Source organism: Pan troglodytes, chromosome 13 (genome assembly GCF_028858775.2).
Source record: "Pan troglodytes isolate AG18354 chromosome 13, NHGRI_mPanTro3-v2.0_pri, whole genome shotgun sequence".
Classification (NCBI taxonomy): domain Eukaryota; kingdom Metazoa; phylum Chordata; class Mammalia; order Primates; family Hominidae; genus Pan; species Pan troglodytes.
In genome coordinates this window covers 28,730,264-28,955,095 of record NC_072411.2, presented here as the reverse complement: position 1 = coordinate 28,955,095, position 224,832 = coordinate 28,730,264, and the positions used below count along the sequence as shown (strand labels likewise).

Genomic DNA, 224,832 nt, shown 5'->3' with positions numbered 1-224,832 from the left:
AAGTAGGTTGTGATCATCAGAATACTGCACTCCTAAATCCATCAGCTCGTGTCTCCTAAGGACGTTCTGCCACAAAACTCAACCCTGTTATCCCAGCCCCCCCGCCCCCCAGATTTTATAACAATACAGTATTTTCCAATATCCAGATCTTCTGGTTGTCCTAGAGATGTCTTCAGAGCATTTCGTAGCCCCAGGACCACACAGTGCCCCATGTGCCTCTCCTGTCTCCTTGAATGGAGGAGAGGGTCCCAGCTACCCCTTCTTTTTTCCGTCTTTCTTAGGATTGACATATTTGACTAGTAGAGACCAGTTGTCTTAAAAGGTCTGCTGATGTTGGCCGGGCATGGTGGCTCACACCTGTAATCCCAGCACTTGGGGAGGCTGAGGCGGGCGGATCACGAGGTCAGGAGATCGAGACCATCCTGGCTAACGCGGTGAAACCCCGTCTCTACTAAAAATACAAAAAATTAGCCGGGCTTGGTGGCGGGCACCTGTAGCCTCAGCTACTCAGGAGGCTGAGGCAGGAGAATAGCATGAACCCGGGAGGCAGAGCTTGCAGTGAGCTGAGATTGCGCCACTGCACTCCAGCCTGGGCGACAGAGCAAGATTCCTAAAAAAAAAAAAAAAAAAAAGAAAAAAAAACTACAGATGTCAGTTTCCTAGTGGTCAGATTCGGTGAAATTGGGTAGGAAGGCCCTCGGGTGAGGCACCTTCCATCAGCCCAGGTGTCCTGTGGCTCTGTTCCCCAGATGAGGGAAGTCCAGCCTCCCCACTCAGCCCCTGGGGAAACCCAGCCATAGTGGTCACCTGCCAGCTCGTACCTGCCACCATCCCAGTGACAAAGGTCACCAGGGTGTTTCTGGGAGGGTCACGGCTTCTACCTGCCACCATCCCAGTGACAAAGGTCATCAAGGTGTTTCTGGGAGGGTCACGGCACAAGTAGGGCAGGAGTCAGAACGTAGCTGCCTTCTTAAAACCCCAGTCTCAGACTCCACGTCAACACCTGCTCATGCCTAGGTAGAGTGCGGAAGGGAGGAGCAGAGGCCAGACGCCAAGAGGAACTCCCGAGTCCTTCCTGGACACTTCATGCGGAGGTTTATCTGGGGTGTGGACCAGCCCTCAGCCTGGCTTCTCCCTCGGGGGAGCCAAGATGGAAGCTTCCTCCACCTTCTGATAGTACCACTGGGCTCTGTAGGGCCAGTGTCATGATCAAAGGTGAAATCAGACCTGAAAATACCTCACCCAGAATGAGGGTTTTCCTCTTCCTGCTTCTCTTTAGAGTTGAAGGCCACCTTTTTTTGTTTTTAAAGACAGAGTCTTGTTCTGTTACCTGGCCGAAGGCCACTTTATTAAAGTCCACCTGAGGCCGGGTGCGGTGGCTCACGCCTGTAATCCCAGCACTTTGGGAGGCCGAGGCAGGCAGATCACTTGAGGTCAGGAGTTCGAGACCAGCCTGGCCAACATGGTAAAACCCTGTCTCTAACCAAAAATATATAGCCGGGCATGGTGGCATGCGCCTGTAATCCTAGCTACTGGAGAGGCTGAGGCAGGAGAATCGCTTGAACCCAGGTGGCAGAGGTTGCAGTGAGCGGAGATCATGCCATTGTACTCCAGCCTGGGCAACAGAGCAAGTCTCTGTCTCAAAAAATAAATAAATAAATGAAGTCCACCTGAGCCAAAGACTCAGGAGGCTCAGGCCTGCCCCCTGCCCAGCCCTCATCCCCACTTCCTGCCCACTGCCACAGAGTCCCCACTGTGAGCGTCGGGCTCACCCGATCCTCCGAGGTCCCCTGCCCCCTTCTATCCTGCCAGGGAAACCCACATCTGCCCTTGCTCCCGGGCCTGTGGGTTTGGACAAAGGCAGCTCCTCTACCACCCAGCCTCGTGGCCAGCGCCATATGCCTCATCCCTCCTGCCCCGGCGTTCTGTCTTCACACCAGTTGCTCCAGCCATGGCCAGCCACGGCCCTGTCCCTGGATGGGCCTGTTGGGCCTGCTCCCCACTGCTCCCCTTGGGCTTCATGCCAAAGCCATCAGGCCAGTATCAGTCCTCACACCCTGCTCAGCTGGGGGCACCTTTGCACACAGCGCTGGGTTCTCTTCCTTGGGAAGCTGGGCCCCAACTACCCCTACCTAGACGTGGTCTAGGTGCCTGGCTTGGGGCCCCTGGTCCCCTTCATTGTGGCACAGAGAGGAGCCCATCCTCAGGCCACCCTCGCAAAGGTGGGAGCCCCAAGTCCTCTCCTAGGAGTGTACACCTGGACTCGGGGAGCTTCCAGCCTAGGAGGACTCGGAGGGCACACAGTGTATTCATGACATGAGGACACCTTCCTAGGAGGGCCTCACCTCAGGGCTCCAAGGACACCCCTGCGGGGAGAGCCTGGGTCTGGGTCCCCTGACATGTAGCAGCAGCAGCAGAGAAACCTGCAGGAGTCGCTTTGTCAGATGAGGTCTTGGGTTCCAAGTGGACCGCTGGCTGCTGTTTGCTCCTGTGCCTCCATTTCCTTCTCTGTGACATGGGAAGGCTGGGCCAGGTGTGGTGGCTCACGCCTGTAATATCAGCACTTTGGGAGGCCGAGGCAGGCGGGTCACCTGAGGCCAGGAGTTCGAAACCAGCCTGGCCAACATGGCAAAAACCCATCTCTACTAAAAATATAAAAAATTAGCCAGGAGTGGTGGCGGGCGCCTGTCATACCAGCTACTCGGGAGGCTGAGGCAGGAGATCACTTGAACCCAGGAGGCGGAGGTTGCAGTGAGCCAAGATCACGTCACTGCACTCCAGCCTGGCAACAGACTTCGTCTCAAAAAAAAAAAAAAAAAAAAAAAAGAAATGGAAAGGCTGCTGTGAGGATCTGGCTGCATCGGGGGAGCCAGGCCTGGCCCCACACCTGCCTACAAAGGCGGACAAAACACTGACCACAAATGAGCCACCTGGGGACTTGTTGAAAGCACGGAATCCTGGCCCCACCCACTGCCTTGCCGCTGCCCAGCAAAACCATGTGGGCCCAGCCTCTCCTGTGGGCACACCCACACACTGTCCCTCTCTCTCCCCTTTCTTTCCCCCAAAGGGCCATGACCGTTTTCCATGCAGCCCTGCCCGGCCCTGCCATCCTGCTCCCAGCCCCACGCTGAGAGGACACCTGTCTGCCTCCCTCCTGCCAGCCCTGCTCCCTGCTGCCTTTCACTGGCCTCCAGCTCTGTCTGCACCAACACTCCCAGCTCAGCCCCGGGCCTCGGGCTTCAGGGGGGACTTGGGCTCCTGGGGCAGACCCAGAGGAGGGTCTGAATTCATTCAGCACTGCCCAGACTTGCCCAAAACGTGGCCTCTTTAAAGAAACTACTTACATCCTGTTAAGCCACTCGTCCCCTAGCAGGGACAGGGCACTCACACATGGTCCCCCTCACCCCACCTTGTAGAGGGATCATTGGTCTCGCCAGGACCGCCAGCTTCTGCCTTCAGCAGCTCCACTGCAGGGGTGTCCAGGGCGGCAGGAACTCAGAGTCTAGTCTCTTGGCTCGGGCGAGACACAGAGACCCCTTCTGGGGCCCAGTCTGTCCCCTCTAATGGATGCCCTGCCCTGAGCCCCCACCTCAGCCCCAGGTCCCCCTCACACCCCAACCATGTCTGAGCGCCCACTGCCGTGTCTACTGCACTGCACCCAGCCAGGCCTGCCAGACGCCCCTCGCAGGATTCCAGGTGGGCGCCACAGCCCATCTCCCAGCGCCCGGTCCCAGCAGAGGCCACAGCCATGGAGGGCTGAGGTGGGGTGTCTTCCCTTTCACCTGTGCCCCGAGACTTCCCCACCCCTTGCACCTTCTCACTGTCCCCTGCGACAGGGCGTCCTGACTGCCCTGTCCTCCCACCCTGCTCTGTGGCTCCTCGGAGCCCTGTGATTTCTATGCAAGAGGAAGCCTGGGGACTTTGGAAAACACTTTTCTTTCTCAAACAAAAAGCCAGGCATTCAAGACAAGCCTCTCCAAGACTCCAGGGAGTCAGCCTGGAGCCGTGTGGCTCAGGCTCAGGAATGCTTCTTTGTTCCCCGCGGTGCCCGCCCAGCCCCAGAAGCCGCGAAGGCCCGGGTCCCAACCTGGGGAGCACCAGGCAATGTTGCTCATGAGGGCTGAGCGGGTGGGCCCACTGCTGCACAGCGCCCTCTCCGGGCAGCACCGCCTGACGATGCCTCAGGCACAGCAAGAGCTGGAAGGGGCCCTCGGCTCTGGGAGAAGGACTTCCAGGAGAGCTGGCTGAGCTAACAAAGGCCGCTTGTGTGACTCACGCGCTTGCTTAGGAAGCGGCCCTGCACAGCCTGGCTGCTGCTTCTGGGATCTGCCGAGAAGTGCCGCTCGGGAAGTGGCCTGAAGTCGGTCCCTTTCCAGTGGGCACTCCATGAGGGCAGGGGTTTTTCTACCTGGAAGATCTGAAACTCAGGCATCGTGGCAGAGCCTGCTAGCTATGCCTTGGTAGTTGTTCTCCCCTCCTTCCTTAGTAGTAGAACCACTACATATCAGCGGTGACACAGCCATCCAGGATCAAGACTACACTTCCCAGCCCCCTTTACAATGACATGTGCTGTCACTACACCCTGTGGCCAACAGTTTGCAAGAGGAAATGTTCCTTGCAGCTTTGGGAGACAATCCTGAAACAGAAGAAACTTCCTCCCTTTCTCCTACTGAATGGCTACAATGAGGATGTAATGGCTGGAGCTCAAGCAGCCATGTTGGACCATGAAGTAGATGCCATGTGGTGAGGGTGGTCGAGCAACAAGATAGGTCCTTGATGATTGTGGAACCACCCTAATAGCTTTGGGATGCCTACCTTAAGACTTTATCCACGTAAAATAGAAATAAGTGTGTTCTGGCCGGGTGCAGTGGCTCACATCTGTAATCCCAGCACTTTGGGAGGCCAAGGCAGGTGGATCACCTGAGGTCAGGAGTTAAGACCCTGACCAATATGGTAAAACCCCGTCTCTACTAAAACTACAAAAATTAGCTGGGCGTGGTGGCGGGCGCCTATAGTCCCAGCTACTCAGGAGGCTGAGGCAGGAGAATTGCTTGAACTCGGGAGGCAGAGGTTGCAGTAAGCCGAGATTGCACCACTGCACTCCAGGCTGGGTAACAGAGTGAGACTCCGCCTAAAAAAAAAAAGAAAGAAAGAAATGTGTACCTTGTTAAGGCCACTGTTGCTTGGGGTTTCTGTCACTCTCAACTGAACCTAATGCTAACAATGGTCCGGCCACTAAAGATCAAATTCCTGCAAAGAGCATAGCTGGACGCTGCAGCCCATGTAACAACACCTTCTTTCCACCAACTACTCAAGACACTGCTGCTGTTCCTGGCTTCATTTATGTGGAAGTGTTAAAAGGCCCAGAGAGGGGAAAGGCGCTTTTTCCTTTTGTACCTTTTGATTTTTGAAACATGTGAATGAGGCCGAATGCAGTGGCTCACACCTATAATCCCTGCACTTTGGGAGGCTGAGGCGGGAGGATTGCTTGAAGTCAAGAGTTCCAGACCAATCTGGGCAACATAGCAAGACCTTGTCTCTACAAAAAAATAAAATAAAATTAGACAGCAGTGGTGCTGCATGCCTGTAATCCCAGCTGCTTGGGAGGCTGAGGCGGGAGTATCAATTGAGCTGAGGAGTTGGAGGTTGTCGTGAGCCAAGATCAAGCCACTTCATTCCAGCCTGGGCAACAGAATGAGACCCTGTCTCACAGAAAAGAAAGGGAAAAGAACGGGAGGGGAGGGGGAGGAGAAGGAAAAGAAAAGAGAGAGAAAGAAAGAAAAAAGAAAGAAAGAAAGAAAGGAAAGGAAAGATGAAGACAATGAAACATGCATGAATTACCCATTCAAAACATAAATAGCTGGAAATAAAAACAAAAGCAAAATGGAAGGGAAGATAAACACAAATTCGTGACAGGAATTTTCTCAAAATTGCAAAATGGGGACTTCTCAGGCTGGAGGAATAAGGGAACATCAACTTTATCTGTAACACTTTACATATTTTGATTAGAAAATAAGACAAGAAGAACAATCATCACCTCTGAGTGATAGGTACATTTATATATAAAAATTTATAAATTTATAAATCTATTAATTAATATGTATAAATATTTGAATCTTATATAAATGTGTATATATCTTATATAACAATAGTATATACTAACTATATAAATACATATAATAAAGCATAAATACATACTAAGGATACATGTTGTTTTTTGGACTTTCCTGTGTGGTTATGTGTCTCAAAATAAAGTCATAATTTGAACAAGCCTGCCTGTGAGGTCAGTGCAGAAGCCTGGGCTACCTCAGGCTACCAGCTCCCAAAACAGGAAGGGACCTGGCACCCACAGTCAGGTCCAAGCACTCCTAGGACATGGACAGAGGACCAGGCTGGTTGGCACCTCCTGGGTGGCCAGGTGCCATGAAGTCAGGGGAGCCGAGGGACATGGGCTTTAAGCTGTTGCACACCATGTTGCTGGATTAATCATAGAGCAATGGTGACACCGGTCCTGGTTCCCCTGGGGAACACATCTCTGTTCCCCCACACATCTGTTTTGTCCCCTTTCACAAGAGCCCCCAAGACCGGCTGCCACAGCCCCACTGCACACAGCGCTGCCTGGGTGAGGGGATGTCCACTGAGCCAGCAACGCTGAGGGGGACACCTTGGTGGAAAGGGCCCTGCCTCCCGGCCGATCCCTGTGGCCTTGTTGTGGCACATGACACAAGCAGAACCAATCAGATCACTGCCCAGGATTTCTTATTTAAGATTTTTATTTTTTTCAGATGGAGTCTTGGTCTGCCCCCAGGCTGGAGTGCTGTGGCATGATCTTGGCTCTCTGCAGCCTCCACCACCTGGGTTCAAGCAATTCTCGTGCCTCAGCCTCCCAAGTAGCTGGGATTACAGGCGCACTACCAAGCCCAGGTAATTTTTTTTTTTTTTTTTTTTGGTATTTTTAGTAGAGATAAAGTTTGGCTATGTTGGCCAGGCTGGTCTTGAACCCCTGACCTCAGGTGATCCACCCACCTTGGCCTCCCAAAGTGCCGGGATTACAGGCGTAAGCCACCGCGCCTGGTCCGGGAGTTTAGATTCTTGTTTTGAATCTTTTCCTCTTCTCTAATGGAAACATTTCTTGCTGTACATTTGCCTCTCAACACTGCTTAAGCTGCCTTCTATAAATTTTAATGTTACATTTTTATTCTTAGTTCAATGTTTAAATTTCACTTTAAGGCTTCCTCTTTAACTCATGGAATACTTAGAATGACATTGTTTAGTTCCCAAATGTTGGGAGATTTTTCTGTTATCTTTCCGTTATTGATTTCTAGTTTTATTCCATTGTGGTCAGATAACATGCTCTGTATGATTTCAATTATTTTAAACTTGTTGAGATTTATCACCCCGTATATGGTCTGTCTTGGTATATATTCCACGGACACTTGAAAAGAAGGTATATATACTGCTGTTGTTGCGTGGAGTGTTTTACAAATGCCAATTAAGTCTGTTCATTGTTGAATTCTTCTATATCCTTGCCAATTTCTGTCTAGCTGTTCTATCAATTTTTGAGAGAGGAATATTAAAGATTCTAACTATAATTGTGGATTTATCTATTTCTCTTTTCTCAGTTTTGTTTCACATATTTTGTAAGTGTCTTGTCTGGTGCATACACATTTAAAATTACAATGCCTTCCTGGTGGATTTTGACCAGTTTAGCATTATATACTGTCCCACACTATCTCTGGTAATTGTCTTTTCTCTGAAGTTTGCCTTCTGATATTAATATTGTCACTCCTGCTTTCTTTTGATTAATCTTCACATGATATATCATTTTTCATCCTTTTACTCTCAACTTGCCTATATTGTTTTGTTGTTGTTGGTTTTGGGTTTTTTTTGTTTGGTTGGTTGGTTTTCTTTGGTTGGTTTTTTGCTTTTTGAGACATGGTCTCGTTTTCTCGCCCAGGCTGGAGTGCAGTGGCACAATCATAGCTCACTGCAGCCTCTACCTCCAGGGCTCAAGTGATCCTCCCACCTCAGCCTCCCACCTCAGCCTCCCAAGTACGTGGGACCACAGGCACATGCTGCTACACTTGGCTAATTTTTGCATTTTTTGTAGAGATGGGGTTTCACCATATTGCCAACGCTGGTCTCAAACCCCTGGCCTCAAGCAATCCTTCTGCCTCAGCCTCCCAAAGTGCTGTGATTACAGGTGTAAGCTACCACACCCGGCCAGCCTATATTGTTTTATTTGAAGTTAGTGGCTTGTAAGCAACATAGAATTGGGGCATGTTTTTTAATCCATTTTTTTTTGTCTTTTAATTCGTGTACTTACACCGCTTACACTTAATATAATTATTGACATGTTAGGTAGGGCTTAAGTCTAACATTTCATATTTTGTTTTCTGTTTGTCCTCTCTTTTTTCATTTTTCTATTTCCTTTTTCTTGCCTTGGTGTGGTTTGGCTGAACAATTCTTTAGAATTCTATTTTCATTTATCTGTAGTGTTTTTGAATGTATCTCTAGATATAGCTTTTTTAGTGGGTGCTCTAGTATTACATAAGTATACACAATTTATCACGGTCTACTAGTGTCATCACTTTACCAGTTTGCATAAAGTATAGAAACCTTACCTCCCTTTTTTATATCCCTTTTTTCTCCCCCATTTATAATTATCTTAATAAATACTTCTTCTCCATACACTTAGAACCACATCAATGTTACAATTTTTGCTTCAACCATCAGATACAATTTGGAAAACTCAAGAAGAGAAAAGCCTATTGTAGTCACCCATATTTCCGCTTACCATGTTCTTTCTTCCTTCCTGGTGTTTCAGGGTTCCTTATTTTATTGTTTCCTTTCATGTTTAGAGACTTTCCTTTAGCCACTCTTTCAGGGTAGGTGTGCTCGTGACCACCTCTCTTGGTTTTCCTTCATCTGAGAATGTCTTGGTTTATTCCTGAAAGATTTGGGGAGCGGGGGTAGTAATGAGATTTTGGGTTGACAATTCCTTTCTTTCAGCACTTGAAAAAAAATTATGCCACTTTCTCCTGGCTTCCATGGTTTCTGATGAGAAATACACTGTCATTTCAGTTGTTTCTTCCTCTAGGGGTAATGTATTGTTTTCTCTGGCTACTTATTAAGATTTTTTTTATCTTTCATTTTCAGGAGTTTAATTATGATGTATGTTGGAGTGGATTTCTCTGAACTTCTCCTGTTGGGCATTCATTCAGCTTCTTGAATACATAAGTTTATGTCTCTTGCCAAATTTGAGAAGTTTTCAGCCATTATTTCATCTCATAGTTCGCCAGCTCCACCCTCTTTCTTCTCTCCTTCCAGGACTTGGATGGCATTACTGTAAGATCGTGTTATAGACCCACAAGGTTCTGCTCATTTTTTAAATCTGCTTTTGATCTCTGTTTTCAGATTGGGTAATTCCTTTTGTTCTGGCTTCCAGTTCATCGGTTCATTAGTTCTTTCCTCTGTCCCCTCCATTTGCTATTGAGACCATCCGCTGAAATTTTTACTTCAGTCATTGTGTTTTCAGTTCTGAAATTTCCATTTGGTTCTAGTTTGTTTGTTTGCTTGCTTGTTTGTTTGTTTGTTTTTGTTTGTTTTTTGAGAAACAGAGTCTTGCTCTGTAGTGCAAGCTGGAGTGCAGTGGGATGATCTTGGCTCATGCAACCCCTGTCTCCCAGCTTCAAGCAATTCTCGTGCCTCCCAAGAAGCTGGGACTACCAGCATGTGCCACCACACCTGGCTAATTTTTGTATTTTTAGTAGAGACAGGGTCTTGCTGTATTTCCCAGGCTGGTCTCGAACTCCTGGCCTCAAGCAATCCACCTGCCCCGGCCTCCCAAAGCACTGGGATTACAGACGTGAGCCACCGCACCCAGCCTGGTTCTTCTTTATAGCTTCTATTTCTTTGCTGAGACATTCTATTTTATCCTGTGTTTCAAGAGTGCTTGTAATTATTCATTGAAGCATTTTTATCATGGCTATTTTAAGAATTATTGTCAAACTTCTCAAATAATTCTGACATCCCTGTCATCTTGGTATTGGCATCTACTGATTGTCTTTTTTCATTCAGCTTGAGATTTTCCTGGTTCTTGATATGATGAGTGATTTTCTCTTGAAATATGGACATTTTTCCTATATAAGACTCTGGATCTTACTGAATCTTTCTGTTTCAGCTTCCAGTCACTGACATGGCTCTGGCAGGGAAACAGGGGAGGTGCTGATGCTGTCCCGGCACTTCCAGGTGTAGATGCAGGTTCCTCGCTTGGTTCTCCTGACACCTGAGGTGAGGGGCTCAATGTTACTGAAACCTGGGAGGGGCTCATAACCAGCCACTGGGGATAGAAGTCCCAGCCCCTTACCTGGCCTTCTCTGACACCATCCCAGCAGACGTTGGGGTGCTTTGTTATAGTTTAGGATCTCACCTTGGTCTTTGCTGGTGGGGGTTGGGGGACCACAGATTTTTCTGTGGTGTTCAGCTGGGGTAGAATGATTATTGCCTGAGAGTTTTCTGTTCTGGTAAGCTACACCTTTCCTGGTCTTTGGACTAAGATAGCAGACTTTCTTGGGGCTTTTGTTTTTTCTATGCCAATGAGCATTTCTGGGTTGCCAGCTGCTTCTCCTCCAAGTCTGGGACACATGAGGCCAAAAAGAAAACTCAGGGACTCACCACTATTTCATTTGATATGATTTGACTCTGTGTCCACATCAAATCTCACCTTGAATTGTAGTTCCCATAATCCCCATGTGTTGTGGGAGGGACCCAGTGGGAGGTAACTTAATCATGGGGGCAGTTACCATCATGCTGTTCTTGTGATAGTGAGTTCTCACGAGATCTGATGGTTTTATTAATATAAGGGGCTTTTCCTTGGCCAGGCACGGTGGCTCATGCCTGTCATCCCAGCACTTTGGGAGGCCAAGGCAGGTGGATCACCTGAGGTTGGGAGTTCGAGACCAGGCTGACCAACATGGAGAAACCCCGTCTCTACTAAAAATACAAAATTAGTCAGGCATGGTGGCACATGCCTGTAATCCCAGCTACTAGGGAGGCTGAGGCAGCAGAATCACTTGAACATGGGAGGTGGAGGTTGTGGTGAGCTGAGATCACGCCATTGCACTCCAGCCTAGGCAACAAGAGCGAAACTCAGTCTCAAAAAAAAAAAAATATATATATATATATATATATATATATATGGGGCTTTTCCACTTTTGCTCAGCACTTCTCTTTCCTACCATCATGTGAAGAAGGATGTGTTTGCTACCCCTTCTGCCATGATTGTAAGTTTCCTAAGGCCTCCCCAGCCCTGAAGAACTGAGTCAATTAAACATCTTTCCTTTGTAAATGACCCCATCTTGGGTATGTCTTTATTCACAGCATGAGAATGGATTAATACATCATTCCTTGGGTCTCAAGGTCCCTAGCTGGCCCGTCTTCTCTCCACCTTTCAGAGTATATATATGATGGACAGAGGTTTTAGTTTTACTTAGCAGGCAGAGGGAAAAACTTGTCTACTCCATATTCCCATATTACCAGAGGTGTAAGTTTCCTATCTAGAAGACTTTTATTTTAATCAACCCACCTTTAGGACATGGCTGGTTTTTTTGTTTGTTTGTTTTGTTTGTTTTGTTTTGTTTTTGAGACAGAGTCTTGCTCTTGTTGCCCAGGCTAGAGTGTGATCTCGGCTCACTGCAGCCTCTGCCTCCCGTGTTCAAGCGATTCTCCTGCCTCAGTCTCCTGAGTAGCTGGGATTGCAGGCATGCGCTACCACACCCAGCTAATATTTTTTGTATATTTAGTAGAGACGGGGTGTTGCCATGTTGTCCCGGCTGGTCTCAAACTCTTGGCCTCAGGCGATCCGCCCTCCTCAGCCTCCCAAAGTGCTGGGATTACAGGCATGAGCCACCGCACCCGGCCTGGAACATGCCTATTCTTAACCCAGGACAGGCATCCACATTTCCTTCAGTCAATTCAGGGAGGCTCCATTCAGAAGGTCCTTTCTGACGTCACTGAGAAAGTGGCTGTGAGGCCATAAACAATGGCTGCAGCATCCCACCATCTGGCCAGGCCCTCCTCACATGCTGACCATGTCCAATTTTCCCCAGCAAGGAGAACTGTGGCATCTGTTTGAGATCAGGCAAGAGTCCAGACTGCCACCATCTTCCCTCTGCCACAATCTTTTTGCTTCTTTTCTCAGCTCATTTAGGGGACCTATTCCTTGGAAAGCCACCTTGAGCTTTTAAGCACTGGCTTCTCCTGCATGGGGGCCTGCCCTCTCTTCAGGGCTGACACACTGCAGGGCCTCGTCATATGGGGTCAGGTTAGGTAGGAGCCAGTTCCAGGAGGTGGCACTGAGCAGGGGCACCACGGCTGATGCCCCAGGCCCACTACCTACATTCTCATGGGTCAGGAAGGAAAGGCCCCCGCGTGGATGTTCCCACTGCCTGAGCCCAGCCCTTATCTGCTGTCCTTCACACTCACCTCAATCACTCCAGCCCTGAACCTATGTGTGGAAATTCTACCTCCAGCTCCTCCACTTTCCAGCTTTGTGGGTAAAACACTTATTCTCCCTGATCATGTGTTTTGTAAACCAAAAATAAAATTCTAAGGCCCCCCAACCATCTGAATGAACTTCCTCCTCAGCCAGGGCTCTTAAAATGTAACCTGAGAGACTGGTTCAGGCCATGAAGGGACAAGTGGGGTTGAACACACCTCATTACGCCTCTCCAGCATTAACATCAATACAGACCTTAAGTCTGATAAGAAACATTTTACAGGCCGGGTGTGGTGGATCACGCCTGTAATCCCAGGACTTTGGGAGGCCAAGGCGGGAGGATCACCTGAGGTCAGGAGTTCAAGACCAGCCTGGCCAACATAGTGAAACCCCATCCCTACTGAAAATACAAAGATTAGCTGGGCATGGTTGTCCACACTTTTAATCCCAGCTACTCAGGAGGCTGAGGCAGGAGAATCGCTTGAACTCAGGAGGCGGAGGTTGCAGCGAGCCGAGTTCATGCCGCTGCACTCCAGCCTGGACAACAGAGTCAGACTCTGTCTCCAAAAAAAAAAAAAAAAGTCTCATTTGCATAGTAAAACTTTGCTCTCCACCACCTCTTATGGCAACCCAGACATTCCTTTCTACTGATCCCAGGTCTTCAGACAAACTCAACCAATCGTCATCCGGAAAATGTTTAAATTTACCTATAGCCGGCTGGGCACAGTGGCTCATGCCTGTAATCCCAGCACTTTGGGAGGCTGAGGTAGGTGGATCACTGGAGGCCAGGAGTTCGAGACCAGCCTGTCCAACATGGTGAAACCCAACTCTACTAAAAATACAAAAATTAGCCAGACGTGGTGGCAGGCACCTGTAATCCCAGCTACGGTGGCTGAGGCAGGAGAATCGTTTGAACCTGGGAGGCAGAGGTTGCAGTGAGCCAAGATCAAGCCACGGCACTCCAGCCTGGGTGACAGAGTGAGACTCCGTCTCAAAAAAAAAAAAAAAAAAAAAAAAAATTACCTATAGCCTGGAAGCCCCCTCATTTGGAGTTGTCCCACCTTTCTGGAGCAAACCAATGTAATTCTTAAATGTATTTGATTGATATCTCATGCCTCCCTAAAATGTATAAAACCAAGCTGTGCTCTGACCACCTTGGGCACATGCTCTCAGGACCTCCTGAGGGCTGTGTCATGGGCCATGGTCACTAATATTTGGCTCTGCTTGTATAAATATCTTCAAATATTTTACAGAGTTTGACTCTTTTTTTTTTTGAGATGGAGTTTTGCTCTTGTTGCCTGGGCTGGAGTGCAATGGTGCAATCTCGGCTCACTGCAACTTCTGCCTCCTGGGTTCAAGTGATTCTCCTGCCTCAGCCTCCCGAGTAGCTGGGATTACAGGTGCCTGCCACCATGCCCAGCTAATTTTTGTATTTTTAGTAGAGATGGGGTTTCACCATATTGGCCAGGCTGGTCTTGAACTCCTGACCTCAGGTGATCCACCTGCCTTGGCCTCCCAAAGTGCTGGGATTACAGGCATGAGCCGCTGCACCCTGCTGAGTTAGGCTCTTTTCATCAAAACTTTGTACTGCAAAATGAGGGCTGGGAGTAGATCACTCCTTGAGAACTGGTGGCTCCATGACAGACAAGGATAAGTCTCCAGGATCCCCACAGGGATTGACCCCACTTGCCTGGTGGAGCCTGCGTGATAAGACGCCTGCTTTGTCCTCCCTCACTTCCCCATTTGCATACTGGAGGTTCCTGAGATGACCTCCTGAATAAGCCACCCGCAATTGAAGCCTTGCTGAGTCTGCTCCTGGGGGAACACAAACCAAGACACCCTGATTTCAGGGCAGTCACCAGAAGCCCTCTTGCCAAGTTGCTTCTCCCTTGACAGAAGCATGGCAGGACTGAGAAGGAAGCCAACCTTCTTCACACCCTCAGCCTGGGGGCCTGGCTGCAAGGCAGCCAGAGGCCTGGTGCAGCCAAGTGACCTCTTCTAGTGACTCCAGGGGCCGGTATAGAAAAGAGCCTCCTGGGCTGTTCTCCACTCACAGCCACATTACAAAAGGCCCCTTCTTTATCCCAGCTTATTCAGGCCATGTCCCAAGAAGGAAATAAAGGGTGGAGGGTGAAGGGTGGGGCAAAACAAGCCTAATTATGCCTGCTGGGAAGAGCTATTCCCACCCTCAGGCCAGTCCAACCAGGGGAGGGGATGTTCCTCATGGAAGAACAAACCACAGGCCAAGGTTCTATGCTATGCATGGTATGTGCCATCCATGTATACGTGCTATATCTGTGACATGCTATCCATGGTGTCTGCTGCATGTGGTGCACGCTATATACATGTTATACCTATTACGCAGTATGTGTGTTATTTGCCATACATATTATATGCTTGTGTGTTATATGTTAAACATGCATGTGTCTGTTATGCATTCTATATGTATGCTGTGAGTTATGTAGTGTACATGTTGTTTACTATGCATGTTGCATGCCATACATGTACACATGCTATGTCTGTTACATGTCATGCAGCTTGTGTTATATATGCTGTATATATTGTGTACTAGTGTTGCACATGTATGTGTGTTACATGCTATGCATGTATGCATGCTATATATGTTATATGCAGCATATACTACATGCTATATATGTTTCATGCTATTCATGTTGGGCACCGTGTGTATTGCATGTGACTCCTCACAGACGCTAGCTGGCTAAGTCCAGTCTCCCTAGAAGAGGTGCCATTGGCTGCTACAGGCTGCACCATCTCCAACTCTGAGCTCCCTCCGGGCTCAACTCTGCCTGCCAAGATGCTGCTACAAGATCCTAGGCCAGGCCCAGAGCCTTTCAGGGGTCAGGACAGCTGGTGCTACTAGCTGGGCCTGGCCAGGGCCTGGCCAGGCCCTGGCTAGCAGCAAGGGACCTTTGCTGTTTTTTTAATCTGTGTCATATATGAATGTACCGTAATTTGTTTACCCATTCTCCTGTTATTGGACATAGGGTTCTTTTGAGTTTTTACCTACTTATAAATAAAGTTGACATTAAATTCTCTCTGTAGACCTATCTTTTTATTCCTTTTGTGTAAACACCAAAGAATACAATTTCTGGGCCATATAAAAGTGAATTTTAACTTTACACCAAATTTGTAGTTTTCCAAAGTGTTGGAACTGATTTACCTGTGTAGACAGTGGATGAGAGTTTCCATTGCTCCACATCCTTGTCAACCTTTGTTGATGCCAATCTTTTCCATTTTAGTCATTCTAATTGCATAGTGGAATTTCATTCTAGTTTTTAATTTTTATTACTCAAATAAGTAATGATGTTAAACACTTTTTCATATGCTGTGGGCCTTCTGGATATCTTTGGATATCATAGCAAACTTAAGAGGAAGGTACAGAGATTTCTCATATAACCCCTGCCACCACGCTGGCCATTATCCACATCCCCAAACAGTGTGGTACATTTGTTACAGTTGATGACCCTACGGTGACATCATTATCCTCCAAAGTTCACGGTTTACCTGAGGGCTCACTCTTGGTGTTGGATATTCTATGGGTTGGACAAATGCATAATGACATGGATCCACCATTAGAGCATCACACGGAGTATTTTCACTGCCTTAAAAATCTCCTCTGCTCTGCCTACTCATCTTTCCCTCCCCACTAACGCCTAACAACCACTGCTCTTTTCACTGTCTCCATGGCTCTGCCTTCTCCAGGGTGTTGGAATCATACACTAGGCAGCCTTTTCAAATTAGCTTCTTTCACTTAGTAAGATGCATTTAAGGATCCTCGGCTGGGCACGGTGGCTCATGCCTGTAATCCCAGCACTTTGGGAGGCCAAGGTGAGCGGATCACCTGAGGTCACGAGTTCGAGATTAGCCTGCCCAACATGGTGAAACCCCCGTCTCTACTAATAGTACAAAAATTAGCTGTGCATGGTGGTGGGCACCTGTAATCCCAGCTACTCAGGAGGCTGAGGCAGGAGAATCACTTGAACCCAGGAGGCAGAGGTTGCAGTGAGCCGAGATCGCGCCACTACACTCCAGCTTGAATGACAGAGCCAGACTCCATCTCAAAAAAAAAAAGGATTCTCTATGTGCTTTTGTGGCTTGATAGCTAAAATCTTTTTAGTGCTAAATAATATTCCATTATTATGCAAGTACCACCATGTTATCCAACCACCTACTGAAAGACATCTTGGCTGCTTCCAAGTTTTAGTAATTATGGGTAAAGCTACTATAAACAGCATTTTGTCAAATGTTTTTTCTGTATAGATATGATCATAATTTTTTTCTTAGCCTGTTGATATGATGCATTACATTAATTAATTTTCAAATGTCAAACCAGCCTTGTATACCTAGGATAAACCTCAGTGGGTTTGGTAAATAATTCTTTGTACACATTGTTGGATTTAATTTACTAATATTTTGTTGAGAGTTTTTGCCTCTTTGTTAATGAGGGATATTAGTTTTCTTTTCTTGTATTATCTTTGTCTGGTTTTGATATTGTGGTAATGCTGTCCTCATAGAAAGAGTTAGGAAGTATTCTCTCTCTTTCTATTCTCTGAAAGACATTGTAGACAATTTGTATAATTTCTTCCTTAAATGTGTGTTACAGGCTGGGTGAGGTGGCTCACACCTGTCATCCCAGTACTTTGGGTGGTTGAGGTGGGCAGATCAGTTGAGGCCAGGAGTTTGAGACCAACCTGGCCAACATGGCAGAACCCCATCTCTACTAAAAATACAAATATTAAGGCCAGGTGCGGTGGCTCACACCTGTAATCCTAGTACTTTGGGAGGCCATGGCGGGTGGATTACCTGAGGTCAGGAGTTAGAGACTAGCCTGATCAACATGGAGAAACCCCGTCTCTACTAAAAATACAAAATTTGCCAGGCATGGTGGCACATGCCTGTAATCCCAGCTACTCAGATGGCTAAGGCAGGAGAATCACTTGAACCCGGGAGGTGGAGGTTGTGGTGAGCCGACATCGCACCATTGCACTCCAGCCTGGGCAACAAGAGCAAAACTCCATCTCAAAAAAAAAAAAACAAATATTAGCCAGGTATGGTGGCACATGCCTGTAGTTTAGCTACTCAGGAGGCTGAGGCACGAGGATCATTTGAATCTGGGAGGTGGAGGTTGCAGTGAACCGAGATCATGCCACTGCACTCCAGCCTGGGTGACAGAGCAAGACTCTATCTCAAAAAAAAAAAAAGTTTGGTAGAAGTTGCACTTATCTGGGCCTAGTGCTTTATTTTTTAGAAGATTATTAATTATTGGTTCAATTACTTGAATAGCTATAGGCCTATTCAGAATGTCTATTTTTTTCTTGGTGAGTTTTGACAGATTGTGTCCTTCAATGTATTGGTTCATTTCATCTGTGTTATCAAATTTGTGGACAGAGTTCTTCATAGTATTCCTTTATTAACCTTATAATGTCCATAGTATCTTTCATTTCTGATGTTAGTAATTTACATTCTCTCTTTTTTTCTTAGCCTGGCTAGAGACTTATTGATATTATTAATCTCTTCAAAGAACTGCTTTTGCTTTTGTGGATTTCCTCTACTGATTTCCTGTGTTCAATTTCATTGCTTCCTGCTCGAATTATTTTATTTCTTTTCTTCTGATTACTTTGGAATTAATTTGCTCTTCTTTCTCTAGTTTTCTACTGTGGAAATTTAGATTATTGATTTTAGATTTTTCTTCTTTCCTGATGTATGCATCCAATGCTATAAATTCCCTTTATGTACTGCTTTTGCTGCATCCCACGATCTTGGATAAATTGTGCTATGGTTTGAATATACCCCTCAAAGGTCATGTGATGGAAACAATCCCCAATGTGACAGTTTTGGGAGCTGGGGCCTAATAAGAGATGATTCGGTCCTGAGGGCTCTGCTCTCATTAATGGATTAATGTCGTGATCACGGGGATGGGCTAGCAGTTATCTCAAAAGTAGGTTTGTCATAAAAGTGAGTTTGGCCCCCCCTCTTGCTCTCTTGCTCTCACCCTCTCTTGCCCTTCTACCTTCTGCCACGGGATGACATAGCACAAAGGCCTTTGCCAGATGCCATCACCATACTCTTGGACTTCTTAGCCTCCAGAATTGTGAGTCAAATAAATTTCCGTTCATTACAAATTACCCAGTCTGTGGTATTCTATAATAGCAACATAAAATGGGCTAAGACAAGTTGTATTTTCATTTTCATTTGGCTCAAAATATTTTAAAATTTATCTTGAGATTTCTCCTTTAATCCATGTGTTTGTTGGTTTTTTTCCTAAGGAAGCATGTTGTTTTTAATTTCCATGTATTTTGGCATTTTCCAGTTATCTTTCTGTTACAGATTTGTAGTTTGATTCCATTGTGATCTGAAAGCAAACACTGCATGATTACTATTCTTTTAAAGTTGTTAAGGAATGCTTTATGGCCTGAAATGTGGTCTATCTTGGTGAATGTTCTATGTGAGCTTGACAATATTTTGCTGTTGTTGAAGGAAGTAGTCTAGAGATGTTAATTATATCTAATGATTGATGGTGTTTTGAGTTCAACTACACCTTTACTGATTTTCTGCCTGCTGGATCTGGCCATTTCTGATAAAATGTGGTTAAAGTGTTCAACTATGTTCATGGATTTATCAATTTTCCTTTCAGTTTTATTAGTTTCTGCCTCATGTTTTTGCTCTGTTGTCAGTTGTATACATGTTAAGGATTGGAGAACCTCAGTGGATAAAAGAGGGCATTACATAATGACCATGGGACAAATGACCCCCTTTGTCATTATGTGTTGCCCTTCTTTATCCTCGATAAATTTCCTTGCTTTGAGTCTGCTCTGTCTCAGATTAATAGAGCTACTACCGATCTCTTTTGATCAGTGTTAGCATGGTGTATTTCTCTTCATCCATTTACTTTTTTTTTTTTTTGAGATGGAGTCTCGCTCTGTCGCCCAGGCTGGAGTATGTGTGTATATATATGTGTATATATGTGTGTGTGTGTATATATATATGTGTGTGTGTGTGTGTATGTATGTGTGTGTGTGTGTGTGTGTGTATGTATATATATATATATATATATATATATATATATGTTTTTTTTTTTTTTTTGAGACAGAGTTTCGCTGTTGTTGCCCAGGCTGGAGTGTAATGGCACGATCTCAGCTCACCGCAACCTCCACCTCCCAGGTTCAAGTAATTCTCCTGCCTCAGCCTCCCTAGTAGCTGGGATTACAGGCATGTGCCACCATGCCCAGCTAATTTTGTATGTTTAGTAGAGACGGGGTTTCTCCATGTTGGTCAGGCTGGTCTCCAACTCCTGACCTCAGGTGATCCACCCACCTTGGCCTCCCAAAGTGCTGGGATTACAGGCATGAGCCTCCGCGCCCGGTCAACAATCTCTGTATTTTAATTGGTGTATTTAAACCACTGATGTTCAAAGTGAATATTGATATAGTTAGATTAATATTTACCATATATTTTTTACTATTTTCTATTAGTTGCCCTTGTTCTTCATTCCTATTTTTGTCTTCCACTCTTTTTCTGCCTTTTGAGGTTTTAATTGAGATTGTATGCTGGGCGCAGTGACCCACGCTTGTAATATCAGCACTTTGGGAGGCCGAGGTGGGCAGATCACATGAGGTCAGGAGTTCAAGACCAGCCTGGCCAACATGGTGAAACCCTACCTCTACAAAAATACAAAAATTAGCCAGGCATGATGGTGGGTGCCTGTAATCCCAGCTACTCAGGAGGTTGAGGCAGGAGAATCCCTTGAACTCAGGAGGCAGAGGCTGCAGTGAGCAGAGATTGCACCATTGCACTCCAGCCTGGGCAACAGAGCGAGACTCCATCTCAAAAAAAAAAAAAAAAAAAAGAGATCATATATGATTCTGTTTTCTCTAGACTGTTTGTTAGCATATCAGTTATCTCCTTTTTAAACTTTTTTTAGTGGTTGCCCTACAGTTTGCAATATACATTTATAACTAATCCAAGTCTACCTTCAAATAACACTGTACCACCTCACAGTCAGCGTGAGTACCTTGTAACAAAATAATACTAACTCTTCTCTCCTGAGCTTTGTGTCATTGCTGTCATTCATTTTACTTATGGATGTAAACTTACAGTATGTAGCTGTATTGATCTGTTAGACCAATTAAGAATAAGAAAAATTAAAGGTTTTTGTTTTTTTTTAGATGGAATCTCGCTGTGTCACCCAGGCTGGGTTTTGCCATGTTGGCCAGGCTGGTCTCAAACTCCTGACCTCAGGTGATCTGCCTGCCTTGGCCTCCCAAAGTGCTGGGATTACAGGCGTGAGCCACTGCGCCCAGCCCTCTTCCTTTCTTTATGTAGAGCTTGAGTTTCTGACCTATATTATTTTTCTTCTTAAGACTTCTTTTAACATTTCTGCAAGTCAGTTCTACCAGCAACATAATCCTTCACTTTTTGTTTGTCTGAGAAAGTTTTCGTTTTTCGTTTACTTTTGAAGCACAATTTCACAGCATGAAGAATTCTAAGTTGGTGCTTTTTTTCTCCCAACATTTTAAATATTTCACTCCACTCTCTTCTTGCTTGCATTGTTTTTAAAGAGAAGTCAGATGTAATTATTATCTTTGTTCCTTGTAGGTATGGCACTTTTTTCCTCTAGCTTCTTTCAAGAATTTTCCTCTATCTTTGATTTTCTGTAGGTTCTAGATGATATGCCTAAGTGTGGGGGTTTGGGGGGCATTTATCCTGGGCTGGTGTTCTCTGAGCTTCCTGGATCTGTGGTTTGATGTCTGACATTAATCTGGGGAAATCCTGTCCTTATTGTTTCAGATATTTCTTCTTTCTTCTCTTTCTGGTATTCTCATTACACATATGTTACACTTTTCTATAGTTGGCCCCGTAGTCCTTGGATATTCTGTTCTGATTTGGTTTGGGGCGTGTTTTTTTTTTTTTCTTTTCTTTTTTCTTTTTTTCAGTCTTTGTTCTCTTTGCTTCACAGTTTTGGAAGTTTCTATTGACATATCCTTAAGCTGAGAGATTCTTTCCTCAGCTGTGTCCGGTGTACTAATGAGCTTATCAAGGCATTCTTCATTCCTGTTACAGTGGTGTGGTTTTTTGTTGTTGTTGTTTTTTTAATCTACAGCATTTCTTTTTGGTTCTTTCTTAGGATTTTCATCTCTCTACTTATATTACTCATCTGTTCTTGCATGCTGTCTGCTTTATCCATTAGAGCCCTTAGCATATTAATCATAGTTGTTTTAAATTCCTGGTCTGATAATTCTAACATTCCGGCCACGTCTCATTCGAATGCTCTGTCTCTTCAAATTGTGTTTTTTGCCTGTGGTATGCCTTGTATATTTTTCTTCATGGTGTACACAGTGTGCTGAGTAAAAGGAACTGCTCAGCCTTCAGTGATGTGGTAATGTTGCGGGGAGAGGACGTGTCCTACTGTGATTAGGACTTTTTGTGAGTCCATCGCTCTGTACCATGAACTTCACAGGTTCTTGTCTTCCCCCTTAAGTGGGGCAGAATAGCTACCGTGGGCTGGAGTTGCTACTTCCCTTCCTCCAAGTCAGTTAAGCTCTAATAATACCCCAGCAGGTGAAGCTGTGTGTGTGTGTGGCAGGTGGGTGAGGGGGATGAAGAAAGGTTGATTAATGCATGGAAACATACAATTACATAGAAAGAATAAGTTTCAATGTTCAATAGCAGAGTAGAGTGACTAGTCAACAATAGTGTGTTGCGTATTTCAAAACAGCTAGAAGAGAGAACTTGAAATGTTCCCAACACAAAGAAATGATCAATATTCCAGGTGATTGGCACCCCAAATACCCTGACTTGATCATTACACATTCTATGCATGTAACAAAATATCACATATACCCCTTAAATATGTACAAATATAAGGTATCATTAAAAAAAATTAGGGCCAGGCGTGGTGCCTCATGCCTGTAATCTCAGCACTTTGGGAAGTCAAGGCAGGAGGATCACTTGAGCACAGGAGTTCGAGACCAGCCTGGTCAACATAGTGAAACCATATCTCTACAATAATTTGTTTTTTAATTAGTCCAGTGTGGAAGCGTGACCTGTAGTCACAGCTGTGAGGGAGGCTGAGATGGGAGGACTGCTTGAGTCTGGGAGGCCAAGGCTACAATGAGCCATGATCATGCCACTGCACTTCAGCCTGGACAAATAGAGCAAGACCTTGTCTCAAAAAAAAATTGAAAATAAAATAACCCGGCAGGCAGACTCTGGCTAAATAGTTCTCCTGATGGCAGGTCTGTTAAGAAGAACAGAGTGCTATGGCTTATTTCAAAATTGTTCCTTTTCCCCTCCTCCTGCTAGAAACACAAGCTTTTTCTCTGATATCCACCATGGGAATCTGTTCAAGGTCCTGGTGGTAAATCTCACAATATTCTTCCCCTCATCCCGTGAATGGGTCCCCTGGAGTTCTGAACTATCAGACTCATCCCCATTAGCCTCCAGCAATTGGCCACTGGCAGTTCAGGTTTCCTCCCGGCACTGGTTCCCGTGGTTGTTTCTGCCCATGGTCTCCGCTCCAGTCAGCTACAACTCCCTGTGTCTGCCTGTCAGTCCCTCCAGTGCTGGGGATGATGGTCTACCCTGTGTCCTCACCTCTCTTAAGGATCCAAGAAGAGTTATTTTATTCTTCAGTCTGTTCAACTGTGTACTTGTTGCTAGGATGGAGTGGTGGCTTCTAACCTCCTTACATGTGGAACTGGAAATAAAAAGTCCCCATTTCCTCTTCTGCTCTTTTTAAAAAATTGGATCATTTGGCTTTTTCTTATTCATTTGTAGGAATTCTTTAAACATTTTTATTAAGCATACTTTGTCAGATATATGTTTTCTGAATGTCTTCTCCTAGTCTTTGACTTGATTGTCTACTCTTTTCATGAACTCCTGATAAAGTGAAGTTTTCCGTTTTAATAGTCTATTAATTTTTTGTTTGTTTTATGGTTAGTGCTTTTTGTGTCTTTTTGGCTGAAGAAATGTAAACATAAATGTTATATAATACTTCTAGGAAGCCTCCTTTAAAAAAAAAAAAAAAGGCATGCCCTTCATCCTTCTTTCCCCTGTCCTGCTGCCTGGAACATACATATGATGGCTGGAGCACTAGCACCCATGTTAGACCTTGAGAAGGAGGTGATCTTGGGAATAGAAGTCACAAGATCAAAGAAGCCTAAGACATCATGAAGATGCTATACTAGCCCTGAAACTGTCTACTTCCAGACTTCATTTAGATGGGACAGAATAACGTCTTTCTTTCTTTCTTTTTTTTTTTTTTTTTTTGAGACAAGGTCTCCCTCTGTCACCCAAGCTGGAGTGCAGTGGCTCGATCTCGGCTCAATGCAACCTCTGCCTTCCAGGTTCAAGCCATTCTCCTGCCTCAGCCTCCTGAGTAGCTGGAATTACAGGCGTGCACCGCCATGCCCGGCTAATTTTTGTATTTTTAGTAGAGACGGGGTTTCACCATATTGGTCAGGCTGGTCTGGAACTCCCGACCTCACGTGATCTGCCTGCCTCAGTCTCCCAAAGTGCTGGGATTACAGGCACGAGCCACCGTGCCCCGCCAGAATAAACTTCTATCTTGTGTAACCCTCTATTATTTAGGACTTTGTTCCTCACAGCTGAACTTAATCATAACTGATGTATAAAGAAAGATCAGTTAGCAAACTCACTAGTTACTCTTCTGTTTCCACTTCAGTTTCAAAACTTTCTCTAAATCAGTGGGTTTTAATCCTCCATGTCCATCACAGTTACCTAGTGAGCCTATAAAAAGTGGAAAAGCAGCCGGGCACAGTGGCTCATGCCTGTGAGCGAAACTCCATCTCAAAAAAAAAAAAAAAAATTGTTGGGGGAAAGCCCTGAGTCAGGTTGGGCCTGAGTGAGGAGGCCCAGGCTTCCTAGTTTTCAGTTTCCCCAAGGGACCCTACATGGATTACCAAGGTTGAGAATTGGTGCTTCGAGTCGATATTCTGCTCTTGGCATGGAAGTGTGAGCACAGTAGTCTAGGTGTCTGTGCTTTGGCCTCTGGTGGGAAAAGAACCAACATACAGACATTTATGAAGTACAAATAGAATTGAACTCATGGGTCCTAACTCATGCCTTGAAATATAGGCGTGAGCCAGCCACACAAGCACATCAGCTTACTTAGAGTGCACAGGCAGTGTGAAGCCGTGGAGCCCTGGGATCGGCAGCCAGCAGCTCTAGGCTCCTGGTGGGATGACCCTGGGCCAACTATAACCTCTGTGAGCCTACTTCCTCCTTTGAAACAGGGGTCTCAGGGGTCTATCAATAACAGCTGCCTGCCTCACCCTGGATTGTTGTGAGGATCATATAAAGTAATGGATTTTTTTTTTTTTTGAGACAGAGTTTTGTCTTGTCACCCAGGCTGGAGTGCAATGGCACCATCTCGCCTCGTTGCAACCTCCACCTCCCAGGTTCAAGCAATTCTCCAGCCTCAGCCTCCCAAGCATCTGGGACTACAGGCTTGAGCCAACCCTGCCCGGCTAATCTTTGTATTCTTAGTAGAGATGGGGTTTCACCATGTTGGCCAGGCTGGTCTTAAACTCCTGACCTCAAATGATCCACCCACCTTGGCCTACCAAAGTACTGGGATTACAGGTGTGAGCCACTGTGCCCAGCCTAAAATAATGGCTTTTAAAGTGCCTTGTGTATAACGCCCAGGTGTGTTTCTGACATCTCTGTACCACAGGCATGTCAGAGATTCTGTCCTCCACCACGCAGGGTTCTAAAGGACCCCATGCACAGCCTTACTCCTTCCGGGGCTTCATGTCGACTCACCAGCCCCAGCCACCTGGAGCAATGTTCCCTATCGATTTTCCCTTGGAGAATAAAGTGAATGTCGTTCATCTTCTCCCTGAAAAGTGCAAAAGGCATAGACTCACTTGTCCACAAAATATGCCACAGCCTGGGGTCCACTATAGTCAGGAAGCCCACCAGGGACCTAAAGTAAGGACACTGGTTCTATAGAATACCACTCCACTAGGACCAGAGAGAGAGCAGCCACTCCAGGCAGTGGGACAATCTGCTATCTAGAAGGTGGCAGAGCATAAACCCGTGAGTGCCAAGTCCTCAGAACTGGGACTGCTAGTTAGGCATGGTAGCTCACGTTTGGTAATCCTGACACTTTGGGAGGCCAAGGTGGGAGGATCACTTGAGGCCAGGAGTTCAAGACCAGCCTGAGGAACATAAAGAGGCCTCATCTCTACAAAAAAATTTGAAAATTAGCCAGGTGTGGTGGCGCGCGCCTGTAGTCCCAGCTACTCAGGAGACTGAGGCTGGAGGATCGCTTGAGCCCAGGAGTTCAAGGCTGCTGTGAGCCCTGATTGCACCACAGCACTCCACCTGAGTGACAGAGTGAGACCCTGTCTCAGAATAAGAAATAAAAAAGGAACTGGGATTGTTCATGGACACCTTGGGCAGATGTCTCTGACCACCTGTTATGGACTGAATTCTGTTCCCCCAAAATTCCTGTGGTGAAGCTCTATTCCCCAGTATTTTAGAATGTAATGGTATTCAAAGATAGGGCCTTTAAAGAAGTAATTAAAATTAGCCAGATGTGGTGGTGGATGCCTGTAATCCCAGCTACTCGGGAGGCTGAGGCAGGGGAATCGCTTGAACCCGGGAGGCGGAGCTTGCAGTGAGCCGAGATCACACCACTGTACTCCAGCCTGGGCGAGAGAGCAAGACTCCATCTTAAAAAAAAAAAAAGAGGTAATTAAAGTTAAATGAAGTCATAAGATGGGGCCCTAATTCAACAGGACTGATGTCCTTATAAGAAGAGAAAGAGACAGCAGGGAGGGGTGTGCACAGAGAAAAGACCACGTGCGGACACAGCGGGAAGATGGCTGTCTACCAGCCAAGGAAGGAAGGCGCCGGAGAAACCAAACCTGCTCACACCTTGATCTTGGACTTCCAGTCTCCAGAGCTTTGGGGAAATAAACTCCTGTTGTTGAAGCCACCCAGTCTATGGTCTTAGTTCTGGCAGCCTGAGCAGACTAACTTTAGTGCCCACGCAGCCTGAGGTTTGCTCTGAACTGCTAGGATCGGGGGTGGGAGGCTGGAATGCAGGAGACTGTTGCGTCCACAGGGCCCGGCCTCCCCCACCTGGCTCTATGCTCCATGTTCCTCTCAACCAGGTCGTCCCTCTGCCCCTGGCCTGGGAGAGTGAGGTCCCTTCTGAACCCCCACCTCCAAATCCAGTTCCTTCCCACCCCACCCTGCCCACAACATCTGCTCATCTTCCAGGCCTCTAGATCCAATTTGGAAACCACCATTTTTTCCCTGGCTTTAAAAGGTAGATTTACTCAGAAAATTTCATGCAGAAGAAAATTATAATCCCATTGTGGAAATATACAAAGACCAGCCAAATGAGAACAGCAAGGCTATTGATTCAGAGCTTGCTCTAGCAAGGGAGTTGGCCATCGTCACTTTTGTTTGGCAGAGATTCAAAGGCAGGCTGAGGAGGGGAAGCCTCATGGTGGAAAAAGGGAGGCTTCAGGGGTGCCCTGATGGAGGCTGCTGGCATGGAGAAACTGGAGGCAGCTAACTAGAAGAGGGCATTTTATGGGATTTTGGTTAGGGGCAAATACTTGGTTTTCTTTGGCTGGTCCTAAGTTAAAAGGGGGGACAAAACTTACAGAGGCTGAGGCTGAGGCAGGTGGATCACTTGAAGTCAGGAGTTCAAGACTAGCCTGGCCAACATGGCAAAACCCTGTCTCTACTAAAAATACAAAAATTAGCCGGGTGTGGTGGCACGCTGTAATCCCAGCACTTTGGGAGGCCAAGGTGGGTGGATCACTTGAGGTCAGGAGTTCAAGACCAGCCTGGCCAACATGGCAAAACCCCGTCTCTGTTAAAAATACAAAATTCCCCAGGTGTGGTGGCATGTGCCTGTAATCCCAGCTACTTGGGAGGCTGAGACAGAAAAATTGCTTGAACCCAGGAGGTGGAGGTTACAGTGAGCCAAGATCATGCCACCGCACTATAGCTGGGGTGATGGAATGAGACTATATCTCAAAAAAAAAAAAATTAGAATTACAGAGGCAGGCAGTCATTAATCCTGGCCATTTGGGGCTGATTGTCACAGGTGTCATTGTGTAGCTTCCTGGACTGTTTGCTAGAGATGGTGGGCCAACTTTCTATCAGACTGACATATAGGCAGCAGGCTGGCTTCCTGGGCTGGCTCCTGCAGATAATGGGTCAGTTTCCTGGCCTGGTTGCTGCACATTGCGGGTCTGAGTTCTATTTTTATACATGCTCTGGCCATTGTCTGTTTGTATATTCATTCAATCTCTCACCAGGAAGGTTCAAATCAAGGCCTCAGACTGTTATATAAATACCAAGAGCAAAATCCTAAAGTAACTATGTCACATCTTATTTTCACCAATAACTTTTTTTATTAGATAACTGGGGAAAGCTGACATTTGTTGAGCAATAGTTCTTGTTCAACCTCCTCATTATATCTGGGATTGGGTTAAAAAAAATATATAGATGAATCAACTATGGCAAAAGTTAGGTGCTGAATCTAGGTTGTGGGTGTATGGATGTTCAACTATTTTCTCAACTTTTATCCATGTCAGAAAATTGTCAGGATAAGAAGTTGGGAAAAAATGCTGGGCCGCATTTTTACTTAAACACAGCACTGACCAGCAGTTGCAGAACATGAATCACCAGCTTGAATCACAAAACCCACAGCTTCATTTTAATTTGTGTATCTACATATTTCTTTGTACAGAGCAGTGCGTAAGAGTCGGGGATCGGCCAACTGTGGCTTGTCCAAGCTGGACAGCCCTGCCACTGTGCTCCATGGCCATAGATGGCCAGCCCTTGCCAGAATGGCTGCCTGCTCCTTGGATCCCACACAGCTGGCAAACCAGCCCTTAGCACTAGGGCAGCCTGGCCCCAGGCCCTCTCCCCAGACACCGGCCTCCCTGTTAGGTAGAATTGCTCCACCTCACTCCATCTCCCTGGCTGCAGCTGCCCTGCCCCACTCACGAGCAGCCACCTCACACTCACCCCCTGAGCTTCTTGGCCATCTGAGCTGAGTTCAGGATGACCATATGGGGCCAACTGTAACAGAGCATTTTGATTTGTGTTTCTTCCTGAGTAAATGAATTAATCAACCAATCCGAGTCTACCCTCAAAGTACATCCAGGAGCCCCTTCTCACCCCGTCTTCACCACCCTTGTCCCCCAAGATCACAGCAAGATCACACCCGCCCTGGTCTTCTGGCTTCCCTCTTGGCCCCTCTGTCTGACCCCCACACAGCAGCCAGAGTGCCCCTCTTAAAACTGAGCCAGGCCTAGGTTCAGTGGCTCACGCCTGTAATCCCAGCACTTTGGGAGGATGAGGTGAGTGAATCACCTGAGGTCAGGAGTTCGAGACCAACCTGACCAACATGAAGAAACCCTGTATCTACTAAAAATACAAAATTAGCCGGGCGTGGTGGTGCACGGCTACTCGGGAGGCTAGGGCAGGAGAATCACTTGAACCCAGGAGGTGCAGATTGCAGTGAGCCGAGATCGCACCATCGTACTCCAGCCTAGGGAACAAGAGTGAAACTCTGTCTCAAAAAAAAAAAAAAAAACTGAGCCAAGCCAGGTTATTTCTTTGCTCAAGCTCCCCAGCGCCTCTCCATGTCTCTCAAAGAAAAAGTCAAAGGCTACGTCAGGGGTCAGCAAACTAAAGCCCACAGCCACATGCATTCGATTGCCCTATCTATGGCTACTATCTGTCTACCACGGTTCACCTGCGGCTGCCCAGCACTGCCACGAAGACATCAAGTAGCCCCATGAAGAGGCCAGCAGTTAACACCACACTGCCAGCTGTGTGAGGTTCCACCTTGGAACGGGGGTCCCCAGCACAGGCAAACCTTTGGATGGCATCTGACTCCAAGTGGAAACTCCAGCTGAACCTTTCCCCAGCGCCTGACCCACAGACTCCATGGCCATCATACATTTATTTTGAAAGAAAAATAATGGTTTTTTTCTCATGCCACTATATCTTGCCACAGAACTGTGTATAATCTCCCTCTGTCATAAACATATCTGTATACACAAAGAAGTGTGTATATGTGTGCATATATATGTGTGTATGTGTGTAACACCTTATAGAAATACATAAGCAAGAAGTTTGCTTTAATTTACTTTAATTAGTCTTCTTTTCTTTCTTTTCTTGGCTGTATACTTCCCTTTCCTCTCCCATCTCTGTCTTACCACCCAGATACCCTGTCAATAACCTAATTTGTATTCCATCTATTCTCCATATTTTTCCTTTATCCTTATATATAATAATCAAGCACACGTGTGCATATTGATGCGTATATACCTCTACACATATGCATACATAGAAGAATTCAGTTAATTCATTGCACAGTGGCGTCTTGTTTCACACATTTTTCTGTATCATGATTTTCTCAGTCAATGATACCTTGTAGAAATCCCTGTGAAATCTACTGCTCACAGCCTCACTGGATCCTTTTTGTGGCTGCACAATATTCCATGCTGTGAGTGACTGCAATTTACTCACCCAGCCCTGGGTGACAAACAGTCACTTTGTTACCAATTTGGGGCCCCATGGTAAAGTCCCTGCACACAGCCTCACTCACTTGTGCTTTATTTCTACATCTGGTTGCCCAGAGTGGGGCTGCTGGCCCGAAGACAGAGGCGTGTTAAATTTTAACAGATGCTGCCCGGCTGCTTTCCACGTGGCCTGATATCTGGCCCTGGGAAGACCTGAGCTTTTTTGTGCTGTGGACACAGGGCCTTCCAGCTGTGCCAGGCTATCACCGGCCTCATGGAGTCCCCACACAATCAACACAGCTCAGTGTGAAGCCTTCAGCAAATCCATGTCCTGTTGTTTCTCCAATTTTTCTCAGGCCCAAGTACACTTCACCGGCCGGTCAACACCACATGGGTATAGACAAAATGCACATCTGAAGTCCTCTTTTTTTTTTTTTTTAGAGACGGAGTCTCACTCTATTGCCCAGGCTGGAGGGCAATGGCACGATCTCAGCTCACTGCCACCTATGCCTCCTGGGTTCCAGCGATTCTCCCACCACAGCCTACCGAGTAGCTGGGACTACAGGCACCTGCCGTCATGCCTGGCTAATTTTTGTATTTTTGTAGAGACAGGGTTTCACCATGTTGGCCAGGCTGGTCTTGAACTCCTGACCTCAGGTGATCTGCCCGCATCAGTCTCCCAAAGTGCTGAGATTACAGGGGTGAGCTCACATCCTGCCTGAATTCTTCTTTTGAGTTTTGCTTTCAGAAAAGAAATGCTGCCCATCAGGGTTCAGCAGGGCAAAGGTAGCTTAGACATCCACCCCTGCCAGTTCCTGCCTGACATCAGGCCCCTCTGGTGTCCCGCCTGACCAAAGGGAACTGCCAAAATGCACCTGTGGCCACCCTCCTGAGGAAGATGTTAATGTTTAAATTTGGGAACCTCCAGTTCCCAACTTCAGTTCATGGAGCCCTCCGTGTCTTCGAAAATTTGCAGGGCCTCCTAGGCGCAGGCAACACCTGGCAGGTGCATTTATTAAGTAGTTAGGTCCAAGCCACCCAACAAGCACTTATATGCTAATTACTCAGCTGGCGTTTGAGAAAGTGATACACGTAAGTAGAAAAGAGAATAGTTTTTCTTTAATTCTTAAATACCTGCAATTCCTTTGTAACAGGATGTTGGACACTGCACAGCTTCTCAAACCCACCCACCTGGTGCCTGTCCCACGGTGATTTCCACATGGTACTGAGCCCACTTTTGCACAGGGAGGAAGGAGGACCAGGAAGGGCTGGCAGCAGCGTCACCGGCCTGGTGACTGCAGGGGAGCCAGCGGTTCCCTCCGCGGCCAGCAGAGGGCTCCGCGCTGCCCTCCAAACAGAACCCCTCGCGCAGCCGCGCCACCCCGCCCGACCGGAGGAAGCCTGTCCTCTCTCCGCGCCACCCAGTGCCCGGGCCCTGTCACCCGAAACCCGAGGCCCGCAGGAATTTAGAAAGGGGGCTGGAGGCCGGCAGCCGAGGCGGGTTCTGTGCCGAAGCAGGAGGCTGGCTGTGGTGTCGCCCCCGGCGGAGACGCGGGCGCCGGGATCCGAGCCCCAGGGACCCCATGGCACTCCCGAGACTGTCCCCGGAAAGGTCGCGCGGCCGTCGCCGCCGGGAGAGCGAAGGGCAGGGCGGGCAGGGAACCTGGCCCTGTGTGCCAGTGGGGACATCGTCTATTGGTCTTCTTTTTCTGCGCCTTTCCCATCTTCTAAACGGGGCGGCCCTCCCGAGAACGGCCTCCTAAGGCAGTGGGGCTTCCAGCGCCCGGCTGTGCTCCCCGGGAGGGTTGGAGGCTGCAGAGGCGGACACGGGGCAGGGCGGCCCCTCAGGGAACCCAACGCTGGCGAGGAAGCGGGCGCTCGGGCCGCGCCGCCGAGCTCGGCCTTCCTCGTCCCCAAGCTCGCCTGGAAAGCAAGAGCAGGGAGGCAGAGCGCAAGGTGACTCCGCCACAGCCGCCGCCGCGCTCCCGCCTCGGCCCGCGGTGGTCGCGCGGGTGACCGGGCACAGCCCCTCGGGCCTCCTGTCCCCTGCACAACCAAGCCGGCCCCGCAGCCTCACGCGGGAGGAGAGGGGCGCACTTGTGGGGTGCAAGACTCCCCAGGCAGCAACATGGGAATGCGCCCCAGAAACTTCCACCAGCACCAGGGAGAATCCGGACGGCCGCAGCTAGGAGTTCTTAAACGAGGCGAAGAGACCAGAAGCCAAAGGAAAAGACTGATTTTTAGTCCGGCGCGGTGGCCCACGCCTGTAATCCCAGCACTTTGGGAGGCGCTGTGGCAGGAGGCTCACTTGAGCCCAGGAGGTCGAGGCAGCAGTGAGCTGTGAGAGCGCCCAGGCTGGTCTCCAACTCCTGGGCTCGAGCACTCCTCCTGCCCCGGTCTCCCAAGTGCTGAGATTACAACCGTGAGCCACCACACCTGGCCCCAAGTTCTGTTGTTTAAAAAGACACCACAGGGCTGGGTGCAGTGGCACACACCTGTAATCCCAGCACTTTGGGAGGCCGAGGCTGGTGGATCATGAGGTCAGGAGTTCGAGACCAGCCTGGCCAATATGGTGAAAGCCGGTCTCTACTAAAAATACAAGAATTAGCCGGGCATGGTGGTGCGTGCCTGTAGTCCCAGCTACTCGGGAGGCTAAGGCAGAATAGCTTGAACCCGGGAGGCGGAGGTTGCAGTCAGCCGAGATCGCGCCACCGCACTCCAGGCTGGGTGACAAAGCGAGACTCCATCTCAAAAAAAAAAAAAAAAAAAAAAAAAGATACCACAGAGCCGGGCGCCATGGCGAACATCTGTAATCCCAGCACTTTGGGAGGCTGAGGCGGACGGATCACGAGGTCAGGAGGTTCGAGACCAGCCTGGCCAATATGGTGAAATCTGGTCTCTGCTAAAAATACAAGAATTAGCCGGGTTTGGTGGCGCGAGCCTGTAGTCCCAGCTACTCGGAAGGCTGAGGCAGAATAGCTTGAACCTGGGAGGCGGAGGTGGCAGTGAGCCGAGATCATGCCACTGCACTCCAGCCTGGCAACAGAACAAGACTCCGTTTCAAAAAAAAAGATACCACAGGCCGAGTGTGGTGGCTCACGCCTGTAATCCCAGCATTTTGGGAGGCTGAGGCGGGCAGATTACGAGTTCAGGAGATCATGATCATCCTGGCCAACATGGTGAAACCCCGTCTCTACTAAAAATACAAAAATTAGCTGGGTACAGTGGCTGGCGCCTGTAAACCCAGCTATTCGGGAGGCTGAGGCAGGAGAATCACTTGAACCCGGGAGGCGGAGGTTGCAGTGAGCCAAGATCGTGCCACTGCACTCCAGCCTGGGTGACAGAGAGAGGCTCATCTCAAAAAAAAAAAAAAAAAAAAGACACCACAAAGAGAATAAAAAGAAAGCAACAAACTGGAAAAAAGATATTATTGGCAATACATATACCTGAAAAGGAATCATATCCAGAATATATATTTTTATTTGTTTTTCGTTTATTAACTAACAGGAAAAAGGCAAAACTCAAAGAATTAAAACCCAGAACAGATCTTCCTAGAGAGCAACCAGAAGGCCCATTAAATGTGTGAAAAGATGTCCAGCCTCATTTGTTATCAAGGAAATGTAGATTAAAACAAGGACATGCTATTCCACACCCACTAAATCAGCAAAATTTAAAATCTCTTGTCAACATAAAGTATTGGGGAAGACTTAGAGAAAAAGGAACTTGCATACACAACTGGCGGGAATGTAAACTGTGCACTGACTTTGAAACACAGATTGGCAGGACCCAGTAAAGGTGGGCAACCAGTAAAGCTGCTTTCCTAGGGCCCTGCAAGCCCACTCCTCTGAGTGTATACACCCAGGAGACCCCGGCACACGTGGGCCAGGACCCACATAGAAGAATGTGTGCAGGAGCCTTGTTTGTAAAGCAGAAACCTGAAAACAATCCAAGTGGCTATTCACTGGAGGGAGCAGGTAAGAAACTGGTAAGTAGACAGCAAGGAAAAGGAATGAATGCACAGGCATGCGTGACCCTCAAAACTGCCTGCTGCAGAGGACTCCAGTTATATATGATTCAAAAAACAGGTACCAGTAAGTAATATTTAGGTTAAACCAATGTTTCTCAACCTTTTTAAAAATCACCTCCCCTGGGCCAAGCGCGGTGGCTCACGCCTGTAATCCCAGCACTTTGGGAGGCCAAGGTGGGTAGATCGCCAAGTCACGAGATCGAGATCATTCTGGCTAACACGGTGAAACCCCGTCTCTACTAAAAATACAAAAAATTAAGCTGGGCATGGTGGCTCACTCCTGTAGTCCCAGCACTTTGGGAGGCCGAGGCGGGCAGATCACCTGAGGTCAGGAGTTCGAGACCAGCCTGACCAACATAGAGAAACCCCATCTCTACTAAAAATAAAAAATTAGCCAGGCATGGTGGCACATGCCTGTAATCCCAGCTACTCGGGAGGCTGAGGCAGGAGAATTGCTTGAACCCAGGAGGCAGAGGTACCACTGCACTCCAGCATGGGCAACAGAACAAGACTCCGTCTTAAAAAAAAAAAAAAATCGGCCAGGTACAGTGGCTCACGCCTGTAATCCCAGCATTTTGGGAGGCCAAGGCAGGGGTGTGGGGGGGATCACGAGTTCAGGAGTTTAACACCAGCCTGACCAACAGGGTGAAACTCTGTCTCTACTAAAAATACAAAAATTAGCCAGCCGCGGTGATGGCATGCACCTGTAATCCCAGCTACTCAGTTGGCTGGGGCAGGAGAATTGCTTGAACCTGGGAGACGGAGGTTGCAGTGAGCCGAGATTGTGCCATTGCACTCCAGCCTGGGTGACAGAGCGAGACTCCATCTCAAAAAAATAAAAAAAAAAAAAGTCAAACAACAGCAGATTTCTTATCTGAAACAATGGAGGCAAGGAGAAAGTGGCAAAACCATTTTCCAGTGCTGAATGAAAAAACTATCAATGTCAACTCCATGGCGAATAAAAATTTCCATTAGGAATGAGGAGAAATTAAGTCTGTCAGGCAGAGGAGCACAAGCGAATTTGTCACCAGCTGACCTACTCCTAAAGAATGCTTAAAAGCCATTCTCTGGGAATTGGACAGTGGCTCATGCCTGTAATCCCAGCATTTTGGGAGGCTAAGGTGGGCAGATCACGAGGTCAGGAGATCGAGACCATCCTGGCTAACATGGTGAAACCCTGTCTCTACTAAAAATACAAAAACTTAGCCACGCGTGGTGGCATGCACCTGTGATCCTAGCTACTCAGGAGGCTGAGGCAGGAGAATTGCTTGAAACTGGGAGGCAGAGGTCGCAGTGAGCCGAGATCGTGCCACTGCATTCCAGCCTGGGCGACAGAGCGAGGCTCCATTTCAAAACAAAAACAACAAAAGTTATTTTTGAACAAAAAGTAAGTGCAACAAAAGGAATCCTGGAATATCAAAAAGAAAAGAAAGGTGGGGCGCAGTGGCTTACACCTGTAATCCCAGCACTTTCGGAAGTCAAGGCGGGCAGATCGCTTGAGGTCAGGAATTTGAGCCCAGACTGGGGAACTTGGCAAAACTCTACCTCTACAAAAAATACAAAAGTTAGCCAGATGTGGTGGCACATGCCTGTAGTCCCAGCTACTCGGGAGGCTGAAGTGGGAGAATCTCTTGAGCCCAAGAGGCAGAGGTTACAGTGAACCGAGATTGCACCACTATACTCCAACCTAGGTGACCGAGTGAGACCCTGTCTCAAAAAAAAAAAAAAGAAAAAGAAAAGAAAGAACAAAGAAATTGGTTTAAAAAATAGGGTTAAATATAATAACTGTCCTTATAGTTTTTAAAATCATGTTTGATTTTAAAAATGGTCTAATGTGATGCTCAATATATGTACAGGAAACATAGTCATGTGTCACTTAATGACAGGGATACATTCTCAGAAATGAGTCATTAGGCAATCCTGTCATTGTGCAAACATCATAGAGTATAATGGCATGTGATTATACTGAATATTATAGGCAATTATAACACAATGGTAAGCATTTGTTTATTTAAACATATCTAAACATAGAAGAGGTAATATAATCTTATGGGACAGCTGTTATATATGTGGTCAGTTGACCTAAATGTGATTATGTGACACTAATACAATTATATTTTTAAAGTGAGGAGGAAAAAAGAACATAAATGGGAATAAGCTTTCCACATTTTACTTGCAATGGTAAAATATCAGTACCAGTCAACTGTGATAAGTTGCATATGTATATTGTCATACCTAGAGCAACCACATACACAAAAAGTATACATAGAAAGCTAATTTAAAAAAAAAATCTATATGGCCCTTTCCTCTTGGAAGTCCCCTCTCTCTTTTTTTTTTTTTTTTTTTTTTTTGGTTTGAGATGGAGTCTCACTCTGTCACCCAGGCTGGAGCGCAGTGGCACAATCTCAGCTCACTGCAAGCTCTGCCTCCTGGGTTCACGCCATTCTCCTGCCTCAACCTCCCAAGTAGCTGGGACTACAAGTGCCAGCCACCACGCCCAGCTAATTTTTTTTTTTTTTTTTTTGTATTTCTAGTAGAGACGGGGTTTCACCGTGTTTGCCAGGATGGTCTCGATCTCCTGACCTCGTGATCCACCCACCTCAGCCTCCCAAAGTGCTGGGATTACAGGTTTGAGCCATTGCACCCGGCCCCCTCTCTCTTTTTCCTTTCTCTGTCTCTCTCTCTCTTGCCTATTGAACCTCCCCTCCCAAACTCCTAAAAAAAAAAACTATAGAAAAATTGTAATGTAGACCACTCCCCTAAGTAGCCCAGAGGAGAGCAAGAAAAGGAAACAGGAAAAGACACAGAAAAAAAAAAACTACAAAAATATTGGAAATATTGAAATATTAGAAATACAGATGATCCTTAACTCTCTTATTCGAATATGCACCTAATAATAACCTCTTTTGGACCAAGCTTCTTGACCACTAAACTTTATTTATTTATTTATTTATTTATTTATATTATTTATTTATTTATTTTGAGACTGAGTCTGGCCCTGTTGCTTAGGCTGGAGTGCAGTGGCATGATCTCAGCTCATTGCAACCTCCATATCTTGGGTTCAAGCAATTCTCATGCCTCAGCCTCCAAACTAGATGGAATTTCAGCACTTTGGGAGGCCGAGGCAGGTGGATCACCTGAAGTCAGGAGTTCGAGACCACCCTGGCCAACATGGTGAAACCCCATCTGTACTAAAAATACAAAAATTAACTGGGTGTGGTGGTGCATGCCTGTAGTCCCAGCTACTTGGGAGGCTGAGGCAGGAGAATTGCTTGAACCTGAGAGGCAGAGGTTGCAGTGAGCCAAGATTGCGCCACTGCCCTCCAGCCTGGGTGACGGAGCAAGACTCTGTCTCAAAAAAAAAAAAAAAAAAAAAAAAAAACTCATATTAGTAATTATTTTTAAGTGTAAATAGTTCAAATACACCAATTAAGACAAAGATTGCAAAGGGGATTTTTAAAACGCAACCCAACTATGTGCTACCTACTGACTTCAAACATAACAACATAGGTAGGTTGAAAAAGGAGGAAAAAAGATATATGCATTTTGGTCCATTTTCTGTTGCTTATAATGGGATATCTGAAACTGACTAATTTATAATAAATAAAACTTATTTCTTATAGCTCTGGAGGCTGGGAAGCCCAAGGTCAAGAGGACACATCTGGTGAGAGCATTCTGGCTGGTGGGGACTCTCTACGGAGCCCCAAGGCAATGCAGTGTATCACACGGTGAGGGGCTGAGGTGCTAATGTGCTCTCTCAGGTTTCCCTTCCTCTTCCTGTAAAGCCACCAGTTTCCCTCCCATGATAAACTATTAATCCATTAACCCATTAATCCATTCATTAAGGCAGAGGCCTCATGATCCAGTCACCTCTTAAAGGTCCCACCACTCAATACTGCCACATTGGGAATTACATTTCAACATCAGTTTTGAAGGAGACATTCAAATCATAGCAGCATAAAAACATTATTTTTTTAAAAATCAGGAGTCACTATATTAATATCACATAAAGTAGACTTCAGAGAAAAAATTACTAGAAACAAAAAGCGATATTGTATAATGATAAAAGAATCAATCCACCAGGAAGAAAACAATCCCAAATATATATGCACCAAACAACAGAGCCCCAAAATACATGAAGCAAAAACTGAGCTGAAAGGAGTAGACAAATCCACAGTTACAGTTGGAAATACATAGAAATTAGATAGAAAATCAGTAAGGACATTGTATTAGACCATTTTTGTATTACTATAAAGAAATAGCTGAGACTATGTAATTTATTTAAAAAAATGTTTAATTGGCTCACAGTTCTGTAGGCTGCACAGGAAACATGGTGCCAGCATCTGCTTGTGGTAAGGGCCTCAGGAGGCTTCCAATCATGGCAGAAGGCAAAGGAGGAGCCAATATATCACACAGCAAGAGCAGGAGCAAGAAAGAGAGGAGGTAGATGCCACACACTTTTTTTTTTTTTTTTTTGGCTTGAGACAGGGTCTCACTCTGTTGCCCAGGCTGGAGTGCAGTGGCACCATCATAACTCACTGCAGCCTCTACCTCCTGGGCTCAAGTAATTCTCCCACCTCAGCCTCCCAAGTGGCTGGGACTACAAGCACACACCACCACACCCAGCTAGTGTTTTTGATTTCTAGTAGAGACGAGGTCTCGGTATGTTGCCCAGGCTGGTCTCAAACTCCTGAGCTCAAGTGATCCTCCTGCCTTAGCCTCCCAAAGTGCTGGGATTACAGGCATGAGCCACCATGTCCAGCCAATGCCACAAACTTTTAAATAACTAGATTTCATGTGAACTAATTGAGAACTCACTCATCACCAAGGGGATGGTGCTAAACCATTCATGAGGGATCTGCTCCCATGATCCAATTTGCCTCCCACCAGACCCCACTTCCAACATTGGAAATTACATTTCAGCATGAGATTTGGAGAGGACAAACATCCAAACAATATCAGACATGGAAAAACTGAGCAACACTATCAAACAGGATTTAACTGACGTTTATAAGACAGCCTAGCCAACAACAGCAGAATACAGTCTTTTTAAGTGCCTATATAATATTAATCAAGATAGACCATATCTTGGGTCATAAAGCAAACTTAACAAATTTAAAATAATTAAAATCATGTAGAGTATATTCCCTGACCATAATGGACTTAAACTAGAAATCAATAACAGAAAGAAAACAGGAAAAATCTCCAAATGCTTGGGAATTAACCAACACACCTCTAAATAATTCGTGAGTAAAAAAGAAAGCCTCAAATAAAATAAAACATACATAGCCAGGCACAGTGGCTCATGCCTGTAATCCCAGCACATTGGGAGGCCGAGGCGGGTGGATCACCTGAGGTCAGGAGTTTGAGACCAGCCTGGCCAACATGGTGAAACCCTGTCTCTACTAAAAATACAAAAATTAGCTGGGCATGGTGGCAGCCCCTGTAATCCCAGCTACTCAGGAGGCTGAGGCAGGAGAATCACTTCAACGCAGGAGGCGGAGGTTGCAGTGAGCCCAGATCGTGCCATTGCACTCCAGCCTGGGCGACAGAGGGAGACTCTGTCTCAGAAAACAAAACAAAACAAAACAAAAAAAATAGAACTAAATGCAAATGAAAATACAACATATCAAAATTGGTGGGATACCTCTAAAGCACTGCTGAGAAGAAATTTTTATTTTGTTTTTTTAGACGGAGTCTCACTCTGTCGCCCTGGCTGGAGTGCAGTGGCGTGATCTCGGCTCACTGCAACCTCCACCTGCTGGGTTCAAGTGATTCCCCTGCCTCAGCCTCCTGAGTAGCTGGGACTACAGGCGCCCATCACCACGCCCAGCTAATTTTTTGTGTTTTTAGTAGAGATGGGGTTTCACCATGTTACCCATTCTGGTTTCGATCTCCTGAGCTCAGGCAATCCACCTGCCTCGGCCTCCCAAAGTGCTGGGATTACGGGCGTGAACCACTGCGCCCGGCTGAGAAGAAAAGTTATAGCATTCAATGCTTACATTAGAAAGCATGATAGGATTTATATCAATAATCTAAGCTCTGACCTCAAGAAACAAGGAGAAGAAGAGCAAAATAATCTCAAAGCAAGAAGAAAGAAGGAAATAAAAATAAGAGCAGAGGCTGGGCATGGTGGCTCACGCCTGTAATCCCAGCACTTTGGGAGGCCAAGGCAGAGCCAAGATCACACCCATTGCACTCCAGCCTCAGTGACAGAGAAAGACTGTGTCTCAAAACAGAACAAAAAAAAAAGCAGAATTCAATGAAATTGAAAAGGGGGCCAGGCACAATAGCTCATGCTCATAATCCCAGCACTTTGGCAGGCCAAGGCAGGTGGATCACTTGAGCCCAAGAGTCCAAGACCAGCCTAGGCAACATGGCAAAACCCCATCTCTACAAAAAATACAAAAATTAGCTGGACGTGATGGCATGTGCCTGTAGTCCCAACTACTCGGGAGGCTGAGGAGGGAGGATATCTTGAACCCAGGAGGTCAAGGCTGCAGTCAGCCAAGATCATTCCAGAGCACTCAAGCCTGGGTGACAGAGCAAAATCTTGTCTCAAAAAAAAAAAAAAAAAAACAGTCTCCGTGCCCAGATAGTTTCACCAGAGCGTTCTCCAAAACATTTAAAGAAATAACACCAATTTTATACAATTTCTTCCAGAAAACAGAAGAGTTGGGAACACTTCCAATCTCATTTTATGAGACCCTGAAATCACAAACAGACAAAGACAGTACTAAAACATAAATAAATAAAAATAAAACTATAGGCCAATATCTTATAAACTTAGACACAAAATTCCCCCACCAGCCAGAAGGCTCCCACCAAACGCAACCCCTCGAACTTGGACTTCTCAGTCTCTGTAAATGTAAGATACAAGTTTGTTTCCTTCATAAATTACCCAGTTTCAGGGATTCTGTAGAAGGAAATCAAAATATTTTACCCCAGATATATTTGTTTGCCGTATTTTGAAATGGCTGCCTCAGGGCCAGCAGACTAAGTTGGCCTTGCAAAGCTGTGTTTTGGGGGCAACTCTTGCATCTGTAGAAAATCTCCCTAAGGCCGAGTGCTGTGGCTCCCACCTGTAATCCCAACACTTTGGGAGGCCGAGGTGGGCAGATCACCTGAGGTCAGGAGTTCGAGACCAGCCTGACCAATATGATAAAACCCCATCTCTACTAAAAATACAAAAATTAGCCAGGCGTGGTGGCATGCACCTGTAATCCCAGCTACTCAGGAGGCTGAGATAGAAGAATCGCATAAACCCAGGAGGCAGAGGTTGCAGTGAGCCAAGTTTGCGCCATTGCACTCCAGCCTGGGCAACAAGAGTGAAACTCCATCTCAAAAAAAAAAAGAAAAGAAAAGAAAAGAAAATCTTCCTAAATGCCAGGCCTTCCCTTTCTAGCCCTTTCCTGGATCAAAGAGAGATTAACTCACTCTGACGCCTTTAAAGGTCTGAACAGAGCCATTTACCATCTATTCTGTCTGAGTTCTGCTACCTGTAAGGCTTCGTTGGCATAACAAGGCCACCTCTGCCAGCCAGGCCTCTTCCTTTCTCCCTCCCAGGACCTGTTTTTGCCAAGATCCAAGCTCCCAATCTTATTGTAACCGCAAGATGGTATGGAAGCTTCTATACCTTATTGGGAGATTGAGTCTTCATTCTGAAGGCTCCCACAGATACACGTTGATTAAATGTGTGTGCCTTTTCTCCTGTTAATCTGCCTCATATCAGTGATTGTTCAGCAAACCTTCTGAGGGCAAAGGGGATGTTTCCCCTTGGCTCCCCTACACTGTTAAAGCAACAGAAAATGGACTAGTCTGGGAGATAGAGATGGCGAATAGGCACGTGAAAAGATGTTCAACACCATCAGCCATTAGAAAAATGGAAACAGGCTGAGCACGGTGGCTCACGCCTGTAATCCCAGCACTTTGGGAGGCAGAGGGGGGCAGATCACCTGAGGTCAGGAGTTTGAGACCAGCCTGCCAACATGATAAAACCCCCATCTCTACTAAAAATACAAAAATTAGCCAGGCATGGTGGTGCACACCTGTAATCCCAGCTACCTGGAAGGCTGAGGTAGGAGAATCGCTTGAACCCAGGAGGCAGAGGTTGCAGTGAGCCGAGATCGCACCACTGCACTCCAGCCTCAGTGATAGAGTGAAATTCTTCTCAAAAAACAAAGAAAGAAAGAAAAATGCAAAAGGAGACCAGAATAAAATTTCACTACACATTTATTAGAATAGTTCAAATAAAAAATAGGGATAATACCAAATGCTGGCACAGAAGCAAATAAACTGGAATGGAAAATGGTACAGCCAGTCTGCAAAATAATTAGATGGTTTCTTATTGTCAACAAAGAGTCAAACTCTGTAAAATGTTTGAAGAGATTTATTCTGAGCCAAATATGAGTGACCATGGCCCATGACACAGCCCTCAGGAGGTCCTGAACATGTTGCCTAAGGGAGTCGGGATGTAGGTTGGTTTTATACATTTTAGGGAGACATGAAACTTCAATCAAATACATTTAGGAAATAACATTGGTTCGGTCCAGAAAGGAAGGACAACTTGAAGTGTGGGAGTGGGATTCCAGGTTATAGGTAAATTTAAAATTTTTCTAATTAGCAATTGGTTGAAAGAGTTATCAATAGAAAGCAATGTCTGGGTTAAGATCAGGAGTTGTGGAGACCAAGGTTTTATCACACAGATGAAGTCTCCAGGTAACAGGCTTCAGAGAGAATAGACTGTAAATGTTTCTTACCAGACTTAAGGTCTGCATTGATGTGAATGCCAGAGAGGTATAATGAAGCATGTCTGACTCCCACTTCCTATCATGACCGGTCTCTCAGATTAAATTTTAGAGTGCTCTGGCCGAGGAGGAAGTCCCTTTGATGGTTGGGGGCTTTAGAATTTTATTTTTGGTTTACATTATAAACTAAACATGTACCTATAAAACAACCAGCACTCACACTCTTGGACATTTATCCCAAAGAAATGAAAACTCATGCTCACACAAAAACCTGTGCACAGGGCCAGGTGTGCTGGCTCACACCTGTAATCCCAACACTTTGGGAGGCCGAGGCAGGCAGATCGCTTTGAGCTCAGGAGTTTGAGACCAGCCTGGTCAACATGGTGAAACCCCGTCTCTACTAAAAATACAAAAGAAAAAAAAATAGCCAGGCATGGTGGCACACACCTGCAGTCCCAGCTACTTAGGAGGCTGAGGTGGGAGGATTGCTTGAGCCTGGGAGGCGGAGATTGCAGTGAGCTGTGATCATGCCGTTGCACTCCAGCCTGGGCCACAGAGCCAGAACCTGTCTCAAACAAACAAAAAACCTGTGCACGAATGTTCTTCCAACCTTATTCATAACGTAAACCAAAAATAAAATTATAAGCCCCTCAACCAACTGAATGGACCCCTCCTATCGGCCAAGGGCTTTCTAAAATAAACCTGAAACACTAGTTCAGGCCATCATGGGAGTGCGGTGGTCACTCCCTTTTACTGATTCCAAGGCTTTAGATAAACTCTCAACCAACTGCCAATCAGAAAATCCTTCAATCGGCCTATGACCCAGAACCCCACCCCATCCCACCCACCTCCACTTCCAGTTGTCCCGTCTTTCCCAACCAACATACATCTTACATGTATTCATTGATGTCTTAAGTCTCCCTAAAACGTATAAAAGCAACCTGTAGACTGACCACGTTCTCAGGATCTCCTGCGGCTGTGGTGCAGACCATGGTCACTCACATTTGGCTCAGAATAAAAGTCTTCAAATACTTTATGGAGTTCGACTTTCTTTGTCAACAATAATATTCAGAAACCGAAAAAACAACCAAAAATTCCTTCAATAGGTGAATGGTTTAAAAATCTCTGGATAAGGCTGGGCACAGTAGCTCATGCCTGTAATCCAGCACTTTGGGAGGCCGAGGCAAGAGGATCGCTTGAGCTCAGGGATTCTAGACAAGCCTGGGCAACATGGCAAAACCCCATCTCTACAAAAAATACCAAAAATTAGCCAGCTGTGGTGGTGTTACCGGCGGCCGGTATCTGAGTTACCAACGGTGAATCCTGACAGGTCTGCAGCAACCTCAATTCTTGCCTCCTCAGAAGAAAGAATTCAACTGAGGGGCATAAGGCAGAAAAAGAGACCGAGGCAAGTTTCAGAGCAGGAGTGGAAGTTTATTGAAAAGGCTTTAGAACAGGAAAGAAAGGAAGGTATGCTTGGAAGAGACCCAGACAGGCAGCTTGAAGAACAAGTGCAGTGCTGAACCTTGCAGCTGGGACTTTATAGGCTGGCCCACCTCCAGCATCCTGCGCCCCTTTCCCTGATTCTTCCCTCAGGATGGGCTGCCCGCATGCAGTGCCCTCCTCACCCGTGGGAGGCGAGCACCCACAGTGGGTTTAGTAGCAAGTTGTATGCGTGTCCATCTGAGGCTTTCTTCCCTTTTCTGGCAGACGGCCCCTGGAAAGCCATACTTCGCCATCTTGTCTCTTAATGCGCATGCCCAGGCTCACTCGCCCAATCCCTGAGATTTTATTGGAAGCCCTTTTTGCTTCTCCCTAGCGCCTGCATTCGATTAACACTTTAAGGTTAACAGCTGTGGATCAGCAGGAGCTTGTCTCTTTTTGGTGCTGGCTGCCGAATTATTTTGAGAGAGGTATTGTGAATATTGTCAAACCATCACCTGACATTTCTAGTGGGTGGGGGAAAAGAGTCCTCTCCTGCCCCACCCATGCCTGTCTAACTATTTGTAACAGTGGCATGCCCCTGTGGTCCCAGCTACTCAGGAGACTGAAGTGGGAGGATCGTTTGAGCCTGAAGGTGGAGGCTGCAGTGAGCCAACCTAAAGATCATACCACTGAATGTACTGAAGGCTCTCTTTGCCGGGAGCAGTGGCTCACGCCTGTAATCCCAGCACTTTGGGAGGCCGAGGCGGGCGGATCACGAGGTCAGGAGATCGAGACCATCCTGGTTAACACGATGAAACCCCGTCTCTACTAAAAATACAAAAAAAATAGCCGGGCTTGATGGTGGGCGCCTGTAGTCCCAGCTACTCGGGAGGCTGAGGCAGGAGAATGGCGTGAACCCGGGAGGCGGAGCTTGCAGTGAGCCGAGATGGCGCCACAGCACTCCAGCCTGGGTGACAGAGTGAGACTCCGTCTCAAAAAAAAAAAGGGGTCCTCTTTATTGATAGTGTCAAGTTATTTTTGAATTTTGCTTAAAGTCTATTTTTCATATGAAAATAAAAGATAACAATAAAAAAAAAAAGATCGTACCACTGCACTTCAGCCTGAGCAGCAGAGTGAGACCCTATCTCAAAAATAATAATAATAATAATAATCTCCGGATACACACTCTGGATGCAGTATACATTCATACAGTGGAATACTACTCAGCAGTACGAAGTAGCAACTCTTGATCCATTCAACCACTTAGACTGATCTCAAGGCAACCATGTTTACTAGAAGAAAGTCAGTAACCAAAGGTTACATACTGTAGTACGAGTCCATATTCTGTATAACATCTTGAAAATGATCAAACTATAGAAATAAAGTACAGATTAATAGTTGCTGAGACACAGGGGCGGGGTGCAGGAGGTGAGCGCAACTATAAAGGGTAGCCCAGGGAATGTCCTCATGGTGATGAACTACTTCCATATTGATTGTGGTGGTGGTCCCGTCATTCTATACACGAGATTAAATCAAAGAGAACCACACACACAAATGAGTACATATCAAAACTCATGAAAGCTGAATGAGGTCTGTAGTCTAATTACCGGGATGGTACCATGTCAGTTTCCTGAGTTAGTTATTGTACTGCAGTTACATAAGCAGCAACACTTGAGGGAAGGTGAGGAAGGGTAATGGCACTCTGTGTACTGATTTTGCAACTTCATGTGAGTCTATAGTTATTTTATTTTTAAAAATTATTTTATTTCTTCCATGATGGAACCCATGAGGGAATATCTTCAAACCAGTAAAAATATTTCATAAATAATATCTGGCCTTTTTCTTTTCTTTCTTTTTTTTTTTTTTTTTTTGAGATGGAGTCTTGCTCTGTCATCCAGGCTGGAGTGCAATGGCGTGATCTTAGCTCACTGCAACCTCTGTCTCCCGGGCTCAAGCAATTCTCCTGCCTTAGCCTCCCAAGCAGCTGGGATTACAGGCGCCCGCCACCACACCCGGCTAATTTTTGTATTTTTAGTAGCGATGTGGTTTCACCATGTTGGCAAGGCTGGTCTCTAACTCCTGACCTCGTGATCCACCCACCTCAGGCTCCCAAAGTGCTGGCACTACAGGCGTGAGCCACCACACCCGGTATCTGGCCATTTGCTAACCAATCGAGTAATATGTTGCACAATAAAGCTACCTCACATCTTTCAGCAATAAATACATGGAATTTGAAAAGTAAAGACATTACGGAATGAATTAGGACTCAATTAAAATTTGCTTTAAATATTTCTTTGGGGGAGAGGACACCACACTCTTACTCAATGAAGAGAAACATTTTCACAGTCCAGAAGTCTTTTATTTTGTTAACACCTATGATGCCATGAATCCACAGGGAATAGGTTCCAGCAGCTCAGGCTCCTTCCCATTGGTTCTCACATAGTGTGCTCCTCCGGGTGGAACAGGCTGGCGCTTCAGTTGAACCCAGGCACTTTTCTCTTTGGCTTCTTTCTTTTTCTGATCATTTTCCTTCATGCATTTCAGGAAGTTATCTCGGCTCTTAGAGTGCTTACTGTGCTCAATATGCACACTAATTCTCTTGGCAAGAATCTTGCCCTGAACTTGTTTGTTTACGACAATGCCAACAGCATGCTGAGTAACATTGTAAACTCTTCCAGTTTTGCCATGGTAACACTTGTGGGCATTCCTTTTTGAACAGTGCCCATTCCCTTGATGTCTACAATATCACCTTTCTTACAGATTCACATATACGTGACCAAAGGAAAAACTGCATGTTTTCCAAAAGGCCTAGAGAACATACATCAGGTGCCTCTCCTCTTTCCCTCTGTGTTTGTCATTTTGGCGAATTACTGGAAGATGGTGCCAGCCGAAAAAGTTATAGTTACTTTATTTTTTTGAGACAGAGTTTCGCTCTTGTTGCCCAGGCTGGAGTGCAATGGCACGATCTCAGCTCACTGCAACCTCCATCTCCCAGATTCAAGCGATTCTCTTGCCTCAGCCTCCCTAGTAGCTGGGATTACAGGCATGCACCACCACGCACGGCTAATTTTTGTATGTTTAGTAGAGACGGGGTTTCACCACGTTGTTCAGGCTGGTCTTGAACTCCCGACCTCAGGTGATTCATTCTCCTCAGCCTCCCAAAGTGCTGGGATTACAGGCGTGAGCCACCATGCCTGGCCTACAGTTATTTTAAAATAAAAAGTTTTTAAAAGAAAAAAAAATTACAAAAGTGGAAAAGCAAGCCACAAATGGAAATTATTTCCAAAACATATACTCGTACCTAGAATACATATTTACAGCTATTATAACATAGTAACACAAACAGTTCATTTTTTATTTTTTTTAGATGGAGTTTCCCTGTTACCCAGGCTGGAGTGTAGTGGTGCCATCTCGGCTCACTGCAACCTCTTCGCCTCCCGGGTTCAAGCAATTCTCCTGTCTCAGTCTCCCAAGTAGCTGGGATTACAGGTACATGTCACCACACCTGGCGGATTTTTGTATTTTTAGTAGAGACGGGGTTTCATCATGTTGGCCAGGGTGGTCTTGAACTCCTGACCTCAGGTGATCCACCCTCCTCGGCCTCCCAAAGTGCTGGGATTACAAATGTGAGCCACTGAGCCCGGCCAGTTTAATTTTTTTTAAAGGGAAAAATTTTGAACAGAGATTTCACCAGAGATGATCTACAGGTGGCAAATAAGGACATGAAAAAATAATCTCACTATCATTAGGGAAATGCAGATTAAAACTTCAGTGAAAACAAAAACGTCTATAAGATACCACTATATCTCCACTAGAAAGGCTAATTTTCATTTTGAGAAACAGGGTCTCACTGTGTGCCCAGGCTAGAGTGCAGTGACAGAAGCTTGCTGTAACCTGCAACTTCTGGTCTCAAGTGATCCTCCTGCCTCAGCTTCCAGAGTAGCTAGTGTATCCGGAGTTTGGTTCCTGCCAGTGGGGGTTCATGGTCTTGCTGACTTCAAGAATGAAGCCACAGATCTTCGCGGTATTTGTGGTGAGTGCTACAGCACAGCTCTTAAAAGTGGCATGGACCCAAAGAGTGAGCAGCAGCAAGATTTATTGTGAAGAACAAAAGAACAAATCCTCAACAGCAAGGAAAGGGACCTGAGCAAGTTGCCACTGCTGGCTCCAGGGGTGGCCAGCTTTTATTCCCTTATTTGTCCCCACCCATGTTCCATTTCTGTCCTATCAGAATGCCCTTTTTTCAATCCTCCCTGCGATCGGCTACTTTTAGGATCCTGCTGATTAGGATGTTTTACAGAGTGCTGATTGGTGCATTTTACAGAGTGCTGATTGGTGCATTTTACAGAGTGCTGATTGGTGCATTTTACAATCCTCTTGCTAGCTACAGAACACTAATGGATGCGTTTTACAATCCTCTTTTAAGACAGAAAATTTCTCCAAGTCCCCACTTGACCCAGGAAGTCCAGCTGGCTTCACCTCTTACTAGGACTACAGTTGTGTGGGCTAATTTTTCATTTTATTTTATTTATTTATTTTTGTTTTCTAGAGACAGGGTGTCCCTATGTTGCCCAGGTTGTTCTCCAACTCCTGGCCTCAAGGATTCTCCCGCCTTGGCCTCCCAGGCACTGAGATTACAGGCATGAGCCATCATGCCCAGCCCCAGAATGGCTAAAATTGTAAAACACTGGCCATACCAAGTGTAGGCAAAAGTGCAGCAAAACAGCAAGTCTTATACCCTGCTGGTGGAAATGAAAAATGGTAAAATTATTTTTGGAAATCAGCTAGGCAGTCTCTTAAAAAGTTAAACATTTACCTTTCATATAATCCCAGCTTCCCATTCCTAAATATGTACCCGGGAGGAATGAAAACCCACGTCCATGCAAAGGCTCGTACATGAATGTCCGTGACAGCTTTATTTGTAATAGCCGGCTGCCACCATGACTTATCCAGGGCTCCATGGCCAGGGCGGGGTGGGGTATATTTTCGCCCTGGAATTCCCTCTCGGGTCATGTGGAGAGCTTAGGTTTACTCCCATCTTCATGTTCGTATTTATGCTTGCACAGAGGGATAACAGGAAGCAGAGCGTTCCGGGGACACCTGGGAGAGGCTGCCTCCAGCGCTTGTCCTGCCCCGTCCTCCCGCCAGCCCTGGGAGCGCAGCAGAGATGGCAAGGAAGGTGGGAGCAGGCCCAGGTCCTGCCTCACACCTCCCGGCACCTCCCACCCTTCTAGAGCCAGCTGTCTAAACATCATTTTTCTCATCAAACTGGCAAACAACTTTTTAAAGTGTTGATATCCAGGTCTGATGAAAATACAAAAACAGCACAGAACAAAGGCACTGAAATAGGGTGGTGCCCGATGGCATTGTGCAACATGTATTGTTTTAAACCTTTAATAATGTGTCGACCTTTGACCCATTTAGGACTTTATCCTAGAGAACTGGTTTAGCTGTATATATATATAAAAAAAACACTAGGCTGGGCATCGTAGTGTCCTGTGCTTTGGGAGGCCAAGGCAGGAGGATCACTTGAGCCCAGGAGTTAGGGATCACAGTGAGCTATGATGGCCCCACTGCGCTCCAGCCTGGGCTACAGAGCCAGACCTTGTTTCTTACAATAATAAAAAAAATAAAATAAAATAGGTAGCACCTAACACAGTCTTTATAATATGAAAAAATAGAAATAACCGAAAATAACAATAATGTAGGAAAATAACTCCCAGCCTCAAATTTCATTTTCAGCCAAGGGTCAGGGAGACTTAAAACATCTTCAGACGTGCAAGGACTCCAAGATACCTGCCATGCATTCTTGTTCACAAAGGATGTCCTTTGGGTAAACAAGGTGGGAAGCCGAAAGAGGGGAAGCCGTGGAACCCAGAACACAGGCTCCACCAGGGGAGAGGCAAACGGAAGGGTGGGCTGGGGAGGGGCGGTAGAACCCTGGCCTCGAGCCCACCGGCCAGGACAGAGCCCACCCGAGGATAGAGGGTGGAAGGCGCAAACTGCCGATTTGAGGTGTGGAGTCGGGAAGAAGATAGGCATTTTTTGCTGGACCACTTAGGGGGAAAACTGATGTATAGAAAACTGGACATAAGGCCCGGTGTGGTGGCTGACGCCTGCAATCCCAGCACTTTGGGAGGCCAAGGCGAGCGGATCACTTGAGGTCAGGAGTTCGAGACCAGCCTGACCAACATGGTGAACCCCTATCTCTACTAAAAATATATAAATTAGCTGGGCATGATGGCATGCACCTGTAATCCCAGCTCCTCGGGAGGCTGAGGCAGGAGAATCGCTTGAACTCGGGAGGCAGAGGTTGCGGTGAGCTAAGATTATGCCACTGCACTCCATTCCGGGCAACAGAGTGAGACTCCATCTCAAAAAAAAAAAAAAGAAAACTAGACACAAAAGAGACAGAGACAAAGACAGAGAGATTTTACCCTCCAGTTAAAACAAAATAAGTTATTCCAGAAAGGAAAAAAGTTATAGTACACAGCTTGTTTCAGCAGCAAACAACATTTGCATAATTACAATTATAAAATCACTATTGATTTAGCCAAATTGTTACTGTATTTGTCTACTAATTACTAATGATTAACACTGTATTAGTCTCCTAGGACTGCCATAACAAAATACCACAGACGGGGAGGCTTAAACAGTAGATGTTGATTTGCTCACAGTTCTGGAGGCTGGAGGCCCACGATCGACGTGCTGGCAGGGTTGTTTTCCCCTGGGGCTGCTCTCCTTGACTTGCAGCCAGCCGTCTTCTGTCTTCTCCCTGTATCCTAACGTGGCCCTTCTCTGTGTACACCCAAGCCCGGTGTCTCTTCCTCTCATATGGTCCCTTATGAACTTATTTAAGCGTAATTACCTCTTTAAAAGCCCTACCCCCGAAAACAGTCACATGGGGGCTTGGGGCTTCAACATATGTAGGGGAACACAATTCCAGTCATAATAGCTCCTAAGCTTGATGCCGTAGGAGGGGAAGTGGGGAGGCAGGAGATGCAGCTGTAGGGGAGCAGAGGGAGTCCTCAGTCTCCACACTAGGTATCAAGCAATGGTAGTGCAGGAGGATAGAAGGATACGCTTGAGAAACTTGGAGGGGAATCCTGGGAAAAATAGCATAAAGAATTGAAAAATATTTGCCTCTAGATGAAACAGAGTGGGTCAGCAACTTGCTGGTGCGTGTATGTGTGTGTGTGTGTGTGTGTGTGTGTGACTTTTAAAAAATAGAGACAGGGTCTCGCTATGTTGCCCAGGTTGGTCTCAAACTTCCAGGCTTTAGTGATCTGCTCTCCCTGGCCTCCCAAAGTGCTAGGATTACAAGCGTGAGCCACCACGCCTGGCCGACTTATTGATATTTTTAAGCACTATTTGACTTTTTTAACTTTCGTGGTGCACACTGCGATGGACATGCTAAAGCCACACCCCTCTCCCAGCCCACCCAAAATAGCAGTAATGAGGCTAAGTAATTAGCCTCAGCTCAAGGGACAGGCTTGGCTGGTGCCCAGTGGCTGGTTCTGGAACAGGAGAGGCTTGCCCAGTCTTTGGGAAAGGTCTCTCCTGACACTAAATCCAGGGTGATCACTGCAGGAAGCCAGGTCCTCCCACCGTGCGGACAAGGGAGCATGTAGCACCCCACACTGCAGGCAGCCATCCTAACACAGAGCTGATGCTATGGATGATGGGGCAGGGAGGCAGGAAGAACCTGAGACCTAAGGACATCTTGGAACACCTGGACCTTTCAGACAGAAGACCGTCCTCGCTCTGGCTTCTGATGTGTAAGCATTAGAATATTTTCTGAGTGGGTGTGCCAGCCTGAGGAGGGCTTCCTCTTACACACAGCTTAAAGTGCCCGAAGAGACACACGACTGCATTCATATACAAAATTGCTAAGTAAAACTGTCTGTTAAAAAGTAGTAGATACAAGGCTAGACGCAGTGGCTCACGTCTGTAATCCCAGCCCTTTGGGAGGCTGAGGCGGGGGGATCATTTGAGGTCAGGAGTTCGAGACCAGCCTGGCCAACATGGTGAAACCCCGTATCTACTAAAAATACAAAAATTAGCCAGGCGTGGTGGCATGCACCTGTAGTCCCAGCTACTCGGGAGGCTGAAGCAGGAGAATCGCTTGAGCCCGGGAGTCAGAGGGTACAGTGAGCTGAGATTGTGCCACTGCATTCCAGCCTGGGCAACAAGGCAAGACTCTGTCTCAAAAATAAATAAATAAATATAAATGAAAAGTAGTAGATACAATATGTCCTACTTTTTATGTATATGTATATGTGGATATAGATGCAAATATGTGAAAATGTTAATAGTAGTAATCACTGATAGCAGTTTTTTCTTTTTACTTTTCTCTGTTCATTAAGTTTTCAACATAACAAGTATTACTTGTGTGATCAGATAATTTTGTCACATTCTCCCCCTTGCTTTGCTGATTGTTAACCTTTTTAAGTTTTATAAAAATATATTTTATATTATTTGGTAAAGGCATTATAAATGTGGATTTATTTTCCCAAAATAAATACTGCTAACTCCCATTCAATGTGGGATTCAAACAGAAACATTACAACACCAAACTACAGAGAAATATTTCTTATGTGTAGAGACAAAAGAAATCCTCAACAAATTCAAAAATGTGTTCAAAAAAATACAAAAATTAGCCAGGCGTGCTGGCACACGTGTGGTCCCAACTACTGGGGAGGCTAAGACGAGATGATCACTCAGGCCCAGGATGTTGAGGCTGCAGTGAACCGTGACTGAGCCACAGCACTCCAGCCTCAGCAACACATCAAGATATACGTATATAGATATGTACCTGTTTGATAAGAGCCTTGTATCTAGACTATATATAGAACCCTCTCCATTCAATAATGAAAAATAGCCCATTTTTTGAAATGGGCGAAAGATCTGAGTAATTTTTCCAATGAAGATATACAAATGGTAAAAAAGCAAATGAAAAGATGCTCGGCCAGGTGTGGTGGCTCACACCTGTAATCCCAGCACTTTGGGAGGCCAAGGTGGGCAGATCACTTAAGCCCAGGAGTTTCAGACCAGCCTGGGCAACATGGTGAAACCCTGTCTCAACACAAATACAAAGATTAGTGGGTGTGGTGGTGTGCACCTGTGGTCCCAGCTACTCTAGAGGCTGCAGTGGGAGGATCACTTGAGCCAGAAAAGGTCGAGACTGAGGTGAGCTGTGATCGCATCACTGCACTCCAACCTGGGTGACACAGCAAGACCCTGTCTCAAAAAAAAAAAAAAAAAGCACAGTAAAATACCACTTCACACCCAGTAGCATGGTTGTAGGAAGGCGAGAAGGAAAAAGAAAAAAAAATTACCACTGTTAATGAAAATGTGGAGAAATTAGAACTCTTGAGCATTGTTGGTTGGGATGTAAAATGGTGCAGCTGTGTGGAAAATAGCATGGTGGTTTCTTAAAAAGTTGAACATAGAGGGCCGGGCGTGGTGGCTCACACCAGTAATCTCAGCACTGTGAGAGGCCGAGGCGGGTGGATCATAGCCTGTAATCCCAGCTACTCAAGAGGCTGAGGCAGGAGAATCGCTTGAACCCAGGAGACAGAGGTTGCAGTGAGCCAAGATTGTGCCACTGCACTCAAGCCTGGCAACAGAGCAAGACTCTGTCTCAAAAAAAAAAAAAAAGAGTTGAACATACAATTATTATATGATCCAGAAATTCCACTCCTAGGTATTTACCCAAAAATAATGGGAAGCTGAGACTCAGATACTGTACGTCAGTGTTCATAGCAGTATTATTCACAATAGCCAAAAGGTGGCAACCATCCAAAAGTCCATCAGCATATGAATGGATAAGCAAAATGCGGTATGTCACATGCAACAGAATATTACTCAGCTTTAAAAAGGAATGAAATTCTGATACATGCTATGGACTTAACTGTGCCCCCTCAAAATGTGTATGGAAGGCCTAACCCCCAATATGATGGCATTGGAGATGGGGCCTTTGGAAGAAAATTAGGTTTAGATGAGGTGATGGGGGCAGGACCCCATGATGGAATGAGTGCCCCATAAGAAGAGGAAGAGCCATGAGTACTCTCCCCTGTGCCAGGTGGGGACACAGCAAGAAGGCAACCTCTGCAAGCCTAAAAGAAAGCCCTCAGCAAACCCAGTCATGCTGGCATTCTGATCTCAGCCTTCCAGCCTTTAGAACTGAGAGAAATACATTTTTTTAATTTTAATTTTAATTTTATATTCTCCAATTTAAAACTTTTAACTAAAAAGTAAACTTTAATGTCGAAAATGCAAACTTGGGGAAGACAGAAAAGATCACACACAAGGCTGTCACTTCACACTTGGAAGGTTGCACAGCAGCTGGGCAGAGGCACTCCTCATTTCCCAGACAGGGCGGCAGCCGGACAGAGACGCTCCTCACTTCCTAGACAGGGCAGCAGCTGGGCAAAGGCACTCCTCACTTGCCAGACAGGGTGGCTGGGCAGAGGCGCTCCTCACTTCCCAGATGGTGGGCAGCCAGGCAGAGGCGCTCTTCACTTGCCAGATGGTGGGCAGCCAGGCAGAGGCTCTCCTCACTTCCCAGATGGGGCGGCAGCTGGGCAGAGGCGCTCCTCGCTTGCCAGATGGTTGGCAGCTGGGCAGAGGCACTCCCCAAATACCAGACCGGGCGGCAGCAGGGCAGAGGCACTCCTGACTTCCCAAACGGGGCGGCAGCTGGGCAGAGATGCTCCTGACTTCCAGACGGTGGGCAGCCAGGGAGAGACTCTCCTCACTTCCCAGACAGGGCGGAAGCCTGGCAGAGGCGCTCCTCACTTCCCAGATGGTGGGCAGCCAGGCAGAGGCGCTCTTCACTTGCCAGATGGTGGGCAGCCAGGCAGAGGCTCTCCTCACTTCCCAGATGGGGCGGCAGCCGGGCAGAGGCGCTCCTCGCTTGCCAGATGGTTGGCAGCTGGGCAGAGGCACTCCCCAAATACCAGACCGGGCGGCAGCAGGGCAGAGGCACTCCTGACTTCCCAAACGGGGCGGCAGCTGGGCAGAGATGCTCCTGACTTCCAGACGGTGGGCAGCCAGGGAGAGACTCTCCTCACTTCCCAGACAGGGCGGAAGCCTGGCAGAGGCGCTCCTCACTTCCCAGATGGTGGGCAGCCAGGCAGAGGCTCTCCTCACTTCCCAGTTGGGCAGCTGGGCAGAGGCGCTCCTCACATCCCATGCGGTGTGGCGGCCGGGCAGAGGCGCTCCTCACATCCCCTCAGTTGGGCAGCTGGGCAGAGGCGCTCCTCACTTCCCGGATGGTGGAGAAATACATTTACGTCGTTTAAGCCAGGGTCTCCGAGCCCAGGGCTGTGGCCGGGTACGGGTCTCTGGCCTGTTAGGAAGCAGGCCGCCAGCAGGAGGAGGGAGGCAGGTGAGCGAGCATCACCGCGCGAGCTCCACCCCCTCTCAGTTCAGCCGCCCCGCTAAATTCTCACAGGAGCGCAAACCTCATCGTGAACTGTGCATGCGAGGGATCTAGGTTGCGCACTCCTTATCAGAATCTAACGAATGCCTGATGATCTGAGGTGGAACAGTTTCATCCTGAAACCATACCCTCACCAACACCCCGTGGAAATATTGTCTTCCACCAAACCAGTCCCTGCTGCCAAAAAGGTTGGGGACCGCTGGTTGAAGCCACCCAGTCTGTGGCATTTTGTTATGGCAGCAGAGCTGACTAAGGGCAGAGCTGACTAAGGCATGCTACAAAGTGGATGAACTTTGAGGACACTATGCTAAGTGAAATTAAGCCAGACATAAAAGGGCAAATATTGTGATCCCACCTACATGAGGTACCCAGAATAGGCAAATTCATACAGACAGGAATTACTAGGGGCTGGGCCCGGCGCGGTGGTTCACCCCTGCAATCCCAGCACTTTGGGGGGCCAAGGCGGGTGGATCACCTGAGGTCAGGAGTTCAAGACCAGGCTGGCCAACATGGTGAAACCCCATCTCTACTAAAAATACAAAAATTAGACGGGTGTAGTGGCACGCACCTGTAATCTCAGCTACTTGGGAGGCTGAGGCACGAGGGGACATGCCTCCTTGAACCCGGGAGATGGAGGTTGCAATGAGCAGAGATGGCGCCACTGCACTCCAGCCTGGGCGATCGAGTAAGACTCTATCTCAAAAACAAAAAGAAGAAGAAGTTTCTAGGGACTTGGAGAGAGAAGAGAAGGGGGAATGATGATTTAAAGGGCACAGAGTTTCTGTATAGGATGATGAAAAAGTGCTGGGAATGAATAGTGGTGATGGTTGCACAACACTGTGAATGTACTTAAGATCACTAAACTGTACATGTAAAAATGGTTAAAATGGTAAATTTTATGTTATATGAATTGCACCACAATAAAATTGCAACCAAAAAAATACATGGAGCAAGCCAGGCATGCTGGTGGGCACCTGTACTACCAGCTACTCAGGAGGCTAAGGTCGGGGGATCATTTGAGCCCAGGAGTTCAAGTCCATCCTCAGCAACATAACGAGACCCCATCTCTAAAAATAATAAAAACATGGAGCAATAATTGACAGCTAAAAAGGGAAATATACATGTTACTGCATAATTATAGTTGGAGTTTTTAAATTGAGATTTTGATTTGCAATTTTTTAATGACTAATGATATTGAAGATCTTTTCATGGGCTTATTGTTCATTTGTATCTCTTCTTTGGGAAATGTCTATTCAAATCCTTCACCCAGTTTTTCACTGGGCAGGTCTTTTGTTTGCTTTTTTTGTTTTTTCTTTTCTGCTCAGTTGTAGGAGTTTCCTATATGATCTGGTATTAATCTGTCATCAGATGTATGAGGCACAAATATTATTCTTATTCCCTAAGTTGTCTTTTCACTCTCATGATGTCCCTTGGTGCACACAAGTTTTTTATTTTAATGAATCCCAATTTATCTGTTTTTTTCTTCTGTTACCTGTGCTTTTGGTGGTATACTGAAGAAATCATTGCCAACTTAGTAGAGTTAAACTTCATCCTCTTGCATGTGGCTATTCAGCTGTCTCAGCACTATTTTTGAAAAGACTGTTCTTACTTTTTGTTTTTTTATCCAAGATGGAGTCTCGCTGTCGCCCAGGCTGGAGTACAGTGGCATGATCTCAGCTCACTGCAGATTCTGCCTCCCAGGTTCAAGCAATTCTCTGCCTCAGCCTCCCGAGTAGCTGGGATTACAGGTGCCTGCCACCATGCCCGGCTAATTTTTTTGTATTTTTAGTAGAGACAGGGTTTCATCATCTTGGCCAGGCTGGTCTTGAACTCCTGACCTCGTGATCCACCCGTCTTGGCCTCCCAAAGTGCTGGAATTACAGGCATGAGCCACCGTGCCCAGCCTGTTCTTACTTTATTTAATTGTTTTGGCACCCACATCAAAAGTCAATTGACCACATATATGAGGGTTTTTCTTTCAGTTCCATCTGTCTACATGTTTATTCTTATGCTCGTACCATACTGTTTTGAATACTGTAGCTTTGTAGTAAGTTTTCAAATTGGGAAGTATGTGTTCTCCAACATTGTTCTGTTTTTATCAACATTGTTCTGTTTTATCAAGAATGCCTAGTCAGGGTCTGCTGAAATTCTATATGTATTTTAGGATGAATTTTTATATTTTTGCAGAAAACAACAGTGGGATTTTGACAAAAATATATTGAATCTTTAGATCAATTTGCAGAGTATTGTCATTTTAACATTACATCTTCCAATTCATGAACACAGTATGTCTTTACATTTATTTAGGACTTTAATTTCTTTCACTAATGTTGTGTAGTTTAGTGTATAGCCTTTCTCACCTTTTGTTTTACTCCTAAGCATTTTATTCTTTTTTGATGATATGTAAGTAGAATTCCTTTTTGGATTGTTCATTGCTAGTGTTTAGAAATACTACTATTTGTGTGTTGATTTTGTATCCTACAACATGGCTGAATTCATTATTTAGTGCTAACAATTTTTGTGGATTCCTTAGGGTTTTCTATATATAAGGTCATATGATCTGTGAACAGAGATAACTTCTTTTCCAATCTGGGTATATTCAGGCACAGTGGTTCATGCCTGTAGCCCCAGCACTTTGGGAGGCTGAGGTGGGAGGATTGTTTGAGCCCAGGAGTTCGAGACCAGCCTGGACAACATGGCAAAACACTATCTCAATAAAAAATACAAAAATTAGCCAGGCGTGGTGGCATGTGCTTGTAGTCTCAGCTACTAGGGAGGCTGAGGTGGGATAATCACCTGAGCCCAGGAGGCTGAGGCCACGGTGGGCTGTGATCATGTCACTGCACCCCAGCCTGGGTGACAGAGTGAGACCCTGTCTCATACACAAAAAGAGTTGGGTGTCTTTTATTTCTTTTTCTTGCCTAATTTCTCCAGCCACAAATTTCAGTACTATGTTGAACAGAGGTGGCAAAAGTGGGTATCATTGTCTTTTTCCTGATCTTAGGGGGAAAGCTTTTAGTCTTACACCACTGCGTATGATGTGGATTTTTCACATACGGTCTTTATCATGCAGGGAATATTCCCTTCTATTCCTAGTTTATTGAGTATTTTTATCATGAAAGGGTATCAAATTTAATCAATTTTTAAAAACAACTGAGATCATCTTTTTTTTTTTTTTTTTTTTAGATGAAGTCTCACTCTGTCACTCAGGCTGGAGTGCAATGGCACAATCCTGGCTCACTGCAACCTCCACCTCCCGAGTTCAAGTGATTCTCCTGCCTCAGCTCCCAAGTAGCTGGGATTACAGGCGCCTGCCACCACACCTGGCTAATTTTTGTATTTTTACTAGAGATGGGGTTTCACCATGTTGGCCAAGCTGGTCTTGAACTCTGGGCCTCAAGTGATCCACCAACCTCAGCCTCCCAACGTGCTGGGATTACAGGCATGAAACACCGCGCCTGGCTGAATCTAGTATTTTTCCTTCATTCTATTAATATGGCATGGCACAGTGAAAGATTTTTCTATGTTAAACTACCTTTGCTCTGGGGATAAATTCCACTTGCCCATGGCGTATAATCAATTTAATATACTGCTGAATTTGGTTCGGTAGTATTTTGTTGAGAATTTTTGCTTCTTCATAAGGAAGATTAGCCTCCACTTTTCTTATAGGATCTTTGTACCCTACAAGATACAAAGCTTTGGTATCAGGGTAATGCTGGCCTCATAGAATGAGTTCAGAAGTGTTCTTCCCTCTTCGATTTTCTGGATGAGTTTGAGAAACAGTGGTACATTAATCTCTAAATATTCAGTAGAGTTCACCAGTAAAGCTATCTGGTCCTGGGAATTTCTTTTTTGGGAGGTTTTTGCTTATTGGTTCACTCTCCTTACTTGTTATAGGTTTAGTCTGATTTTCTAGTTCTTTTTTCCCAGTTTTGTTAGTTTGTATGTTTATAGAAATTTGTCCTTGGCTGTGTCCAGTGGCTCATGCCTATAATTCCAGCACTTTGGGAGGCAGAGACCAGCAGATCACTTGAGGTCAGGAGTTTGAGACCAGCCTGGCCAACATAGCTAAATCCCGTCTCTACCAAAAATACAAAAAAATCTAGCCAGGCCTGGTGGCAAGTGCCTGTAGTCCCAGCTACTCAGGAGGCTGAGGTGGGAGGATTGCTTGAACCTGGGAGGCAGAGGTTGCAGTGACCCAAGATCATGCCACTGGCACTCCAGCCTGGGCAACAGGTGCTATATGGGGAGAAGCTTTCAGGACAGCAGCCTTTTGAAGCTTCTTAATTTCATTCTTGATCATTCTGTTCCTCATTTTCTTTGCCTTCATGACTAAAATGATCAAAATCTATCATTTTGGCTTCCCCTTCTTTGGCTTCACTCTTCTTGGCCCATTGTGTGCCTGTCCATTTTGTATTGATGGTTGCCTTCTGCCAGGCTTCTTGGCCATGCCTCTGGGGTGGGCACTGTGTGGGAACTTGAGGATAAAGTCAGTGAGCTGCATGCATTTAAATGGCACGGCCTGTCTCCTTACCTGAGTGCAAGCTCCACCAACCAAAGCCCTGTTCTCATCAACGACATCTATAATCGCAACCAGCTTTCCAGCATGAGGTCCAGAGATGTAAGCCACTTGGCCAACCTCCACAAAGTGCCTGAACACCATGTTGGTGGCGCCCATCAAGAAGCTAAATCTTCTGATAGAAGGGTAAACAGAAGCAGCTGCCACCACTGCCAAGAGGGCCAAAACTAAAGCAGGTGCCTGTGCTGCTTCCTCAGGGTACACCAGACCAGCCAAAATTTACAGATCCAATTTTTTTTGGAGGAGGAGATCAGCACTGCCTACCCTGGCACCAGTGAGATGTTCCAAGAGTGCAGGCAGCCAACCCTACAGCTGAGAAGGGAGGATGGTGGTGGGTCACATATGCCACTCACTCACAAATCAGCAGTGTCTCCCTTCAGGAAGTGCTTCCCTGGTGGTTGTAAGTGTTTGAACAGGGTCCAGAGCTCCAGAATAGTTGCTTCCAGTTGATCTTGCCAGATCAATGACTCAGTGCAGTGACCACCCCCTAGATCTCTTTCACCCTATCTACTTTCATTTAACGTGCAATTCTGGTAAATTCCTTTTTAAAGTCCAAGCGAAAATCTTAGCCTTTTATTTAGAGTGTTTAAGAAAATTAACTTATAATGTAATTACTGATATTTTTTAGTTTTGAGTTTGATGGCTACTATTTAGTCATTTGTCTCCTCTGTACTGATTCTTTTGTCCTTCCATTCCTGTCTTCTATTGGGTTGATCAAGTTTTATGTTTCAGGGGAATTTTTTAATTAAAAAAACTTTTTTTTCATTTTTAACTTGTTTTGTAGAGATGGAGTCTCGCTATGTTGCCCAGGCTGGTCTCGAACTCCTAGGCTCAAGTGATCCTCCCACCTTGGCCTCTCAAAGTGCTGGAATTACAGGCAAGAGCCAGTGTGCCCAGCCTTAATTTTTTTGAGACAGAGTCTCACTGGAGTGCAGTGGTATGATCTCAGCTCGGTGCAACCTCTGCCTCCCGAGTTCAAGTGATTCTCCTGCCTCAGCCTCCCAAGTAGCTGGGACTACAGGTGCCCGTCACCACACCCGGCTAGCTTTTGTATTTTCAGTAGAGATGGGGTTTCACCATGTTGGCCAGGCTGGTCTCAAACTCCTGACTTCAGGTGATCTGCCCGCCTTGGCTCCCAAAGTGCTGGGATTACAGGCATGAGCCACCGCGCCCACCGGCCCTAATTTTTAAAAAGTTTTAAGCAGTTCCATTGTACCTCTTCTTTTGCTTTTTGGCTATAACACTTTGCATTTTTCAGATGGCTGCACTACAGAAAGCAATATGCTGCCTTAGCTTATCAGTTTCTCCTGCCCTGTCCTCATAACAAATCACAGTAGATTTAAGAAACTTACAACTCCCATCCTTTGTGTGATTGTCATATATTTTACTCTACATACTATACACCCCGCAATATGCCAATGTTATTTCTGTTTCAAGCAATCAATGGTCTTGTAAATAACTCAAGTAAAGAAAAAAATAGTGTATTTACCCACATATTTACTATTTCCAGTGCTCCCTTCCTCCCTGGAGGTTTGAATTTATATTTGGCATCATTTCCCTTTTTTTCTTTTTTGAGACAAAGTCTCACTCTTGTCGCCCAGGCTGGAGTGCAGTGGCGCGATCTCGGCTCACTGCAAGCTCTGCTTCCCGGGTTCATGCCATTCTCCTGCCTCAGCCTCCAGCTGGGACTACAGGTGCCCATCACCACGCCCACGCCCGGCTTTTTTTTTTTTTTTTTTTTTGTATTTTTAGTAGAGACTGTATTTCACCGTGTTAGCCAGGATGGTCTCGATCTCCTGACCTTGTGATCCGCCTGCCTCGGCCTCCCAAAGTGCTGGGATTACAGGTGTGAGCCACCGTGCCCAGCAATTTTTGTACTTTTTTTTTAGTAGAGATGGAGTTTCACCATGTTGGCCAGGGTGGTCTCTAACTCCTGACCTCAGGGGACCTGACTGCCTCGGCCTCCAAAAGTGCTGGCATTACAGGCGCGAGCCACTGTACCTGGCCCTTTTTTTTTTCAGCACAGGAAGATAATATTTATTATATTTTAATTAGAAACACAGAAGATAGCAAGTTCACGAGGTATGAATTTTTTTTCTTAAACCAGGCTTCAACAACAATAAAAAATAAGTCTGCATATATATTTTGGTCACTATTATAATCTTCAAGGGCACAAAAGCCAGCAGCATAAAGAAACATGAATAATGACTGAGAATTTCTGATGTGCCAAAAACAAAGATCACTGCACTAAACTCATTTATTTTGTTAATATTATTCTTTTATTTATTTATTTATTTTGAGACTGAGTCTTGCTCTGTTGCCAAGGCTGGAGTACAGCGGTGCGATCTCAGTTCATTGCAACCTCCACCTGCTGGGTTCAAGCAATTCTCCTGCCTCAGCCTCCTGAGTGGCTGGGACTACAGGCACATACCACCACGCCTGAATAATTTTTTGTATTTTTTAGTAGAGATGGGGTTTCACTGTGTTAGCCAGGATGGTCTCAATCTCCTGACCTTGTGATACACCCACCTCAGCCTCCCAAAGTGCTGGGATTACAGGTGTGAGCCACCGCGCCCAGCCAATTGTATACTTTTAATCTATACTTTATTCCACTCAATTTGAACCCCACGTAATAAGTCTTTAAAATTATTTACAGATGGTTGTAACTAAAGCAATGACAAAATTTACTACTTGTATAGATAAGACTGATAATAAACCCTTTAACTAAGAGTTGCATATTTTATATGCACTTTTAACTTGCTAGGAGCAACTCTTAAAATTACATCTATAATTCTGTCAGAAAGCACTAAGTGCTTTTCATTTTGCTTACTTTTTATTTATTTATTTTTTTTGAGACGGAGTCTTGCTCTGTGGCCCAGGCTGGAGTGCAGTGGCGCAATCTCGGCTCACTGCAAGCTCCACCTCCTGGGTTCACGCCATTCTCCTGCCTCAGCCTCCCAAGTAGCTGGGACTACAGGCACCCGCCACCACGCCCAGTTAATTTTTTTGTATTTTTTAGTACAGACGGGGTTTCACCATGTTAGCCAGGATGGTCTCGATCTCCTGACCTTGTGATCCGCCCGTCTCGGCCTCCCAGAGTGCTGGGATTACAGCGTTTTGCTTATATAATGCACGCTTGTCATCTAGCACACTAATAAATATTACTCATTTTTTGAAAAGATACACTGACAAATTCTTAAGTTAATGGCTTTAGCCCAATATTTTTAGTCAGTTAAAGAACACTAGCAATGGCAAAAACGTTGACAATACAGTTCATGGTCCAGTTCTCCCATCTGATGGTACAGGTTCCATCAGATGTGGTATTCCAAAAACAGGAGCTGGCTGTATGAAAGCCATATGCGCTCTTCTGGACCACTGCACAGGTCACAATATATGTATAAGCTTTTCCCAACTTAACCAGATGTGTTAAGGATTGTTCCACTATGCTTGGTTGATGATGTGATTATAATCTTCACCAGCACACACTCTTTGACAATATTGTGGGCTTCCTTAGCATTGAAGCCAACCTCAGGGTCGGGAGAACGGGTCAGGTGGGGCAGATCCCAGGCCCATTGGAGAGGACCAGGGCTTGGAGGACACTGAACCCCAACTCTTGGGGCCACCCCCCTGGGAGCCTTTTTTTTTTTTTTTAAGCAATTTTGTAGTACTTGCCTCCTACAATGAATTCTGTCAGCATTCAGTTACCCCAAAATGTTTTTATTCCAACTTTTTTTTTTTTTTTTTTTGAGACAGTCTCCCTCGGTCACCCAGGCTGCACTGCAACGGCATGATCTCGGCTCATTGCAACCTCTGCCTCCCGGGTTCAAGCGATTGTCCTGCCTCAGCCTCCCTAGTAGCTGGGATTACAGGTTCCTGCCACCACACCCGGCTAATTTTTGTATTTTTAGTAGAGATGGGGTTTCACAATGTTGGCCAGGCTGGTCTCAAACTCCTGACCTCAGGTGATCCACCCGCCTCGGCCTCGCAAAGTGCTGGGATTACAGGTGTGAGGCACCGCGCCTGGCCCCAGCTTCATTTTTGAGGAATATTTTCCCTGCATGTAGGATGTTAGCTCCTTTCAGCATTCTGTGACGTCACTCCCCTGTTCCTGATGGGAAGTCAGCTGTTATTTTCATTGTTGCTCCCCTACACATCAGGTGTTTTTGTTTTCCTGGCTACTACTTTTTCATGATTTTATCTTTAATTTTCAGCATTTGACTATGATGCACCTAGGTGTGGCCTTCTTTATATTCATCCTGCTTTTAAGGGGAGGGAGTGGTAATTCCGGTGAGGCCAGATGCAGATCAAGAGAGAAACGGTAAATTTGACATGTCGCACTCAGTTCCCTGGGGAGAAACAGCACTCCACGCAGGGCCACTCAGTGGAAGCAACCACTGGTTATGGGGCACAGGGAGCAGGGGAATGTGGGCAAGGCCCCTTATTGTGGTTTCCCAGGAAGGAACAGGTGAGGCAGAGGCAGCAGACTGAGACTGACTGGAATAATCTCAGCTGGCGCTGGGCCACAGGGGCTGTTGCAGGATGTCTGGTACTGCCCTGGGGTGTCAGAGTGCTGGCCTGGAGCTTGAGCTGAAGAAGGGAGGTAGTTGAGGGTGTAAACTTGATTGGCTGCTCTAGAGGACTGACTGGCCTCTAGCCAGGACCTCAAAGCTAGGGCCTCAAAACTGGGTCAAGACCGCATTTTTAAAAACCAAACAATTTTGGCCAATATTTGGCCGTATTTTTTTTTCTGCCACATTTTCTCTCCTCTCCTGGGATTCTAGTTACGCATTTGTTATACTGTCTCACAGTTTACTGAGTCTCTGCTCATTTATTCTTTTTCAATCTCTTCTTCCACTTTGTTTTTCAATTTAGATAATTTCTATTAACCTGTCTTCAAGTTTACTGACTTTTCTTCTGCAAATGGGGAAATGGGGAGATGCAGATCAAGAGTACAAACTCTCAGTTTAAAGATAAGTTCTGTGGGGCTGGGCATGGTGGTTCATGCCTGTAATCCCAGCACTTTGGGAGGCCAAGGTGGGCAGATTGCCTAAGGTCAGGAGTTTGAGACCAGCCTGACCAACATGGTGAAACTCCATCTCTACTAAAAATACAAAAATTAGCCAGGTGCAGTGGCAGTTGCCTGTAATCCCAGCTACTCAGGAGGCTGAGGCAGAAGAACTGCTTGAACCCAGGAAGTGGAGGTTGCAGTGAGGCCAGATCGCAACATTGCACTTAAGCCTGCGCCATAGGCCAGGCATGGGGGCTCACGCCTCTAACCCTAGCACTTTGGGAGGCCAAGGCGGGCGGATCACGAGGTCAGGAATTTGAGACCAGCCTGAACAACATGGCGAAACCCCGTCTCTACTAAAAATACAAAAATTAGCCGGGCATGGTGGTGCACGCCTATAATCCCTGCTACTCAGGAGGCTGAGGCAGGAGAATTGCTTGAATCCGGGAGGCGGAGGTTGCAGTGAGCTAAGATCACACCACTGCACTTCAGCCTGGGCGACAGACCGAGGCTCCGTCTCAAAAAAAGAAAAAAAGATAAGTTCTGGCGATCTAATGTGCAGCACAGGTGGGGATGGGTGTCCTAATTCAGTGGTGATAATCACACAATGCACATGTGTAGCAAATCATCACACGGGACACCTGGAATATACACAATCTTTGTCAATTAAATAAATAAATATATATATACACATATACCTACACAGACACACAAACTCAGGACGTATCAAAAGGCAATAAAAAAGCATCCACTTATGTCTAAGAAAAACGTTCATAATTATTTTAACATTTTTATTGAATGATTTCAACACCTTGGTTTATGGGTTGTTTTGATTTTTTTTTTTTGAGACAGGGTCTCACTCTGTCACCCAGGCTGGAGTGCAATGGCACTATCACAGCTCACCGCAGCCTCAACCTCCCAGGCTCAAATGATCTTTCCACCGCAGCCTTCTGAGTAGCTGGGACTACAGGCACATACCACCATGCCTGGCTAATTTTTTGTATTTTTTGTAGAGATGGGGTTTCACCATGTTGCCGAGGCTAGTCTCGAACTCCTGGGCTCCAACAATCCAACCGCCTCGGCTTCCCAAAGTCCTGGGGTTACAGGTGTGCACCACCGCACCCAGCCTGATTTTTTTTCTTGATCACGTCATATATTCCCACTTCCTGTCGTGCCTACTGATGTGGTTATATACAGGACATTCTGAATAATATACTATAGACACTCTGGATTCAGTTTTTTCCCACAAAAACTTTTGTTTTAGCAGAGTTTGGTTACTAGCGATCACCCTGATTCTGCGAAGCCTTCATTTTAGGCTTTACGAGGGTAGGTCTATCTTAGTGTTGCCCTCAGTCCTAGACCCTAGATTTGAGTTCTGTGATGTGGTCCTAATCCTAAGGCCTACACCCAGGGTTTTCGATGCAAAGTCTGAAATAGTTACCAAATCCCTCTAATTTGATGGAAAATGAATTCTAAACTTCTTCTCCCCAGCACATCTTCTGAAATCTCTACTCAGCTTTTCCAGCCTTCCAAGTGTTGCTTTCCATTTGGAATTCTGCCCTGTTTATGTATAATACAGGAACCTGCCAAGAACTTGATGAGACTATACAAGGCAAAGTTGGGGGCTTCTATGGCTTCCTCCTTTCTGGGATGTGCCCCCACACCAGTGTGCAGCGGCCAAGAACGTCCTGAAGTGACTTGGCTCCTGGGCCTAGTAAGCCTGCCACCTTCTGTTTTATTCCCTGTGAGCCACATGAGGTTTCACTTCTTCTGATGGTTCGTGCTCTCCCTCTCTTGCCGGTATCTCAGCAGGCTCTAGTGCTTTTCAAATAGTGTGTGTAATGATCAGGCGTAGGCTGGTCTGACACATGCTGCTCTGCCCTTCCTGGATGCCAGACTGTAATCAGATGTTTAAGTGTTAAAATAAACTCCAACTTCCTTTTCTTTATCTGGATGATGGATATGCTAGTGCCTTCACTTTGTGAAAAACTGTCAGGGTGTGTGTTTATGTAGTTTTCAGTATGTGCTACAGACCTCAACACAAAGTTTATTACAAGAAAAAACCCATTTAGTGCCAGCACCCAGTTTAAACCCCTGAAGGGCCTTCTTGTGCCCCCAGGATCAAACCCATTCCCCCTCTCCTGGCCACGTGCAGGCTTCCATGCAGCTCCCTCAAAAACACTAGCTCACGCTCCTCCCCTCTGCCCACCCCTCGCCCCTACTTAGTCCTCAGGCTTCAACCTAAGCACCACCTCCTTGTAGCAGCTTAGTCCTGGTCCTGCACCTTAGGGCCCTCTCTTGCGCCTTCACAGGCACCAGGTGCCCCTCCCCGCCCTCCCCATCATCACACAGAGACTACATCCTCAGTGCATATCCACCCCGGAGTAGGAGCTCAGAGAACTGGCAAAATGCAAAGTCCATGCCACCCTCCTGAGGAACTCTGCCGGCCCAGGGGTCTCATGACACCTTCTTGCCTTGAGGTTCCCCCTCCCACCCCACCTGTTATGCCTGCCTGCCAAGTTCTGCCTGGGGCAGCTCCCAGAGGTTGAGGACCTGGAGGAGACCTGGGTGCTTTGGATCCTCAGAATCCAAAGAACTGGATGCAACCCGAAGCCAGCCCCAGCAGCAGACAAGACTCAGGTAAAGCCCTCGTTCCTCTGTCTGGGTTTGCAGCTTCTGCTAGATGAAGGGGTTGGACTTTGTGCTCTATCAATCTGCCCTTCCTAAACACAAAGGCCAAATGACTGCGCAGTTTTAAAGAAGAGAGGAAACGTTTATTGTGTTGAGCAGACCTTATTTTCATTACAGTACCAGAAAGTTCATTCTCAATTCCCTTCGAATGCAGAGATTCTGCAGACATTTAAAAGCCCAATGCTGTTCCCAAGCAAGGGGCAGCACCTGACAACAATGCTGCATTTAATGGAGCAGGATTACAGTAACATTGGATATTCATAAAGAAGATTTTTAAAGTACACAGTTTCCTTAAAAATTATAACATTTTCCCACCTTTATTTTGTTATTACCACGAATAACTGGTTGGTTGGAAAACATGGTACTTGATAATCTTTTGTTGTCAACCTTAAGTTAATGTATTTTGCTTTCTGCTGTTGTTGTTAAGAGACGTTATGCCCATTTCTCTGGAAATCTCAATGGTGACAAGTAAGGCAAGGCATACAATACATTCCTGTCCCACTGCAATCTTCCACAGCTAGCCTCTGCACTGCTGGGTATCTGGGAAAGACTCAGGAGAGGACCTTTTGCTTGCAAATCCTCAAACTCCTGACCTCGGGTGATCCGCCCACCTTGGCCTCCCAAGGTGCTAGGATTACAGGCGTGAGCCACCACGCCCGGCGCTTGCGAATACTGACCACAGAGTTTAACCTTCATGGGCTCCTTCTAGGAAGCAGGCGGCCACTTGCCGCAGACTTTGCAGTTTGTTTTTATAAATTGTCACTGATCAATGACAGCCTGAGGGAATGGGACCCTCTACTCAATTCATTGACTTCCTGCTTTCTACTGCCTCCCAGAAGTGTCATTTCATTTCTGGATATAGAGAAATGAAAGACCAAAGAATGAAATGAGAAATCTGTATCCTCTAGGCATTTCAGGTATATACCCTGAAATATCAATAACCACTGAAGTTCATGATGTCTCATTTGCTTGAATTCAATCAGGTAATTACCAAAATCCTGATTAAGATCTTTCCCTCACTACCTCAAGGCAGAGAAAACATGAACTTAAAAAAGTTATCTTACCAAACTACACACGACAAGCTATATTTGATTAACTCCAATCATCCCACAAAAATGTGCCCATAAAACAAGTACTTAAAAAACTAATTATTAAAATTACACAACAATGGGACAGGCGCGGTGGTTCACGCCTATAATCCCAGCACTTTGGGAGGCCGATGCGGGTGGATCACTTGAGGTCAGGAGTTCGAGACCACCCTGGCCAACATGGCAAAACCCCGTCTCTACTAAAAATACAAAAATTAGCTAGGCATAGTGGCAGGCACCTGTAATCCCAGCTACTCAGGAGGTTGAGTCAGGAGAATCTCTTGAACCCGGGAGGCAGAGGCTGCAGTGAGCTGAGATCGTGCCACTGCACTCCACTCCAGCCTGAGCAACAGAGCGAGATTCTGTCTCAAAAAAAAAAAAAAAAGCAAAAATTAGCCAGGTGTGGTGGCGCACACCTGTAATCCCAGCTACTCGGAAGGCTGAGGCAGGAGAATCACCTGAACCCAGGAGGCAGAGGTTGCAGTGAGCCAAGGTCACACCATTGTACTCCAGCCTGGGCAACAAGAGCAAATCTCTGTCTTGAGGGGGAAAAAAAAACACGTAACAATGGAATACATATATTTAAATAACTGCACATAATACACCCTCCATTTTTGTTACCAAGAGAAAGCTTCCATCAGGTAGCTTTACCAATACATTTCCATTCCCATGAAATGCAATACCACAGTACTAATATTCTATTCAGAAAAACAGACTACAATTCCCTTGTAACTCTTTTTCTTTTTCCCTTGTAACTCTTGAGTTCTTTCTTTTAATCACTCAGGCCACATTAGGGAAGGCCATTTTAGAAAAGGACTGCTTTCAAGTATCTAAATATACTTCTGGAGGGCGGGGGAGGAAGGGAGTCATTTTACACTTGTCACTCTCAGGGTGATGTCTGACTGTCCAAGTCACGGGGTCAGTAGGGTAGGTTTCCTGGCTAAAGGAAACTCGGGGAGTTCTTTCCTCCCTACCACCTGGGCCAGTCTCTTCCCACTGTCCCTAGCTCTTGGCCCTCTACTCAGGGACTTGGTCCCCACAATCAGATGAAAACTCATTCAGGCAGAGCCTTGACAAGGTTCAGAACACAAGGGCTTGACCGGACATAGTGGCTCACGCCTGTAATCCCAGCACTTTGGGAGGCCGAGGTGGGCAGATCACCTGAGGTCAGGAGTTTGAGATCAGCCTGGCCAACCAACATGGTAAAACCCCGTCTCTACTAAAAATACAAAAATTAACCAGGCATGGTGGCAGGCGCCTGTAATCCCAGCTACTCAGGAGGCTGAGGCAGGAGAATTGTTTGAACTTGGGAGGCAGAGGTTGAAGTGAGCCAAGATCGCACCACTGCACTCCAGCCTGGGTGACAGAATGAGACTCTCTTAAAAAAAAAACCCACAAGGGCTTAAGGACAGCAGAGCAAATTAAGCTCCATTTATGGAAACTGTTTTAATTTTTTTTTTTTTTTTTTTGAGACGGAGTCTCGCTCTATTGCCAGGCTGGAGTGCAGTGACACGATCTCGGCTCACTGCAACCTCCACCTCCCGGGTTCAAGTGATTCTCCTGCCTCAGCCTCCCGAGTAGCTGGGACTACAGGTGTGTGCCACCATGCCCAGCTAATTTTTGTATTTTTAGTAGAGACGGGGTTTCACCATGTTGGCCAGGATGGTCTCTATCTCTTGACCTGGTAATCCACCTGCCTCGGCTTCCCAAAGTGCTGGGATTACAGGTGTAAGCCACTGTGCCTGACCGGAAACTGTTTCTTAACATACATCATGCACGTAATCTTCGCTCTCCCAAGAGGCTTTCACCCAAGTAGACAGGCAAGCATCTATGTGTTCAATTCGAAATGCAACAATGACAGATGTACAACTTTACCACTCTTAAAGAAACTAACATGCCATCCATTATTCTCCATGTGGGAAACATTCAGTAAACTTCTAAAACCAAACACAGGACTCTGGCATATCCCCACACCCCCAGCAGCAGGCTGTGACAGGCTTTGATCTCAATCAAATGCCACTGTACACAGAACATAAAAACAGGCTCATGATGCTGCATGTCACTCTGACATATCACATTATTTCATATTACTCTGTCACTTACTCAGAAACAAAAGTCTCCACTATGGCATGATTGAGAGAGAAAATAATTCATTTTATATAAATAATAGCTAAGAACAACATACTGTGAACAGTTTCCAGAGTTTGAACATTCAGCACAATCAATTCTTACTTCTTGGGAAAAAAATATCTTACCTATCTTTTCTGTTACAGTATGCCTTCTTGGAGAAAACATTTTAGTGGTAACATCATTTTCTGGGGCATTCGGTTAATTTTGAAAGATGATTATGCCACATGAACCAAAAACAAAAAAAAAACAAAAAAAAACTGGCAGGAGGAGGAGGGTCCTAGGCCATTCTGGAAGCAAGCTGGGTTTTGCATTATTCAGAGTCAACTATTAAGCTGACTTATGTTAGAATGGTGACAGATAAGAGGCAATGAGTGACACCAGGACATGCACAGCACACAGAGAATATGGTCTACTCTTGTCTTCCCTGCACAGAATAAACATAAGAGGCTTGGTAGAAAGACATGGGGAAAGGTGCTATGGGGGCCAGCATTTGGAAAGCATATATCCCAGTGACTTGAGTATTTCCTGTTCAACCTCCTGGACGAGAAACTGGGAAAAGGCACACTTCCGCCCACAGTTGTGGACAGCAGCAGTCACCTGTCTGAATGCTTCATTCAATGTGAAGATGCAGCTTGAACAAAAGTTTCTTTTTGTTTGTTTGTTTTCTGAGATGGAGTCTCGCTCTGTCACCCAGGCTGGAGTGCAGTGGCACGATCTCAGCTCACTGCAACCTCTGCCTCCTGGGTTCAGGCGATTCTCCTGTCTCTGCCTCCCGAGTAGCTGGGAATAGAGGGTGAGCCACCACACCCAGCTAATTTTTGTATTTTTAGTAGAGACGGGGTTTCACCATATTGGCCAGGCTGGTCTTGAACTCCTGACCTCATGATCCGTCCGCCTCAGCCTCCCAAAGTGCTGGGATTACAGGTGTGAGCCACCGCGCCTGGCCGAACAAAAGTTTTTTAATCTTACTGATCCCATCTCTCCAGCTGCTCTGAACAGAGGGGCAGGGTGGGGAAAGTCATGTCACAGACTCTGCCCACAGCAGCCATTCTGAGGTGCCTTTTCAGTCTCTTACCCTCTTTCGAGCTTTCCTCTTCTTAATTTTTTGTTTTGTTTTCATTGTACTCATTAATCCCCTCCTCAATTTTTAACAGAATTATAAAAGCAAAGTCAAAAGGTCCTTCAGGATGACTGGGAGGCTTCCTAGGCTAACTTTTGCATTTGAAAATGGAAAAAATAAATTACTTGATATTTGTGATAAGACTAAGATTTCTTAAAAAGTCTGCACATCAATATATTACCTGGCTTAGGAGGGTGAGGGCACAGTATCCATCTGCACCCTCTCCTCATATTTTTTAAAAACAGGCAAAATATGTAAGAAAAGGCTGGTGCACGTTGGAAGACAGAGCGTGCCTGTCTATGCCCGTGCTGCTGTGCCCTGCAGCCTGGCAGATGGAGTCGGATGCTGGGGCCTCATGCCCACTTAGGCCAATAACATACTCAAGACTCTACAGCCCGTTCACCAGCAAAGTATGCCCTGAGGGGCAACACTGGCTGTGGAAGTGAAGACACACAAAGCAGGGACTAAAGGCAAATGGGGCTTCACGAGGCAGCGACATGAAGACAGAACTGGTGTGAGCGCCAAAGGCAACCTGCAGGGCTCACATAAAAGGAAAATAGGACAGAAAGCCAGGAGTTCCACAAGCAGAATCATTTCTGGTCTTATATCTGAGGGCATTTGTAGAGAAAAGTCCAAGGCAATGTCCCCTGGGTCTGAGAGAAAAATCCTACGCAAAAGAGGGCAGACAATGCGGTGCTCGTCTTGAGGGAGCCTGACCCTGACCCTGACGGGCTGGATGCGAGAGGGGCTGAGTATGGCTGTATCCAGTAAGGAAACTGGTAGCAGACTTTTCTAGAAGGTGGAAAGAAAAAGCAAAGACTTTCACAGATACAAAAATTGTTTTCAAAACAATTACCTAGAAAGTTCACTGCAGTTGGGTGGGGAATAAGTGTAATATTTTCATTTCAAATGAGCCATGGTGCTACTAATGGATTATAAAAGACGATGGCCAGTTCTGGTCTTCCTTCCCTTCCCATAACCCCCGAACCTTCCTACTCCTGACATTTTCCCTACCCTCACTGCAACGCACCCCCATCCTGACGCAAAATTAATTTGCCCAGCCACTGCACTGAACCAGCCTTGACACACAATTGTTGGTTGGATTTCAATTAAACAATGCACCTAATGTGTTGGAAGAGAAGGTGGGGAGGGCACAAGGATGTTGGCGTAAACCTGGAGGTGTGTGGACCTTGGACAGAGCTTCCACCGGCCAGACCCAGGGCAGGGTGGGCATCTGCAGTGCAGCGCAGGCTGCAGGTAAACTGAGGTAAGGAAGAACATGGTGGCTCTAGCTGGCCCTGCTTTCCGAGACAGTGCAGCATGTGTGTGCTCTTGGGTGTGGGCACCAAAAAACTCATTTTCTTCCAGTTGCTGCTGCCATTCCACCCTCTGGCTAGAAGAATGCTCTTTACAGAGTCCAAAGGATCAGCCACTTGGTCTTCCTCTGAGGTACAAATCCAATAGAGCTTTAATCCCAAAGATCCAGTGGCCACCAGAGTACAGAAGTCAGAATCAAATGCTCAGAATCAAAAGGTGTGGCACTCCTGCCCAGCCGGTTTATCAGCAGTTGTATAGACAGATCAGAAAAAACTAGCATTTATTATAAAAACTGTTTTTCAAATGGGGTGATTTCCTGTCCTTCTCCAGAGATCATAATTCTTCACGTTTCTGAGGACCTAAGGAAAAGGAGAACCACAGAAAAGAAAACAGATGATCTTCAAATTACAAACACCACCAAGTGGGCATGTTTCATCACTGGAACCTATTCTTTGTACCTCCACCTTCATCTTATCTCACTTACTAAATCTTTGGGATTTGTGCTTTTGTACTGTATTTTGAAAGCAACAACTAAATTAAAGATTTTTTAAAAACGGAAACTATCTGTAAACCCCACTCCAACTGAATTGTTTTCACAAATACAATATTTACTTTCAGTAAACATTGCATGCATTTTTTTAGTCGGGATTTTTCTTTTATCATTTAATAGCATCTAAACATTTTCTATGTATCAGTGCAGCTCATTCTTGGATGTTTAAACTGTTTTTAATGCTTTTGGCTTATAAGTAATAGTAAAATAAATTTTTTCATGTATACAACTTTGTTTTTTCTGTTGAATTATTTCTTTCAGATATATTCTCAAGAGAGTAATTCTTGAGGGTATATAAATGCCTTACGGGCTTCTAATGGCAGATGTACTGCTTTGTAACAAGGGCTATTCTAATACACAAAGCTTCATCAAGGTACATCCACAACGGTTTCATCACCGCCTCCCAAACAAATGGCATTATCACTATGTCTGTTTTCTTCCATGTAGCAGACACTAGTGATAGACTGCTTTAATTTGATTACTGTTTCCTCAAATTCATTTATTATTTGTGTTTCCTCTTACTTGAACAGTGTGTCCATATTCTTTGCCCATTTATCTATGGAAATCCTCAGGGTTTTACTGATGAATCGGAATTAATTACTTTTATGGTTACTATATAACCTTCCAGCTGTGATATTTAATATCATAGTACAGTCCGAGGGATGTATAGGCAAATCACCCAAGATCCATGTTCTGGATTTTTTTATTTTGAGACAGGGTCTTGCTTGGTCACAGGTTCTCTCTCTGTTACCTAGGCTGGAGTGCAGTCGCTCACTGCAACCTTGACCTCCAGGCTCAAGCAATCCTTCGACTTCAGCCTCCTGAGAGGCTAGGATTATAGGCATGAGCCACTGTGCCCAGCCACTTTTTTAGAATTAGTCTAAAGCAGAATAAATCTTAAAAATCCAGAGCCCATGTACATACCAAAACATCACTATGGACTCCACAAATATGTACAATTATTACGTGACAATTTAAAAATAAATACATTTAAAATTTTTCTTAAATCTAGAGCCCAACTTATTAATATTTTAAAAAGTCAATTTCGTATTCTAATGATTTTTTCAAGTAGCTATCATTCAAGACACACACAACAGGGAAGACATTAAAGACTTAACACTAAATTAAATACAAGCATTCCATCTCCATCCCAACATGCTTGTTTTAAAGAATACTTTTTTCGGCCAGGCGCAGTGCCTCACGTCTGTAATCCTAGCACTTTGGGGAGGCTGAGGCGGGTGGATCACTTGGGTCAGGAGTTTGAGACCAGCCTGGGCAACATGGTGAAACCCTGTCTCTACTAAAACTACAAAAAATAAAAAATAAATAAAATTAAAACATAGCTGGGTGTGGTGGTGCATGCCTGTAATTCCAGCTACTTGGGAGGCTGAGGCATGAGAAACACATAAACCTGGGAGGTGGAGGCTGCAGTGAGCCAAGATCATGCCACTGCACTCCAGCCTCGGCAACAGAGTGAGACTCTGTCTCAAAAAAAAAAAAAAAAAGGTTCTTCAACTACATATTTGTGTTGATCTAAATTTTTTCATTCACTAGTACACTGACAGATTTAATGAGAAAAAAACAAGGAATCCAAGAAGAACTCTGCAAAAGGTTTGGTTTATGTATCACAAAACTCATGAACCTAAATAACTATAATCACAATTAAAATACCCTTTCTCCCCTCACCAGAAAAACGAGAAAAAAAAAAAACATAGCAATTGCACTAATAAATACTGCTTAGAAGACCAACATAAAAGGAAAATGAAAAATATATACTGGTTGATGTTAGAATGGAAGGATTAATGGGAGATTTTTCTCTTCCTTTTATCCATTATTCTATTGTCTTTACAACAAGCAGAAATCAGAAATGGAAAGAAGTACTGTCCTAAAGCCAACGGTTTGTGCTGACCTTCTCGGCTTGGTTCTTTTGTCTTCTCTTTGTACAGTGCTCCCGTTTCTTTCTCCTTCTGAAAGCGGATCTGTAGCTGTTTGATCTCTTGGTCGTAGTCCTGCCACTCCGGGACAATCCGCACAGCTGCTTCCAGTTTCGGCTCTTTGGTCATCGGATTATTACACTGTGAAACCAAAAGAACACACTTCAGCTGAGTTGAAGAAAGGCTACATAATAGAGAATTCAAAGGTTCTTGGGTTACAAGTCCTAACTGGACAAAAAAACAATAGTAAGGAACCAAATGATATACTACCAGAAGCAATATGGTAGTGGGCTATGTAAAGCTGTATTTACATCTACAAAGAATGTGTGAGTGGCTATTGGAAGGCAGGAAAAGTGAAAGTCCATTTGGAAAAATTACAAGGCACAGAGATAAACTGGAAGCCAAGGAGTGACTCAGTAGATTGTAAGTTGTGAAAACAGTCCCATTAATTGCTAAGGGATTTGGTTTCCTAATGTAAGCAGGGAAATAAAACCAGTGAAATATTCTATAAGAATATTTACAAGAATATTCTATAAGAATAGCCCCAACAAACTATATACTTATGCTTACTATACAACAAACTATACTAATTCTATAAGATAAGAATATTTATAAGAATATTCTGTAAGATAAGAATAGCCCCGACAAACTACACAATTACAGAGAAAGTCTAAATAAGAATCTAGGAAATTCTTAAATTTAGGAATCTAAATAAAAATCATTAATCGTGATTCGCTCACACATCCACTGGATGAACATGCAGAAGCACACCACACACGGCTTACCAAATCAATGGTTTTTGCCCTTTTCTTAGAGGCGTCATCACACCACGTTTCACACCAAAGCCATTCTTGAGGGAGGGATTTAATTGGCACCTGATGAATCATGTTATTGGGCAGATCCTGTTTGGTTAAAACAAAATAAAAATAAAATACATGTATCTAAAGTTCTGGCGATATTTATTTATTTATTTATTGAGAGATGGGGTCCCACTCCGTCACCCAGGCTGGAGTGCAGTAGTACGATCTCGGCTCACTGCAGCCTCCACCTCCCAGGTTCAAGAGATTCTCCTGCCTCAGCCTCCTGAGTAGCTGGGACTACAGGGGCCTGCCACCATGCCTGGCCAATTTTTGTATTTTTACTAGAGATGCGTTTTGCCATGTTGCCCCAGGTTGGTCTCAAACTGCTGAGCTCAGGCGATCCACCCACCTTAGCCTCACAAAGTGCTGAGACTATAGGCATGAGCCACTGCACCCAGCCAGTTCGTGTGGAGACAAACGCATAGAACACCAGTGATGTACAGCTGCTCGTTACAGATCACATGCCAATCACAAATGTTTAAAATGGAAAAGGTCCTTACCAATGCCTTAGAGAAGTTATTCAAAACTACACATTTTAGAGGATCCATAAAACATCTATCTGTCCATAATAAGCAACTGAAAAGCTTTGGCTTAAAACTTACAAACAGCCTGCACCTAACCCTCCCTTCATTAGGGCAATCCTAAGAAAAATACTCCTACTGACTTCTGAAAGTCAACTAAATAGAGTGGTGGTTTGTAAATTTTGCAGGCTTCTGTCTAGGAAGTTCTGAATCTACCTTGTCTATTGAGACTCGCTCCCAAATAGATGACATTTTTTCTAGCCAATTCTACCCTATGCTTTAAACCTTTTTCCTGTGGAGTCCTTCTGACTTTGCCACAATAAAATGTCCCATTGTCCTAAGACTTACATGGAACAAGGAAATGTACAGAAATGATTGACTGCGATACTTGTAAAGAATGTTCCATGATGGTACAAAAATAAATAGATAATACGTCTCTACAAAACCCTGCCAACAGACTAAAATTTAAAAATAGCTGCTGAAGTGGGTAGATCGCTTGAGCCCGGGAGTTCCAAGACTGGCCAGGGCAACATGGCATCTCTATAAAAAATACAAAAAATTAGCTGGGCCTGGTGGTGTGAGCCTGTCGTCCCAGCTACTCAGGAGGCTGAGGTGGGAGGATCGCCTGAGCCTGGGAGTTCGAGGCTGCAGTGAGCCATGATCGCATCACTGCACTCCAGCCTGGGTGACAGAGTGAGACCTTGTCTAAAAAAAAAAAAAAAAAGGCCAGGCACGGTGGCTCACGCCTGCAATCCCAGCACTTTGGGAGGCCAAGGTGGGTGGATCACCTGAGGTCAGGAGTTCAAGACCAGCCTGGCCAACATGGTGAAACCCTGTCTCAACTAAAAATACAGAAAAATTAGCTGGGTGTGATGGCACGCCCCTGTAATCCCACCTGCTCGGGAGGCTGAGGTTGCAGTGAGCTGAGATTACGCCACTGCACTCCAGCCTGGGCTACAAGAACAAAGCTCCATCTCCACAAAAAAAAAAAAAAAAAAAAAAGAAACAAATACTGTTGGGTGATACCATTTTTGAACTCAAATTATTCCCCAAAATAATTCTGCAAAAACAACGCCTGACACACTACAGAAGATAAACAAATATGTGATAGACAGTATGAACAAAAGAATAACAGAAATAATACAACAGAATCACATCCATAGTAGCTCCATAAATTAGAAGACACCAGGTATTACACAAATTTTAAAGTAAGTAGAGCCGGGCACTGTGGCTCATGATTGTAATCCCGGCACTTTGGGAGGCCAAAGCGGGCGGATCACTTGAGGTCAGGAGTTCGAGACCAGCCTGGCCAACATGGTGAAACCCTGTCTCTACCGAAAATACAAAAATTAGCCAGGAGTGGTGGTGCGTGCCTGTAATCCTAGTTACTCAGGAGGCTGAGGCAGGAGAATCACTTGAACCCGGGAGGTGGAGGTTGCAGTGAGTGCAACCCAGAGCATGCCACTGCACTCCAGCCTGGGAAACAGAGTGAGATTCTGTCTCAAAACAAACAAACAAAAAAGTTTACCTTTTATTATTCCATTGAGATAGAGGAGAAGAAAATGAGCAAATCAAACTAGTGTTTATGGATACATGCTTAAACAGTAAATCTATAAAGAAACAAAAATGATTACCATAAAAGTCGTGATGCTAGACACTTTTGTTAGGGAGGAAGGATGGCTTCTGGGATGCTGATAATGTTCTAGTTCTTGAACTAGGTTGTGGTATCTGGGTATTTGCGTCATAATAATTCCTGGATGTATGTGAATATGTATGTATGTTTTTTGTATACTTTTCTTTATGGATGCTACATATCACAATAAAGGTTTAAAAACATTTAAGTAGACTTAAGCAAAATAAAATGCTTAAAATATGTGAAATATGTATCCAAAACCCTTAAACTACAATCTCACCTCTGAAAAATGCTTAACATTAACAAACAGTAATTTAGCTAGCCTTGAAACACATCATGGTTTCTGACATAGAAAAAGGGGAAGCTGTGATACTATACTGTGATTCTATACTACGAATCCTGAGCTATTTAGTTCCTACAGCAGAAAAACAAACTGACCCTAGTAGGTAGAGAAACAAACCTATGAGATTAGTTTGAGTACAAAATACAAAGATATGCTAATGGTTCAGAGAGGCAGCATTCTCCTTCCATCTCTCTCCCCAGCCAGCATCAAATCTATGACATTTTTCATGGTGATATGTCTTGAGGGCAGATAAAAATCTCTCTCTCAAACACACACACACACACACACACACACACACACACACACCCCATAAAAAAACAAGACGCCATCCTGTGAGGAGAGGACTGAAGACACAAGTAATACTTCATTTTCTGATGCAACACTGTATACCCGTCACTCACAGTTAACCATAAAAAATGGACACTTACTTGATCAAGATTTGAAAGGCTGTTAGGGTCCTGACTCAGACCTTGGTACTGTCCCCTGAGTCTGTCACCAGCAGCTATTTTCCTAAACTTCTTCAGATCCACAACATATAGTGCACTGAATAAAGAAGACCCGCTTGTTACAACCAACCACGGATTACGACAGGAAAACTAAACCCAGTGAATAATGGAACAGGCCACTAGCCAAATATTCTGGCTTTTCTTTGAAAAGGTATGCTGCAGCCCTACAGTGGAGTTAAAGTGTGCTACTTTAAAGATCTCTAAGAAAGTCACTGCAAAATCTATACTGTGCTATGCTTTTGTTACTGTTCTGTATTTGCCATCCGAAAGAAATAATCTCAGACCAAAGATTTCTAGCATATGCGGCAGTAACAAAAGCCACAGTAACTGATAAACAACCATTATTCAATGATATCCTGATGATGTCTTCAATGTTACAGGGGGGGGAAAACCCCAGAGTGTTACAGTCCTTACAGTTCTTTTGGACCAGGAATGTAAAGAATGAAGTCACCATCACTAAACCCCAGCAGTCATCTCTGCATGTGCTGCTTCCTACACGTTCCTCTTCCCTGCACATCTTCAAATCACACTTCTCGCAGAGAAGAGAATGGAGTGCTCATTAGAAATGTAACAACACACACACTGTTCGACTTAAAGGTCTACGTCTAGGAATTTATCTCACAAATATATGAGATACGAAAAATTATTTAGTAGATTATTCATTGCAACATTGTAGGTCACAGGAAAAACTATAAATAACACTCACACACTGGAATAATGTGCAGCTATGAAAAGGAATCAGGTCTCTCTCTATTCACTGAGAAGATGTATATGACATTAAGTAAAAAAAAAAAAAAAAAAAAAAGCCAAGTTACAAAATGTATAAATAGGTAGCATATTTTGTGTAAAAAAAAAAAAGAATACACATTCACAGCTGTTTCTGTAAGAATTAAGAAAATCTGGAAGGATAGACAGTCAATAAGTTGGGAGGTTATCTGCTGTGAGAACAGGAACTGAGTAGGAAAGAGAGAGACAGGATTAGGAAGTTTTTTTTACACTGTATTTTTTTTTTTTTTTTTTTTTTTTGAGATGGAATCTCACTCCATCACCCAGGCTGGAGTGCAGTGGCGTGATCTCAGCTCACTGCCACCTCTGCCTCCTGGGTTCAAGTGATTCTCCTGCCTTAGCCTCCCGAGTAGCTGGGATTACAGGCACCCACCACCATGCCCAGCTAATTTTTGTATTTTTAGTAGAGACGGGGTTTCGCCATGTTGGCCAGGCTGGTCTTGAACTCCTGACCTCAGGTGATCCACCTGCCTTGGCAACCCAAAGTGCTGGGATTAAGGCATGAGCCACTGCACCCAGCCACTGTGTATTTTTTATCATTTTTATTTTTCAACCATACCAATGTATTACCTATTCACAATTTTAACCACACAAAATCAATTTTAAGGAAAACCCCATAACAGAGTTAGGAGTGCTTCTTTTCAGTACCTGATATGATACTTTCGCCCGGCTAAATGACTGGCCCAGTACCCTGACTTCCAGAACCTGTAGCCGTCCATTTCTCTTCGGCTGTCACAGAAAGGAGTGTAACCATAAGGAGCACCATCCAAATTGAAATCTCTTAACTCTTTCAGATCTGTTCGTACAATCTGGAGAATATCAAAATCATTTGTTAAGCAACCATGCAGACAGCTCTAATGCGGTTTCCTTCAGATACAGAGTGGCTCGCTTAAGGCAGCATGGAAGGCTGCTCCGTGGTTAGTGGCACAGGCACTAGGGCAGATGCACTTTGATTTCTCCACTTATTACCTGGTTGACTCACTAACATGTAAGACACTTAGCAAGGTGTGTGGGAGTAGGAATAAAACAAATTTCAATTGCTTAGCCTTTCTGTGCCTCAGTTTCTTCATCTGTAAAATGGAGATAATGACAGTACCTATGTCACAGGGTTGTTGGGAGGATTATGTAAGTTAACATATGGATGGACAGATGTAGAATAATGCCTTGCCCATCGTAAGTACTCAACAAGGATTAAATGTGGCTATGCTACAATCAGGAAGGCACACTTCAGGCTAAGCCAGTGGAAGAGAATTCCAAAGAGGTGAGTGAAGTCTCTGTCCCAGTGACTTTCACACACATTACAGCCTTCCACTCAGGTGGCTGACCTGGGTTTCCGCCCGCTCGGGCTGAAGTGGAAGGCTGTGGGCAGAAGTACACTTATGCTGTTTGAGTTTGTATGCTCTAAAATCACATGTTCCCTTTCATTAAGTCAAACCCTGACGGCCGGAAGAATATCCGGAGGTTCCCTACTGCCAAAGCCATGTATCCACTTAAGCTTCGTCTATTACCCATGACAATAACTCCTATCTTTTGGGCAGATAATTAGAGATGATGGCAAGCACTGCTAAATGTTAATTTTCTAATTTTTAGTTTTCATGTTAAATGAATTAAGTCAGATACAAAACTGTACACATTATGTTATCACAATGATGTTAAAAAGACAGAGAAAAAGATGTAAAGGAGATAAGCTAAATGCAAATTTAGAAAGTGATGACATCTATGTGATACATATTTTCATATTTTCTAAATGTAAAATAAGCATGTCCTTTTCCATAAGTGGAAAAAACAGCATTTAAAAAGAAGCAATTTGTTGCTTTTAATACAAACTGTCAAAACTTGGCCTTTAAGGGCCTACCTGATCAGCATCCACAAACAGGAACTTGTCAACAACTAGTGGGAAAAGTACATCCAGGAAGAGGATCTTGTAACCCCAGATGATACGCTGTTTTTCAGTCTGTTGATGAAGCCACCGGGGCCATTTGTACTGAACAAGCTCATACTGGAAATTGTATTCATTTGCCATGTAAGGTATAAACTCCTATTTTTAGACATGGGAACAACAAATCATCATTTCTTCTGATTAAGAAAACTGCTTTCATAATGTAAGCCAACCACCATGACACAGGACAAATAAAACACATTTACCAAAACAGCGGTCTTACAAAAAGACTGGCCCTGACCCACTCATGACTACATAGAAGAACAGATATAAACCTCTGTCAAATCCCCATTTCTTTATGACTTCTGGTCACCACATAAAACGACAGAATGTTCAAGAGAAGGATTTTAGATGTATATCCCTCTGTGTGTGTTTTTACAGCACATGAACTTTAAGTCCATTTGTCTAAACTTCATTTCAGTAAGGCATTTACTGAGCTTGATGACAAGACTTCCTCAAGGCCAGATCTAACCCAGGGAATAACACTGCAAAGCCAGAACTCTGGACAAATGTGTTGCCCTTTTTGAATAAGTCTTTCAGATTCTAAGTACAAGCACCTTTAGGCGCCAGCAGTAAAGTGCTTATCAAGGAGAATGGTTATTGAATATATTAAAAGTCACTTAGTAAATTCTACAAGAAAAAAAAAGGATGCAAATAAATCAACTTAGATGACAAATACTGACTGATATAAGTAATGCAGAAAACATTCCAAGTACGTGTTTTGTTTTGCACAGAGGAAGCACTACTTCCACACATCATCTAGGAGTGGTTCATGCTAACACCAATCATTCTCTTCAATGTAAACCATCGCTGTGCTTTCTAAATTAAAGCAAGCATGCAGGCTTCAGAGGAAGGAAACGTTATCTCAGTAAGACACTGCTCCTAATAACAACAACAAAAGACTCTCCTACTATATGATCCAAGTTTTTAAACACAATTTAACTGTTTCCTTCAAATAGACCAATCTGGAAGAATAATCAAAATAAAAATATGCAACCAAATTAGGGTATCTTAGTAAATGGAAAATTTGCTAAAGTATACAGATAAAACAAAAGTCATGAAAAATAAACAGTAAATATCTCCTTAATAAGAATGTTTTCCCTTTCTCTGTGAAACAAACCTTAAATGTGGGGGACAAGTAATTCTTCAAGAACCAGAATTTCACAGGAGTCTTGGTATTCTTCAGCACGGATAGCATCATTATGCTGCCAAACAAAAGCAGGTAATTAATAACAGCTTTCCAATGTTATTTAACCTCAACATTATGTAGAGTCAATCACGAGACACCTAAATGCTCTTTATGGCAGAGCTAACTAATGGCTCAATTAGGCCGAGGGAGACGCTCAGTGATGGAAAATGAAAAATTGTACTTACTCCAGCTTATGAAGTTATCACTAAAGAGAAGGGGCATTCCTCACCTATAAAACTACACTTAACTGACAGAGGCAAATGTTTTAATTCTGTTACACCTCTAAATAAACTGCTTCATGAACTGATATATTAGTTATGGTCCAGATGAACCCTGGAAATTGGGGTAACTGACATCACTCTCCAAAACTCCTATCACATGACATCAGCATCTGGTGCTAAGGGAAGAATGTGTAACCACAGCGCCTCCTGCAGCCTACACAGAGGCCCTGCTTCAGAGAGGAAGGCTACCAGCTCTGGCCTCCTTACTCAGAAAACAAAACCACATTTTTGAATGGAGGAATTTAACCAAATTCGGTTGTTATTATTGTCACTATTTTAGGTAGGATATTATTTCTTGGAAATAAGAGGGCTAAAAATGAGACAAATGACATTTTGATTTTCTATACTAGATCTGTAGTGAAAAATTAAGAGTGAACAGAGCCCTGGCAATGAGAAAAGTGACTCTCAGGCCTTCCTGACAATGCTTCTGGTGACCACTACATCAGGCAGCCCTAGCCCGTGGCCTCTTCTGGCTCTAGCTCTGTGACCTTAGACAAGTCCCTTCACACTCGGGGCCTCAGCCTGTTTATAAAATAGAAGTGTTCACATGTAAAAACTAAGGTCTCTCCTGGCTCTAAAATCCTGTGAATCTTTAGAAGGCAGTGAAGTATTCCACGGTTCTGTTCTCATTCTATTCTCTATGTCAACCTCCTAATCTCTGGGTTAAGCAATGTTTGGCAGGCAGTAAACAGTACAGTCTATGAATGTGTACAGTGACGTTAAAGGGCTGCAGCCTTGTAATATCCAGAAGCACTCACTACATAGTTCAACTTCACAGAGACAGCGGGATCAAAACAAATCCAATGATAAATGGCAAGCCAGTCACAATGCTCAGAGTGCTTCAAAGACACAGGAGTATAATGAGCAGAATCCCACAAAACCTTTCCTCTCTAAATAAGAACACTGACCAATTCATTCATATATAATGAAATAATCAACAAGACTGACCGAAGAAATCTTTCGTAGAGATGACCAGATGCAACGGAGAAAATATTAATTATGTCATCTTTATCTTGCTTCACTTCCTCAGTCTTCTGTCCTCCTGTAAAGCCCCTATAACAATAAGGGTAAAAAAAAGACCACTTGAAACACTGGTACAGACAGATACACAGCCTTTGAAAGTAAGAGGAAAGAGACTGCGCTTCCCATCCTTCCCTAGCGGGTGAGCTGCAGCAGGAGTGGTTATGAAGCTTCCCTCACACCCTGGAGAGACCACAAGACTGACAAAACCAACCTATGGGAAAACAAAAAGAACGTTCACTCTCCGACAGTGTTGTTTTAGGAAGAGACTGAACACAGGCTGCACCAGAATGCAACTTACACAACGGGAAGTAAACTGAGCAGGGAGCAGTCAAATTTCCAAATAGCAGGTACAGGCAATGAGAGTCACAAAGTATGGAGCAGAAGTAACTTCCCCACTAGGAGACATGAACCTCTTTTGGATTAATCGAGTGGAAAATACTCATCTATGCCAAATATAAGTGTGAGATGTAGCTGCACAAAGTAGAATGTGAAAGGCCCAGACAGAATCACAAGATGCAAAAAGGAGGGATGGATGGTGCTTATATCTCAGTTTTTCCTTAAAAACATAACTCTTACAATGTCAACTTACCATCTGAAGGAATCCCAAAATCCAGATTCATTCTCACTCGTTCCATCACTCAGCAAGTCTTCGTTCACCATATCTGCCTTCTTCTGAACCTGCAATCAAATGTGATAAACCTTACTACCAGTATGTCTCATAGGCATAAAACTGCCTCTCACTGGAAAAACACTGTGAGCCTGTCATCAATAGGGAATTATCAATCAATTCTCTCACAAACAGGCACAACCCCACCCAGAGTCTAGAAGGATTCAATAGAAGTATCTTCACCAGGACATTCACATCATAATCTTATGTGAGGAGACAGCAACCTCTTTTAATTAGATGTACCCCATTTTCAGCTTGCAACATAGGCAAAGAGCCGCAAACTCAACTGTGCAGTGAAACCAGAAGCACGATTCAATGAGTCAACAGCTAGTTCCAGGGAAGAGTGTGGCTGCTGGGGGCTCTAGCTGTTGGGAGGGAGGTATTTCATGTTATGACCAGTTTTCAGGATTCACTAGCACAAACAGGGGTTTCTTCTTGGCAGCACAGTGACCATTTTTCTGCTCAACAATGGATGGCCTATTTTAGGTTTCACTGTGTGTAATTCTTTCTTCCAGAATATACTGTACTTGAATTTAAGGCACTAAGAGCTTCAACATTCAGAGAATGGAAAGTACAAGTCAAAAGAAATTAAATAGGACTATCATTTTATTATTGTTGAAAATTTCCATTGCCAGTTCCCCCAATATTGAGAAAAGAATCATCAACAACACTATGAATTGTGGCTATATAAACAACATAGCATCTATGAGAATATTTTATATAAGATGGGACATGTTCTGCACACCGAGATTACCCAAAAGGTACAATCTTTCAGTTGAGGGAAGCCACAAACTCACAGTTACAAAGACATTTTGCCTTAAAGCAGTATCCCTATAATTGCCACAGCAAATTCCAAAGAGACTCTTGGGCTGGTTCCAAGATACATATTTTTAAATAACAGCTGTCCAATAACAGAATGCCACTACTTTTACCAAACTCACCTTCACTTTAATAATTTTGCTTTTGAAGTTGTTGAGGACGATAACCACCTCATCAGCATCAGGGGGAGAATCGGTGCCATCGTGGCTTTGCGAGAAAAGAAAGATCAATATTACAAGGCACAATTCTCAAAAGGCAGCAAATGCTCTCAGAGCATCTGAGTCCATCATCCTTCTCATAAAGGAGTTTTCCAGATCCAGCTATCTTCTTGCTCCTTAAGCTCCTTCGAGCTGCACAGAAGCACGTGTTGAAATCTCTCTTTATATAAGGTGCATGCCCAAAACTCCTTTGTGAGTCCTCTTGCAAATTACCCATCACGTAGTGAGAGGCACCCATGTGTGGTAACCACATGGTGAGTACTAAACAACCGCCTGTGTTCACAAGCTCTGAGCCAAGCACAGAGCCTTCGATAAAGGAATGCAGGGGAACAGGCCCCCCTGAACCATTATTGGAACCGCACTGCCTCCGCTCTTTTTTTTTTTTTTTTTTTTTTTTTTTTTGAGACAAGAGTTTTGCTCCGTTGCCCTGGAGTGCAGTGGAGCAATCTCGGCTCAATGCAACCTCCACCTCCCGGGTTCAAGTGATTCTCCTGCTTCAGCCTTCAGGTAGCTGAGTTTACAGGCACCCACCACCATGCCTGGCTAATTTTTGTATTTTAGTAGAGACAGGGTTTCACCATAGTGGCTAGGCTGGTCTCAAACTCCTGACCTTAAGTGATCCACCCTCCTCGGCCTCCCAAAGTGTTGGGATTACAGGCGTGAGCCATCACCCATCACTCCCGGCCACTACTCTTTAACTGGAATAGTGTTGTAAAGGAAATCTGCTCGCTCTTTCTGCCGGAGGCAACAATCAGTCAACAATAGGCCCTGTACTCAACCTGGTGTCTATACGCTACCAGAAAAACTATAACAAATTCTATTTGCAGGAGACAGGAGCAGAGGAAGAAAAATTAAATGTATGTTTCCCTACTAATCAACAGCAATGCCTAAAATTTCCAGTCACCAAATTTCAAGGTGCAGAAAGTCATAATTACAACATGAATTCACTGCATTTGCTGTCATCTAGCAGAGAGTAGGGTTCTCAGGCAAAGGAAGATTCTGCTGGGGGTGGGGCCCTGAACAGCTAGGAAGAGGGGGCACCATGCTCCTGGGAAGGGGAGGGCTGGCAAGGGCCAGGACATCCAAAAGGGAAGGAGTTCGGAAGTGCATCCAAAATTTTGTAAAACCTTATCTGAGGAAAATGTTATGTGGAAAAAAACCTTCTACTGTTTACAATGGTGTTATTATAATACAGAATTCTTCTATTTCCTGGGTAAGAACCAGGCACTAATATCCACTGTTTCATGTGTCGCTATGGAGCTAATTAAGGCAAGGACATACTACAGGGTGCTTCAAATGTGCCCTAATGGAAATCATCCCCTACACAACCTGACGGGAAGTCTCTTCACACAGTTTAAAACTAATTTAAATTGTGTTAAGCAGAATTTATATCAAACTTTTTTAAAGGCAACATAATTATTTTTAAACTAATAAATATGTGCAGTAAACCTTAAGGTAAAAGCTGGCTATAGAGGGAATGTTCTTACTATGCCACCACAGACCAAGGAATACCAGCACTAACAGCACAGCTTCAAGACCAAAGCTTCCATGTACTGTGCATTTGCAAATCACTCAGGGTCAACACATACACTCTCTGGGCAGAAAAGTGTGGCTGTTCTTTCTTTCTTTTCTCCTTTCTTCAAGTTTCTCATCTGCCTATCTATGAGCTGCATCACACTGATAGAATGATTTGATTCTGGGATATTGTTAGCACAAAGGAATAATTAAAGAATAAAGCCTGACGATACTCATTAGCATCTATACCTCTTATTATCTAATTCTACTCTAACAATTCTTCCATATTTAATTTCCTGGAAAAACCACTGTTTCATCACATACAACTGCAAATTAAATTCATGTTGCCTGGCTAACTGCCAGGGTAGTATTCAATTAGAGCTAATGCTCATTTCTAAAAGTTCTGGGATAATGTATCTGTATCACTTACTCCTACCTGTAAATTCTATAAATATCTTCAGAGCGTCCCTTCCTAAGTCTGAGGATCCAAGCTCCTGGGTTGGCTTTCAGCTGAAAGTAGCCCTAGGACAAGAAGAAAAGTCCAATTAGCTCTCTTCAAAACACTAAAATGTTATTTCTGAGGAATAGTTACTTCTATTTCTGAAATATCAATCAACTATAATGTGAATAACACAGTAAACAAATCAATGCAACTCTTAAAAAACCAAAACTACACATTAAAAACTCTAGCACAGACCAGGTGCGGTGGCTCACGCCTGTAATCCCAGCACTTCGGGAGACCACGGCGGGTGGATCACTTGAGGTGAGGAGTTCGAGACCAGCCTGGCTAACATGGTGAAACCCCATCTCTACTAAAAAAGGACAAAAATTAGCCGGGCATGGTGGTGGGTGCCTGTAATCCCAGCTACTCAGGAGGCTGGGGCAGGAGAATTGCTTGAACCTGGGAGGCGGAGGTTGCAGTGAGCTGAGATCACACCACTGCACTCCAGCCTGGGCAGGAGTCTCAAAAAAAAAAAAAAAAACTAGTACAATAAAGGCCAGTCACACCAATAAATCATCTGCTCTTTAGCTATGCTTCAGGGAAGAATCAACGTGTGATGCATGAATAAGTGTCGCACTTCCAAAGAAAAGAAAAAGGCTGTCAGCTCATGAGCAATCTATTTTCAGGGGGCCAATTCAGTTATAGCTGAGTATTCCAGCATGTTTTTTCATTTGACATGTAATTCTAACCTACAAATTTAGCTGAACTAATGATTTCTATATTGACCAAATTCAGCCCATAATGAATTTTAATCTCACTCTATGGTTAAGAATGCTAATTGCTCCATCATAAATTATAGTGCCCAAATTAACGTAACTACAATATCACTATCTGATGAACAGATTATTTACCAGATTGGCCATAACAATGGTGTCCACAATGACCGGGTTGGCTGAAGTTCCTAAGGTAAACTGTAGTCCCCGTGGAGGCTGGCCTGTGGTGATGTCATAGCAATGACCTTCCAGTAACAGGTACTCCAGCTCATACTCAGCAGCCACTACACTGTCCACCTGCAAGCCAAAATCCAATCACTTGAATGCACTCAGAGACAACATGAATAAATCTGAAATGCATTATGCAAAGTAAAGGAAGCAGACAAAAAGGACTTACATAATATATGATCATATTTTAAGAAATTCAAGAAGAGACAAAAGTATAATGACAGAAAGCAGATCAGTTGTTGCCTGAAACCAGGCGAGAGGAGGCTACTGTCTGCAAAGGGGTATAAAAGAACTTTTTGTGGTAATGGAAATGTTCTGCATCTTGGCTATAGTGGTGGTTAATGACTGTATACAATTATAAAAACTAGGTTGGAAAGAGAAAGGAGAAAAAAACAATAAGGACGTTATTCTAAAAATATGAACGAGGATAAGATACTAAATGTTGAAAAAAATTAAAGACCTAAATGCAAAGACATCCTGTACTCACGTATCAGTAGAAAAACTTGCAGACAACATTCATAGCAGCATTATTCATAACAACCAAAAAGTGAAAACAACTCAAATGTCCATTCGTGAAAGGATAAATGAAACGTGATATGTCCATAAATAAAATATTATCTGGCAAGTTAAAAAGAGTGAAGCGTCGATACATACTACAGCATGGATGGATCTTGAAAACAATTTGTTATGTGAAAGAAGCCAGTTACAGAAGACCACATTTGATTCTATTTAGACAAAATGTCAGAATAGGCAAATCCATAGAGATACAAAGTAGACTAGCAGTTGCCAGGGGCTGGGGAAATGAAGAGTGACTGCTAATGAGTATGGGGCTTTCACTGGGGATGCTGAAAACATTCTACAATTACATAGTGGTGATGGCTGCACAACTCTGTGAAGATACTAAAACCTCTCAACTGTACACGTTAATGGGGAAAATTTTATGGTATATGAGTTCCATGTGAATAAAGCTGTTGTTTAAAAAAAATCATACCTGAACACTGATGTCTCAGAGGCCCACCTAGACTATGATTCAATCTGCTGTATTATACATGATTAGGTATTTGGAAGCAATAGATATGGTCTTACCTCTTCTAAATAAATATTATCAAGATCATATGGTGTTCTGACAGATTCTACCATCCAGCTCTCAGGTGTGTTCAAATTCAGAGTGAACAGTGGAGACTGAGGCATATCCAAAAATTTTGCGATTGGACCCTTAGCAAAACTATTGTCTGAAGTGAAAGAAATCTCTGGTTCTAAGACATAACGGTAAAAGCTGAAATTGAAAAGGAAAGTGTTAGATAATTTTCGATGTGACAACAGGACTTGAGTGCACAGCCCTTACACAGGTAACAACTGGTTAAAACAAATTAGATTTGGAGGAGTACCCTTCCAGATTGGGAAAAGTGTTTCCAAAACCATCTTTGACCTTATGATGCCTCCTTGTGGTTGCTGCAGATGCAAGAAAAGGCAAACAAGGACAGCACTGAGGAGGAGTGCTCAGTGGTGGCCTGTGGTAATGTCGTAGCAATGACCTTCTAGTAACAGGTACTCTAGCTCATACTCAGCAGCCACTATACTGTCCACCTGCAAGCCAAAATCCAATCACTTGAACGGAGGCCACTCCTTCACATGGATGGCTGTCAGGGTCACAGTTAGGTCCTGGGCATTTTCCTCCCTTCAGGGAGGATTCATTTTTCTCTTTAAAACCAATTCCTAAATGCTGATTGGGCTCTCAGGCTAGTCCTGAAAACACTAATAATGTAAACATTTCCCCTATACGAGAATAATGGTGGAAGCTGGGAACCCTTTGGTTACTTTCAAATGCTGTTTCAATCCACTTAGAAGCTAACCTATAAAACACAGCACACTGCCAAGTTAGAAATTTCCCATAGCCACAACGCTAACTGCTTTTTGTATCACTTTTTTCATAAATGACCATTCCAAAGCTCATGACAATATATAGCTAAGCAAGCTTCCTCTAACATGTATATTCCAACTTGAAATGAATATTCTTCTTTTAAGATGAAAAGCACAAATGGGGCCAGGCGTGGTAGCTCACACCTGTAAACCCAGCACTTTGGGAAGTGAGGCAGACGGATCACTTGAGGTCAGGAGTTCAAGACAAGCCTGGTCAACATGGTGAAACCCCGTCTCTACTAAAAATACAAAAATTAGCTGGGTGTGGTAGTGTGCACCTGTAATCCCAGCTACTAAGGAGGCTGAAGCAGGAGAATCCCTTGAACCCGGGAGGCAGAGGCTGCAGTGAGCCAAGATCATGCCACTGCACTCCAATCTGGGCGACAGAGCGAGACTCCATCTCAAAAAAAAGAAAGAAAAGGCACAAATGCAAGCAGCCTGGGTTAATGCCACCTAAATGCTACAAACACACTATGTTCTTAGAACTTCTGATTAGAATGAAATTTGGCAAAACTGAACACTTAGTAAATGACCATTTCAAACATGATATCCACCTATAAATCCATCTGATCCTCTAACATGCAATATCAGAACTTGGATTCAGTACAATTTCTTCAACTGTTTTCTTACATAGCATGTTTTACCTTTTTAAAGGCATGTCAGAAAGTTTGGATTGGCAGTTCATAAATACTCTCAGATTCATGTTTATCAGCTGAGCCAAAACCTAGAAGGAAAACCAGATGACAAAATATTTAGGATTTTTTTTCTTCAGAAATTTATTATTTGACACTGAGCTATTAATATCTCAAGAAAAGATATAAAGATAATAACAGCCATAGAGTCTGCACTGGAGAAACTTCTGGAAATCAAAACTCTACTGCACAATCTACATCACACATACATAGGACGTGGCCAAAAACAATGGGAAGTAGGCTGCTGCAGCTCACTGCTCCTCACACGAAGGCAGTTCCTGTGGGGAAGCAGCAGGCAGATCATGGAAAAACTACAGGCCTCAGAGTCACCGCTCACATGCCAAAGGATGAAAAAACAGAGATACCAATACTCACAAAAAAGGTTAGAGATTTATTCGGCAATGAATGTTGGAGTGACTGTGTCTTTGTCAAAGGTCTTTTACATGTCCTAAAATTGTAACACACTGTACATGTCTAAAAGACATGCCAAGACAAAAAATCCATGGTAGTTATAAAAAAGGAAAAATGAAAAAACATATTTATTTTATCTCTGACATTATAAATTAAAATATAGCATACCTTAATTCCAGGACGTTTTACTCTAAATGAGGATGTTAATCACTTTTTTAAATTACATGAGGCAGCCAACCACACTTGCACCAACTTTCTAGGGCTGTGAGGTTGTTTCACAGCCACTGTCAATCTTTGTAAAGATTGCTCTGCCCTAGAACCCCATAGCATTGTCCAGTGCCTGTTGAAGACAACTCAAGGAAAACGAAGCTCTCAGTGAATTTCAGAGCATGTGACAACTTCAAACAAAGGTGATGTACACTTCCTGCACAGCGTTCCTACCAAGAGCAAAGGAGCAAGTCTCTGTGCTTCTCTGGTGACAGGGTCAACGACAGCCACAACATCAAAGTATGTCTCCCCTTCCTTCGGCCTCAGTTTGATTGCACTGAAAGATCACAAGGATAAAACATTAACCTGGAGGACACAGGAAACAAAAGTTTTTTTTGTACAATATAACCTTCAACCTTCTTAGCATTTCAAAGAACTTTAGATCTAGAAAGACTAGACTATGACAGTGGCCAACTATATGATTCTGTCTATCCCAAAGATTGCAAAACCTTAATAATGGATCTGAAATGGACTGAAAGGTCCATGTAAAGAGAGGAAAAACAGCTTGAAACTGTATCTAACCAAAAACTGAGAAAAGCTACTGAAGTTAGCTTCTGATAACATTATGCCAATTTTTACTTCTTGGCAAGAAGAGTACAAAAAGAAAAGGAATAAATCAATTTTTAAAAAATAATGAAAGAACATTCCAGAAAACCTGCAAAACAAAGAAAAAGGAAAAATATAATCACAAAATATTCACTATCCCAGCCCACTTAGTTGCATCTCTACGTAATCCTTTCTAGATGCCTGTATAAACATTAGTTGTAGATACAGATTAGCAATTTCAAAACAATTTCCTTCCGTCTCTCACTACTGTAGCATAAAGATTTCCACATGCTGTTACACAACAAGCATCCTCTATAAGAAATAATATGCTATTCACCAAATGAAGCTGTCAGAGTTTACTCCAGCTTTTCTTTACTGCTGGACATAGAGATGGCTTTCAACCTGTAAACAATTTGTACAACCAACTTTCTCCACATTTGGAAATTTCTTTAGAGTCAAGGAAGTGCTAGACATGAGATTATGGAGACAAAGGATACAAATACTTTGCGGCTAATAAGTATTGTCAACCACATTTCCTGAAGAACTAAACAAATTTACAAGGCCAAAAAATAAATTTCACCACATCCTTCGTCAGCATTAAGTTGTAGATATTTTGCCTATTCTTTTCCTTATTTACTTTTTTAGAGACAAGGTCTCACTCTGCGGCCCAGGCTGGAGTGCAGTGGTGTGATCATGGTTCACTGAAGCCTCTAACTTCTGGGTTGAAATGATCCTCTCAACTCAGCCTCCTAAGTAGCTAGGACTACAGACACATGCCACCATGCCGGGCTAATTTATATTTTTTTGTAGAGATACGGGTCTTACCATATTGACCAGACTAGTCTCAAACTCCTGGCCTCAAGTGATCCTCCTGCCTTGGCTTCTCAAAGCAATGGCATAAGCCACCACACCTGGTCCTTGTCTTTTTTTTTTTTTTTTTTTAAAGACAGAGTCTCGCTCATTCACCCAGGCTGGGAGTATAGTGGCGTGATCTCGGTTCACTGCAACCTCCACCTCCCCGGCTCAAGCAATCCTCGTGCCCCAGCCACCAAAGTAGCTGGGATTACAGGCGCATGCCACCATGCCCAGCTAATTTGTGTATTGTTAGTAGAGACGGTGTTTTGCCATGTTGGCCAGGCTGGTCTTGAACTCCTGGCCTCAAGTGATCTGCCTGCCTTGGCCTCCCAAAGCACTGGGATTACAGGCATGAGCCATCATGCCCAGCCCCCTTGTCTGTTCTTAACTGAATGGTAACTTCCTGTTGCATGGACTCCCTGTGAAGTCACGCTGACTTTGGTGACTTAAAAGGAGCAGGGACCTCTAATGAACTTTTAAAAGGACTCAACTTGAAAGGATTTAAAATTATACCCAATTTTTGAAAACCGTTAACTGTTTAAACCATTATACTTTGTTTGCTCTGAACAATACTATAATGTGGTTACAATACTAACCACTACTTTTACTTTTTTTTACCAAACAACATTTACCTAAGTGGGATGAATACAAAAGAATACCACAAAACAGCATAATGAAGAAAACTGGAAACAATTTACATGCTCATGGAGGTTACTTCACATCTTCACTGCTTTGGAAATAACCATGAGAATAGCTTTGTATCTGTGTTGAGGCAGGTGCTTTCGATCTCTGGCATTATTAACAATTTCAGATTAAGTCCACTGCCAATCATTATTCTTCTAACACAACAAAACTTCTGTTACTCTAATACAACTGTTCTCAAAGTGTGGCTCCAGAGCAGTGGCATCAGCTTCCCCTGGGCATTTGTGAGAAGCAAGTCAGGATCTAACCCAGACTTACTGAATCAGAAACTCTGGGGACGGGTCCAGCAATATGCATTTTAACAAACTCTCTAAGTAAAAGCCAAATTTTGAGAGCCACTGCCCTAATATAATTTGCACCTCTCTGCTATTCTAGAATTCTAGAAGGAAAAACTCATTAGAAAATAGCATTATACAAAGGCTCACAAGGGAACCAGAGAGAGAGTCTCAAAAAGGACTCTACACAAGAGTGTAACATCTGGTCATGCCTGCCCACACCTGGTTTGGGGTAGAGATTCACACAACATGTTCACATTCTGAGCCAGCAGTGTTCTAGGTGATCAGCAACAGGCACACCACAAATTGACCTTGTGAGGGCCTTTACTTACCCCACATCTCTAGAACAAGAAAAAGGGACTCGAAAAAAAAACAAGGAAAGAGGAGTATTTGTGTGGAAATGAGAACAATATGAACAACATCATGTTTAAATGTATTCACTATATTGGTCAGAGAAAAGACCAGAATAAAACTAAAAGTGACAGAGACAGGAACAAGATTTGGAGATTATACACATTTGCCTATGGTTCGTAGAGTAAATGTCAAAGAACACTGTGCTTAGTAGCATTAATGCACACGGGAATCCCCCGGGAGCAACTTGTTAAAATGCAGATGCTGATTCCTCAGGACTGGTGTGGGTCCAAAGCCTGCATTTCCAACAGGCTCCCAGACAATGTCTTGCTGCTGGTCCATGGACCACACTTTGAGGGCAAGAATATACATAACTGATGGTTCAGATCTTTCTATTTCTAGCATAAATGAGAAACTTCTGAGTTAAATGTAATAAACATTCATTTAACTGACACAACTCCCAATAAGAGGAACTTCTCTAATAGGAATTATAATTTGTCTCATAATAGAATTTATAATTAAGGTATTTTAATTATACAAAACATGGAGACCCATGGAGAAGAAGATTTCTGAAAAGGGAAGAGGTCTTTGCTCAGGACTCGCTACCTTGGGCAAGAAGGGTAAACAAGATGGCAGGTTGATTAGGAAAGGTTTCCTCCCGCTGGTGACTAATGAGTTACTTCCTGAAAGTTCACAAAATGTTGAGAAAATGGGTGCAATCTGGGTGCTAACGGCCAAATTCAACAAGGATTATCCAGGAGCCATAAGAATCTTCACCCACTGCTGACATAAAAAACTAGGACACACAACCAGTGCAAACAGAGAGGGCCTCCATTCCAGCCTACAATCATCAAATGATCTGACCACGCACACCTGATCCCCACAAGGATGGGTCATAAAAAACACAGGCCCACTAAACCAAAGTCCAATCCATGCCAGACTGATCAGCTCAGAATCACAGAGGAGTAGGACACAGGCATCTATATTTAAAGCCTCCCTGGGGATTCCGAGGCACAATCAGTGTATATGTATATACCTGCCAGCTACAGCAAAGGCTATATACATTACTGCGCAGGGCTCTTTCCTAGAAACAATTAAATCTAATCATGAGGAAGCAACTCAGACTGTGAGACATTCCATAAGACAACTGTCCTGGACTCTTAAAAAATGTCATCATAAAAGACAAAAGACTAGAAAAAAAAATGGCAAAGAACTCTTCCAGATTAAAGGAGACCAAAGAGACACAACTCTGTAATATGTAATCTGGACCAAAACAAATACAAAAAACAGTTGTAGAAGGTCATTACAAAGATACTGGAGACATGTGAACAGAAATTGTGTTTTAATATTACTGTATCAAGGTTACATTTCTGAGGTCAGCTAACAGTACTGCGGAGAAGTCCTGGCACTCAGGATACACATGTGGAAAACGTCAGACATGTTACATCAGGATGTCTGCAACGTGTTTCCAAATAGTGCAGGAAAAAATATGACCGTGTGTATGCAAACATATAAATAAACTACTAAAGCAGTTACTAGAAGTACTACACAAACACACACATGCAGACACACGCACACAACATGCACATGTGCAGATGACAGAGATAAAGCAAATGTGACACACCAACAACTGGTGAATCTAAGTGAAGGATATTTGGGTGCTCATTATATTAGTCTTTCAACTATTTCTAGGCTTTAAACTTTTCAAAACAAAAAAGTGAAGAACAAAAAGGCAAACTCCCTCACTATGCTAAGCTTATTTAAAACAAAAGATTTCGGCCAAACACCTTGGGAGGCTGAGGCAGATGAATAACTTGAGCCTAGGAGTTTGAGACCAGCCTGGGCAACACAGTGAGACCCCATCTCTATAAAAAATACAAAAACTAGCCAGGCATGGTGGCAAGCGCCTGTGGTCTCTTCCACACAGGAGGTTGAGGTAGGAAGATCACTTGAGCCCAGAAGGCGGAAGGTGCAGTGAGCTGAGATCACGCTACTGCATTCTAGCCCAGATGACAGAATGAAACCCTGCTGTTTTTTTTTTTAAAAAGTTTTCAATAAAAGATGAATGAGACAAGTACTTTAATAATCTGTTTATCTTACTATTATTATGATTTTGAGATGGAGTCTTGCTCTGTCTCCAAGGCTGGAGTGCAATGGCACGATCTCTGCTCACTGCAACCTCTACCTCCTGGGTTCAAGCGATTCTCCTGTCTCAGGCTCCTGAGTAGCTGGTATTACAGGCACCTGCCACCATGACTGGCTAATTTTTGTATTTTTGTAGAGATGGGGTTTCACCATGTTAGCCAGGCTGGTCTCAAACTCCTGACCTCAGGTGATCCGCCGGCCTCAGCCTCGCAAAGTGCTGGGATTACAAGCATGAGCCACCACGCCCAGCCAATCTCTGTTTAATTTTTTTGTGAGACAGGGTCTCAGTCTGTTGCTCAGGCTGGAAGTGCAGTGATGAGATCATGGCTCACTGCAGCCTCTACCTCCAGAGTAGCTGGGACAACATGCACATGCCACCACACCCAGCTAATGTTTTAAAATTTTTTTGTAGAGACAGGGTCTCCCTTCGTTTGCTGGTCTCGAGCTTCTGGGCTCAAGCGATCCTCCCACACTGGCCTCCCAAAGTGCTGGAATTACAAGCATGAGCTATCTTGACCTGCCTGTGTTTATTCTCGAATTTAAGAAAAGTAAAACTTCTCTGTTTAATTAAATGCAGTCTATTTTCTACTACAAGGGTGCACTCAGAGTTATTTCAGATTCATTTAGAAATAAATGTCAGTTTTCATACAACTGAGATTTGCATATGAATTTTATATATGAACACAAATATATACATGTGAAAACTGCACACCAAACAAATGTTCAATTCCTGTAAGAACTTATATATAAATCTTATATGGAAAAATGAAGGAGCTGAGGTAAAGGCAAACATAAGAGTTTAATATTCAAGAATATGCACAAATTCAACATTAATTCTATACCTGTGTCTGTCTTCAAAAAACTGGTACTCGATTCTTGCATCTCCTTTTGGTTGCGCTGACAGAAGAGCATCCACCTTCATTACCAAGTCGCTTGCCCTGACAGAAGGGGTTAGAGAAATCTTAACATCTTTTTAACTGAAAGTTTTCCAATTATTGCCAAACATATCATCAGCCCAAATACTGAATTCTAACAAGATGGTTTGAACAAGGTATAAAGTCTGTACTGATAGGCATGAGAAAGAGTGATTAGTGGTATAACCTTGGAGAAGTTACTCACTTTCCCACATGTGAAATGGAGACAGCACCCACGCTGCATGACTCTAGTAAAACTGCACAACTCTGCAATGCACCTAGCTGAGGCCCTGGCCCATTACAGGCTGTCAGTATTATTTACATTCTCCCTTGTCCTTTTAAAACTATTACTTTTTATGACTATTAGAGTAATAATTCACTGGAAAATAAACATAAAAGCCGAAAACTGAAATTACACATAATATCAAGTAATAAGCTCTGATATTTTGGCTCATAATTCTATATTTTTAAATACATATAAACAAATTATACTGGCAGCCTGCTTTTTCACTTAAAAACATATTATAAAAATCCTTTCCTTGGTTAATAAATACTGTGATATTTCAATATTTTTGTTTGTTTGTTTGTTTGAGTCAGGGTCTCACTCTAGTTGCCCAGGGCTTGATCTCAGCATCCTCGACCTTCCAGGCTCAGGTGATTCTCCCACCTCAGCCTCCCGACTGGCTGGGACTATAGGCATGCACCACCAGGCCCAGCTAATTTTTATGTATTTTTAGTACAGACAGGGTTTTAGTACAGGCCAGGCTGGTCTTGAACTCCTGGGCTCACACAATCTGCCCACCTCAACCTCCCAAAGTGCTGGGATTACAGGCGTGAGCCACCATGCCCAGTCTATTTCAATATATTTATGACTGCATAATGTTACATTTACGGATACAAAATAATCTAAATATTAAGCCAACTATTGAACATCTATGTTGTTTCTAATTTCACTATTACAGTTAACACTGAAGTAAACCACTTTAAAAAGAATTTTATTGTCCCTGCCTCTTCTAAAATTAATTTTTTTTTTTTTTGAGACGGAGTCTCACGCTATCACCCAGGCTGGAGTGCAGTGGCGCGATCTCGCTCACTGCAAGCTCTGCCTCCCGGGTTCACGCCATTCTCCTGCCTCAGCCTCCCGAGTAGCTGGGACTACCACCATGCCCGGCTAATTTTTTGTGGTTTTAGTAGAGACGGGGTTTCACCGTGTTAGCCAGGATGGTCTCGATCTCCTGACCTCATGATCCGCCCGCCTCGGCCTTCCAAAGTGCTGGGATTACAGGTGTGAGCCACCGCGCCCAGCCTAAAATTGATTTCTAACTGAAAAAGATCTTGAACTAAACCTGAAAAAAACAAAAAACAAAAAACTCCAATTTGCTGAACCAAAGACTAAATCCTGAATAAGAATTTTAAAAGAGCACTGTGAATGTATTTGAACTGTCATTAAGCCTATATACATTTCCTACGAACCCAGCAAATATATAAAATTAACTATTTTGGTTCAACTTCTCAATATAAATGCCAAATATATATAATACAGGCCATTCTCTTCCTGTGATGTGTCAACATGGTTACAAAACATGTCAAGGGGCACTTGGTTACGTGGACTGGAGTGAGCAGGCCAACAAGAAACTCCCTGAAGGCTGATGAAGAACAATGATCAAAGTATACAGAGCCAAGCTTCAGGGCAGCCTTGGGGATGCAGATTGGGTCATGAATGATAGCTGTGGCTGTCACGGGGAAGGCGGCCACTCCAAGGTGGAGCAGCTCTGGCGCTAATGAAAACCCGATGCAGACAAGGTAATTTTGGGAAGCCTAAGAGTTTTAGCATTAGTCTTTTGGCCCCATGACTACCTGATTTCCCTAAATTCAACCAGGAAAGATCGAGAGCCATCTCTCATTGGCAAAAGGCAAGTCTTCTAGGCACAGTCTGGCAGTTATATAGCCCAAGAAGACCCCAAGGAGCTCCCTGCAGTGGTCCAACAGCATGCCACACCAAGCCTATGCCTGTGACAGGGCTGCTTCGAGTCACGAGTACCTCCTGGCCTACATCAGGGAAGCATTTCACAGGTCGGGACAAGGGGCATCACTCAGGAGCCACTGAGGTAAGAGGGATGGATCCTCCTTATTTGTAGTCCCAGTATTGGCCAAAATGAGAAAAGATTTCTTCCCAGGTCATATAAGACATGGCAACAGCTGACTTTGACAGCTATCCAAGTCAACACTTCTCTAAAACATGCTCTTGAACTCTGCAGCATGATGATGTAAGAAAAAAACCCAGCAGAACTTTTTTTTTTTTTTTTTTTTTTTTGGAGACAGAGTCTCACTCTGTCACCCAGGCTGGAGCGCAGTGGCGCAATCTCGGCTCATTGCAACCTCCCAAGCAGAACTTCAAAATTTTATATCCTCCAACTATGCATCAAAGAACACATCTCCACAGAATAGGAGAAAATGTTTATAAATCATGTATCTAGTAAGAAAGTGACATCCAAAATGTATAAAGAACTGCTACATCTCAACGACAAAAAAAACGCAATTAAAAATGGGCAAAAGACTTGAATAGACATTTTCCCAAAGATATATAAATGGCCAATCTGCACATGACAAGACGCTCAACATCACCAATCATTAGGGAAATGTGAATCAAACCACAAGGAGACAGCACTTCATAACCACGAGGATGGCTATTATAAAAAGCAAACAAACAAAAAACCCCCCAGAAAATTACAAGTGTTGTGAGGATGTGGAGAAACCGGCACCCTTGAGCATTGCCAATGGGAATGTAAAATGGTACAGCCACTGTGGGAAAGGTATTGTGGTTCCTCAAACAATTAAACATAGAAATAGATCCTCCAACTACATAGTCATTTGATATTTAATGCAGAAACTACATATATGTAACAATGGGCTCCAGGGTCCATCCAAACAATTTATTTTCTTCCATTAAGAAAATAACACACTAAAATATATCAACTTATAATAACACTGAAAATTAAAATTAAAAACCGACAACAACCAATTCATCATCACCTTTGAAGATACAAGGGAAACAACTCAGTATTCTGCACTGGTAAATAAAAGAAACATTGAAACTGCCTTTCCTTTCCTGAACAAAATAAAACTGAAGGGTAACCAAATAGATAATGATGAAAAGTATCACTTTACATAAGTATTCCAGGTAATAAATAAACTAGCCTCTTTACTTCTGCATATATTTGAAATTTTCCACAACCAAAAATTATAAAAATAAAAAGAGAGAACTAGTTCAGTTCTTTAAATAGTACCCTACAAAATAAATTATCTTGTTTCAACAGAAGCATACATTAAAACTGGAACTGAAGAGTATTATTAGATTTTAAACTGGAAATAAAACACCTTGGGATATGTAGTATGAGTAACAACATATAATTCTAACTGATCAATGAGGAAAGTCCAATTATATAACCCCTGTAATTCCTCCTATGGCAAAACTTACACATCTTCTTCTACCCGAAGCTGTTGAATATGAGATTTTATTTTCTGTCCTGAGGTTTTTAAGATGATATTTTCGAGGAGGTGGAAATCGTCTTGATTAAAGAGCTCACTATCCTCCAGTGGCCCAATGATCTGTGAAGGAGAGAAGAGCAGGCGCTTAGCTCTGGAAGGCTGCCTGCACTCAGCAAGCTGGTAAGGAACCCTCTGGCGTCCTCAGGCTACCTCACACGCCAGAACACCTTAAAGACCTGAGACAGGTACATGTTTAGGTAAAATCAGTGAAATAATACAAAGTGAAGCCCAAAACAAATACTTGTAGTTATTTACTTATCAATTCCTCAAGGACACAGTGTAAACCTGTGTACATCACAGTATGTTACAGTAAGCAAACTCCAAAGTAAAATAAAATCGTAACGTAGTTTTCATTAATTCTACTTGAATAAAAACAACAAAGGCTACTTTATGTGTCAAAGTCCGTACTGACTGACTTTCTGAGAGCCACCACTCTCTCACCGCCTCGCACAATGGCAGGACACAAATCGACAGCAGGAAGGCTCCACATGGGGATATTTGTCTATGTCAAAAAGCACAGCTCCTTGGAAATAGGAGGCAGAAACATCAATGGCACTTCAGAAGCCCCAATCACCTTTGAAAAAAGAGTGGCTCTGTCTGAAGAGTTTACTAGCTTCAGAGGAGAATGCTGCAAAGACTGTTCACGGATCTAATGTGAAGTCAAGCTTGACAAATCCTCACCCTTCCATTGCTGATCACTGCCCTCTGTCCCTTCTTCAGCTTCAGAACATCCCTGCAGTACACGGCATGAGACAAAATGAAATCCATTTTGGAAGACTCAAAGACCTCTTTAAAAAGACTGAAATCCATTCCCTAGGAAAGTAATCATTATTAAGGAAAAATAGTCGTTACTAAGCAAACCATATAAACAAATAAACACAGTGAATAAACCATAAAAATTTCTTTCCCTGGAAAGTAATAACTAGTTTTCATAATTAACATTAAGATGTGTCAATTCTCCAGTCTCCCCGCCATCTCCCTACTACTTAGAGTAACTGCTATTTCCTTATCTTTTCCTGTGATTTGTTCGACTAGCAGACTATTCATCATTCCTTTACTTTGCATTTTTAAATCTTGCTAATTTCCAGTGACAGCCTGTTTTCCTAACTGAAACGTCAAATAGTGTATACTCATCATTCTGTAAAAAATTTAAAAACTACAAAACTGTGTCAAAAAAATAAGTAACATAAAATATAAATGAATAAACACAGGCTTATTCTGGAAACACATCAAGAACATATAAGCCTTGAACCTATAAGTGGTTCAAATCTCTGTTTTTTGCTTTATAAATAAGCCATATTGTCTCTCTTAAAAACTGTGCATAACAAATGGCCCCATACTTAAAACACACAAAAACTCAAATCATGCACCACATGAAAGCTAGGCAAGGTTAAAAGTAATAAAGGGAATCTTCCAAATTAAAAAAAAAATTCCCTGAGACTCAGGACTAAAATGACAAATCATGATCATGAACCGGACACGTAAGCTGCAGTGGGTGAGCTTCCGTGGCAGACAAAATGCGGCAGCCTCATGAAAGGCTCAGAGCCTTACCCCAACAGAGAACTCCGCAATGTCAGCTCCTGCAGCCAGGGCCTCTGCAGCCCCCTCCTTGGCCATTTTGGTGATGAAGTTCTTAGCAGCGTTGGAAGTCTGAGTTTGGAGAGCTGCCCAGATTGCTCTGGAGATCTGAGTGTTCTCATAGCTTATCTCTTTGGCAGGATTATTGATCATGCTTATTCTAACATTGTTACTGGATTTCTGTTCACAAAATGGGAAATGGGAGTCATATTGTAGATATTTTTGAACTTAAAAAGCAGCATTAACATCAGTCATGTTCAATAAGTAGCAAATAATATCTCTCTTAAAAGTCTCAGGCCGGGCGCAGTGGCTCATGCCTGTAATCCCAGCACTTTGGAAAGCCAAAGCGGGCGGACCACGAGATCAGGAGTTCGAGACCAGCCAGGCCAACAGAGTGAAACTCTGTCTCTACTAAAAATACAAAAAATTAGCCAGGCATGGTAGTGGGCGCCTGTAATTCCAGCTACTCGCAAGGCTGTGGCAGGAGAATCGCTTGAACCCGGGAGGTAGAGGTTGCACTGAGCCGAGATCGCACCATTGCACTCCAGCCTGGATGACAGAGTAAGACTCCGTCTCCAAAAAAAAAAAAAAAGTCTCAGATAGTTCTCCTCCTCATTCAAAATAAAATTAAAAATGCCATCATCAAGCATTCAAAACCTTACATGAAGTGGCCCCCAGCCCACCTTTCCAACTTCATATCTTACCTTCCCGGTAAATATAGCATAAATTACAGACCCTCAGAGTCCTATCTTTACCCAACACAGTTTATATTCTTATGCCACACATTTTGTATTCTTCTAACGCACTTGTTTTAGAAGTGTTTTCAGTGCTCTGCTCAAACCCTTTTTCATTCATACAGCCTTCCCACATTCCTAGTACAATTCAATCTCTCCCTGGGTGAAAAGACAAGAATCCAAGTGGAAGAATACACCCAGGACACATAAAGCCAAAAAAGGGCTTGTACCAATAACATAAGCAATAGACATTTATATTTGGGTGTACCAAAAGACATATGAGAATATTCATCGCAGCAGTCTTATAATAGCACCAAGCTAAAAACCCAACTGTCCTTCAAATAGCTTAAACAAATAAAACTTTGTGGTACAGCCATATGATATAATACTACAGAATGAAAAAGGACTCTATACCCCTACTTGTAACATCATGAATAAATCTTACAAAAGATTGGGTAAAGAAACCAAACACAAATGAAATTGCGTAACATTCCATTTTAATAAACTAAAAGATAGGCAAACCTATTCTCTAATATGAGAAGAGGGAAGAGGGGTAGTGCTGGGCACAAGTGTGGGAGGGCTTTCAGGAACTTGAGAATTCTCTATTTTTTGACCTGAGTGGTGGTCACAAGAGTGTGTTCTCTTTGTGACACTGTGTGTCCTATGATTTGAGCACTTCTTGTGAACCTACATTTTACTTCAATTAAAATAGCTATTAAAAAATGCAACTCTCCTTCCCCATTCTCCTACCCTACTACCATTTGAAGATTTACACATTTGTGTTAGAGTGCCTTTCACATATAACTATCGCCCTTAGCTAGAACTGCCCTGTTCTAACTTCAAATTGACCACAGCATTTGGTCCACTCCTTGAACAATAAAGGAACTCGGCATATGAGTAAAACTGAAACCACCCGGATATTTCTTTATTTCAGTAAACCTTCCCAGGTACAGGGTGGAAAGGGGACCATGAGGAGGGTTGTGAGGTATGGATGAAGATGCAAACTGAAACAGCCCAGGAAAAAGAATTTTGACATCTCATCCTCTAACGATGACACTCTCCAGAAGAATCGGCTGCTTCCCAACCACCTGCCATTGCCACTCACTCAAGCCCAACTATTAATGGCAGCATATCTTTTCAGAACACCTATGTGTGTATCCCTCAGTGCATCTGGATCTACTTCTACTAAACACACACACTACCATTCCTGTGTGCTACTGCCCCCATGTCCAGACCTCTGTCGTGGTAAGGACCCCATCTCCCCGATACAGTACACAACACAATTGTTGGAGCAACTCTGCTCCAAGAACATGAACAGGTATGCAATAAAACTTGTCTATGATGAGGATCTCGCTATTTATTTTTTTCTCTATAAGAATCTATCCCGTTCAACAAAGCCTGGATACTGTAGTCTTAGATCTCTTTTCTTGAGAGCTGGCAGATCTCTAGAGATACAATGCTCCATTCCCTTGAGCATTAAGAAAGCAGGACTCCCAACTCCCACTGAACAATCCTAGCCGCACAGCGAAGCCCATGAGGACAACTACAGCCACAAACAAAAATATAAAATGAAGTCATAGATACTTGCCTGATGTTTGATGGCATCATACAGTAACTGCCGTCCAGAAGGGCTATCAAAATCCCCAACAATCCAAAAAGTTACTGGCCTAATAAAAGAATCATCTGTAGAAAAACAAAAACAGCTAATTGAGTCAGAGGAGAGAAGCACATTCTGTGTTTCAACATTCTGAAAATGAAATTGACCAAATAATTTGTAAGAACCATGCAAAAAGAAGAAAATGGCAAGCTTAATAAAGACAGAAGAAAAAGTCGTAAACCTTTACTATAGTGAAAGCAGGGGAATCTTCCACAGAGTTTAGTTACAGACTAGGAACATGCACTGATTAATTCTACTGATTAATGCACTGGTCTGGGCATCTGTTAGCATGTAAAACGAAAAACGGCCTTTGAACATGTGGGTAACATATTGTCATTTTTAATCATACTAATTTGTAATTTTCTGAAACTAATTCTTTACAAATGTTTATACAAAATTTATCTACATTGGCCGGGTGCAGTGGCTCACGCCTGTAATCCTAGCACTTTGGGAGGCCGAGGAGGGTGGATCACTTGAGGTCAGGAGTTCAAAACCAGCCTGGCCAAAATGGTGAAACCCCATCCCTACTAAAAATACAAAAAAGTTAGCTGGACGTGGTGGCGGGTGCCTGTAATCCCAGCTACTTGGAAGGCTGAGGCAGGAGAATCACTTGAAATCACTTGAACCCAGAAGGCGGAGCTTGCAGTGAGCCGAGATCATGGTACTGCACTCCAGCCTGGGTGACAGAATGAGACTCCGTCTCAAAAAAAAAAAAAAAAATTATCTACATTGATATAGCTTCCTGTTACCCACAGATTCCAGAACAGTACAATTAAGTGTTGATAAATTCTAAATTACAATGGTCACTGAAACCAAAGAAGAAAATTAAGAAATAGAACATTCTGAAGTTTTAAGTTACCATAGATTTCCTTGGAGGACATTCCTGAACAAAGGTAAAGAGAAAAGAGTAGAAAAAAAGTATCATTTCTGGAATGAATGCCTACTGTAAAAATCGAAAGTCTAAACAATGGCTAACACAGTCTATGGTTCTTCCTGCTGCTTAGTCCTGTTGGTGTCATGATGTGTCCCAGTACCCTAAGAAACAGTTTCTTTAAAGAACCAAATGGAGTAATTGCTTGTACTTTACATATAGCTGAGAAACCAGAACTTCTCTCGGGGAGAGACCACAGTGGGGATTTAAAAAGGCGGTAAAAATAGCTGACTTAAAATAACAGCCAGTGCTTTTTTGAAGCACTGACCCGAGGGCGACAGAATCTGTCCGCCACTACAGGGCGTCATTTTACACAATCTTAGCCTAAATAAATACCTCTGCATAAAATCAGCTTCAAAGATTATACAAGGCTTTCTAAAACCAACTTTATCTTATAAACCCCAAAATAATATTAACCCTGTACAGTCATTTTTAATTCATTAACCCATTTTTACATCACAAATGTTTTTCCATTTGAACTATGAAATATTTTTCCTTTTGACTTTAGTCAAAAGATAAAACAGGTAATACAAAATTTATGAAGACATTTGAATTTTTAAACAAATGTATACTTTCAACAAATATACAAAGAATTAAATTTTAAATAGATATGTTCTAGACTCAAAGCATTATAAGAAATAAGAAAAATTATGAAGTCTCTTTCCCTTTTTTCTCTTAATTTGCATATTAAGATGAATATGCAAATACTTTCAAAAAAATGTTGAATGCAAGATAATAAGCCTCAAATGGATTACCTTTCTTTGTCAGATAGTTCATACTATTGGCTACAGCAGCAGTCTTGCCTTGGGAATCCAAGATAGTAAATCTAGCATAATCATCCACAAAGAAGTTATCTGGGAGAAAAAATGAAATACGTATATATTAGTTCCAGTTCAATCTATTCTTAATATTCAACTGATAACCTGACTTGATCATAATATAAGATTTCTAGAAATGCGTGAGTGAAGTACATTAAGTTCCATGTTTACTGAACAACTTCACAACATGGCCCCTATCCCTACTGAAGTCACACATCAAAGACACAAGGTTGATGGAAACATACATATCTCACACAGCTATCATATAAGTATGTGTCAGTTTAATGGCTGAATTCATCCTATTCCCATTCCTGTCACTTGTCAACTGGAGGACAATCTCAAAGAGATCCCCTTAACTCATTTCTCCCTTCCCTAGTCCAACCAGTGGAGTAAGCTCTTCCTGTTCCTACAGAGGAAGCAGGGGTAAAAGAGAAAATACGTAAGAAAACTGATTTTTATTTTTCAGGTCTAACAAAATATCACCTTTTAAACCCTTAACAGAAATAAAAGGTCATTTTCACTCTTTCTGCATATGTCCCTTCTCCAATTAGTGTCAAAGGGCAATCCTCATTATTCATTTTCCCTCAAATTATTATTCCTAGAATTCCAGTTTCATCAAGTCATTCTCTTGCTCTAAACTACCCAGTAATTTCTTACAGGCTACAAAATGGTCTCCAGCCTAGTACTGTAAACTCTCTGTCTCTAACAGTCTCCCCATTCTTAAACATTATTGCACCCTATACAAATGTCAGTCTTCTCATCACAGTCAGACACAGCTTGCCTGCCTACCCACTCATCTATTCATCTGTGCACATGCTCATCCATCTACACTGTCACTCGACAATGCACACTGAACACCTACTATCCATAGAATACTATCCAGGAAAACAGAAGAAAATAAGTCACACACGGTCCATGATATCATGTGGGGGAAGGGAGAGCACACCATGCCAATAAAAATTAGTATAAAATTAAAAATTTTGCCATGCCGGTAAAAATTAGTATCCTACTAAAAAGGTTCCAGGACAGCCAAAACCAAAGAAACCTGAGTGACAGTGCCACCACCACCAGGTCAAGAGGATGCCAGAGCCTCCTAACTGATGTCTGCACTATGTTCAGCTGACAGGTGGCACTTTGCCACTGTGGACTAGCACTGTTTCATAGCTCACTGCTGCAACACTCAATGGAAAAGGAAATTCAAAAACAAAACCGCTATTATGTTCCTTATTCATGTGTATTCCAGAGACAACCCTTCAAATTTAAATAAAAATGATGAAAACAATAAACACTTAGGAAGAAGAGCCACAACACGCTCACCTTGCTCTACTGAAACTTCAGGGAAGAAAGGAAAACCCGGCTGTGAAGAAAAAGCTCACTTTCTGGGTAGTTTCTTTCTCAAATATAAGCCTGTATTTACACTTTTTCCTCAGTGTGTGTGTGCTTATGTATAGGGGTATGTGTGTGTGTGTGTGTATATATATACATGTATTTTTCCTCTACCTAAAACAAACTTTCAGTTTCAAGTCTATTAGAGATAGTGCATTACGTTAACAACCATAAATAGATTGATATGTTCATTATACTCAACTATAACAATAAATAGCTGGTTATGACTTCATTACACACATCTTTCCTTCCCCAGTGAGATTTCATGGGCTAGTGATGACAGTTCCATCTTATTTCCAGGTGTTTGCTGAAGAGGCCTCAGAATCTCGAGGAAGGCACAAGGAACAAATTGCACCTGGGCTTAACATATTTGGCTCTTATAAGGTATTCTAGCAGAAAACAGCCAACTGTCCACCAACTGAGGAACAGATACATGTGGACTATCCATGAAGTGGACTATAAAAAGGAATGAAATCCTGACATACACAACAACATGCATAAGCCTTAACAACATGTTAAATTAAACAAGCCAGGCACAAAAGGCTTCCAATTATATGAAATGTCTAGAATAGGCAAATCCATAGACACAGAAAGTAGATTAGTTGTTGCCAGAGGATAGGGGAAGGGAGGAACAGAGAGTGACTACTAATAGGTACATGGAATTTTGGGGAATTTTTGGGGGGTGATGATAATGATGTATCATTAGACAGTGGTGATGACTACACAAACTTTGTGGGGTTTTTTTTCATTAAAAAAACCATTGAATTGTATACTTTAAAAGGTTGAGTTTTATGGAATATACATCATATCTTGATGAAGCTGCTAAAGGCCTTCCTAAGTTCTCAGAGTGAAATTCAGTGAGATATTTGTTGACATTATGGCTGACTGATTCTAGAATGAGGATGAAGAAAGAGAACTGCTTTATGACTAGAGAAGCGAACAATCCAGGTCCATTCTCATCATCTATTGTCTGTTTAGTTGGCATTTAAATGGCACTAAATATTTTTCAAAGTTCACAGGGTTTTGCCCAGAAGATGTTTTCTTCTTTAGGAGGAAACTCTTGTGAATTTAGAATCTCATATTATGAACTAAAGGTGCAAAGAATTTACACATAAAATTTTGTCACAATCTTGGGCTATCTTCTGAACATTGCAGAAGATAATCAGAATATTAAAATCTGAAAAATGTAAAGATTCTGAAGCACAAGTCAAAAAAAGCATAAGGTTGTTCCTGAAATGCTCCTTACTACTCGCTGTTAAATCCAGGTAGTCTCGTTCAGCTGTCAAAATCCTAGAATTGATTCGTGGAACAACATTTGGCTGATTCATGATATACTCTACCACATCTTGATCATGGGGCAGTTCACCCTGCAAGAAAAAAAAAGGAGGTTGAGGGGGGAGTGTAAAGCAAATTTTAGCAATAATAATTCATTAGGAACCAAAAAATTATTAACTTTATAAATGGCTTCCTCTGTGCTAATAATAGTTAAGACAGAAGTTACTATGTTATTGGTCCCTGTCACTGCCAAGTATACCTGGGCACATCACCTACAGCATCTCTACCTCTATCAACAACGTGAGGCAGATATTGTTGACATTCATTGTAAAGATGAGGAAGCTAAGGCACAGAAAGGTTAAATAACTTACTCAAACTCACAAAGCTAATGCAAAGTGATTATGAAATGCAAACCCAGGCCAGGAGTGGTGGCTCACGCCTGTAATCCCAGCACTTCGGGAGGCTGAGGAAGGCAGATCACTTGAGGTTATGAGTTCAAGACCAGCCTGGCCAACATGCCATCTTTACTAAAAATACAAAAGTAGCCGGGCATTGTGGCAGGTGCCGGTAATCCCAGCTTCTCGGGAAGCTGAGGCAGGAGAATCACTTGAACCTGGGAGGCAGAGGTTGCAGTGAGCCAAGATCATGCCACTGCACTGGGCTACAGAGTGAGACTCTGCATCAAGGAAAAAAAAAAAAAATAGAAAGCAAAAGGTCTTCTCTCAAGCAGTTAATATACTTTGTAATAAAAGCCACTCCCATCTTTGTTCAATCTCAGCCATCCAAATAACCTTACATCTCCAGAGTCAGAATTACAATGAGAGGATAAGAAATCATTGTCATTTATTCTTCCCTTTTGCACAGCTAATATTACAGAAATAGTTATACTTCTTGAAGGTGATCTCAGAGCCATGTGTCAACAACTGTGCAAATGTGCAGATTTATCAAACTTAAAATATTTAACACACAAGTATACTTTAAAGTCATTTTCTTTTTTTTTCCTTTGAGACAAGGTCTTGCTCTTTCATCCAGGCTGGAGTGTAGTAGTATAATCAAAACCACAGCTCCCTGCAGCCTCGACCTCCAGGGCTCAAGGGATCTTCCTACCTTAACCTCCCAAATAGCTGAGACTACAGGCATGTGCCACCACACCCAGCTAATTTTTATATTTTTGTAGAGATGGGGTTTCACCATGTTGCCCAGGCTAGTCTCAAACTCCTGGGCTCAAGAGATCCTCTCTCACCGTGCCCGACCTGAAGTCATTTTCAAGATAAAAGATGTGAATCAAATATACACATTCAAGTCTAAATAATTCCAATTAGACATTATTTGTAGCTATTTAATAAGGAGCATATGAACCAACCATACAAATCAAAAGACAAAGATATTAGATGGCTCACTGTACATGTTGGCCCATGTATACAACTTTGGTCAATATTATAAATCTACTTGACTCCAATTAAAAGCCCATCTAGTTCAAGGAGGGGAATTTGGCAAAGTCTATAAAAATTTTAAAAGTAGGGTTGCAGGGCCTGGGGAAGGCGTGGCAGGCACCATGTCTGGCTGTGAAGGTGCTGCTGAAACAGTCCAAGAAGCAGGCCAAGGAGATGGATGAGGAAGGTAAGACTTTCAAGCAGAAACAAAAAGAGGAGCAGAAGAAACAAAAATAGGAGCTAAAATCGAAGGCTATGGGGAAGGGCCCCCTGGCTGCAGGTGAAATTAAGAAATCTGGGCGGGGTGCAATGGCTCATGCCTATAATCCCAGCACTTTGGGAGGCTGAGGCAGGTGGATCACCTGAGGTCAGGAGTTCAAGACCAGCCTAGCCAACATGGCAAAACCCTGTCTCTACTAAAAATACAAAAATTAGCCAGGCATGGTGGCGGGCGCCTGTAATCTCAGCTACTCAGGAGCCTGAGGCAGGTGAATCGCCTGAATCTGGGATGCAGAAGTTGCAGTAAACCGACATCACACCACTGCACTCTAGCCTGGGTGACAAAGCGAGGCTCCATCTCAAAAACAGAAAAGAAAAAAAAATCTGGCAACAAGTAAGCTGTGCCTTGTGCCTGAGGAGATGGTGACCCTTGATTTCATTCATATTTAAACATCTGTATTCCCTGCCATAGCATCTTTTGCCACCTATAGCTGGAATGAAGTGTTGTCTTGAAGCCTGTTGTACATATAAGAATAAACATTTGTAAAAAAAAAAAAGTTATTAATTAAAAAAACAAATAATTGTAAATGTAACACCTTCTGACCAGCCCTTGTATACACACACATGCACACATGCGTGCACACACACACACACACGGTAGTTGTCTTGAGGAAGAAATCATTAGTAGTACAGGACAGGAGTGTATGGCTAAAAGTTTCTCTTCATTTACATCTCTATGTTTTGAATTTCATACCACTGGCATAGCATATCTCTTAATTCTTTTTAAAGAAACAAGGTCATGCCCTGTTGCTCAGACTAGAGTGCAGTGGCATGATTATAGCCCACTACAGCCTCAATCCTCAAGCAACCCTCCTGCCTTAGTCTCCCGAAGTAGCTCAGACTACAGATGCATGCCACAATGCCTGGCTAATTTTTTTTATTTTGTAGAGATGAGGTCTCGTTATGTTAGCCAGGCTGGTCTCAATCTCCTGGGCTCAACTAATCCTCCAGCCTCAGCCTCTCAAAGTGTTGTATTACAGGCGTCAGCCACCACAACTGGCTGATAACACATCTTTTTGTAGTGCATTTAGTTCAAATTTTCCAGTACCTGGTATTTTTCAAGACAATGTACAAAGGTATATACATATTAGAATATTCACTGTAGCACTGTCTGTAACTAGTGAAAATGTAGAAGTAATGTCCAATACTAGGGAATGAAGTAAATGTTTATTTTATTTTACTTATATATTTTTTGAGACAGAGTTTCACTCTTGTCGCCCAGGCTGGAGTGCAATGTCACGATCTTGGCTCACTGCAACCTCGGCCTCCTGGGTTCAAGCGATTCTCCTGCCTCAGCCTCCCAAGTAGCTGGGATTACAGGCATGAGCCACCACGCCCAGCTAATTATTATTATTATTTTTTTTTTTTTCTTGAGACGGAGTCTCGCTCTGTCACCCTGGCTGGAGTGCAGTGGCGCAATCTCGGCTCACTGCACTTGGTTCCCAGAGGGAACCTCTGCCTCCCAGGTTCAAGCGATTCTCCTGCCTCAGCCTCCCGAGTAGCTGGGACTACAGGCGCCCACCACCATGTCCAGCTAATTTTTTTTTTTTTTTGGATTTTTAGTAGAGATGGGGTTTCGCCATGTTAGCCAGGATGATCTCGATCTCCTGACCTCATGATCCGCCCGCCTCGGCTTCCCAAGTTAGCCACCGCGCCCGGCCTAATTTTTCTTGTGTGTTTTTAGTAGAGACGGGGTTTCACCGTGTTAGCCAGGATGGTCTCAATCTCCTGACCTCATGATCCGCCCGCCTTGGCCTCCCAAAGTGCTGGGATTACAGGCATGAGCCATCGCGCCCGGCCTATTTTTTATAATGGAATACTGGCCAGGCACGGTGGCTCATGCCTATAATCCCAGCACTTTGGGAGGCCGAGGTAGACAAATTGCTTGAGCCCAAGAGTTGGAGAACAGCCTGGGAAACCTGGCAAAATCCCAACTCTTCAAAACATACAAAAATTAGCTGCATGTGGTGGCATACACCTATGGTCCCAGCTACTTGGAAGGCTGTGGCAGGAGGACTGCTTGAGCCCAGAAGTTCAAGGCTGCAGTGAGCTATGATCGCAATCCCTACACTCCAGCCTGGGTGACAGAGAGACCCTGTCTCAAAAAAAGTTTTGGTAAGGAAAGTGACCTTTGTAACAATTAATTTGCCCCACTACTATTTACATCTCCCCAGCTGCACAAAGCCTTGAAAATCAATGGCCCCAAAATAAAACAACTAGGACACTAGAGAATTCTCAGGGGTTCTCTTTATTTGGGCTGAACCAGACCTCACTCAGTGCCAACAGCCTTTTCCCTGGGGGTATCTGTCAAACACAACTGGGCAATTGTTTAACATCTTAGCTGCCTGAGGTGGCAGATAACACATGGGCTAACACAAAGCTGGTTAAAAAACAAAGAAAAAAAAAGGCTGGGGAATGGGATGTCCATAAGGGACTTTGAAAAGCTCTGACAAACTTCTTGGAATTTGAAAGACCATAAGCATCATGCCCAGGGGTACGTGAATGCCCAGGGAAAATCTTAGAAGGCCTTAAACCCTTGCTTCTAACCTTGGGGCTCTGTGCAAGCAAAAATGGAAGACTAAGGCAGAGTTGCCAACTGCCTGGTTAAGTGTGGAAAGTGTGCCCCAACACAACACAGAGACCCTTGGGGAAAACTGGGAGACTTTTTGAATTCATGCATCAAAGGAAATCTCTGTTCATTCATCAGCTGACCAGTAAGTTAAACAAGCTGAAACTTCAGAAGCCACACATGAAAAAGAATACAGATGTTAAGGAATTGGTTCAGGGCCGAGCATGGTGGCACATGCCTGTAATCACAGCGCTTTGGAAGGCCGAGGTGAGTGGATCACTTGAGGACAGGAGTTCGAGACCAATGTTCTGAAATTAGAGCCTGGCCAATGTGGTGAAACCCCATCTCTACTAAAAATATAAAAATTAGTTGGGCGTGGTGGTGTGCTCCTGTAATCCCAGCTACTCGGGAGGCTGAGGCAGAAGAATCACTTGAACCCAGGAGGCAGAGGTTGCAGTGAGCTGAGATGGCACCACTGCACTCCAGCCTGGGCAACAGAGCGAAACTCTGTCTCAAAAAAAGGAAAGAAAATAAAAGAAAGAATTGGTTCAGGAAAGTCACTAAACAAATAACAGTTACAACAACAACAAAGAACAACATAAACCCTGGTACGGTGAAGAAGTGTCACATTACATTATTTCAAATTCCTAGTTATCAAAAACAAAATTATTAAATATGCAGAAATGGTGGCTCATGCCTGTAATCCCAGCACTGTGGGAGGCCAAGGCGGAAAGATCGCTTGGGCCCAGGAGTTCGTGACCTGAGAGCTGCCTGGGCAACACAGAAAGATCTCGTCTCCACAAAAAGATACAAAAATTAGCCATGTATGGTGGCATGCACCTATAGTCCCAGCTACTCGAGAGGCTGAGTTGGGAAGATCATTTAAGTCCAGGAGTTGGAGGCCACAGTGAGCTAAGATCATGTCACTGTACTCCAACCCGGGTGACAGAGCGAGACCCTGTATCAGAAACAAACAAAAAAAAGACATGCAGAAAGAAAAAAGTATGGTGTATACTCAGGAAGAGAAGAGGCCAAGACATACTATTCTTACTATTATATAAGTAAAATGTGTAATGTATATTCTTACATTATGTTCATATTATTCTGAGTAAGTCCAAACATTGGACTTAATTAGAAAAAGAATTTAAATAAATGATTTCAAATATATTCAAGGACTAAAAGAAACCATGTCTACCAAAGTAAAGTTTAAGACCAACATCTCACCAAATAATATCTATAAACCAAAGGAAATTATCAAAAAGAACCAAATAGAGATCTGGATTTATAATAACTGAAATGAAGCATTCACTAGAGAGGCTCAATAGCAGATTTTAGTTGACAGAAGAAAGAATAAGTGAATTTGAAGATAGATAAACTGAGATTATCCAGTCTGAGGAACATAAAGAAAGAGATCTGTGGGACATGAGAGAGTACCAACATATGCATATTTCCAGAATGAGAGGAGGGAAGAGAAAAGGACTGTGTGTGGTAAATAATTTGGCTGGCCCTAGTTTCTGGGATGTAAACTCTAAATCCAGTGATAGGAGTGTCTTTGTCATTCATGGTGAGCCCCTTAGGACACACATGGTGGTTTATACTACGGGGTGATGCACAGTGGGGCCCAAGAGTTTGTGCTAATGCAATCACTCAGGTTGGGGGCCGGTAACACTAGAAAGACCAACCACATGATTAGAGAGTTGGGGTTCTGAGCAACAAGCTATCTGTCCAATATCATCCTGTTCTCTGCAAATTTGATTTGTATACAATGTCCAGAACAAGCAAATCTATTAAGCAGAAAGTAGGTTTGTGTTTGCCAATGGCAGGGTGGCGGGGAGTAGGACAAAATGGGCAAAATGGAGAGGAGTAATTGCTACTGGATATGGGGTTTCTTTTGGGGGTGATGATAATGTTCTGAAAATTAGAGGTGGTAGTTACATAACTGTGTGTAGAGAATAAAAACTACTGAATTGTACCGTTCAAAAGGCTGACTTTTATACTGTCTGAATTATATCTCAAGAATTATATATATTAATATTTATATATAAATGAAAAATAATATTGAGTCTCTCCAAAGCCAAAATTCCCTACAAATAGAATAAATGTTTCTTAGAACTGCCTGCAATTTTTAAAATAAACATTTAATCCTGAAATCAATAATACTAGTTATTTAAATTACCATATATAGAAGATTTATGAATATTTTCATCATAGGACTTGCCAAGAGTTTGCAAACCAATTACAAGTGACTTACAGAAAATAGTTTTTTGTTTTGTTTTGTTTTGTTTTTTTTAACAGGGCAGGGTCTCACTCCATCACCCAGGTTGGGGTACAGTGGGGTAATCACAGCTCACTGCAACCTTAAACGCCTGGGCTCAAGCAATCCTTCCACCTCAGCTTCCTGAGTAGCTAGGACTACAGGTGTGCACCACCAAGCCCAGCTAATTTTTTAATTTCTTTTTTAGAAATGGGGTCTTGCCATATTGCCCAGGTTGGTCTCAGACTTCCTACCCTCAAACCATCCTCTCGCCTCAGCCTCCCAAATAGCGATACTAAGAATTTTACTGCCTACTATAGAGGCAACAAAAAATATAAGCCAAAAAATCAGCCTTGAAACGTGACTCACCAAGTACACCGCTCTTTGGAAGAAGGTGGTGGTCTCCAGGATTTTATGCATTGTGATGGTTTCTAACTCATCAGGGTCTAGCTGTTCCCTTTCAAAGGGCATTCCATTGAACAGCACAACAGGCAGAGGTCCAACTCCAGTCTGCTCATAGTAGCCTCTTGCTTCCTGAAACACAAGTAACCACAAAAACAGCATATTTTTGCCTTTTGTGAGACAAATGGAACAGAGCATATTTTTCTTACATGCCTGTTCTAACAACAATCAATAGAAATATTGTAAAGAAAAAAATAACTCAGTTATTTCTTTTTAAAAAAATGAAAAATGACATCAAAGTTAATATCCTACTATGTAAATCTGAGATTGAATTACTGAGTTCAAGTTTTTACAAAACCACAAAAGCTTGCAAATTATGAAGTGCGTGTGTGTGTATGTGTGTGTGTGTGTAGCACAGGCTGTCAAAACTGAACTACATATTCTACGGTCAGCACTATACAATAGAACTTTCTGCAATGATGGAAATATTCTATCTGTGCTTGTCTGTGCTGTCCAATGCAGTGGTCACTAACCTCATGTAACTACTGAGCACCTGAAACCTGCCAACTATGACCAAGTAACTAAATCTTTAATTAATTTCCATTTTAAAATCTACATGTGACCATGGGCTGCCAAAATGAGGTGCACAGGTTTTGCTACCATAAATTACAAGCGCTCTATGCAAAAAGCCTGAGGTAAATATTTGCACCCAATTCTAAATAAGGGTCCATATCACTAACAAAGAAATTACACCTGCAGAAAACAAAACAAGGTTTGTGGGGAAACAGTGCTCAACAATTGCTCTAAGACACAATACACCCAATCTTTTCCCTTCTCCAGGACAAAAGAGGTTCACTGGCCAGAAAATACTGGAGCAACAAAACGGCAAATGTACCTAAGACAGACATTTTTCCCGACTGTCAACACAGGCGCTCGTCCCTCAGATTAACTTTTCAGAGTAAAAACTGTATTACCACCCAAGATGTAAAGTGGGCAACTTTACAAATGTCTATCGCACACCTTGTAATTGCCATTTTCTGAAAATAGCAGAATTTAATTATTTATAACCATTTTAGATAGCACCAGTAGAAAAGAACTCCCATTGGGTAACTAATCCGAGTCATCGGTAACAGACTGCTTACTTTCTAATCAGACAAGCTCAATAACAGGTAACAGCACAGAAACTGACGGCCTAAAACATGGCACAGCCTAAAAAGCCTTCTAGGTTGGTTCAAGCCATTTCTCTACATCATAGTTTAAATGTTTTAAATATACACTCCTAAAACTCTTACCATGTTAATTCTGTTCTTTGACATCTCGACTATTTCATAGACATCCATTAAAACTCAATTTTCATCTAACTTTAGTTTTGAAAATCATCCCTGTCAACCAATTAAAACAAGACCAGAAAACTTACATTATAATTCCAAGATACAATAAGATAAATAACATTGGTTTTGTCTGCAAACAGTAACTGAGTGGAAGTCAGGAGTGACAGGGAGCTGTTCGGACTATGTAGCTTCCTTTTTCACCACTCAGAAATAGTTTACAAGACCAAATAACAGAATGCAGCACGATTATCAAACAGCCAAACTGAAAACTCATATGGACAAATTTTCTATCAACAGCTAACTAAAAATATTAAATAATGATAAATAATTAACAAACATTAATTTTTGGTAGTTTTATACTGAGCCACTCACAAACAACTGAGATTAGTAAGGACTAGAAGATAATATGCTAAAGGTAAAGTGTTTGCCCGTGTAGGTTAGAACTTTTCCTACTGTCATTATCTTACTGGCTTTGAAAGACATAAATATATACCTATCAGACTATATATTCTCATCAGTTTAAAATTTCTACTTTAATTGCATTGCCTACTTTTTAAAATAATTACTTCTTTCAGACATAGAAGATATTATAGCTTCACTGTAACAAAAGGAACAGATTTACAAGTGCAATGACATTTATTAGAAGCAGCCATTTTTCCTAAAATTAACCATTTCAAAAGAATCCATTCCATTGGACTTTTTGTATAGGGGTAAAGCTCCTGTAGTTAAAAAAAAAAAAAAATCTCATTAGTCATTAGATTGTTAGGACTTCTGGGATACTCTCCACATCCCTGCCTTGAGAGTACTTCTATTCAAAAAGCTAGACAATTAAATGGATGAAATATAAATAATATGACCTGTTCGTATACGGAAGAGCCTCTAATCAGTACAGATGGCCAAGTCTAGGAAACTAAGGTGCATGGTGTGTGATACTCTCATTCAATTTTTCAGCACAATCAAGATTTCGACACATGCCAAGATATAAAAATACCCCTTTCCCCAGTTTGTCCACTCTACTCATCATTTTTCAAGTAAATACTTTTGATATCATAATCATCCACAATAAAAAGCTACTGGTACTTTTTCTTCAACAGGATAAGAGAAAATGAGACTTAAACAGTTTCCAAATATGAAATATGAAAAAAATTCCACAAAGTCCCTCAAAACTTTCATATTCTGAAAGTGGCCTTCTTTTTCTTTTATTTCACTTAAATTCTTTTTCTACAGAGTACTATTATGGCTGTTTGTGTCTATCTGGGAGAAAAATAGTTACTAGGTACCCATAGCAATATTATTTTATTTAAAAACCCAGAAAAGATAAGTGACTGGACAGAAGGCTGCAATAAAATAATGGTAACCGGCCGGGCACGGTGGCTCATGTCTGTAATCCCAGCACTTTGGGAGGCCAAGGCAGGCGGATCATCTGAGGTCAGGAGTTCGAGACCAGCCTGCCCAACATGGTAAAACCCCATCTCTACTGAAGTACAAAAATTAGCCGGGTATGGTGGTGAGAGCCTGTAATCCCAGCTACTCAGGAGGCTGAGGCAGGAGAATCGCTTGAACCCGGGAGGCAGAGGTTGCAGTGAGCCGAAATGGCGCCACTGCACTCCAGCCTGGGAGACAAAAGCGAGACTCCGTCTCAAAATAATAATAATAATAATAATAATGGTAACCCTTCTCAGGCTACACTGAGTAGATCTCATTCCCAGCTTCAATTCCAAGCTTAACTGGATATACCTTAAAGTGAACAGATATAATACTAAAGCACAGAATCAAAAACAGAAAAGAGAAAGAAAACAGGCAGACTGGCATGCTCAAAGACCTTCTAGCTCCTGGTATGAATTCACCTTTCTAAAAGAGCTGGTACAGAGCTAGTATTTCAATTCATCTTGCATTCAACATCAGCTTACACATATAACAAATATGTGTCACTCTACGAACTTGAATTCACAGAGCAGGCAGCTGTCACTATACCTAGGAAGCCTTCCACAATCACCTTGTCCCAAACTAGCAGAGCTGCCCATCCAGCTTAGCTGCCATCTAGCTCAGCTGCCACTGAGCCTCCACATACAATGTGCAAACACTCAGAACCTCACCATCACCAAAACCATAGTGCTCTCATTTGTTGTCTCCCCCAACGATGGTGTGTGAACTGCCCAAGTTCATACCACATCTTGTTCAACTTTCTAGTATTAGGACTGGCACAATTACTCAATACTACTGTTATAAAACTAAAACTTTGTTACTTATTCTAAAGTAATTCAGAAGTTTCCCTAGTTGTTAAATTCTTTTGTTTTGATCTTGCTAAAGATTATTTTGTTCTCTCCCTCTAAAACCTGAATCGACTTACAGAAGCAGATCTTTCAACCAATCCCAACTAACTAATTTATCTGATTAATAAATACCAGCTATTAAAGTATGCTGAACACTTACACTGGCGAGCTACTCTCTAGAATGCCCACATATTTTTTTATTTTTATTTTATTTATTTTTTATTTTTTAGTAGAGATGGGGTTTTGCCATGTTGGCCAGGCTGGTCTCAAACTCCTGACCTCAGGTGATCCTCCCACCTCAGCCTCTCAAAGTAATGGGTTCACAGGCGTGAGCCACCATACCTAGCCTCTACTTTGTTTTTTGGGTTTTTTTGATCTGTGATTTTGTTTTTAATTATCTTGAGCCTTATGAACACATAATTTTTAACTGTTTATCTCCTCTACTTAAAACTTTCCAATGTGGTGGCAAAAGTACCATTAACAAGCACACATACACAGTAGTTCCAGGGTTTTACGTATTTTTGAATAGTTGTTTGAAGACAATCCCAAAGTATAAACTAGTCTAACTTAGTAAGTAACTCAAAAGTTTAACTTGCTACTATTTTTGTCACACTGACCTTTAAAAACAACTGACCTTAAAGATCATCTATAAAATGTGAGAGATGTCCAGTATTCTTTCTTTGGTATTACACATAAACCACACTAAAATGCCTCTCAATAAGTAAAAGGCAGCATTTTAGATACAGGGAATAGGATGCCCACATCCTTTTGCTCCCCGCAGTTGAGCTATCTGCTTACCAAGGATCAGCTGTGTCTGTTCCCAAACCAACTATTCCTGTTAGTGAAATGATTTAGTAGTATGTAAACCACTAAAATATGAGTACAAAAAGAAGGTTACTCTTCCCACTAAAACGAATTGAATCACTAGAAAATTCACACAGATGAGAGGCTAAAACCAAATGATGTTGAACTGGGTGTCTGTCAAACAACTACAAAAGACTTGTGAGGGAGATTATAAAAATCTACAAGGATTCTGTATCAGATGAAACAGGACTCATAAACAATTGATGATGAATATCATTTATAAACAGATGATAGCTCAGATCTTAAAACAGCAATCAAAGGCTGTTTTTCATTTGGAAAACAAAAATCCTCCCTTAAAAAAGGAGAAAAAACATTGAAACCCTGGTAAATAAATGTATTTTAATATGTTTAAAATCAGAATGTTTCAGAAATGTATATTAATTCCTTTCCTTAATACACATTTTCAACAATTTGTGCTTGCAATAGGTAAAGACCCTTTACTGTGTTTAATGTCTCAAAAGAAAAAAAAATTATCTTTAAGTAAAAAAATTTTAAACTTTATTATATCCTTATTACTATAATACTTCGCCATTCTGTTACATTTCTTAATATATTTCCATCCTTAGTCTAAATAACTAAATAAAGCCAATATGATATATATTAAGCTGTACATCGTATCCTGGGTCTATACATCCAGTAGATGTCATCCAGAGCAAACTTCATGGAAGTACTACCATTGCATTCTGAAAAAAAAATTGTTTTTCAATTTAAAAGTTAATAAGCAAGTTAAAAATCAGTCATATCTTCACAAGACTGAAATAAAAACTTTTTCAAACACTGAAAAGTGATCTGGTTTCTAAACTTTTAAATGCTAAGTACTGAAACACTTTAACCACCATCACCATTATTAACCAAAGCCCCCAAACAGGGGATTAAGGACAGTACAATGTTGCAATCAAATAAGAAACACAAAGAAATTTTTTACCTTCCGATTCCGATCATAAGCAGAATCAATCCCCAAAATGCTATTCACTTCTACATACGGATATTTCTTCTCCAGGACACTGACCACATGTTCAACTTTCACTTTTTCTCCAGTCCTCACCTTGTTATAGATCTGAAGAAAGAAAAAACAGTTGGTTAACTACACTTTTAAGTTCAAATTTCAAAGTGTTTATTCCACATTTTTCTGAATTTAGAGGAAAATATACTTCTTTTTCTTTTTTTTTTTTTTTTGAGACAGAGTTTCGCTCTCACCCAGGTTGGAGTGCAACGGCACAATCTCGGCTCACTGAACCTCCGCCTTCCGGATTCGTGTGAATCTCCTGTCTCAGCCTCCAGAATAGCTGGGATTAGACACCTGCCACCACGCCCAGCTAATTTTTTGTATTTTTAGTAGAGACAGGTTTCACCATGTTGGCCAGGCTGGTCTTGAAACCCTGACCTCAGGTGATCCACCCGCCTCAGTCTCCCAAAGTGCTGGGATTACAGGCATGAGCCACTGTGCCTGGCCAATTATTTTTCTTGAAAGGTCAAATTGGGACATGTTAGCAATTCTTCCTTTTCCATATACCTTACTAAGATGGCTTCCTAGGTTGGAAATTAAATATTCTTTTTTTTTTTTTTTTGAGATGGAGTCTCACTCTGTCACCCAGGAGGTTGGAGTGCAGTGGCACAATCTCGGCTCACTACAACCTCCACCTCCCAGGTCCAAGCACTTCTCCTGCCTCAGCCTCCTGAGTAGCTGGGACTACAGGCACATGCCTCCACGCCCAGCTAATTTTTGTATTTTTTAGTAGAGACCGGGTTTCACCATACTGGCTAGGCTGGTCTTGAACTCCTGACCTCGTGATTCGCCCGCCTTGGCCTCCCAAAGTGCTGGGATTACAGGCATGAGCCACCACGCCTGGCCGGAATCAGCTCAGTCTTGTTAAGTGTCAAATGAAAAAATACATTAGTTAAGAAAAATCTAAATAGGCCAGGCAGGCATGGTGGCTCACACCTGTAATCCCAGCACTTTGGGAGGGTGAGGCGGGTGGATCACTTGAGGTCAGGAGTTCGAGAAAAGCCTGGCCAACATGCTGAAACCCTACTAAAAATACAAAAATTAGCCTGCTGTGGTAGTGCACACCTGTAATTCCAGCTACTCAGGAGGCTGCAGCAGGCGAATCCCTTAAACTCAGGAGGCAGAGGTTGCTGTGGGCCAAGATCACACAACTGCACTCTAGCTTGGATGATGGAGTGAGACTGTCTCAAAAAAAAGAGAAAAATCTCAACACTTATAAGTAGTCCTTGAAATAAAAACTACATCCACGATGTTTAGGAGGGATGAAGAAAGGGAGAGGGGAGAGACAGAGAAATCTAAATTGACTCCAGTATTATTTATTTGATTTTTTTTTTTTTTGAGATGGAGTTTCACTCATCACCCAGGCTGGAGTGCAATGGCACCATCTTGGCTCACTGCTACCTCCGCCTCCTGGGTTCAAGAGACTCTCCAGCCTCAGCCTCCCAATTAGCTGGGCGTGGTGGCAGGCGTCTAATCCCAGCTATTCTGGAGGCTGAGACATGGTGCCTGCCACTATGTCTGGTTAATTTTTGTTTTGTTTTTTGAGATGGAGTCTCGCTTCATCACCCAGGCTGGAGTGCAGTGGCTCGATCTTGGCTCACTGCAAGCTCTGCCTGCCGGGTTCATGCCATTCTCCTGCCTCAGCCTCCCGAGTAGCTGGGACTACAGGCGCCTGCCACCATGCCCATTTAATTTTTTTTATTTTTAGTAGAGATAGGTTTCACTGTGTTAAAGCCAGGATGGTCTTGATCTCTTGATCTCCTGATCTCGTGATCCACCTGCCTCGGCCTCCCCAAAGTACTAGGATTGCAGGCATGAGCCACTGTGCCCGGCCCAATTTTTGTATTTTTAGTAGAGATGAGGTTTCCCCATATTGGCCAGGCTGGTCTCGAATTCCTGACCTCAAATGATCCACCCACCTCGGCCACCCAAAGTGCTGCAATTACAGGCGTGAGCCACCACACATGGCCAATTTTTGTATTTTTAGTAGAAACGGGGTTTCACCATGTTAGCCAGGCTGGTCTCGAACTCCTGACCTCAGGTGATCTGCCTCCCTTGGCCTCCCAAAGTGCTGGAATTACAGGTGTGAGCCACTGCGCCTGGCCTCAATTGTTTTTACAGTGAGCAGTATTACTTCACTTCTGAAATAAAAAACAGCAGCCAAGCCCCAGTGGCTCACACGTAAAATCCCAGCACTGTGGGAGGCCAAGGCAGTAAGATTGTTTAAGCTCAGGAGTTCGAGACCAGCCTGGGAAACATAGTGAGACACCATCTCTACCAAAAATTAAAAACAACAACAAAATTAGCTGGGTATGGTGATGCATGCCTGTAGTCTCAGCTATTCCGGGAAGCTGAGGCAGGAGGATCACTTAGGGCCAGGAGTTCAAGGCTGTAGTAAACCCTGACTGCGCTGCTGCACTCCAGCCTGGGCAACAGTGAGATCCTGTCTCTAAAAAAATTTTTTTAATAAAATAAAATAAACAGTGGGTGGTGGGAGTAGCTGGTCCTGTTGTGCTGTGGCTCTGCACAGCCTGCAGTCTCAGGCCGCAGAGCCCAAGAGACATGGAGCCTGGCTTCAATGGTCACGCTGCCATTTAGGAGGGCTGCTTCCATGAGATCTGCAGCCTGAGCCCAGGGAAGCCTTGTTGCTACAGATGGAGCAGCTGCTCCACTGCCAGTGCTCACGCTCCCAGGATATCCTTGTTTTCCACAGTAAGACCCACAGCAGTGTGCTGGTGTTGGATGGCATCATCCCCTGCATGGACAGGGACAAGTTCTCCTACTAGATGAGAATCAACCTGCCATTCAGCAACCACCCCATCCCACAAAAGGTGCTGATCGTCGGGGACAAAGACGGCATCCTGCACAAGGTGGTGAAGCACCCCTCTGTGGAGTCTGTGGTCCGATGATAGACTGAAAAGGATGGCACTCAGGTCTCTAAGAAATTCCTGCCAGGTATGGTCATTGGCTTCTCTAGCTCTAAGCTGACCCTGCATATGGGTGACAATTTTGATTTCGTGAAGCAGAACCAGGATGCCTTCAATATTACGATCACTGACTCCTGGGATCCACTGAGAGCCTCTTCAAGGAATCCTATTACCACTCATGAAGATGGCCCTCAACGAGGACAGCATTCTCTGCTGCCAGGGCGAGTACCAGTGGCTGCACCTGGACCTCATCAAGCAGACACGGTAGTTCTGCCAGTCACTCTTCTCCATGGTGGCGCACGCCTACTGCACTGTCCCCACCTATCCCAGTGGCCAGATTGGCTTCATGCTCTGCAGCAAAAACCCGAGCACCAACTTCCAGAAGCCCGTACAAGTGACACGGCAGCAGGTGGAGCAGGTGCAGCTGCTCAGATGTGTACAGTGCTGCCTTCGTACTGCCCCAGTTTGCCTGCAAGTCCCTGAATGATGTGAGCTGAACCCAGGCGCCACAGCAGATGCCACCCGGGATCTCAGATCTGAGAGCCTCCAGGATGCCTGCGCCCCTTCAGCCCTAGGCCAGATCCCCTGCTGACTGTCACCTGCCAACCAAGAGTTACAAGCCTCAGAATACTGCCCAGCCTTCCCTGCTGAGTGCTGGACTGTTTCTGTGTCTGTCTCTGTGTGACATTCGGCCTCCAAGCCTATACCAGCTGTATACAGTACCATCTCTCTGTCTTCTTTGGCCCCCTCGATCAAACATGTGTATTTATAACAATAAAAAATAAATGAATAAATAAATAAATAAAAACTTTAAAAGGCAGAGTTAAAATATTCTCTGGGCATGGTGGTGCACGGCCATAATCCCAGCTATTTGGGACTGACATGGTAGAATCCCTTAAGCCTAGGAGTTTGAGACCAGCTTGAGCAACACAACAAGACCTGGTCTCAAAAAGTACATAAATAAATAAAATTTTAAGGTAGCCGTTGTGGAAGATATATTCAAACAAACAAACAAAAGCAAACCTTAAGCAGAGACAAAGTGAATAAAATAACAAAGTATAAAATACTTACTATTCTGAGTGACTTCTTTTGAACCTATTTCATTCTCTGCAGCCCTGCTAACTACCTTCCCCATTACTTCTCATGGAGATCACTGCAACAGCTCATCAACTGGCATCCCTGCCACTTTGCTTTGCCCTTCCTCAGATCCATCTCTATACACTGCAGCAGACATGACTTTTAAATTCAGGACCCACCCCTGAGCTCTATACACCCCAGCTGCCTAGCATACAATGACCACACATCGTTATAAGAGTAAGTTAGATCTGAAAAAATTATTTTCCATTCTGAACAAAAACGTACATGTGTCAGAGTCTGGAAGGCATGATAATCATCCACTTCTTGGGCAACATAATTATATGCTCTAAGAACAGCCACTCCAGCATCTTGCATCCCATCAACATCTTCAGAGTCATTAACCACAAAGATAAAACCAATTCTGGAGGGAAAGGGAAAAGAAGAAAAAGAAACATGTCAAAGAATGCAAATGGTTAAAAAGAATGACATCCTTGTACCCTTCTCATACATTATAGCTAACAGAGGAAAACTCTTTGAGTGAAAAGCACAGTTCACAGCCTACTCTACTCTAACATGATTGGCAAAGGTATACATACACCACTTACAAAGGTTTTTTTTTTTTTTTTAGACGGAGTTTCACTCTTGTTGCCCAGGGTGGAGTGCAATGGTGCAATCTCGGCTCACTGCAACCTCCGTCTCCCAGGTTCAAGCGATTCTCCTGCCTCAGCCTCCCAAGTAGCTGGGATTATACGCCACTACTCCTGGCTAATTTTTTGTATTTTTAGTAGAGACGGGGTTTCACCATGTTGGCCAGGCTGGTGTCGAACTCCTGACCTCAGGTGATCCATCAGCCTCGGCCTCCCAAAGTGCTGGGATTACAGGCATGAGCCACCATGCCCGGCCACTTACAAAGTATTAATAAAAAAGCAGGCTCTCAAACGTGGCTTAGGCCTTTCTACTGTTAAAGCAAGCCATTTCCATGTCATGAAAAGATTCCTTTACTGACATGAAGAGTGTTGCTATAGTTTCAAGAGTTTTTTTTTTTCTGATTTTAAACAAAAACTAGAATAAAAATTTTCACACTTTCAAAGTAAACAGAAAGGGGGGGATTGTGACATTTAGCACATGCAGTATGAGAATCATTGGTAAAAGAAAAGCCGAAAAAGGTTTACAACTGTCCCACGACAAAAAGCAATAACCAAGGTTAAAGTTTATCAGATTTTAAATTTTAAAATAAAGGAATTAACCACAGAGATACTATTATGTATGTATAGATGGGCTGGCAAAAAAGACTTTGCACTGAACATACTGGGGCAAAGGCATTTCAATGGACAAAGAATCATCTTTTCAATAAATGGTGCTAAACAACTGGACATGCACATGCATATGAATCAGTCTAGACCAGACTTTATATCTTTCACAAAAATTCATTCAAAGTGGATCACAGGTCTAAATGTAAAACACAAAAACAAAAATTCCCAGATGATAGCAAAGAAAATTTAGGTGGTCTCGAGCCTGGCAATGATGTTAGATCCAAAAGCACAATCCATGAAAGACAACACTTGGTTAATTTGGACTTCACTAAAATTAAAAATGTCTGCCCTGTGAAAGATACTATTAACAGAATGAAAAGACAAGCCATAGAGTGGCAGAAAATCTTTGCAAAACAACCATCTGATAAAGGACAGGTAAACAAAATATGCAACTCTTCTTGTTTGTTTTTCAACAGGGCCTTGCTCTGTTGCCGAGGCCAGAGTGCAGTGGCACGATCAGCTCATTGCAGCCTCAAACCTCTGGGCTCAAACAATCCTCCACTTCAGCCTCCCAAGTAGCTGGGACTACAGGTGTGTGCCACCACGCCTGGCTACTCTTTTTTAGTTCTCTGTAGACATGGAGGTCTTCTCATGTTGCCCATGGTGATCTCAAATCCTGGCCTCAAGCGATCCTCCCACCTTGGCCTCCCAAAGTCCTGGGATTATAGGCGTGAGCCATTGCACCTGGCCTACAAAGAACTCTTAAAACTCAACAATAAGAAAACAACCAAAGTTTTAAAAATGGAGACAAAAGGGCAGGGGGAAAAAAAGAAGAAGAAAAAAAAAAGGACAAAAAATCTGAACAGACACTTCACCAAACAAGATATACAGATAGGTGATAAATATAAGTAGATCCTGAACATCATATGTCATTAGGGAACGGCAAATTAAACAACAATGACATACCACCACACACCTATCAGAATGACCAAAATCCTAAATACTGGTAAAACCAAATGCTGGCAAGGCTGTGGAGCAACAGGATCTCTCATTCATTGCTGGTGTAAATGCAAAATGGTACCGCTACTTTAGAACAAAACTAAGCATACTCTTACAAAACTAAGCATACTCTTAACACACGATGCAGCAATCACGCTCCTCAGTATTTACCCAAAGAAGCTGTAGACATGTCCACACAAATACCTGCACCCAGATGTTTACAGCAGGTTTATTCATAACTGCCAAAACTTGTAGGCAACCAAGGTATCTTTCAATTAAGTGAATGGATAAATAAATGGGGGGACATCCACATAATGACTATTATCCAGTGATAAAAAGAAATGAGCTATCAAGCCACTAGAAGACACAGAGGAAGCTTAAATGCACATTGCTCAGTGAAAGACACCAATCTGAATAGGTTACATGCCATATGACTGCAACCTAGAACGTTCTGGAAAATGCAAAACTATGAAGACAGTAAAAAGATCAGTAGTTGCCAAAGATTTAGGGGAAGGGAGGAAGAGATAAACAAGTGAAGCACAGGAGATTTTTAGGGAAGTGAAACTAATCTGTATTAAACTGTATTGTAATGTGAATACTTGACATCATACATTTGTGTCATCAACACAAATAACAAATCTTAATGTAAACTATGGAGTTTAGTTAATAATAATGTATCAATATTTAGCAGCCAACATGCAGGACCACATGAGTTCCTACAAAGAAGGAAAGAGCAGCCTGTATGCCTGGCTCTCTCCAACTATTCACAATCTCTCAGTTGCCTAGGAGTTCAAGTGCCTTCTTCTCACCTGCCTTTGCAATCAGAAGACCACATGCCCTCTTCTCGTCCCTCAATTCAAGAAATATTGCATTAGTGCCAACTGTGTACCACGACCCAACTTCTTCTGTGTCCTTATATTTCTCTTTTAATCAAAACATAGCTCTGGTTGTGATCCAGTAATAGGTTCTTCCATCTAACCAGATGTATCCATGCTTTAGATGAAAAATGTCATGAAACTCAAAATCTCTGTATTTCCAACTATCAGAACCCTCTGTTTTCCTCAAAGCCTATCTGAAATCCAACTTCTCCAAAACCCTTTGTGCTTCCCAAATATCTCAATGATTTTTTTTTGTTTCCCTGAAATCCTAACGCACTTATAACTAACCAGTAGGACATAACCTAGCAGTTGATCATATATCTCCCTAAAGGGTTTGAAAGTATACAGAGGATCTTTTCCAAGAAGGTAGAATAAGGCAAACATATTTACAGCATTTAGCCCAGTAGTAATCATGGAACACACAGTAATATTTATTGAATAAAGAGTTATTTTCTTCTTTATTTTCACGTTTTCTAAGAATTAAAATTTCACCAACATGTAAAATTACCAGAATTATTCAGAATGTAGGTGAAAATATCTTAGCATTTATATGTAAAACCTTTAAAAAATAAAAAAAACTGTTCTTAAAAGGACAGTGGAAATCCAGCCACTCAGTACCCTGTAGGCAGGTTTGGCAACACAAGTGAAGTAACTGTTACTGTTTGCATCTACAAAAGGCTGTGTATATGTTTAGTCCTTGACAGGCTAACAAGTTATTGGCAATGCTCTATATCTCTGCTGAAAGTGGAAATAGGTTTTGTGATGTGGACACTCACCTAGGAAAATTCCCTTCCATTGGGAAGCAAGCTGCAGCCAGAAACTATTTTTACATGGGCTATTTATTGATAATTCATTGGTGGTAAGCTTCTATTCATTGAGAAGCAAATTCTCAGTCCCAAAAGACACTGGCTTCATACTGACCAGAAGATAAAATTGCCATTAGTGATGTGCACTATTAATTATCCTACAACTCAGTAGCACCAGACTTGCATTTTAAAATGACAAATAAAACCTCAGCTAAATTAGATACATCATCAAATCAATACCAGTGTTACCTTAGTGGTATATGATTACTAAGGAACATCTCAGCTGTGTTAATCAACTCTGCTGTGGTCTCATGTGCAGGATCAACTATGAAAACCTGTTGAAGAAAGGGAAAAGAACACATGAAATGACATTTATTCAAGTATCTGTGGGCCGAGAAAAATTTTATGAGTCACTGTACATGAAGCCAACCTTTTTCGAGCTACGCTTGAACCACATAAAAGATGAATTACACACATAGCAGCTACCTCCCTCTATGTTCAAAAAACCTGGTACTGAAGGGCTAAGTGATTTTCTCATGGACTTACGCTGATAACAAGGGAACTGTACTCCAAAGCGATGATGCCGCTTTTTCTACTACACCAAACGAAAACCAAGTTTAGCAACTCTCTCACCTTAAAAAATGGAGCCTGCCTTTTTGTATATTCATTTCTGAGGATCTCTGAATTAAGAATTCACTTAGAACCTAATTCTTAGACCACAGTCACAGCTGTCAGGCAAGCATATAAACATGTATTATGTGTTAAGCAACTTAGACGTATTCTCTCGCTTAATAAAGTTCAGACATGTGGTATAACAGAATGAGATTTAAATTCTGACTAGAAAGGAAAGAAGTGGTTTCAAGAGACAGAAAAGTGGCCAGGCATGGTGGCTCACGCCTGTAATCCCAGCACTTTGGGAGGCCAAGGCAGGTGGATCACCTGAGTTCAGGAGTTTGAAACCAGCCCAGCCAATGTAGTGAAACCCCGTCTCTACTAAAAATACAAAAATCAGCCAGGTGTGGTGGCATGCACCTGTAATTCCCACTACTGGGAGGTGAGGCAGGAGAATCGCTTGAACCCCAGGGGGCAGAGGTTGCAGTGAGCCGAGATCCTGCCACTGCCCTCCAGCCTGGGCAAAAGAGCAAGACTCTTTCTGCGGGGGGAGGGGGGGGGAAGAAAAGAGACAGACAAGAAGAAAAGTAGAGAGGGTAATCTTCCCTGCAAGTTCTGAGGAGGCCAACCTTGGCACTAACCCTACCACTATCTCTTTCCCGGCTGTGTGAGGGAAGGGAAAGAAATGAGAGGGAAAAAGTGGGCCAATGAAGAACCCTCTTTCTCTCTCTCTAAAGCAGTGCAAGAAGGAATAACAAGTAGGAGTTGGCAAACAACCTTATTTAAGGGAATAAATTAAACTGCTGAATTTTAGGGATTAAGATATTAAAGAAAAACAGTAGCAATATGCTGTAATATACTGTAAAAAAAGAGCTATCTTAAAACTAGTAAAACAATATTGCTATGAAACTAAAACTGCCCTAAAAAATATAAAGTCTTAAAATAAAAACAAACACATCACTGAATGGTGTGAAGAGTATGAAAAGAAAACTTATTCGATCTGGAAAAGATGATTAGAAAAAATAAAAATTAAAAAATTAAAAATGTTTTAAAATTAAAAACAAATTAAAAGACTAAAACAATAGTCTAAACCTTCGTGTTAAAAATGAGCATTTCCCCACACTCTGAGGGGGGCTGTAATGCTCCTGTTACATCCCACAGCCCCACAAGTGGTCAGTACACTACAAAGCCTTTCCAGTGTGAACAGGGAAGAGTATCTGGTGAAGGGTGGGGGAGGAAGCAGCTAGTAAAGGTGAGAAGTGACCATTCTACATGACAAAAAAGAGGGACTAGGCCAAGGCAGAAACAGAGTTCACAGCCAGACAATAAGTTTTACTTACCATATTATGTAAGTTTTTCCTGATCTGCCGAATAACACCAGGAAAGGTGGGTCGAAGCAACTCTTGTAAACTAGAAGGCCACGAATTATATCTGCTATCAACCTCCAGGTTGTTGACCCACTACAAAAAATAACACAACAGGATGCATGCACATTAGGAACCAGTTAGTAAAACCTGCAATAATATCAGTAAGACTTTAAAATATTTTAAGAAGAATCATGTGAGACAAGACCATTTTCAAAGATAAAAAGATTGGCTGCAGTGAGTGGCTCACATCTGTAATCCTAGCACTTTGGAAGGACAAGGCAGGAGGATCGCTTGCGCCCAGGAGTTCAAGACCAGCCTGGGCAATATTATGAGACCCCCATCTCTGCAAAAAAATATAAAAATTAGCCAGGCATGGTGGCTGCTGTCCCAGCCACTCAGGAGGCTGAGGCGGGATGATCACCTGAGCCCAAGGGGTTCGAGGCTGCAATGAGCCATGATTGTGCCACTGCACTCCAGCCTGAACAACAGAGCAAGACCCTATCTCAAAAAAACAAACAAAAAAGATAAAAAGATCGAGTGGAAAAATGAGTGACTAAAAGATAAGCCACAGAATAGATGAAGACATTTGTAACCTACAAACCCAATAAAGGACTAGCGTCAAGAATGAAGAAGACATAAAAATAAAAGAAAGAAGCGAAATTTTTTTTGTTTCTTTGTTTTTGTTTTTGAGATGAAGTCTCTCTATTGACGAGGCTGAAGTGCAGTGGAGCAATCTCGGCTCACTGAAACCTCTGCCTCCTGGGTTCAAACGATTCTTCTGCCTCAGCCCCCCGAGTAGCTGGAATTACAGGCACCCGCCAACACGCCCAGTGAATTTTTGTACTTTTAGTAGAGGTGGGGTTTCGCCATGTTGGCCAGGCTGGTCTTGAACTCCTGACCTCAAGTGATCCGCCCACCTCGGCTTCCCAAAGTGCTGGGATTACAGGTGTGAGCCACAGCACCCAGCCCTAAACTTTTTAAGAACAAAGGAAAAAAGAAAATGTAAAAAAAAATCGGAAAAAAAAAAAGAATATGAAAAATAAACAGCGGAAACCCAAATGGGCAATAAACATAAGAAATGTGTACACCCTCAATTGTAATCTAGGAACTATGAGCTAAGACCTCAATGAAATTTCATACTCGCTAGACAGAAAAAGTGAAAGTTTGTCAAGACCAAGAACAGGAAAAGATATAGAGCAAAGAAAACTCTCATGCAATGCTGGTATGTGGACAAACACTTTAGAGAACTGGATCTAATAAAGTTGAAGACTATATTAGTACTAATTTTTCTAAAATAAATGCAGTACTGCCGGGTGTGGTGGCTCATGCCTGTAATCCCAGCACTTTGGGAGGCCAAAGCGGGCAGATCATGAGATCAAGAGATTGAGACCATCCTGGCCAACTTGGTGAAACCCCCATCTCTATTAAAAACACAAAAATTAGCTGGGCGTGGTGGCGTGCGCCTGTAGTCCCAGATACTCGGGAGGCTGAGGCAGGAGAATCGTTTGAACCTGGGAGGCGGAAGTTGCAGTGAGCTGAGATCACACCACTGCACTCCAGCCTGGCAACAGAGCGAGACTGCAATGCAACGCAACGCAATGCAACACAATGCAACACAACACAACACAATACAATACTCTAGTTCCAGGTATCTACCCCAAATAAATTCACATGTATACACAAAAAGAGAGGAAAAAAGAGCCTAATTAAAGTAGTGTTTACAACAGCAAAACACCAGAAACAACTTCATGTCCACAAAGAGCAATTGTTCAGGAGGCTGAGGCAGGAGGACCTCTCCAACACAGGAGTTTAAGGCTGTGGTGAGCTATGACTGCATTCCTGCATTCCAGCAGAGTTTCACCACGTTGGCCAGGCAGGTCTCCAACTCCTGAGCTAAAGTGATCCGCCCACCACGGCCTCCCAAAGTGCTGGGATTACTGGCGTGAGCCACCGCGCCTGACTGGATTATCCCAATTTTTTTTTTTTTTTTTTTGAGACAAGAGTCTCATTCTGTCGCCCAGGCTGGAGTACAGTGGCTTGATCTCGGCTCACTGCAACCTCTGCCTCCCAAATTCAAGTAATTCTCCTGCCTCAGCCTCCCGAGGAGCTGGGATTACAGGTGTGTACCACCACACCCAGCTAATTTTTGTATTTTTAGTAGAGATGGGGTTTCACCATGTTGCCCAGGCTGGTCGCGAACTCCTCACCTCAAATGATCCACCCACCTCGGCCTCCCAAAGTGCTGGGATTACAGGCGTGAGCCACTGTGCCTGGCCTCAAATTTTTAGAATATTAAATAGGAGTCAGGTAAGGTGGTGCATGCCTATGGTTCCAGCTATTCAGGAAGCTGAAGCAAGAGGATTGCTTGACCCCAGGAATTTGAGTCCAGCCTGGGCAACATAGTGAGACTCATCTCTAAAAAAACAAAAGAAAGAAAGAAAAATATATTTGATAGAAAATAAAAGGATAAAATAAGGGACAAGGGAATGCACACCAACTTGAGAGAAGATATGAACTTCAGGAAGGAGAGGGGTGGTTGGTAAGGGACAAAGAAGGGCTTCAACTAAAACTGTTTTTTTCCCCCAAGAAAACAGTTAAATCTGACACAAAATGATTAAATGTTAACATTTAGTAAGCATGATGATGGGTCCTATGGTTGTTATTCCCTTTATGTTTGCATAAACATGTCATGTTGATGTTATTATCTTTTACTCTTTATAAGTACTTTTAACAGAAAAGCAAATGACATTAACAATGTCTTCATCAAAATAAGTTATATCACCAAGTATGAATTCAAGTAATGATTATCTACATTCTACATTATTTCTCTTAAATAAAATTTTTCTAAAATGAATGCAGTACAGAAACCAAGAAAAAATAAGATCAGCTCTCCACTCACCTTATTTTTTACCACAACTGCCCAAGATGGCACTATTCCCCACATTCTCTATTTTTTTTTTTTTTTTTGTGACGGAGTCTTGCTCTGTCACCCAGACTGGAGTGCAGTGGCGTGATCTCAGCTACCTGTAACCTCCACCCCCAGGTTGAAGCAATTCTCCTGCCTCAGCCTCCCAAATAGCTAAGATTAGGAGGTATGTGCCGCCACACCCGGCTAATTTTTGTATTTTGAGTACAGACGGGGTTTCACCATGTTGGCCAGGCTGGTCTCGATCTCCCGACCTTAGGTGATCCACCCACCTTGGCCTCCCAAAGTGCTGGGATTACAGGCATGAGCCACCAAGCCCAGCCCTATTCCCCACATTCTCTGACAGATGACAAGACAAAGGCTCAGAAAGATCATATACGGCAGGCAAAAGTCTATATAAATCCTTCAAATCTCAAATATCAAAATCCTACTAAAGAAGGTTCTTAGCTAAAAAGTGACATTTTCAATAGTAGTTTTAATTTACAGATGTCACATCACACAAGATCTGTATGCAATTGAGAAAATACAAACTAAACGCTTTTTCCCAAGAGATGCTCAGCTGAATACCAGGGGCATGCTCAAGTGAAAAAAATCACTGTCTTGGCCGGGCACACTGGTTCACGCCTATAATCGCAGCACTTTGGGAGGCAGAGGTGGGTGTATCACCTGAGGTCAGGAGTTTGAGACCAGCCTGACCAATATTGTGAAACCCCATCTATACTAAAAATACAAAAATTAGTCAGGCGTGGTGGCAGGCTCCTGTAATGCCAGCTACTCGGGAGGCTGAGGCAGGAGAATTGCTTGAACCTGGGAGGCAGAGGTTGCAGTAAGCCAAGATCGCGCCACTGCACTCCAGCCTGGACAACAGAGCGAGACTCTGTCTTGAAAAAAAAAAAAAAATCACTGTCTTAACCACATTAGCAACAATAACTCAACTTTTTGAAGCATTTAAGGGCCTACTTTATTACATACACAAAGTCCCATATAAGCAATTATAAATCTTTCACACCAACAAAAGAGATGGTGGGAGTAACTTCACCCTCATAAGAGACAAATCAGAAACCATAAAAAAGATTCCTGGTCAGAAAGTCCTTTGATCACCCTAACAAAATACTCACTGAAATAGCAGGACTCCGGATGTCTACGGCATAGTCTGCCTCAGAGGGCTGGATGTTGAGCTTCAAAACATTATGCAGAGAAAGGCCTTCTATTCCCAATCTATGCAGACCCTCCATTACCCGAGCTTCATTCCTCAACACATCAAACAGACTGGGGGGAAAAACAAAAAGAGGTGTTTACTAGGAAAAAAAGCTTTTAAAAAAAATTCTCACCATGAAAAAAAAATGTATCAGTTCAACCTCAATGCCAAATCAAATTAATTGAGAAATTTAAAAAAGCAATAAACACACAAATTGAGGATAAAATAACCCTAAATCTATACTTTTACACCACATGATTTTAAAAACAGTATATTAATCTCTCTGTATTCTTTCTTATAACTGCATATGTATTTACAATTATCTCAAAATAAAGATTAAAAAGAGATACTACATTATATATGCCTAATATATGTTTCAATGTCAGTACCAATTCACAGAGGCAAACATATGACCACAGAAAAAAGCCTGAAAGAATCCACACCCAACTTAGAGGTTTGCTGGGAGAGACAGAAGAGATAGAGATGAAGGGCTGGGCGCGGTGGCTGATGCCTGTAATCCCAGCACTTTGGGAGGCCAAGGCGGGCGGATCACAAGGTCAGTAGTTCGAGACCAGCCTGGCCAACATGGTGAAACCCCATCTCCACTAAAAATACAAAAAAAATAGCTGGGCATGGTGGCAGGTGCCTGTAATCCCAGCTACTCAGAAAGGTGAGGCAGGAGAATTGCTTGAACCCGGGAGGCAGAGGTTGCAGTGAGCCAAGACCGTGCCACTGGACTCCAGCCTGGGCAACAGAGTGAGACTCCGTCTCCAAAAAAAAAAAAGATAGAAAGGAAGGAGAAATAAGATGTGATAAAAAAAATTTCTTTTGAGACTCTATCTCAAAACAACAAATGAATAAAGTCTGAATTGTGCCTGTCTGCTACCCACCCCAAAATCATGAAGACAATCGAATGCAATTTAATACTGAACCACATTTTACCAAAAAGTGGATATTCAAATAATATATGTAGACAGAACACCTTCTGAGACACAAGAGACAGTTTTTTTTTGTTTTTTGTTTTTTGAGATGGATTCTCACTCTGTTGCCCAGGCTGGAATGCACAGGTGCAATCTCAGCTCACTGCAACCTCCGCCTCCCAGGTTCAAGTGATCCTCCTGCCTCAGCCTTCCAAGTAGTTGGTACCACAGATACACACTAGGCATGGCTAATTTTTGTTATTTTTAGCAGAGATGGGGTTTCACCATGTTGGCCAGGCTGGTCTTGAACTCCTGACCTCAAGTGATCTGCCGGCCTCAGCCTCCCAAAGTGCTGGGATTTCAGGCATGAGCCACCGTGCCAGGCTCATAGGCAGTTATTTTTAATAAATCTACTTCACACTGTTCCAAAAGCCAAAGAACCTGTTCTTTTCTATGTTCCCATGGTTAAGTGGAAAAGTATAGCTTCTAAAAGGACAGCCTCAGAAAACACTCAGGCCTTGAACACACACTGTAACACAAGATGGAGACGTGTCATCCTGCCCACCCATCACGGCATGTGCCTACTACCTACGTCCACCCAGTGGGGGCTGGTAAGCCATCAGACTTTGCATCATGCCATATCAAGAAGGAACGGCAATATGAACATGTTACAAGGTGCTACGCATTACAAAAACTTTTCAGAGAATGAAAAATATTATCCATACCTGAATATATCCTGTGTATCTAAATCCATGTGAAGTCCATTGATGAAGAGGGCTGAATCTCCAGGTTGTAATCCTAAAGTTCCCTTGAAATACTGAAAAATTTTAATAATTATTAGGGAGCTGTGAGAGAATGTTTTAAAAAAATTTTATTGTTTCTGGGCTTCACTACCTGTACAAATCTTGGCATCCTAAGGCAGGGCTAAGATTTGCTTCAAGATGCTGTTGGGATTCAATGGCAAGTAAGACAGGGGATAATACCATAGTGTATACCCATTTCAAACATGTTGTACACCACAAAAATATGCAATTTTTACTTCTCGATTTTAAAAAGAAGAGAAAAAAATAAGGAGATCATGGAAAGGTGTATCAACTGTGAACTGGAATTTCTTCCGAGAGAGAGGAATTCACATCTACTCACTCCCTGGCTGGGTGTGCAGCACCATCAGACGATAAAAAAAGGCTGACCCAGGCCAGGCACAGAGGCTCACACCTGTTATCTCAGCACTTGGGGAGGCCAAGGCAGGTGGATCACTTGAGGCCAGGAGTTGGAGACCAGCCTGGACAACATGGCGAAACCCCGTCTCTATTAAAAATACAAAAATTAACCAGCTATGGTGGTGTACTCCTATAGTCCCAGCTGCTTGGGAGGCTGAGGCACAAGAACCGCTCGAACCCAGGAGGTAGAGGCTGCAGTGAGCCGAGATAGCACCACTGCACTCCAGCTTGAACGACAGAGCAAGACTGTCTCAAAAAAAAAAACAAACAAAAAAAAACTGACCCTGAGCTGGTGAATAGCATATCTATTTCTAGGTCTGGATACTGGTAATATAGATGGGTTCATTTTGGGAAAGTTCATCAAACGAATGACTGAGAATTTGTGTGCTTCCCTCTTTGTGTTTCATATATACATTTTGGGCAGGGCACAGTGGCTCATGCCTGTAATCCCAGCACTTTGAGAGGCCGAGGCGGGTGGATTACCTGAGGTCAGGAGTTTGAGACCAGCCTGACCAACATGGTGAAACCCCATCTCTACTAAAATTACAAAAAATTAGCTGGGCATGGTGGCAGGTACCTGTAATTCTAGCTACTTAGGAGGCTGAGGCAGGATAACTGCTTGTACCTGGGAGGCAGAGGTTGCCATGAGCCTAGATTGTGCCACTGCATTCAGCCTGGGCAACAGAGCAAGACTCTGTCTCAAAAAAAAAATACATTTTGGTCAAGCATGATGGTTCATGCCTGTAATCCCACCACTTTGGGAGGCCAAGGCGGGCAGATCATGAGGTCAGGAGATCGAGATCATCCTGGCCAACATGGTGAAACCCCATCTCTACTAAAAATATAAAAAAATTAGCTGGGTGTGGTGGCACGCGCCTGTAGTCCCAGCTACTCGGGAGGCTGAGGCAGGAGAATCACTTGAACCGGTAGGCGAAGGTTACAGTGAGCCGAGATCATGCCACTGCACTCCAGCCTGGGCGACAGAGCAAGACTCCATCTCAAAAAAAAAAAAAAAAAGTATATATTTATGCTTTAATAAAATGTTTTACTCAAAAATTTAAGACTCCATGAAACAGCAATATAGTATAATTTTGTCTTCCTTAGGGGGAAAAAAGGCCCTAAATTTAAGATAATATTTGATATTTTTACTTTGGAAACTAAAAAGTAAATAAAAACTCCCAATAAGGTTTTTCAATTTAGTAAACATTTGAGAAACATTTATTTATCCCTCAGATGTACTTAATTCACTAATATCTCAGATATAAAGATTAAGGAAATTTGGGGTAAAGATAGTGAATTGAACATAAGAACTTTTTTCCCTCCTGAATTCTACTGAAATGTCACTAGAGCTACTTTATCAGTTATAAATCCACAAAGACAAAGAGAACAGGAAAGAAAAAGGCCACCAAATTTTGGAAGCTGGAAGAGAGGTGGGTGAGGAGTCACTGTCCCAACAGCCCTGAGAAAGCTGAATGTTAGACCAACAACAGGAAAGGTCAACAAGAAACCTGTGTCACCCTGTGGAACTCACCAAAGGCTCAGGAACTGGCAGCACACAGGACATGTACAAGGGGTGATTATTAGCTAAGTTCTGATATAAAGCCCTTTAAGACAAAACCCCCAGCCCCCCAACTGATTTCCCACAGCCAGGTGCCTGCAGTCGGTGCTATCCCCTACTCCAGCAAAATGAAGGCTCATTCCCTGGAAAAGAACAAAACAGAACATCTGTGGACAATGGCAAATCGAGCACAAGGAGGAGAGGGACCCCACACACATAATGGGGAATCGAAGGCAAGTCACCAAACGCTCTTCCCTACTGTGCTTCTACAGCTCTAGCAAACAGATTTCACCCACCAGCCAGAAGACTGACGGATCCTTTCCTGGAGACTGACAAGGACTGACCAACCCAAAAGAAAAGGAACAAAGATACTGTAATTGGGGTTCCCTAGGAAATGGTCACAACAGAACACCTTACAGTCACAAAGCCACATCATTAAGACTTCCAACCAGGTCCTTAGTGCCTCACTCTGAGTGTGATCACCAGACACCTAAGGAAGGCCTCCACCACTGAAGAGACCAAAACCCAAAAACGCAGCTTAAGAGGAAACAGACTTTGCAGACAGAAAACACAAGCACCATTGTCTTCAGAGATACACGGGAACACCATAAAAAGAACAAAAAAAAACCCTGAAAATTAAATATTTGACAACTAAAGGAAAAAAGATACACACAGGTTAAAAACTCTTACCAGAAAGTTTTTTTTTTTTTTGAAAAAGAGAAAAGAATAGGAAAGAAGAGACTTTTAAAGTTAAAAGGCCAAACTAGTCAGAGGTGCAACATTTAAAAAATAAATAAATACATATTTCTAGGAAAAGAGGAAAGAGAAACCAGAGAGAAGAAACACAAACAAAGAATTTAAGAAAATTTCCCAAAGCTAAAGGAAATGATTTTCAAGATTTTAAGGGCCCACCAACCACCCAACAGTACAGAGATTTTTTAAAAAACACATATAATTATGAAATTTCAGATAACTAGAGTCAAAGAAAAGATCCTTAAGAGATCTCATACAAAGGCTTCAGATTTCTCAACAGCCACAATGGAAACTAAAATTCCAAGAGGCGATGCCTTGTTTCAAATTTTGAAATGACTTCCAACCTAGAATTGTATAACCTGCCAATATTGTATAACGAGCTATCAATAAAAACAAGTAGAAAGTTGGCTGGGCACGGTGGCTCATGCCTGTAATCCCAGCACTTTGGGAGGCCGAGGCGGGTGGATCATGAGGTCAGGAGATCGAGACTATCCTGGCTAACACGGTGAAACCCCGTCTCTACTAAAAATACAAAAAAATTAGCCGGGAGTGGTAGCAGGCGCCTGTGGTCCCAGCTACTTGGGAGGCTGAGGAAGAAGAATGGCGTGAACCTGGAAGGCGGAGCTTGCAGTGAGCTGAGATCACGCCACTGCACTCCAGCCTGGGTGACAGAGCAAAACTCCATCTCCAAAACAAAAACAAAAACAAGTAGAAAGTTGATTTCTCAGAATTTCAAATTTGCCTCCCAGGCAACTTTTCTCACAAAGAATGATGAGCTGTACCAAAACAAGGAAATAAACCAAAAACACAAAAGACATGGACTCAAGCAACAGAGGATCCAACAAAGGAGGTTAAAGGAAGGTCTCAGGATGACCGGCATGCCCTGGGCATAAAGAGCAACCAGTCCATCTCAGACCACATCAAAACCAGGTAAAACCACAACATCCAATATTGAGAAGATGGATAGACAGGAACAGTGCCAATATAGAATAGTGGTGGGACACTGAGGGGGAGGCAGTGAAAGAAAGTTAAACCACACTGTTTAAATAGGAGGCCAATATATAATGTCTGAACGTGAAAAATAAAGTACCAATGTAAGCTAGAATTCTGGAGAGAAATATCAGAAGAATCAGCTAAATGTCGAAAGTGAATGTCTTCAGGAACGGGGTGAGACATGATAGGGGTGCTGCTTTCCTAAACAACACGGTAGCACCATTTCATGCTTTCAGTTACGTGCATACTGAACTTTCATTAAAAACTAAAAATACAAAGATCACAGAAATGAAAAAATCACCATCTTAGATAAAAGAAGAGTGACACTGTTAAATGCTGCTGATTAAACTCAGATTTCCTTATCTTTAAAGATAGAATACAAAACAGGTCAGTATTTTCTATCGGTGAATACCTTCTGATTCTCTTCCACTTCGGTTCTAAGTTCTGAGCTCACAGCTGTTTTTGTTATTGCTCTAAGGAAATAAAAACATTATGAGTGCTTGGCTTAATATTTGATATAAAGTCTTCAATTTCCATATTTTAAAATATGAAACACATTATTCAATAAATTAGAAAAAACTGAATGGGAAAAACCTTAAATTTTTATAATTGATAAATATATTTCTCCTTTCTCAGATGTGTATATTTTTTGTAAGATACAAACTCAAAGAAATGTAGCAGCTATAGCATTATAAAACAGGCGCAGCTGTTTCCAAGTTCTTAAAACATATGCACCCCATTTCTATATATGATCTCTACTACTCTCAGGCTAAAAGGATAATGTTGAATACACCAAGGCAGCAGATTGCTCTTCCCACTTAAGCAGTTATGGTGGAGGTGGAATCATTCATGTATACCTTCAAGTAGCAGCTGGACTAAATGAGAATTCACTACATGATGTCTAAGTCCCAAATAAACAAACTTAGTTATAAAATATCTCACATCAGAAGTCAAAACACTTCATTCAGTGACTCAAGAAAATGACTGGGAACCATTCAAGTCAATAGTTTCTAAAAATGTGGCTTTTAAAACAATTTTGCCTTGCATTTATGAGATGTGCAACAATATTACAGAATTGAAGGCAATGTCAGAAAACGTACAAACAAAATCTTTTTTTTTTTTTTAGACGGAGTTTCGTTCTTGTTGCTCAGGCTGGAGTGCAATGGCATGATCTTGGCTCACTGTAACCTTTGCCTCCCAGGTTCAAGCGATTCTCCTGCATCAGACTCCCGAGTAACTGGGATTACAGACCCCTGCCACCATGCCCAGCTAATTTTTTATATATTCAGTAGAAAAGCGGTTTCACCATGTTGGCCAGGCTGGTCTGGAACTCCTGACCTCAAGTGATCCACCCACCTTGTCGTCCCAAAGTGCTGGTATTATAGGTGTGAGCCACCATGCCTGGCCCACTTCCCCCTTTTGGGCACCAGACAAGGCAGGTGGATCACCTGAGGTCAGGAGTTCCAGACCAGTCTGATCAACATGGCAAAACCCTGTCTCTACTAAAAATACAAAAATTAGCCAGGCCTTGGCCTCCCAAAGTGCTGGGATTACAGGCGTGAGCCACCAAGCCCAGTCCAAACAAAATCTTATTCTGTCACTATGAACTAGTCACTTAGCCTCTATGACTCAGTTTCTTCAAGATTCAATAAGATGACATATGTAAAACCTTTCATGAAGAAAACCACTATGGTCTGGGACAGCCTCTAGATTAGTTAGTTATATGAGCAAGACTCATCCAATCCTGAAAGGCAGGTATTTTAATTCTCGTTCCACTGCTGAGGAAACTGAGGTTGTTTATTTGCAAAGGTCACACAACTAATAAGTGGAAGTGCTAAGAACATAACCTAAATCTGTCACTTCAACCACACAACGCATGGTCTTGCCATCTTCAAGACACAGAGCACCATCTGCAATAGTAGTGGTGGTGGTCATAAAGAATCTTAATTTTCGCCGGGCGTGGTGGCTCACGCCTGTAATCCCAGCACTTTGGGAGGCCAAGGCGGGCAGATCACTTGAGGTCAGGCATTCAAGACTAGCCTGGCCAACACAGTGAAACCCTGTCTCTACTAAAAATACAAAAACTTAGCTGGGCATGGCGACGCACGTCTGTAGTACCAGCTACTTGGGAGGCTGAGGCAGGAGAATCGCTTGAACCTGGGAGGCGGAGGTTGTGGTAAGCCGAGATTGCACCACTGCACTCTAGCCTGGGCAACAAGAGCGAGACTCCATCTCAAAAAAAAAAAAAAGAATCTTAATTTTCTAGGAATTTTCATATTGTTATTACCTCATTTGGCAAGTGAACATGACGATAACTGGGTATGATGTTAAGGAGAAGAGCATTATTCTACATTACCTGGCTTTGGTAGGAAAATTCTGACTAAGATCCTTCATGACAACCAAAGCCAACTCAACAGGAGAAGCCAAGATTCGAGCAGCAGTCTGGAAACTGAGATCTGCAACAATGTCAAATATAATTAAAAGTGGATTAATCTAATGTAATGAGAAGCAGAAAACAAAATCCAAATTTACTTCCCACTCTTTTCATGGTAATTAAGAATGTCTTAGAATGCAACCATTCCAGAGAGTGCCCATGATTTAATTTCAGGTTTTATTCACTTCAAAGATCTCTGGAGTATTCAGTTGAGCCGTTTCTGATATATCTGCAGAAAACACTAGGGCATACACTAACGCATGTAGCAGAGGCTGAATCAGGCCCAAGTCCTTTTCCCTTTTCTAAATTTATAATACATCACAAAATACAGCATGAAGACTTTTAGTAAATGATGTTGGGGAAAAAAACTTGAAAAATAGTTCTTTGGAACAGAGAAAAACACATACATCCTGCCACAATGACATGTCTTAAACACTCTATAGATAAATAGTTGAAGTAATGTATATATGATAGGAATTTAGGACTATGACCTGCTTCTCGTATTACAAGTTTATGTATGGTCACACAGAAAGACGTGCCACTTGTTTATATATATTACTTCCACCTAGTGTTATCTGTTTACAAAAGGACTTCCTTTCTTCCCTGATTAATCGTGATTAATCACTCTTATCTTTAAAATCTGAGGCACCTTCAGAATCACGTACTACATACAATTAAATACAAATTTTGCATTTTTTAAAGCCATAAAACTTAGCCAAAAAGTAGGCCAATGACCTCTCCCTGTTTTCATTACCTTGCAACTGCCAAACTTTTAAAGGTGCCATTTCATTGGTGCTCTCTACAAGATGCTTTCTGAGTTCTTTCAACTGTCCCTCCAGGTCGGGGTGCAGATCTCTAAAAGAAACATAAAAATCAGTCCTTTTCATTATTTTTTCTTTCCCGGAGCATAAGAAGAAGTAAACTAACTTTATCTTCATGGTTTTCCTCTCCCAACCCTAGGAAATGTTCTACGACATAGGGGGAAAAAATGAAGTATAATTATTCCTCTTTAAAAAAAATAGAAAATTAGAAGCTAGTTTAAAACTCATAAAATTTATAGAAAAATTGCTAGAATAGTGATTCCCTATGAGGTAGATAAGGAGACTGAGAGTGGTTAACAAAGGAGACTTTTCAGGCCAGGTGTGGTGGCTCACGCCTGTAATCCCAGCCACTGAGGAGGCCAAAGCAGGAGGATCACTTGAGCCCAGGAGTTCCAGGTCAGCCTGTGCAACACAGCAAGACCTTGTCTCTTAAAAAAAAAAAAAAAAAAAAAACAAAAAGAAAGAAAGGAACAAAGGAGACTTCGGCTATACCTGCAGTGTTTACTGACCTGTTTTATTTTTTGTTTGTTTTCCTTTGTTCTTAAAGTAAAAAAAGGCTTATACTGGGAAAAAAAGAAAGCTTAATAAATAGTTCTATAGAAGAGAAAAGCAAGTATGACAACAGCAATCTATTCTGGGTTGTAAGTATGTGGGAATAAATTTTTCTCTATGCTTTTGTGAATCACTGTAATTTCTCAAAGTAAAACTGAGGGGAAAAAAACTGCTGCCAGTCCCAAAATGAGTTTCCTTTAGCCTACATGCTCATAAATCTCTTAGTAACATGAATACAATTTAGGCTAACCATAGTTACTGGGTTTTATCTTTAAATATAGCATATTCCACTATAGTAAAGCAGAGGTGATCTGGGGCAGAGATATAACATGTACATCAGACAGACGGCTAGTACATTACTTTTTTCTTTTAAATGCCATAAACTCAAAATTTCTTTTTTTTTTTTCTTTGAGACAGTTTCATTCTTGTTGCCCAGGCTGGAGTGCAATGGTGTGAACTCCTGACCTCGTGATCTGCCCACCTCAGCCTCCCAAAGTGCTGGGATTACAGGCGTGAGCCACCACGCCCGGCTAACTCAAAATTTCTTAATACAACATACAGAAATTAAAATTCCCTCAGACTGTTCACTGTCCAACCAACCCACTTCCTGTCAGTTACTACAGCCTGAGCATCCCAAATCCGAAATTCTGAAATCCAAAATGCTCCAAAATCCAAAACTCAATAAATGTCAACATGACATCAAAGTAAATGTTCATTGAAGCATTTCAGGTTTCAGATTTTCAGACTTGGGGTGCCCAACTGGTAAGTATCATGCAAATATTCCAAAATTGAAATCTGACACTCTAGTTCTAGTTTAAGCATTTCAGAAAAAAGACACTCAACCTATACAAACTCTTAAATACCAAAAATGAGGCCAGGCGCGGTGGCTCACACCTGTAATCCTAGCACTTTGGGAGGCCAAGGTGGGCAGATCCCTTGAGCCCAGGAGTTCAAGACCAGCCTGGGCAACATGGCAAAACCCCATCTCTACCACAAATACAAAAACTGAAGTGAGAGGATCACCTGAGCCTTGGGAGGTGGAGGCTGCAGCAGGCCATGATGGCGCCACTGCACTCCAGCCTTGGTGACAGACTGAGCCTGTCTCAAACAAAAAAAAAAGGTCTAATTACTTTGGATAGCTAAATAACTATTCTGAATGTCCAAAAGGTAAAACAGCCTCAATATTCTTGATAATACCTTTGTGCTGTGAATGCATAAAATCATAATGCTACCCAAAAAATAAACATAAACAACATAAATGTGAAAAAAGATTCTGAAGCTGGGAGTGGTAGCTCACACCTGTAATTCTAACACTTTGGGAAGCCAAGGCAGGACAATCACTTGAACCCAAAGTTCAAGACCAGCCTAGGCAATATAGCAAGACTCTATCTCTAAAAAACATTTGAAAATTAGCCAGGCATGGTGGCACACAACTGTAGTTCCAGCTATTCGAGAGGGTGAGGTAGGAGGATCCCTTGAGCCCAGGAAGTCAAGGCTGCAGTGAGCCGTGATTGTGCCACACTGCTCTCCAGTCTGAGTGACACAGCAAAGCCCTGTCTCGAAAAAATTTTTTTAGAAAAGCATTCTGAAAGCCTGAGTCAAATAAAAATAGAATATGATTACATTCTAACAAGGTCAAAACTGATGTTAAGAAGAAATGTATATATATGTAGGATGAACTCAACATGTAATTCAATGTAAACTAAGATATCTCTTCTAAATTGTTAATCTGGTTATTTCACTTGGCCAAATCTCAAAGCTGAAGTATATAAAACTGAGTCTAGCATATACTATTTCTATTTGATCACTTTCTCTCTCTTTCCCTCTCTCTCTCTCTCTCAGACACACACACACACACACAAACACACATACACACACAAAATGTCCTAATAAAAACTGCCAGATAAAGCAGAATTCAGGGCTCTAAACAATTATCAAGCCATGAGGGAAATAACTTCAACTTTTAGAATAACAGCTAAGAAGATGTTCCAGGCCAGGCACAGTGGCTCACGCCTGTAATCCCAGCACTTTGGGAGGCCAAGGCGGGCGGACCAGGAGGTCAGGAGATCAAGATCATCCTGGCTAACACAGTGAAACCCCATCTCTACTAAAAAAAAAAATACAAAAAATTAGCCGGGCGTGGTGGTGGATGCCTGTAGTTCCAACTACTTGGGAGGCTAAGGCAGGAGAATAGCGTGAACCCAGGAGGCGGAGCTTGCAGTGAGCCAAGATCGTGGCACTGCACTCCAGCCTGGGCAATAGAGCAAGACTCCGTCTCAAAAAAAAAAAAAAAAAAAAAGAATAACAGTTAAGAAGACTTTCCAGCTATAAAATACTACGATGCTTACATTAACAGGTTATGATGATGCTTTCATTAAATGATTACGTAATTATGGAATTTTTAAAAATACCATTTCCTTTCACATAAAGCAAATTCTAATAAAATGTTTTTTTCTGAGCTGGGGGCCATGGCTCACGCCTGTATTCCCAGCACTCTGGGAGAGCGAAGCAGGCAGACCACTTGAGGCCAGGAGTTCAAGACCAGCCTGGCCAACATGGTGAAACCCCGTCTCTACTAAAAATACAAAAGTTAGCTGGGCATGGTGGTGGGTGCCTGTAATCCTAGCTACTCAGGGGGCTGAGGCAGGAGAATCACTTGAACCCAGGAGACGGAGGTTGCAGTGAACTGAGATTGCACCACTGCACTCCAGCCTGGGCAAAAGAGCAAGACTCTGTCTCAAAAAAAATAAATAAATAAAAATAATAATAATAATAAAATGTTTTTCCCATTGAGCATGTATAAAATTTACTATATCTATTTCGCATTTTTGCTCAGACTATGTTTGAAAAAAACTTTTAAATACATTTTTTCCTGGGAAAATATTAAGTGAAACAATTCAATTTCTCCTCTTATGGCAATCAAAAAATGGTATGTAACTTAATGCCATCAACTGAGAGGCAAGAAAAACGCACTTAAACTGTGGGCAGGTAGCCATAGTATCAATTAAGAATAATGTGCTTCAGGCTGGAAGCAGTGGCTCACGCCTGTAATCCCAGCACTTTGGGAGGCTGAGGCGAGCGGATCACTTGAGGCCAGGAGTTTGAGACCAGCCTAGCCAACGTGGCGAAACACCATCTCTGCTAAAAATACAAAAATTAGCCGGGTGTGGTGGTGCATGCCTGTAATCCCAGCTACTCGGGAGGCTGAGACAGAATAATCACTTGAACGTGGAAAGTGGAGGCTGCAGTGAGTCGAGATCACGCCACTGCACCAACCTGGGCGACACAGCAAGACCCTGTCTCCAAAAAAAAAAGAATAATGTGAAATCATAAACTGTACTATAAACTAAGTGGTTGACTCTCCATGTAGGATTGCATACATAAAGTACTGTTAGGAGATGAGAAACTCAGACAGTAATGAGTAAGATGATGCTTAAAATGCAAGAAAGCCTGGAGGCTTAAGGAAAATGAGGGCGTTTCCCAAAATACACAGAACATACATACCTTAATTTTCCAAAGAGGAACCCCTGAACCTCATCAATAGGATCATTTTCACCAATCACTGTGGTGTTTACCTCAGTTCCTATGAAAGAATAGAAAATACATATTATTAATAATTGCTCAGATTTGAAACAAAAACGTTACTAGTCTCATAAACTTCATAAAATTGAATAATGTGAAAAAAATCAGAAACCCCTGAAATTATACCATTTAAAATGCTGACTATCACAATTACCCTTTGGCAATGGTTCTTTAAACAAACAGAATAAATGCATTTTAATATCTCCTGTGTTCCTGGATAAAGAATACATTTTTCCTTAAACTTTGGAAAATTTTACATGCTAAAAACTTCAAAATTAATACATTTAAACATTATGGACAATTACGAAATTAATAGTTTTAAACACTATGAACAAAGAATTTTTCAATATTAAAATTCTGAAGAATTTATAATTAGTCAACTTAATCCTAATACAATTATTGAAGAAAATAGAATGAGGTAGTAGTTTATTTTCCATCTGCTTTACTACTCAAATTGATTTTTTATCTTTAAAATGAGCATAAAAGAAAGAAATGAAAAAATAGCATTTAAAACTTGTAGATAAAATAATAAATTCAAAACCCTAGAGTATTACAACAGAAAGTATCCACAGTAAACTGTTCCATGTACAGAAATAATAAACAACATAAAATTGTTTGTTAAATATAGAATACTTTAAGATTTCACGTTGGAGTCACAAATAAATGGCTATTTGTAAATCCCCTATAACATCAACAACAATAGCTACTACTTGCTGAACGTTTTTGGGCAAACCACTGTGCCAGGTTCTTTTTTTGAGGGTTTTTCTTTTTTTTTTTTTTTTTTTTTAGTACATGAAAAAATTCTTTCCTTACACATCTTATTTATTCCTCCCCAATACTGGAAGAGACATGTATCATTACCTGCACTTTACACAAGAGAAAACTGGGATCTAGAGAATCTGCTTAAGGGTCACCCACTCAGGTGTAACAGAACCAGGATGCAAACACAGGTTCAGCATACACCTAAATCTATTATTTTTCATATGGAAACAAACTCCCCTTTAACTCATATTTGAAGAAAGCACACTGGTCCCATTTTTACAAATTCACCTTTCACCTGAGTATCATCCTTGGCCTTGTACTCAGTGCTCTTAATGGCCAATTCCACGCCATAGCCAGAGAGGTAAACAGGCTCCTTCCTGGGATTCTGCAAGTAAAGCAAGAATTCCATCATTACCACCTAGCTCTTTCTATGTCACAGTGTACATGCATGACCATGTTAATGTTGCATCTACTAGCCATTACCTAGGATTATGCCCTCAAAATATCTTTAAATTGTTTTTTAACGATATTAACTATATGGCTAAGAAAGTTCACTAAACAAATTTTTTTAGTCCAAAACCTACCAAAAACTCAAGAGTAATAAAAGCACGTATCTACCATTAAAATATTGATTATATGTTTTAAAAATCAATTCAGAGTCTATATTCTCTCCTTATAAAATCCTAGGCTCCTTTACATGTTGTAGGCTGCCACAACTGTGGGAATGGAATTCCAAGGTAGAAGCAAAACCAGATGAATGGACAGCTGAAGGTGCTATGGTCCCAACCATAAGAAATGGAGAAAGAGAAAAAGAAGTTCCAGAACCTACAGAGCAGGGTTGAAAGCTGGTGAGGTCTCAGTCCCAGAGGTGTTTTTTGAGGCCCATGGGAGTATGCTTTTTATTAAATTTAAATGCCTTCAAGCAGAGCTTGGAGTGACCAGATGTCACAGGCTCACCAGCATCCTGACTGAAGATGGTCCTTCAGACATTAACATCCATCCTAACAGCAATGAAGGGGGCAGAGGGAGAGTCAAAAACTGGACTTCAATAAAACTTTCTGCTTGTACAAATTTTCATTTAAAATTTTATGGCCAGGCACAGTGACTCACGCCTGTAATCCCAGCACTTTGGGAGGCTGAGGCGGTCAGATCACCCGAGGTCAGGAATTCGAGACCAGCCTGGCCAACATGGTGAAACCCCCTCTCTACTAAAAATACAAAAAATTAGCCGGCATGATGGCGAGTGCCTGTAATCCCAGCTACTCGGGAGGCTGAGGCAGGAGAGTCACTTGAACTCAGGAGGCGGAGGTTGCAGTGAGCTGAAATCGTGCCACTGTGCTCCAGCCTGGGCGACAGAGCGAGACTCTGTCTCAAAAATAAATAAATCAATAAATAAAATTTTTATTTTTTTTGCATGAACTTAGTACTGAGCTTATTATGACATAGAAACTTTAAAGGGCTAACAACCTTTACATATAAATATTTTAAATGACTAAATATTACACAGAGTCTTAAAAGCTTAATATTACATCAAGTCTACCTATGAATCGCCTGTTTAGAAAATCCTCCCCCTTCCACCAAATAAAAAGGTGGCAAAGAGAAAACGGAAGAAAAAAGGTTGGAAAGGAAACTGAATTCAACAATCAGTTCCATAGTATGATGACCATATTAAAATCAGAAAAGGTTATTTACATGGTTCATTTTGAAATAAAATGTAAACTTTATCGAGCCACTTTTTTAGCATGTTTTATATTTCTTCAGAAAGCCAAGCAAAGCACATCATATGTGCAAATAATAGACTCAATGAAACTACTGGATTTATCAAAAAAGGGATTCAAATAACTAGATTTTTTTATAAAGAGGGAGATTATTAGCTTATGTTCTAAGGTCATGCTAGGCAAATTACATTCAAAACATGTGTAAAATAAGTCAATACTTACAAATATATAATGTCTGAATACATAATTGATTTTGCCTGCATTGCTTTTTGATATAAGCTGGCGGTGAAAATTGGAAAATTCCTCAGAGCCAATCTCAGAGTAGAAAATCACCACAGGGCTTTCAGGATTAGACGAGGGATATCTGTGATCTCCTTTGAACAATAAAGGTTTGGGTCTGAAAATAAATAATAAAAGCTCAAAACTTTAAAAATAATTGTGAAACACTAAAAATGTCACAAAATATAAAGTACAGTTATGAAAATTCAAATAAAGATTATAAGCATCTTAATATGAAGGGTAGCATGATCTTAAATATTTTTCACTTACTAAGTTTACTATCAGGTATCAGTCTTATTTATTCATGATTAAAAATAACAAAAGTACATTATAAAAAATACTAACTATAAAATGTAAACACTGGCAGGTCCAGTGCATGATGCCTGTAATCATAACTAAGACAAAGCCTGGGCAACATAGCAAAACCTTGACTCTACAATAAATAACGAAAATTAGCTGGGCATGGTGGCATACACCTGTAGTCCTAGCTACTTGGGAGGCTAAGGTGAGAGGATCACCTGAGCCCCAGAGGTCGAGGGTGCAGTGATCCATGATCATTCCACTGGACTCCACCCTGGGTGACAGAACGGGACCCTGTCTCAAAAAATAAACGAATAAAATAAATCTCAATTAATAACAGCTACCAATTCCTAAAAGGGGAGGAAAAGGGCCAAAACAGGATACATATTCAAATGACTACTAAAACTTGAGTATGTATGTATGTAATATATATATATAACATAGTATTTTTTGGGGTTTTTTTTTTTTTTTTTTGGAGATGGAGTTTCATTCCTGTTGCTCAGGCTGGAGTGCAATGACATGGTCTCGGCTCACTGCAACTCTCCCTCCTGGGTTCAAGTGATTCTCCTGCCTCAGCCTCCTCAGTAGCTGGGATTACAGGCATCCACCACCACCCCCAACTAATTTTTGTATTTTTAGTAGAGACAGTGTTTCATCATGTTGGCCAGGCTGGTCTCAAACTCCTGACCTCAGGTGATCCACCCACCTCAGCTTCCCAAAGTGCTGGCATTACAGGCAAAAGCCACCAGGCCTGGCCAATATAATATGTTATATTATGTTATATTTTGAGAAGTCCTCAGTCTGTCACTTAGGCTAGAGCACAGTCGCGTGATCGCTCAGCTCACTGCAGCCTTGACCTCCAGAGCTCAAGGAGGGACTACAGGTGCACGACACCATGCCCAACTAAATTTTGTATATTTTGTAGACATGGGTTTTGTCATGTTGCCCAGGCTGGTCTCAAACTCCTGACTCAAGCGATCCACCCACCTTAGCCTCCCAAAGTTCTGGGATTACAGGCATGAGCCACCACGGCTGGCCAAGTATATTTTTCTACCATATAAATAGAATATGATTAGCTTTTTATTTAAAAATATAAGTATAGGCCAGTCGTGGTGGCTCACGCCTGTAATCCCAGCACTTTGGGAGGCCAAGGTGGGCGGATCACGAGGTCAGGAGATCAAGACTATCCTGGCTAACACAGTGAAACCCCGTCTCTACTAAAAATACAAAAAACTAGCCGGGCATGGTGGTGGGTGCCTGTACTTGGGAGGCTGAGGCAGGAGAATGGCATGAACCCGGGAGGCGGAGCTTGCAGTGAGCCGAGATGGCACCACTGCACTCCAGCCTGGGCGACAGAGCGAGACTCCGTCTCAAAAATAAATAAATAATAAATAAATAAATAAAAATATAAGTATAAATAATGCAAAAAGCACAGGATGACATTCAGCATATTACTTGCCAATTCTACTAAGTTTATCTCCTCTACTATTTTTACTACTATGATCTTCCTAATGGACGTTTTTGTTTCTGTTTTTGTTTTGGAGTCAGGGTCTCACTCTGTTGCCCAAGCTAGAGTGCAGTGGCATGAACAGGGCTCACTGCATCTACCTCCTGGGCTAAAGTGATCCTCCCACCACAGCCTCCGGAGTAGCTGGGACCAAAGGCGTGTGCCTGGTTACTGCCACCACACCCAGCTACTTTTTGGAGAAACTGGGTCTCACTTTGTTGCACAGGTTGGTCTGGAATTCCTGGGATCAAGTGATCCTCCTGCCTCAGCCTGCCAAAGTGCTGGGACTATAGGCTTGTGCCCCCAATGGACTTAACATTTCAGTTTTCCTCATAAATTTTAAAACTTCTCCCAAAAAAACTTATCTAAGGATGGCATCAAGATATTAACAGATCTTAATGCACAGACTTTATGACCTACCAGTCTCTATTATAATAAACTATATAACTCAGCAGAAAGTAAAGACATGAATACAGATGCTCCATATAGCCTTATTGTAACAGGAGGAAATGACTTAAAAATCCATCGGTAAGAGGTAAATTTCCAATTATGGGACAGTCTCACCTAGGTTATGCATGTGTTAAAAATAATGAGGTATACCCACTTGTACTAAATTGAAAGATACCTTTTATAAAAATAAAACTACCTACATGTATAAATTTAAAACCACAGAAAAAAGTCTGAAGGTATATATGCCAAACCATTAAAAGCAGTTACCGCCTCTCAGAGAGAGGAGACACCGTTGTTCTTTTCTTCATAAAGGTGTGCATTATTGTTGTAGCAAATTAAAGTTTTTTAAAAGAATTACAAAGCCATCAATTTTGTTTCCCCCAAGAGACAGCACTACTGTATCACCATGCAGCCATTTCTGAATGTCCATGCCTTGACCCGGAGATGGCTGGAACGCACACTGTTTTTTGGTCGGCACTCTGAGTAAGAAGCACTAATGCCACTCGGTGGGCAGAGGATGGGTGCTGGGCAGCCAATCTCACTAAAGAAGACCTACACCACCTAACTGCCATTAGCAGCACTGAGAGGGCCGGCCAACCCCACGTAGAGATCACGGTTCTGTTTATGAACAGCATTAGAGGAGGTACAGAGGGCTTGCTGCCCTAGCCAGTCAGCAAAATGATACATAGCAGAGTTGTCTACCACAGGAAACCCACCTTTGGGCAAAAAGCTGGTACATTAGTTACCAAATTAATATTCAAATCAAGCCTGCAATTATCTTTCAAATATCCTCCTTTGTCTGAAACTAATAATATCCTGAGAGATATTATCATTAAGATCATTATTTCAGGCATTGGCTTTAATACACACAGCATTCCTTACTAAGCCAATGACAAAATCTATGACATTGCTCAGATGCAGTCATTACTAAACAGTAACAGTTAATACTAAATACTTGTATTATCTCCATTTTGAAATGAGATTAGGAAAGAAAGTAATTTGCCACATTTCACAAAACTATTTTAAGTGACGGAGCTGAGATTCAAATATAGTCAGTCTGGTTCCAGAAGCCATACTCTAAACCATTAAACCTAATGATACAAAACAGACGAGAAAATCAGAAGGTAGACCAAATGCAGAAGCAGCACTGGAAATGCATGACATGAAAATAAAGAAACACATAATCTACCTTTCAGAGGCTGTCAGTAGAAGAGCCTCAAGGGTATCAGATTCACAAGTCTTCTTTCCATGCACTGAAAAAAACGAATTACATCCTTCTGGTGGAGGTTCATCAGCTGCTATCTGTCACATAAGACACAACACATACTTTTTAAATTTCTAACCAAAGACGAGATAAAGACATGTATAATCAAAATAGGTGATTAAATTATGACAAAACAACATTGTTGAAACTGGCTGAGTGTGGCAGCTCGTGCCTGTAATCCCAGCACTTTGGGAGACCAGAGTGGGAGCATCACTTAAGCCCAAGCCTGGGCAGTTAAGCCTGCCACTTAAGCCTGGGCAGCATAGTGGGACCCCATCTCTACAAAAAATTAAAAAAAATAAAAAATTAGGCACAGTGGCATACACCTGTAGTCCCAGCTACTAAGGAGGCTGAGGTAGGAGGATTGCTTGAGCCTGAAAAGTTGAGGCTGCAGTGATCCGTAATCACAGAACTACACTCCAGCCTGGGCAACAGAACAAGACCCTGTCTCAAAAAAACAAAATCAATAAATGCAAAAACAGGCCAGCCACAGTGGCTCATGCCTGTAATCCCAGCAATTTGGGGGGCAGAGGCAGGCAGATCTCCTGTGGTCAGGAGATCGAGACCAGCCTAGCCAACACGGCGAAATCCTGTCTCTACTAAAAATACAAAAATTAGCTGGGTGTGGTAGCAGGCTACCCCAGCTTAGGTAGGAGAATCACTTAAACCCAGGAGGTGGAGGTTGCAGTGAGCTGTGATTGCGCCACTGCACTCCAGCCTGGGCGACAGGGCGAGACTCTGTCACAAAATAAAGAAAAATGAAAAAAAAAAATCACTTTATTGTGTGAAGATGTACCTTTGGGCAATACAACAATACAGTAACAAGCAAGTGATTCCAACAGAAATTAACAGCGTGGTTGGTTTCAGGGGTGAAAGGTGGCCACAATCAGGACACAGTACATGGAGGGCTTTCCATGGTGCCAGACTAAGTCCTGCTTCTTGACTTGGGTGAAAATTACAAGGATGTTCACATTATAATAGTCCATTACTATATATTTTTTGTGAGTGGTTTTTCCATGTTTTATTTTATAATAAAAAATAATTTTAAAATTAGCATTGCTTTCATATCAAATATCAAGTTGGTGAAGACATCTTTGACTGTCTCTTCTTAAGTCTCTCTTAACTTGAGGTTCCTCTGTCCCTCTTTTTCTTTTCAATTACAATAGAAATTTCCACAATTTATTTACTGAAGAAACTAGATTACTTTACTACAACGATTCCTGAATTCTAGATTTTCCTGACTGCATCCCTGTGGTGATGCTAAACATTTCTTGCCTCCTGTATTTCCTGTGAACTGCTTTTAGAACTACAGGCTGTGACTAGATGCTGGCTCATTGGTTTAACAAGATTACATCTCCCAGGCTGCAATGCATAAATAAAATATTGCTGTCTCTTTTCTATATAGATATTCTTTTTCTTATTTCTTTAAATCTGTGGGTTGAAGACTTAACATCAATTTTGCTTATTATTTTTTTAAAAAATCATAAATCCTAGAAAATTTCAGGCAAAAAAGTGATAATAGCTCTGTAATTCAATTCCAGGACAACTGCAGTCCATCCATTCATCATGATATACACTCTAAAATGCTGTTCTTTAAGAGCACTGGACCCACCTGCTGGAAGGCTTGGATTGTAGCTGAGTAAGAACGAAGGGACAGACAAAATTTCAACAAATTCTGCTGGAGGGGTGACAGAAACTGAAATGCAGCTTCCAATATTGCATGATAGTAGGAATAATCGGTACCTGTCAAGGAAGAACATTAACCAAAGTAATTGCGTATGACTAGAGATATCTAAAGAAGATAGTTCACGAAGCACAAAGCTGTGTTTACAAAGGTATGTGAAGGCAAGTTTTACCAGTATATTGTCTTGAACTCTCAATCAAATGCTTAAAACTCCCTGGAGTACACAATGCAGTTGGGCTCTTCCTCTCTTCTCACCTTTCGAACTATTCCCTCCCCTGGACCACTATTTTCCCACTTACCTGGATGACTTACAGCTACATACTTCCTCAGAAATAATTCAGCTGTGAAATTACCTACTCCAGGAAGTCTCCACAATCCCTACCCCATGCTTCAATGGACCAGTTAAACCTCTTCCTCAATCCCAGAACACGTCTTTGTTTACCTCTTTCACTTATCATATCATTTACTAAATTATTTATTCACTGTCTATCTATACCCCACTTAGACTTCTGGTCCCCAGAGGAAGAGGCTATGACCTATTTATCCTTATATCCATGATGCCTAGCATATGGTAACTACTCCAAAAACTAAACAAAACTGAGCAGTGTCATGAGGAAGTTACACAGTATTAAAGAATACTAATGAAATTGTAAAGTTTGAAAAGAAGCATTTAAACAAAAAGTTGGACCAAATTATTTTAAAGAAAAAAAAATCCAAATACGAATGTGAAAAAATCCCCAGGATAAATGAAAAGCAAAGGCACAAAACAATGTACATAGTAACTTTTTTTTAAACCAGGAGAAAGAATGAGAAATAAGAATACATATGTATATATTTGCTGTAAAAAACACTAAAGGCTAAACAAATTAATTTAAAATTTATAAAAAGCAGGAAAGAAACAGAAGGAACAGGGTCAAGGAAGAAACAAGATTTCTCTGTGTATAACCTTTTATATAGCTTTGACTTCGGAATCACATATATCCATGCAAAAAACTTAAATTTTCCATTTTAAAGGACAAGCACAGTGGCTCTTGCTTGTAATCCCAAAACTTTAGGAGGCCGAGGCAGGAGGACTGCTTGAGCCCAGGAGCTCAAGAGACCAGCCTTGGTAACATAGTGCGTCTCTTTTTAAAAAAAATAGAAATAGGCAGGGCACGGTGGCTCATGCCTGTAATCCCAGCACTTTGGAAGGGGGAGGTGGGTGGATCACCCGAGGTCAGGAGTTCAAGACCAGCCTGGCCAACATGGTGAAACCCCATCTCTATTAAAAATACAAAAATTAGCCACGGGAGCTGGCATGCACCTGTAATCCCAGCTGAGGCAGGAAAATCACTTGAATCCGGGAGGCAGAGGTTGCAGCGAGATTGCACCACTGCACTCCAGCCTGAGCAAGAGGAGACTGTCTCAAAAAATAAATAAGTAAATAATGAAAATAAAATGTTCCATGTAAAAAAGAAAATATAAATATTAACATTTTATGAAGCAGAATATAAAAGGTTTTATACTGCAATAGCATCCTGTACGTAAAACTAGATAAGAAATATCTCAAAATGATGCCAGAATGTTAATGGTGTCAATCTTTGGGTGGCAGGAATATAAATAATATTTCAAACAAATAAAATGTTTAACATGCTTTTATGTTGTTCATAGAATTCATACTCCTATAGCTTTAACTAATATTATCATTTTTACTGAAAAAATGTTATTTTAAATGTCAAAGTTCAAATTTGATTATAAACCCACTTTGATAAATTTGTTCTATAAAATCTTAAAAATAAAGTATTTTTTGATAACTTAATTCTAGTTGCCTCTAAATTAGTAAAACCTACAGATGCTTGTTTAAAATATTTACATACCTATATCTCCAAAAAAAAAAAAAAAAAAGATTCAGGTTGGGCGTGGTGGCCCACGCCTGTAATCCCATCACTTTAGGAGGCCAAGGCGGGAGGCGGGGCAGGGATGTCTTGAGGCCAGGAGTTTGAGACCAGCATGTGCAACACAGCTAGACCCATCTTTACAAAATTTAAAAATTAGCCAGGCCTGGTTGTACACAACTATTATACCAGCTACTGAGGAAGATGAAGCAGGAACACTGCTTGAGCTCAGGAGTTCAAGATTATAGTGAGCTACACCACTGCACTCCAGCCTCCAGAGCCTCCAGACTCTGTTTCTAAAATCAAAACTAGGCCAGGCTTGGTGACTCACACCCGTAATCCTAGCACTTTGGGAGGCTGAGGTGGGTGGATTGCCTGAGGTCAGGAGTTTGAGACCAGCGTGGCCAGCATGGCGAAACCCCGCCTCTGCTAAAACTACAAAAATTAGCTGGGCGCGATGGTGGGCACCTGTAATCCCAGCTACTCGGGAGGCTGAGGCAGGAGAACAGCTTGAGCTCAAGTGGCAGAGACTGCAGTGAGTCGAGATCGCGCCACTGCACTCCGGCCTGGGCAACAGAATAAGACTCTGTCTCGAAAAAATAAATAAAATAAAATAAAATAAAATAAAATAAAATAAAATCTAGCCAGGTGCAGTCACTCACGCCTGTAATCCCAGCACTTTGGAATGCCAAGGCAGGAGGATCGCTTGAGCCCTAGAAGTCTGAGACCAGCCTGGGCAACACAGCGAGACCCTGTCTCCACAAAAAAAAAATTTTTTAATTAGCCCAAATAAAAAATAATAATAAATAAAATAAATCTTTGGCTAGATCACAGAGTGAAAAAAGTGAAATAAAATAAAAATAAAACAAAAAGATTCAGACAACTTTTAAAATATGAATTATTTTAATAAAAATTAAAAAGTTAAAAAAATCAATACAGGCCAGGTGCAGTGGTTCATGCCTGTAATCCCAGAACTTTAGGAGGCCGAGGTGGGAGGATCACTTGAGCCCAGAAGTTTGAGACCAGCCTGGGCAACACAGTGAGACCTCATCTCCGTTGTATTAAAAAAAAATAATGAAATAATTTTAAAAGAAGAAAAAAAAACAACCCATTAACATCAGCAGCAGTCACACAATTTTGAAACATTTCCTCTTCTGTAAGAACTTATATCTGGCCAGGCACAGTGGCTCATGCTTGTAATCCCAGCACTTTGGGAGGCTGAGGCGGGTGGATCACTTGAGGTCAAAAGTTCAAGACCAGCCTGGCCAACATGGGGAAACCCCATCTCTACTAAAAATACAAAAATTAGCCAGGCGTAGTGGCAAATGCCTGTAATCCCAGCTACTTGCAAGGCTGAGTCAGGAGAAATGATTGAACCTGGGAGACGGAGGTTGCAGTGAGCCCAGATCGTACCACTGCACTCCAGCCTGGAAACAAAGCAAGACTTCATCTCAAAAAATAAAAATTAAAAAAAAATAATAATAACCTATATCTGTCAATGTAAATTAATATTCAAGGTTTTAACTACTCACATATCAGCATCTCCAACTATTAATGTTTACACCCTATATAGCTTATACGAAGTTTAAAAAATGTGAAAGCACATCATAAAAACTGCAAATAAGGTTTTACAGGATAATCATTCATTTGATACCTTAACACTCAAGTTGTGGGTGGCTGGCAGGCATAACGGAAAACACTCTGGATGATACTAACTTAATGATAATGAACTTAACAGATAATAGCTCAGTTGTGTAGTTCATAACAAAAATAGTGAATCAGATTAGATGGTTATTAATACTGAATGATTTAAAATGAAATGTACTTCCACAAAATATTCACATAGCACTTTAATAAAGGATCATGATAGAACAAAAACAAGAGGGGAAAAAACAAAGGTACCACTTATAGCCAAAGGTATACACTGCTTCAAAAATAATAATTTGTGTTGTGTTGGCTCTTCCTGACCACCATCATAACTCCAGTCATTAAAGACAACAATGTTTTCCATTAACTGCCATGCCACACATACTATAAAGAGACAATTTTTTCCTAATATTTTCCCAGACACCAAAGTCAAAGAAGCATTTGCTTCAATTTTACCGTCATGATCTGATGATCCAATATTTTGACTGGCTTCTACAAAATTCCAAAATTTCTCTTGACTGTCTTCTGCTAAAAACTCACTGGGAGAAAAGATCAGAAATAAAACAACTTAATAAAATTTTCTAATATAAACTATATTACTAAAGAGAGTAAAAATAAGTTTTGAAGTTTCCAAATGTCCATAGTTTGACTTTTAATCTATAATATATAATACTCTTTTATGTATAATATATATATTTTTAATGATAATCAAGTCCTATCTTATTAGTTATTAATAACTTAGCCTATGAACTTTTTCACTTAATAGCTATTTCTTAAGAAACCTGGAATAATAAAAACATAAAAGGGAAGTCTCAATATAAAGAAAGCTTATGAAACCCCACTGACAAAAATACTATGAGTAGTGGAAGACGAATTAGGAACTGATGATTCTAGTACTAGTTCTGCTTACTTATTTTCTGAAAGGCCTTACAAAGAACAAAAAATATGTTTTGCCTAAAGTTCTCCCACAGTAAAATATGAACCGTAGAAAAATTTCTGAGAATAAAGGCAGCATGTTGTAATCTTTTAACACTCTTAAATCCAAATTTTCAAGATCACCAAACTTAGTTTAAAATTAGCGCTGATCTAACAAAATCAGATCCAAGAACTTAATGCCATCTTAATTTTTTTTGACTTTATCCTACTAAAATAATGGCCAGTCTAAATTTCCCTTCATTCAAGAGTCTAAAACCCCTACAAGGAAATGCACGTAGTAATTGAATGATTCATGTCAATTGCTTATCTTCTCCTCTGATCCATAATACTAATGCAGTGGTGATCTTTCACTGTCTTAAAGCAAACTGCAGATCTGGATCTCAGCTTACCTAGCCAAAGGAAGACTTTCCCATTACTTGTCAACACTGGGGTGTACAATCTCACTCTACTCCACAGCTAGACACAGAAATATGGGAAAAATAAGAAACATTTCCTGGTAATGCACAGCTTCTCCAAAAATAGGTTTCTGAAAATACCCATTATCATAATATATTAAATTTCTCAATGCCTCCTTGAAAGTAGTATTTTTCTAGGCTTTCTAGTAACTGACATAGACACCACACCAAGCTTAGCAAAGCTTATAGTCTAAGAAAACAAGTACTAAGACAGATACACCAGGATGTGCAAATAAACACTAAATTAATTAATTAAAGGCACATTCACAAGATAAGCAGAGAGGGGCAAGGTGACACACTCACCAGTGTGGTGAGAACTAAGATTCAATCAGACTAAGACTCTCCCAGTAAAGGCCACACACGAATAAATACATGCTTTTCATACAATTACAGGGAAACTTCTTAAAACATACATTCTTTTCACCCCACTGCATACATAAGGTCTTACAAGGTCTAAACTTGGAACAGTCCTAATATTACTTACTAGATCCACTGAAACAACCCAGAGGAGAGAATAACAATACAAGATATTATTAAAGAAATGCTGCCTTTTTTTACAGCATATTTTTGTTGCTTTTTGTTTTTTTAGCTTCTTATATAATACTTATTCCACTGAGTATAAATTATGATTTTACAGGCCAGGCGCCGTGGCTCACACCTGTAATCCCAGCACTTTGGGAGGCTGAGGTGGGTGGACCACCTGAGGTCAGGAGTTCCAGACCAGCCTGGCCAACATGGTGAAACCCCATCTCTACTAAAAATACAAAAAATTGGTCGAGGGTGGTGGCGGGCGCCTGTAGTCTCAGCTACTCAGGAGGCTGAGGCAGGAGAATCGCTTGAACCCAGGAGGTGGAGGTTGCAGTGAGCCAAGATCATGCCATTGCACTCCAGCCTGGGCAACAAGAGTGAAACTCCATCCCCCCAAAAAAAAAAATTATGATTTTACAAATTATATGATGTCTGGGATTTGCTTTAAAATATTCTAGTGCGGGAGGAGAGAAGGGGGTGGTGATGGTGGTTATTGTACTTAAATTGATAATTGTTAAAACAGGGTGATGGGTACAGAGAGAGTACATTATACCATTCTCTCCATATATAAATGTTTTGAAATGCCATAATCCAGGACAAGTTTTTAATCTACAACACAGAAAAAACTACAAACAACCAGAATGAATGCCCACAAGATAGTACAAATCGGGTGACAACTTGTTTTCTTAGATTTCCAAAGCTATTGCGGGAGATCAGCATTGGTCTTCCTTCTATGTAGAACTAGGAGGGAAGAAACTAATATTTAAGGAGGGTCTACGATGTTACAGTCAATAAGCTTGGCATATTTACTCGTATCCGCAAATCCACACAGCCACCCTCAGATATAACCGTTTTTCAAATAAAGAAGCTGCCATTCAGAGATGCTACTGACTTTCTTAGGGACATAGAGTTAGTCAACGGAAAAGCTGGAATATAAATTCATGTCTATTTAATTTATACCTCTAACATGCTACATTCTTGGGTCATTACAAAATTTAGCACTCAGTAAATGATTATTGGTTTTGATTTTAATAATACCTCCTTATATAATATTTCTGTAGCTACAGCTGCAGAAAACATATTTAGTGTTTTACTTCAATTAAAGATAAATATCACTTCACAGACAATCACAAAGCTACAACTCCTTCACAAACATCAGGTCCAATCTAAAAATACACAACAGGAATATTTTTAGTCCCTAAGGGATAGATGCAAGGAAGGCAAAAGATCTGTGGTGGTGGCATGCCATAAAGTGTAGTAAAAGATTTTGACCCTTCATCCTTAACCAGATGGACATAGTGCCTTGATCCAACATCAGGGTCTCCCACAGACATAAGAAGGAAGAATGGTGGGCTCTGCTAGCTCTGGAGGTGAATACTAAGTGGATTCAAATAAGCATAGCTCATTTCTATGAGTTGCCTACATGTCGTATTACCTTGGGAAACTGTATACAAATAGCCACAGGAGAAGGGGCCTAAAAATAGTAAACCAAAAGGGCAAATGTAGCTCTTACTTCACATGCCAAGGAAAAAAATTAATAAAAATAAAACAAAATGGCAAATGACCAGGGATATCATGAAAGGGGGAGATGTCTGTGATAAGGAAGTTGGTGAAGAAAACAGTATACCCTGTCCATTTCACAGTGATCAAAGAAACTGAAAATATTGAGCAATTAGGGCTGGCAATTTTAGCATTCTTTCTCAAAAGTCCATAGTTTTATGCTGTAAGAATCTTCAAGGACAATGATCAAGAATGTACAACTATCAAGAAATTAGTGTAAATAAAAGTGAAAGTAACAAAATGTAATTCAGGGTAAGAATGTTAAACAGAGGCCGGGCGCGGTGGCTCACACCTGTAATCCCAGCACTTTGGGAGGCCGAGATGGGTGGATCACCTGAGGTGGGGAGTTCCAGACCAGCCTGACCAACATAGAGAAACTCCATCACTACTAAAAAAAAAAAAAAAAAAAAAAAAATACAAAATTAGCCGGACTTGGTGGTGCATGCCTGTAATCCCAGCTACTCAGGAGGCTGAGGCAGGAGAATCGCTTGAACCTGGGAGGCGGAGGTTGCGGTGAGCCGAGATCACACCATTGCACTCCAGCCTGGGCAACAAGAGCGAAACTCCATCTCAAAAAAAGAATGTTAAACAGAATATCACAAAAACACCTGTTACAGTTAATTGTACAAAATGATTCAGAAAGTGATAGTAAATCTTGGCCAGGCCCAGTGGCTCACGCCTGTAATCCCAGCACTTTGGGAGGCCAAGGAGGGCAGATCACCTGAGGTCAGGAGTTCAGACCAGCCTGGCGGCCAACGTGGTAAAACCCCATCTCTACTGAAAATATAAAAATTAGCCAGGCATGCTGGCACACGCCGGTAATCCCAGCTACTTGGGAGGCTAAGACAGGAGAATGAGAATGGGCTTGAACCTGGGAGGCAGAGGTTGCAGTGAGCCAAGATGGCGCCACTGAACTCCAGTCTGGGCGACAAAATGAGACTCTGTCTCAAAAAAAAAAAGTAGGGTGGGGGGGGTTTGTAAATCTCAATGACAGATTTTATACCAAACAAATCATCCAAAATAAGATTAGCAAAAAGGAAAAGAAAAGCTTTAGTTTTTAGAGTCCAGCTCAGGCAGTCCAGCTCAGGCAGTCTTAAAATATCTTCAGTCACTGCTTTTTTGTTTGTTTGTTATTTGCTTTGTTGGGCTTTTTTTCCCCATAATAAGAACTCTTAAAAAAGAGCCACTTCACTTTTACAACTATGCTGTATCAAATAAAGTTCTGACATTTGAGAAGCTTGACCCATTTATCAAGTTAGTTATCACTATGAAATACATATAATGGTTTTGTCTTTGTTTTGCCACTTCTATGCTGAGAAAGAAAGGCAGAGAGAGGCGATGGAAGGAAGTCTATTTAGCAGAAAGTCTGCTAGGCTCCTGAGCTAGCCAAGACCGGCTGCCACATGCCCCCTCCCACTGGTCCTTCTAGCAGTATCAAATGAGGCTTTTTCCTTAAGAGGTGCAACCATTCGTTCACACAATCAACATGGCAAAATTCCTCATCCACTTTTTTCTAGGAATTAAGGGGAAAATGTTAGAATACAAAATTCTAGAGGCCAGGCATGGTGGCTCACACCTGTAATTCCACCACTTTGGGAGGCCAAGGCAGGTAGATCACTTGAGCTCAGGAGTTCCAGACCAGCCTGGCCAAGATGGTGAAAGCCCATCTCTATAAAAAATACAAAAATAAGCCAGGGGTAGTGGCTCACGCCTGTAGTCCCAGCTACTAGGGAGGCCTAGGTGGGAGGATGGCTTGAGTCCAGGAGGCAGAGGTTACGGGGAGCTGAGATCACACCACTACACTCTAGCCTGAACAACAGAGACAGGCCTTGTCTCAAAAACTCTCAAAAAAAAAAAAAAATTCTAAATTGAAGATGAAGAAGACAGACCACAAGGCTGATCGGAGTGATGTGACAGTCCAAATTTCTAGCACGTTCAAACACTAAGACTTACCAAGTGCTTGCTGCTCAATCTACCCACATTTATCCTTTGGAAAGTCTCTGCTAGTTTCACCTCTACATCACTTGAGATACAATCAAATAACCTTCCATCCATAAGCATTTAAGCCCTACCTATACAGACAGGTATCTCATTATATTTATTTACAAACACTAGCTAAAAAGCACACTTGGAATACAAAATTTCTCATGAAATTACTTACTATATTATGTTTCACTAATTTTAAGACAACTACTGTCTTATGAAAAATTCTACCCATTTCAATCGTAAGATAACTTCTTTCCCTTTTTTTTTTTTGAGACGGAGTCTTGCTCTGCTGCCCAGGCTGGACTGCAATGGCGTGATCTCGGCTCACTGCAACCTCCGCCTCCTGGGCTCAAGTGATCCTCCCAGTCAGCCTCCCAGGTAGCTGGGACTATAGGCACGAACCACCATACTCAGCTATTTTTTTTTGGAGAGACGGGGTTTCCCCATGTTGCCCAGGCTGGTCTCAAATTCCTGGACTCAAGCAATCCATCCACCTCAGCCTCCCAAAGAGCTGGGATTTACAGGCATGAGCCACCGTACCTAGCCACCGTTTTATCATTTAAAAAGAAAGACTGAGCTGCATGGGCATAATGTCCTAATCTGATGCTCAGGCACACGCCAGCACGCTCAGCTAATTGTTGCCAGGCTGGTCTTGAACTCCTGACCTCAGGTGATCCACCCACCTTGTCCACCCAAAGTGTTGGGATTACAGGCGTGAGCCACTGTGCCCAGCCTTCTTCCAGATTCTTAAGGGAAATATGTCCTCTTTCCCCCACGTTGCTAAGCCCTCTTCTCTTCCTTTTATCAATCACCTCTTAAAACTTCCTTCAAATAAGGAGAAAATTTGAATACAACTGGCCAGGCACAGTGGCTCACATCTGTAATCCCAGCACTTTGGGAGGCCAAGGTAGGCAGATCACATGAGGCTAAGGAGTTTGAGACCAGCCTGGCCAACATGGCGAAACCCCTTCTCTACTAAAAATACAAAGATTAGCAGGGTGTGGTGGGGTACTTCTGTGATCCCAGCTACTCAGGAGGCAGAGGCATGAGAATCCCTTGAACCCAGGAGGCGGAGGTCGCAGTGAGCCAAGATCTCACCACTGCACTCCAGCCTGGGCAACAGAGCGAGACCCTGTCTCCAAAAATAAATAAATAAATAAACACAACCCTCTCTTTCCTTGTTATGCTTTTTGGAAAGTAACATACTAACTTATCCAACACAGTTATTTGTCCAAAGTTCCTACATAGCTCTATAAACCCACATAGCCCTTGTCCTACTGAATGATGCTATGTCCTAACAGCCTTTGTACAATACATCCTACAGTGTACACTGAAAGAGGCTCTTCATAAATGCATTTGATGATAATCTCACTCCTTAAAAAGCTCCTGAATGTTCACTGTCAGAGCCTATATTTATACTCAAATACACAAAGGGAAAAAAAATGTTCTCTTACCTGGCTTCTAACAACAATGGAGTGGAAAACCATTTTGTTGTAAGAGAGGTTGTAATGGCTTTTGAGTCGGCCTTTACTGAGGAGAACAGCCACAGAACAGTGAGTACAACCAGAACTCCCATTTTATAGCAAACTCCTAAAAGGAAAAAAAGAAAAGAAGTTTTGCTACAAGGAATTTTTTTTTTTTTTTTGAGACGGAGTCTCGCCCTGTCGCCCAGGCTGGAGTGCAGTGGTGCAATCTTGGCTCATGCAACCTCTGCCTCCCAGGTTCAAGCAATTCTCCTGCCTCAGCCTCCCCAGTAGCTGAGATTACAGGCACGCACCACCACACCCTGCTAATTTTGTGTATCTTTAGTAGAGACAGGGTTTCACAATGTTGGCCAGGCTGGTCTCAAACTCCTGACCTCGTGATCTGCCTGCCTCAGCCTCCCAAAGTGCTGGGATTACAGGCATAAGCCACCATGCCTGGCCTGCTACAAGGTAATTTTAACCTCATACTTGGAGACACAAAATAACAATCCTAATACTTGGAGACACAAAATAACATAAGTTAGCGAAACAGAAATGCTTCTGACATACAATAGCACTTAATATCTAGCTAGTCCAACAGATATTTGCTGAGTGACTGACATGTAACTGAAGACACTTAGGTTATTACATTCTTTCCTACAAAGGCTCTGCTTCATTTCCCAAGCAAGCTACACTATACAGGGGTATAAAAATCAGTTGGTGGCACACCAGGTTGCACACAACCATATTTTATAAAGGATGAAAGCAAATAAAGCTGAGATAGATGAAAATATAAATGATAGGTATTAAGGGTTGAACTGTGTCCCCCAAAAAAGATATGGAAATCCTATCCCCCAGTACCTCGTAATGTCAACTTATTTGTAAATACAGTCTTTACAGAGGTCATCAGTTAAAACAAGGTTATTAGGTGGGCACTAACCCAATGACTGATGTTATAAAGAGGAGAAATCTGGACAGAGAAAGACAGCACAGAGGGAAAACTACGTAGAGACACAGGAGACCACCAGGTGAAGACAGAGGCACACACTAAAATTATACTGTAAGCTAAGGAATGCCTGAAACTACCAGAAGCTGAAGAATCAAAGAAAGATTCTCCTCCCAAGATTTCAGCGGGAACGTGGTCCTGTGAAACCCTGAGTAAGGATTTCTAGCACTGTGAGACAGTAAATGTCTATTGTTCTAAGCCACCCAGTTTGTGATACTTTGTTGTGGTAGCCCTAGGAAACTAACATAATGGGTCCCAAATGTAAACTCAGACAGGTTCTGAAATAAAGAAATGTAAAATTTTAGTGGCTTCCCAAGCCAACTGTCCCATCTACAAAATAAGGGATCTAGGGTCACTGGCAAAGTGGATGGCCACAGAATGCAGGCCTCTTGACACCCTCCGCAGCCGCTCCAAGCCTGTCAAGATCCTCACAGACAGCATCCAGACAGTTTCAGAAAAAGGTCTCCAGCTGCAGATTTCTCTGATTTTCATCTCCAAAGTCCACCTAACAGAACCCTAATCGGACCTCCCCTGAGCTCTACCCATTTGAATGAGAACTAAAAGGGGGTGTGAATATGTGGGAAGCACTAAACTATCCTTGGGCTTCAGAATGTTAGCTCTGGTAAGGCTCACTTCGGTCTCATCCCAGTTCCTTAATATTGGTTACAAAATCTATCATTGAGGGAGGCTGTCCACATTGGGGACCAGTCAATAGCTGCTTTTTATAAAAAGCATCATTTGTGTTAACATCCTGCTTCATAGAACATACAGTATCTCTGAAGAACGATGGTCAAAAGCAAAATAAATTATAACAAATAGAAAAGTGGCTTTCAGAAGCATTTTAAGTTCAGGCACTGCCAGCTTCTTTGGAAACCAAAAAAAATTAATAAATCAGTCAGGCATGGTGACATGCACCTATGGTCCCAGCTACTTGGGAGGCTAAGGTGGGAAGATAGCTTGGGCCTAGGAGGTCCATGCTGCATCTGGGCAACAGAGCGGGACAGGAGGAGTACGGGACAGGAGGAGAGCAGGACAGGAGGAGAGTGGGGGAGGAGGAGGAGGAAGAGGAGGAGGAGGAAGAGGAAAGAAAGAAGAAAGAAGGAGGAAGAGGAGAAGGAGAAGGAGAAGGGGAAGAGGAAGAAGAAGAGGAAGGAGAAGAAGAAGAAGAACATCCCACTTATAAATAAAAACACTCAGAAGTGTTTTTCAAAATCAACGTTTGTAAAAACTGCTATAGAGGCTGCAGAAATGAAAGAATACACACACAAAAATGAAACCTACTGAAATTAGAGATAACCAAACTAGATTTTACACAATGAAACCTGATAGCAGTGATTCCTGGCCGGGTGAGTGAAGAGGATGTAGGCCTTTTCTGGAATCTAGTAAAGTTACTGACATTTCCCACAGAGGAGCAAGCAAGGACCCAAATTTTATGTACAACTTAAGAATTCTCTTGGGACTGGCCCAGCGCAGTGGCTCACGCCTGTAATCCCAGCACTTTAGGAGGCTGAGGTGGGTGGATCACCTGAGGTCAGGAGTTCAAGACCAGTCTGTCCAATGTGGTGAAACCCCGTCTCTACTAAAAATACAAAAATTAGCCAGGCATAGTGGCAGGTGCCTGTAATCCCAGCTACTCAGGAGGCTGAGGCAGGAGAATCGCTTGAACCCGGGAGGTGGAGGTTTCAGTAAGTCGAGATCGCACCACTGCACTCCAGCCTGGGCGACAGAGAGAGACTCCGTCTCAAAAAAAAAAAAAAAAAAAAAAAGCATTCTCTTAGGACTAACCATAGACACCCTTTCCCACAGGCCCACAGACTGCAGCCTCAGAAACCTGCTCTATAGGACACAATAGACACGGTTTGTAAAAAAGGGAACCTTTTAGCATCAGGGCAGCTGTGATCAATTCCTGAGTTTGCTACGTACTAGCAGTTTAACCACATATATGTTACCTAACTTCCCAGGCCCTTAGTCTCGAAGACTATTAAAGTAGGAATAATAGTATCTGCCTCACAGGGTCAATGTGAAAATGAAGAGGCAATAAAAAAATCACTTTGTAAAGTGCCAAGTACTACACCAGAATTGATTGTTGTAGTAAAACATTTTATCGTAAGAAAAAACTATCTTCTAAATTACAGAATAGTACATCATCGTTATTAAATAGCCTCAAAAATACACATTGGAAATATATCCTCTGTGGCTGAGAGAAAAAATTCTCCCCAAAAGTTACAGAGTTTTTCTTTTTTTTTTTCATCTGGCCTGAGTCAATGAGTTTATAAACTGGAGACAGCGCATCATATGAACTGTCTAGCAGTATTACGCTATTAGCTATGTTTACAATTTGTCCTGAAGGGGTCTAGATGTGTACACCCCAGAAAGTGGTGATTCCTGATGACGAATTGGACGCCACTGCACAGTAACCCCAGGTGGATGGCATGTAGAGTGGGGAGGAAATTGGGGGTATGACAAAGTCCCCTGAGGAAACCCCAGCATTTAACAAGCAATGACTCTGAGCTAAACATTGTATTAGGTGCTTTACATACACAGTGTTATCTAATCCTTACATACAACAACCCAGGGCACTAACGTTCTCTGAGGGGAGCAACCATGTCTACTTTGTTCACCAAAGTGCACAGCATGATGCCTGGCACTCAGAAGACAGTCCATGAATATGCTGCATGCATGGATGAAACACTACCATCTCCACTTTAAAAATCAGTGAAAGCTCAAAGATGCTGAGTACCTTGCCTAACTAATAAATAGCAGTGCTTAGAACCCACACCTTCCTGCTTTTAAAGTTCTACAATACCGTGCTCTCTTCTCTGGTTCTCTGGCTTTACAAAAGGGTAAAAAGCCATACTCTGTGCAGACTCAGACCGAGCAAAGTGCTTGTGAGAACCAAGGCAAGTCCAAGGATTTTCAGTGGCCAAAGTTCTTGGGAGACAGGTGGCTGAGAAAGGAATAGTTTTAACCTGAAACCAAGGGAGGAGGCCTGAAGCTGGGACCGAAGCAATCCAACCAACCAATCTGACAGATCCACACTTAGGTTGGCTTTGGGGACTGATGGGAGCTCCTGAAGAGCAGGGCGTTTTGTCTATCATGGTCTCCACGCCTAGCATTATGCCTGAAACACAGAAGGCTCTCAAAATGAAATAAACACAGGCCTCATTCATTAAGGCATGAATGGAAACAACAGGAAAGGAGTGTGGCACCAAGAGTAAAGATGCTATAAAATGCCTAGGACTGCAAGATAGGTAAAATGAAAATCCTATGAACCTGTGGCCTGCCTCGAGATCCCCCTACACTGTTTTCAAAAAGGAGAGAGAGTACGTGTTCTTGGGGAGAGGTACAGCACCATTTGAGATGAAAAAAGGAGGAAAGCTATACATTAAAAAAGAGCTTTGCCACTCTGACCCCACATTCTTAACTCTACAGGTAAAACCAGAGGAAAAGACTGTCCAGAGAAGCAGACGTAAGAATCTCACTGAAGTGGTCTCTGCTTTGAGTATGTCTTCATTTTATAGGATCCCTTATCCTTCTGACCCTAGGGGTTCTTAAATGTTGCTTATAAAGACAAACAGTCTGAGATAATGGCCATCAGAATGTGCCATGTGGCTTTGCATGATAAGCATTATACTTGCGGCATGATGAATAAACAGAAAACACTCTTTAACAAGTTCTAGGCCCAACTATCAACAACCATCCGTAGGAGGCTGAGGTAGGAGGACCGCCTGAGCCCAGGAGGTGGAGGCTGCAGCTAGCAAGATCATGTCACTATACTCTAACCTGGGCAACAGAGCAAGACTCTGCCTCACAAACAAAAAATAAAAATATAAATTAAAACACTATCTCTTGCACCATTGCACTCCAGCCTGGGTAACAAGAGTGAAACTCCATCTCAAAAAAGAAAGAAAGAAAGAAAGAAAATTATCACATCATCTTGTATTGTTACAGGGAAACTTAGATAAAAAAAGAAAATGCTCACAGACAGCTGCAGGAAAGTTCTAAGCGAATTTTCTTCATACTTTCATATATTCCCCTGAGTTCAATGTGCATTATAAATGTGCTATGCTACTGTACAAAGTATTATGGTCACTTCCTTTAATAAGTTTCATGTGGCCAGGAGTTCAAGATCAGACTGGTAGGTAACAAGACCTCATCTCTACAAAATAAATAAATAAATAAATAAGAATTTTTTTTAAAATAAGCTTCAGCTAAGTTTATCAAAAACAAGTCAAGTGTTGCTAAATTCGACTGGCTTAAAAAAAAAAAAAAGCAAAGTGAAAAGGCTACAATTATTCCAAGTTTTGTGGTGCTGTTAAATAGCTATTTAAAATGTCTTCAAACGCCTGCAAGTGTAAGATTCTTGAAGGAAAGAGGGCACTTTACACTAAAATTGGCTGGCAAGTGCATCGATGAATGTTTCCAAAACAGTTAGTGTAGCACAATAAGGCAAAAGACCCCAGGTCTTCAAACGAACAAAATTGCTCCTTCTCAAATCTGGCAAGAAATGCAAAACAACTGCAGATTCTGGCCAAGGAACAAAAACAGTTCACATCTATAAGTTATTGGCGACGGACGCAGATCTCATTCTGGCAGGTCCCACGCTAAAAGTGAAACCAGATCATCCAATTTTCAGCCAACAGATCACAGTGTTAAAAGAAAACAGTAAACAATACGCATCAACCCGAATTCATTTTAGGAAAAATTGAAATCTATTTTAAAAAGCACGTCGTTCTGCAATCAGGGTCGTGCAAAGTGCTGCTTCTCAACTCACTGAGGATCAAGCTTGGTCTAAATCCATGGTAGGATACCTCCCCCACTTCCTTCTGCACTTGGCACAAGGATCCAAAGCTCTTCAAAGAAGGTTCAAGACCGCTGAACAGAGCCCGCCGCCACCCCCGCGGAAGCGATACCTTGCCAAGAAGACCACTGAGGGCAACTCGGGGCGCTCGCGAATAGGGGAAGGGATGGGACACCGGAGGGTAAAATGAGTCACCGTAGAGGCGGAAGCTCAATGTGACAGGGGCACAAGGTCGCCTTGTGCCCCAAACCCTCTCTTTGTCCACGAGGCCTCCTCACGCCACCCCTGGGTACCTGTCACCGGCAGCGCACCCGCGGCACACGCACCGCTCGCGTCTCCCTTGCAGCCCATGCCCGGGCCGTGGTTAGTCCGCCACAGTGCCAGAGACAACGCCAGGGCAGGGCGGGGCGAGGCGGCAGCGGCAGTGCAGGCTGCGCCAGTGAGAGGCCGACACGCGCCTTTCCCGCGGCTCGACTCAACACCCAGCCTCGCAAAGCAACTGCCCAGCTGCCGGCCGCCCTTTTACTTCCGCTTCCTACAGGCGAACGCTGGAGGACTTCCGGATACCGAGTCGAGACCTAGTAGCCCAGAGCGTCGCGCGGTTGCCCTCTCATCTCCGAGGGTTGGGGAGGCCGGAGTCCTGCCTCTCCCCTCACTTCCGGCTTTCAGGGTAGAGGGTAGGATGCTGGTGTTCAAGGTCTTGGGAAGGTTCGTTGGGCCAACAGCTGAGACCCGAAAGCTTTAACAGTCAGTCGGTGAAATCCAGTTTGGACTCTGGGACTTACTCCCTTAAACCTTTGTTAAAAGCTTACTCCCTTTAGCCTTTCGGTGGCACAGTAAGGACAATTGTCTTAATGTTTCTGAGCATCTTAGACTTTATACTAAACCCTAAAATTTTGATAGCTACCTTCCAGGAGGCATGATGAAAGGAAGACTTTTTAAATTTTATGAGCCGCTTGAGCTTTTCTTATTCGGACAGCGGCAGCGTAATCTACAGGGACTACTTTGTCCTTTTAGTATTTTTTTTTAACTAATATAAACCAGTTTAAAATTGTTTTGGAATAGGTAGCATTTAACCCACCCAAAAATGAATACCTCTTTGGAGGGTATATTTTTAAGTATATTAAGTCAAAGTGAATGAAAAGCCAAAAATATTTTTTTGGAGTTGGAGTCTCGCTCTGTCTCCCAGGCTGGAATGCAGTGGCGCGATCTCGGCTCACTGCAACCTCCGCGCCCCACCCCCTCCGCCCCCGCCCGCGCCCCACACACCCCAACCCCCCGACCCGCATTCAAGCGATTCTCCCACCTCAGCCTCCCCAGTAGCTGGGATTACAGGCGTGCGCCACCGCGCCCGGCTAATTTTTGTATTTTTAGTAGAGACAGGGGTTCACCCTGTTGGCCAGGCTGGTCTCGAACTGCTGACCTCAGATGATCCACCCGCCTCGGCCTCCCAAGTGCTGGGATTACAGGCGTGACCCACTGCGCCCGGCCCAAAATAATTTTAATAAATAAACGTGAGCCAACATGATGAAGGGGAGGAAGGAGAGGAGGATGAAGGAGATGACTAGTGGAACACTGATGGAGGCCGGGCGCGGTGGCTCACGCTGAGGATGGAGGCTGAGGCAGGAGAATGGCGTGAACCCGGGAGGCGGAAGTTGGTTGCAGTGAGCAGAGATCGCACCACTGCACTCCAGCCTGAGCGAGAGAGGGAGACTCCATCCCCCCCCAAAAAAAAAAGCAGCAACAACAACAAAAAAAAACACTGATGGGTTCCAACCTTCCTTTTTTTTACATTTTCTCCAGTCCCTGGGAGCAAGTTGCAGTTTTTTTGTTTTTTTGTTTTTGTTTTTGTTTTTTCCCTCTTGTGCTCAGTCGCCCTGTTATTGAGGTTTCTTTTCTCTACACTATAGTTCTCAACTTATTTTGGGGGAAATAACTTCAGCAGAATACAATGGGAAAAGAGTCTCTACCCCTTTCTGTTCGAAATTCATTTTTATCCCTTCCTGTCTGAGCAAAAACTGTATAGAATCAACATCACCCAGCTCTGTGGGAAAAAAGAAAAACCTGCTCCCTTCGCTCTGCTGGAAGCTGGAGGGCTCTAGGCCCCTGTGTAGCAGAGCATTCAATTCTAGCTTTCTTCCTGCTTTCTCTGTATATTGGGCTCGGAGAGTACACTGGGTCTCTATGTGAATATGGACAGTTAGCATTTACCAACATCTTTCTGTCTACTTTCTCTTGTTTAAAAAAAGAAAAAAACTTTAAAAAATGGGATTCTAGAAGTCAGCAAAGGGTGGATCTGAGATGTTTGGGTGGGTTAAGTGGACATTTTGACAACATGGCTTCTCCTTTGGCATGTTTAATTGCGATGTTTGACACACATCCTTGCAGTTTAAGATGACGCTTTTAAAATAAATTCTCTCCTAATGATGACTTGAGCCCTGCCACTCAATGGGAGAATCAGCAGAACCTCTAGGATCTTATTTGGAATTGACATTCTCTATTGTAATTTTGTTCCTGTTTATTTTTAAATTTTGTTTCACTGGAAAGGAAAGATCATGCTCAGTTTTAAATGTTAAAAGTGTACAAGTTGCTTTGTTACAATAAAACTAAATGTGTACACACACCTACGAAAAGAAAAAAACATGAGCATTTTAAAATTTATTTCACAAGGGAGCTGTTGTGTTAGCTTTCCATAGTGTATTTTCTAGCCCTCTTTAAATCACATCAGCTAATGCTTCAATAAAAAGGAAATTGTTAATTCACCTCATTACAAAGTTGATCATATACTTTTTCTTGGCCTTATCTTGATCTTCTGCTATGTGATCCATGAACAAAACCAAAGTTTGCTTAGTTTTAAAATACAGCTAAGTGGTAGCGCAGAGCTTCTAGGAAAGTTGGATTTCACCTTTTCTAAACCTTTCTCTGAAAAGTGCTACGTTATTTGAATAAAAACAGATTTAAAAAATTTTTTTTAACTTTTTATTTAGAAATAATTATAAATTCACAAGAAGTTGCAAAGATAGTACACAGAGGTACTTTGTACCCGTAAGCCCATTCCCCCAATGATTACATTTCAAATATCTATATTAAAGTATGAAAACCAGAAATTGACTTGGTACATTGTGTGGGGGAGACAGGTATATTTCCATCATTTTGTATATGTCTGTACATTTGTGTAACCACTGCCAAAATGAAGACCCACAACTATTGCAGCACCACAAAGATCTCCCTTGTGCTACCCCTTTATGAAGTCAGAACTACTTTCCTACCCCCAAAACCCCTAGCCTGTGGCAACCATCATTTTGATCATTAAATATAAAATTTTTCAATTCTAGAATGTTATATGAATAGAATCACATAGTATGTAGCTTTTTTATTTATTTATTCACTCAGCATAACCACCTGGGGAGCCATACAAGTTGTGGATATCAATAGTTTGTTCCTTTTTATTACTGGGTAATATTCCATGGTACAAACATACAGATTCATTTTAGCATCACCTATTGAAGGATATTTGGGTTTTTTCCAGTTCTGGACTATTACAAATAAAGCTCCTATTAACATTCATGTACAGGTTTGTATTTATATTTATTTATTTATTTAAAATTACAAAAATCAGCCAGGCATGGTGGTGGGCACCTGTAATCCCAGCTACTTGGGAGGCTGAGGCAGGAGAATTGCTTGCACCCAGGAAGCGGAGGTTGCAGTGAGTAGAGATTGTGCCACTCCACTCCAGCCTGGGTGAGGAGCAAGACTCTGTCTCAAATTTAAAAAAAATTATTTATTTATTTATTTAATAGATCAGGTCTCACCATGTTACCCAGGCTGGTCTCGAAATCTTGGGCTCAAGCAATCCTCCCCACTTGGTCTCCCAAAGTCCTGGGATTACAGTCATGAGCCACCAGGCCCAGCCCTATGTAAAGGTTTTTTACATAGACACAAGTTTTTTGTTTTTGTTTTTGTTGGGATGGAGTGTCGCTCACTCTGTCACCCAGGCTGGAGTGCAGTAGTGTGATCTGGCTCACTGCAACCTCTGCTTCTGGAGTCAAGCAATTCTCCTGCCTCAGCCTCCCGAGTACCTGGAATTACAAGTGTGTGCCACCACACCCGGGTAATTTTTTTATTTTTAGTAGAGATGGGGTTTTGCCATGTTGGCTAGGCTGTTTTCGAACCCCTGACCTCAAGTGATCCACCTGCCTCAGCCTCCCAAAGTGTTGGGATTACAGGCACGAGCCACCATGCCTGGCCTAGACCTAAGTTTTTGTTTATCTGGGATGAATGACCAGGAGTGCAATTACTTGATCATATGGTAAATGTACATTTTGCTTGTAAGGAACGGCTAAACTATTTTCTAGAATGGCTGTACCATTTTACATTCCCACCACCAGTGTATGAGAGATCCATTTTCTCTGCATTCTTACCCACAATTGGTACTGCCATTATTTTTTTTATTTTTGTTATTTTGATAGGCACATAGTAATTCCTCATCATGGTTTCAATTTGCATTTCCCTAGTGGCTGGTGATGATGAGCATATTTTCACATGGTCATTTGCAATCTGTGTATCCTTTTATGGAATGCCTCGTCATGCCCTAGCTTATTCTCTAATTATTTGGTTTTCCACCATTGAGTTTTGAGGGTACTTTATATATTTTAGATACAAGTTATTTGTCAGATATGCCATTTGGAAACATTCTCTCCCTGTGTATAGCTTGTATTCTCGTGCCCTTAACAGGATCTTTCTCAGAACAAAAGCTTTTAATTTTGGTGAAGTGCAGTCTATCCATTTTTCTCTTATGGATCTTGCTTTTAGTGACATGTCTAAGAACTATTCACTAGAGCCGGGCGCGGTGGCTCATGCCTGTAATCTCAACACTGGGAGGCCGAGGCGGGCAGATTGCCTGAGCTCAAAGGAGTTCGAGACCAGTCTGGCCAATGTAGTGAAACCCTGTCTCCACTAAAAATGCAAAAATGAGCTGGGCATGGTGGCACATGCCTGTAATCCCAGCTACTCTGGAGGCTAAGGTAGGAGAATCACTTGAACCCGGGAGGCAGAGGTTGCAGTGAGCTGAGATCACACCACTGCACTCTAGCCTGGGTGACAGAGCGAGACTCTGTCTCAAAAAAACAAACAAAAACAAAGGGCCTTTCCTGACTTTTTGAAGTTCAGTCCTCAAACTATTTACTATCGCTCCTCCACCTTTTCTATTTTTTTCTGTTTTATGTATGTTGATAGTTTGCACCCCCCCACTAGGTGTCACTCCATGAGGACAGGGACATCATTTAGTTCAGTGCTACATCCTTAGCCCCTAGGACATTGCTCAACCAATATTGGGTGAACATTTCTCTCTGCACCTCCCTCCTCTACCCATGAGGTACACTCAGCTGAGATGGCCAGCTGTAGCTGTTCACGTCCAGGTGGCTGCTGGGCAAAGGACATGCCTTGAAATCAGTAAATGCCCCTTGAGCTGCTGGAGACACAGCATAGAATCCTCTAGGTTTCTAAGCTCCCACCCAAATCTCATGTTGAACTATAATCCCCAGTACTGGAGGTGGGGCCTTGTGGGAGGTGTATGGGTCTGGGGTGGGGGCAGATCCTTCAAGGCTGGGCGCTATCTTCATGATATTGAGTGCGTTCTCTCAAGATCTGGTCATTTAAAAGTGTGTGGCACCTTACCCCTCCCCACTCTCTCTCTTACTTGCTCCTGCTTTCACCATGTGGCATGCCTGTTCCCCCTTCACCTTCTGTCATAATTGTAAGCTTCCTGAGGCCTCCCTAGAAGCCATGCAGATGCCTGCATCGTGTTCCCTGTAAAGCCAACCGAACTGTGGCCAATTAAACCTGTTTTCTTTTTAAATTACCCAGTCCCAGTTATTTCTTTATAGCAATGCAAGAGTGGCCTAATGCAATAGCCAAATAAATTGATTGTGGAAAGCAAAGTTGGCATTTAATGTTTGATTTCCAGATGGAAAAGGAGTGCAACTCAATGAGATTTATAGTGATGAGGCCGAGTGCAGTGGCTCACGCCTGTAATCCCAGCACTTTGGGAGGCAGAGGTGGGCAGATCACAAGGTCAGGAGTTCGAGACCAGCCTGGCCAATATGTTGAAACCCTGTCTCTACCAAAAATACAAAAATTATCCAGGTGTGGTGGCGCATTCCTGTAATCTCAGCTACTTGAGAGGCTGAGGCAGGAGAATTGCTTGAACCTGGGAGTTGGAGGTTGCGGTGAGCCAAGATCACACCACTGCACTCCAGCCTGGGTGACAGAGCAAGACTCCTATCTCAAAAAAAAAAAAAAAAAAAAAGTATAGTGCTGGATTGCACATGTGCAAAAGGTGACACATGAGAAGGCCATCACTTGCACTCCAAGTTGGTGAGACAGAATAACGAAAAAGTGTTATGGTCACCAAAATATTACTCTCCATAGACTGCCCGTTCCAGGGGAAACTTGTTCAGCCATGAAAAGCAGAGGGTAACCCAGAGGGGGAAGATGAGTTCATCAGAGGTACAGGAGGGAAATCACTGAGATCAAGATTTGGGGGCTGGGCAAGGTGGCTCATACCTGCAATCCCAGCACTTTGGGAGGACGAGGCAGGAGGGTCTCTTGAGCCCAGGAGTTTATGACCAGCCAGGGCAACATGGTGAACCACCCCCCGCCACAAAAAAATACAAAAAAATTAGCCAAGCATGGTGGCTCGTGTCTGTAGTCCCAGCTACTTGGGATGCTCAGATGGGAGGATCACCTGAGCCTGAAGAGGTCGAGGCTGCAGTGAGCCGTGATTGCACCACGCCCTCCAGCCTGGACAACAGAGCAAGACCCTATCTCAAAAAAAAAAAAAAGAAAGAAAAAAGATTTGGGGATTGTTTCCTTCTAATTCCTAGACTTTGGGGCAGGAAGGAGAAAAGTATGGCCAAACAGTCTGTCTACTGAAGTGGAGTCCCTTAGAAGAGCTAAATGCTTTCTAGCAAGTAGGACAACCTCCCAGAAAATCTCACTTACTGTCCCAAAGCCCTCTCACTCCCATTGTCAGGTACTCTGTATGTTTTGTCTTGGACTAGAAATTAGCAACATCCATTTTGTGTGTTGTGGCCTCCATGAATCACGTCTTTCTGTTGTGTGATGTTACTATTCCTGCCATCCAGAAGTGGAGTCTGTCTTCTTACCCCTTGAATCTGGACTAACCTTGTGACTTGCTTTCACCCAGAGAATGCAATGGATATGTCATTCTAGGACTTCTAAGCTCAAGCCTTCGGAGATCTGGCAGCTTCCACTTTTGCTCTCAGGGCTTAACCTCCAGGTAGAGAAGCCCAAGGCTACCCTGCTGGAGAAAGAGGTCACTTTTTGTTTAAGAGCAAGTTGTTAGGCCGGGCACAGTGGCTCATGCCTGCAATCCCAGCACTTTGGGAGGCTGAGGTGGGTGGATCACCTGAGGTCAGGAATTTGAGACCAGCCTGGCCAACATGGTGAAACCCTGTCTCTACCAAAAATGCAAAAATTAACCAGGCATAGTGGCGCACCTCTGTAATCCCAGCTACTCGGGAGGCTGAGGTGGGAGAATTAATTGAACCCTGGAGGCAGAGGCTGCAGTGAGCCCAGATCGCGCCACTGCACTCTAGCCTGGGTGACAGAGTGAGACCCTGTCTCAAAAAAAAAAAAAAAATTGTTAAATACTTACCAATCTTGGAAGGGAATGAAATATTTCACTCTATCTTTCCTAGCTTTTGCATTTTAAAACATGCAAATATCACCTGTATAAAAAATGGGAATGGGCAGGGCACGGTGGGTCACTCCTGTAATCCCTAGCATTTTGGGAGGCCGAGGGGGGTGGATCACCTGAGGTCAGGGGTTCAAGACCAGCCTGGCCAACATGGTGAAACCCTGTCTCTACTGAAAATACAAAAATTAGCTGGGCACGGTGGCGGGCACCTATAATCCCAGCTACTGGGGAGGCTGAGGCAGGAGAATGGCTTAAACCTGGGAGGCAGAGGTTGCAGTGAGTGGAGATAGTGCCATCTCACTCCAGCCTGAGCAAGAGCGAAACTCCATCTCAAAAAAAAAGGCGGGGGAGGGGGGAATCGGCCAGGCATAGTGGCTCATGCCTGTAATTCCAGCACTTTGGAAAGCCAAGGCAGGAGGATCACTTGAGGTCAGGAGTTCAAGACCAGCCTGGGCAACATAGTGAGATCCTGTCTCTACCTTAAAAAAAATGAACTTATTTTAAAAATATATTTCAAACATGGTCCAAACAATAAAGTAGAAAGGAGAAGAGACAGAAAGAATATGCAGATGGAGGCTGCAAGGGAAAGAGAACACCTACAACCCACCCCACCAGTGAGACTGGAGCACTGGCTTGACTGGTCTCCGTGAGCAAGGAGTTCCGCATGTACCTGACTTCTCGCCTGCACAAGAAGCCCTGATTCTATAGTCTAACTAGCTATGGCCCCTCAGAGCTTATGACAAAGCCTGACCTTTAGGGCAATGATGGTGCTGGGGTGGGCCGGCTGTACCATCTGGCAGGACTCCAGGATCGGTCCTGCTGATCACCAGCTTATTTCATGTGTGTATTCCTGAGTGAGCAAGCTCTCCAGGCACAGCTCTGACTCTCCTCATTACCATTCCTTTCCCAGCCCTCTTGGGGGAGACCCAGTTGAGCCCTACCCAAATTGAGAGGATACTAATGCAGAGTTCCCCAGGAATCATCACCTGCCTTCAGTCCATCTTGGTCAGATCACCCCTATCATCTGCATACATTATAATCACCTGACTACAGGGTTCTTCCTGCCTACTGTGCAGACAAAATTAATTTACTGAGACTGGGGCATTGCAGTAGAGAAAGAGTTTGACTCAAGGCCAGCCTACACAGGGAAACTGGAGTTCTCACTCAGATCAGTCTCCCTAAAGGCTCAGAAACCAGGGGAATTTTATGGACAATTTGGTGACTAGGGGGTCTATGGAATGGGTGCTGCTGATTGGTTGGGGATGAAATTATAGGAGTATGGAAATGGTCCTTGTGCACTGAGTCCACCTTCAGGTGGGGGCCACAGAATCAGCTGAGTCAGACCCCCACAGGTGGGGTCAGTCTGAAAAAAATCTCAAAAAGACTCAATCTTAGTTTCTACAATAGTGATGTTATCTATAGGACCAACTGGGAAGGTCACAGATCTTGTGAGCTCTGGCCACATGACTCCTGAGCTGTGAGGGATTATAAAAACTACACCTATCTTGGCTGGGCACGTGGCTCACGCCTGTAATCCCAGCACTTTGGGAGGCCGAGGCGGGCAGATCACGAGGTCAGGAGATCAAGACTATCCTGGCTAACATGGTGAAACCCTGTCTCTACTAAAAATACAAAAAATTAGCCAGGCATGGTGGTGGGCACCTGTAGTCCCAGCTATTCGGGAGGCTGAGGCAGAAGAATGGCGTGAACTCAGGAGACGGAGCTTGCTGTGAGCCGAGATCGTGCCACTGCACTCCAGCCTGGGCAACAGAGCGAGACTCCATCTCAAAAAAAAAAAAAAAAAAAACTACATCTTGTGGTCTGTCATTCGTCTTACAAAGGCAATTTCGGCCCTGGAACAGGAAAGGGGTTAGTTTTAGGGAGGGGCAATTCTTATTCTTGTTTCAAAGTAAAACTATAAATTCCTCCCAAATTTATAGTTAGCTTGGCCAAGGACATGACCAAGGACAACTTGGAGGTCAAAAGCAAGATGGTCTCAACTATGTCAAACTTCTCTTACTGTCATAATTTTGCAAGGGCAGTTTTAACAGGTACAACAGTCAAACTCAGAGGTCATCGGTCACAGGAAGTAATGCCATCACATGATGTTTTTTCAGATGGCAACTGGACACACAATTCTCAACTATCACCCCTCCCCCTCAAAACTTATGAATTTGGAATGGGAAGGTTGGTTTCCAAGTCTTAATTTTGAGTACTTCTATATCCTAAGGTTCTTTGTTTAATAAGGCATCCAAGTCATAACAATTTTTTACTGTTCTTGCAATATGGGTTCAGCAATTAGGCATCCTCTCATTCCTAGGCTGATTTCAGTTACATTTTTACAGAACCTTGAACTATCATTTAGATCTACCATATATGCCAGATTGCTTCAGGAGGTAATGGGGAGGTTTGGAGATGGAAAACTGGGCATAAAACAACTACCCTGTATCTCAACTGTACATAAAAGACTTATAGTAGCAAGCCAGGCATGGTGGCTCATGCCTGTAATCCCAGAACTTTGGAAGGCCGAGGCAGGTAGATCACCTGAGGTCAGGAGTTCAAGACCAGCTTGGTCAACATAGTGAAACCCTGTCTCTACTAAAAACACAAAAAACTAGCCAGGCGTGGTGGCATGTGCCTGTAATCCCAGCTACTTGGGAGGCTGAGACAGGAGAATTGCTTGAATTCAGGAGGTGGAGGCTGCCGTGAGCAGAGATTGTGCCATTGCACTTCAGCCTCTCCAGCCTGGGCAACAGAGAGAGACTTCATCTCAAAAAAAAAGAAAAAGAAAGCCAATCACTGAGACAACAATTATTGCCAGGAAAGAAGGCCTTTTATTTGGGAATGTCAGCCAGAGAGATGGAAGACAAACCTCAAATCTGTCTCTCCTGACTGAAATTGGAGGTTTATATAGAGGGGAAGGAATATAGCTATGTGTGGAAAGCAATAAGAGAGAAGTCATGAAGGATCATGGTGCATGAGGGGTCTTGCATCTCGTTGTCTGGATGCTGTGACTTGATGAGTTCCAGTCCCTTGTGTGAGAGTTGGTTTCCTGAGGAAGGAACCCAGGTAAGACAAATGTAAGTATCAAGTTGTAAGACCAGGAAGGGTCAATTTTTGTATTTATTAAAAGAAAAATGGTAAACATTAGTTCTATGGGACAATTGAGCCAGTTTCACAACCTCAAGAGAGACCCCAAGGCAAAATCACTCAGTTTTAGCCACTCATAGATTCCCAACTTATAGAAACTATGTGAGATCATGTTTCTTGTTTACTGTCACTATGTTTTTGCAAAATTTGTTACACAACCCAAGGCCACAAAGAAGTGTGGCCCTGTGCTAGTGCACACAGTGTGGCCTGGACACACAGCCCAGGCAGACCTGGAGGCAGATGGCAATCGGGGAGGTCACAAATTTTGTGACCGTTGGCCACATGATTCCTGAGAAGTAAGAGATTATAGAAACTATACCTGGCCCAGTGTGGTGTCTCACACCTGTAATCCTAGCACATTGGGAGGCCAAGGCTGGCGGATCGCTTGAGCTCAGGAGTTTGAGACCAGTCTGGGCAAACATGGCGAAACCCTGACTCTACAAAAAATACAAAAATTATCTGGGTGTGGTGGTGTGTGCCTTTAGTTCCAGCTGCTTAGAAGACTGAGGTGGGAGGATGGCTTGAGCCCAGGAGGCAGAGGTTGCAGTGAGCCAAGATCATGCCATGGCACTCTATCCTAGGTGACAGAACCAGACCTTGAAAAAAAGGAAGGAAGGAAGGAACGGAAGGAGGGAGGGAGGAGGGAAAAAAGAAGAGAAAGAGAAAGAAAAGAAGGAAAGAAGGAAGGAAGAAGGAAGGAAAAGAGAAAGAAAAGAGAGAAGCAAGGAAGGAAGAAAGGAAGGGAACTAGACCCACCTTTTAGCAGAATTCAAGCTCCTTCCTAATCATTGGCATTTCATTAGTTTCACAAAGGCAGTTTCAATCCCCAAATAAGGAGGGGGTCAGTTTTAGGGAGGTGCTGTTATCATCCTTGCTTCAGGGTTAAACTATCAGCTAAATTCCTCCCATGGTTAGCTTGGCCTACAGCCAGGAATGAGCAAGGACAGCCAGCCTGTGAGACTGGAAGCAAGATGGAGTCAGCCATGCTAGACTTCTCTCTCTGTCAGAATCTTTGCAAAGGCACTTTCACTAAGAATCTGTTTTTTCCTTTTTTGTCTTTTGAGACAGGGTCTTGCTCTGTCACCCGTGCTGGCGTGCAGCAGTGTGATCATAGCTCACCAGAGCCCCAAACTCCTGGGCCCAAGGAATCCTTGCACCTCAGCCTCCAGAGTAGCTGAGACTATAGCCATGAGCAGCCATGTATGGCTAATTTTTGTAATTTATTGTAGACACAGAGTCTCCCTTTTTTGCCCAGGCTGGTCTCAAACTCCTGGCCTCAAGCAGTCCTCCTGCCTTAGCTTCTTAAAGTGCTGGGATTACAGGTGCGAGGCAGCCAGAAGTTTGGGTTTTTGTTGGTGGTGGTGGTGGGTTTTTGTTTGTTTGTTTGTTTGTTTGAGACAGAGTCTCGCTCTATTGCCCAGGCTGGAGTGTAGTGGCATGATCTCAGCTCACTGCCACCTCTGCCTCCCAGGTTCAAGCGATTCTCCTGCCTCAGCCTTCCCATGTTTTAGTTAGTTTTTCCTACCAGACAACACAAGAAAGGATAATGCTGAATTTATTTTCATTCTCCGAAGCAACTACCACAGGGTTATTTATACACTTAGGAGGTAATTAGTAACTATCTACTCAGCTAAATGTTTTGCAGTTTTGTAAAGTTTGAAAAAATGGCGGCCAGGCACAGTGGCTCATGCCTGTAATCCTAGCACTTTGGGAGGCCGAGGCAGGTGGATCATGAGGTCGGGAGTTCAAGACCAGCCTAGCCCAGATGGCGAAACCCTGTCTCTACTAAAAATACAAAAATTAGCCGGGCGCGGTGGCAGGCACCTGTAATCCCAGCTACTTGGAAAGCTGAGGCAGGAGAATCACTTGAACCCGGGGGGCAGAGGTTGCAGTGAGCTGAGATCCGGTCACTGCACTGCAGCCTGGGGGACACAGCAAGGCTCCATCTCAAAAAAAAAAAAAAAAAAAAGACAAAATGGCTGAGTACTTTCTGAATTCACACTTAGGATGTCAACACAGACTATATGTCTATAATATACTTATTATAGCTTGTGATTCAAATGCAGTCATGCATGGTTCTTACTACTGTAAAAGGTCTGCCTCAATGGATGGTATTATGACTTGGTATATTTGATCCTATTCCCTGGAAAAAAGACTCTGGAGATAAAAAGTTTGGGAGAAGTGCCCCTGGGATCAGCTCCTGGGGAAATGTAGAAGCTGGAATTGGGAAGAGGGAAAAGCTGAACTACAGTGCAGGTGCAACAGAGGGCTCAGTTTATCTCACATGGAGCTATGGAGCTGGAATAGCCACCTTGAGATAGGGTTCCATGCTTTTCTAGTGCTGCATCTACAGTAGACGGATGCAGAGTGTCTCTGAAGACGAGGGATAACATTGAATGAGATGGTTGAGTTGCCCTCTGGTTGAGGGCAACTTTCAGAGAGCAACTCAATAGAGAGCTTTCAGCCTCCAATATTCCCAAGAAACTAGAGAAACGAGTGCCTCCACCCTAAAGGGGAGCTATGGTTGGCATACTACAACATCCACCAATGTATCCCTTTTTTCACTGAGATGCATTTTTTCACATAAGTTTTGGAATCAGCTCTTCCAGGATTCTGATGGGTCTCTCTTCTAGAACAAACTTTCAAGAGGAAGACAAGTAGAAAAAGATACAGCTCCTACCATTGTAACTAGTCTCAAGGTCACAAGTGACGCTCATGTTTTCCTGCTTTCCTTCTGGATTTCCTCAACCTGAGCTAGCACCTCTGCTGGTCTAAGTGATTTACCTTGTGGGTGACCCAGAACCCCATCTCTAAGGGGTCTGAACCCCTATCATCATCATGCTCTTCTCAGAGACGGCTGTTCAATTCGTCCATTTACCATCAAAATTGGGCAAAGCGTACAAAAGAAACACAGTAGGTGACCTAACGGCAAACATAGTCTTCCTTGCCCCATGATGTGAAAACAGCCCCGATAAACAGCCCTCGTGATTACCAGAGTCAAGCACTTCTGCCAGGACAGTGACTTTAATCCTAGCCTGCTGGTCTCTTGACAAGAAGGGCTTGAAGTGAGTGGGTGGCAGTCACTGCTTAAAGGTTAATCTCACAGAGAATTCTGGAGTTAGGATGTCCTTCAGAATGATCGCACCTTGGGGCACAGGCCGCTACAGTCAACATAAATCAGGCATTAGATGCAGGCTGCACTAAGGGAGAGGGTATGACCTTGAGGAAGACCCTCTCATTGGATGAGGCCGACTAATGGAGAGAGACTCAATGAAAGTTGTTAACCACTGACACTCCCAGCAGTGAGAAAATGAGTGCCTCCATTCTGAAGGGTGATCTGAATGGCACATCACAGAATCCACTACACTTGATCACAAGTCCTTTAATTTGTTCTGTGACGGCTATTGCTATGAATGCTTTACAAATTATTTTATGGCCGGGCATGGTGGCTCATGCCTGTAATCCCGGCACTTTGGGAGGCTAAGGTAGGTGGACCACCTGAGGTCAGGGTATTTGAGACCAGCTCGGCCAACATGGCAAAACCCGGTCTCTGCTAAAAACACAAAAAATAACCGGGTGTGGTGGCACGCACATGTAATCCCAGCTACTTGGGAGGCTGAGGCAGGAGAATCACTTGAACCTGGAAGGTGGAGGTTGCAGTGAGCCAAGATTGCGCCACTGTGCTCCAGTCTAGGCAACAGAGTGAGACTCAAAAAAAAAAAAAAAAAAAAAAAAAACTTACCACCTGCCCTCTATTTGCCTGAAATTGCCACCATAGAGTCTCTTCTGCCTTCAAACCCTAATGCAGGCCAGATGAGGTGGCTCACACCTGTAATCCCAGCACTTTGGGAGGCCTTGGAGGGCAGATCACTTGAGCCCAGGAGTTCGAGACCACCCTGGGCAACGTGGCAAAACCCTGCCTCTACTAAAAATACAAAAATTAGCCAGGCATGGTGGTTTGTGGCTACAGGCCCAGCTACTCGGGAGGCTGAGTTGGGATGATCACTTCAGCCTGGGAGGTTGAGGCTTCAGTGAGCCATTATCCCACCACAGCACTCCAGCCCAGGTGGCAAAGCAACAAAACCACCTAATACAAGGGAAAATAAAAGATGAATCACGGCTGGGCACAGTAGCTCATGCCTGTAATTCCAGCACTTTGAGAGGCCAAGGCAGGCAGATCACGATGTGAGGAGTTCAAGACCAGCCTGGCCAACATGGCGAAACCCCGTCTCTACTAAAAATACAAAAATTAGCTGGGCATGGTGGCACATGCCTGTAATCCCAGCTACTCTGGAGGCTGAGGCAGGAAAATTGCTTGAACTAGGACCCAGGAGGCGGAGGTTGCAGTGAGCCAAGATCGCGCCACTGCACTCCAGTCTGGGCTACAGAGCGAGACTGTCTCAAAAAAAAAAAAAAAAAGATGAGTCATGAATGTTTTGTGATGCCATGAAATAAAGTAGTGCATGAATAAATATGGGGGAATCTCAAAAGGACACAGAGCCAACCAAAGTAGTACTCAATGCCCAAATCCAGACCAATCTGAGAAATGAACTAAACAATGAGCGTAATGGATAACAACACAGAATTTTTTTAAAGTCCATGATTACATGCTGATATGAATAAATAATTGAATAAATAAATTAATAGGAGGGATAGGAGGGAAGAAACAGCCCTGCCTTGTGGAAGAATACCAATTATACATGTAGAAGGGGCTGGGCGCAGTGGCTCGCGCCTGTAATCCGTGTTCTTTGGGAGGCCAAGGTAGGTGGATCACCTGAGGTCAGGAGTTTGAGGCCAGCCTGGCCAACATGGCGAAACCCCGTCTCTACTAAAAACACAAAAATTAGCCAGGCGTGGTAGCACATGCCTGTAATCCCAGCTACTCAGGAGGCTGAGACAGGAGAATTGGTTGAACCCAGGAGGCGGAGGTTGCAGTGAGCTGAAATCACACCACTGCACTCCATCCAGCCTGGGCAACAGGGCAAGACTCCGTCTCAAAAAAATTGTAGAAGTAATAAGAGAAATGTAAAATAACCATCAGGCAAACAGTAGGGTAACAATCGTTCCAGGCAAGATTCACAATGGAATGCTAAAATCCGTGGGCAAAACGGGATATTTACATAATCCCAAGTATCTCTCCCAAGACAGTTCCCCTAAGATAGTTCCTCAATTATAAAGTAGAAAAATAGTGATTTTTTTTTTCGAAACAAGGTCTCACTCTGTCACCCAGGCTAAAGTGCAGTGGTGCCTTGAACTCCTGGGTCCAAAAGATCCTCCCACCTCCACCTCCAGAGTAGCTGGGATTACAGGTATGCACCCCCATCCCCAACTTTTTTTCTTTTAGAGACAGGGGTCTTGCTATGTTGTACAGGCTGGTCTCTGACTGTTGGGCTCCCACCCAAGCCTCCCAAAGGGTTGGGATTATAGATGTGAGCCGCTGTGACTGGCCAAAAAATAGTGATTTTACATTGGAAACACCCAGCAGATACCACCTGAAACAAGAGATGAAGATTGGCCTCCCACAGCTCCCCTTGCGTGTGCTCCTGCATAACTCACACTAAAGAACCACGAGCAAAAAAGATCTTTAAAGGATTTTTAGAAGCTGAACTTGTGGGCAGTTTGGGAGCATATTTTTTGTTTAATTAGATGAACAGAAGCCACAATTTCAGGCAAATAATGAGCAAGAAATTTCCCATCATTTTGGAAGTTTATTACAAATCCACTGAACAGTCTGAAATGTGTGGAATTGAAACTGCCTTTGCAAAAATTATAACAGTGACAAAAGTGTGACAGTGACAGAGACCTGACCTAACCAACACTATCTTGCTTCTAACCTCCAAGCTGCCCTTGTTCATTCGTGGACATAGGACAAACTAACTTTGGGAGGAACTTAGTTTGCAGTTTAACTTTCAAAGAAAGATGGTAACAGCCCTTTCCCCAAACAAATCTCCTTCTTGCCTGGGGACCAGATGGCCTTCGCAGAACTAACAAATTAGCCACAAGATTTGCAACTTCCTGCCGGGTGGGGTGGCTCACGCCTGTAATCCCAGCACTTTGGGAGGCCGAGGCGGATGGATCACAAGGTCAGGCGTTCAAGACCAGCCTGACCAACATGGGGAAACCCCATCTCTACTAAAAGAAAAAAAATACAAAAATTAGCCAGGCGTGGTGGCACGTGCCTGTAATCGCAGCTACTCTGGAGGCTGAGGCAGGAGAATTGCTTGAACGCGGGAGGCGGAGGTTGCAGTGAGCCAAGATCTCACCCCTGCACTACTCCAGCCTGAGCAACACAGCAAGACTCTGTCTAAAAAAAAAAAAAAAAAAAAAAAAAAAAAAAAAAAAAAAAAAAAAAAACTTTGCAACTTCCTCAGGAGGCTGAGGTGAGAGGATCACTTGAGCCCAGGCGGTCAAGGCTGCAGTGAGCTGTGACTGTGCCACTGCTCTCCAGCCTGGGCAACAGAGTGAGATCCTGTCTCAAAAAAAAAAAAAAAAAAGATTTGCAACTTTCTCAATTACTCCTGCAGAAAACATCACTATTTAGAACCTAAGATTGACCTTTTGAGATGTCTTTTCAGGTTTTTTCATTTCTAAAGGCCAATGGCTCTACCCAGACCCACCAACTACTTGTCCTGTGGCCACACCCAGAAGCAGACTCAGTGAGCAAGAGGCCCATTTTCCACACCCCTATGATTTCACTCCCAGCCAATCAGCAGTACCTATTCCCTAGTCACCCTCTCCTCCCCCAAATTATAAAAAAAATTCCAGTATCCCGTGGAGCCAGCTTTGTGTGAATTAAACTCTTTCTCTACTACAGTTCGCCTGTCTTGATAAATTAGCTCTATCTGGGCAGCAGGCAAGGAGGACCCACTGGGTTGTTACAGGATCAGAGAGTAAGAGCAAGAAAAATGGTTGAACAGCAACAATTAGGAATATGCCACTAATCAAGGTTTACCCTGCAGAGAAATACCATAGTATCAGGCAAGGTTAAAATTCCAAAATTGACATGGATGGGTTTTAGAATATTTAAGGCACGAGGTAAATTTTTTCTTTTTTTGTTTTTTTGGGGTGTTTTTTTTTTTTGAAACAGGATCTAACTGTGCCACCCAGGCTGGAGTGCAGGGGCATGGTTATGGCGCACTGTAGCCTCAACCTCCTGAACTCAAACAATCCTCCTGCCTCAGCCTCCTGAGTAGCTGAGATCACCGGCGTGCACCACCATGCCTGGTTAATTTTTTTTTTGTAGAGATGAAGTCTCGCCATATTGCCCAGGCTTAAAATGTAAATTTTAGGCCGGGCGCAGTGGCTCACACCTGTGATTTCAGCACTTTGGGAGGCCAAGGCAGGCGGATCACCTGAGGTCAGGAGTTCAAGATCAGCCTGGCCAACATGGTGAAACCCCATCTCTACTAAAAATACAAAAATTAGCCAGGCATGGTGGCGGGCACCTGTAATCCCAGCTACTGGGAAGGCTGAGACAGGAGAATCACTTGAACCCGGGAGGCGAAGATAGCAGTAAGCCGAAATCGCTCCACTGCACTCCAGCCTGCACAACGGAGTGAGACTCCGTCTCAAAAAAAACAAAAAGAAAAAAAAGTAGATGTTAGAGATCTTATTCTTTGGACTGTAAAAAAATTGGTGGAAGATATGTTTATTATGTTACAAATGAAGCTTTGCTTGTACTATTGAAAATAAAGAGATTTTTCCTTTAAAAAGAAAAAACAGGCCAGGCACATTGGCTCACGCCTGTAATCCCAACACTTTGGGAGGCCGAGGCAGGCGGATCACCTGACTTCAGGAGTTTGAGACCAGCCTGACCAACATGGAGAAACCCTGTCTCTACTAAAAATACAAAATTAGCCGAGCGTGGTGGCATATGCCTGTAATCCCAGCTACTCGGGAAGCCGAGGCAGGATAATCACTTGAATCCGGGAGGCGGAGGTTGCAGTGAGCCAAGATCGCACCATTGTACTCCAGCCTGGGCAACGAGAGCGAAACTCCATCTCAAAAAAAAAAAAAAAAAAAAAGAAAAAGAAAAAGGCGAAGAAAAAGAAAAAACAAAGATTTATCTCCTTATAGGATGCACTAAGGGCACAATATCACATGCATAACTTAAATCTAGCCACGAGAAAACTTCAGACTCACACAGGGAAACACTCTACACAATGTCTGACCAATACTCATCAAAGTGTCAAAGTCATGGAACACAAGGAAATAAATTCAAAAATAAGGATACACAAATTTGAGGAGACTAGTGATATACAAAAACTAAATGCAATGTGGGATTCTAGATTAGATCCCGAAACATTAAAAGGACATTAGGGGAAAGCTGGGAAAATGTTAAGGCCTACGGTTTAGTGAATAGTATTGTACCATTGTTAGTTTCCTGATTTTAATAATTCTACTGTGATTAAGTTGTTAATATTAGGGGAAGTTGGGGCCGGGGGCAGTGACTCATGCCTGTAATCCTAGTAGTTTGGGAGGCTGAGGCGGGCAGATCACTTGAGGCCAGGAGTTCAAGACCAGCCTGGCCAACATGGTGAAACCCCATCTTTACTAAAAATACAAAAATTAGCTGGGCGTGCTGGCATGCGCCTGTAATCCCAGCTACTTGGGAGGCTGAGGCAGGAGAATTGCTTGAACCTGGGAGGCAGATGTTGCAGTGAGCAGAGATTGCACCACTACACTCCAGCCTGGGCAACAGAATGAGACTCTGTCTCAAAAAATAAATAAATAAATAAAATAAATTAGGGGAAGTTGGGTGAAGAGTATATGTGAACTCTGTATACTATTTCCACAAATTCCTGTAAGTCCAAACTTTTTCAAAATAAAAATTGTTAAAAATATTTATGCAAGTGCTTCACATTGGCAGACTCTAACTTGGAATAGTATGGGGAAAGGGGTTGTGACTGTTATAATTCCGGGCTCCCTCTCTGTGATATAGAGGGTCCTGGCAGTGATGAGAACTTCACAACAGACCATGTGGCATCTTCCACCCCTTTGGGAGCTCAGTATACACACCCACCCTCTATGCACAATTTTTTTTTTTTTTTTTGAGGCAGAGTCTCACTCTGTTGCCCAGGCTGGAGTGCAGTGGCGTGATCTCGGCTCACTGCAACCTCCGCCTCTCGGGTTCATGCCATTGTCCTGCCTCAGCCTCCTGAGTAGCTGGGACTATAGGTGCCCGCCACCATGCCCGGCTAATTTTTTTATATTTTTAGTAGAGCTGGGGTTTCACTGTGTTAGCCAGGATGGTCTCCATCTCCTGACGTGATCCGCCCACCTTGGCCTCCCAAAGTGCTGGGATTACAGGCGTGAGCCACCGCGCCCAGCCCTCTATGCACATTTTTTTGGGGAAGAGGTGTATTCGTTGACTTTTTTTTAGATTCAGGAGGTACATGTGCAAGATTGTTGCATGGCTATCTTGTGTAATGGTGACATTTGGGTTCTAGTGCATCCATTACCAAATAGTGAACATTTTACCCAATAAATAATTTTTTTTTTGAGACAGGGTCTAACTCTGTCACCCAGGCTGGAGTGCAGTGGTGCAATCTCTGCTCACTGCAACCTCAGCCTCCTGGGCTCAAGGGATTCTCATGCCTTAGCCTCCTGAGTCAGAGATGGTGTTTCACTGTGTTGCCCTGGCTCGAACCCCTGGCCTCAAGTGATCCTCCCACCTTGGCCTCCCAAAGTGCTGAGAAGCCAGGTGATAGCCAGTATGTCTGGCCTCCATAGATAATTTTTAATCTACTCATATTTAATATGCCCACAAACAACTGTAACCCCATCATCTAGGTCCTGCCTAACATCCTGTTACTAGACCTTGTGCCATTAGAGATGCTGCCGTATTCTCCCTAAGAAGCAGACACCTCAAGGCCTATCAATCACTGTTAATCTCTCTCTAGGTGATGTTCATTACTTTTCTAGCTCAATTACAGTCCACTTCTGATATACAGTCATCTAAAGACTAAATTATCAAGTCCAATAGAGCTTAAAAAAAAAGCTGGCTGGGCTCGGTGGCTCATGCCTCTAATCCCAGCACTTTGGGAGGCTGAAATGGGAGGCCTGCTTGAGCCCAGGTGTTTGAGGCCAGCCTGAGCAACATGGTGATACCCCATCTCTAACAAAAATACAAAGCTGGGCTCAGTGGCTCGGACCTGTAATCCCAGTTTACTTGGGAGGCTGAGGCTGGAGGATCACTTGAGGCCAGGAGTTCAAGACCAGCCTGGGTAACATAGTGAGATGCCATCTCTAAAAAAAAATTTTTGAGGCCAGCCACGGTGGCTCACGCCTGTAATCCTGGCACTTTGGGAGGCCAAGGTGGGCAGATTGCCTGAGCTCAGAAGTTCGAGACCAGCCTGGGCAACATGGTAAAACCCCATCTCTACTAAAAATACAAAAATAAATTAGCTGGGCGTGGTGGCGCATACCTGTAATCTCAGCTACTTGGGAGGTTGAGGCAGGAGAATCGCTTGAACCTGGGAGGCAGAGGTTTCAGTGAGCCACGATTGTGCCACTGCACTCCAGCCTGGGTGACAGAGTGAAACTTTGTCCACCAACACCCCGCAAAAAAAAAAAAAAAGAAAGAAAGAAAAAATACAAAAAATTAGCCAGATGTGGTGGCACATACTTGTAGTCCCAGCTACTTGGGAGGCTGAGGCAGAAGAATTGCTTGAGCCTGGGAGGTGAAGGTTGCAGTGGGCCAAGATCACACCATTGCATTCCAGCCTGGGCTACACAGTAAGACTATCTCAAAAAAAAAAAAAGCTCAAATTATAATGTTAGCACTAACAAATATGCCTTAAGATCAGTACTAGCATATTAATATAGCATGCAGAAGTATCTGGGATGGGTGGGAATAAAAAGAAGTATCTATACGCCAGGTCTGAGAAAGAAACCAATCCTTCTTCACCAATTGGTAATAGGCAATTGCCTGTGAACACATAACGTGGGTTGAGAGGGAGGTGTCAATAAAGCAGTAGTACCTACCATGGAAATCTAAGCTATTGCTCATACAACTGCCTTGTGCCTTCAGAACATGTACAGGCATAATATCAAATATACAGTTTCCACTGGATGCTGAATTGTTGGTATGCATGATCAACTTACGGCTTCATGGATTCAATAACACACCATTATAAGCAACTGAGGTCAGAGGATAAGTTTCTCTATGATCTCTACCAGGGCTCAGGAATAAATCAAAAGCTCTTTCTCAAAAAAAGAATAGTTGCCTTCCCAAGATGGCATGATTTTGCTCCCAAATTCTACAAGTCTGAGTCGACATTCTTGATTGGGTTTTCTCAGAGGCTCCATCATATCTGCCGGATATACCATGGTAACTGTTGAATCTGCTGGATCATAAGGCTCAAGCGGCAGAGCAGCTAGCAATAAAGCTTGAGTCAGCTGCAGTGGTGCCTTGTCGTGCTCTAGTTTTTATTCAAAACTGAAACATTATGGGTTAGTCAGTAAATGGGTCAGAAAACACACTCAACTGAATACGCTGCCTCCAGAATCCACATTGGCCCACCAAATGCTGTGCCTCATTATTAGTGGCAGGAGTAGAAGATGCGCTAACTCGCCTTTCATTTGAGAGGGGCTATCTCAACACACTCCGCATCACAGAATTTCTAGAAACTTCAACACTGTGGCAAACTTTTGGATTTTTATGAGGTTTATCACCCATCCTCAGTCTTGAAGGTATCTTACTTAGAAAGACATCCAGGGTATTTGAAGTATTTTCATTATTACGTCCAACAGTATCATGTGCTCAATTTATTTATTTTTATTTGTTTATTTTTAATTAATTTATTTATTTTGAGACAGAGTCTTGCTCTGTCACCCAGGCTGGAGTGGAGTTGTGCCATCATAGTTCACTGCAGCCTCAACCTCCTGGGCTCCAGTGATCTTCCCACCTCAGCCTTCCGAGTAGCTGGGACTACAGGCACATGCCACCACATCTGACTAATTTTGTTTTTATTTTTTTATAGAGATGAGGTCTCACTATGTTGCTCAGGCTGGTCTTGAACTTCTGGGCTCAAGCGATCCTGCCTCGATCTCTCAAAGTACTGGGATTACAGGCATGAGCCACCACGCCCAGCCTGTATGCTCAATTCAGTATTACATTGGTGCAAAAGTTATCGCAGTTTTTGACATTATTTTCAAGGGCAGATCAGAATGATGACTTGATTAAAAAAGATCAAGTTTCTTGCAGACTAGATTATAACATAGAGCCGAAGATTTAACATATGCCTAAGAAAGTGAAGATATACCACTATTCTTTCTAGGTGAAAACAACACCTTACAGTTTTTCTTAATTGGTTGTTAGAAAAAAGCATTTGCATGGTGGCTCACACCTGTAATCCCAGCACTTTGGGAGGCCAAGGCAGGCGGATCACCTGAGGTCAGGAGTTCGAGACCAACCTGGCCAACATGGCGAAACCTCATCTCTACTAAAAATACAAAAAAAAAGAGCCTGGCCTGGTGGTGGGCACCTGTGATCCCAGTTACTTGGGAGACTGAGGCAGGAGAATCACTTGAACCCGGAAGGCAGAGGTTGCAGTGAGCCGAGATCACACCAGTGTACCCCAGCCTGGGTAACAGAGCAAGACTCCATCTCAAAATAAATAAATAAATAAATAAAAGATGCAATAGGAATTTTTTTTTTGAGATGGGGGTCTCGCTCTGTCGTCCAGGCTGGAGTGCAGTGGCGCGATCTCAGCTCACTGCAAGCTCCGCCTCCCGGGTTCACGCCATTCTCCTGTCTCACCCTCCCAAGTAGCTGGGACTACAGGCACCCGCCACCACGCCTGGCTAATTTTTTGTATTTTTAGTAGAGACGGGCTTTCACCGTGTTAGCCAGGATGGTCTCGATCTCCTAACCTCATGATGTGCCTGCCTCGGCCTCCCAAAGTGCTGGGATTACAGGCGTGAGCCACCATGCCCGGCTGCAATTGGAATTTAAATTTACAATAATCCATTATCTCCTCAAAATCATTTTTTTGCACAGAACTAATAGGTAAATTAAGTGGGGAATCACTAATTCCACATCTTTGTGTTCTTTAATGGTGATATGAATCTCTGAAATTTCCCAAGGGATGCTATATTGCTTTTGAAGGCGTGTGGGGGCAATTTCAGGGCTTCCACTTGGCACTTCCTACTATAACAGCAGCCTTCCTTCCATGGGTTAGAAAGCCAATGTGAGGATTTTACCAGTTATTGAGTATAGAAAAAAAAAATACAGAGTGGGTTCACAGACCACTAGACTTACTGCTGGATGAACTTAGACGATAACTCCATTTATCATGACTCCAAAAGTTGCCACTTTGACTAGTGTGGAGACACTAGTGACTCCATCTTGGACGCTAATCTTCCATGTTGACTTCTGATTAACCCACGTCCTGGGAATGCCTCCAGGATTTCCACTTTATTTACTGTCTTTAGTGTAAGAGCATGTCAACCTTGGTGTTATCAAATTATAGGCTATGACTCATATACTCTCCTTGGAGGGTTGCCTTCGATTGTCCTGCACTTTTCTTTTTTTTTTTTTTTGAGATGGAGTCTCGCCCTGTCACCCAGGCTGAAGTGCAGTGGTACAATCTCGGCTCACTGCAACCTCTGCCTCCCAGGTTCAAATGATTCTCCTGCCTCAGCTTCCCGAGTAGCTGGGATTACAGGCATGTGCCACCACGCCCGGCTAATTTTGTATTTTTAGTAGAGATGGGGTTTCTCTATGTTGGTCAGGCTGGTCTCGAACACCCGACCTCAGGTGATCCGCCCGCCTCAGCCTCCGAAAGTGCTGGGATTACAGGCGTGAGCCACTGCGCCCAGCCACCCAGTTGATTTTTTTTAAGAGATGGGATCTCATTATGTTGCCCAGGCTGGTCTTGAACTCCTGGGCTCAAGCAGTCATCCCACCTTGGCCTCTCAAAATACTAGAATTACCGGCGTGAGTCAACATGCACAGTGCCTACGGCCCTTTCAGGAAACAATTAGAATTTGAAGTCTTACGGTTTTGGAGGTCAGGAGTTTAAAATGGGTTGATCAGCTGCATTATTTTTGGAGGCTCTAGGGGAGAGTCTGTTTTCTTGCCTTTTCCACCTTCTAGAGGTTGTCTGCATCGCTTGGATCGTGGCCCCACATGCTCCAATCTCTTCTTTGTTGTCACATGTCCTGTCTCTCTGACCTTCCCAACTCCCTCTCATGAGGACCTTTGCGATCACGTTGGCTCCACGTGGATAATCCAGGATAATCCCCCCGTCTAAGATCCTCAGCTTAATGACATCTGCCAAGCCACTATTCCCAGTTTCTACTCCAGGGATTAGGAAGTGGACTACATTTTGGGGGGATATTATTCAGCCCACCACACAAAGATTCCTCAGGACATTGCATCAATTAAGAGACAGCATCCAGCAATCCCTGACAATTCTGGGTATTTTCTTTTCTACAATACACAATCACTATGGTAAAAGGCTACAGATCTCCTGTGGCGTGGCAAGGCAAGGAAGAAGACGCCATTTGTCTGTATGGCCACACTGCAGGGTCATTCTCCCCGGGGCTTTTCCTCCCCTTTATTCAAGCAGCGCTAAGTCTATAAACTGGCTCAAGTGTGAGAATTGGATGAGGGATAATGACCCTACAATCAGGTCTGGGGACTCCATAATTATAACATTTGTACATATTCAGCCAGGTGCGTTGGCGCATCCTTGTAATTTAAGCCCTCTGGGAGGTCAAGTTGAGTGAATCGCTTGAGCTCAAGAGTTAGAGACCAGGCCTGAGCAACATGGCAAAACCCTGTCTCTACTGAAAAAATTAAAAAATTAGCTGAGAGTGGTGGCACATGCCTGCAGTCCCAGCTGCTCTGGAGGCCGAGGCAGGAGGATGGCTTGAGGCCCAGGAAGCAGAGGTTCCAAGATCATGCTACTGCACTCTAGCCTGGGTGACAGAGCGAGACCCTGTATTGGGGGGGAAAAAAAAGAACATTTGTACTTCTTAATATCAAGTAAGGCCGGGTGCAATGGCTCACACCTGTGATCCCAGCACTTTGGGAGGCTGAGGCAGTAGGGTCATCTGAGGGTCAGGAGTTTGAGACCAGCCTGGCCAATACAGTGAAACCCCATCTCTACTAAAAATACAAAAGCTAGCTAGGCATGGTGACACGCACATGTAATCCCAGCTACTCAGGAGGCTGAGACTGGAGAATTGCTTGAACTCAGGAGGCAGGGTTGCAGTGGGCCGAGATCACGCCACTGCACTCCAGAGAGTGTGATACTCCGTCTCAAAAAACAAAACAAAACAAAACAAAATCAAGTAAGACTTTAGTGCAGTTCCCATATGTTTTATGCCTAGGGACATCACAATCAGTGAGACATCAGGGAGAATATCTTGAGTAAAACCATTCTGATTATTGTCCATCCATGCTTACTGTCCACTACGATGACGATGACCCTATTTCTTTTTTTTTTTTTTTCTTTTTTTGGCTAGTCAGGAGATGCAGTGGAAGTGGAGAAGGAACAAATAAATCTGTAACTGGCTGTGATCAATTGGTTGTAAACACCACTGCACTCGGACCAGCAAGATGACCCTGTTTCTAATGATGCTTGGCCTGTACTTGGCCTCTGACACTCTGGAAACTAACTAGCAGCAGTCAAAACCACAGTTGCCCTTTTTGTTTTACATGTGTGTTTTTTTGAGACAGGGTCTTGCCCTATCACCCAGGCTGAGTGCAGTGATCATAGCTCACTGCAGCCTCAAACTCTTGGGCTCAAGTGATCCTGCTATCTCAGCCTCCCAAGTAGATGGGACTATAGGCGTGTGCCACCATGTCAAGCTAATTTTTTTTTTTTTCATAGAGACAAGGTTTTGCCATGCTGCTCAGGCTGGTCTTGATCTGCTGGGCTCGAGCCATCCACCTAACTCGGCCTCCCAAAGTGCGGACGTTACAGGCATGAGCCACTGTGCCTGGCCAGGAGCTCCTTCTTTACACTGTCAGGTACCAGGGCTCTGCCTTTTGGAGTAATTTCAACCACCAAGTCATCAACAGTAATGTGCTCCAGTCCTTTCTTTCTGATTACTTTTACAATTCCAGCCACATTCAGCTAATTTAGCTCTCAGCAACTCTTTGAGGTGTTTTCTTTCAGCAGTTTCTATTGACTTTTGGTTAATTGCTGCTCTCATCTGCACTTTTTTTTTTTTTAGATGGAGTCTTGCTCTGTTGCCCAGGCTGGACTGGAGTGCAATGGCACAATCTCAGCTCACTGCAAACTCCACCTCCCAGGTTCAAGCGATTCTCCTGTCTCAGCCCCCAAGTAGCTGGGATTACAGGCGTCCACCACCACGCCAGGCTAATTTTTTGTATTTTTAGTAGAGATGAGGGTTCACCATGTTGGCCAGGCTGGTTTCGAACTCTTGACCTCAAGTGAACCGCCCGCCTTGTCCTCCCAAAGTGTTAGGAGTACAGGCATCAGCCACTTCCCCGGCTCATCTGCACATCTTTATCTTGCTAACCATATACTCTTTGGTGGCCTGGACTTAGACCCTCACTCTAGTCACATGCTTTTATTTTTATTTATTTATTTATTTATTTTGAGATGGAACTTCACTCTGTCACCCAGGCTGGAGTGCAATGGCATGATCTTGGCTCACTGCAACCTCCGCCTCCTGGGTTCAAGCGATTCTCCTGCCTCAGCCTCCAGAGTAGCTGGGACTACAGACGTGTGCCACCATGCCTGGCTAATTTTTTATATTTTTAGTAGAGATGGGATTTCACCGTGTTAGCCAGGATGGTCTCGATCTCCTGCCCTTGTGATCTGCCCGCCTCAGCCTCCCAAAGTGCTGGGATTACAGGCATGAGCCACCGTGCCCAGCCTTATTTTTATTTTTATTTTTGAAAAGGAGTCTCGCTCTGTCTCCCAGGCTGGAGTGCAGTGGCTTGATCTTGACTCACTGCAAATTCCACCTCCCGGCTTCAAGCGATTCTCCCACCTCAGTCTCCCGAGTAGCTGGGATTACAGGTGCCTCCCACCATGCCCGGCTAATTTTTGTATTTTTAGTAGCCGGTTTCACCATATTGGTTGGCCAGGCTGGTCTTGAACTCTTGATCTCAGGTAATCCGCCCGCCTCAGCCTCCCAAAGTGCTGGGATTAGAAGCGTGAGCCACCACGCCCAGCTCATCTGCACATCTTTATCTTGCTAACCATGGTCTTTGGCTGCGTGGACTTAGACCCTCATTCTAGTTACATGCTTTTAAAGTATTGTTGGAAACATGTGCAGAACAGTATATATAATGTGCTACTGTTTCTGTAACGAAAGGGAACCATATATACACACAGATTTTCTTGTAAGCATGTAGGCAACCTTGGGAATGACACACTAGAGCTGGTAACGTTGTTTTCCTCCATAGAGAAGTAAGGAAGCAAGAGACAGAAGTGGGAGGACTTTGCCGTGTACACACATTTATAATGTGTGAATGCAAGGCCTATTTTTCGTTTGTTTGTTTTGTTTTGAGACAGAGTCTCACTCTGTCACCCAGGCTGGAGTGCAATGGTGCAATCTCGGCTCACCACAACCTCTGCCTCCCTGGTTCAAGCGACTCTCCAGCCTCAGCCCCTCGAGTAGCTGGGACTATAGGCACAAGCCACTGCGTCTGGCTAATTTTTTAATTTTTTTTTTTTTTTTTAAGTAGAGATCGGGTTTCACCGTGTTGGCCAGGCTGGTCTTGAACTCCCTACCTCAGGCGGTCTGCCCGCCTTGGCCTCCCAAAGTGTGCTGGGATTACAGGTGTAAGCCATCATGCCTGGCCTTTTTTTTTCCTTTTCTTTTTGAGGTGGAGTCTCACTCTGTCACCTAGGTGGAAGTGCAGTGGCACGATCTCAGATCTCGGCTCACTGCAACCTCTGCCTCCTGGGTTGGAGCGATTCTCCTTCCTTAGCCTCCTGAAGTAGCTGGAATTACAGGCGTGCGCCACCATGCCTGACTAATTTTTGTATTTTTAGTAGAGGCGAGGTTTCACCATGTTGGCCAGGCTGGTCTCGAACTCCTGACCTCACGTGATCCACCCGCCTCGGCCTCCCAAAGTGCGGGGATTACAGGCATGAGCCACTGAGCCCAGCCGCAAGGCCTGTTGAAAAAGAATAAAATGTGAAACATAAAATAAAGGGATTACTGGGTTTTTTGTTCCTAGAAAGCCCGGACTCTGGCCTCTTAACAGAATCAGGACTAGGCCCCACCGAACTATTAAAAGACAGGCTCAATGGCTGGCCCTTGGGAATAGCTGGAGGCAACAGCCTGGCACTGGGTGCCTGCCTGCCCCTACTGATCCACCTACTGAGAAGCCACCTGGGGGAATAACTGAATAATAAAGGACCCAGCTTCTCTGGGGACTCTGGAGCTCATTGTAGCAAGTTAGTGTTGGAGAAAATTATCCTTCTTAGGGGATGCTTACTGAAGTATTTTATAGTGAAGCAACTATGCCTGAATGTGTATTCAGTTCAGGGGGAAAAAGTGGGCGTATAAAAATGTACACAATTATATACATGTATGGGGGATGACTGAGGGCACAAGAAACGCAGATGTCCAAAATGTTAAAAATGGTTGAATCGGCCAGGCATGATGACTCACACCTGTAATCTCAGTACTCTGGGAGGCCAAGGCAGGAGGATCACTTGAACCCAGGAGTTTGAGACCAGCCTGGACAAAAAAAAAAAAAAAAAAAAAAAAGGTGAGACCCCATCTCTAAAAAAAACAAACAAATAATCACGTGTGGTGGCATGTACCCTGTAATCCCAGCTGCTTGGGAGGCTGAGACAGGAGGATCTTTTGAGCCCAGGAGTTTGAGGCTGCAATGAGCCATGATTGCACCACTGCACTCCAGCCTAGCCTGGGTAACAGAAACTGTCTCAAAAAAAAAAAAAAAAAATGTTGACTCTAGGTGGGTGGAATATAGCTGCTCATTATACTTTTTTTCCATGTCTTCTGTGATGTTTGAAAATTTCAAAATCAGATGGAAAAAGAAACATATTTTTAAGTACTTCTGACAGTAAGCTTTAAGGACAAAGTCAAAACTAAACATAATGCAGAACACTGTTTCATCCTAGGAAGAAGCCTAGATGAGATTGGATGTGTACATTTGCCCATTTGCCCAGACTGGTTGCTTTCTAGATATATCCACTGTACCTGTTTGTCAAACTCTGGAATTTTTTTTTTTTTTTTTTGAAACGGAGTCTCACTCTGTCGCCCAGAATGGAGTGCAGTGGCATGATCTCAGCTCACTGCAACCACCTCCCAGGTTCAAGTGATTCTCCTGCCTCAGCCTCCTGAGTAGCTGGGATTACAGGCATGCGCCACTACACCTGGCTAATTTTTGTACTTTTAGTAGAGACAAGGTTTCACCATGTTGGCCAGACTGGTCTCGAACTCCTGACCTCAGGTGATCCACCCGCATCAGCCTTCCAAAGTGCTGGGATTACAGACGTGAGTCACTGCGCCTGGCCAAACTCTGGAGTCTCCATTAAGGGAGTGCTTGGGTACTGATGGTGAGGCCAGGCTCAGCCTAAGCAGTCATAGATGAATGTTGCCAGTAACCAGAGAGATAAAACAGACCAGTCAGGGTAAATCAAGTAGGACGTGCTTGCCCAAAGGGTACGAAAGGACATCAGTGCATTTGGAGATACGGTCAAGACATGAGCCCCCTTTTCCAGGACAGCTGATGATTTAAGCTCCTGGACCCCCATTCTGTGACCGTGTGGAGCCTCCTTCTCTTCCTCGTTCTTGGAGATCCCTCTAGAGGCCAGAGTGTGCCACTGACACACAGGGAGTGCAGGAGCTGAGCTGCACAGAGTTCTCTCTGGGATGACCTCTCCTACAAATGAGGTTGGTTGGTTGGAGATTTAAGAGTGGTTCTTTCCTGCCACCTGAAGGTATCATTCTGGTCTTATGGGAGCATGGAATTCCTCCAAATGTTGAGCAGGTGCTAGAGTGGGAATGCTAAGGAAAACCAAGGGAGTGGCAAACCTAATTACTGCGAACTGGCAGACGGGCTCTGCAAGGATGCACTGCGGGAGGTGGATATGTTCCATATGGCCACTGACGGGGTTAAGTGAGCAATGGAAATGCGGACGTCTTCAATCTAGAAGGCCATGTGTGGCACTACAAATGCAGGTCATGAGCCAGCCATCAAAATATGAAATGATATGGTCAGGGAAGCCACAGAAGCAGGGCCAAAACCCTCAGGAGGCAGGAATAGGTCCACGGGACGTGGGACTGCAGGAATTCCCATTCTGTACTGCTGATGCTGTTAGCTGTTTTTCTTTTTCTTTTTTTTTTTTTTTTGAGACACAGTCACGCTGTGTCCCCCAAGCTGCTGTACAGTGGCACAATCTCAGCTCACTGCAACCTCCGCCTCCCGGGTTCAAGCGATTCTCCTGCCTCAGCCTCCCTCTTGCAACCACGCCTGGCTAATTTTTTCGTGTATTTTTTTTTAGTAAAGACAGGGTTCACCATGTTGGCCAGGCTGGTTTGAAACTCCTGACCTCAAGTGATCCACCCGCCTCAGCCTCTCAAATTGCTAGGATTACAGGCATGAGCCACCGCTCCTGGCCTGATGCTATTAGCTGTTTCTCTAACGGCGATCGGCTTCTTGGGTGGCCTTGTGGCCTTGGGTGGCTAACATACCTTCTGGCTGGTGCATGGCAGTCCTGAAGTCATGGCACTGTGGGTCATTGCCTGGGCCAGGTGCCAGAGCAGGACCACTACCCTTGAGCTGCACCGCCAGAGCAGAGATGGAAAATGAAGAGGCAGCCTCAGGAAGATGTCAAGTCAATGTTAGGACCAAGGAAGTCCTCAGTTAAAAGAGACTGGTCAGAAGGAGATCTTGGTAGTCGCCAAAAGGATGGAAGCTGGAAGAAACAGATAAGACAAGAATCAAGGTGAAGCACAGAAGAGGCAGGGCCTGAGTCTCTAAGAATAGAGCTGTAGAGATGTCCTTAACCTTTCATTTGCCACAGACCACCTTTGACAGTCTTAAGAAGCCCAGTCATCCTTCTCAGAAAAATGTCCTCGGCCCGGTGCAGTGGCTTACGCCTATAATCTCAGCACTTTGGGAGGTCGAGGCGGGCGGATCACAAGGTCAGGAGTTCAAGACCAGCCTGGCCAACATGGTGAAACCCCATCTCTACTAAAAATACAAAATAGCCGGGCATGGTAGCAGGCGCCTGTAGTCCCAGCTACTCCCAAGGCTGAGGCAGGAGAATCGCTTGAATCCTGGAGGTGGAGGTTGCAGTGAGCCAAGATTGAGCCACTGCACTCCAGCCAGGGCGACAGAGCGAGACTCTGTCTCGAGAAAAAAAAGAAAAGAAAAGAAAGAAAAATGTCCTTAAGTGTGTAAGATAAAATACATAGGGCCCCAAAGGGAACAAATTATATACACACATATTTATTATCAAAATGTATGAAAAACAAAGCTGGGCCAGGCACAGTGGCTCATGCCTGTAATCCCAGCACTTTGGGAGGCTGAGGCGGGTGGATCACTTGAGCCCAGAAGTTCAAGATCAGTTTGGGCAACATGATGAGACCCTATCTCTACAAAAAAATTTAAAAATTAGCTGGGCACAGTGGCTCACGCCTGTAATCCCAGCACTTTGAGAGGCCAAGGCGGGCAGATGACCTGAGGTCAGGAGTTCGAGACCAGCCTGGCCAACATGGTGAAACCCCATCTATACTAAAATACAAAAATTAGCCGGATGTGGTGGGGCACACCTGTAGACCCAGCTACTTGGGAGGCTGAGGCAGAAGGATTGCCTGAGCCAGGGAGGTGGAGGTTGCAGTGAGCCAATATCGCCTCATTGCACTCCAGCCTGGGTGGCAGAGGGAGCCCTTGTCTCAAAGAAAGAGAAGAGAAGAGAAGGGAAGAGAAGGAAAAAGAAAAGAAAAAAGAAAGGAAAGAAAGGGAAACGAAAGGCAAGGCAAGGCAAATCTGTGCATATTAATACCTATGCTTCTTTATCAATGTTTTAAGGAGCAAACTCTATCAGTAAATCTAGTAACCAATATACCTTCAATATGGTGATGATTCCAATTTCTATTTTGACATAGAGTTTGTGCAATGTGATTTGAAAATACATGTAATTTCTATTGGTGACAAAGTTACAGGTACTGCTAATATTACCAAAATCTGTTCTTGTTTTTATAATGGAAGGAAATGGCAATTTTCAGAGACATTGATGAAAATTAATATGCGCTTTTTTCCCATCCAAGTTCACAGACCCAGTAGATTCTATCTCGACTCCTCCACTTTAGATCAGTGCTCTAGAGTCTTTTACCTACAGAACCCAAAGCCATAGAGGCCATTTCTTTTTCTTAGTCCTTCCCTGGGAAATGTGGGACCAGGGTTTCTCTAAGTTTGCCTTGTGGAAGGTTCTACTTCAACTGTCTTGCTTCAGAGGGAGAGGCAGAAGCTTTCCTTTCTTCTAGCTCAGTATTTTCCATACATTTTGACCTACACCCCATAATAAGAAATGCATGTTGGCTGGGCGTGGTGGCTCACGTCTGTAATCCCAGCATTTTGGGAGGCCGAGGCAGGCAGATTATTTGGGTCAGGAGTTTGAGACCAGCCTGGCTAACACAGTGAAACCCCGTTTCTACTAAAAGTACAAAAATTAGCCAGGCGTGGTGGCACATGCCTGTAGTCCCAGCTACTTGGGAGGCTGAGGCAGGAGAATGACTTGAACCCAGAGGCAGAGGTTGCGGTGAGCCAAGATCGTGCCATTGCACTCCAGTCTGGGCGACACAGTGAGACTCCATCTCAAAAAAAAAAGAAAAGAAAAAAAGAAATGCATCTTGTACTGACACCCAGCACACATACTCACAACTGAAACCGCAATTTCAGAAAAGAATATTCTACTCCATATAGTACATTAATTTGCTAGCGTTGTCATAACAAAATGCCACAGACTAGGGGGCTTAAACGACAGAAATTTGTTTTCTCATAGTTCTGCAGACTGGAAGTTCTAGATCAAGGTCTCAGCAGAGTTGGTTTCTTCTCCGGCCTCTCTCCTTGTGGTAGCCACTTCCTCGCATGATCTTTCCTCCATGTAGTTGGATGCTCCTGAAGTTGCTCTGTGTCCAAACTTCCTCTTCCTATAAAGACACTGGTCAAACCGGGGAGGCAGAGGTTGCGGTGAGCTGAGATCGCACCATTGCACTCCAGCCTGGGCAACAAGAAAAAAACTCCGTCTCAAAAAAAAAAAAAGACATCAGTTAGATTCTATTAGGGCCTGTGCTAATGACCTCATTTTAACTTAATCACCTAAAATCTCTGCCTCCAAATATGGTCATATTCTCATGTCCTGGGGCTAGGACTTCAACATACGAATTTAGGGGGAACATCATCCTCCCCATAATATATAGTAAGGAAAAACAACTATATTTACATAAAAATATTCTTTGTTTTTTTTTTTTTTGAGACAGAGTCTCGCCGTGTCACCCAGGCTGCCATGCAGTGGCATGATCTCGGCTCACTACAACCTCCGCCTCCTGGGTTCAAGCAATTCTCCTGCCTCAGCCTCCCAAGTAGCTGGGATTACAGGTACCCACCACCACACCTGGCTAATTTTTTTTGTATTTTTAGTAGAGATGGGGTTTCACCATGTTGGCCACGCTGGTCTCGAACTACTGACCTCAAGTGATCTGCCCGCCTCGGCCTCCCAAAGTGCTAGGATTACAGGCATGAGACTCCATACCCAGCCACATTCTTCTTCTTCTTCTTCTTTTTTTTTTTTTTTTGACAGAGTCTCACTCTGTTGCCCAGGCTGGAGTGCAGTAGTGTGATCTTGGCTCCCAGGTTTGCTTAACCACCTCCCAGGTTTAAGCAATTCCCCTGCCTCAGCCTCCCAAGTAGCTGGGACTACAGGCATACGCTGCCACGTCCATCTAATTTTTTGTATTTTAGTAGAGACAAAGTTTCACCTTGTTGCCCAGGCTGGTCTCGAACTCTTGAGCTCAGGCAATCTGCCTACCTCAGCCTCCCAAAGTGCTAGGATTACAGACGTCGTCCAGGCTGGAGTGCAGTGACTCTATCTCGGCTCACTGCAAGCTCCGCCTCCCGGGTTCACGCCATTCTCCTGCCTCTGCCTCCCGAGTGGCTGGGATTACAGGCGCCTGCCACCACGCCCAGCTAATTTTTTTTTTTTATTTTTAGTAGAGACGGAGTTTCACCGTGTTAGCCAGGATAGTCTTGATCTTCTGACCTTGTGATCCGCCCGCCTCGGCCTCCCAAAGTGCTGGGATTACAGGCGTGAGCCACCGCGCCCGGCCCAAAATATTCTTTAAATACAGCAGTGTCTTAGTCCATTTGGGCCACTATAACAGAATGCCATAGACTGGGTGGCTTAAAAAACAGACTTAAAAAAAAAAAAAAAGACAGGGTCTTGGCTGGGCCCTTGGCTCTCACCTATAATCCCAGCACTTTGGGAGGCCAAGGTGAGTGGATTGCTTGAGGTCAGGAGTTTGGAGTTTGAGACTAGCCTTGCCAACAAGGCAAAAACCCCGTCTCCACAAAAAATACAAAAAAATTAGCCGGGCTGATAGCATGTGCCTGTAGTCCCAGCTACTTGTTAGGCTGAGTTGGGAGGATCACTTGAACCCGGGAAGTTGAGGCTGCGGTGAGCCGTGATGCTGCCACTGCACTCCAGCCTGGGCAATATTGTGAGACCCTGTCTCAAAAAAACAAAGAGACAGGCTCTCTCTACATTGCCTAGGCTGGAGTACAGTGGCTATTCACAGGCATGACCATAACACACTGCAGCCTGGAACTCCTGGACTCCTGTCCCAGTAGTAGCTTGAGACTACAGTTGCACGCCACCACATGTGGCTAACAACAGACATTTATTTCTCACAGTTCTGGAGGCTGGAAGTCCAGGATCAAGGCGTTGGCAAATGCAGTGTCTCCTAAGGGTGCTCTTCCTGGTTTGCAAATGCCATCTGCTCCTTGTATCCTCAAATGGTAGAGAGAGAGATGGATCATCTGTCTTATGACTCTTTTAGAAGGGAACTAATCCCATAATAAGGGCTCTGCACTTATGACCTCATTATCTCCCAAAGGCCCCCCTCTGAATCCCATCACAATGGGGACATAGGAATGTCAGGAGACACACAACCATTCAGTACATAACAAACAGATAAACAAATCCACTCTCTTACACTCGGAAAAAAAAGTTTCTTATATCATATATTTTATAGTTATATATTAATGTATATATTACTTCATATTTTCTATATATATTGTAATGAGTGTCCTTGCTTCTTGATACATTCAGTACAGCCTGAAACACATGGACAATACACCATGCACAAGAGCCAGGACTCGCTTTTGACTTTAATCAGGTCAGGGTTGCCTTTGTATTTGACATTGGAAGGTCACTGGAAACAGTGATAATAATAACATTACAATCTTTCTACTTGGTAGTCACATTTTTTCATCTTAATGTTTCATAATCATTCTTCAATGTAAATAAGAAATCAGCTTGTTCTTCAGGCTCCACATTTAATTCAATTATCAACACATGGATACTTTATCTCAACATTTTTCTTTAATGTTTCACATTTTTCTTGTGGAATGGCAAGAGCAAAAGTTAAAGTAAGACAGATAATGTGAGATGTAACAATACCTCCCATTTTGTTTATGCAACCTATCTTCATCGTAATATTTTCTTCATATTGTAGCTAAGGCAATCATCTTTTTTTTTTTTTTTGTAACTTACTGTAACAATACTGTCCTTTGAGCCCTTAAATATCCTGAATGTGCTAAAATCATGCTTCCCGGCCCTGCGTGGTATGTTGCAATGGTGCCTGCCTGTAGTCCCAGCTACTCTGGAAGCTGAGGCAAGAGAATCCTTTGAACCCAGGAGGCCAAGGCTGCAGTGAGCCCAGATGGAGCTACTGCATTCCAGCCTGGGCAACATCTCAAAAAAAAAAAAGGCGATTGTTTAGAACAAGAGATCTTGCTAAAATCTTTTTTTTTTTTTTTTAATTTAAGGGTCTTTCTAATTGATAGGATTCATCTTTTGGCCACTGGTTATTAGAATTTCCCATGGTGTACTCATTCCAATAGTGACTCAATTCAATAAGCTTCTTCATGGAAAACACAGAGGTAGTTTTCCTGGTTTAGCATAAGTTTTTACCATGTAAACTAGGTGTTTCCTCGAGAGGGCATCAAGGAGGCAGTCCTGATGATCCAAACCCCCCACTTCAAGAAATTCATTCCCAGGAATAGGCTAAGATGGGAAAAGACCTGTTGCCACAAAAGGTTAAGGATGGTGCTTGTGCACACAATACCTCTAGTATCCCACAAATTTGTGGAGGGCCACCAGTCATGGACCCATTAATCTATGACACCCGGTAGGTCCTCCTGGGCTTGGACTTCCCCAGGACTAACCAGGAAATAAGAGTTGAGATGACAGACTCTTATGGATTGGAACAAAGAGTGTGCTGGTTAAAATCTTACATGTCTCGGCCGGGCACAGTGGCTCACACCTGTAATCCCAGCACTTTGGGAGGCTGAGGTGAGCAGATCACGAGGTCAGGAGATCGAGACCATTCTGGCTAACATGGTGAAACCCTGTCTCTACTAAAAATACAAAAAATTAGCCAGGCATGGCGGCGGGCGCCTGTAGTCCCAGCTACTCGGGATGCTGAGGCAGGAGAATGGCGTGAACCCGGGAGGTGGACCCTGCAGTGAGCCAAGATCTTGCCACTGCACTCCAGCCTGGGAGACAGAGCGAGACTCCGTCTCAAAAAAAAAAAATCTTACATGTCTCCAGGTTCTCAGCCATTTTTAGATTGGCCATCTGACATCATCCAAAAATTACACCTTTCAGATGGTGGAGAGCAAGAGAGTGTTCCAACTTGGTCACAAGTCAAATTCTCAAGGACCTAAAACAAGATGAGACTTTTTATTTTGAGGACCAACAACAAAGTTTATCTAAATAGATGCCAGTATGGTCAGAACCACAAAACTGACCAGTGTGCAAAGCCAACTGGAACAATGGGCTTACGGGGTTTTAGGCCATGTTCTACCCCCATCGTATCCCTCTTTATGACGGAACAACATAGAAAGACTATGGCAAATGACAAGACTATTTCTGGGAGGAAAAATGTCAGACAATATGAATATTCATACCAAAAATATCCAGAGTCTGTATACCCAACTAGTCACACAAACCTTTCTCTCCCATTTGTAAATCAAACAAAATGACTGAGGTAAGTCTGAATATTTCAGGAGGCTTACTTGCCAAAGTTAAGGACACTCCCAGGAAAGACCTTAGGTCCTCAGGAAAAACCGTGGTCTACGCTTTTTCCAAAAAGAGTCTAAGGGGTCTCAATATTTAAAGGGAAAAGGGAGAGTATTGGAGACAGAAGTAATTTTTAAAAGGGTATGCGTAGGTAAGAGGCAAGTGCCTGCATCCTTTTGAGTCTTTGATCAGCCTTTCTTTTTTTTTTTTTTTTTTGAGACAGACTCGCTCTGTCACCCAGGATGCAGTAGAAGTGGAGTGGCACGATCTCGGCTCATTGCAACCTCTGCCTCCTGGCTTCAAGCGATTCTCCTGCCTCAGCCTCCCAACTAACTGGGATTACAGGCATGTGCCATCACACCCAGCTAATTTTGTATTTTTAGTAGAGACGGGGTTTCTCCATGTTGGTCAGGCTGGTCTCGAACTTTCAACCTCAGGTGATCTGCCCGCCACGACCTCCCAAAGTGCTGGGATGACAGGCAGGAGCCACCGTGCCCGGCTGTACCTACCCTTTTTCATAGGGGAGGGAGGACACGGGAATGTACACAATTCTTTTGAAGGGCAGTAAATGATGATTAGGGAGAATGAATGGACAAGGGAGATAAAAATTAACTTACAAATGATTCTGTTTGGAATTTGAATGAGCCTCAGAGGCATGCGTTAGCCTTGTGAAAAAGTGCATCCAGGTATAGGTTGGTGCAAAAGTAATTGTGGTTTTGGACCATGAATTTTAAATTATTATAACTATGCTCAAACACATCTTTATTAATCAAAATAGGAACCATTACAATCAACACATATTTGTCAATGAGAAATAAGTTTGTTTATTCCTGTAGCATAAAAATCCATGCTTCAGGGCCAGGCGCGGTGGCTCATGCCTGTAATCTCAGCACTTTCAGAGGCCAAAGTGAGTGGATCAGCTGAGGCTGGGAGATTGAGACCAGCCTGACCAACATGGAGAAACCTCGTCTTTACTAAAAATACAAAATTAGCCTGGCGTGGTGGCACATGCCTGTAATAACAGCTACTTGGGAGGCTGAGGCAGGAGAATGGCTTGAACCGAAGAGGCAGAGATTGCGGTGAGCCAAGATGGCGCCATTGCACTCCAGCCTGGGTAACAAGAGTGAAACTCCATCTCAAAAAAAAAAAAAAAAAAAAAGTTCATGATTCTTAGAAAGCATTTTCTGCATCCTGCTGGTTATGGAAGCATTTTCCTGCAAATAGTTGTTGAGATGCTTGAAGAAGTGGTAGTCAGTTGGCAAGAAGTCAGGGTAATGTGGCAGATGAAACAAAACTTTATAGCCCAATTTGTTTAACTTTTGAAGCGTTGGCTGTGCGACATGAGGTCGGGCATTGTCATGGAGAATTGGACCCTTTCTGTTGATCAATGCTGGCTGCAGGCGTGGCAGTTTTCGGTGCATCTCATTGACTTGCTGAGCATTCTTCTCAGACCTGATGGGATTCGCTGAATTCGCTGGGATTCAGAAAGCTGTAATGAATAAAAACATAATAGATGTTGAGCTGGGGCTGGATCATGGCGGATGGGAGGGAGGACCAGATTGCAGCCCTGGACACAGCAGTGTGTGGAGGCTTGCACTGTGAATTGTGGCTCCAGATCCACTACAAGAACAGACCAGCAATCCTGAGAGGACCCACAGACCCTCTGAAGGAAGTGGACTGCTCCTGCAGGACCTGGGAGACACCCCAAATACTGTGAGTGCCCCAATCCCAACCACAGAAGAGGGAAAGGGAGACCCCCCCACTCTCCTGAACATACACCCCCTACTGGAGAAGCTGAAGGTCTGTTTGCAGGAGAAGTTCCCGACTTTACCTGGAGCTGAGTCAAGTTAGAGCCAAGCTGAGTGAAACACAGGGGTAGAGGAAGCAGCAGAAAGGCCCTGGTAGCTCACTGGGTCCCCAAGCACCCCTTTCCTGCCTGGCACCATAGGGATCCATTAGGAGGGTGGCCACAGGAGCAAGTGAGAGGTGAAGCCAGCTGGACTTCTGGGTTGAGTGGGGACTTAGAGAACTTTCTTGTCTTACAAGAGGATTGTAAAATGTACCAATCAGCCTTCTGTAGCTAGTTAGAGGTTTGTAAAATGCACCTATCAGTGCTCTGTAAAAGCGCACCAATCAGCGCTCTGTGGCTAGCTAGAGGTTTTTAAAATGGACCAATCAACACTCTGTAAAATGGACCAATCGACACTCTGTAAAATGGACCAATCAGCAGGACGTGGGTGGGGACAAATAAGGGAATAAAAGCTGGCCACACCCCGCCCCTCAGCCAGCAGCTGTAACCCACTCAGAAGCTGTGTTCTTTTGCTCCTCACAATAAATCTTGCTGCTGCTCACTCTTTGGGTCCGTGCCACCTTTAAGAGCTGTAACACTCACCGTGAAGGTCCGTGACTTCATTCTTGAAGTCAGCAAGACCAAGAACCCACCGGAAGGAACCAGCTCCGGACACAAGGGGTAAAACTCCGCAGGGAGAAGGGATTCTTTAGCTGAACTTAGTAACAATTTGAACCAGGCGAGAAGCCTCCTGGCCAGAACTGGGGCGGCGGCGGCGGGGGCGGGTAGGGTGTGAATCTGGCAGAATTCACATGCAGAGGAAGAACTAAAGCCCAATTCTTTCACAACTGGGAGGTGGGAAGCCATGGGCAAATTTTCAAGCCCGTTTTACCCTCCACATGGAAACAGGCTTGGGGCTATTGCAGGGGGCACAGTGAGAGTGAGACTGGCCCTTCAGTTTGCGTGGGAGTAGGGTGAGGCCTGTGACTGCGGGCTTTCCCCAACTTCCCTGACAACCTGCATGGCTCAGCAGAGACAGCCATAATCCTCCTGGGTACACAACTCCAGTGACCTGGGAACCTCACCTCCATCCCCTACAGCAGCTGAAGCAAGAACCACCCAAGGAGAGTCTGAGCTCAGACGTGCCTAGCCCTGTCCCCACCTGATGGTCCTTCCTTACCCACCCTGGTAGCGGAAGACAAAGGGCATATAATCTTGGGAGTTCTAGGATGCTGCCTGTCACTGGTCCCTCTCCACACTGCTATAGCTGATGCTTTCTAGAAAACACCATCTCATAACAGGAGGCCAACCAGCACAAAAATAGAGCACTAAACCACCAAAACTAAGGACCTTCCTGGAGTCCACTGCACTTCCCTGCCAACCTACACCGGAACAGGCGCTAGTATCTATGGCTGAGAGACCCGTAGACAGTTCACATTACAGAACTCTGTGCAGACAATCCCCAGTACCAGTCCCGGACCCTGGTAGACTTGCTGGGAGGCTAGACCCAGAAGAGAGACAACAATCACTGCAGTTTGGCTCACAGGAAGCCACATCCATAGGAAAAGGGGGAGAGTGCTACCTAAAGGGAACACCCCGTGGGTCAAAAAAATCTGAACAGCCTTCAGCCCCAGACCTTCCCTCTGACAGAGCCTACCCAAATGAGAAGGAACCAGAAAACCAACCCTGGTAATATGATAAAACAAGGCTCGTCAACACCCCCCAAAAATCGCACTAGTTCACCAGCAGTGGCTCCAAACCAAGAAGAAATCCTTGATTTACCTGAAAAATAATTCAGGAGGTTAGTTATTAAGCTAATCAGGGAGGGACCAGAAAAAGGCAAAGCCTTATGCAAGGAAATCCAAAAAATGATACAAGAAGTGAAGGGAGAGATATTCAATGAAATCGATAGCTTAAAGAAAGAACAATAAAAAATTCAGGAAACTTTGGACACACTTTTAGAAATGCAAAATGCTCTGGAAAGTCTCAACAATAGAACTGAACGAATAGAAGAAAGAAATTCAGAGCTCAAGCACAAGGTCTTCCAATTAACCCAATCCAACACAGACAAAGAAGAATAAGAACATATAAACAAAGCCTCCAAGAAGTCTGGGATTATGTTAAATGACCAAACTAAGAAAAATCGGTGTTCCTGAGGAAGGAGACAATTCTAAAAGCTTAGAAAACATATTTGCGGAATAATCGAGGAAAACGTCCCCAGTCTTGCTATAGACCTAGACATCCAAATACAAGAAGCATAAAGAACACCCGGTAAATTCATTGAAAACAGATCTTCACCTAGGCACATTGTCATCAGGTTATCCAAAGTTAAGATGAAGGAAAGAATCTTAAGAGCTGTGAGACAGAAGGAAGCACTGGGTACCCCACAAAGGAAAACCTATCAGATTCACTGCAGATTTCTCAGCAGAAACCCCACAAGCTAGAAGGGACTGGGGCCCTATCTTCAGCCTCCTCAAACAAAATAATCATCAGCCAAGAATTTTGCATCCAGTGAAACTAAGCATCATATATGAAGGAAAGATACAGTTGTTTTCAGACAAACAAATGCTGAGAGAATTTGCCATTACCCAGCCACCACTACAAGAACTGCTAAAAGGAGCTCTAAATCTTGAAACAAGTCCTGAAAACACATCAAAATGAATCTCTTTAAAGCATACATTACATAGGACCTATAAAACAAAAATACAAGTTAAAAAACAAAAACAAAAAACAAAACTAAGTACACAGGCCAACAAAAAGCATGATGAATGCAACAGTACCTCACATTTCTATACTAACACTGAATGCAAATGGCCTAAATGCTCCACTTCAATGATACAGATGGCTGGGCATGGTGGCTCACACCTGTAATCCCAGCACTTTGGGAGGTCAAGGCGGGTAGAGAGAATGTTGAACACCTGAGGTCAGGAGTTCAAGACCAGACTGACCAACATGGTGAAACTCCGTCTCTACTAAAAATACAAAAATTAGCTGGGCTTGGTGGCACACACCTGCAATCTCAGCTACGAGGGAGGCTGAGGCAGGAGAATTTCTTGAACCCAGGAGGACGAAGTTACACTGAGCTGAGATCATGCCATTGCACTCTAGCCTGGACAACAAGAGCAAAACTCCATCTCAAAAATAAAAGATACAGAACAGCAGAATGGATAAGAACTCACCAACCAACTATCTGCTTTCTTCAGAAGACTCACCTAACACATAAGGACTCATATAAACTTAAAGTAAAGGGGCGGGAAAAGGCACTTCATGCAAATGGACACCAAAAGAGAGCAGGGGTAGTTATTCTTATATCAGGCAAAACAAACTTTAAAGCAACAGCAGTTAAAAGAAACAAAGAGGGCCAGACTCGGTGGCTCACACCTGTAATTCTGGCACTTTGGGAGGCCGAGGTGGGCAGATCACCTAAGGTCAGGAGTTTGAGACCAGCCTGGCCAACATGGTGACACCCCGTCTCTACTAAAAATGCAAAAATTAGCCAAGTGTGGTGTTGCATGCCTGTAATCCCAGCTACTTGGGAGGCTGAGACAGGAGAAACTCTTGAACCCAGGAGGTGGAGGTTGCAGTGAGGCAAGATTGCACCACTGTACTCCAGCCTGGGTGACAGAGTGAGACTTTGTCTCAAATAAAAAAAAATTATATATATATAAATATATATATTATACATATATAATTATATATTATACATATGTAATTATATATTATACATATATAATTATATATATAATACAAAAGATAAATGAAACAACAAACTGTTTCTTTGAAAAGATAAATAAAATCGATAGACCATTAGCAAGATTAACCAAGAAAAGAAGAGAGAAAATCCAGATAACCTCACTGAGAAATGAAACAGGAGTTATTACAACTGACACCACTGAAATACAAAAGATCATTCAAGGCTACTGTGAACACCTTTACGTGAATAAACTAGAAAACCTAGAAGAGATGGAGAAATTTCTGGAAAAACACAACCCTCTTAGCTTAAATCAGGGAGAATTAGATACCCTGAACAGACAAATAACAAGCAGCGAAATTGAAACCGTAATTTAAAAATTACCAACAACAAAATGCCCAGGACCAGATGGATTCACAGCAGAATTCTACAGATGTTCAAAGAAGAATTGGTACCAATCCTTTTGACACAATTCCACAAGATAGAGAAAGAAGGAACCCTCCCTAATTCATTCTATGAGGCCAAAACCAGGAAAGGACACAAACAAAAAAGAAAACTAAAGACCAATATCCTTGATGAACATAGATGCTAAAATCCTTAACAAAATACTAGCTAACTGAATCCAACAACATATCACAAAGATAATCCACCATGATCAAGTGGGTTTCATAACAAGAATGCAGGGATGGTTTAACATATGCAAGTCAATAAATGTGATGCACCACATAAACAGAATTAAAAACAAAAATCACATGATTATTTCAATAGATGCAGAAAAAGCATTCAACAAAATCAATATCCCTTTATGATTAAAATCACATAAAAATCAGCAAAATCGGCATACAAGGGACATACTTTCATGTGATAAAAGCCATCTATGACAAACTCAGCCAACATAATACTGAATGGGGAAAAGTTGGAAGCATTCTCTCTGAGAATGGGAACAAGACAAGGATGCCCACTCCAACCACTCCTCTTCAACATAGTACTGGAAGCCCTAGCCAGAGCAATCAGACAAGATAAATAAAGGGCATCCAAATCGGTAAAAAGGAAGTCAAAATATCCGTGTTTGCTGACAATATGATCATTTACCTTGAAAATCCTAAGGACTCCTCTAGAAAGTTCCTAGAGCTGATAAAAGAATTCAGCAAAGTTTCTGGATACAAGATTAATGTACACAAATCAGTAGCTCTTCCATACACCAACAGTGACCAGGCTGAAAATCAAATCAAGAACTCAATCCCATTTACAATAGCTGCAAAAAAAGAAAAAAAATACTGGCCAGGCATGGTGGTTCACACCTGTAATCCCAGCACTTTGGGAGGCCAAGGTGGGCAGATCATCTGTGGTCAGGAGTTCGAGACCAGCCTGACCAACATGGTGAAACCCCATCTCTACTAAAAATACAAAAATTAGCCAGGCATGGTGGCAGTCACCTGTAATCTCAGCTACTCAGGAGGCTGAGGCAGGAGAATCACTTGAACCTGGGAGGCAGAGGTTGCAGTGAGCTGAGATCATGCCACTGCACTCTAGCCTGGGCAGCAGAGTGAGACTCCATCTCAAAAAATAAATAAATAAATAAATAAATAAATAAAATAAACTAAGATAAAATACTTAGGAATATACCTAACAAAGGAGTCAAAAGACCTCTACAAGGAAAACTACAAAACACTGCTGAAAGAAATCATAGACGACACAAAGGGAAACACATCCCATATTCATGGATGGGTAGAATCAATATTGTGAAAATGATCACACTGCCAAAAGCAATCTACAAATTCAACACAGTCCCCATCCAAATACCACCATCATTGTTCACAGAGTTAGAAAAAACAATTCTAAAATTCATATGGAACCAAAAAAAAGCCCACATAGCCAAGGCAAGACTAAGAAGCAGAAAGAACAAATCTGCAGGCATCACACTACCTGATTTCAAACTATACTATAAGGCCATAGTCACCAAAACAGCATGGTACTGGTATAAAAATAGGCACATAGACCAATGGAACAGAATAAACAATCCAGAAATAAACCCAAATACTTACAGCCAACTGATCTTTGACAAAGCAAACAAAAACATAAAGTGGGGAAAGGACACCCTTTTCAACAAATAGTGCTGGGATAATTGGCTAGCCACATGTAGGAGAATGAAACAGGATCCTCACCTTTCACCTTATACAAAAAGCAACTGAAAATGGATTAAGGGCTTAAACATAAGACCTGAAACTATAAAAATTCCAGAAGTTAACATTGGAAAAACCCTTCTAGACATTGGCTTAGGCAAGGATTTCATGACTAAAAACCCAAAAGCAAGTGCAATAAAAAGAAAGATAAATAGCTGGGACCTAATTAAACTAAAGAGCTTTTGCATGGCAAAAGGAACAGTCAGCAGAGTAAACTGACAACCCACAGAGTGGGAGAAAAATCTTCACAATCTGTACATCTGACAAAGGACTAATAACCTGAATCTACAATGAACTCAAACAAATCAGTAAGAAAAAAACCATCCCATCAAAAAGTGTGCTAAGGATGTGAATAGAAAATTCTCAAAAGAAGATATACAAATGGCCAACAAACATATGAAAAAACGGCCACCATCATAATAATCAGGGAAATGCAAATCAAAATTACAATGCAATACCACCTTACTCCTGCAAGAATGGCCATAATCAAAAAAACAAAAAACAGTAGATGTTGGCATGGATGTGGTGAACAGGGAACACTTCTGCACTGCTGGTGGGAATGTAAACTAGTACAGTCACTGTGGAAAACAGTGTGGAGATTCCTTAAAGAACTAAAAGTAGAACTACCATTTGATCCAGCAATCCCACTACTGGGTATCCACCCAGAGGAAAAGAAGTCATTATAGGAAAAAGATAATTGCACACGCGTGTTTATAGCAGCACAATTCACAACTGCAAAATTCTGGAACCAACCCAAATGCCCATCAATCAATGAGTGGATAAAGAACTGTGATATATATATATGATGGAATACTACTCACCTGTAAAAAGGAATGAATTAATAGCATTTGCAATGACCTAGATGGACTGGAGACTATTATTCTAAGTGAAGTAACTCGGGAATAAAAAACCAAACATTGTATGTTCTCACTGATACGTGGGAGCTAAGCTATGAGGATGCAAAGGCATAAGAATGATACAATGGACTTTGGGGACTTGGGGGGAATAGTGGGAGGGGGGCAAGGGATAAAAGACAACATATATGGTGCAGTGTATACTGCTCGGGTAATGGGTGTGCACCAGGATCTCACAAATCACTACTAAAGAACTTACTCGGGCCGGGCGCGGTGGCTCATGCCTGTAATCCCAGCACTTTGGGAGACTCAGGTGGGTGGATCACGAGGTCAGGAGATCGAGACCATCCTGGCTAATATAGTGAAACCCTGTCTCTACTAAAAATACAAAAAATTAGCTGGGCGTGGTGGCGGGCACCTGTAGTCCCAGCTACTCGAGAGGCTGAGGCAGGATAATGGCGTGAACCCAGGAGGCGGAGCTTGCAGTGAGCCAAGATCGCACCACTGCACTCTAGCCTGGGTGACAGAGAGAGACTCTGTCTCAGAAAAAAAAAAAAAAAAAAAAAAAAAAAAAAAAGAACTTACTCATGTAACCAAATACCACCTGTACCCCAATAACTTATGGAAAAAAATAATAATGAAAAGATAACTGAAAAAAAAAATAATAGATATTGGCATGGGTGTGGTGAACAGGGAACACTTCTACACTGCTGGTGGGAAGGTAAACTAGTACAACCACTATGGAAAACAGTTTGGAGATTCCTTAAAGAACTAAAAGTAGAACTACCATTTGATCCAGCAATCCCACTACTGCGTATCTACCCAAAGGAAAAGAAGTCATTATATGAAAAAGATACTTGCACATGCATGTTTATAGCAGCAAAATTTGCAATTGCAAAAACGTGGAACCAAACAAAATGCCCATCAATCAATGAGTGGATAAAGAAACTGTGGTATATATGGCTGGGCGCAGTGACTCACAGCTGTAATCCCAGCACTTTGGGAGGCTGAGGCAGGCAGATCACATGAGGTGGGGAATTCGAGACCAGCCTGGCCAGGATGGTGAAACCCCATCTCTACTGAAAACACAAAAATTAGCTGGGTGTGGTGGCAGGTGCCTATAATCCCAGCTACTTGGGAAGCTGAGGCAGGAGAATTGTTTGAACCTGGGAGGCAGAGGTTGGGTGAGCCAAGATCGTGCCATTGCACTCCAGCCTGGGCAACAGAGCGAGACTCCATCAAAAAAAAAAAAAGAAGAAAGAAACTGTGGTGTAAACATATACGATGGAATACTACTCAGTCATAAAATGGAATGAACTGGCTGGGTGTGGTGACTCAGGCCTGTAATCCCAGCACTTTGGGAGGCTGAGGTGGGCAGATCACAAGGTCAGGAGATCGAGACCATCCTGGCCAACATGGTGAAACCCTGTCTCTACTAAAAATACAAAAATTAGGCCGGGCACAGTGGCTCACGCCAGTAATCCCAGCACTTTGGGAGGCCGAGGCAGGAGGATCACGAGGTCAGGAGATCGAGACCATCCTGGCTAATATGGTGAAACCCCGTCTCTACTAAAAAAAAAACAAAAAATTAGCCAGGCATGGTGGCAGATGCATCTAGTTCCATAGTTCCAGCTACTTGGGAGGCTGAGGCAGGAGAATCACTTGAACTTGGGAGGCAGAGGTTGCAGTGAGCCAAGATTGCACCACTGTACTCCAGTCTAGGCAACAGAGTAAGACTCTGTCTCAAAAAAAAAAAAAAAAAAAAAAAAAAGGAATGAATTAATGGCATTTGCAGTCACCTGAATGAGATTGGAGACTATTCCTCTTTTTGTTTTTCTTTTTTTTTTGAGACGGGGTTTTGCTCTTGTTGCCCAGGCTAGAGTGCAGTGGTGCAATCTCGGCTCACTGCAACCTCCACCTCCTGGGTTCAAGCAATTCTCCTGCCTCAGCCTCCCGAATAGCTGGGATTACAGGCACGTGCCACCAGTCCCAGCTAATTTTGTATTTTTAGTAGAGATGAGGTTTCTCCATGTTGGTCAGGCTAGTCTCAAACTCCCGACCTCAGGTGATCCACTCACCTCAGCCTCCCAAAGTGCTGGGATTAAAGGCATGAGCCACCACTCCTGGCCTCTGGAGACTATTATTCTAAGTGAATTAATTCAGGAATGGAAAACCAAACATTGTATGTTCTCACTCATATGTGGAAGCTAAGCTATGAGGATGCAAAGGCATAAGAAAGACACAATGGACTTTGCAGGCTCAGGGGGAAAGGGTGAGAAGAGAGTGAGGGATAAAAGACCACAAATTGGGTGCAGTGTATGCTGCTCGGGTGATGGGTGCACCAAAACCTCACAAATCACCACCAAAGAACTTACTCATGTAACCAAACACCACCTGTTCCCCAATAACCTATGGAAATAAAAAATAATAATTAAAAAGAAAAAAAGAAAGCTGTAGTGGATCAGACTGGCAGAAGACCACCAAAGAGTGACCATGACCTTTTTTTGGTGCAAGTTTGGCTTGAGAAGTGCTTTGGAGCTTCTTCTTGGTCTAACCACTGAGCTGGTTATCACTGGTCATTGTATAAAATCCACTTTTCTTTCTTTCTTTTTTTTTTTTTTTTTTTTTGAGATGGAGTTTCACTCTTGTTGCCCAGGCTGGAGCGCAATGGCTCGATCTGGGCTCACCACAACTTCCGCCTCCTGGGTTCAATTGATCCTCCTGCCTCAGCCTCCCGAGTAGCTGGGATTACAGGCATGCGCCACCATGCCCAGCTAATTTTGTATTTTTAGTAGAGACAAGGTTTCTCCATGTTGGTCAGGCTGGTCTCAAACTCCTGACCTCAAGTGATCTAAAATCCAATTTTTACTGTCATAATTAAATTGAGAAATGGTTCACCACTGTTGCATAGAATAAGAAAATATGACATTTCAAAATGACAATTTTTTAAATTTTCCCTCAGCTCGAGAGGCACCCACTTTTGAGCTTTTTCACCTTTCCAATTTGCTTCAAGTGCCTAACAACCATAGAATGTTCGATGTTGAGTTCTTCAGCAACTTTTCGAGTATTTGTAAGAGAATCAGCTTCAATGAGTGCTCTTAACTGGTCATTGTCAACTTCCGATGACCGGCCACTACGCTCCTCATCTTCAAGGCTCTCATCTCCTTTGCAAAACTTCTTGAACCACCACTGCACTGTTCATTAGCAGTTCCTGGGCCAAATGTGTTGCTGACTTTGTGAGTTGTCTCCATTACTTTATGATCCATTTTGAAATCAAATAAGAAAATTACTCAAATTTGCTTTTTGTCTAACATTATTTCCGCAGTCTAAAATAAACATAAAATAAGCATCAAGTAATAAGTCATTAGCAAAAAAATGAAGCGAGAAATGTGTGCTAAAATGATGCATAACATAACCACATTTATTTATTCATTTATTTATTTATCGAGACAGAGTCTCCCTCTGTTGCCCAGGCTGGAGTGCAATGGCACAATCTCAGCTCACTGCAATCTCTGCCTCCTGGGCTCAAGCAATTCTCCAGCCTCAGCCTCCTGAGCAGCTGGGCTTACAGGCACCCACCACCAAACCTTTTTGTATTTTTAGTAGAGGCAAGGTTTCACCATGTTGGTCAGGCTGGTCTCGAACTCCTGACCTCAAGTGATCCACCCAACTCGGCCTCCCAAAGTACTGGGATTACAGGCGTGAGCCACCATGCCCAGCCCATAACCACATTTATTTAAGAATGAATTCCAATATCAAATGGCAAATTCCAAAAATGCAAAAACTGCAATCACTTTTGCACCT

The 224,832-nt window shown here is 43.3% G+C and overlaps 1 protein-coding gene, 1 long non-coding RNA gene and 2 pseudogenes across 14 annotated transcripts; 1 reads left to right on the top strand and 3 right to left on the bottom strand.

The window, feature by feature from the left end:
* Nucleotides 1–63,411: 63,411 nt before the first annotated feature.
* Nucleotides 63,412–72,306, bottom strand: LOC129143263 (dynein light chain Tctex-type 3-like; annotated as a pseudogene).
* Nucleotides 68,030–174,928, bottom strand: UGGT1 (UDP-glucose glycoprotein glucosyltransferase 1). Of its 13 annotated transcripts, none has more exons than XM_001141314.7 (41): nucleotides 174,657–174,913; nucleotides 168,548–168,683; nucleotides 162,085–162,167; nucleotides 158,036–158,166; nucleotides 156,349–156,461; nucleotides 152,846–153,020; nucleotides 151,194–151,290; nucleotides 150,066–150,144; nucleotides 145,943–146,043; nucleotides 145,111–145,210; nucleotides 143,167–143,227; nucleotides 138,956–139,047; nucleotides 137,231–137,381; nucleotides 133,160–133,279; nucleotides 131,457–131,542; nucleotides 127,557–127,692; nucleotides 123,187–123,318; nucleotides 117,761–117,925; nucleotides 110,828–110,948; nucleotides 108,133–108,231; nucleotides 107,306–107,329; nucleotides 106,378–106,472; nucleotides 104,029–104,235; nucleotides 103,159–103,290; nucleotides 102,407–102,537; nucleotides 98,857–98,952; nucleotides 93,315–93,417; nucleotides 92,415–92,494; nucleotides 90,937–91,126; nucleotides 89,761–89,919; nucleotides 88,844–88,929; nucleotides 86,797–86,881; nucleotides 85,778–85,866; nucleotides 85,114–85,218; nucleotides 83,816–83,900; nucleotides 82,612–82,794; nucleotides 81,405–81,565; nucleotides 79,893–80,007; nucleotides 76,893–77,009; nucleotides 76,083–76,248; nucleotides 68,030–73,982 (listed from the first exon to the last, which is right to left on the bottom strand). In XM_001141314.7, exons 1-41 carry the CDS (start codon nucleotides 174,712–174,714, stop codon nucleotides 73,957–73,959), a joined length of 4,671 nt encoding a protein of 1,556 aa, XP_001141314.2. In that variant the 5' UTR covers nucleotides 174,715–174,913; the 3' UTR covers nucleotides 68,030–73,956. The 13 variants fall into 13 exon arrangements, 10 of the variants coding, with proteins under 10 accessions (XP_001141314.2, XP_063646481.1, XP_009441554.2 ...); XM_063790411.1 differs by having other exon boundaries at nucleotides 174,476–174,895; XM_009443279.5 differs by having other exon boundaries at nucleotides 73,127–73,982; nucleotides 174,675–174,906.
* On the top strand, nucleotides 125,830–126,691 carry LOC104005168 (spermidine synthase-like; annotated as a pseudogene).
* Nucleotides 174,929–184,894: 9,966 nt separating the features above from the next.
* Nucleotides 184,895–210,328, bottom strand: LOC107973688 (uncharacterized). Its single transcript, XR_001716081.4, has 3 exons — nucleotides 210,118–210,328; nucleotides 205,898–206,121; nucleotides 184,895–185,135 (listed from the first exon to the last, which is right to left on the bottom strand). It is a non-coding gene; the product is annotated as an uncharacterized LOC107973688 (long non-coding RNA).
* Nucleotides 210,329–224,832: the final 14,504 nt, after the last annotated feature.

What these genes read in the sequence shown, in the direction of transcription:
- UGGT1 (XM_001141314.7), bottom strand. Translation starts at nt 174,714, where the DNA reads ATGGGCTGCAAGGGAGACGCGAGCGGTGCGTGTGCCGCGGGTGCGCTG. An exon ending in GAACTATCTGACAAAGAAAG is followed by an intron (nt 107,330 to 108,132) that starts GTAATCCATTTG and finishes ACCTTTGTTCAG; the next exon opens with GAATGTCCTCCAAGGAAATC. An exon ending in GCCTTTCAAATCTTGATCAA is followed by an intron (nt 77,010 to 79,892) that starts GTAAGTGTCCAT and finishes TTAACCAAACAG; the next exon opens with GATCTGCCCAATAACATGAT.